Raw genomic sequence first — 288,358 nt, 5'->3', positions numbered from 1 at the left:
AATGTTGAGCAGAAAATAATATTTAATTTGTATGATGAGGAAAAAATGACTTCTTTGTAATGTGGTCAAAACAATTGTATTTGGAACTTTTTCTAAAACTGAGAAATAGCATTGATATGGGAAAAATATGGGAGCTTTGCTGGTATTTTCCTCGAGTGAGCTTAATGAACTCATGCCAATATTACACTGTATGCCACTAGATACATAACGGAGCGGTTTATCTAGACAGACAAACCATAACAGTAGCTGATATCCAAGGCTAGTGCTTTATGCCCTCTCTGGATAGGAAAGGGCTGTGGAAGCTGACCTGTCTTAAGGACCTGTGCTCTGCTGCCGTGTGGAAGGTCACAGTGCGGAGAGCAAAATGCACACAAATGGGCCCATTGTCAGGATGTCCTAGAGGTGTCCCCGTGGAAATGGGTGAGCGATGGCTTTAGGCCGGCTTCCCCTTCACTTTGTTCTCTTGGACAGTACTTATTATTCCTTTCGCCTGGAAAGATTATTTATTATTATTATGATTATTTTTATTAATCTTCCTTTGTGATTCCAGATATGACTTGAGAAGGTCTGGTGTTTAAGATTTACAGTGTCGTCTTTTCTGCTGAGGCGCTTTTAGGCTGAAATCTGCAGATTGTTGAGTCATTCTGTTTTTGTAGGCCAAGTTTTGTAAGCAAAGGTTTCTGGGGAGAAGAATCAGCTATTGCCTCAGACATTCAAAGGAGCTGTAGCCTAAATGATAGTTAGCAAAACCATCACGCCAAATTCTAGTTTTCCTTCAAAATCTGGCAGTGCCGGTTACTGCAGATTATAAAGCACTCCCCTACTGAACAGTGAAATGTTCTAGAATGTCATCAAATGAAAGATAGAGGGTAGGCCTTCTGCTGTGGGGCTGGGCACTGTTTGGACCAGCTCCCTCCCCCTCGTGAGTCTTGTTCTCCAGACTGTAGACATCCTGAATGCACTGCGGATTATCTTCCCCGTTTCTGTTCTCAGTTTTACCTTCCTTTAGTACTCCTTGTCTGGAGAAAAGAGGACAGTTCACCCATGGTGTAGTTTCACTATATTGAGCAACTAATGACCCCCAACCCACTGTTACAACTACTACATTAACTGAAAGATGTAAATAGTTTTCATGTGCCAGGAACCATCCTGGGAGCAAGAGTACAGGTTCCGGTCCTGGGAGCTTAGCTGCAGAGATGCGCAAGAACTCCTGACGTGTAACACACACATGACAGAGGCATGCGATCATGCAGATACTCCATTTACTCTATCCTCTCAACTTTCCCTGCCTACTGTCCTTAGGATTTGAGGAACTCTCTTAGCCCTGTTACTCAGTACGGACAGCTCCTTGTCTTCCTCCCTCTCTCCCTTCCTCTCTCCCTTTCTCTCTTCCTTCTTTCCCTCCTTCCGTCCCTCCATCCGTCCCTCCCTCCCTTCCTCCCCCTCCTTCCTTTTCTCCCTTTCTCCCATTTTTCCTCCCCCTTTCTCCCTCTCACCCTTCTTCCCTCTTTTCCTTTCTCTCTTCCTTCTTTCCCTCCCTCTTTTTCTCCCTCCCTCCCTCCCTACTGGTGCTGAGGATTGAACCCAGGGCCTCACTCACACTAAATGAGTACCATACCACTGTATAGTACTCACCCTCAAGCCCTTCCTGGTCTCAGTTAATTACCTCTGTCTTGCATTTCTTCTACAGCTGTTGTTTGAAGACTGTAATGCTGCTTTTAGGGCTGATGTCCTGAATTAGTCATTTCTGTAGGTAAATCACAATAACTGTGTTTATAACATAATAGGTCTTGAAGGAAAACAAGGCACTTTCCTCATGTGGTGCCCAAGTGTCAGGCCTGAGGATGCATTTTTATTGGGTTGGTGACAGGGCCCCTGGTGGGGGAAATGCACGAGAAACATTTTTGAAATATCACTGAAAACCCTGAGAATATATAAATCTGCCTTACGTCTACTATGGATTTGGCCCAATAGCTTTGGTAAGGGGAAACCCAAACAGGGCTAGTGTTAATTTTTATTTCTTTTTAAAGTACTTTTATTGTCTGTTAGAGACTTTTTCTGAGTAATTTTTCTATCTATCTATCTATCTATCTATCTATCTATCTATCTATCTATCATTCTTTCATGTATTACATCCCAATCAAAGTTTCCCCTTCCTTCTCTCCCCTAGTCTCTCTCCCCATCTCTCCCTCCCCAAGACCCACATCCCCTCTATATCTCCTCAGAAAAGAGCATGCTTCCCAGGGACATCAACCAAACATGGCATAATATGCTACAATAAGCCCAGGTACATACCATCATATCAAGGCTGGACAAGGCCACCCAGTAGGAAGAAAAGGGTTCATAAGTAGGTGAAAAAAGTCAGTAATCATTCCCGTCCTAGGTCAGAACCTAGATCTGACCTAGATCAGAAGCTAGATCAGGTTCCCTGACCTCTGTGAGCCCTGTGAGTCTTGATCAATTGATTCTGTGGGTGGTTAACTTTTGTAATTAAGATATTGTAATATTTCAATATTTAAAAATTCTTGCTAAGATTTATTAGACCCTAAAAGTTAAATAGCAATCACATGGTGTTACATAAAAGAGCATTTCAGTACATTACAATTCTAATTGTAGCAAACATAAAAAGTTTTGCTAAGTGTGGTGGCTCACACCTCTAATTTCAATACTCTGGAGACCGAGACAAGAGTTCAAGTCCAGCCTTGGCAACTCAGTGTGTGCAAAGTCAGCCTGAGCCATGTGAGATCCTATGTCAAAATCAAAAGCAAAAGTTTTCTTGTAAGTAATCCTAAACCAATCTGAAAATCTAGTAAACAAGTCTCACCCATGGCAACATTCCAAGCAATGTACAGGAATAAGTACAAGGAACACACAGGGATTATATAAAGAATATTTTAGAGACTATTTGGAAGAGAAAAAATACATCTTATAGATTTTAAATAGCTACAGTGAGGAACAATGAAAATGCAGTTAGTTATTGGTATGCATTTAAAGTCCACACTTGTTAAGTTTGGAATGTGTGCACTCCCATGATGCTGTTACCGTAGCAAGATGCTCCACACAGCCCGGATGCTTCCAAGTGCTTCTTGCTGTCCTTCATCTTACTCCCAGCTTTCATCACCAAACAGCCAGAGATCTGCTCTTCCTGTAGGTGAGCCTGTGATTTCTACAGTTTTGTATGAATGGAATCACATGACGTGGTCTGGATGATTTGTGATTTACACGTGGAGTTGTTGGTACCAGTGATTCAGTCCTTTCTTGCTACTGGTTAGTGTTTCATCGGGCTGATAAAGAAGTTAGCTATCTGCTCCTCTGTTGCTGGGAATTTGGGTTGATTTTAGTTTTCTGTTACTACTAATAATCATATGTATAATATAGAATAGACAGTGAGGTAAAATCTTTGAATATCAGTTTTCTTTTCTCTAGGGTAAGTATTTGGAGTGAAGAAGCTGATCAGACAATAGTGTATACCTCAGTTTTTAAGAAGCAGTTTTCTGAGCTAGTTATACCACTTCCCATTTCTGCCATCAGCATACATAAGCTCCAGTTTTCTTCAACCTTTACCAACACTTAATATGATTCGGTGATTCAATTTTACTCATTCTAGCCATTCAAATAGATGTTCAGTCCTGTCTTATTTTGAGTTATAGTTATATATACTTATGGGGTATAAAGGGATGGTAGGATTTATGAATACAAAGAATCATAATTATATAAAGCCAATGACAAGCACTTTACAATAAATGTCTAACTTTCATTGTGAGAACATTTGTAAGTTACTCCCTTTGTATCTTTGAAATGTGCATTACATTGTGGTCTAGTTTGTGAAGTATACTAAATTCCAAAGAAAAACTTTCATCCCTTCTTTTAATTAAGACTTTATATTCTTTGATGTTCATCTCTTCTTGACTACTCTTCTGCTAGTTTGTTCAAATTTGACATGAGTGATACAAAGGCTGGATTTCTTCTTTTTAAAAGCTGGATTGAGTATCTGTCTATGTACCCATTCATCTATTCTCTCTCTCTCTCTCTCTCTCTCTCTCTCTCTCTCTCTCTCTCTCTCTCTCCTGTCTATTTGTCTGTCTGTCCACCCATCCATCTATTATCTGTCTGTCTGTCTGTCTGTCTCTCTATCTGTCTATCTGTCTGTCTTTAGCCTTTCCTTTATCCACCCATCAGTTGATGGAGACTGAGGTTTAATACCAATCTTACTATTGTGAACATTGTTACACTAAACCTGGGTGTAATCTCTCTGGTCACTGGAGTCTAGGGTATCAGTTTTATGTCCTTCGGGTAAGTACCCAGTGAGGTGTCTTGACCACATGGTAATTCTATCTTTAATTTCTGAGAAACGTCACAAATTTTACATAACGATGTTAAAAATTTAACCAAAAAATATTAACCAATTCCACCAATCATGATTTGTAAAAAATGATTTCTGTTATCTTTGAGATTATAATTATATAATTTCCCCCTTCCCTTTCCTCTTTTCATGTACCACTCTTTGCTCTCTTTCACATTTATGGCTTCTTTTATAATTAATTGTTGCTATATGCACATGTTACTTTTATTTATGTTTCCAGAGCTGACCATTTGGATTAGTCAACCAGTTGGTGTGCTCTTGCTGGGGGAAGAGCATTTTCCCCACTCTCAACATGCCTTATTTGCCTGTAGTTCTTTGTGTAGGGTGGAGGCCTTATGGGCTTTTACCCATCCACTTTGGCATGTCGATTGGTGTGATCCTGGTTCAGCTCATACTTATGCAGCCATGTTGGTGAGACTTCATGGGGGTAGCTTCTCACATTACAAGGAGACACAGTATCACAGCAGACTTCCTGATCCTGGCTCTTACAGGCTTCCTGATCCATCTTGCGTACTGCTTCTTGAGCCTTAAGTATGGGAGTTGTTTTATAGACTTACGTGTTGGGGCTGGACTCCATTACTTTGCATTTTGACGAATCATGATTTAATGTGTATTTCCCTAGTGACTAAGGATACTGTATATCTTCTCATGTGCTTATATGTTGTGTGTATATTAGCTCTGGGAAGGTATCTGCTCAAATATTTTACCATTAAAAGAACATTTTCTTTGCCCACATGACAGGGCCTTGTTGTACAGGCCCAGGATCCTCCTGCTTCAGTATTTTAATTTATGGGATTACAAGTATGCATCATAATGCCCTGGCCTTGATTTTCTTTTCTTTTCTTCTTTTCTCTTTTTAAAGTTTTGTTGAATTATATAGTCTGTTAAAAGTCCCTTATCAGTTCCTGACTTAATTAGGGTTTTTATTGTTGTGAAGATACACCATGACCATGGAAACGCTTATAAAGAAAAACCATTTAATTGGTGTGGCTTATATTTTCAGAGGTTTAGATCATTATCATCATGGTGTGACTGCAGAAAGACACAGTGTTCTAGAAGTAGCCAAGTGCCCTACATTTTGACTCGCAGGGAACAGGATGTGATCTGAAACACTGGGTGTGGCTTGAGCCTCAAAGCCCATCTTCCACAGTGACACACTTCCTCCAACAAGATCACACCTACTCCAACAAGACCACACCTCCAAATAGTGCCACTCCCTTTGTGGGTCATTTTCTTTCACACCACCACAGTTTCATTCTTAAAAATGTATGTATGTATGTATGTATGTATGTATGTATGTATATGGGTGTCTTGTATGCATGTATGTTTGTGTACCATATGCTTTACCTGGCGTCCACAGAGGCCAGAAAGGGTGTGGGATCCTCTGGCACTGGAACAAGAGATGTCCGTGAGCCACCCTGTGGATGCAGGAATCAAACTTGGGTCCTCTGGAAGAGTAGAAAGTGCTCTTAGTTACTGAGCCATCTGTATCAGCCATAGTCTTTACAAAAACAGCCTCACAGTCTAGGCTAGTTTTCCATTTTCTTAAAAAGTATTTATAAAACCAAAAGTCTTAATATTTAAAAGGTATGATTTATCATTTTTTAAAGTAAAAAATTAAACGTTATTATAGAAAATTTACAAATGGAAATATCATAAACCAAAGTTAACTTAACCCAAAGATTATACAACTCAATGAACTCCAATTCACATTGAAATTTGTACTTTCACTATCAAATATACTTATATACTTATCCATAATCAAAAAATGAAAACTCTATGACAAAAATTAGATAATATATCCCCTCTGTTTTCTTCTAGAAGTATTAATATTTCAGGTAATAAATTAAAGTGTTGTTATATTTTGAAATTTTTTTTTGTACAAGGTGGAAGATGTGTCTACCTTATTTTTTCTGCAGTAACAATCCCTGGAGGAGTGCTGGAGAGACAGATGAGTGTGCTGTGTCTGACTGTGAATGGGTTCTAGAGATCAAAACTCAGGTCCGTATGCTTTTATGGCAACCAGTTTTGCTGGACTCACTTATTAGTTTTCCTGCATTTCTTGTCATATTTTCTATTTGATGCTGTGCTATTTATGAAGACAACTGCGTTTCTTTTTTCACTTGTCTAGATGCTTTTCAAACTTTTTCTTTTTTTCTTTAATTTTTTTTTCATTTTATATACTAAGCCCAGTTTCCCCTTCCTCTGCTTTTCTCACTCCTTCACCTCCTTCCATCCCATCCCCCATGCACTCCTCAGAGGAGGCAAGGCCTTCTTTGGGGAGTCAACAAAGCCTGGCAGATCAAATTGAGGCAAAACCAAGCCCCTTCGCCCTGCATTAAGGCTGAGCATGGCATCCCACCGTAAGGAATGAGTTCCCAAAAGTCAGTTCATGCCCCCAGGATAGTTCCTGGTACCACTGCCAGGAGCTGCCCCCAAACAGATCAAGCCACATAACTGTAACCCACATTCAGAGGACCTAGTTCAGTCCCATGCAGGTTGCCCAGATGATCGTCCAGAGTCTGTGAACTCCTATTAGCTTGATCAGCTGTCTGTGTGGTTTCCCCCATCACAATCTTGATCTCCCTTTTGCATAAGATCTCTCCTCCCTCTCTTCAACTGAAGTCCATGAGCTCAGCTCAGTGTTTGACTGTGAATTACTATATTTGCATTCATCAGTTACTGGATGTAGGTAGGGTCTATGATAACAATTAGGGTAGTCACTAATCTGATTATAGGGGAAGACCAGGCATCTTCTCCACTATTGCTAGGAGTCTTAGCCGAATCCCTGTAGATTCCTAGGAATTTCCCCAGCACCAGGTTTCTCCCTAACCCTATAATGGCTTCCTCTATCCAAGATATCTCTTTCATTACTCTACCTCTCCATTCTTTACACCACTTGGCCATCTCAATCCCTCATGTTCCCATTCTCCATTCCCTCCCTTCTACCTCCTTCCAAGTTCATCCAGGAGATCTTAACTATTTCTTCTTCTTGGGGGCCTCCGTTTGTGTCCCTCTTAGGGTACTCCTTGTTACCTAGCTTCTCTGAGATTGTGGACTGTAGGCTGGTTTTCCTTTGCTTTATGTCCGATATCCACTTGTGAGTGAGTACATACCATTTTTGTCTTTTTGGGTCTAGGTTACTTCGCTCAGGTTGATTTTTTTCTAGTTCCATCTATTTGCCTTCAAATTTCAAGATGTCATTGTTTTTTACAGCTGAGTAATACTCCATTGTGTAATGTACCACATTTTCTTTATCCATTCTTTGGTTGAGGGGCATCTAGACTGTTTCCAGGTTCTACTTATTATGAATAATGCTGCTATGAACACAGTTAAGCAAAGAACCTTGTGGTATGATTGAGCATCCTTTGGGTAGTTTGAATCCCAATTTTCTGAGAAACCATCACAGTTTTCCAAAGTGGCTGTACAATTTTATACTCTCACCAACAGTGGAGGAGTGTTCCCCTTACTCCACATCTTCTCCAAAATAAGCTGTCATCAACTTTTTTTTTTTAATCTTAGCCATTCTGACAGGCATAAGATCTCAGTATCGGTTTGATTTGCATTTCCCTGATGGCTAAGGATGTTGATTAATTCCCTAAATGTCTTTTGGCCATTTGAGATTCTTCTGTTGAGAATTCTGTTTAGGTCTGTACCCATTTTTAGTTGGATTATTTGGTATTTTAATATCTAGTTTCTTGAGTTTTTTTTTTAATATATTTTGGAGATCAGTCATCTGATGTGGGGTTGGTGAAGACCTTTTCCATTTCTATAGACAGTCGTTTTGTCCTATTGACTGTATCCTTTGCCTTACAGAAGCGTCTCACTTTCAGGAGGTCCCATTTATTGATTGTTGCTCTTAGTGTCTGTGCTGCTGGGGTTATATTTAAAAAGTGGTTTCCTGTGCCAATACATAGAACTTTTTCTTATCTGATTATATTGGTTAGAATTTCAGATATGCTGAAATGAAGTAATGAAAAACAGTTAAATGTTTTGTTTATCATTATAGGGGTAAAATAGTCAGATTTTTATAATGTTGGGTGTAGGTTTTAATTTTTAATATTATTTATAAAAGAATAAAGATATTTTCTAATAACCCCAGTTTGCTGAGATGGATATAAGAATTGGATGTTGAATTTTGCAAGACAAAATTTTTGGTACCTTTGTGACAAAATGTTACTTCTATTTTTATTATCTCATAAATAGCCTTAATTGATTTTGAGATGTTAAGGAAGTCTTGCATATTTGAAATAAACTTCACTTGCTTATGACACCTTTAATAGGCTACTAGATTCAATTTGCTAAAATTTGTTTTGAACGTTTGCATCTAAATCTATAAGGTATGTTGATTGTCTGGAGTTTTACTTTTTAAATAAAATGTCTTTTTATAAATATACTGTTAAATTAACACATAAAGAGTTTTATGGAGTTTGTGTTGTGCTTCCTTAACTTTTTTGGATAGAGTTCACTGATGAGGTGATTTCTCCAGCTGATGTCCGTCCTCTGGTACCCCCTTCTGCCCAATAAGTTTCTAGCTATAGTTTCCATACCTGTTAAGCATGCACAACGTCTTTAGGTCATCTGTTCTTCTTGAGAGATCTTCATTATTTGGGTCTCTCAAGAAATTCTCAAACATCATGCAAAGTCTGAGTTATTTGCTGATCTGTAATTCCGACTACTTTCTCTTTCCCTGTGTTGGCAGTCTGTGTCTTGCATTATTTTTTCTTTTCTGCTTGGCTGGAGAAGTAGCAATTTCATTGCTCTCAAAAGACCAGGTTTTTGTTTCAGTGCTTTCCACAATTGTTTTCCTGTTTAAAAACTTGTTATTTTCTTTTTTAGCCCTTTCTACCTGCTTTATGTTTATGTGGGTTTATCTATGTCTCCTTACTGTTACATTGGGTTTTGATTCATGTACTTTGAAATGCTGTTAATAGGCATATATGCGTTTAAGACTGCAGTATCTTCTTGATGAATAATGAAATAACACTTTAATTCTGATGGTACAGAATTTTATCCTCTGAAATGTACTTTCCAATGTTATACAGCATAGTTTCCACATTCCTTTATTTATTATTTTTGCTTTTTTTCTGTTTATTATTTTCTTTATTCTTTCCTGGGTGCTTAGTATAATTAGTATGTTCAGACCATTTCTACCCAATGCAATTATTGGTAAGGTTAGAAAAAGGTCTTTAAGGTTCTCAGTCATTTTCTGCCTATTTCTTTGAGGTAGGGTCTTTTCCTGAACAGGAGATTCATACTTTTTTGGTTAGACTGAAAGCCAGCAAGCCCCACTGATCCTTCTAGATCTGCTATCCTTGAAGCTGGGTTTATAGCATGCCCAGCATGTCTGGCTTGTTATCTAGGTGCTGAACTCAAATTCTGGTTCTCACAACTATAGCATGTACTCAGCTGCTGAGCCCTCTGCCTGTCCCCCAGATTTTTGTTTGTAATGGGCGGGCAAACGTTAGCACAATTGATACCATGTTACAGATATCATTCTGACCTTAAAACCAAGCAGATAGGCCCCAACCCCTGTCAAAATGGGTAAAAGGACCCAATCTATTAAAGAACTATGGACCAAAGCTGGGCCATGGTGGTGCACACCTTTGATCCTAGTACTTAGGAGGCAGAGGGAAGTGGATCTTTGAGTTTGAGGCCAGCCTGTTCTACAGACTAAATTCCAGGATAGCCAAGGCAACACAGAGAAACCCTGTCTCTAAAAATAAAAACAAAACAAACAAAAAACTCCCCCGCCCCAAATGAAAGCCAGACCAAACAAACCAACCAACCAAATAAACAAACAAAAAACTATTGACTAGGAAAGTTTTGACTTCTGTAGCTCCCGCTTCTTTACTAATTGTTCTTGTTCTTCTAACTGAAGTGTATCAAGAAGAATGGGATTATTTTCGCATGAAAGACAAAGAACTGTGAGGCTCAGGGCTGCATGATTTAGGTGAGCTACCCTTGCAGCTGCTGGCCAGCAACAAGTGCCCATGTGTGTTCTCTGGTGAATTTGGTCACACCAATTGCATGAATAACTCCATGATGTATTTTCAAAATACTTTGTGGAAATAATTTGAGGCCTAATATTCAAAGAAATTACTGTCCCCCTTCAAGGCCCCTTTACCAAATGATGCTTTGACCTGTTTTGATTTAATTGGAGGCATGAAGATGGCTTAGCTTAAGCTCCTTTGGCCCCGGTGGACCTCCTTGCTTGCACTGACTCTAGAGCTTGACCCACTGAAGGCAAGCACTTGCATGGCGGGTGCAGGAAGGTCACTAGAGCCGACCTACATCTAAGACCCAGTACTCCTTTAAAATGGCTGCCCAACTCTTCAGCTTTGCAGCCCCCTCTCTGCCGGTCCTTCTCTCACTGGTAACTTTCTCTGGGGCAGAAATTTCCCAGTATAGGACCCTCCAAACTTTCTTGGAAGTTCTTTAGAATATCAGCACTGTTTCAACTTCAGTAGTCTCCTACTTGGCTGATCTGTGATTAGTAAACTGGTCACTCTATGTACTCCTTTTCCAAACTGATGACCTCATTTATTTAAGGAGTGAGGACTACAGATTTCTTATGTCTTGGGAAAAGAATATCAATGTCTGCAAAAGTAGAGAGGCAAAGTTGGGAGAAAACGGAAAGGTCTGTGGTTGCCCGGAGCACAGCAGCCCTGCTTCTTTATCAGAAAGGGATTCCAATCCCACCTTTTCCTGGTTAGCTGTAACCACACCTCTGGTTTCTCAGGCTCATATTCTCTTGGTTGTCGATATTTTTCAATAGCTTGTATGATTATTACGAAAATTACTATGAAAAAAGTATCTGAAAGTTACTGCCTGCCAAATATGATTGATTGGCAATGAATAAACCTTGTAGAAAATCTATGGTATAGACTCATTGATTCAATAGTTTATATTCCTGATTCCAAATCCTCAATGTAATAGCCAGCAGTTTTTCACCATGCCAAAATACGTGAGATAAATCAACTCAAGAGGAGGAAAATGATATTTTTGTAAGATTAAGAAGTTTCAACTCACAGTTGCTTTGTTTTCTTGTTTAGGGCGGGTGGCAAAGCAGATGATTATCATGGGGGAGAGTTTTTGTTGGGGTAAAGGAGCTCACCTTATGGATACCAGGGAGTAAATGAGAGAGAAGGATCCAGGCACACCCCTAGTGACTTAGGTTCCTCCCTCAAGACTCACATCTGCAAGGTTCCAACATCTTCTGAGAGCTCCATGGGTTAAGGAACAAATCTATTACACACGGACCATCGGGAGGCACTTATGATCTCAACTGTAGACTCAATTTGCAATGCAGCCGTGTTGTCTCGTTTCAGAGCTCCATCTGAGGAGTGGTGGATGGGTAGGAGATGAACGCATATGGCAGGAGATCATTGCTTTTTGTTCCTATCCTATGTCTTGTGTTTCTGGGTACCAGGAATTACCACAGGAGTCAAGGTCTGCGGGGATCCACAGAGCTCTGCCTAAAAAGTCATCAGGACCAGAAGGGGTAAAGCACGTAATCTTATTTTAAAACAAAGGATTATGAGACTTGATTGTTTCCAGACTTGGCTGCTTAAGTACCCAGGCTTGCACGTGACTATAACTTAGCAGTAGAGTGTGTGTTTAGGAAGCTCAGTTAGATCCCTGGCACTATCCTAACCAGAAAAAGAAAAAGCAACAACAAAACTCAAAACACTAACAGACCCAACGTTAATGGAAATCATCCTGCTATTTTGAGCTCAAATCTTTAGCTATTGAATGAAACCAGGAGTGTATGTGTTTACATTGCTGGTACGAAACATCTATCAATTGTCAATTTTCACACTTTCGGGGCTTGATTGAACCCAATGATGTTCTGTTCTTGATCTCTCATGCGCAGCGGGAGAAAGTAGCGAGGTTGGAGTCGTTCCCAAGGCTCCTTCTGAAGAATACCTGAGCTCTTGGTCAGAACACCTACACGTGGTCTTTCCAGACGACTGGGAAGGACTCCCCTTTTCTTGAGAACCCAGAATGGTCGATTCTTAGACAGGCATTGACCTAGCTACGTTTTAGAGACTTCTAGACAATCTAAATTGTTAAGTCCTTTAAAGTCATAAAATCCAAGAATACAAGCCTTGGCTTGTCTGAAAATAGCTTCTAAGTTAGGAAAATATAGGTGTTTCTCCAAGCAGAATGTTATGGCAAGACAAACTTTCCAAATAAAGATATTATCAGAAATTTTGGTAACAGAACCCTGGCCCATACAATTCTGTTTATTGGATGACTGTGCCTTGAGTGAGTCATCACCTCATACATACGTGCTGTTCTAGGAGAGCACTGGCATTGTTCTCCCAGCCAACGAGGTTAAACATTACCCTCTGCAGTCATGCAGTTAAGCTGGACCTACATGTTTTTTTTCTTTTCTTGAGATGTACACTCCCAATGCTTTTGGTAGGCACTGTGTCTCCAGGGAAGAGATGAAGTAAGACCCCTATAGAGAGCAAAACTTCCTGTTGGACTACATGTGGCATTTTGCCTGTAGACAGCCTTGTCCACTGGATCAGGTTTGTGGCAGGCTCACGTGGCCCAGGGACCCTTTGTCTCTCAACAGGGCAACATCAGGTGCATGTGGTTGTAATGCTGACTATTTGGTGCTCACCACCAGATAGGCCTGTGTCCTACACTGGACCACAAGGATTTCGGTCCATTTGCAGGCAACAGCGTTTAGGCACTTGCACCCTTTTCAAAGACATTTTTAATTCATCTTTAATTAATATATTCTTAGACAAAAATGCGGTTCTGCGTATGTCTTCTTTTTAATTTTTTTGGTTTGTTTTATTTTCCAAGAATCATAATACAATTACTTAAAGGAGTATAGTGGCTAATTGCTTCTCATCTCCCGGGAGCCTGCAGTGCACACTGGCGTCAGATGCTGCAGCCCCCTTCTTGTTCTTGTTATTCTTCTTGTTCTTCTTGCTCCTCCTCTTCTTGTTGTTTGTTGTTTTTTTTTTTAACGGAACAGATCCCAAACTATTTCTTACTAGACAAAAACTTATTTTTTGAAGAAAATATTTATTTGTTTTTGTTTTCTGTGTTTGAGAGTTTGTCTGGGCGTGTATCTGCAATGAGCAGCCAGAAGAGAATGCAGTAGATTCTGTGGGGCTGGAGTTACAGGTGGTTGTGAGATACCATGTAGGTACTGGGAACTGAACCTGGGTCCTCTGAAAAGCAGCCAGTCTTTCAAATGCTGGGACATCTTTCCAGTCCCTGAACAAAAAACAAAAACAGAAACAAAAACAAAAAATCAGAAGCTCCTAACAGTAAATGGAAAATGGCTGACTGGACTTTAGGCTACGTCCTAAACAACAAAAAATACTGTGGCATTTCATGTAAACACGGTATTCTGTCATCCACGGCTTCTTATTTCCTAATTTAGAATTGGAACCATATCCAGGAATTCTCCTTCTCTTGTGTAGGATCAGAGCTTTATGGTTTCTCATGAAGCAGCTTAAAGCTAGAGGAAATACGTTTCCGACATTTTCCTTGAGCTTTCTCCTCTGCCCAGGAAGCGGCTGCTGTCAGCTCAGAAGGTGGAGGACACACCTGACGACTTGACAAATGGCCTACCTCCCCTGCTCGCTGTGTTTTCCTCCCTGGATTTTTAACTTAGAAACAAAACTAAAGTTCAGCAATAGTTAGGTAGTAGAGTTATAAAGATAGATAGTTAGGGGAAACACAGTCAAAATCCAGCAGATCCAGCAGTGATCGAGCTGTGGGTAGAGCCGCCCCAAACCCACCTCTCTGCCCTGGCGCTTTGGCCTGCCTTCCTCTGAGACAGTCCCTGTATGGGAGCCGAGGTTCAGTGACAGCCCAACTCTACAGCTGGTTCACTTGGTGCCTTTAGGTACGCCTCTCCTCACTTTCTCCATCTTTTTAATGGAGGTAATAACATGGAACACTCTGAAACTCTTAAATATTGCAATTGATTAGATAGTCTTCTGATATTCTCAAAAGACATCGTCCAAATTTATGACAGTAGTACTAAGGTAATCCTAGAGGGGAAAAAAGTTCTATTTTATTTGGAAGGGTTGCTAATATTGGCAAGTATTTCCACCCAAATCCTGACAAGCAAAGCAAATATAGTAATCATGGAAGCCAGTTGAGTGTTATATTTCTTTGCATTGCTAATGCTTTTCCTATTTCTTCTTTGAAGAAAAAAAGAGTTATTGCTTTTGATTATGTGCATCTGCTTGCCTATGTTGGGATATGAACACATGATGGTAGCCAGAAGAGGGCCCTGGGTCTCCTGGAGCTGGAGTTCCAGGCAGGTGTGAGCCACTTCACACGGTTTCCGGGAACCAAAGTGGGTTTTCGGGAAGAGCAGCGCCTGCGCGCCATCTCTCTAGTACTTACACGTTTCTTTTCAGTTGTTAAAACCACGCCCCATTAAATAGACACTGGTACATACCGTGCAGGAGCACTGTGTAGTTCTATGAGGGAACATAAAAATGATGAAATATTACACACTCCTCTCAGAATCCATACCCTCCACAGTATCCTGGAAACAGACGCATTGGTATCATGGACAGACTGTGGGGTTTAAAAGGTGCGCTTCCTGAGCTGTTCCCTGGGCGAGAAGACTACCCTGAGTGCTTGAGGCTAAAGTCTGCGGCCTGGAGCTTTATCAGATAACAGAACGCGTTTCTTAGACCGGAAGCTCAGAAGGACCAATTCTGTCAGATTGCCGACCTTGACCTCCTGCAGCCCCCAATCCCGCTTCCCCGTGTTTTTAAAGGAAACGCGTTTGAGAAAAGCTCCTGATTCCAGATTCAGTGGCTTTCCTTAAAGTTTGTTTGGAGAGACAACAATGGAATTCTGGGAGAGATCTGACATAAGTTGGTTCATCTGATGGATCTCAGGAGAGAGAAGTGTTTGTTTACCCGGAGCAGCGCTCTATATTTCTGTGTAGGTGCTATTATTAGACGCTTTTGAAGTGGGAGAGTCATAGGTCAGACCTTGGTGTGCCTCAGCTTTTAAAGTTGTTTTTCTGTCATGCACACAGAGCAAACGGAGAAGGAGAAACACCTGTTTGCTGGAAGTGACTTCTGAGGGTTCCCGAGCGGCTTGCAGATTTCGGCTCTCTATGATGTCTGCGTATGTCCTAGGCTACCCACCAAGGAGCTCAGACGTGGCTGTCAAAGCAGAACATGGTTAGACTTGGAACTGTGGAAACTTGTAGAAAAGCGGATCTTATCCTCAAAATTAATCTGGAAGAAAGCCTGGATGGAGCACAAATATTGTGGCTGTCAAACGCAGCGGGCTGGATGAAACAGCCTTCGGTCGGTAGCTCCAGAAATCAGTTGTAATTCCTCTGGTGCTGGTCTTGAAACGTAAAACTTAAGGGCAAATCTGGGTGTGGTGTGTACACTTGTGATCCCAGCCCTCAGAAGATAGAGGACAATGGAGTTCAAGGTCTTAGCTGTGAGGTGAGTTCAAGGCCACTCTGTGCTATGTGAGACCCTATCTTAGAAAACAAACCAATCAATCAAACATTTAAAAGAAAACATTTTAAAAATTAAATGCAATGCATTGCTTCTATTCCTCTGCAATATTATAGACTCTTTTGAAACATATACATTTCTTTCATTTTTAGTAGACTAAAGCAATCCCCTCTGTATTAGTAAAACTTGGACATCGATTATACTAAAATAATTTTCTGTTTGAGTATTAAAAATCCATACTGATAATTTTGTAAGAAATTTTATATATTTTAAAATGGCGATATATACCTTACTGAAATTAAGACACATAAAAAGGGAGCTACGAAAGATAATCTGAGGACTGGATCAGTGGCTCGGCGAGCATGAGGACCAGAGTTTGGATGCCAGCACACGCGTAGAAAGAGTTGAGCGTGGCTACCAAAACCTATAACATATGTACTCTGTGTGTGTGGTGGGGGTGGGGCTGGAGACAGGAGGGTCTGTGAGACTTGCTCGCCAGCAGCCTGTCAGGTGCAGTGAGAGACCCAGAAAGAATGATGTAGAGAATGAGAGGGCAGCACAGTGGATACCCTCCCTGTCCTGCAAGACTGTGCAGTGTGCGCCCACATCCTCTTCACCAAGGTAAAACACTGTTGAAAATGTAGATTAGCGTGGTTTATGCATTTCGAGAATAGGTTGTAAAGGTGAAACATATTTGGAAATTATAAAGGACAATCCTTTTCAATTTTTGTTTCCAGAAAGATGAGGTAGACATAGGTTTTCAATTCTTGCTAATTATAACCAAAATCTCTGAACATTTTATAAGAGCAAATATTAGGAGAAATAACTCACTAGGGACCTTGGGACCCAAGTAGTGTTTATGTCATCTGTGTACCTTAGATGTATTTAGAGAAAATATTATATGAATATCTTCTCTCTCTGATCAAAGGGCTGAATAATACCCAGAAGAAAAACCTTTTAGGAAGTTTGTTTGTGCTAGTCCAATACTGCAAAAACAAATAGCAACAAAACCATAATTGGCCCTTTCTTCCTTGGGTCTCTCTGATGGCAAAGGCCATTCGGTATCAGGTGCTGAGTTCCACTGGTGTGCTTTCACTGAGGACTGAGTGGGAAGCTGAGACATCATCCTGACTGCAAGGTCAGCATCACCACTTGGAGTGACCACTGGGATGGAGTCAGAAAAAAGAGGAGGATGTGGGCTACTTCAATGGATCAGGGAAACTTAACTATGAGGAAACAAGGATGGAGCTTTCCTTCCTTCCTTCTCCAAGGCTGTACCAGAGGACAAAACCCAAACACAAGATTTAACAAGTATACAGACTCACATCACCTAATATACCACAGTGTATAAGTGTCACTCACTGTAGCAAGAACCTGGAAGGTCTCAACTGTGATGGAATAAGGAATTCAGACCTCTCAGATATTAGAATTATTCCATATTTTAAAGCTATCACTACAGATGACTTTTGATCATTAGTTGCCAGCATAAATAGAAACAGGCGCAACAACTAGACAGTCACAACAAAGAAATAAAATAACTCTGACTAGAAACTTATAATATAAGGAAGACCCAGACTGAGTGTGCTTTAGAACACCTGTAATCCATCACTTTAGAGGCTGAGGCAGGAGAATTGTAAGTTACTACACAATCCCCCTTCCGGTCCCGCCCTTCCCCATACCCCACTTCACTCCCCATCCACTTCTCAGAAAGGGTAAGGTTTTCCATGGGGGAGTTAACAAAGTCTGACACTTCACTTCAAGGCAAGACCAAGGCCGTCCTCCCGATATCTAGGCTGAGCAAGGTACCCTCCAAAGAGAATGTGCCCCAAGACACCAGTTCAAGACACCAGTTCAAGTCTGTGTGTATGCCTGCAGGCCAGAAGAGGGCACCAGACCTCATTACAGATGGTTGTGAGCCACTATGTGGTTGCCCGGTATTGAACTCAGGACCTTTGGAAGAGCAGGCAATGCTCTTAACCACTGAGCCATCTCTCCAGCCCCTGCCAGATAGTTTTAATTGAAGTTACAACACAGAGGAATGCTGCCCCTCCTGGAAGCCACAGGTAAGTAATCAACAACAAGAGAAGCCCAGACACAGGTTATCTCATGCCAAGTTGTTGGTCTGGCTTTTGATCACCAGCTAGAATGAAGGACCTTATAGCAAAAGTCAAAATGAACCTAGATTGCAGGACACAGAGAAATTCATCTGCTGATGACTTGGAAGCTTCCTCCCTGTTGGCTATCTTTCACAGTGCTGCAAAACACTTTTCCTGCTGCTGGGGGAGAAACTATCAAGAGTCTTACTCAGCTGGAACCCTGTGAGATACAATAACGACTGTCCTGGGAATACAATAGTGGCATGGGTGTTATGGGGGCAACCGACAGATTTCTAATTAGACCTAAAGCTACAGGAGGGAACTTATCCTTGGTACTGTAAACCTGGGGGGGCCAAGAACCATTTGTTTAAGAGGTTCTTAAGTTCTATTACTATTTAGGTGAAGGGTCATAGCATCAAACCAGTTTCTAAATATCTCTCCTTATACAAATAGATGAGTGCAGCTCTGATCCCTCATCAGAAAAGCTTCTTCATGCCAAGGTTGTTGATTAATAAGGCGCCGCAAAACTGACACAAGTGCCCAGGATAAGGGGCTGTGGAGTGCCAGCCCTAACTGGGACATCTATATTGTATCTTTCCCCTCGTAGGGCTCAGGGCGATGGAGAGATTGTAAAAGTTAGAGGTTGGGAGGATTGTTGGGAAACAGGGTCTTCTGGATATGATGAAACCATTTCATCTCGGAACTCACAGCAACGGCTGCGCTCTTCAGCCCAAGAGCTGCACATGACCAAGCTAAGCAATGCTTCAGTGTGGAGAGGGAATCATGAGGTCCCGCCCCTAGCTAGGAACTATTGGCAGTGGAAAGCTCCTCCTCCTCCTTCTCCTCCTCCTCCATCTCCTCCTCCTCTTCTTCCTCCTCCTTCTTCTTCTTCACAGGTTTCTCTGTGTACTTGTGGCTGCTCTGTACATCAGGCTGGCATTGAACTCACAGAGATCTGCCTGCTTCTGCCTCCCAAGAGCTGGGATTAAAGCCATGTGCCAACAGTGCCTGATAAGCCTTTCTTTTTTTTTTTTAGTTGTATAGCTCATGGTAGCTTGTTCATGCTCCAGTGAATAGTGCCTTAAACCCATGCATATATGGTGGCCCAAATTAAATTCAGTGGATTGAACAAGAAAAGAGAACACAAAAAGGGAGAACACAAAGTTGGGAGGAATCAGGAGGCCCAGGAGGAGTTAACAGGGGAGTGGATGGTGGATGGGATCTAAAAAGCTTGTATTCAGGTGTGAGATTAACAAAGAATACATAAAACCTAAAATTTCATTTCTCCTAATAATTCTCTCATAAAAAGCTCTGATGGTGAAAAAGAAAGGAGGTAAAGGAATGAGAGTCATGAGGTCACATGGATGGTGCAAAGGATTTGGCAAGCTTGGCCGTCCATCATGATAAACCTGAGAAGTAGGAATAGATGGGACCTCCTGTGCTTGGTAGAACCATATTGAGTGGTATTTTAATAGCAATAGGTTGATTGGTTTCCCCTAACATAGGGAAGACTTAGAACTAGTTCAGATTTCCAGAAAACCTCTCCTGACCATTCGGAGTTTGTAGACCATTCTCTTTTCTCCATATCTCAAGAGGTGCCTCTTCCTATCTAGGCTGGGGTAATAACCACCACCCCAGAACTGTACATCAAAGCAGAGCTTCCTTATACTGCTCTGTTTTAGATGTATTTGTTCCACCATCTAACTCCTGCCAACAGTTAGACTGTTTCCCATTTCTCTTGTTTTGTCCCATTAATAATGGTATTGCTGTAGTTCAGATCTGGAGCGCCTCCCACAGGACCGCGTGTTAAGTGCAGAGTTAATACCAAGGTAGACATTTGTAGGAGATAGTAGAAATCTTAAGATAATGGGGTTTGGAAGGAGTTTTCAAGGCACTGGGGCATACCCTTCATGGAAACCATAAATACTGGTGGTCTCTTCCCCTTTCTTTTATTAATGTGGAACCCCAAAGCTAGCATCTCCTGTCCTGTGTATTCTGTTGTGATGTGCTACCTCATCACAAGTCTGAAAGCCATGGGGTCAACTATGATCTGGAACCTCAGAAACCATGAGCCAAAATAAGCCTTTTCTCTTTGTAAGTTGATGATCTCCTATATTTGGGTATGGTGGCTAACACAGGCTTATACATACAATCAAACAGTATGCCATCTGTAGGGACTAGCTTTATCCACTCAGTTCCCATGGTTATAATGAAATCCACTGAAGCTGGCCCATGCCACAGTTTATTTCCCTTCATTCTTATATTAGACTTCCTATGCGTTTCAAAGTTGAATAGTGTTCTACTTTCTGTATACATAATTGTGTTGTAGAATATTAGTTTAAGATGTGTTACATGTGCTTATGCTGTGGAATATTTCTTTGATGATGTAAAGATGGGTTCCATTCCTTTATGTTCCATTTGTTTAACTCTGTGAAGCTGTGTTACTTTGTTTAAAACACCTGACTGATCTACTAAAGAGCTGAATGGCCAATAGCTAGGCAGGAGGGAGAAATAAGTAGAGCTGCCAGGCAGAGAAAATAAACTAGGGGAAAAAGAGAGAACCAAAGAGTGAGAAAAGAAGGAGAGGGGGACATCAGCGACTAGTCACCCAGCTACACAGCAAGTCACAAAGTAAGACGTAAAGAAAGGCATACAGAACAAAGAAAAATAAAGGTCCAGAGGCAAAAGGTAAATGGGATAATTCAGTTAAGAAAAGTTGACCAGAGATAAATCAAGCTAAGGCCAAGCATTCATAAGAAAGAATAAGTCTCCATGTGTGATTTTTCGGGAGCTGGGTGGCAGACCCCCAAAGGAGTAAAGAGTAAAACAACAACAACAACAACAACAACAACATTAGCATCAGCAACACAGTTGTCTACTGGCAGATGCAAGCAATTGGTTCTTGGCTTTTCAAATGTCAAAATCCATAGATGCTCAAGACCATTGTACAAAGTGGTCCACTATTTTCCTTTATACTTTATACAATACCCAACGTATTGTCCTTTATACTTTCAATAGTTTCTAGACTTCTCTATACCTAATATACTATAAACGGCATCCTAATAGTGTTAGAGTAGCCATGCCCTTCGTGACCTAAGCAGTCTGAGAAAGCAAGTCCAGGTCCTCGCTGCTTGGAATCAGAAGCAGCTTAAATCAGAGTTTTATGCCTAAAGCCTTCCTGACTTCTGACATATAGCCCAGGTCATGTGTCGAACACATGTATGTATCATGCTTTGTAATACAGGTCATACACTAACCTAGAGTCCTTCCCCCTTAGAAACATACAAGAGAAAAGAATTGCTTTGTTATGCGGGCCATTGAAATTTCTACCTCAGACTTCCAGTGTGTGGCCAGAAGTTTTAAAAAGATCATTATTTGAAATCATTGCAACACATATTTTTCAAACATTGGAAATCTTTCTCTAATTTCCTCTAGCAAATAGTTGTTATACCCTATTTTATAATTTTTAAACTTGTAATTGTCAATCCATAGTTGGTTAAATATGTGGCTGTGGTCTAAAGATCCAGTCAATGGCATAGTGTTTTGTTTATTAATTCATCTGCCAGTATACACTTGACTATTTCTACTTATTTATTTATCTTTATTTATTCATACATTCATTTATTTATTTTTACTAATATCTCACAACACAATTCATGCTGTATTCCCTCTGATTGAGTCCTTTTTGGGGTAACCTGTCCAGATTGCTAGGGGAAGAGGTATCTCTTTAATCCTGAAAAGTCCAAGAAGGACCCTGTTTTGAACACAGGCAATGTGGGGCTGTCTGAAGAGAAGAGAGCTTTCTAAAAGGGACACATGGCTGCTCAACTTTGTTTATAGCAGCATTATTCATAATAACCAGAACCTGGAAAAAAACCTAGATGCTTCTCAACTGAAAATGGATATAGAAAATGTGGTATATTTATACAATGGAGTACTATTTAGTGCTAAAAAATAATGACACCTTGAAATTTGCAGGCAAATAAATGGATCTAGAAAAAAACCACATTGAGTGAGGTAACCCAGATCCAGAAAGATAAATATAATATGTCCTCATTCATAAGTGGCTTTTAGACATAAAGCAAAGAAAAACCAGCTTACAATCCACAATCCAGAGAACCTAGATAACAAATAGGACCCTGAGAGACAGGGTAGAAGGGGCGAGGGAAGGAAGGGAGGGGAGCAGAGAAAATTGTATAGTGTAGTAAAAACAATAAAACAAAAGAAATAAAGGAAAAGAAACAGGGTCTTGAAAAGTCAAAAAAAAAAAAAAAGGAGTTCTGCTCAAAGTTTGCGTCTTAGGGTTTCCATTGCTGTAACGAAACACCAGCAAGTTGGGAAGGAAAGTGTTTATTTGGGTTACACTTCCACCTTGTTGTTCATCACTGAAGGAAGTCAGGACAGGAACTCAAACAAGGTAGGGCAGGAGCTGATGCAGATGTCATGGAGTGGTGCTTCTTATTGGCTTGCTCAGCCCGCTTTCTTCTAGAACCCAGGACCAGCTCAGGGGTGGTACCACACACCAGAGGCTGGGCCCTCCCCCATTTCAATCACTAATTGAGAACATGCCTTACTGCTGGATCTCATGGTGGCATTTCCTCAACTGAGGTCCTTCCTCTTTGAGGACTCTAGCTTGTGTCAAGTCGACACACAAAACCAGCCAGGACAGTTTGCAAACTGGTAACCAATGTTAAAATTGTTGCTAAAAATGGTAATTTAGTTTTTCAAAGCATAAAATAGGGGCTGGAGAAATGGCTCAGTGATTATGAATGATATTATGCCATTGTAGGGACTCAAAATCTCAACATTCACATAAATGATCCCACGCATTCCTGTCAGACCTCTGAGGGGGTTGGAGACAGGCTCAGGAGATCCTGCCTCAGAGCAGGAGTGTGCATACTTCTTCATACAGTCTCTCACTATATGCACACAGAAAATATGTAAGTGTTGAAAAAGATTAAAGCTTTCAAAGTTAAAAAGCATGAGGCAGATTGAGAGGAAGTATTGCCCCATCAAAAAAAAAAGACAAAAGTTACCTTCAGAATTTTCATAAAGAAAAAATGGCATACCAATAAAGTAAAAAGGCTAAATTAATTCTTCAAATAGTGTAGACAGACGTATAACCTGCTTAGAAGAAAATACACCATAGCATTGCACTATTAATATTAATGTTATACAGAGTTTTCTTTTTAAAAATTATCATTTTTATTTTATGTGTCCGTGTGCACATACATGCGTACCGGGGTTCAAATCTTGGCCTTATGTGGCTCTAAAAGCATTCTATTCTTTTTAGAAGTGCTGGGGTTTCACCCCATGCTCATACCTGTGAAGTAAGCACTGCAATATATTCCCAGTGTGTAATTTTTTTCTGGGAGTCCTACTATTTATGTGGTGGCGACATATCGCACCATGATTAAAGGGAAGCAAGGGAAGCTGTCTACTGGTTGAAGAGGCATCCCTGAAACACGAGTGGAAATTAAGAAATGCAGATCATCACAGACGATTCACTTCTGTGGAAATTTATGTGGCAGGCAGAAAATATAATGCGACCAAGACAAAATTTGACAAAATTGTGAAAGATACAGACAGAACAGGATTTTTATCTCTGAAAAACAGAGTAGAAGGAGATATTCACTTTATATTTCATATACTTTTCAAAGTGATGCATTTTAATATTTTCTTTGTTTTAAAATAAAATATCCTTAATTTTCATTCATTTTTCCACTCATCTATCCCTCATTATTTCATCCACTTGCTCCGTCTTCCTTCTCTTTTTTGGCTCTACCGTTCTATTCACGGTCCGCTAAACATTTACTTTAGCTCAGCTTGGAATAGGGATGCCCGTATGTTTTTTTTTTTCCCTCCCCATAGCCCATAATCTTAAAAACAACCAACAAAACATAAAGTGTCTGGTGGGATCGTCTCCTGCACACCATCTGGCATGGCTTCCCTGCCTCTGGCCTTTGTCTGCCCTGTAAATGACAGATTAGTGGGGACATCCTTTATAAGCGGAAATGGAGGTCAATAAAATGTGCACCAGTCTTTCCAGTTTCGCATCATCCCAGTCAGGACATCCAAAAATAAAATCGTTTCAAAAATAGAACCAGGGGAAGAAAAAAAAAAAAAGCCGGTATTGAAAACAAACAATTAATCTTCTTCTGTCATTGATTCTATGAGAAAACTTATTTAAAAGGAAAAAGAAAAGAAGGAAAGAAAGCAGTTTCTCATTCAGGTGCAAGGATTTTGCTGGTAAGAAAAAGCAGAACATAAATAGTGCGGCCAAGAGTCCGGCATGTTAAAGGACACCACAGAGCAAAACAGGAAGCTGTTTAATGGAAAGGAATAGTTGACCTGGGAGTCAGAGAGAGACAGGGCATCCTTGGATGCGAAGGTTTGCATCGCCGAGCTGTTGCTTTCCTGGCCAGATTCGAATTGCATACCCTGGGTTCTTCTGTGTCAGTCTATCAGCTTATCACCCCAGGAAGAGAAAGAGCACCGCAAATGCTGAATGACTAAACGTTTGGAAGGGCATTATACAAGGATAAATATATTAGTCTAACTTCTAATACATGCACTTCTGTATATCAGTATTTGTGTGTATACTTTCACGCATGCATATACATGTGTATGCAATTTTGTATTTTAATTGCTTTCAGCTGATTTTGTGTGCAACTGGGCAGATACCCAAATCAAAAGTATTTATTTGTTCCCCAATCTGAAAAACAAATGCCATACCTTCATCATATATATATATATGTATATATATAATATACACATATATTTGCATATGTATACACACACGCACAAATACTTGCAAACATACATACATATACACACGCATCAAACCCTTGAAGGGATGTGTAGCTACGAGTCCTGTAGACTGAAAGGAAAAATTATGTCTTTAATATTCCACGCAATTGGTTTTTCGTTTCTCGTCAGAACCCGGGAACAACAAACTAGAGCAGTTTTTTTCCCCCAGAGAATTGCGTCACATTATAAAATGGTGCGTGTGAAAGCTATTCTTCATTTAGCAGAGTGAATTCAAGGCATTGAGTTCTTATCTTGGTAATTTAAGCAAAACTTCTTAAATGGAGTGAAGAGAAACTGCTGCTAGGCAGGCTTTATTGGTGCCTCCACGGACCCCGCACAGGGGCGGATACTAATGCTGTGGGGACTTGTTCAAGACAGGGCCAGTCTTTATTGTTTTACCGCAGCGCTGGGGACCGGAGTCCTGAGCCACACCTGCAACAGATGATTGATGTGAACCTTGAAGGAGTCCTGCCACCCTGCCAACACTGCAGAAGCGCTTCCTTTCTGTGAGGCCTAGAGATGTGTTTCTGGTATCTCTGGGACCATTCCGAGGGACAGTGACAGGCTGGGGCAGCTGGACCGCAGGACATCCAGGGGTTTTGGGAATGAAGGGGGTTGTTTTGTTTCCTTCACCGCTGGTGTTTTCCCAGACTGTGGACTGCTTCCTCTAAGTTGGTCCCCAGAAGGATTTGCCTCCACCCTATTCGGAGGTGGGGGCTGAGAATGAGATTGTCGACCCAGCTTCTGTCCCTGAGGAAAGGAAGGGGGCACTTTGTGGAGCCCCCGATTTAAGGAGGGAAAGCAGGACAGGAGGTAGCTGACACGTAGAGGTCCCTGCAGGCTTCCTGAACTGTGATCCAGGTTCCCTGTCTTGCCAAGGCTCTGGGGAGGAGCTGACCATTTGGCCTACAGCCAGAAGGCTTATAGCCAAAGGGCACTAAATCAAAGTGAAAAGAGGTGGCATTTTAAAAGCAAAAGACATTTCTTGTTTGTTTGTTTTAGAGGGCAAAAAGAGTCACTGTAATGGAAAAAGTGTAGAAGATGTGAGAAAACCCTCCCCAAAAGGGCTATTTGTTAGTAAGAGCCATTCTCAGTAAACAATGTCCCCAGTGTTTCTCTGGTTGAAGATGATGAGGGGTGTACACCTTGGGTTTTAGTGAGGATTGGTGACCCAGTTCATTCATAATCTCCACCAGGAGGCTCAAAGTTTTGTTTTTGTTTTGTTTTGTTTTCTCATTAGTCCTAATCCAATATCAGATTTCTCTTTCCTGGTAAATTTTACTAGTTAGACATTCTTGCATGGACAAGTGTTTCTGAAGTCTCCCCTCTTTCAGCCAACCCAGAACAGTTTGCCACTCATTTTTAGGGGAAGGCACTCGGGGGAAGCTGGGCCTGGGCATCAGGAGCAGTGGTTTTGGAACACAAATCTTGGGGTACATTTCCACAGAAGGGAAGAAACATCAAGACATTTGCTTGACATTGTGCTTATAGTTTCAACCTTTTAGTAACTACAGTGTGTTTTAGGAACATGAAAATATACTTGATGAAGATTTCTATTTACGCACTTCTATTTACAAGGGAAAAATACCAAGCAACCAAAGCATAAATTGGAAAGCAATGTGACTGAGCGAAAAGAATGCTGGTCTATTGTTTCTTTAAATTTATTAGCAATCTCTAATGAACTTTTGTTTGTGCCAGGCACTGAGGTTGCAAAGATGAAAGATAGCCTCTCTGATCCATTGAGGCTTGTGATACACACATATATACATGTGTGTACACACACACATAGCCCATGACACACTCAAGGAAGGGCTTTGGCAGAAGGAAACTTTATGAACACTACGGTTTTCAAGAAATGTTTAAAGAAAATTAAACAAAAGTTACATGCTGTATTTTTCTTTATAACTGCATAAGGGGTTAAAAGAATCTGAGGGGGCTGGAGAGATGGCTCAGTGGTTAAGAGCATTGCCTGCTCTTCCAAAGGTCCTGAGTTCAATTCCCAGCAACCACGCGGTGGCTCACAATCATCTGTAGTGAGGTCTGGCCTTCAGGCATACATATAGACAGAATATTGTATACATAATAAATAAATATTTAAAAAAAAAGAATCTGAGGGACTGAACTGACCATCAGGGAGCCTACAGGGTCTGAGCAGGGTCCTCTGCATATATATTATGGTTGTGCAACTTGGTGTTCTAATGAACTCCTAACGGTGGGGGCGGGGTTGTCTCTGACTCCTCTGTTTGTCTTTGAGATCCATTTCTCCCGACATCTAGCCCTAATATGGACGGATGTGTCTAGACTGCTGCAACCTGATCGCCACATCTGGTTGTTTTCCCTGGAGGCCTGCTCCTTTCTGAAGGGAAATGGAGTACGGAGCAGGAGTGGATCTGGGGAAGAGGAGAAGTTGTGGAAGGAACTGGGAGGAGGGGAAGGAGGGGAAATTGTGGTTGTGATGTAATATATGAGAGAAGACTGAAAAAGAGGAGTATGAGGCGGGGATGGAGATGAATGCTCAGTAAAGTTTTCAGAGGTGGGCATATTGAGCTCGGAAAGGTAGAACAGGGTGGGACCAGACCAGGCAGGGGAGGGAAGAATTGGGTAGGAGACAGAAAAATCAAAATCTGGTGTGGCGGAGTCCAAGCATACATGCCACTGCTGTGTACTTGGTGGACTGGAGCGGGTGGTGCTAGCCCAGGAACAGGCAGCAAAGGGCCTTGGAGTGTCTGGATACCCACATATGAGCTATACTGGGAACCCTATCCCTAACCCCCAATTTAACCCTAACCACAACTCTAATGCTAGCTCTAACCTCAACCCAACCCCATCCCCAAACTTAACTCTAACCTTAAACCAACACAAATCCCAACCATTTCCACAGTCATAACCCCAATACCAACCACACCCTAACACTAACCCTACACTCAACTCCAATCCTAACCCTATGCCAACCATAACTCCAACCCTAAGTCAAAACCTAATTCAAACACCAAAACTAATTTCAACCCTAACCCTAATCCGAACCCAAGTCTAACTCTAAGCCCAAACTCAAACCCAAACCTAACTGTAACAACAAACTCAACCCCAATCCTAACCCTAACCCCAACAACAAACCTAGCCCAATTCCCAAAACAACCCTAACCTCAACCCAAATTTCAACCCCAACCTGAACACAACGTTAACCCCAACTTCAACTGTTACACCAACACGAACCTCAACCCTAACCTCAACCCCAATCTCAACCCCAACCTCAAACTCAACCCTAGCCCTAATTCCAAATCTAACCTCAACCTTGACCCTAATACCACCTTAACTCTAACTTCAACCCCAGCTGTAAACACAACCCTAACTGAGTACCAGTACTCTTCAGGAAGACTAAGGTGGCAGTTCTAGCCTAGAAGGGTCTGGAGAGTCCCTGAGGGCTCGCCCAACTCCTTGGGACTGCATGCAATGTGATCAAAGCAGGTGCATGGTATGTGTGTGTTCCTCTGGCAAAGGTGTGCTCAATGCTTTTCTTTTCTCCCTTCTTAGAGTTTTTAATGACTTTTTAAGCAGCTTACCAGAACTAAAGAGAGGTCAGCTGAGAAGGCAATTGCTAGCTGAGACACAAAATTGCAAAGTCCTGATTGGAGAAAGTTGCAGTAGAGATGGAAGGTCAGGCCGATTTCCAGGTGGGCTGTCAGAATAGGATTTGAGGATTTGTTACCTGATTGGGTGGCATCTGGGTTGGGAGGGTGACTCTCAAACTCTGATGTGTATGTATCACAGGGGCTCCCTTTCAAAGTTAAATTACAGCTAATTTTGGAAGTTGGGGTCCTCCACTGGGGCATCCCAACTCCAGTAATGGTGTTCTGCAGGACTGAATCTTGTGGCTGAAAATAACATATTCTAGGTCCAGGGTTCTCAGCCTTGGCTGCAGATAATCTGTCTTGATAATTCTTTGTTATTAGTGTGTGTGGTAGTGGGGCTGCATAAGGCTAATATTTAGCAGCAGCATCCCTGGTTTCAGCCTTAGGGCTATTAGCAGAGGTACAAACAAAGGGATTTTAGGTCATCAGCAATGTCTGAGGCATACAGGGAGATACTGAGCTAATGTGCACAGCTCTGGCTGCAGATGAAGTTTAGCCAGCGCAATAGCAACTGCCCAGTACTACAGGTAGGCTGATAATAATACTCCCATCTCTGCTTGGGGGAGGAAACTGTGACGTGCAGCCAGCTGTGGGTTGGAAAAGGCTGCCTCAGGAGCCAAAACTGGACCGGAAGGCAAGGAGAGGAGCAGCAAGGCCAGAGTTGAAGTGAGGGGAAAAGATAAGACTCACATGGAAATGTTGATGAACCTGATATGCCCGGAAACATTTAAAAAGGAAGGTTCACTTTGATATTCTTGGCCCCAGGCAGAATGCATGACCTTGGGCCCATCAGATTTGTTTTAGAGCTTGTCTTTCCTTACTCTATCAGTTCTGATAATTGCTGGTCTATCTTAGGGTTGAGGAAAGGGAAGATAAAGGAGTAAGTGTAGAGGGAAGTTGTAGCCACCTAACACTACAACACCCCTTCACCCACCCCCCCCCTCCCTGGGGGATTTAAGAAAAATTGAACCAGCATAGTTTTACAGCACAATTGTAAAAAAAAAAAAAAAATAAAACAGGACAGAATTTTGTAACACCATGGCAAAGAGTGGTTTTCAAAAAGAAAGAACAAAAAAGCATAGATCATAGTGAATGCTATTCTGGTTATTAAAAGGTTATAATCTCAGGGCTGGGGATGGAGCTCAGTGGTAGAAGAACTTCATTGAAATAAAAACAAAATCAAGCAAGTAAACAAAACCCACCAAAAGTGTAAAGTCTAAGCTATCAAAGGCAGCATCTACAAAGTTTGGGAGATTGAAAAGAACTTTGTGTAGCATTTAATCGACACACTTGTCGCTTACAGACTACATAGCCAACTAGAAATCATTTAGCCATCCCCACCCCCCCAAACGGACAAAGGCTATAAAACAGGCAAACTATAACCGATGAAGCTGGAGTGGCCATAAATATAAGAGCAGCTGCCTCCCACTACATTTATCAGGCAAATGCACAACGGAGCTGTAATTTCTACCTAGTTCTGGATGGGCAGAAACTGCAAGGCTGAGCCAAATACACAAAGCTCCTCAGGTTTCAAGGACAAAGAGTCCTACTGCTGGTGGGATAGAGGTTAGTGATACTACTTGATGAGCCATTTTGTGATGCTAGTTAAGTTGAGAATGCCTCACAACCCCTGATAGGGTCATTGTACTCGCAGACAAGGTATCTGAAATGAGTGATAGAGGCTGTGAGTGGAATTCGAAGGGGAGTGACTGGGAGAACAGGGCTTCTGTGGATGGGAAGGGAACAAGGGGTTGGTGTAGAACTGGAGCCCCCAGTTGGCTCTAGGGTAGAAAAGATGAAGGGTGCCCTATGTGATGGTTCCTGCTTTTTCGGGGAGGCAGTGTTAACATTCAATGGATTGGGGTGTCTGGATTTATGTGAAAGGATTAGGCCAAGGGGAATAAACAAAAAGGAAACCCCAAACTCTCCTCTCCCCTATTTCTTTCTGTTCAATGAGCTACTGATGTCCATAAAATGTTAGTTGATCTGTCTCTTAAGCACAAAAATATTAGCCTTTTTTCAGACCTCACAATCTTTCCTTATAATTTCAGTAGGTTTTGAATTTTGTCACAAAAGCTATATAGGGGCCCGTGAGATTGATCCGTAGATTGAGATACTTGCTACCAAGCTTGACAATGTGAGTTCAGTTCACAGAACCCACGCTGTCTAGAGAAGAGATTTCTGCAGGATGTCCTGGTATCTTCACCTGTATGTAAGCATGTACGTAGATGAACATGCATATGTACAAATAAATAAATGTAAAAAAAAGTGAAAAATGTAAACGTATTTACAGAGAACTATGTGATAGTTCTATCTTTTCCTCAAACATGTAATTGCCTTCTGAACCCTGATGTTAAAATATAGTAAGCAGCTACGGTGTAGAAGTGCAGTACTTGCCATCCTGTAGAATTACCAACTAGAATTCTAGTCCTTTCTCATCTCCAGGAAGGGGAGACTGCTGTCCTGGGTTTGAGGAGGAGTTTTGCCACCAGAACCAGTGTGGTGCACGTACTTCTTTAGGACTGGGGTAAAACCATACTCATGGGCATGAGGACCCCAAACATCATCTTTGCTCAAGTTTCCAGTGCACAGCGTTGGATGACTAGCACCAAGTCAGCAAAATATGCCAAGAGCCATCCATATGTTCTGATGTGAGAGTTTCCTTCCCGAGGGATTTAAGACGTAAATCTTGTTGCTTGTGATAGACAATGAAAAAGTCACAGCTAAAAAATATGCACGAGTAACAGATCTATCTTTTGGACATGGTATGTACTCACTCATAAGTGGATATTAGACATCAAACAAAGGATGACCTGCCGATAGTCCATGACCCCAGAGAAGCTAGGTAACAAGGAGAACCCTAAGAGATACATACATGGATCTCCCTGGAAATGGAAAATAGACAAGATCTCCTGAGAAAATTGGTAGCGTGGTGGTGGTGGGGAGAGTGGAAGCGGAGGGAGAAAAGACAAGAAGGCAGGGAAAGAGAACATGAGGGAACAGAATGGCCAAGATGAGGGTAAGGACAGAGAGAGTTCAAGGAAAGAGATATCTTGTTTGAGGGAGCCATGATGGAGCTAGCAAGAAATCTGATACTAGGAAATTTCCCAGAAATCCACAAGGATGACCCTAGTTGAGACCCTAAGCAATAGTGGAGAAGGCACCTGAACTGACTTTCTACTATAACCAGATTGATGGCTACCTTAACTGTCATCACAGAACCTTCATTCAGCAACTGATAGAGGCAGATCCACAGCTATGCACTGGGCCAAACTCCCGGAGTCTAGTCAAAGAGAAGGAGGAGCGATCATATGAGCAAAGGGATCAAGGTCATGATGGGGACACCCACAGAAACAGCTGACCTGAGCTAGTGGGAGCTCACTGACTCTGGACTGAAGTGGAGAAGCTGCATAGAACCAAACTAGGCCCTCTGAATGTGGGGGACAGTTGTGTGGGTAACAGCTGGGACAGTCTGTGGGGCCACTGGTGGTAGGTCCAGAACGTATCCTTCGCACTTGAACTGGCTTTTGGAAGATCATTCTCTTTGGAGAGATACCTTGCTCAGCTTACATATAGTGGGGAGGCCCGTGGTCCTGCTTCAAAGTGATCTGTCAGATTTTGTTGACTCCCGATGGGAGGCCTTACCCTGTCTGAACAGTGGATAGGGGATGGCGTGGGGGAGAGGAAAGTAGGGAGAGTGGGATGAGGCGAGGAGGGAGTGGGAACTGAGATTGGTATGTAAAATGAGAAAAGATTGTTTTAAAATAAAATGCAAAGAAAGAGCTGTCCAAAGGACTGGCCTTCCTGCTACCTGTCTACTACGACAGGACTTTCTGCACTGTGCCACCCCCCGCTCCCTGTCATTGTGGATCCTCTTGCCCCTGAACCACAAGCCAAACTCACCTTACCTCCCCCTCAACCACTGTGGTAAGACCTGTCACAGCAAGGAGGAAGTTGAGAGTCATCTCTCCTTGGTCACGTCTTTGCTTGTTTTGTATGGGTCCTGACTTTTCTCCCACCTCCTCTACTAAAGCATTAATGAGATGAAAATGAGGGTTTTGTGCTGTACTCCCAATGCTTAGAATACGGAGGGCATGCGAGAAACAATTCCTTGGCAGCTTTTGAAATCCTGTGCTGCTGCATTGCATTTGGCTCCAGTGTTGTTCCTTAGCATGTCTGTCAGCCCGACCACCACAGATCTGCTCACCACAGAGACCTGCCAGCACATTTCAGGCTGTAACTCTTCGGATGATCCATTTGCCTCCAAAATGTCTGTGGTGGTTTGAAAGAAAATGGCCCCCAAAGGGAATGACATGATTAGGAGGTGTGGCCTTGTTGGAGGAAGTATGTCATTGTAGGGGCGGGCTCTGAGGTCTCTTTCTCAAGCTTTCCATAGGATGACAGTCAGTCGACTTCCTGTCGCCTCCGAGTCAAGATGTAAGGACTGTCAGCTCCAGTACCATGTCTTCCTGCATTCTTGGCCATGATGATAATGGATGGAACCATTGAAACTGTACAGGAGCCACCCCAATTAAAGGTTTCCTTTAGAAGAGTTACCATGGTCATAGTGTCTCCTCACAGAAATAAAAACCTAACTAAGACAGAATGCTATGATAACCCTAAGGGTGCAGCATTGGCACTAATACCTTGGTGGTAACCAAAAGCTCTCTAATTAGACCTAGACCTACTCAGCAAGAGAGAGCCCACGCCTGGTACTGGAAACTTAGCTAATTACTCAGTGATAGTAGAGTAGAATTCAAGGAGAATCTATAACCACTAATTAACTAAACCAGCAGAATCATTAACAACAATCTATAAACATTTATAGGTAAGTATAGTCTTTATTCCTAATCAAGGAAACTTCTCTTTGCAACAGACAGGGACCCCTACAGAAAACCACAACCAATCAAAACTTGGAGGTGTGGGAACTCAGTCCCAAAGGATACATCTCTATGCCCACCCCCACCTAAGGCTCAGGGAACATTGTGGAATATTGTAAGATCCAGAGGATCAGGGAGTTTGCTGTGAGTCTGTGTCTCCTATTATAGAAGCTACACTCATAGCCTCATCAACATAACTGCCCAAGCATGAGATGACAGCAGTGGACATGCCAACGTGGATAGGGAGAAGCCCATGAGGCCTCAAGTCTACACAAAGAACTGAGGAAAGCTGGGAGCAGGAGAGGTAGTCTTCCTAAGAGAAGACAATGCCAATTGGTTATCCAATACCAAATAGTCAGCACTGAAACATACAAATAATGAAATATCAACTGAGAAGATTATATTTTAGAATACACACACACACACACACACAAATGTATGCAATCGAGCAGGGAGGGCTATATGGGAGGATTTGGAGAGAGAACATGGAAGGGTAAAATGTAATCATAGTGTATCTAAGAAAATCAATGTCCTAAGTAGTTCTTACAGCTGATGGGATGAGACCTAGAGCCATCCTCTTGGGTGCTGTGTAAACTCATGAGGATGCAATTTGGACTGCAGCGTGCTATGGACAGCAGTTATCAAGAACAACCATTTTGAAATTTATTTTAACACTAGTCCTTTCTGGAATGCATAGCAATGACTGAATTTTCTCAGAGGGTTGAGGTGCAACTAATCCATTACTATAGCAGGGTTCGCAGACTTCTGTGGCACCGAGACAGCATTTCTAAAAGGCTAAGGTAGCTCCACCTCATTTATTTTTTCAAAGAAAAAAAACCTCTCCAGTCTGTTCCAATGTCATCCCTTTATCCTCCATTGTGTTGATTTCTGCTGCGATCGTTAACACTTCTTCTTTTCTAGTTCCTTTGGGTGGGGCTTGCTCTTGTTTCTGCAGGCCCTTCAGGTCCATTGTTAGGTTGTTTATTTGAGATTTTTCTGAACTTTTAATTTAAGCATCCATAGCTATACACTTTTATAGTTGTACTGTCCTGTGATCTGATAAGATATCAGAAATTAATTTGCACTTTTGTGTTTGGTAAGATTTGTTCTCTAACCTGGCATGTGATGTGATCTGTTTTAGAGAAGGTTCCATGGGCTGATGAGAATGCAATGTGTTCTCTATCTGTCAGGTGAAATATTTTGTGCATGTCTGTTCAGTGTACTCAACTTGTGGTTCGGCTTGACTCTGAGGCTTTTTTCAGTTTGGATGACCTATTTAAAGTTGAAAGTACAGTTTAAATGTCGCCTGTTATTGTTGTATCAGATCCCACCTGCCCCTTTGGGTCCTATAGTGTCTGTTTTAGGAAGTTTGAAGTTCTAATATTGATGCACATATATTATCAATTAGAAATTACTCCCTTCTTTATCTCTTCTAATTTTGGATCGAAGTTGATTCTATCAGGCAGCAGAAAGGCTCTGCCAGGTTATATTTAGCATTCATTAGCTTATCAGATCATTTTCCTTCCAGAGACTTTCGATGTATGATTGTCTTTACCAAGTGAGGTGTTATTTTTTGGTGTTGTTGTTGCTATTTTCTGCTTGTTCATTCTTTTTTTTAAAAAAAATAATTGCTAAATTAAGGCTTTTAATCTACTCAGCTTATAATTTTTTTCTTTGTTGGTGAGCTGAAGTTATATAAAGTTAGTGCTGAGAAGTGCTTACTAATACTTTTACCTCTTGTTCATTCTGGTTGGGTGAGTTATTGTCTCTTCTTTACTTTCTCCTCTAGCTATGCTAGAATTGTTTCTGTTTGTTGTGTTGGACACAATGAATTCTTTCCTGGCTCTTCCTCTCAGGAGCTTTATTCTTTTTCCTGTGGTTCCGTGCTTGAAGCATTTTCTTCTTCCTCTGTGGAAGGTAGCCAGGTGTCTCCTCTATGGAGGGCGACCAGATGTTTTGCTTGTGTTGCAATGCCCTTGTTTTTCATGTCACTTTAGGGAGACATCTTTGCTGGATGGAGCAGCCTTGATTAGCAGCAGTTAAGTTGTAGAACATGTGAAATATGAATACCTTTCTATGATTTCCTGTCTTTCTGCATTATTGGAAAAAAAACTCTGATGTTATTTTCATACTTCTGCCTTTTTGAGTTGTTTATCATGACAGTTTTTAGTATCATTTGTTTCTTTGCATTTTTGGCATCTTGACTATAACGTCATAGAGGAAGTCTTCTTTGGTAATGTCCGTCTTGTGTTCTAAATTGCTCTCATGTTTGAATGTCTTTTTCCTTGTCTAGATTTATAAATTCTGCTACAATTTCATTCAGTAGATTATTTATGTTTTAGTGTTTATCCCATTTCTTTCTGTCCTGTAGATTTTTAGGTTGGTCTCTTGGACCACAGCTCAGAATTCTTTGAATTGTGTTGCTAGCTTTTTTTTTTCCTTATTGATGTTTGAATGGTATTTTCTTAATATTGTCCCTCATCCCGGATATGTTTTCTCCTATTTGGCCAGTCTGAAGACATTGAAGGTTTCCTTATCAGCATTTCTTCTTCTTTTCCTCCTCCTTCTCCTCCTCCTCCTCCTCCTCCTCCTCCTCCTCCTTCTCCTCCTCCTCCTCCTTTTCCTTCTTACTCTGAATCTCAATTTCCTTCTTACTCTGTCTTCCATGTTCCTGGGTTTCTTATCCATTCTGTGTCCTTTCTCCTTGTGTTGTTGTTTTCCTTCCACAGCCTGGATTAAATTCGCCTGCTTGTTTATATCCTCTTTCAAGCCACTGGTCATTTTTACCAGAGGACTTTGACATATTCATCTGGCATCTTACCTATTTCATGACCTTGAATTTAGTATTTGAGGAGTTGTGGGCTTCTGGGGCAGTTGTGTTGCCTGGCTTTGTTGTGGTTTTTGAGGTTTTTTTTTTTTGGTGATGTGCACATATTGGTTTGAATATCTCTTGTGGTATTTGTGTGGGGTGAACTTATTAAGTAACCTGCTCTTGGAGGCTCAGTTCCAGTACCACTCAGCAAAGAGGAAAACAAACCAAAACCAAATGAGCAGTTAGCTCGCTTTGGTGACATCCACTTCTTTCCTTTGGTTCAGGAACTGTGGAGCTGAAATGCGCCCAGTTCCTCTACTATAGCCTCTTTTCTGGAATCCTCTGCCCTTGGTGGTTTTCTGAAGATCTGTTCCCATTCTTCCTTCATAATACATTTGTTGGGATGGCTGCATAAGCTCCTTCAGCACAGTGAAGCTACAACAAATCACACAGTCCTAAAAAAAAAAAAAAAGAAATTTCTCTTTAAGGTACTCTTAGTTTATAGCTCTAAATTTTCTTATAATCTGTACTTTGTTGTTAAATAATGTTTATTGTCATTAAAAGATAAAAGAATGAGAGCAGGAGAGATGGCTTGGTGGGTAATGTGCTTGCTGGTGGCAGGCATGGGGCTTGAACTTTGACTATATACCCATATAAAGACTGGGCAGGGATGGAGGCACAGCTTTGCAGCCCCCAGGAAGTGGAGGCAGGGGATTTCTAGAGCAGCTGATGAGCCAGGGTTCAGGGGAGAAAGGCAGAGGACAGCTGAGGGAGACCCCTGATCTCAAGCCGTGGCCTCCATATGTACACGTACCCGTGTGCTTGTGCGCTCTCACACACACATGACCCCATACATCTGTGAGTGTCCATACACATCTGGACACCCACTACATACACATGCAAAAGGAAAAAAAAGAAAAAAAGCCTGTGAACGTAACCTTTTCTTAAAAGAAAGAGGTGACTAATTTTGAGACTGTCTGGGGAGCTTGTGTGAGAAGATCCATGGGAGAGATAGAATGCATGGCTGAGGAGAACGTTCCAAGTGATCGAGCTAATGATGGTGCAGGGTTAGGTGGAGGCAGAGGAGGAGCTTTAAAAACCCGAAGCTGAAAGTCATGTAGGAAGCATTCCTGATAGTCAAAGCCAGCTGTGGTGGAGCTGCAGCAGCAGAAGCGAAGCCCAGAGGAAATCACTGGGATTTCAATCTGAGCAGCGTTAGGTAATGGAATCTTGTTAGTGATTCCGTTACTGTGGTAAATGCCTGAGAAAAATAACCTGAGGGAAGGAAGGATTCATTTGGCTCCTGATTCTACCTGACCCAACCGGCCGTGGTTAGGAAAGCCCGGTGAAGCGAAGCGGCTCACGTGAAAGCAGGAAGTGGGCAAAATCTACTCACTGGCTTCATCCTTCCCCGCCATAATCCATCCGAGCTACCCAGCCGAAGTGATGCTGCAGCTGCCTATATTTGGAGCATGACCCTTTCCCCCGTTTATTCCTTTATTTTTGCCAGGAAAGCTATTCCCGGAAGTGTGCTTTTTACAAGTCTCCCAACTCCTCCTCTCTCCTTGTGATAGGCATTCTTGTCTTTGGTACCCAGCCGTATGTCATTTAACTCACAGCACTCCATCCTGCCTCCCCCCAAAGGCCCACGTTTATCTCAAATAATGCACAATGCATTCTGTCCATCTCCAAGTGTCCCCAGGCTCTCAACAGTTCTGTATTGCTCAATAGTTTAATACAGACTGTTCTTGAGATTCAAGGCAAATTTTTTTAGCAATGAATCCCTATAAAATAAAAAAGCAAGTTCTATGCTGCCAATATAGAGTCGCACAGAACAAACATTTTCATTTTACAAGGGAGGTATGGGGGCATAGAAAGGAAGAGTAGGTCCAAAGAAAGACTAAACGCTAACAAGGAAGCATTAAATCTATGGTTCTACTCTAGAAACCACGTATGCTTGGTGTGATGTAAACTCCAAAGGCGTTGTGAAGCCCCGCCCCCATGAGGCTAGCTGCAGATTCATGGCTTTGTCTGAGGCTTGCTCCAGTCGCTGCCTGTGGTTTTCCTGGCAGACATTCCACATTCCCTGAGGTCTCCAAGGCCCATTTGTCTTCGGCTTCACTGCTCCGTGCATCATCCACTTAAGAGCTGCTCATGGGATCCTGAGCCGGTCGTAGGTTGCTTGACCTGCCAGGCTTTCCTTCAAAATGTTTACGGAAGCCACTGCGACAGTATGATGCTTGCATTTTGCATTTCTGCACCATCAGCTTAATAGACAACGCCAAGGTTTCTAGGTGAACCATGACTGAGCAATTATCGTATCACAGCTGCAGCTGGCTCTGACTCAATGAGAGGACTGACCGCAGAGAAACTCTTTTTCCTAGGTGAGTCCATACAAACACATTCCAGAGCTAGCTTATCAAAGCAAAGTCAAAACTTCATAGTCCTGAGCATGCAGATAGGTGGGAATCATATAGTCCTTGAAATGCCCTTGAAGCATTTCTTCTGTCACATTGATGAAACATACTTGTTTTCTTTCTAATGTGAATGTCTTTAGCAGCCAGATTTTTATTGGGCCCTAACTTTGCGAGTACTTCTGTTTTGGGCAAAAATAAGCCTTTCTGCTGCTTCTTCTTCTTCTTCTTCTTCTTCTTCTTCTTCTTCTTCTTCTTCTTCTTCTTCTTTCTTTCTTTCTTTCTTTCTTAACACAACAACTTTTTTCTGCATTTTGTTATAATACTTATTATAAATCTAGCCAAAAGCAGCTAGCAAAAACCATGCCATAACTTGAATGATGAACTAAATGAAACTTTATCTACCACATTAGCCATTCAGTTTCATACAAAATCTCAGGACTTGGACAAAGGGCAGATCAGGTCTTTCCCAGAATGTGACATGCACGGTGTTTAGTTTAGGTCCCTATAGAGTCACCACTCCTTTCTATAACCATATGAGAGGAGTCTTCACTGGGCACCTGTCAACCTATGACATCCTAAGCGCCACCCAATTCACCCATTCTACTCCGGGAAAAAGCATCCTAAGGCCTTTCTTGCCAGTATTTCCAAACTTTTGAAAACCCCCCTCCAATAAAAACAGCTCCAAAATCTTCTGAACCTCCTAATGTGGGAAAAAGCAGTCATGGCCCCCACTTTTGAGAGAAATATTCTGGATTAGTCACTTATTCCCTTACTGTATCAAACATCCGTCCCCAAAGTCCAAATTTGGCCTAGTCTTCTTCTGGGTCCTTGTTCCCTGGACCAGGGTGTTCCTTTGCCCAGGAGAACATCTATATCATTGCTTTTACAGTAGGGCTTGCTCAGGTCTTTTGTCCAGGCCTCTGTCTCCCATAGTTATTAATGGGGTTACCCTAGTCTTTGGAGAGTGTGGTGTCCAACTACTCGTCCTGTGTTCATCCTGTGTTGTCCACAGCATGAGGGCATGCTCCCTCTGTTGGCTGGCTGCTGCAAGGAAGCAGGTGCTTCACTCTCACGGGGAACAGTGTAGTAGAAATTGCACTTTACCACAGACTGTGAGCAACGTCCTCCTTTAGCGTCCCTGGAGGTGGGCATAGTTGCCAGAGCAGCCGATGTCGTCTCTCCAGCTGGAGCACCACTGCCCCGGGTTGTTTTCTCTCCCTCGTAGGCTGTTGCATTTGCAGCTGCCGAGGGCCCAGCAGGTTTGAATTCTGATCCTGCCTTGCCATCGCCACAACCTGCAAGGTTTCCTGTCCGAATGCTGTCTTGTGGGAGTTGCTGTTGGGAGTAGAGTCTTCAAGTGGTTAAAGCCTCTGGTGGCTCCACCACTTAATGGCAGATGGTCTCTTAAAGCTAGGTTTCAGCGTGGGGAGCGTTTCTGAGATTTGCTCATGGTGGCATGTGTGCTTCTGGATTGCTGGTTTTTCCTTGATAGATAACGTGGAATTTCCTTACTCATAGACGTAATAGTGCAAATTCAGTAACTTGCTTTTTCCACTCCCTGGTACTTATCTGTATATCTCACTGGGCTCTATAAGGCGGTGCTTGGAAGTGGATTTGCTTAATTATATGACCTGTAACAGAAGTTTAACTGTAATAGGAATGCATTGTCAACAAAATGAACAGTGATAATTCCAACAGCAGTGCAATTAGGAGCATTCTGTTTTCTCTGTCTCAACAATGTAGAACTGTGCGCTTGATACTTTGTGGATACAAAAGGATACTATGGCCTTTGTATTTTCTCAATGGCTGCAAGAACTGAGTTCTTAGGGTTGGATTAGTATTCCTCACAGTTCCATGTGTGAAGGTCCTCAGACTTTGATGTCATTTGAAGATGGTAAAAGCTTTAGGAGGTGGCGATAAGTCGGAGGTCTTCCTTGGGAAGGGATATTGGGATCTCAGCCTCCATCTCTCTCCCTGTCTTGGAGAGCTCCTTGACTTGCTGTGAACTTTTTGCCACTATGTTCTGCCTTCCTGTTGGCTCTGAAGGAATAGATGCAACTCCTTTCAGGTTGATTGTCTGATATTTTGTTACAATGTCAGAGAGCTAAGAGCTGGGTGAATAGAATGAAACAATATGAGGGCTTTTGAGCTTGACTTCTGGTCAGTAAAAAGCATTTCCAATCTATCCCTCTTGTTGAAGAGATCAGTATTTTACTCCCCTTCCCTTATTGTTGGCAAGTATATAATTTTGTGGATACCTCAGGCTGCTTTGTCGATAAACTGTTGAAGTGTGCTGCTGTCAGTTTGGGAGAATGGTGTTAGTTCGTGCACAGAGAGGTTTTAGGAGAATGTATGTCTTCCCTCCACTTTAGTAAATACTTAGACTTGGGGTTTTCGGGTCAAATGCAATCGTTTACTTTACTCTACAGAAACATCTGTATTCATGCCCACAGTGTAGGAGTCTTCTGCTGCACTACCCTCCAGTGCGAACACCAGCTTTTATATTCAGCTGTGTGGACGTGGTGTTACCAGGTATAATTATGTTTCCCAATGACTACTGGCATCGGGCATCTTTTCAAATACTTTGCTTATGTCTTCAAAGGTTTTGATTCTGGTGGTTGAGCTTTAACTGATCTTTCTATATTTGTCTCTCTTTATATGTATCAGAAATCACAGAGTGTTGTCCGCCCTTTTAAAGTATTAGAATGAGGCAGGTTAAAGGTTATCTTGGTAGATGAGCGGGCATTAACCAGTGTGTGTGTGTGGAGGGGGGGAACAGAGGCCAGATCCTCCCATGTTTAATTGGTGGGGGAAAATTCTTTCCAACTTGGTGAAAGAATTTCTTTCTTTTGGGGGAGAAGAGGGTCTAGGTTTTTATATCAATACCTCTGGACATCAACCTCTATGCAATCAGGCGTGTTCCTCAGGAGACCTAGAGACAGAATGGAAGGTCTTCTCCCTGCAGTGTTTTGTCTAGCACCCCTTCTGCTGGTACCCATGTCTGTCGTGGACAGACAAACGTATCTCTGGGTTTTATGTGGCTCCAATAGGAGACTTGCTCTCAAGGGACTTCTTCTAGCCCTCCATCAGCCAGATCAAGCCAAATGGGCTTGGATGGCACCTGATAGCAAATAAACTTAGTGAGCCTATTAAAGGCCCACAGTTCAAAAACCATCAATAATAAAAATCCTAAAAGGGATCCCCAAAGGAAAGGTAAGAGGGTGGTGACCCAGGGGAAACCATCCCTTCTCTTGCCCTCTCTGCTTTTTTTTTTTAATGCTCTAATCCTTTCCTGATGACTATCCCAGTGCCATCAGTATAGAAACAACATTGTTCTTTTAGGGCAGCATAAAGGGATCAAAATCTAAAATTTTTAAACATATGCATTAAGCCCAAACATTTTACAGGGTGTGTCAAACTTCTCACAACATCTATAAGCAGTTACAAATATCATTAGGTCAATTTCAGTAACAGTACAATGACAGACACTGTTATCAAACACCAGTTCCAGGCTCTGAGTAACAGTCAAACCCCCAGTCTGCCCCTTTCCTAAGTGAAAAGGGGTTAGTATTTTAATCAAAATGAGTTCTGTGTCCCAAAGATTAAAACAGTCAGATGTTTAGTTAGTCTGCATCTCAGCTCAGAAGCAAACAGGATTCAAATTGCAGAAAATTTATAGTCCCCATGGTCAGGTCATCTCAGCAGGGCATCTGGGTCTGCCTCCCAGGTCTGGAAGCAGCTCAGCATTTGTGCTTCAGGGCAGGTGGGATTCCTGGGTGAGGTGAGCTGGATTCTGCTACCTGAAGCACATCTTGGCAATTAGCTCAGTGGGGTCTCTTTGTGCGGACTCTCTGGTGGCAGAATGACACCCTGCAGTGTAGAGTGGTTTAGCAGGTCCTGCTATCAGGCATTCCTCTCTGTCTATCTATCTATTAGATCAGAATATCTAATTAAAAGTTTATAAGCTATCCTTCTCTTAAGTTGTAAGTCTGCCTAACTGATAGGAGGATGGAAAAGGGAAGCATTTTAACAAATGATGCTGGCCTCATTAGACATCAACATGTAGAAGAGTCAAGATAGACTCACATCCATCTCCATGTACAAAACTCAAGTTTAAATGAATCAAAGGCCTCAACATAAAAAATTACACTGAACCTCACAGAGAAAAATTAGAAGTACACTTCGGCACATCTCAAACACAGCCTCAGTGGCACAAACATTGGGAGAAACTATTAATAAATGAGAACTCCTGAACTGAGAAGCTTCTGTGTAACAAGACATAATATGAGCCTATAGAATGGGAAAAGATCTTTATTTATCATAAACCCACTCCAAAAACATATGAAGAACTCAGGAAATTAGTCATCAAATATTAATCCAATAAAAATATTTGTTATAGACCTAAACTGAAAACTCTGAACAGATGAACTTAAAATGACTGAAAGACACTTAAAAATACTCAAACATAACATCCTTTAGCCATTAGAGAAATGCAAATTAAAACTCTGAGATTTCATCTTATCCCTGTAAAAATGACCAAGATTAAAAATTACTGCTAACAACTCTTATGCTTAAGAGAATGTGGGTGAAGAGAAAACTTCACTGTTGGAAGTGGGAACTGGCACAGACAGACGCTTCTGGATCATACATAGTATGGCTGTTTCTCAAAATTAGGCAGATATCTAGGCCGATAAGTAAATACTGAGGGTCTGTGATTGTTGACTAACAAAGGAAAATGCTAATGTTTTCTAAAAGCCTGGTGCCTGCAGGTCTCAGTAGGCTAGAAGCAGAAATTGGGGCTCTATATGGCATCAAACCAGTGACACACCACTTGGATAGGGTCTTGGGCCCAACCTCGCTCTGCCAGTGTTCTTTTGTCCAATGTGCAGGTGCACCAATGCATGCTTGCCAGAAGGTGGCGCTTCTAAAACAGTTTAATTTCTGATGTTTGGACTTACGTGAAGCTCTGGAATTGGGAAGGAAAGGCAGACCCTAGGAGGAAGAACAAAGACCTCAGGGTGTTTTCAGTATTGAGTAAGTTGGAGTCATAACATAAGCAGAGCTGCCCTTGGCCCTCTCTCGATTACCATTGCTGTCAGACTCAGCAGTTGTATAGTTGATACAAAGTCACTAAAAGTAATTGTTGCAATTGGAGTTTCTGTAAAAAGTCTAGGGATGGGCTGATGAAAGTGAACAGGAGCAAAGGCACAGGTTTGTCTTTGCTGGAGAGGTACATGAAGCATTGAATGGTGGAACAGGACTGGTATGTATCCCAGACAGGGCAACAAAAACATGATGGTGATGTTTTTCCGTGTCCTCTCACAGAGCATGACCAAGAGTGTATCTGCAGAATGCCAACTGACAAGCTGTGGTTGCTAGCCACCGTGAGGTGCTCCGGGCAGTTGCTATCAACGTTGTCACCAAGCACACTGTTTATATAGTTACTGTGGTTTTGCTTTCTATGTTTTCAGGTACCTGTGGTCAATGGCAGTCCAAAAATATTAAACAGAAGATTATAGGAAGGAACACCTCAGAAGTTTTAAGTTGCATCCAACTCTGAATTGCAAATTTAAATCCAGCTTTTCTGCATTCTGTCCCCTGCCCCAGGAACATCAACCGTTCCTATGCACGACTGTGCATTCAGCCCTTAGGTAGTCTCTCAGTTAGCAGACCATCTCAGAATCATGGTACCTGAGTGCAAGTAACTTTCATTTCTTAACAATGTTTCAAAATGCAAGAAGGGTGATGATGAGGGCAGTTTTATTATCAAATATTGTAACTGTGCCATTTTAATGTTATTTTTAAATCTCTTATTGTACCTAACTAGTAACTTAAATTTCATCAATGAATAAGAAAAATACAATAATAATAAGAATAAAAATAATGAATAAGAAACAACATGGTGAGTGTGAATTTGGAACTATTCACTGTCTCAGGTGTTGCTGGTCTTGGCATGCATCTCCTCTAGTAAGGGGAAACTGTTTGGAAATTGATCAAGGCGAACTTTTTTGATGAAGGAAACAGGGATTCAACCTACAATCTGTCATGAACTTCACATTCCAGGGCTAGGTCTTAGGTTTGTGCTAAGATTTTCGTGTTGAATATTTAGGCTGAAACAACACATTGGTGTCACTGCGTACGTAGAGCTATTGTTATTGAATGGGCTAAGGACATCCTTCTGGGCCAGACTAACCCAGCTTCCTCTTGTGCTGATGGATAACAACACCAAGGTTTGTCTTGGTGGATTTCAGACTGAAGCCATACTGTGTGTTCATGATTGTGGCACATGAAGCCCCGCTGATAGAAGTTTCTGTCCCGCCTGGTCCTGCAGCCATTCCGTCCCAAAGAAACACACAGAGGCCTATATTAATTATAAACTGTTTGGCCCACTATCTCAGGCTTATTATTAACTAGCTCTTACAACTTAAATTAAGCTATAATTCTTGTAGCCATGTGGCTTGGTACTTGTTCTCAGTGAAGCATTCTTATCTTGCTTTCTCTGTCTTGCTTGTGATTGTGTCTCTACCTTTCCTCTTCCCAGAATTCTCCTAGACTGGTTACCCCACCTATGCTTCCTGCCTGGCTACTGGTCAATCAGTGTGTTATTAAGCCAATATGAGTGACAAATCTTTACAGTGTACAAGAGCGTTCTGCCACAGCAAAGCCCATATAGGAACAAGTACCAGTTTATTTCTAATCGTCACTCAGGAAGTACAATGCCATCCCATTTTATAATTGACAAGCAGAGTGAAATAACTTCCTAGGGCCACTCAGTTCCCCAGTTTCCTGCCTGAGAACCACAGATTTTCTGACTCTAAATTTCAAACAAATGCTTATCTGTTACAGCAAACTGCTATTTCAGGTAGTACTAGACAGGTGACTTAAACTTTCCTCCTAAAGCTTAATTAAGATTGGAATACATGCACACACAGTTGTGTGCATACACATGTGTATATATCTGCAAAAAAAAACTTTGCTGAAATCTTGCTTGTACCCACCTGCAGCATGCTACAGAACTTTTATTTATTTTTTATTTGTTTGGTTTTGGTATTTGAGACAGGGTCTCACTATGTAGCCCAGGCTGTCCTGGAGCTCATGGTGTAGACCAGGTTGGCCTTGAACTCAACAGAGATCCACTTGCCTGTGCCTCCCAAGTATTGGGATTAAAGGTGTGCACCACCACCACCCAGCAGCTACAATACTGTTAAATTTTCTTTTCTTCTTTTCAGAAAGGGTTGATTGTGGCTGTGGGTTGAGTCCAGCTAGTCTAACAGAAAAGCACTGGGAGGCTTACATAGCAAATATTTCCAAAGTCCTACACCATGTAGCTAGACTTAGGTGTCTGGTAAGGACTCACTTTTTGACCTGTCTCTCAGTGTGTCCTCACGTTGCAAAGAGTAAGAGAAATTTCTGGGGTCTTTTTTACAAAACACTGATCCTTCAAACCTATGACTGAATCAACTCCCCAATGCCCCATGTCTTAGCATTTTCACACTGAGGACTCGAATATGTGAATTCTCTTCCCATAACAATGGCTTGCTGACTTGGTGAAATGGCTCACAGTGGGTTATGGTAAACAACTTGAAAAGGGGTATGTGGGGGGGGGGAAATCCTTTATCCAAAATGGTTTGGACCAGAAGTAGTGTTCAATGCTTCTGTGTTGTCTTCTTCTTCTTCTTCTTCTTCTTCTTCTTCTTCTTCTTCTTCTTCTTCTTCTTCTTCTTCTTCTTCTTCTTCTTCCTTTTCTTCTTTTTTCTTAATGTACACACACACACACACACTGAAAAGGGTTTTGGACCCAAATATAATGTGGAATTAGTTTGTTTCATATGTACCTTATATCCATAACCTGAGATAATTTTATAAAATAGATTTAAGTACAGTTGTGCTCGAACTATGAACCATCCCTTGAGGATAGACTGAGGTCAGGTATGTCATTTTCTACCTGTGCCATTATTTGTGCCCCTAGGAAACTTTAGATTTGGGGGCAATTTGGATTTCAGCGTCTGGATTAAGGATACTCAACCTATGCTGGCAATTTCCTTGGATTCTTCAGTTCTAATGTTCTCTGAGTCTCTAAAAATAAATACAAACACCAACAAAAGCCTCCCAGCCCAATCCCTTTAGTCTGGACCAGAAGACGGGGAGGCAGCTCAGAGGATAAAGAAGTCAGCTCTTACCTAGGTCACTGTGTGAAAGCTGAGAAAGGGACTAGGAAATGCCTTCAGGCTCCGCCAGGAATCTTGCAACTCCTTTCAAGGCCATGCTTCACAGAGAGTAAAGGATGGAACCTATACAGAGAAGTCAAAGGGGTAAAGGCCAGCAATTCAGAATGTTTAATTACATTTGAAAAAAAGGTCTATATGCAAATATATGTAAATAAGTAAACCATGGCAGTAAGTTGCTAAGTTAGTGGAATTACTTCAGGACCAAACGGATCTTGGTCTGTTTGATAGAAGGCTCACTTTACTAGAGTTCTTATTTTTTGGTGTTTAGAGTAAAATCTTTCAAAGTTACTGAGCCTGCCATTCCCTCTCATGAGAGGCTGCAAAACGCAGGCAGGAAACAGCCCCTCCCAGGGCAAGCAGAGGAGCTCTCAAGCTTGGCGCTTGTTGGCAGGCCTTTTGCCCAGCTTCAAAGGGGTTGGAAGGGTGGTGACAGGCTCCAGCCTTGGAATGCAGACACTTCGCAGTGGAGGGCCAGGCTCAGCCCTGTGGGAAAGCCCCTGGTTCCTGCCCCTCTGAACTGATAGGAAACACTGGCCTGGTGCTTCCCCTCCCTTCCTGGCCCTGGTGAGATGTGAGTCAGGGAAGGAGGCAGTGAAAGATCAGAGCAGGCCTTCCTAGGGGCCCTCCAGATCCAGGAGCAGCATGAGCATTCCCTGGGAAAGGTGGCATCTGATGGGGACAGTTGCAGCAGGGATGTGGAGGAAGGAAAATGGGGAGAGGAGTCCAGCACCATCCAAAAGTTCAGTTGGGAGACTGGGAGTAAAAAAAGGTAGCCATAACCAAGTGGGAAGAGTGAAATTATACCCAGTGGGGAGAAAGGATGGGTATTTCTGATGGATATTTTGTGCCTCACAGTTGGGGCTTGAAGGAGTTGGAATGGTAAAAGTAGAATCGTAATTTCCACCACCTGTTACCTGATGCTGGCTCTAGAACTTGGATATTTGGTCACGGCAAAGAGCGGAAATGGTTCTTGTGGGTATTGGAAGGGCTGTTGTGGTCCTGGACGCAGGGCATATTCATTCATTATCTCTGACTTCGTTTGACTTACAGACTGTAGTTGAGAGATGTGCTTTGAATGGTTCCTTCAGTAAACACAAACGTATTAATGAAGTCCGTCTTCTCGTTCTGCCCATTTCCACATAGCAGGTGTGCAATGATAATATTACTCTTTCTCACACGTGTGCTTGAACCTAAGGCTTTACACACATGGCAAGTACTCTTCTGCTGGTCTACACCCCAACCTCTGCAATAACATTATCGAGTAATAATTATTACTTACTCAATAATAATATTATTTAATAATAATTATTGAGTATTGAGTAATAGCTCCTCTGATCCAGTTCTTCTTCACTTTGCAGAGGGTTAGCCTGAGCTCAGCAGGAGCAGGAGAAATTCTAGAAGAAGCATGGCAGCCCCAGGCTGGCCAGCCAGGCCTTCCCTCCTGTACCATCCCGCCTGCTTCTGCTTAACTGGTCACGAAATGGTGCTTCAAATGCAAAGGTTCTTCCAGGTACAATCGTGCTCCATAACTACATTCCATGATAATGTTTGAAGGGACTTAGCCTCTTATATGTTCTGTTTTACCAAAAGATATTCCTGAATTGAAAATAAAACCAAACAGAATGCAACATTGTCCTAAGTACTAAAATGAACAGGAGACCACAAAATAATAGCAACCCCCCCCACCAAACTGGGTGAAAATAGGCAAAGGACTTGAACAGACTTTTTCTTCAAATGATTGGCACCATTGATCATTAAAAAAAAATGCTAACAATGAGCCGTCCCCTCACACACAGGATGACTGTCATTAAAAGCTGCCACACATTTGTAATGATGCGAGGAAATCTTTGTATTCTACTGGAGGAGGGAGTGTGAAATGGCGCAATAGTTACAGAAAATACTGTGGAGATTCCTCAGAAATTGTGAATAGAGATACCATACGCTAGCAACCTCACATCTGGGTTTAGCTAAGAGTTGAAGTTTAGGATATGATCATGTCTACATGCTATGCTGTCATCACAGTCAAGAAGCAAAAACAATGATGTGCCTATTGATAGCCAAATGGATGAGAACCCCCCATATATAATATTATACATGTATACATATAGATGCATGAATTTATATGTGCACTTTTTTGCCTGCATTCATGACAGTGCTGGGGTATCAGATCCCCCAGAACTGGAGTTTCAGACTGTAGTGAGTCAGTATGTGGGTGCTAAGAATTGAGCTCAGGTTCCTCTTACCTGCTGAGCCATCTCTCCAGCCCCATGCACGTATTTATAACCCTTCTCTCTATAGAGTAGAAAATTCTTCAGTCATTAGAAAGGAAACTTTACCTCTTGGAACAGCATCAGTGTACCCAGAGCATACGATAAGGGTGGTAAGCCAGGCAGTAAAGGTCAGGTAACCACACAATCCATTTAGGCACAGGACCTGAAGCAGTCAAGATCAAAGGTGTAGACAGCAGAATGCAGGATGCTGGGGATAGACTGGAGGATGGAGAAATAATGTTTAAAGGGTATACTGTTTCATTTTTGTTGGGTGAATAATTTCTGGCTATTTGCTGTATAAACATAGTGTCTATAATCACTAACCGTGTGATTAAAACTTTGCTTAAGGAGCCTGGGATGTGGTGCATGCCTGTAATACTAGTACTTGGGAGATAAAGAGAGGAGTATCAGGAGTTAAGGTTAGCTGTGGCTATATAAAAGTTCAAGTCTAGCCTAGGATACATGAGATCCTGTCTCAAAAAAAGTTAAGAGATTATATATATATATGTATATATATATAGGGCACATATATATGCTCTCTCTCTCTCTATATATATATGTATATATGCTATTCTCACAATGATTCTCCCAATTAAATATAAAGATACAAAGAGGGGGTTGTTGGACATATTTATTACCTTAAGTTCAATAATGGCTTCATAGGTATAAGTATATCTTGAAATTTATCAAATTATATATATTAAATATTTGAAAATCCTTGTGTATCAGTTATAACTTAGTAAAGCCCTTGAAATAAATAAGAACAAACATCCTGAGACTTCGCTTCAGGGGTCCAGATGACCACAATCGGTATACTAGATACAATTGGTATAGCTCCCTTTGAGAGAAGGGAGATATATATATCTGGCTCAGAGGTTTGTTCCCACCACCTGGGCTATCTGCCCTGCAGGATGTCTGTGTCTGCTTTGTGTCGCTCAAATCTCTGCTTCTATAGTGTGGGAAGCATAGCTGGGAGGTGAGAGAGCATGTGTATTGACCGTTGTCTCCCTACAGATATCTGACCTGTTAATTCTTAGAAGAGAGAAGAGGTTGTCTTTCCCCAGAAAGAAAGCAGAACAGTTGAACCAGTTTGCTTTGTTATGGGCTCATGACCCCATTTCATGGTGTCCAACGAAATTACAACACAGCTCCCCAGTATTGAAATTATCAGCTTCAAAATGAAGCCAAATGGTTTTCTGATTCCGTGCCGTACTGTATGACGTACCACAAGGATGGGTTGATTAGAAAAAGGGCAAAGTGGGCTGTTTCGCCTGCGATCTAACGTGTCTGCTGCAGTTTGAGTATTTCTTACTAGACAGAGAGGGTTGTGTTCACTGCCTCCTGACAACAGTCGTGTACCCTGGCCAGCATCATTCTGGCTAGGGTGTTGTGTGAGGTGTTTGCTGTCGCTGTAGGCAACACTGTTGACAATGCAAACGCCACCACGGTCTCTGATCTTCACAGGCAGGACAGGCTCAGGACCAGCTCAGTCTTTGGCTCAGATTCTTCTCTTGATGCAACAGAGGGATTTCTGCATATGCTTGAGAAATTACAGGTAAAATGTGCTTTATTTCTCCTTGCCCTTTTAATTTTGAAAAGGAATGGGAGCTAAGCAGTTACACTTTATGAGTAGGCTCTAGAATGGGAGGCTACCTGTAAATTCACTTCAATGAACAAGTCTGCTGAAGGATGTAACTGGTGTGCCGAAGGTCACAGAAGCGGCGAAGGCTAAGCTGCCGAGTGCTGGTCTCGTTGATGACGGGAAACGGTAGTACTTATTTCTCCTGTGAGGTATTTTTTTCTTTTCTACAGACGAGTTAGAAAAAGATACCCTTATGTGGAAAAGCATGGGGTTTATGAATGGGATTTGGGACATCCTTAGGACCACGCGACACTACTGGAGAGGGACAAACAGATGTGCTCAGCTTTAGGTTGTCAGTGACTGTTGGCATTTAGAAATCACAGAGATAAATGTCACAGCGGCCCATGGCGGGGTGGACAGGAAGGACGTGTGGAGACAATATAAAATGGGATGAGTTTCTAAGGCTTCAGAGGAGCCAGAACCAAGGTGTGAAATGAATCCAGAGGGAAAGAAAGCTGGAATGAATTTAAGAACTCTGCTCCTGGCTTACAGAGAAAGTTTTATAGGGCTCTGTGGTTTATAAAATTTCTCACATTGGCACCACAATTTTCTTTTCTCTTTTTATTTAAGTAACATTTTTAAAAAATTTATTTTACATACCCACCAGTTTCCCTCCCTCCTCTCCCCTCACCTCTCCCCTCACCCCCCCCCCCCCCCCCACCCAGCCCCAGCCACTCCTCCATTTTCATTCATAAAGGGACAGGCCTTGCATAAAGCATGGCATCTTAAATTTGGGCAGGACCTAGCTCCTCTCCTTAGTCGAGGTGGGGCTAGGTAATCCAGCATAGGGAACAGGTTTCCGAAAGCCAGCTAAACACCAGGCAGCGGGCCTGCTCTCACTGTTAGAAGCCTTCCTAAGAGATCAAGCTGCAATGCTGTCACATACATGCAGAGGGCCTAGGTTAGTCCTGTGCAGGCTCCCTGACTGTCGGTCTGGCGTCCATAAACTCCCATGAGCTCAGGTCAGCTGTCTCTGTTGGTTCCCCTGTCATGACCCCTCTGGTTGGTACAATCCCTCCTCTCTTTCTTCCGTAAGGCTCGGAGCTCAGCGCAGGTGCGACAATTTTCATGTCTAATTAATAATAATTAAGCCACCAAAGTATTTCCGTCTGCAGCAGTGTATAGATAAAGAAGGGATGAGGGTATCGCCGCTGGGTGTAGATGTGTACCCAGAGGGCTGTGTAGGCTGGCTTGTCCCTCTGTGTAACACATGTCCTGCTGAGGTAGGGTGCGTGCCTGCACTCTCTCGGAACAGTGGAGTCAGATGAGATGATCTGAGTGAAAACTTTAGATTCTTATAAGGTCAAGAGGGGGCTATTTTCAGTCAAGGTCTTGGTTACTCTGACTACAGTGCCAACTGTTACACATGCCTCCAGAAGATTGGGGATGGAAGCGGTGTTGGAAATCTACCGAGTCTGCCCTTCCTTCCTGCTGTGGAGCTCAGCTCAGAGGCTTTGAGTAGGCACTCAAATGACTCAGGCTGGAACCCTTCTGGTACCTGGCTCAGGGATGTGTTTGCTGTTCATCACCTGTCTCAACATGAGAAGACTATCCCTGGTGCCCATGACTTCTCAATAGGAGGCAGAATTTCTCACTTGTTCAGAAAACCTTTAGGCCATTTCCCATATATAGCTTTCGCAAAAGTTGGCACAGGGACAATTTATCAAGACCTAATTGACATTTTTGTTTGCTAACTATCCACAAGGTTCTGCAAATTGAGAATGCTAACTGCGTGGCCATATGAAGTCACATTTAACTCTGAGTACGCTGTGAGCACTCAGCATACAAACCTACAGATCCTATTTGCTTAATTGACGTGGTCAGGTTGTCCAAGCAGGGAGACCCACATGGCTTGTGTCATTGCTGTGGATGACATTCAGTGACCTCAGGTGGCCTGGAACTGGCCTCCATATGCGGACTGTAGAAAACTGGCTTGCTCTACCTCCTCTAGTTTTTGGAGACAGGAGCCACTTTGCAGGAACACAACCTCTGGATGCTTACGGAGACTGCTGCCGCAGGAGGCAGGCGCTCAGCAAAAGTGCGTGGGGGTGGGCTGTGTCCTTGACTAGAGGACCCCACGGACAGGGCGCCACACAGGAACCGTCTGTCACTAGAGCCCCAGCCTGAAAACCAACAAAATAAAAAGCTCCTATAAATTGAACTTCTTAACAAACCCTAAATTCCTTACTTTATTTGGTAAGTTTTCAGTTAGTGGCTCAACACTGTGACAAAAATATCGCATTCCCTACTCTCCCCTGTTCAGTGAAACAGAAATTGACTCACAGTATCACACTGTCAACTCAGACAATAAAATAATTATTTAAGTTACTTGCTGGGGGCACCATAGCAATCAGTGTTTGGTTTCTGTTTATTTAGTAGCTTAGGTTCATGTGACAGCAACATAACATGAAAGCAAAGTGACACCCAGAGAGACTGGGCACTTGTATTGTTGGCAATTCCTTCAGTGTGATACGGGGCCATCCTGGGGCACTCATCAGGCAGTGGTAGTGATTCCTTCAGTGTGATACAGGACCACGCTGGGACATTCAGCAGGCAGTGGTAACAATTCCTTCAGTGTGATACAGGACCATGCTGGGGCATTCAGCAGGCAGTGGTAACTGGCCAAGCTCACAAGGACATTGCAGATGATCAACAGATGAAACTGTCAGTTGTGGCTTGTCAGGTGCTAAGTCAGGGGGTGCCAGCTTTCACATCGGTTCCATTTATCTTGAGTTTGTTCACTCAAACAATTCTTTTAACTGCTAATCTTTTCCCTTTAGTTAGAACATTTCTTACAAGCATATATTATATACTGAACATATTCCTCTGCACTGATAGTCAAATAATTTTGCATATATTTTAAGTAAATAAAACCCCAAATTACATATTAAACCGAAAAATCACTAACACATATTATTAGAACAATCCATAAGATAATGCTTGATGGATGAACCTAAATTTCAGTTAGTTATAGACCCTAAAAATATGCAAATACCATGCCATTACATATGGAATTCCTGTACTCAGTAAGAATACTATGAAATAGTAACAAAAATAACTATAGCTGGGGAGCATGGTTTCAAGTTACCCCAAATACCAACTTCCAATATGACTACAGTTCTATGAATTTTTAATTTTACAGGACAAAAGAAAGTCATAAATCAAAGCACATTTTAAATATATTGGTGGAAACACCAGGTAGGTGGGCTACAGCAAATTGGGAAATCTCTGTTGTAGGCTACAGGTGCTGACTGCCTGATGATGTTCTTGGCCTCTGGGTTGGTGGAAACCAGTTACTGAGTTCTGAAAGGTTTACCTAATGGTCTACAGGGTGTGAGGCCAGACACAGAGATAGGCAATGACTAGCTAGCTACAAAGAGTGTCACAGACAACTCAAGATAATCTAGCTCTTGACTGACACATGCCAGTTCTCCACAATCATGTTCAATCAGTCTTGCAGAAACTTTAGCATAGATGTGATTTGTCTTTTCCTAGCATTTTTAGTTCACAATCCTTACAGTCAGTATGAAGGAGTTCATTCCATAACAGATTCAGGAGAGTTCATATGACTCAAGTGATTTTAACTCATTTTTCTTAAATACAGGGTTTTAATAAACAGCCTAGGTTCACCTCCAATTCATAATCCTTTTAAGTGCTGGGATTATAGGTGTTTGCCACAATTCGTGGCTTAAATTCTTTTCTTATAGTTGTATTCATTTGCAAAAGAGATGAAGGTAGGGTAATATTTTTCACCAGAAGGCACTTGATGTTCTCTGGAAGATCAGAAGACACAGCCTTGGAGATGTGATAACACTTCCTTAGGACAGAGAAAGTGGTCTCTGGGAAAAATATGAAAAGACAAATTTCAGTCACACAGCCTTACTCTGGCAGGCTATAGAGGGTAACCCCTACCAAGGCGCCAGCTCTGTCTGGAGTGTTTATAAGTGTTGTAGAACTTGAGTCCGCAAGGATGAGGTGGACTTGGCAAGAAGTAGGAATGCAATATTGCTGAGTGTGCTTACACTCCTCTGCGGGAGTGCAAGGCTGTGAGGGTGCGAGGGAGGCCACCTTATTAGAAAAGATGCACAGATGTAGCAAGGGCCAGGACTCAGAGGTGGCACAGAATTTCGGTGGGCTTTGTTTGTACTCAAACCTATGTCTTTAGAAAGGTGCTTACTGTAATCCAGGCCTTGGAGGTCAAGAAAGTCTGAGGCACATGAAGGAGTGGGCCCATGCACAGTTGAAACTTTGGTTAGTCTGATGCCTCAGTAATCAGTTAGCCTATAGTTTCTGGCCCTATCGGGATTGCCATGTTCTTCCTCACAGAGGTACTAACTTTTCTACTGCTGTGATAAAACACCACAACCAAGGCAGGAAGAGTTCATGATTTCAGAGGGTGAGAATCCATGATGGCAGAGCAGGGAGATGGGGCAGCAGGAGCAGGACCGAGTTGCAGTGGTTGTGTGGGCATGGGGAGACGGGTCAGAGAGAAGGTGACGGGGGTGGGGTAGGGTCATGGGGACTCAAATCTTGAATCACAGACAAGAAGCAGAGAGTGAACTTGGAATGAAGGGAGGCTCTGAAACCTTAAAGCCATCTCCTAATGCCATACTTCCTTCATCAAGGCCATAGCTCCTAGACCTCTCCAAATAGCTCCAACAATAGGGAAACAAGTGTTTAAGTGCAGGCCTATCAGGAACATTCTCACTACATATTTCACTACAGGTACCATGAGGTACCTGATAACACCCATCAACAGTGCGTGTTCCATGTTCCCAGTTATTTTTCAGTTGGTGTTAAGATCTGTGAAATGCTGGAGCAGGTGAAGGAGCTGGTTCTATAGATCCAAATCTGTGGGATCTTCATAACACAGAGCAATAGCAGTGTAAGAAAGGGTAGGCCCAGGGAGGGCACAGCATTGATAATATAACAGGAACCATTTATTTCCCACCCCTGTATATCCACCCTCTGCCCTTGAAGCCCCCGCTACACCAAATAAAATTTAAGAGAAAAAAGGAAAAGGGGGGGTCTCATCATGGAAGCTGTAGTGGGTCATGTAGTAAACCCTTTTGTTCATATATCTTCACTTTAAAGGGTTCATTGCAGTGAGCCATTGGTCTGGGTCGAGGCCTCTGGTTTCTGCTTCACTATCTCCAGTTACTGGGAGGTGGGTCTGAGCCCAGGAGAAACTTGGTTCCTGCCTCAGTTTAGTTTTGATTTTTTTGATAGTGTCTCATTATGTAGCCCAGGGCGGGCTTGAACTCCTGGTCCCCAGTCCTGTGGTCCTGCAAACCGGGTCACCAGTGTGCACCATCACATTTACATCTCTGTATACTTTTGTGTACTCATTATCTACCACTTGCAAGAGATGGACCAACACACAAGGAGCCCACTTCTATCAATAGGGAATAGTCATGGACCAGGAGGTCATGCCCAGTGGGATGGCAGTGTTTACAATGTGTGTTACTTCAATATGCCATTTCACCTTCTGAATTAAATTTATCTAATTTAAAAGAGTAGTGTGTGTGTGTGTGTGTGTGTGTGTGTGTGTGTGTGTACTGTGACCTGTGTGTGCAGATGAAAGGACAGCTTGTAGGACCTGATTCTTGCCTTGCACCCAGGTACCAAGCTCATCAGGTGTGGTGGCAGATGGCTTTACCAACTGAGTCATCTCTCTGGCCCAGGAGCTCATTTTTGTGAAGAATTGCTTTTTTTTCTGGCAGCCTTACTGATGGAAAGCTGGACTTGGACACACTAGGCAAACATTCTACCTCTGTCTTGTACACCCAGCCCTGGAAAGTTGTCTCTGTTCCTGATACCACGTTGAAGAATCAAAAAAAGGATTACTCATTTGTTTCTTGGACAATGGAGACTTCTAGGTGTAATACTAACTTTGTAATCTTGGCATTAGAACCCTACTAATAATAGAATCTTATTCTAAATAGAGACTTTTGGACATGTTCGCCCTCTACTGTATTGCTTGGTTACAATGCTCATTGTATCGTGATGCTGTTTTTTTTTTTTTTAATTTTTTTGGTCATAAAACTGTTGCCCTTGATTAGGAGACTGGCATGAAGTGGACCAGATGTCTTGACTTCATTTAGTTCAATCAGTCGTCACCTTCTTTTTGTCTAAGAAGAATGAGGCAGAGACGCTCCAGGGAGACCTGGACTTCACTTTCCATTTGGTCTTTCCAAAGCAAACAGAGCTGAGATATCCCTGACTACTGACTGCACTGGATCTGCTGTGTGGATTTAACCTTTAAGGAGGTGGGCATCATTGCTGTGAAGAGGAAGGGAAGCAAAATGATTGGCGTTCTGTTTTGAATTTTGAAGCAATGCCCCCAGACCCTAACCAAACAATCACCATCCCCCCAGCCTTGAAAGAAAGAGGTCTACAAAGTAACTCATCTCTGGGATGACTTTTGAGAAGCAGCCTCGCCTTCGTTCAAAGTTGTATAATGAAGGTTTTCAAACTTTTGTTTTTGAAAAAAAAAACACATCACACTTCATAAGGTCTATAAGACAAAAAGTAGATTTTCAGTAATGTAAAATAGTCAGACATCACAATAGGTAACAAATGTGCAGAGCAGACGCACACAGTCTTTGTGGTGATACTTACCGCGTCTAGGCAGGACTAAGGCTGCTGGGGCTAGTGGAGACTTTTGATCTAAGCCCCACAGGGTGTGCACTGACGAGGGAAACAGCACCTTGGACCATTTTCAGTCCTTTCAGTTTATGTCAATATTTTAGCTATCTGCTGTTTCAGAAGAAGCCACACCAGAGGTAAAGTCAAAGTTAACTATCTTAAAACCGAAGCTTGCTATTTCTGCCTAGTTGTACAGTCTGGGCTGACTCAGCTCGGAATGAAAAAAAAATGCGTTCTATCATCCGGTCTGCTGTTGGGGCCCCAGTGCAGCTATCTCACTCCCAAGTTTCCCCATCCAGGGCTCTCTTGGAGGAGGCTTCCACCAATCACAGTGTAATTTCTGCTGAAGTCAAATATGGAACTTGTGTGAAGCCAGTGTCTGAGGGCTTTATTGCTGTGAAGAGACACCGTGACCATGGCTACTCTTATAAAGGAAAACATTTGATTGGGGCTGGTTTACAGTTTCTGAGGCTTATTTCATTATTGTCATGGTGAGAAGCACAGCAACGTGAAGGCCAAGATGGTGCTGAGGAGGTATCTAAGAGTTCTACATATTGATTAGATGAGTCTCAGAGGAGACTTTGGACTTTGAAAAAAGTGTAAAATTTGATAGGCTATGGGAACTTTTAAAGTTGGACTAATGGACTAAATTAAAAGCTTGTGGGGGCCACGGAGTGGAATGTGGCAGATTGACTAGGAATGGTCCTCATAGACTCATGTGTTTGAGTGCTTGGGCCATAGGGAGTGCTACTATTAGGAGGTGTGGCCTTGTTGGATGAAGGGTTTCACTATGGAGGCAGGCTTTAAGGTCTTAGATGCTCAAACTAGGTCTAGTGTCACAGCCTCCTGCTGCCTTCACACTTCTCTTCCCTGGTTACACTCCCTGTTATCAGTTTTCCTCGGCAGGTACCCCATGTCCTAGCATCTCTAACATCTTGTGGTCTCCAAGGAAATCCTGGCTTTACCTTCACAGCTTCACACAACGGCATCTCTAGGCCTCCATGCAGGGACTACCCTGACACTTGCCTGGTCTCGGCAGCTTTCCTTAGTCTTTGAGGGAGATTCCACAACCCCTTTCTTGTATCCTTGACTCTAAAGGCAGAACCACGTGACCCCAACTACCAAGTTCAGCTGCTTACTGGGGTTGGAACATGGCCTCCTTGTTCAATTACATTTTCTCTAGCTTTCTGTTTTCAGTGGTTTCCTTCACCACTTAAGATTGGCTGTTCTGGAACTTGATCTGTAGACCATATTAGCTTTGAACTCAGAGATTCATTTGCCTCTGCCTCCTGAGTACTGGGATTAAAGGCATGTACCACCATGCCTAGACCTAAATTGTTCTTTAATTCCTTTTCACAAGTTGGAAGATTAACCAGGTAGGGTCTTGCCCTGAAGTCACCATTCCCTTTTATTCCATCTAATGTCAGGCTTTGCATTACTATGTTTATCTCTTTATCTCCTTAAATACAGGATTTAGCTCCATTCCACATCCTGGGGATCCTTTTCTCCTCAAACTGTACAATTTATATTTTTCATTGCTCAGCTTGTTCTTCTTTATTATCGATCTTCATAGGAGTCCCACTAATAACCACATAACGGTGCCAATAGTAGACTGCTTTTAGATTTCTTCTGCCAACGGGATTAATCCAAAATTTGTCAGTTTATTTTCAGGCAGAGTTTTTTATTTATTTATTTATACATACATTTATTTATTTATTTATTTATTTATTTATTTATTTATTATGTATACAATATTCTGTCTGTGTGTATGTCTGCAGGCCAGAAGAGGACACCAGACCCCATTACAGATGGTTGTGAGCCACCATGTGGTTGCTGGGAATTGAACTCAGGACCTTTGGAAGAGCAGGCAGTGCTCTTAACCTCTGAGCCATCTCTCCAGCCCCAAGGCAGAGTTTTTGGACAGGAGCAAAAAGCAGCCACATTCTTTACCAAACTATCACAAGAACAGTCTCTAGGCAGCATAGAAATATTCTTCTTCTCTGAAACCTCCTGTGCCAGCCCCTGTAGTTCAAATCACCTTTAGTTCCACTGTCTTCCATGTTCTTGCTGGTATGGCCCATTAAGCCCACTTAAATCATTCAATTGCTTGTCTAATCTAAAGTCCCAGAGTTCACATTTCTCCCAACAAAAGCATTGTCAGGTCTATCACAACAAGAGCACAGTCCCTGGGACCAATTTCTGTCGTAGGGTTTTTATTGCTGTGAAGAGACAACATGGACGCGGCATCTCTTAGAAAGGAAAGCATTTAACAGCAGCTGGCTTACACTGTCAGAGGTTTAGTCCATTGTCACCATGGCGAGAAACCTGGCAGCTTGCAGACCAACATGGTGCCGGGGATGGAGCTAAGAGGTCTACGTCTTGATCCACAGGCAGCGGGAGACTGGGACACTAGGTCTAGCTTGAGCAGAGAAGATCTCAAAGCCTGTCGCCATAGCGAAACACTTCCTCCAACAAGGTCATCACGACTTCAGTAAGGTCACACCTCCAAATAGTGCCACTCCCTATGGGTCAAGCATTCAAACTTGTGCTTGTCTCTGGGGGGAAATTTCCATTCAAACCATGACAACCAGACATCTCAAAAGCCAGTTTTATTCATCACCAGTAATAACTTTCTTGTAGATGCAACTATTCCATCATGAATGTGGTTCTAGGCTAATGAATCCTCTACCACCGGATGAATTAGACATAGAGAATTGCCAAATCCTTAAACTACTTGTTTACCAGAACCTTGTCTGTGGGTTACAATGAAATGAAGAAAGGACAGGCGCCCATATAGAAAAGCTAGGATTGGTTTGTCTGGGCTCTCTGATGGAGGAGATGTAGCAACCCAGAAAGAAGCTCAATATGTTTCCTATATACAGTTGAATAGAGAAGTGATGTTATTGCATAGAACTGAACAAAGAGTCACATATTATTACAGATAAACAAGGAAGTATGGGTTTTATATAGAGCTGAACAAGGAGGCAGCCTTGGCAAATCTCGGTAGAAGCAGTCTCTGTGGGGGACCGTAATTTATTTGAGAGGAGACAGCTGTGGTGGACATTTTCTGCACACACTGTCAGCCTTTGCACTGAGACCCGAGGAAGGCTTTTCCACACTTCTGAGTCTAGTCTGGAGAAGGCTTTGCTACTTGCATAGGGATGAGACATTGGGATCCTTGACATGCCCCTTGCCCATGTCAACAATACACATTCACTCAGGACTTCACATATTCCTTACAGAGGATGCATAATTGTGACTCAGAAATAAAATTAGAAAAACAAATCCTGCCCTCTAAGATTTTATTGCACAGAAGGATGACTTACGGTTTCTATTCCTATGATGAAACACACTATGAGCAAAGAACAAGTTGGAAGGGAAAGGATTGATTTGGCTTACGCTTGCACAATTGTATTCCATCACTGAAGTAAACCAGGACAGGAAAAGAACAGGGCAGGAACCTGGAGACAGGAGCTGATGCAGAGGCTGTGGAGGGGTGCTACTTACTGGCTTGCTCCCCATGGCTTTCTCAACCTGCTTTCTTATTGAACCCCGAGCCACCAAGGCCAGGGTTGGTACCATCAACAATGGGTGGGCCCTCTCCCATCAGTCACTAATTAAGAAAATGCTCTACAGGTTTACCAGCAACCCGATCCAATGGAGACATTTTCTCAGTTGGGGTTCCCTCCTCTGTGATGATTTTAGCTTGTGTCAAGTTGACGTGAAACTATCCAGAACAGAGGACATTATTGTGATGCTTGAATGCAAAGCGTCCTGATTTCCTTGTTCCCTAATGCAACTATGCTGTCGTGATTGAGATCAGTGAGGTTTTGGAAAATTCAATGACTTAAAGGAAGCCTGGAAGATGTTCAATTCCAAAGAGAGAGAGAGAGAGAGAGAGAGAGAGAGAGAGAGAGAGAGAGAGAGAGAGAGAGAGAGAGAGAGAGAGAGTTCTTTCCTACTAAAGAGTGCCAGCAGACAGAGCAATGTGCCGCTTTCTCAGCATATTTTGGTTGCTGTGTTGGAATGTTCTTAGCCCGCTTATGTGCTATCGCCATATCTCAGGGAGAAAGAGAAAGAATGACTATGTCAAACACATACTGATTCATGCTCGTAAGCAGTCCAGCAGGAGCTGCTGACCTAAGCAGCATTGACAGGAGCCACAGAATCTCACATTTTCACTTCTTTTGCCTTAGTGGAAACATGATTTACATGGGGCCTTTCTCATGCTTTAAAGACATTCATCAAAGATGTACTAGTTACCAGAAAAATCACTGCCAGACGTGTTAAAAAAAAATGCTGACGTATGCACCATAGTGAAGAAACCGAAACTATTGTTTCCCCTTTTAATTTGCAATCTCAGTGTAGCCCAAGTGACAAAGTAACGTTAGTCGTCTGGAAAGGAAACTTTCAAAACCAACTTTTATTAGGACAAGAGCTGAATTCTTTCTACTGTATGGAGCTTCATGGGTTCTTTGTTCTAGATAAGACGGTGCACAGCACTAGTGGGTTCGGATGTGGTGGGGAGGGAATTCTCAGTGTCGGTGGTGCCGTCCGTATTCCACAGTTAAATGGACAGACAATTCTGAAGACCCTGTTTGGTTAAGTTGGTTGATGAGAATCTATTCTTGTTCCTTTGTAGTTGCCGCCTGCTGTAGGTGCCACGGAGAATGCTGTCACCAGCACACCTGCAGAGTGTAGGAAGTAGCGTTTAAAAGCGCGTGGCTGAATCACAGCGTTTTCGTTATATGTCCATGGTGTGATGTGGTGTTTACCTTATACAGAGGTGCTCTATCAGCAGCAAGTGGCTGGAGAAGATCTCCTGCTGGAACCGGATGAGACTCTGCTACCTGTTTGAAGAACGTACTCTTAGGTTAGCTTGTAGGTTTTTATACACGGCTATGCTGCAGTTTGCTATGCGCTAAGGTAGTTTGCGTTGAATCTCATCACCTATGGATGGAATAGATGAGGCAAAACTTAGCCAGGCAGCAAGGCACAGACCAGGTAGGCCCATGTTCGGGACTCGCTTGTGATATATTTTTATAGTTTGTGTTGCTAACCGTAGGTGGGTAAATCCTACTGGCAGAAAGCTTAGGGGACATTTTCAGAAAGGAAGAAATGGAAGTGTGGCAATTAGTTTCTGATTAAAGAACGAAAAATGGTGTGGAAGGAGTCAGAGGAATCAACTATTATTTAAATAATATCAGTTGACAAAAAGTAGTAGAAATTTTTAAAAAGCAGATTTATATTTTACGTTTCTCTTTTCCTTTTTTTTTTGCCACTGGTACTCTGAAGGGAATTTTAAAATTTCTCATCATACGGTCCTTGTATTTGTTTCATTTTGTCACTATGCTTTAATACCCTGACAAAATTTCAGGGCTAAAGGGCTTGTTTGGCTCATAGTTTCAGGCTATAGTTACACATTCTAGGGAAGTCAAGACAGGAAGCTTGAGGCGGCCTCTCACAGTGCGTCCATCATCCAGAACTTCTTTTCTTTTTTAAATTTATTTATTCATTTATTAAAAATTTCCAACTCCTCCCCACCTCCCTTTTCCCTCCCCCTCCCCACCTCTCCCTCCCTCTCTAGTCCTAAGAGCAGTCAGGTTTCCCTGACCCGTGGGAAGTCCAAGGTCTTCTCCCCTCCATCCAGGTCTATAAAGGTAAGCATCTAAACAAACCAGGTTCCCACAAAGTCAGTCCATGCAGTAGAATTGAAACCCAGTGCCATTGTCCTTGGCTTCTCAGTCAGCCTTCACTGTCAGCCACAGTCAGAGTGTCCAGTTTGATCACATGCTCCATCACTTCCAGTCCAGCTGGCCTAGGTGAGCTCCCATTAGATCTGTCCCAGTGTCTCAGTGGGTGGACACACCCCTCGTGGTCCTGACTTCCTTGCTCATGTTTTCCCTCCTTCTGCTCCTCATTTGGACCTTGGGAGCTCAGTCCAGTGCTCCAATGTGGGTCTCTGTCTCTATCTCCATCCATCACCAGATGAAGATTCTATGGTGATATGCAAGATATTCATCAGTGTAGGTATGGGACAAGGCCAGTTCAGGCACCCTCTCCTCTGCTGCCCAAGGAACAATCTGGGGACCTCTCCTTGGACCTGGGAACCCCTCTAGAGTCAAGTCTCTTGCAAACCCTAAAAAGGCTCCCTTAATTAAGATATTTACTTCCCTGCTCTCGTATCCACCCTTCCTCCATTCCACCCATCTCATCCCCCCAAGTTTTCCCCAGTCCTCCCCATCTTCACTCTCTCTACCCATCTCCCCTTACACCCGTCCCCCCTCCCTGTGCACCCAAGTTTTGCCTGGAAATCTTGTCTACTTCCAATATCCAGGAGGATAACTATATGATTTTCTTTAGGTTCACCTTCTTATTTAGCTTCTCTAGGATCACGAATTATAGGCTTGAAGTCCTTTAATTATGGCTAGGAACCACTTATGAGTGAGTACATACCATATTCCTCTTTTTGGGTCTGGGTTACCTCACTCAGTAAAGCATTTTCTATTTCCATCCATTTGCATGCAAAATTCAAGATGTCATTGTTTTTTACCGCTGAGTAAAACTCCAATGTGTACCTGTTCCACACCTTCTTTAACCATTCTTCTATTGAGGGGCACCTAGGTTGCTTCCAGGTTCTGGCTATTACAAATAGTGCTGCTATGAACATAGTTGAACAAATGCTTTTGTAGCATCCAGAACTGAGAGCAATGAATTAATGGTCACACGCTAGTGCTTTGCTCCCACCTTACACAATTCGGAATTCCCTACCTAAGGGATGGCACCAACCACAGTGGGTGGGTCTTCCCTCCTGAATTAATTCAGTCAGGACAGCCCTTCATAGGCATAGCTGTAGGTCACTCTCAGTTAGAGAATTCCTCATTGAGACTCCATTCCCAGGTGCTTTGATTACTGTTAGTTGCTGTGAAGAGACACCATGTCCAAGGCAACTCTTTCAAAACAGTGCACTTAATTGGGGGCTTGTTCAAAGTTATAGAGGGATGGTTCATGATCACCATACTGGGAAGCAGACAGTCCTGGTGATGGAGCAATAGCTGAGAGCTTTATATTCTGATCTGTAGGCAGAGAGATAGATAAAGAGAGAGATGGAGAGACAGAGAGATGGAGAGATAGAGACCGGGCCTAGTGGGGGCTTTTGAAATCTCAAAGTCCACCTCCATTGGCACATCTTGTCTTTGGGTTCCTATTGCTGTGAAGAGACAACATAACCACTGAGACTCTTATAAGGGAAACATTTAATTGAGGTGGCTTACTCACAGTTTCAGAGGTTTAATCCATCACCATCATGGCAGGGAGCATGACTGCACGCAGGTAGAAATGGTGCTGGAGAAATAACTAAGAGTCCTACATTGATTGAGACACTGGGCAGTATCCTGAGCATAGGAAACCTCAAAGGCTGCCCCTACAGTGACACACTTCCTCCAACAAGGACATATCTACTCCAACAAAGCTACACCTCATAAGAGTGCCACTCCCTATGAGATTATGGGGCCAGTTACATTCAAACTACCACACACCTCCTCCAACAAGGTCATACCTCCTGATTCTTCCCAAATGGTCCCCATTTGGGGACCAAGCATTTAAATATGTGAGTCTATGGAGGCCATTCTCATTCAAACCACCACATTTGTTGAGTATGGATTGTGTTAAATTTATAACTAGAACTGTCATAACCCTTGTCAACTTGACACATAAACATTTCATTTTTAATACATAGCTATGTTCTTGTTTCCAAAGCTGCATATTTATCTAACAATGTACAATACAGTTCATCATTAAAAGTTCCCATAGTCTTTAAATATTCTGATACTTAGAAAATCTAAAGCCTCTTAATTGTCAGCCCCTATAAACTAAGAATCAAACTGTATATTTTGAACGTATAGCAGTCATTCCTATTTCAAAAGTGAAGAATCAGAACATAGAAGGTATAAATAAACTAGAAGACAAAACCCCAAACTCAGAAGAGAAAACATTTTATCTGGTAGATCCATGACTGGCATATGGGGGCTTGAAAAGTCATCAACCGGATTTCACAAGGCTTGGGTAGCCCCACTCCTCTAGCCAGGTTTCTTGCCACACACAACTTCTTTCTTAGGCTGATGTGCTAGCTAATTTTATGTTGTCTTGAAAAAATGTACAGTTATCTGAGAAGAGGGATCCTCAGTTGAGAAAATGCCTTCATAAGATTGGGCTGTAGGCAAGTAAGTCTACAGGGCATTTTCTTAATTAGTGATTGATGTGGGAGGACCCAACCCATTGTGGCAGGTGCCATCCCTGGGCTGTTGGTCCTGGATTCCATAAGAAAGAATGCTGAGCAAGCCATGAAGAGCAAGCCAGTAATCAGCACCCTCCAGGCCCTCTGCATCCACCCCTGCCTCCAAGTTCCTACTCTGCCTGAGTTGCTGCCCTCACTAATTTTGATGATGAACTGTTTTATGAAACTGTGAATGAAATAAGCCCTTTCCTCCCTGAATTGCTTCTAGTTATGGTATTTCATCATAGCAATAGTAACCCTAAGATAACTGGCTTCCTCCCTCCCTAAATCCCTCCTCAGTGGATGTCCATGATCCTGCTACGCCTCGAATTCTAGGGTCTCCAGTACAACGTAGACTTTACCTTCACAAATTCACAGAATGGCTTCACAGGAACCTTGTGAAAGAATCCCAACCTGTCACATCATACCTGGCCTTCGTACTATCCACCAATCCCCTCAGTCTTATGTTATTCATGCCTTCCAAACCAGATGGGTGATTTTGCCAGATTCTTTTGCCATCATGAGATGTGGTCCAGTCCCTTGGACCACAGCTAAGCATTAGCTTTTGTGTGCTTCCCCCAAGGGAACAGTTCCTTATTGTGCCAGCACAGAGTAGGAGGTTTCTCTTTAATGATACTGATGTCTTTAACAAGCACAGTTACTTTCTTATTACCATTCTGAATGATCTTCTGTCCTGAAACTTCTTCTGCCAAAGAAACTAGTCCATCCATTTAAAGTTTAGCTTCATTCAGTTTCTTAAGACATGGGGAGAATAATGTCAAAATCGCTCATGAATGGACACTTTATCACTTACTGATAGAGCCTTTTTTTTTCACCTTCTGATATATCATGAGCTAGGTCTCTATTATCTGAATTTCTGCCTCTGAGCTTCAACTGGAATAGTCCATTAAACTCCCTGCTTCCTACACTCAATGGCTGTTTTAGATCAAAGTTCCAAACTCTTCCATCCCTCCTACAAAACAGCTACAAAGGCTTAAAAGACACATGGCCCAGTTTATTACAGGAACAAACCCTCTCCTGGTCCCAGTTTCTGCCTTAGTTCACTTGCTGGGATAAAACACTGTAAGAAGAAACTCAAGAGGTAGGGTTTGACTTACAACTAACTCAAGCCTATATAGCCCATCATTGTAGATCATTCAAGAGGGGAAGAACTTAAGCAGGCAACCACATTATAGCCATAGTCAAGAGCAGAACACAGTTGATTAATTCATAAATGTATCCATAAATACAATGAGAGCTAGAAATTAGCGCCGCTCTTTTACTGAGTTGAGTAAATGATCTCCAGGGTGTTAAATACCTTAAATGAAAGCATAGTATTTTAAGCCACACGATCTCTGTCTTTCCCCTTCTTCAATATAGACTTATGGTGCACTGAGAAGTAAATAAAGTCAACTATTTACCCCAGTAGGTAGATTCTTATAGGTATTTTTCCATTTTTCTTTGTTTCAGTATTTTGTTGGTAAGACAGGGTTAGGTACAGTCAAATCCAGTTTTAATTCCAAATCTGCTGTAAAAAGTTGTGCCCAATTCATCTTCCAAGGCAACAATTACCCTGATACACAAACCACATAAAGACCCAACAAAGAAAGAGATTTTCAGACCATTTGTTTTTATGTTCATATATGTAAAAATTCTCAATAAAAACTTGCAAACTGAACCTAAGAACACATGAAAAAGATCACTCACCATGACTAAGTAGGCTTCATCTCAAAGATCCAGGGATGGTTCAACATATGTAAATCAATAAATATAACCTACCATATAACAAACAGAAAGACAAAAAAAAAATCACATGAGCATCTCATTAACTTCAGAAAAGGCCTTTGACAAAATTCAACTCTCGTTTGTGCCAGAAGTATTGGAGAAGAATACAAGAGACATACATAAACATAATAAAGACAGTTTACAGCCAACATAAACTTAAATGGAGAGAAACTCAGACTTTCTACTAACATCAAGAATAAATGAGGCCACCCACTCCCTCCATATCTATTAAATATAGTACTTGAAGTCTTAGCTAGAGCAACAAGACAACGGAAGGAGATGAGCAGGATACAAATTGGAAAGGAAAAAGTCAAAGTATCATTATTTGCAGATGATATGATAGAATATGTAAGCAACCCTATAAGTTCTACCAGGGAACTCCCACAGTTGATGATAAACACTTTTAGCAAAGTAGCTAGATACAAAATTAACTCACAAAACCAGTAACCTTTCTATATATAAGTGACAAACAAACTGAGAAAGAAATCAAGGAAGTGAGACCCTTCATAATAGCCTCAAATAATACAAAATATCTTGGGATGACTCTTACCACACATGTGAAAGACCTGTATAACAGGAACTTCAAGTCCTTGAAGAAAGAAATTGAAGAAGATATCAGAAGATCGAAAGAGCTCCCATGCTCATGGGTTGAGCCTATCAAAACAAACCCACAGATTATATGCAATCCCCATGAAAAATCCAATACAGTTTTACACAGATCTTAAAAGGACAATTTTTAGGCTTTTGATGGAAACTCAAAAGACCCAGGATATTTATAATAGTCATGACTAATAAAAGAACCAGGAGGTATCACCACCCCCCATTTCAAGTTATACTACAGAACAATCATAATAAAATTAGCATTGTATCGGCACTAAACAAACACAGTGATAAGTGTAATTGAACTCAAGCCCCCCACACCCACAGATACCTGATTTTTGATAAAGAAGTCAAACATACACACTGGACAAAAGACAGCCTCTTCAATACAGCATGCTGGACAAACTGATTGACTATGTAGAAGAATCCAAAGAGATACAAACTAATCACCCTGCATAAAAATCAACTCCAAATGACCTAAACATAAAGCCAGGTACACTGAACGTGACAGAAGAGAAAGTGGGGAATAGTCTGCATGCATTGGCACAGGAGACAACTTTCTGAACAGAGCTCCATTAGTACAGACACTAACATCAATAATTAATAAATAGGACCTCAGGAAACAGAGAAGCTTCTGCATGGCAAAGGACACCATAATATGGACAAAGTGGCAATCTACAGAATGGCATTTTTTTTTTTACCAACTACACATCCAATAAATGACTAATAGCCAAAGCACATAAAGAACCTAAGTGTTCCAAGATCACACATGCCCTGAGTAATGCATGGCTCTGGGTCTCTGTGCTTGTTCCCATTTGCTGCAGGAGGAAGATGATGGATGAGCAAGGTGCTGAGCTATGAGTATATCAGAATGTCACAAGGAACCATTTCATTACTACTGTTTTCTTTTTTAAAAAAAGAACAGTAGTGTTTGGTTTTACCCTAGGTTCCTGGGCTGTTGGGTCTCAGGTTCTTAGTCACCAAAGCAGTATCCAGTATGGGTTCTTTCTCGTGAAGTAGACCTTAGGTAAAATCAGATATTGGTTGGCTATTCCCCCAATCTTTGTGCCACCATGGCCTTGTCTATCTTTCAGGCAGGGCACTATTGTTAAAGGGTTTGTGGTGGGGTTGGCGTTTACATTTCTCTTTCAGTAGCGGAAAAAGTATCTTCCTGTACCAACGATGCTACAATATAGGGATGCAGGCTCTATGTAGGCATCATTTGACTCTCCACATTCAACAAGTTGTGTAGGTATTGTCTTTGACCTCAAATAGTGTTTGTTGGTATACCGATCCTTAATCCTTTATTAATCTCTGGAGAGTCTTCAAAAAAAGAAATGTATCTTGTCTCTTGTGATCATTCGAGAACGGATGCTTTATTCCAGGCCACAGCAAATTATTAAAGGCTCATTTTCTCGCTCTGTCTCCCAGTTTATTCCAATCTTTTCTGCTGCTGGTTTGTGGTCCTGTATTCCATTTTCCTCTTCTCCTTTCCTATGACCCAGCTCTCTATAGCAGTACATCGGTCTGTCATCTGGCCTCCTGCTCCTTGTATTAACTGGCTTGATGCCTCCCCCACACCAGCGATGTAACTGATAATCACTCCCAAGCCCAGCTAATCTCAGTGCCATCTGCTCTGTGCTGCTGTGCACTCTGTATGTAGAGAAACAAGCTCCCAGGGACAGGAGTGGTGAGACGCACTGTGAAGGGAATAGAGGAGCCCAGGCTAGGGAGACCTTCAGCATAGAAGGCAAGAGGAGGCGCCGTTCCCGTGAAAAGATAGTGCAGTCACGACTCAACATGAACCTGTGTGGGCAGCTCCAAGTAGAAATGGCCATATGTCACTGACAAGCACCAGCTCTCATATTGACTAGTCCACAGGCCTGAAGGTACAGGCAAAGCCGAGGGCCCCCCTGCCCCGGGATCCCCATTATGGCTGGTAGTCTTAGCTCTCTGTCTGTGGCTGGGAGACAGAATCCTCACTCTGTAGGAGTTCAGGCAGGGACTGGTGTGTCTTACCATCCTCGATTTTCCTACCCATATAAGTATCCCGCTTTCTGTTATATGTATCGCTAGGTACAATGCCACATTTTTGAAAAGTTATAGGATTAATTATGACCATTATTTAACAAAAATTACTTTAAATCATTTTGTGTAATGAGCCAGTACAAGCATAGATAAAATTGCCGTGGTGTGTTAAAGGAAAGATTAAGAATTAAAATTCTAGCGTTGATTAAACTTCAGTGAATAATTATATTATTTCCTTCTTTCATTGGGAGTCTTAGATGGAAAGTCTTGAGAAAAAGGAGTCTAAGGAATCAAAAGGCCACCAGAGGGCACTGCACCTGTAGAAGTTGCTCATTGGAGATAAACAAGTGAAGGAGAACCCTGGAATATAGGATTCAAACCAGAATTCAGACATTTCCATTTAAAAACAAGATTAAAAGATCTTTGATCCAGGGGTGATGGTGTGTGCCCGTGATTCCATACTTAGGAAGCTCAGGCAGGAGGATCCCGTTTGGAGTCCCAGCTGAGTTGCATAGTGAATCCCCTGCCACACTAGCATTTAGGTCCCATCTCATAAAAACCAAAACAATCAAATAAAAGAACATATTTGATATTTAAAAAAGCATTCTTGGCTGATTCTGGAGTTTGACGGTAGAGCGCTTGCCTCGCTTGAGTGTGGATCTGGACTGGGTCCCCAGCTTTGCAAACAGCTTCAGCCACACCTTCCAGAATCAAAACAAGTTGGTTAGTTATGACCGGAAACACCGTCGGCTTCACAGATCTGAAATCCAGCTGTTTATTTTTATTTTGAATTTTATTTTAAACTATGTGCTTCTGTATTTGTTTGGGTATGTACACAGGAGTGTGGGTGCCCAAGGGGGCTAGAAGAGGATGTTGGGTCCCCTGGAGCTCCATCTAGAGTAATCCCAGTTACAGGAGGCTGTGAGCTGCCAGACATGTGTTGGGAATTGGATCCTGGTCCTCTGCAGGAGTGGCAAGCAGGCTTACCTGCCAAGCCATCTCTCAGATGTTTATCATTGAAGTTAAATTTAAGTAACCTAGAATTATAAACTTATAAAGCTGAAATGCGAAAAGAAAAAAAAATCCCATAACAGGAAGGGGAGCTGTCCTGACAGCAGCCAGCAACAGTGAGGCTTGCTGTAGAAAGAAGAACTGAACATCACTTAAAGGTAGCAACGTAAAAGCGGCTTCACTTGCCCTAGGCCAATAGACTGAGAAGTGTTTCTGCTGAAACAATTTCAAGATGTTTCCCCAGCTTTCACAAAGAACCTTACAAGAATCCTTTTCCTGCACACGTTTTATATTTCAGGATCACCTTCCCTCCAAGCAGAAGGATTCTCTAACTGCCTTCATCTAGAAACTTCTTTGTCTGGGTAGAGTGAAACTTTTTGTAGTGTTTCTTCCAAGGAAATCAGAACCTTCTAGCAACTTAGTTTTCCCCTGTGGCAGCGTGCAAGAGACAACTAGGCATGACTTATCTTTTTATGGATGCTTCCAAAAATTTATGTGAAGTCTCAAGGATTATTTCTTATTTCCAGAGGTGTGTAAGTCTAGCCTCTCCTGACCTGGATCCTTTGGGCCACAGCACTGCTATCCTGATTTGAGGAGTTAGCCAGGAGCTGCTCTGCAGTCTAGCATGTCTTAGTTTAGTTATGTGCATTGAAGATAGCTGCATATTCTTTCTTGCCCAGGGAAATATGAAATAGACTCTTCTAGTGTTCTATATACTCTGAAAGACACTCTAGGCAAGGCAGGGAAACACTTTAGAGAAAGCCATTATTCTCACATTCTCTTTCTTTCTTTTACTAAATACTTATTGGATTCTGATCAACTGGCAATAGCTTAGTAATTTGGCTTAAATTAAAAATAAATATCCGTCAAGCAACAAAAACTTACGTTTTACTTTTGTGTTTTCAAGAAATTCTTAGAATGTATAAAGCACTCCAGGCACTGGCTGCACACTGGTAGCCGTGTGTGGACGTGATGGAGATCCAGGGTCACACTAGTCAGTGTGGTCACAACTCTATTAGTTTGTGTAGACACACTCTGTGACATTACATAATGGGGGACTGCCTGATGTCACCAATGAGAATGTATCTCACTGCTATTCAATGCATGGCTGTATACTGTTCATTTTTTTTTATAGACATCAAACCGTGTTTCATTCCTGTCTATTGTATATTATTAGAACCATCATTATTTTTTCCTTTTTATGATGCAGCGTCTTTCTATGCAGTCTACGCTGGCTTTGAACATTTTAATCGTCCTGCCTCAGGCTCTCAACTACTGGAGTTCAACTTTAATTTTAACTTACAGTAGAATTTAGATCGGCATCTTTTGCTCAACCATTTATGAAAATGGGAAATTCTAGTGCGGTTTTGGCCTCTATTTGTTATTTCCGTTTAACTCAATCTTTTCCAGGTTGGTCCCTACCCATTGCATGTGGAAAGCTACATTGCAGTTATTTTGTTGCATGAGTGATAATTCCTATTTCCAATAACTACTTCCTAACAGTCCCAGGACAGACATTATGTTCCGAATGCCACCCAGTGTTTACTTTTCCTTCTCTCCAAATCTCCAGTACCATGTAATAATAACTTCATTTTGGCAAACCAGTACCTGGATGTTTTTCTGAGATTTTAAACTATGTTTAAATGGAGTGGATTGTGCCAGGTTCTGATTTACTGTTTCCTTCCTTTTATATTGTTTATTGAACCACAGTTTTGCCAGGCTTGTACAGTCTGAGTTACTCATTTTAAAAAGGACATGGCGAGCATTCAGTAAGAGCCCTGTCATCGTCTGTTCATGCAAATATTGCTGGCTATGCCTGGGTTGCATTCTTTGCTTATACTGTCTTATACTACTTCATAATATACACCATAGCATACAGCATCATACTGTATTATTCATTTAAAAGATTCAACAAATCCCCTATTATTCTTTATAACAGATCCATCATTATGTGATTTTGGATCTACTCCTGAACAATTTGGGGGTATATTTTTCTTCTTATTTTCATTGCTCTTCTGTCAAGCGCTTGTGAACTCTTAATGATTTTTGGAGCCATCTCACTGGTTTCTGTCACCATAGTTCCCTCCCTCCTCCAGATTATTTGACATAAAGATGGATTGTCCCTGCTCAAAAACCTTCAGAGTGTTTTATGTCCCATAAAGCACAATAGACCTTTTCTGCCTGTGGCTTTCTACATTCCACAGAATGGTTTCAACACACACACACACACACACACACACACACACACACACACACACACTTCAGTGTTAGTCAGAAAGCATTGCTGTCACACATTAAGAGGACTCACTTTTTTCTCTCCTCTCTTTTCTGCCTGTGGCTTTCTACATTCCACAGAATGGTTTCAACACACACACACACACACACACACACACACACACACACACCAGTGTTAGTCACAAAGCATTGCTGCCACACATTAAGAGGACTCACTTTTTTCTCTCCTCTCTCTCTCTCTCTCTCTCTCTCTCTTTCTCTCCCCCTTCCTTTTATTTTTAAGTTTTCTGACCTGAGAGACACAGGTAATAATAGTTTGTATTTCACACAGTTGTAAGCATTGAATGCAACTTTTCATTTAAAGCATTAAAACTCGTGCCTGCAAAGTCGTTCCTGTAGTTCCTCCTCTTCCTCTTTATTGCTATATTGTGGTTGCTATTACTGTCGTAGCACTGCCGGAGAAGTCAACAAGTCAGTTTTGTTTGTCATTGGTTTAGTTGTGCTCTCTGTAGACCTGGAATCTTGAAAATCCTATGGAACTGAGAACTTGGGCCTGCTGGCTATTCAGTCACCCACGACCTCCCAATATACAGTCTATGCATGGAAGGCTAGTGCCCCCTCCCTTCTCTTCATTTTCCCCCTCTTCTTCCTCTTCTTCTGTTTGGTTAAGACAGAATCTTACCCTGAATTCTAGACTGAATTCAAAGAGGCATGTGCCACCACAGCTAACACCCCACCTGTTTCTACTCAGTTATCCTATGTGTGTGGGTATTTTACCTATATGTACATCTGCACACTATGTGCTGGTCTATTGCTCATGGAGGCCAAAAGTGGTGTCAGATCCCCTGAAAGTTGAATTATTGACAGTTGTGGGCCACCATGTGGGTATTGGAAACTGAACCCAGGTCCTCTGGAAGAGTTATCAGTCCTCTTAACCACGGGACAATCTCATCTCTCAAGCCCCCACCCCTGTATTCCTTATTAGCAATTACTTCTAGAGAAGGATCTGTGGTTGTTGTAGTTTATGGGAATGCATTGAAAATAGTTAGGTCTTTTTGCCTCACAAAATTATTGATAAATACTAAATCCCACAAATAAAGGGCGGTATATCATTGTATCAGAACACCATTAAACTGGAACAATGCAGTAACCTATGTTGAAATAATGTTCTTAGTATATAAAAGATTCAGTTTTGTGTGATACCATTTAAATAAAATGTCCAGATTAGGCAACTCAGGGCAGAATAGATTTATGATTGTTTTGGGGCTATGAGTGGAAATGAGAAATAACTACATGGGGGGCTTGAAAGAGAATGGCCCCCAAGTGGAGTGGCACTACTAAGAGTCTGGCCCTGTTGGAATGGGTGTGGCCTTGCTGGGATGGGTGTGGCCTTGTTGGGATGGGTGTGGCCTTGTTGGAATGGGTGTGGCCTTGTTGGGATGGGTGTGGCCTTGTTGGAGGAGGTGTGTCAATGGGGAGGTGGAATTTGAGGTCTCATCTTTGCTCAAGTCACGCTTAGCCTCTCAGTTTCCTTCCTGTTGCCTTTAGATCAGGATGTAGAATTCTCCAGCACCATGGCTGCATGTGTGCCACCACGCTCCCCTCCATGATAACAATAGACTAAACATGTGAAACGGAAAGCCACACCCTCAGTTAAATGGTTTTCCTTATAGGAATTGCTGTGGTCATGGTGACCCCTTACAGCAATAGAAACCCTAACTAAGACAGGCGTTGGTACCAGAGACGGGGCATTGCTGTGATGGCTCTGACCATGATTTTCTTGGAGGAATTTCGACTTTGGGATTTCGAGTTAGGAAAGCGGTGTAATGCTTCAACCACTGCTTAATGGGCCATCCTTGTAGGAGCGTGGACAATGGTCAAGCTTAGAAAGATTGGAACTGTGTGGGGTTGGCTCAAGAGGTTTCAGGAAAGCGTTTTAGTATGTTGCATAAAAATCATTCTTGTCCTATTTTGCTGAAAAAAGTGGCTTCTTTTTGCCCTTGTCTGAAGAGTCTGCCTTCGGCTAAAGTAAACAGTTTTGGATCAATTCCTTTGCAGAGGAAATCTCAAAAGAGCCAAGTACTAGTTGTGTGGTTTCTAGTGTTCATGCTTACCAAGATTTATAGTGAAAAAAGATAATCTAGGGAGAAAAGGAGCACCAGAAAGCATAATGAATCTAAGTTTTGTGTTCAAGTCGATAAACAAATTAAGAAATTGAATAAAGGAATTTGGTGGCCTCAGGGCAAGATCGCACTAAGCTAAATTTCCAATTTGTGAAAAGGAATTAAAGAAAAATTTAGAGCAGATGTGGTAGTGCATGCCTTTAATCCCAGCCCTGGGAAGGCAAAAGCTAGTGGGTCTCTGAGTTTGAGGCTAGCCTGTTCTACAGAGGAAATTCCAGAACATCCAAGCTCAGTCAGTGAAGGAAATCATCTAAAATGGAAAGCTGGTGAAGACTTAATTGAAAGATCTCTGAGTTCAAGGCCAGCCTCGTCTATAGAGCAAGTTTCAGGATAGCTAAGCTTATACAGTGAAAGGAACAAGGCTGGTGAAGCTGTAATTGAATGAGGGGGCCATGTTCCTGTTCACAAAGCAGGGTAGAACACAGATATGATGGACCCTTCCTTCACAATTAAGGAAAGTTGCTGAGGTCAGGCCCATGCCGGGGGTGTACCCTGTACGGAGGCCTAGGGAGGGCATTGTGTGAAGCTGTGGAGTTGAAGCCTAGATTGTCTTGAAGACCCCAAGATGTTGGAGATGGATGCTGGAGCTTCGGGAGGCCTGCCGAGGAGAGCTGCTAACAGGGAGCGGAACCAGCACAAGAGAGAAGTGTGTTACTGCAGTCAACAAGGCTGAATGGGGTTGGAAGTCTGAAAAGTGTTTTGACAGCAAACATGGAGATGCAGAGTTTGGAGTTTGCCCAGCTGGGTTCAGTCTTGCTTTGGGGTCAGTATTTCTTTACTATGCTCCCTTCCCTCTGGTTTGGAAAGGTAATTTATATTCTGTGTCATTAAATGTTAGAACCATGTGATCTGTTTTTTTATTGTTGTTGTTTTGATTTTTATTGGGAATTACAGTTAAGAGATTGCATGAATCTCAGAAGAAACTTTGAACTTTGGGCTTTTAAACATTGTTGAGACTGATAGACTATGGGGACTTTTGAGGTGAACTGAATACATTTTTGCATTATGATATGGCTACAAGTCTTTGGGGTTCAGGGAATAAAATGTGATAGTTTGAAGGAAGCCCTGTGGGAAATCCGATTATGTGAGACTTCTTAGTCACATTAGTCTTTAGAAGGGCTTGGTTGTACCATATGGGTCTTCATGTGAGACCATGTTCAAATTCCACGTAGCAGTGGAAGATTGCAGAAACAGTGATTTTGCTATGGGCTGCCTTGAAGTGTGGCAACATTGTTTACACTTGCAGCCATGTATGTTATAATCCTATCTGCTTTGGCCATAAGCGGGAATAACTAAGTCAAAAGAAAAAATGTCTGCCTTTTTCTTTTCACTTTTGATGTGAGATTCCCTTCTGTATGCTGTGAATATCATTGGTTAATAAAGGAACTGCTTTGAGCCTATAGCAGAGCTATAGGGGAGCAGAGCTAGGTGGGGAAAAATAAGTGGAATGTTGGGAGAAAGGAGACAGAGTCAGAGAGAAGCCATGTAGCCCTGCCTGAGGAAACTTTAGCCAGTAAACCACAGCCTTGTGGCAATACACAGATTAATAGAAATGGGTTAGATTAATATGTAGGAGTTAGCCAATAAGAAGCTAGAGCTAATATGCCAAACAGTGAATTAATTAATACAGTTTCTGTGTGATTCTTTCGGTTCTGGGTGGCCAGGACGAACAAGCAGCCTCCTCCAACCCACTTTTTTGAGAAAATGTCCTCACAGAATTATTAAAAAATAATTCGTCAGTTGGGACTGAACTGGGCTCCACAACTCAGCATTTGGACTGGTTGTAATTTTCTGTAATGGTCTCCCTTTGATGGAAAATTTTTTTGACTAGGGGTGAGAACTACAATTATCTGTGTATACAGGGATAAATATCTAGACTATAGTTAGGCATTATGTTGTCTTAGTAGAGTGGTGATTTTATGTTCTTCTACAAGATATATGATTTCACTGATTCTGGAGAGTTGGCTAAGTTTCCAGTACTAAGCATAATTTCCTTCTTATTAATTGGGTTTTTAAGTCCAATTAGAGAGCTTTAACATCAAGGGAAATGTGTTTGTTGTGAGGTTGTGTCTCCTAGAAATGTCAGAGAAGCAATACTCATGATGTCTCACAGACATGGCTGCCTAAACATGAAATGAACAAGGACAACACCAACAGACATGCTAACCCAGAAGGGGGAGAGCTCACGAGGCCTCATCCATACACAAAAACTACAACTAAGCAACGCTGAAAGCCAGAGAAACAGTTTTCCTCAGGGAATAACACACTAACAGGCTATACAATACCAGATGATCTTCCCTGAAAACATGGTTACAGGTGACATTATACAGCTTGAGCAGGTTGTATTTATATATTAGGAATACACACGTGCATGTGTGCACACACAGACACACAGACACACAGACACACACACACACACACACACACACACACACACACACGTGTGCACCACGTATGTAACAAAGAAAAAGAGGATATGAACTTGAAAGAGACCAAAAAGGGGAACATGGGAGGGTTTGGAGGGAAGAGAGGGAAGGACAAAATGGTGTAATTATAACAACAAAATTAAAAAGTTAAAAGAGCTAAACAAACAGAACAAACTCCCACCCAAAAGAATGATTCAATGTCAGACCATGTTGTGTCCGTACATTTTCTACATAGCAAATGAGGTAGTTAGAATAACTTAATGCAAAACATGACGCCTGTAGGAGAGACAGTCTAAGGAGGACGCTTATCAGTTCGAGAGACTTCAGACGCTCAGAGTGCTGGGAGCCGCTTTGTTTCCCGGCTGTGCATCCTTGAGGTGAACTCCTTCAGGTGAGCAACATCACCGTGGATTAAGTTAATTGGCTGTCCCTAATCCCTGGGTGGACATGCTAATTCCAAATCCAAAGACATTTACATGAGACGAGCAGGTTGCGTATGTATCCAGAGATGTTTAATGTGAACCACTCAAACTACTTCCTCTTTTCTTCATAAGGACGCGTGCAGGTTCTGGTAAGTACAAGACTGCTTAAAATATCTCAACAAAAATTATGCTCTACTCATTTTATTCTGCTTTTCCCTTTCATATCTAAGATTATAAACCTCTGTTTTATCTCTAACCATTAGAATAATAAGTGTTAGTAATAATAAATGTTACTCAGGTCTGACCTCAGTCTTTGTAGTATGCTGGGTATTGAAGGAGAAGAGAGCTTTAGCACCAGGAAATTGTGTTTCCAGTTTGGTGAAATATGAGGAAAGTTTATTTATTTGTGCTTATAATAGCATTATGCATTTATTATAGAAAACTTTCCAATGCATTAAAGAAAAGAACCTGTTGATAATCCAAGTGTTAATGGCTGCCATAGTGAATAACTACTATATATTTCCTTCGGGTCTCTTTTCCCTCCTGCCCAACAGGGCTGTGGTAATTAGCGATTAGCGATTAGTTTCCCTACAATGTCACCTGTGAATTGTCCTGAGAATAAACGTTCTGATTTGTCCAGTTTTCTACATCATCCTTCCCCAACTGCCCGAATTCCTCCTGTGTGGGAGAAAATTAAATAGAGAATATAATGAGTGGAATGGTGCATGCATCTTTTATTTTGTCCGATGGTTGGGGGACCAGATGCATCGTGTGGGTAGAGGTAACTGTTCAGGCCCGAGTTGCTGGAACCTAGTTAACCTAACCGGGTTAACCACAGAGTTAAATGTATTGTTAACTGAGACCCATCAGAAGGCAGACAAGCATAACCACAGCTAAGCCTGGTGAACCAAAGGGTGTTCTATGTTCATCCTGGAGCTGACAAAGTATTCATAACCGCTCCCTTGCCTAAGTTCCGGCAATGAGAAAGTTCTGAATAGAGAATGGACGATACTGGCAGCAAGCTATCACATTAGCAGCAGCCAGTGTTAGGGTAAATTGGGCTGGAGGCAAATACATTTTGTTAGTCAGCTCCCTTGCCGTCTCCAGAGAGTCAGGGGAGCAGAGAAGAAGTTCTCAAGATTCCAGTTTCCTTATTACCTCTGCCCCACTGGTTTTCAGTGCAAACGGAGCGAATTAAACATGTTAGGCTACTTGGCTTGTTTCTTCAGGTGACTCCAAAGTTTGTTATCCCAATCTCAGAGGGCATGTGTTTGAAAGTGCTTAGAAGAAAACTTTACTATCCAAACTTTGGTTAGTTTTACAAATGAAGAAAGAACTCAATAATCAAAGGGCACATCTGGCCACCGAGACTTAGCGCTGACATCACTGGTCTTGCGTGTGTGAGGTGGCCACATGCGTGCCGCGCTGGTTTCCCTGGTCTTGCACGTGTGAGGTGGCCACATGCGTGCCACACTGGTTTCTCCCTCCTCCTCTACTCTGCAGCTGTCATCTAAGCTTTTCATGGATTTCCTCTGGAAAGTGTTACCTTCTGTTTCCTGCCTTCAGTCTGGCTAGACATCCCTTCTTGAGGATTCGCTTGGCCCTCCGACTCATCATCAACTCACTTCCTGATTTACACCATTAATGTTCACGGATTCTTGGGAGTGCGATTACAATAGGGCCCAGTCTGACCCACTTCCTTGGAAAGGATTTGGTGGGTAACTCCTTCCCCAGTGATTGCTTTACGCACCAAACACAGACAGACCTTTCATTTAATGCAAGTGCTGAATCTCCATTATGGTGTGTGTGCTGTACTCACAGAGTCTACATCACCACGGGCTCTTAAGCCTCACTTCCATGAGCACAAAATCACACAGCTCCCTAAAACTTCCCCTAGTGACTTCTTCCACTGCTGCATGCTGGCAACCTTCAGCTTGCCTTTTATGGATTAGGCTCAAAACAGGGCTTGCTGTAAGGAAGTAAGGAAAAGGCTGGGGGAGCCTGCTAGTTCTTTCTCCTGTGGGGTTTGTCGTACATCTTCTTCCCTTTGGTCCCAGTACTAATTTTCTGTATGGTATATTAGCCCAAATCAAATAAATATAGAACCGTTCACAACATACAAATTCCCAAATGTCCACCAGGTTAACAGCATTTCCTACAGTGAGATGCAGACTAGTAACATTAAAACCTTCACAATGCTCCTATGATTGAAGCGTTTCATTTTTCTAGAAGGAGGTAAAAATAGATCTCAAATACCTATTTATGAGTTTTCAAATAAACATGTAAATGAACCAACCTAAAAATACATGGAGGTAAAGAGCTCTGAAGTCCTTTATTGAAATAGTGAAGGAAGTTTAAAAATATATTAATTGTACCTATTTATGGAGTACAGTGCGGCCTCTCAACCCAATACAATATGTGATAATCAGACCCAGGTGAATGGTGTAACTAGCTCCTCAGACACATTTGCCATTTGTTCTTGTTGGGAAGACCTAACATCTGCTTTCTGTCTTGAAGGACTCGGTTACCTGTCAGCCTAGTGACTAGAACAACAGGAGCCGTTCTTCCTGTCCACTTGTAGTCACACATTGGTGAGCCAGCCTCTTTCTTTCCTAGAGCTGGTAAGGGAAGAGAGATTAAGGAGGCTTCTCAAGGTCAGGTCAGTGATTAGAAGAGGATGAGACTCGACTTCAGTTTTGCTGACTATTAAAAAGCTGGATTCCCCAGCTCCTGATGCGCATGCCCGCTCTAGCTACCTTTATTAGCTTCAAGACTATAATCACTTTAAATCTCCAGGGACATGAGATGGGGAGACAGTTCATATCTAGGTTGATCACAGAATGATTTTTTTTCTCCTAAATGGCACATAAAGATTTGAAAATCACTTGGGATATGTAAGAAGAGTCTGAGATAATTGCTTGTAAATATTTATGCAGGTGATTTGGGCCAGATTTACAGTGCAATATTCCTTTTGGTGTCTCCACACTACCATTCAAATCTATTTCATTCAATTTGTCTTCAAGATCTGAGGGCTTTCTTTTGCTTTCAAAGGCACTAATAGTTAAAGGGAATTAAAACGACAGAAAGAGTCATGATATACCATGATAAAGAAGACCCAGAGAGGCAAAGCCTTTCTAAAGTTGTTAATTTTGTCAGTCAGATTCTGATTTCAAGGAACCCCTCTGCGGTTTTCTAAAAGGGACTGTTCTTCCATTCCCCAGTGTTTTGTTTTAGAACTCGTAGTTCACACATTGATGGCACCATTTTCATCAGTTCGTAGTAATTTGATTATTTATTTAGTGAGTAGTGCTCAATGTAAGCTTCACTGATGATTTATTGTATTTCCTAAATTTCAGAGGGAACATCTGATTCTATTTTAAATTCTATTTATTCTATTTTAACATATCCATTGTAGATCACCATGATACATTCTTTACTTAAGGATACATATTCCTCTAAATACTCGCATTTCCTTCCACCCAAAAGTCATCTGAATTTAAACCTTTCCTTGTCCCCTCTCCAATCCTATTTAAGCCACGAAGGATTAAATTGATGAATTGCCAAACTCTTATTTTTCTCGTTGGTGGGGCTCTGATTGGTGTCTCTTTTGTGATTTTTTTTGAAATCCTACAATATTTTTTACTCTTAAACATTTACGTAGTTTAGTAGCACTTAAAAAACCAGGCTGAGGATGTTGCTCAGCTGTTCAAAATACAAGTGGCCCTGGCTTAGATTCCTAGTCCTGAAAATCAAAACCAGAAATTAAGCAATTCCACAAATGTTACCAATACGTGTACCATCCTGAGATGATTTTGAGTTCATCAGTTTCAGGTCAATCTCTGTTGGCTCTCATAGTCCATTCCTGGCTTGGACCCACAGTAACCTTGGTGTGGGTGTGGTGTATCCATGGCTCCATAACTGCAATTTTAAGCAATTTTCTGTGGAGTGCCAGCCAGATCTTTCAAGCATTGCTGGAGATGGGTGTGTGTCCAGACACTTGGAGGTCCCCTGAGTCATCTGCAAACAGTGGAGGTGGGTAGTCAAACAGGAGCTCAAAAGGAGATCATTCACAGTGTGGGTAATCAACCAAAATAGAGCAAGTAGCAGAATTTCTTGCCAAGGAGGTCTGTTTTTTGGCAATGTTTGGCCAGTGACATTTAGAAGTTTTATTCATTTTGTCAACTCGGCCTGAAGATTGAGGGTGGTGTCATTTGTAAAAGCTCCATTTTAATCCTCTGTCCAGGTAGAAAGAGCTTCTACTCAGCCTGAAATATGCTTTTCCTTTGGAGACCAGTGCCACATTGGTATCCCATCGAGGTTTCAGATGCAAACTCCTGCCAGGTGATCCAGTCTGCCTGGCTACTCTGCCTAACTCCCTGGGGGTCCTTACTCCTGCCTAACTCTTTGCGGGTCCTTTGCTGGTCTAAACATCCAGCCTAGTCTCATCCTCATAGACTCAAAGAGACTTGACTGATTCTGGGTCTCACATTTTCCTTGGCCGCTGCAAGAGGACTCTAGAACCTTGCCTAGAGTTCGCGCTTCCCAGTTCCAGAGACTTCAGCGTGCGGAGAGGCCCCAGGGCAGCATTCTCTCTGAACCAACAACGGGGGCTGGGGGTGTTGTTGGAATCTTTCTGGAATAAGCACTCTGATACAAACAAGAATGGAAGAGGGGAGATGTCCTTGCTGGGACCAAAGCCAGGACAGCTCCTGAAAGGCTCTGATCTCCAGACCAGTTTGCATAATTTATCTATCATCTATCTATCTATCTATCTATCTATCTATCTATCTATCTATCTATCTATCTATCTATCTATCGTGCATTAGTGTTTTTCCTGAATGTATCTCTGTGTTAGAGTGTCAGATGTTGAAGTTATAGACAGTTGTGAGCTGCCATGTGGGTGCTGGGAATTGAACCTGGGTCTTTTGGAAGAGCAGTCAGAGCTCTTAACCACCGAGCTATCTCTCCAGTGCCCAATTTGTACTCTTTTATATTCTAAAATCACAAGGTGGAGCGGGCAAACAAGCAAGCATTAGCATTATCATACAGTCTCAGTGGCACAATCCAGACTATTGTGAAAATAAGCTATTTTCCCTCCCTCTTGAGGTCTCAGCCAAAATGAGTGAGACACCATCTACTAGTGTCTCCGTGATTCCTCTGACTTCTTCTGAAGGTCAAGTTCCTATCCCTCGCCATTCAAACGTCACTCACCCTGTGGTGGCTAAACGCATCAGCTTCTACAAGAGCGGAGACCCCCAGTTTGGTGGTGTGAAGGTGGTGGTCAGTCCTCGCTCCTTTAAGACCTTCGACGCTCTCCTGGACAACTTATCCAGGAAGGTGCCCCTGCCCTTTGGGGTGAGGAACATCAGCACACCCCGTGGAAGGCACAGCATCACCAGGCTAGAGGAGCTGGAGGACGGCGGGTCCTACCTGTGCTCCCACAATAGGAAGGTGCTGCCCGTTGACCTGGACAAGGCTCGCCGGCGCCCTCGGCCCTGGCTCAGCAGCCGCTCTATAAGCACACATGTGCACCTCGGCTCTGCTACTGCCCTGGTGCCCACCACTGCGCCCGGCGTGCTCCGTGCTCCGAGGAGGCTTGTGGTCTTCCGGAATGGCGACCCAAAGACCAAGCGTGTGATCCTTCTCAGCCGGAGGATTACGCAGAGCTTCGAGGCCTTTCTGCAGTACCTGACGCAGGTCATGCAGTGTCCAGTGGCCAAACTGTATGCCACGGACGGAAGAAAAGTGAGTGTTTTTGCTGATTCCCAAGTCATCTCCCCTGTGTATGTGCGTACGCGCGTGTGAGTGTATACATGGGCATGTATGTGCATAGTAGTCTTTGTCTTCTTGTCAGAACCTGATGGGTTATTGGGTCGGAAGGCGTCTGCTTCCCCCCCCCCATTCGTTGTCCGTGAACATGTTTTGTTCATGTTTTGTTTGTTAAGTTCAAAACTTACAGTTTTGTTAAAGAATACCATTTTCATAGTATTCCTTAGAAACAAGTGGCCAAGAGTAGTGTTTTCCCATCAAGAAAAAGCTTCTTGCTAGTATCCCCGTGGCAGGTCTGCAGGGTCTGCGGGGTATGCGGGGTCTGCGGGGTCTGCGGGATCTGCGGCTAACGGTACGAACTCAAGACATCAGCTTTCAACCTTGCTGTTGCTCATGTCCTTGCTCAGTTGGCTCTGGATTGGCGGGCACTTGGCTGCTGTAACTGCAGACTTCGGTGGGGAATACGACATTGCTTTTAAAGATATTTAGTTATTCCAGAAAACAAGCCTCTCACTTTTTAGCTAGTATGCAGGCTCAATAGGATCTATGGATCTGTTTACACCCATCCCCCATCGTGCCTAGATTAATTTTGTGTACGTGATTGGTATCTAAGAAAATGTCAAAGTGAGCCATTCAAAGTTATAAATATACCTCATGGAAATATCAGTACTTGCTCATGTGTGGACAGTGACTCTGCTTTCTTTTAGGTTCCTAGTCTCCAAGCAGTGCTACTGAGCTCGGGAGCTGTGGTGGCCGCTGGAAGGGAGCCATTTAAGCCAGGAAACTACAACATCCAAAAGTCCTTGCTTCCTGCTAAGTTACCAGGGGTCTCTCATCGCGTGCACCGGAAGGGTAAACCCACGTTAGAGAAAAGAAAGAGTAAGTCTCTCATAGATAGTCACTTATTAGCTCTGAAACTTTCTTTTGCTTTACCAGGAAAAATTATATTTAAAGGACCAGATTCATTTATCACAAAAGACAAACTATGAGAGGATTAAAAGTATTCGAAAATGAGATTTGTAGCATAGGTTCCAATAGGTCTTAATAATAAAAGTCCAGAGTCAGGTATTGGGGAAAATGCTGAGAGATCAGAGAGACGAAGGAGCAAAACCACGGACATCTTAGCTCTCAACTCTCTAGCTAAAAAGAGACTGAGCTTCTGTCTCCTTCCTCCTTATCACTTCCTGTCTCCCCCCAGCCATATCACTTCCTGCCTGTCTGTACAGACCTCCAGATCTCTATGGCTAGCTAGTGGCTAGCTCTGCCCTCTGATCTTCAGACCAGCTTGAATGATCACCAGAGAAATTCGCTAGTGTATAGTAGAAAATAGTCTCAGATATCTGGTGAGTTTTCAAAAGACTTCCAAATAATCAATGATACACATTTTTACGTGGATGAAATATACTTTTTTTGGTTGTTTTTTGAGACCGGGTCTCTCTGTAGTTTTGGAGCCTGTTCTGGAACTTGCTCTATTGACCAAGTTGGCCTTGAATTTACAGAGATCGGCCTCTCTCTACCTCTGAGTACTGGGATTATAAGTGTAAAAGCATGCACCATCACTGCCTGGCTATTTTTTTTTAAACAAAATGTCAGAATTTTTTGCTTTGGAAAGAGTTTTATAGAACTGTATAAGTGACTTCTCTGGTAGTTGTAGACTTTTGTCTGAAGGAGCATTCATAGCTGAGTTCAGTAAATCCGTGGTCTATATAAATTAAAAAAAAACTAACTATATACTCTACCTTCTGAAGCTGTTCCTGTAAAATTATCTATGCCTAGAAACATTTTTGATCAAAATAAAGTATTTCGTTCAGCCAGTTCACATTAGTAACAATAATCTAAATTTTGAAAATTTTAGGATTTGATTAGCAGTGTGGCACTGTCACTGGGATGGGGAGAAAGAGGGCATCTGGAGGCCCAAGAGTGTGAGAGAGTTATTCAGTTCCCCGCTGTGCTCACTGTCTCCAAGGGAATAGAAACTCTATGCCGACTGTCATGTACACATGAATTCGAATTTTCATTCTTTTTAGACTTGGAATAATCTTCATTTTAAGAAGTGGTAATCCCTGTTCTTATTGCTAGTATGCTGAAATAATTTATTGCCTCTATCTGATTATTTCAGGAGTACATTCATATTTGTTAATGCACCTATTTTTAGGTATTAGTTGCCAAGCATATATGATGCATATAGTTGTACTGTTTTACCTTGATCAATTTTCTGAAGTGAACTTGCTCTTTTTGTGTCTCTTATCAGCTCTTTATTATTTTTGATAGACTCTGGGGCTGTGAGAGCTTTGTTAAGTTTTACTTCCTCAAGTGAAGAATGAGAAATTTTTATTTACCAAAAACTATAAAAGTATTTTTAGGGTTAGCTCTGAAAACTTCAAAGACAATTACTGTAGGGGACATGTGTAAATCTACAAGGACTTCTAGGAAGAAATCTCTCACGTTAAAAAGCACAACTGCTTAAAGTTAATGACAGACTTCATATTAAAAGCCACACTTGGACTGTGTCAAATGCTGATGTTTTTGTGTCTATGTAAATAAATTAACTGCACGGACGACACAAATAAAATTTAAATACTATTTGACTGATCAAGTATAAAGATGGTCAGCTTCCATAAGGCTGCTGAGTGTCTTTTGCACGTGCTTAAATGGAACCCCACCACACACTGCTGTTTGCCATTGTCTCTTACTGGGATCTACAGACCTTTGTCAGATTCCAGTTTCAGTACTGGTAAGCAAATAAACCACACAGAAAACATTTTTACCCAATATAATCACTAGTAAGTTGTACTTTATATTCTTCTTATTGACATTCCTTTAGAAATTAAAATTCTAAATATGTTTCCTTTAAAGAATGATTAGTTTACATTTAATAGTGGTTTGAAAAAAAACCCAGAAACTGTAGTAAGATTTCTCAAATAACCATTGAGTATATAGAATTTAGAAATGCATCTGTAACGTTTTATTGCAAAATACAGAAAAAATGATATTTTGTACTAATTTTTCCTTTTCTTTTCTCTTTGCTGCGTCTTCCTTGGGATATTTACAACTTCCCCTTTCTATGCTGGTTTTTAACATGGCATCTTTTACTCTTAAAATCTTGAAAGTGAGTGCACGTATGCCTTCAGTCCTAAGTTCCCAGATTGAGTCCCTGGCGTCTGAGAAAACAGGTGACTGCTCTTCAGACTGTTCTGTAGTCCCTGAAAACAGCTTGACCTGGGAGAAGCGTGATTCTCAGGATCTGCCAGCGTTTCCTTCCGAAGACGGTGTTGAGAAGTCCGTTGTTTTTAATCAGGATGGCACTATGACCGTGGTGATGAAAGTTCGATTCAAGATCAAAGAAGAGACCATAAAGTGGACAGCCACTGTCGATAGAGCCGGGCTTCCAATTAACGACGGGAAGAGCGAGCAAAGCAGTTATCTGGGAAGAACGGATAATCGACCATCCAGCCTAACGCATGCAGCACGCTCATTGTCTGAAGACGTCACAGATACCACTCAGCAGGGCAGTCTGACAGAGGAAGAAAACTCTCAGAAGACAGAGCAGCAGGCTGAATCATGCAGCTCTGCTGGCTGGGAGAATGTTTCTGTGGACACAGATGTTATTCAGGGAGTCCAGAAGCAAGTGAAACGTTTTTATAGGCCCCCAACCCCTGGGCCAAGGAGAAGGAGACAGAAGAAGTCTGTGATAGGTACTGTCACTCTAGTATCTGAAACCGAGGTTCAGGAGAAGCAGTTTTCCTATAGTGAAGAAAGAGAGGGTGGGGAAAAGTCCGAGTATCACGTGTTTGCACATTCTTGCAGTAAGATGTCGTCAGTATCTAATAAACTTGTTCATATCCAGAGCAATGATGAGTCGACACTAGAAAGAACGAAGGAAAGTGGACTGCTCACGTCAAATGCCGTAAATGCTGGCGCTATAGAAATTACAAGTCAGAAGGTCTTCAAGATGTGCCATAACAATGGCTTACCACCAACTGTGTCGGAGAATTCAGTGGTGGAGGAAGGCATAGTTGATAGGGTAGTGTCAGACAAAACTGGTATTAAGCACTTCAGAACTTATGGTGAGACCCATGACAGGTGCCGTTCGATTGCAGCAGATAGAACTCTTTCCTCGGGTAACAACTCTGAAACCGACAAAAGTATTTCTGAGTTTCCTTCTGTAGGGTCTTCAGCTGTCACCACAAGAGTAGACACGCTAGTTAAGGAATTTGCTCACTGTGGCTTGACAGAACTTCAAGAAAATAGAAAGCAGGTTTTATCCTCTTTTCCCAGTAAAAAGAAGAAATCTCAGCCACATATGATAAATCCCAGGTATAAGAAAAAAGTGATTGAAACCAAAGGAACCTCTAAAAAAAGTGGGAAGATAAACAAAGAAGGAGCAATTGCCCAGGAAATACTACTGAGAGATTCAGACGGTCCTCTTAAAGGAGGGAGATTTAGTAAGGAAGCCCTCGATACAAGTGATTTGATAGCTGAATCAAATCATTTCTGCCCCCAAAGTAATAATATCAGTACCAAGATTTCCAAGAATTTCCATAAAAATAAGTTAAATTGCTTTCAAAATCCTAAGACTCAAAGGCTTTTAGTCAAAAGAAAACCCAGACCACTAAAGATGATAAGTTTAGGAGGGCTCAGAAAACAAGAAATTGGTCAAGGAGATAAAGTATTTCTCCACAGTGAATCTAACCTTCATAAAAGTAATTTGGAGAATCAAAGTTTACTTCATGTCTTTAATATCCTTGAGGAACACCAGAAACCTTTCCATAGTCCACAGTCACAAGTGGAGATAGTAACAGGGAATTTAAGAGGCGTGACAAACAAGAGTTTAGTCCCTAAAGTTAATGATTTATACGTAACTTTAAAAAGCCAGAGAAAACAAAAGGTAGATAAATTGAAGTCAGGTGCTATAGTAAGTGAGCAGCATGTTACGAGTAGGGCAGGTCCATTAGCTTCCTTCAAAAAACCTGATTTTCTTGAGAGTATTCCCCATCATTCAGTTAAGAACTATGTACAGCGATGGTTGCAGAACATAAATACATATCAAGATTTTGAGCCCAGAAATTCAGCTCCACTATGCAAAAATGGAAGTAGTGTGGTAAATTATAACAGTAACGGTTCTCCAGGAAATAATCTCCACACAGCTTCTTCAAAAAGAAATAGTTTTGTTTTGGAAAGTAATAAACACCAAACTAAAAATGACAACTGGACAGGCAATAAGAATCAAGAGGCTGGTGAATCTCTTGGTGTTAAAGATCATGGCAAGGAGCTAAATAAACGTGCCTGTGAGAGTCAAGATGTTTCTCTGCAAGACCGTGGCTCTTTGTCACTAGCCACTGTTAACCATCATAGTACTGAAAGTCATTCATCTACTGAGAAGTCCGGACCAGAAGTGAATCTTATTTACCAAGAAATGAACCTACCTACAAAAGGGCAAAGTATTGAGGCTGCCACTCAGGTAGACACCATGGGAGAGAATGTTCTGAAGAACTACTTACCAGCCCTGTTGCTTCAACATCTGGAAGCTTTTATTGGTAGCAACAAAAAAAATCAGAATGGTATTGCTCAGATTCCGGGTTCATTGGCAGATGTTGCATTTTCTTCTGCGATATATAATTCATCCACTAACCTCCTTCTTGCTTGGCTTTTGGTGCTAAACCTAAAGGGAAGTATGAATAGCTTCCATCAGAATGATACTCATAAGATCACCAGCAGATCTGCAGAAACAGTTGCATTGTTGGAAATCCTGAAGCACATTGCCATCACCGAGGAAGCTGACGACTTGAAGGCTGCTGTTGCCAACTTAGTGGAATCAACCAGAAATTATAGTGAACCCAATGAGAGAGAACAAGTTCTGGTACCAGCAAATTGTACTGCAGCCAGCATTCAGAGTGTTGTCAAGGGTAATGAAAATGAGAGAACACAGAAGAGGCTCTTGGATGAGGGTTACTCTGCCAGGGAGGACTGTGACCCTGAGTTCCGTGTTTCAGAAATGATTGATAAGGAACATACCTCTCAACGTGAGGTGTGTACTGTGAATATGGCTTATCCTTCAAAAGAGACAGGTAACCCTAACGATGCCTTTTTCACTAGTAATAGTTATACTATGAGTCAGCTCTCCCCAAATGATGCTTTGTCCCTAGGAGCGGGCTGTTTACTTACCGGTGGTGTGTGTTCCCATAAGGTTTGTGCTCAGACAGAGAGCATCTCTGAGGCAGCTTGCCTGAGTGCTGAGACTTACGTTCCTATCGGAGCCTGCAATAAGGTTGACTTTGTGAATTCAGAAGAAGACAAATGTGGTGATAATTTAGAATTAATTGAAGAACTCCAGACAGTTGATGAAGTTCCGAAAGATTTAAATATTTTGGTAGGCTCTGTGCATAAAAACGACTCTAATGTATTAACATCACATCAAAATGTCAGTGACTTAAGCTCCTGTGGTCTTTTCCCAGGGAAAACTGATTCCGAAATTGATAAGGATTATAGCTCTCTAGAAGAGCTAAAAAATTGCTCACTGAAGAAAATTGTGAATAAAAAGAAATGTCTATCTTTTGATAACGAAGAATCAAGAACTTCTGAAGATCCAGGCTCCACAACCAATACCATGACATCAAACGAAAGAAACAGCGTTTCAGAATTAGAATCTTTTGAAGAATTAGAAAGCCAAGCTGCAGATATTTCTAATATAAAAGTAAGTGCTGAAGAACAAGCTACTGAGGAGTCTGTGAAAAAAGAGTTAGAGGCCAGGATGAGTTTGAAGTCGATGCACATATCAGGTAGGAATACTATCAAAGACGAAAGAAATACTGTGATTTTGGAGAAAATTGGTAGGGAGCAGGTGACATCACCATCTTTAGGTTTTTTCCATGATTCTAATAAAAATATGGAAAAGGAGATCAGTGTAGGAGAAAATAAGATGAGAGTTAAAATGATGGTAGAAAATATTGAAAATGTAAATTATACAGAGTCCTCACTTAATGGTAAAACCCATCTCAGAAGTCCTGTGACTTCAGACTGGTCAGACTGTAGACCAGACAGTGAGAGGGGACATCCTCATAAAACATCCAGTGACGGTCAGAGTGACAATGATGACGCTGCCCAAGATAAAGAGCACAATAGAGGAATTGTTAAAAGGGCAATCGAAAAGCTTTATGGCAAAGCAGAGATTATCAAACCACAATTTTTTCACGGGTCTATACACAGATCTCAAGTTTGTCCTTATAATCCCGTGGAAGTTCGGTGTGCTAAGAAAACAAATTTTGATGCTTCTGAGTGCCAGTCATTAATCTCTTCTGAACAGGAATCTAGAAGTTCACTCCTGTTTCAGGAATTCCAGGAGGAAAGACAAGGTGAAGGTGACATCAACGGCATGAGAGAAGGTTTTGGGGGTAACACCCTAGAACATGTTACAAAACCAGCCGAGCATGACAAGGTCCTTAGAAACAGAGAGAAAGGAGAGCTGATTGACAACGGCAAATGGTTCCTGCAGGAAAATCATTTGTGGAGAGTGTCACTTGACAACACTGGCATGTATGGCAATGCAGACACCACATCAGTGGATACTCTCGTTGATAAGAACAGCTTGGAGGTGCCATATTCACATTTTGGAGACTTGGCTCCTGGACCAGCAGTGGCTGAATTGTCCTCTTCAGAACTGGAGGAAATGACTCAATCCGTTGAAGTGAAATGTAACTATTTTAACTTACCTCATGGTAGTGACTCTGAGCCCTTTTGCGAAGATTTTCTAGATGCGCAGAATAAAACCCATCCCAAAGAGAGAATGCCAAATCATCACAAGGAGGAGAGGGCTAATTATCCATCTGAAAGAGTGTGTACATCTGTTACACAAACCTTTGCTCCTGCTGGTAATAAAGTCCACCCTGTCTGCAATGATGCTATTAAAACTCAGCCATTACCTGGGAGTAAAATCACTTCTGGTGCACTTCAGGAAGGTGACTCTTTGGATAAACTCTATGCTCTTTGTGGTCAACATTGTCCAATACTAACAGTTACCTTTCAACATGTAAATGAGGGAGACCGAGGCTTTGCTTACCGCAAAGATTCTGATATAGAAAATTCTTTGGGTTACCACTTATGGATGAAAATATACCCGTTTCTGCTGCAGTCAAACAAAAACAAACTCAGCAGCGAGAGACATAATGCAAGTGTGAGCAAAACACTTATTGATAATGCCATTGGTGGACCACTTGATCAGTTTTATTACAAAAACATGGTTGACTTGATGGATAGAAGAATGAAACACACACATATTAACTCTTTGAGCTTAGAGGAAAAAATGGATTTGAAGAAATTCCAATTATATTTAAAGAAAAGGTTTTCAGATCTCATGCATGCATCATTGCTAGTTGTAGAGGATATAAATTCCATTACACTAAGCCCTAGAAATCGGACAAATAACTTCAAAAATGTTGATGAGAATAGCAGCTTAATTAACAGACCCCAGAACTCAAGAACAAATCCTAACCAATCAGCAACAGAAAATCCCTTCGAACTGTTTGTTCTGGCTTACGTGTTAGCTATTTGCCAAGTTGAGAAATCCATAAATATCAGAAATGGAAATATCTTGGAAATATATTATATTTTAGAAGGTGAAATTTTTTTAATCTGGGAAGAGGAAAACCAATTAAATGTAATAGATATTGAAAGCAATAATAAGCAGGATGGTTTATAGCTACAGTATGAACCCAATCATTAGCTGGGTTTTCCATTTTTTTCCATAAAAAGGTGCAATGTATGGGATGGAATTTAGGCTAGATCCTCTCTAAGAATTTCTTACTTTCAAATATCTGGAAAACATACTCTTGGATAAAACGATTTGGCTTTCTTCATTGCCTTGTTCTTTGTTTCTTAGTAATTATGGTTTTATGTGGTTTCATTTTAAACTTACAAGATTTTCTGTACCTATGACATTTTTGACCAGAATATCAGAAATACAGCCAAGATAAGAAATATGTCTTTAAAAGTATTAACTATGTATGTAGCATATTGGATAATTAGTGAATAAATGTAACTTTAAAGTACTTAATTTATTACTTTAAGTGCCGATTAAATAAAAGTGTGATTGCAAGCTATCACAATCTGCAAATTCCATGTTACAGAGAGTCTCGTCTCGTCCCCACAGATATCCACTGAGGCTACTAAGTGTTCCATAGGACAGTTGTCCCCTTTGTCCCTCCAGTATGTTTTCTACAAATTATAGACAGGGTTTCTCTGTCGCTTTGGAGCTTGTCCTGGAACTAGCTCTTGTAGATCAGGCTGGTCTCAGACTCACAGAGGTCCAACTGCCTCTGCCTCCCCAGTGCTGTCAAATTTTAATCTTTAAATTAAATTTTTAAAATTTATGTTAACAAAGTTTTATATATTGTAGTTAAGATAGAATTACATGACTTCTCCCTCTCCTTTCCTCACACAATACCTCCCATGCACCCTCCATCCAGCTCCTCTAATGTCTCTACTCCAACTCGCAAATTGATAGCCTCTTTGATTATTATTGTTTCATGTATATGAACAAATGTGTAAGTACAGCCTGCTGATTATATTTTTGTTGCTTGTGTGTATTTGCTTTCAGGGCTGGCTACTTTGTATTGGATAACCAATTAGGAGACTTGTCACTGGGTGAGGCTAGTTTTTTCCTCTCTCAGCACTCATTTGCCTATCGTTTTTTACGTAGGCGTCAGACCCCATGAGGTTTCACTTTTCTGTGTTACCATTGTCCCTTGGTATTATCATTGTTAGGTTTTGGTTTTGCAGCTATTTTTAAGAGAGGCAGTCTCACAGAGGACTTCCTAGTATTCTGGCTCTTACAAGCTGCCATTTATCTACCTACCCATCCTTCTGTCTATCAATCGTCTCTATCTGGAGCTAGGAAATGTACATTGAGAGAACATGTGACATTTGTCTTTACAGATCTTGGATACATTGCTCAAAATAATCTTTTCTAGGTCTATCCATTTACCTGAAAATTTCATGACTGAATTTTTCTTTACAGTTATAATCCAATATATATGTATACACACACACACATTTAACTTCCTGTAAATGTAGAATGATTCTCGAAGTTTATCAAATAACCTTGGTGCTATTTGCTTCTCCTCCTTTTATACTGACCTCCGTCCCATCCCCAGTCTTCTTGTTTTTCCGTTTCTTCATAAATATCACTTATATTCTGCTATTCCCTCTCAAGCCTCTCCCCGTGCCTGTGATCCCTTTATATTTTCCTGGGTTGTATGATTACTCCGTGTTGTATAGTCACATCTGAAGATCTGAAGTTAAAAACTGCATACGAGAGAACATGTGGTGTTTGTCTGAGTCTGGTATAACTCGCTCAATACCCTGCAGATGACTAGGTACTACTGATGGCCGCTTATCTGAGGCCAGGGACTATTGTCTTAAAATGGAGTGGTAGATTTATGCATTTGCCCACCAGGTGGCAGTTGTGCAATGCCTTATCAGAAGCTGCAGCACTTTGAAGTATTTCTTGTGGAGAATACCTGACTGCCAGGAACAGCCTGGGCTGTCTGCTTCTGCTTGGAAGAAGTGGGGAGGGGTGGGTCTAACCATGTAGATATTTCCCCAGGTCTTCAATGTAGAGGGCACAGCACTTTTCAGAACGAAAGGAAATGCGCTATTAGTAAGTCGAGTTGCAGTTCCAGTGTAGAGGATTATACAGTGAAACACCACTGTCATTTGTCAGTAGGACCCCAGGGAAAGCCAATGAAGGGCAAGGCACTGAAGTTTCAGCAGAAGCTGAAGAAAATCTCATGAGCTGTTGTCTCAATAGGTGGGGGTGAGCTTTACAGGAAACACTCAGATTGTTCCCTTTAGCTGTTTAATCCAATCACCTATTTTCAAGATTCACACTTAATTCTTGGGTCTACATTTTTTATTTCTGGCAATTGTTGATGAACTAGACCAATACAGTGAAGTCTTCTGAGGAGCTGTCCTGTAAATTCATAAGGAGTTCACCAGACTTATAAAACTTTAGACGTTTTAGAACTAGGAATCATGTCTGACAGTATGGTCCTGACAGTATGGGCCTCAGATGCTAAAAGTATCTTCAATGCGGCTGGACAGAGACTAACACAGAGGGAGACCAGGTGGAAACACTTTCATGTGACTTCATCTGTGTGTTCAGTGCTTATGAATCATACCTAGTTCTGGAGTGTGAGCTCTCATTTTTTTTTTTTTTTTTTTTTTTTTACTTTTGGTTGCATTGATTTCATGCTGAATTTCTTTCTTTTTTAAAATTTATTTATTTATTTATTTGTTTATAAAAATTTGCACTTGCTCCCCTCCTCCCCATACCCTCCCATTCCCCGCACTCCCCAACTCCCTCTCCTCCTCCCTCTCCAGTCCAAAGAGCAGTCAGGGTTTCCTGCCCTGTGGCAAGTTCAAGTTCCTCCCCCCTCCCTCCAGGTCTAGGAGGGTGAACATCCAAACAGACTAGGATCCCAAACAGCCAGTACATGCAAACGAAACAAGAGCCAGTGCCATTGTAAATGGCTTCTCAGTCAGCCCCCATGTTAGCCACATTCAGAGAATCCGGTTTGATCACATGTTCGTTCATTCCCAGTCCAGCTGGCCTTGGTGAGCTCTCATTCGATCAGACCCCTTGTATCAGTGGGTGAACGCACCCCTCGCGGTCCTGATTTCCTTTTTCATGTTCTCCCTCCTTCTGCTCCTCATTTGGACCTTGGGAGGCTCAGTCCAGTGCTCCAACTTGGGTCTCCGTCTCTATCGCCATCCATCGTCGGATGAAGGTTCTCTCTGGTTTTGCCTTCTTTGCTCACGTTCTCTTTCCTTCTGCTTCTCGTTTGGACCTAGGGAGTTAAGTCCAGTGTTCCGATGTGGGTCTCTGTCTCAATCTCCATCCATCGCCAGAGGAAGGGTCTATGGTGATATGCAAAATATTCATCAGTATGGTTATGGGCCAAGGCCGGTTCAGGCACCCTCTCCTCTGTCCAGAGAACAATCTGGGGATCTCTCCTTGGACCTGGGATCCCTTTTATAATCAAGTCTCTTGTAAACCCTAAAATGACTCCCTTAGTTGAGATATATACTTCCCTGATCACATATTCGTCCTTCCTCCCTCCCCCCCATCGCAATCCCCCGAGCTTTCCCCATTCCTCCCCTAATCCCTTCTCTCTAACCCTCTCCCTTTCCAACAACCACCCCCCACCCCCGCCCCATGCACCCAAGGTTGCCTGGCACTCTTGTCTACTTTCAATCTCCAGGAGGATAACTACATGATTTTCTTCAGGTTCACCTTCTTATTTAGCTTCTCTAGGATCATGAATTATAGGCTCAAAGACCTTTAACTATTGCTAGAATCCACTTATGAGTGAGTACATACCATATTCCTCTTTTTGGATCTGGGTTACCTCACTCAGTAAAGCGTTTTCTATTTCCATCCATTTGCATGCAAAATTCAAGATGTCATTGTTTTTTACCGCTGAGTAAAACTCTAATGTGTATATGTTCCACACCTCTTTTTAACCATTCTTCTATTGAGAGGCACCTAGGTTGTTTCCATGTTCTGGCTATTACAAATAGCACAGCTATGAACATAGTTGAACAAATGCTTTTGTAGTATGATAGGGCATCTCTTGGGTATATTCCCAAGAGTGGAATTGCTGGGTCTTGAGGGAGGTTGACTCCCAGTTTCCTGAGAAGCCGCCACACTGATTTCCACAGTGGCTGCACAAGTTTGCATTCCCACCAACAATGGATGAGTGTTCCCCTCACTCCACATCCTCTCCAGCATAGGCTATCATTGGTGTTTTTAAGTTCAGCTATTCTGACAGGTGTAAGATGGTATCTCAGAGTTGTTTTGATTTGCATTTCCTTGATCGCTAAGGAGGTTGAGCATGACCTTAAGTGTCTTTTGGCCATTCGAAGTTCATCTGTTGTGAATTCTCTGTTCAGTTCAGTACCCCATTTTTTAATTGGGTTAATTAGAGTTTTAGTATCTAGTTTCTTGAGTTCTTTGTATATTTTGGAGATCAGACCTTTGTCTGTTGAGGGGTTGGTGAAGATCTTCTCCCAGTCAGAAGGTAGTCTTTTTGTCCTACTGACAGTGTCCTTTGCTTTACAGAAGCTTCTCAGTTTCAGGAGGTCCCATTTATTCATTGATTCTCTTATTGTCTGTGCTACTGGGGTTCTACTTAGGAAGAGGCCTCCTGTGCCTATATCTTGTAGACTACTTCCCACTTTCTCTTCTATCAGGTTCAAAGTGGTCAGATTAATGTTGATGTCTTTAATCCATTTGGACCTGAGTTTTGTGCATGGTGATAGACATGGATCTACTTTCATTCTTCTACAGGTTGATATCCAGTTATGCCAGCACCATTTGTTAAAGATGCTTTCCTTCTTCCATTGTATACCTTTAGCTCCCTTGTCAAAAATCAGGTGTTCATAGGTTTGTGGGTTAATATCCGGTCTTCTATTTGATTCCATAGGTCGACTTCTCTGTTCTTATGCCAGTACCAAGCTGTTTTCAATACTGTCGCTCTGTAATAGAGTTTGAAGTCAGGGATGGTAATGCTTCCAGAAGTTCTTTTATTGTATAAGATTGTTTTGGCTATCCTGGGTTTTTTGTTTAGTCATATAAACTTGATTATTGTTCTCTCAAGGTCTGTGAAGAAGTTTGATGGGATTTTGATGGGGATTGCATTGAATCTATAGATTGCTTTTGGTAGAATTGCCATTTTTACTATGTTGATTCTCCCAATCCAAGAGCAGGGGAGGTCTTTCTATTTTCTGGTGTCCTCCTCAATTTCTTTCTTCAAAGACTTAAAGTACTTGTTAAATAGGTCTTTCACTTCCTTGGTTAGAGTTACCCCAAGATATTTTACGCTATTTGTGGCTATCATGAAAGGTGATGTTTCTCTGATTTCCCTCTCTGATTCTTTATCCTTTGTGTGTCTGAATTTATTTCAACACCACAAATTTTTGCTTCTTTTTTCTTCCAGACTTTGGAACAATCTTTTCCTTTTCAGGGAGGGTCATCTCAACGCGGCAGGGGAGCTAATGTGCAGGCTTACATTAACATGTGCTCTCTAACTTCTGGATCACATCTTCAGCGCCATGTTCATCTGCATATATTGATGACTAGAGAATCTTCATCTAAACCCTTAACTTCAGCATTACTCTCCGTATTTTTAAACATGTGCAGCAAAAATTCAGCACCCTTTTTAGTCCACCAACTCTGTGTCCAGCCCTACTGTTCGACTTGGGCCCATCCATACATTTTTCTTCTTTAAAGAGGCCTCCTTCAAGAACTTGGTGGCTTTGTGGATACGCTACTACTGGTGGTCTGGACAGTTTATTAATGGGTGTTATGAAAGAGAACACAAATATTTGAACTTCTTGATTTGCATGATTTTGTGGGATTTCTGAGTCAAGAGAGGAGCAAACTATTTTTACAAGTCATCTCGGGCCACTTACAGGAAGATTGTAGCTACTTTTTATAACCTGTTTGTTGAAGTTGAGAGATACAGTGTGAATACATATACAAGTGCCAGCACTTACCTACCTAGCTAAAGTTACCTGATAGGGCTGATGAGAGAGAATCTTAGCCAGGCCGGGTTGGAGGGGTCAGAGCAAGAGTGGGACTGTGACAAGTTTATTGAAAGCAATCAGACTTTTTATCCCCTTATTAGAAACAGAATATAATGGTGGCTTCCAGGATCAATACAATAGTAACTGCCAGGGTACAATGACATTTATAGGCTATGTAGGGTGTGCACAGGATTAGTGTCTAAGACCAATTGTCCTTTCAAGCTTCTATATGCTTCATTGACTTCCAAGGGACACAGACTGGACACTTCACTGCTTGAGGGAGTGCTTTAGTTTCATAGGAACTGAAAGACACACAGTGCCCCAGGAACCATGGTTTCTAACTTGGAAAACCTATGATATATTCTCCCAAGGCAGCTATACCAGGTCAACTCCATAATTCTCCACAGACAGATGCCAACAATTTAACTTACCAATGAATTAAGTAAGCCATATTGCAATGGGCTCAAAAGAGAGTTCAAAGTACCACCAAAAGTTGACTGATAAGGGATGAATAAGGGCCTACCTAGAATAATAATTAACTGCTTTTCACTATATATACTAAATTATATTCCTATATTACTTCAACAACTTTTAATAATCTACATATTTAGGAAGTAACTTAAAGCTAAATGAAAATCTGAATCAACTACTAAGAATATGCTTATAATAGCATATAAATTTAGGTCCATTTTTAGGTATTTTATAATTTTTCCCTGTAAAGGATTTTAGTCTTTCAATTTCTTCTTTTTTGAGAAATTTTCTCCTTCCGTAGCCCATTAGCAATTTTAAAATTTATTTTATTTTATGTTTATGAGTGTTTTCTTGTGTATGTAGGTATGTGTACTACCTGCATACCAGGTTCCCAGGGAGGTCAGAAAACAGGTATCCTGACATGGGAGTTATGGATGGTTGTGAATTACCATGTGGATGGTGGGAACTAAAACTGGGTTCTCTGTAAGAGCAACAAGTGCTCACACCTGCTAGCCCATCCTTCCTGCCCTCTTCATAGCACATTTTAATTGGCCTGTTTATTTTCTTAATGTTTAATTTTGAAATTCTTTACGTATTCTAGACACTAATCTACTGGATAAAGAGCTGGCAGTGATGGTGTCTTGTTTTGAGGACTGGCTCTTCACTTGTTGGACAGTTTTCTTTGCTGTCTAGAAGTGTTTTAGTCATGAGAGGCTTTGTCAGTTGTTGCTGCATTCATGTACTATAGGAGTCCTATTCGGAAAGTCCTTCCCTGTGCCAATGAACTCAAGCACATTTCCTACTTTCTTTCCTATTAAACAAATTCAAGGTATATATACATTTTACATCCAGGTCCTTGATCCATTTGGAGTTGAGTTTTATGTAAAGTGAGAGAGAATGATTTAATTTTATTTTTCTTTATGTTGAAATCCAACTTTCCCATTACCATTGGGTAAAGAAGATATCCTTTTTCCAGTGTATGTTTTTGACATCCTAAAAAAATTCTGTAACTGTATTTGTGTGGACTTATATATTGGTTCTCAATTCCATTCCATTGATCTATGTGTCTGTTTTTTTGCCAATATCAAGTATTTTTATTACTATGGTTCTGTAGTAAAATTGAAATCAGATGATGCTTCTGATAGTATTCTTTTGGTTCAGGATTGCTTTAGTTATACTTGCTTTTTTATGCCTCCACAGAAAGTTTTGAACACTTTTTTATGGTTCTGTAAGGAATAGTGTTGAAATTTGATTAACATTGCACTAAATCTGTAGATAAAACTTTCAATATGATGGCCATTTTTCATAGTATTTTCCAATCCACAAGGCTAATATGTTTGTTCATCTTCTAGTGTCTCCCTCAGTCTTTCTTCAGTATCTTAGAATTTGAGATCTTTTTTTCCTAGGTTAGGCTTATCCTAGGAATACTCCCATAGTTGAAAGTCCCACAGAACTACCAAGCTAAGAGTCACAACACATACATAGAGAACCTGGTGCTGACCCCTGCAGGCCCTGTGCTTTCTGCTCATTCTCTGTGAGTCCGTGTGAACCTGATGTGGGATGTCCTTCTATATATGTGTTGCTTTTATTGGTTGATGAAAAAGATTCTTTGGCCTATGGTAGGGCAGAATAGAACCAGACAGGAAATCCAAACAGAGATATAGCGAAAGAATAGGTAGAGTCAAAGAACACCATATAGCTGCTGAAGGAGAAAGATACCAGAACCTAATGGTAAGCCACAGCCTTGTGGCAATGCACAGATGAATATAAATGGGTTAATTTAAGATACAAGAACTAGCAAGAAATATGCCTGAGTCATTGGCCAAGCATTATAGTAGTTAATATAGTTCCTGTGTGATTATACAGGTCTGGGAAGCCAGGAAACAAATAAGCAATCTCTGTTTACAAAATGGCACCCACCTTATGGGGCATGGATCCACACAAGACCTAAAAAACTTAAGAAAAAAAAGAGGGCTTTTAGACTAACAAATATGGGAATCAAATGTAGCTTCTTGGTAGCCACATTTTTTTTTAAGGTAGGTTCTGTTTGCTGGCAGTGAACACAGGTGTGGCTCTTTTAAGAGAAGGTTTCCAGACTCAGCAATAGCAACAAAAACTGCATGACTTCTTTAAGAGATGGCTTCCTGGTTTGTGCTGGCAGCACAACATCTGGCTCTTTCGGGAGGTCCTGCACTTAAATGGGGTTTGTGAGCAGTGCGCTACTAGTTGCTTAATGGCGACAAAGACCCTCTGTGTCCCTGGAGCTGGGACAGTGAGCATGGCTTGCAGAGGCAGCGAACATGCCTTTGTCATGTTGGTCTGAGCAGAGCAAATGGGAAGGGCCACAGAGTTGGTTCTAGCCATGCCTGCTTAGCATTTTAAAAAGGTGCTCTTGGTCAGAAAATAATTACAGATACCCAATAAAGACAGATTCAGACAAAAATAAACCTCTAAATGGGTCAAAGTATGTTTTAAAAACATATGAAGGCTTGGAAGAGAGAGGAAAAAGAGTATAGACAAGAGTACAGGTAGTCATAGATTAAAGGAGTAAAGATAATTAAATATTAAAAAGTAAGAGTGTAAAAAATAAACCACATAAAGATGGAATATACATAGAGAGTCTGGATTATGTATATTATTGTGTTTTCTTTGAATATTTTGACTGTTAATGAGATAAGTACAGAGAGACATTTCATTGTATGGGCTGCTAAGTTAAAGCAACATATGTGTTTTAAAGGTATCTTGACTTCAAAATTTGAAACTGAGGATATGTTACTTTGGAAAAGAGGTTCTGCTTTTGTTTCCACACAAGATGAGAACCTGTGGACTTCTTCCAGGATAATGTGGTTTGATGGAACAAGAACCCCTGAAAGGTCTCTGTGAAGCCTAAAAATACTTCACCCAATAAACAACAGGAAGCAGTTTGGATAAAACTATTCCCCAGTTCCCAAAACGATTGCTTATAAATGTTTTTTTTTCATTTAAAGGGGGTTTATTATAAGTGATGAATGGTCAATTTCTAAAAGCAAACGAAAAACACGATATGATATAAAAATGAATATTTTACATTACTATGGAATTTGGTTTATTGATACAAATTTAAGGTCAATTTTATTATATGTATTTCTGCTCTTGTTTAAGGCATTTCATTTATAAAGTTCATTTAAAATGCAATATATAATTAAAAATTACAGATTAATAGATAGTCATTTATAATAGTCAAACTTGTAGTCATGTTAATTAGGTTTCTAGATATGTAGAGATGTACTTCAGTTAGATAGATCATTTTAAAGACCTAAAGAATATGGCATTTAAAATGTTTTAAGACCTTAGATTTTTCTCAGTGATGAGACATGTTTGCTTCTTGTCATACTAGTTACATCAGAGAGGTTGATGGGCACTGAAGAAACGAGTTATGGAATTTGCCTTCAATGTGACAAGGCTAGTCATTCAGGCGAGAAACTGCCCTTTCCTGAATTTCTTTATGGTATGTTGTATGAGCAGGACACAGAAAAGTGACTGCTAAACTTTCCAAAAGATGGAAATGGTCCATCAGGAATTCTGCTTCACAGAAGAAACTGCCGGACATTTTGCAGGACACAGAAGAAGGCAACTGATGAACTTTGTCATTACAAGGCAGAACAGATCTTCAATATTCCTTCTTCATGAAAAAGTCTACTAGATACTAAGGGCCTGTAGGCTAAAGATTGATGCTCCAATGTTACAGAAGTCACTTTGAGTGACTGTCCAGGTGGTGAGATGTCTCTGTCAATTTTAGAACTTTGGAAATTTCTTATAATGCATTTACTGTTTACTTAGGTAATATTATATCCTTCTCAGGTCTTTGAAGAGTTTAATACAGATAGGTATAATTTTCTTTAGTCATGATAAAAGATAAAGTAGATGCAAAACTTTAGACTCATAAAGATAGGATAGATGAAAGAATATTTTCCTTAATTTCCAAATGTAAATGGACTAAATATTGTAACCATAATTCTTACTTGATAATTGTTTTGAATATACAATTTTACTATGTTAAAGATAAAACCTTCCTTTTTATTTAGACAGAAAATGGGAGATCACGTGGGATATTCCTCTGTATTTGTGTTGCTTCTTTTGGTTGATGAACAAAGCTGATTTGGCTTATGATAGGGAAGAATAAAGTCAGATGGGAAATCCAAACAGAAACATAGAAAAGGAGTAGATGGAGCCAAGGAACACCATGTAGCTGCCAAAGGAGAAAGACACCAGAACCTCATGGTAAGCCACAGCCCTGTGGCAATGCACAGATGAATAGAAATGGGTTAATTTGAATATAAGAGTTAGCTATAAATATGCCTGAGTCATTGGCCAAGCAGTGTTGTATTTAATATAGTTTCTGTGTGATTATTTGGGTCTGTGCTGTTAGGAAATAAATGAGCAGTATTTGTTTACAGAACCATGCTTAGTTGATTCAGGACCATGTTCTCCTTGTATCCTCCATCCCCACTGACTCCTACAATCTTTTTGTCTCCTCTTCCATGTGATTTCCTGAGCTCCAAGGGAAAGACTTGATGGAGACCTTTAATTTAGACTTTCTCTCTGTGTAATGTCTGGCTGTGGGTCTCTACATCTGCCCTCATCATCTGCTAGAGGAAGCCTCTCTAATGATCACTACACTAGGCACTAATCTCTGAGTATAGCATAGCAGAACATCAATAGGAATAATTTCTTCTTCTTTTTTTTTTTAAAGACCAGTTTAGTTTGTTTTTACTCTAAGTCTCTGGACTTTTTTTTAATCTATCTATCTGAACTGCTTCCTGGCCATCCAGGCAATGTTTGGCATGGGCTCCCTCACTTAGAATGGGTTTCATGTTAAATCAGTGTACTCTTGCAAGTTTTGTTCCCCTATTACCCTAGCATAGTTTGAATGGAAGACAAATTGTAGATCAAAGGTTTTGTGACTGGTTTGGTGTCTAAGTTTCTCTTTTGGTAGTCTGTCAAGTACCTTCGTGCACCAATGATACTAGAACATAGGCATGAAGGTTCCAAGTCAACCTGAGTTTGATCTCTACATTCAATGAACTGCATGGATATTTTCCTCCACAATGGGCACATGCTGTCCATATGGAGAGAGCAACCCTCTGTCCTTGCATCTGCCTGGGTTGTTTGGGGATCTCCAATGAACCCTCTTTGTCAGAAATTTAACTGAAAGCATCTTAGTCCCACCACTGGGAGCCTTGTTTGACTACAAAAGATGGCCAGTTCAGATTCTATATCCTGCATAGAGTTCTACTCTTTACCTCACCTCTCCTAGTCTGTAGATTGGTTGTCATTTGCTTAATGGCTAATATCCACTTGTAAGGGAATACATACCATATTTGTCTGTCTAGACCTAGGTTATCTCACTCAGAATGATTTTTTTTAAGTTCTATCCATTTGCCTACAAATTTCATTGCATTTTTATTTTTTTAAACAACTGAGTAATACTTCATTGTGTAAATATACTACATTTTCTTTATTAATTCTTCTGTAGAGGAACATTTAAGCTGATTTCAGTTTCTGGCTATTATGAATAAAGTCACAATGAACATAATTGAGCAAGTGCCCTTGTGTTCAATGGTGTGTTCTTTGGGTATATCCCCAAGAGTAATATAGCTGGGTTTTAAGGTAGATTCATTCCCAATTTCATGAGCAAGCATCTGGGGAGTAAAGAACACACAGAGACATGGGTCACTCTTGAAGCAAAAATGCCAATTTTTACTATGTTTCAAGGTAGCTTATATAGTGCTTTCCTTAACTGGTGGTCATGCCATAGCTCTTGGGATTTTTTCACTGCGAGCTCACCAGAAACCACTTTCTTGTTACCAGGAACTCATGAGTGTCCTGTGCTCAGAGCAGCTACAAGCATAGAAAAACAAGTTGTTTACCTCCAGCAGGCAAAGGTTCAGAGTCTGAGGGTCTGCAGCTTCCACCACATACTGATTTCCGTAGTGGTTGCGCAAGTTTGCCATTTTGAAAGAACTAAAATTAATAACTTAATGATTCACATGAAGGTTTTAGAAAAGCAAAAACAAATAGCCTCTCCCCTCCAATGGAGATAGGCAGAGATAATCAGAATCACGGATTAAACTAATGAAATAGAAATGAAAGACAAGACAAAAGAAAGCAAAAAATGAAATAAAGAGTTGGTTCTTTGAAAATACTAATAAATTTTGCAAACCTTTGGCAAAATTGATTAAAAGATAGAGTACCCAAATTAATAAAGTTACAGATGAAAAGGAGACATCACAATAGACACTGAGAAAACTGAAAGATTTATAAGGCATAGTTAAGAAATCTACGTCCCACCAAACTTGAAAAATCTAAGTAAACAGATAAATTTCTATATACATACAATTAACCATTTGCAATGACTCTTGATGTGGGATTCCCCTCTGTATGGTGTGAATATGTTTTATTACCATTGGTTAATAAAGAAGCTACTTTGGCCTATGGCAGGGCAGAATATAGCAAGGTGGCAAATCCAAGCAGAGATAGAGGAGGAAAGAAGCAAGTTGTAAGGTAACAAACATCTTGCCCCAGAAGCAAGATGTGACTGGCCAAACAGTGTTGTAATTAATATAGCTTCTGTGTGATTATTTGGGTCTAGGCAGCCCGGAAACATAAGCACAGTCTCTATTTACATAATGACTCCCAAACATTTGGGGCTAATCCACGTGGCCGGCTACTCACTTCAGTTTGGGCGCTTGTATGACTACTTGGGGTTAGGAAGAAAGTAGCTGAGAGAGGACCAGAGGTTCAGCACTTTCTGCCTGGGCAACGGCCGAATCAAGTCTGCTAGGCATGCACAGGCAGGCGAGCGTGGCAGACTCCCACCGCCATACACAGAGACATTCCAGGCCACACAGTGCTGCATGACAGATTTAGCTTTTCCTCAGACTAAAAGGGTTTAGTCTTCCAAAGAGTTGAAGTGGTGAGTGCGGTTCTCATCCAGTGGTTCCAGAGTGAATATACCTCTGTCATATTAAAAGATTGAGAGAGTTGGAGCCAGTATCCAGGGCACCTTGACCAAACTGCTTGCCATTTTAAAGGCGCTCCTCGTAAGCAAAAAATTTCAGATACGTAATAAAACAGATTCAGACATAAAAGACCTGAATGAGTCACAGTGTATATGATACACCATTACAGACTCTGTTTCCAAATGAGGTCATCTTTACACGTAACAGGGATTAGGAACTATACATGGATTTTATTGCTGTTGTTTTTTGTTTTGTTTTGTTTTTCTGAAGGTATATTTGCTATTTAGCATCTGTTGATAAGATTCATTCATTTGGGCTTTGTGAATAAATCCACTGAGAAAATTTATGGAAAAGTACCTTTCATTATTTTGGGCAAGTCACTAGACTAGAATTGCTTATATGTATTTTAAATTTGTTACACTTTGTAAGAAACTGTTTCCTGTTAGGTTGTGTTGACAGATCCCGTTGCTCCCTTCCTTACTAGGCTTCTTTCCTTCTTTAGTAATTTGTGCTGGTATCAGCACTGCGCCTCTCTTTTGCTTTAATTTGAATGTCCCAAATGAGTAATGATGCAGGGTAAAAGTTTATGGACTCCTTTATTCTGTTCATGTGATGAATTGCATCAATGAATTTCAGAATACAAAAATTTTGTATTCCTGACATAAACTTGGAGGTTAAGATGACTTCATGATGTTCCTCTACAGTTTTCTGTTTTTTTGTTTAGTTAGCACAACCTTCATGATTGTAAGTAATCAACTTTATTATAGTATTTTTCACATATTTTGCTATATTTTGATTTTCTAATCATCTCTCTTCAATTTTAGTGTTAGAGTAGTGTGCTTATATAATGATCTTGGAACTATTCTGAAGGGTTTGCAAAGAACTGATATTGTTTTTTAATTAATGGAAGGAAATTCTCAGTGAAACCATTAGGTCTTAATTTCTTTTTATAAAGAGTTTATACTATAGACACATATTTTTAAAAAGGAAAATAAAGTACCACTTAGGTTTTTATTAATTTGGTACATGGAGTGATTCTTTCAGGCTTTCACTGTGATATTTACCCAACACCTGCATTCTGCTTTATTCCAATCTACTTACTCACCCTTTAACACATTAACTTCTCTCTGTGGCCCTGATGGAGAATATGAGTATTAGGGACATATTTATAATTTTTTACTTTCTTTTTTCCTACTTATGAGAAAGGTAGGTTAGATACCTTATAAACTTCAAGCCTTCTCTGAGTATATAGTTTATAAATATTATGAGTAGCTTTTGTACTTTTTAAAACTTTTACTAATGTGGGCTGCATGTCCCTTTTGGCTTCTTTGCTGTTCTGGTTTGTTTACTTGTTTGGTTTAGTTTACTTGTCTGTGAGCTGGACTTACCTTGCCAAAATCTCACAATAAAAACATTTTGTGTTATTTTTTCTGCAAATTAAGAAGAGAAACATTTTTCTATATCCTAACTCCTCCTAGACACTGGATTTCTAGCAATAACTCCATGGTCTATTGCCTTCTTATTGAATAAATTTATATTTTAAGCTCAAGTAGGAATCTTGGTTCATAGCCTTTAGGTTTGACTACACCTTTTATAGTTTTCTATTGCAAGGATAAGGTTTTCATGATTTACAGAGGTACAGCTACCGTTAGTATGGAGGCCTCCATGTTTCATTACTTTTTAAATTTCCATCTTATGCCTTTTATCCTTTTGCACCTTACTTTTTGGAAATGTAATTTCTTTCTCTATCGATTTGGCTCTTACACATTTAGCAGTCAATTGTCTTTGAGGTTTTTGTTACACTCTGAAGTAGTAGAGGCTGCAAAGCCTAGGGACATTTTACCCCACCAAGCACTAACATCGTTGGTATCTACCAGCACAGCTAGACTCACCCAACTTTAACTATTTCTGCTGTTGTTAAAATAGGTTGGTATATCCCTGATTTTATGGTCTACTACAGAGCTATGGTAACAAAAGCTGCATGATACTGAGATAACAAGAGACGTGTGGATAAATGGAATCAAATCGAAGACCTAGATGTAAAACCACACACCTATAAACACCTGATTTTTGACAAAGAAGTCAAGATTACACAATGGAAAAAAAGAAAATATCTTCAACAAACAATGTTGGTCTAACTGGATGTCAGCATGTAGAAGAATGCAAATTGATCTGTATTTTTCACCCTGCACAAAACTCAAGACCAAGTAGACCAAAGACCTCAACATAAATCCAATTACATTGAATCTGATAGAAAACAAAGTGAGAAATTAATCTCAAACTCATTAGCACAGGAGATAACTTCCTGAACAGAACACCAGCAGCAAAACAATTGATATATAAATAAATTTGGCATCATGAAACTGAAATGTTTCTGTAAGGCAAAAGGCACCACCAGTAGGACAAAATGACAGCCTGTAAAATGGGAAAATGTCTTCATCAACCCAACCTCCAACAGACGGCTGATTTCCAGAATACATAAAGAACTCAAGAAACTAGATATCAACAAACCAAATAATCCAATTAAATAATGGGGAGCAGATCTAAACAGAGAATTCTCAACAAAGGAATCTCAAATGGCTGAGAAACACTTAAGGAAATGTTCAACAGCCTTAGCCACGAGGGAAATGCAAATTAAAATTACTCTTAGATTCCATCTTACACTTTTCAGAATGGCTAAGATCAACAACCCATGTGATGCTGGAAATGATGCTAAGCAGGGGAATCCGTCCATTGCTGGCTCATAGGTGCTCACAGAGACTGAACTGACAACCAGGGAGCCTGCATGAGACTGACCTAGGTCCTCTGTAGATATATGTTACAGTTGTGTAGCTTGGTCCTCTTATGGGACTCCTAACAATGAGAACAGGGTCTATCTCTGACTCTTTTACTGGCTTTTGGGACTCTACTTCTCATTCTGGGTCGTTTTGCCCAACTTTAACATAGAGGGAAGTGCTCAGTCTTACTGCAACTTGATTTGCCATGTTTTTTTTTTATTAATAACCATAAGAGACCTCTCCTTTTCTGGATGGAGACTAAAAAGGAGATTGGGAGGTGGAAGGTGGGGTAGGGGAGAGGAACTGGGATAAGAGAATGAGGGGGAGGCTGCATCTGGAAAGTAAAATAAATAGGTGAATAAAAAAGTAAAACTACAACAATAAAATGGGTTGGTGTTATTTTTACTTACAAACTGAACATCTACCAAGATGATACTGGTATGGTATTTTATTATATGTTTGATGAGTAAAATAAAATTTTGAGGTTTAAAGTAGACTTTCACAAGTACTTCATTTATATATCAAAATTTTGTGGTATAAATAAAATTTAAATCTAGAATTTGATGATTTATATCATGATCAAATATAAAATACACTTTGCTTCAAATTTAGAACAAAAATTACAGTCTAATGAACAGACTGTCATCTGAGTTTCTAAATTTGTTGTTTACTTTTGTAGAATTGAGGATGCTCTCTAATTCCTCACTAATTCACATGTAGGTTGCACTTTGGATGTTTACCCCCACAAAACACCTGCCACATTCAAATGAAACTAGCAACAAAATACAGTGCGCTTTATTATATTCACAATGAGTCATGTATTGCAGAGCATCACTTTGTATTGCTGGTGACACACAGTTTTTCTCATCGTTGTCAACCTCAGTATTATCTGTTTATCTAGGACAATTAAAATAACGAATGTAAGATGTTTCAAATTCTTTCTGACTATTTTAGAAAGTACACATATATAAACAAACATTTAAAATGACTATTTCTGTTCATACATATTACATGTTAGACATAAGAATATTATAGATATTTAATCAAAATACTGGGAGTTTTCTGGAAGTTCTAGTGTGACTCTCAGAGATGAAGCATGACCAACTACAATAGGCCAATTGTCTCTGCCCTTGTTTTTAAATTTATTTTGGGGAATATTTTCCAGCACGATGTAGGTTTGGCAATTATATCAAGACTTTATAAAACCAAATTTAAAACCCAATGCTATGATACTTTTGCAGGTGAGTTGGAAAGGGGAGCTTTCTGTCATGAACCCTGTCTTTATAAGGGCCTGCCATGACACTGTATGTTATCTGTGCTTCTGTAGGTGGAAACTGGAAGGTTTCAGTCATGACGAGTGACTCTCCTGATGCAGGGACCAGCTCGCAGGTTTACATTGTATTGTATGGAGAATGCAGAAGCTCAGTGCCTATATATCTTTATGGAAGAGATGGGACTCGGTTCCAGGCTGGACACAAAGACATCTTTACTGTAAGTCATAAAATGGAGCAAAAACTATTAATGAAGTGATGCAAGTGTGGGAACTTTGGAGCGAGTTAATAGGCCCTTCTTATTAAACATCATATGTCTTGTAGATGGTCAGCTAAAAGAAAATCATGGCTATCTTTGTTCTTGCAGGTTTGCCACAAATAAGTCCACTTCATGGGAAGAAATATAAGCTAGCAAGAAATACTTTGTCCTTAATAGTCATTGTTTTTATGTGGTCTTGGCCAAACCAGGCAGATTTTCACTCTCCTTCCTGTTTTCCATTAAAGTCTCTCCAGTCTCATCTGGGTCCTGAAGCAGACTTCTTTCTGGACCCTATTCTCCCATCCTACCTCCATTCCCTGTGGACTCCATCAAACTTCAGAATGGACTCAGATTTCCCTCCTTCTTATGAACCCTTTCAGTGCCTCTTTCTAGTAATCTCTGTTCCTTTGTGTCAGTCCCAGCTACCCAGAAACACTTTTTACCTGGGCCCTTCATTGACCATACTTGGAAGGGACTCAGGTGGCTGATTCACATTCTGCTTATTATCGTTATAGGGACTCATCTTCTTCTTAGAGACTTCAGAGATTACTGAATTACTGATAGGAAAATTTGGTGTTCACTGTGGAAAAATTAAACATTATTCATATCAAAATGGGAAGTTTGAATTTCAATAGACATGTATTCAAAGAAAGGTACCATAGAGACAAAGACAGGTATGGCAAGAAGCAAAATTAATGAAAGCACAGTTTTGATAACCTTAGTCCCTAGACTTTTATCTTCCTTCTGTCTCACACCAGGTGGCTCTCCTGATGTGAGACAGAATGTCTGAATTTTTCTTCTAACAACAGGTTTGGATCTAGAGAAGAAGAACCAAAGTCCAACTCTGAAGCCAGCTAACATTATATTGAGATGTAAGGAGACGTGTATGTTAGGTGGTGAGATTTTTCCCTGCAGAGGATATTGTTATCATAAATAAGTCAGATTTTTTTGTTTCGTAATTATCTCTGAATAGATATCTTTTCTTCTTTAGGTGTCTAGATGTTCAAAGTCCCTTGACATCTCAAAGATGGGTATTTTCTAGTTTCCTGCAAAGACCAGAACAGAACCCTCCCCCAACCCTTGTGAAATTTTCTTACAATTTACAGGACTGTGACCTCTGTAGATGAGCGATCATTTTTCTTTATCAAGAGGCTTTTCCTTTTCAATCCTTATCTTGTTAAATTTTGATGGTATCCATAGCTTTTCATCTCCTGTGGAAACAAGAACTAAACCCCTTCCCCAATGTAGCACATCTTCTGTTTGCCATTCTGAAGTCAACACATCCTTGAAGTACACTAGCTGATTTAATGCAGAAGCTTTTTTTCCTATTGTCCATTGTCTCTCTGCAGCTGCTGTTCCTTTCTTATTAGTACTTAGAAAATTCAAGGTTATTAAAGCATTATGCAATTATTTCTGGGGGTATTTATCATCACTTTCTGTTTATTTAACATATAATTTAGAGTTAAATTTGATATTTCTATTATTGCCTGGCCTGTAAGATTGTGTGGTATACCTGTAATAAGCTTTGTATCATAATAAGAAAAACTGTTTCATTTTCTTAGAAACATATGGTGGAGCACTGTCTGTTTTTATTTGTACAGTTACACCCATGATGGTCATAACTTCTAGTAAACGTGTGATTACTGAATCAGTTTTTCCAAACTCAAAGCAGTTGCCCACTGAAGACCTGAAGATGGATCAAGGGGGTGATGTACATGTAGTAATTTTCCAAATTCTACAAAATGGAGCACATCCATCTGCCAGATTTTATTCTTTGAGTACCCTTTGGATTACTTCTTGCATGTATTGATGTTTGGCTGTATAAAGAACAAATGGGACATTTCCCTACAATTTCTTTGATTTATTGCCACGTGTTGAAAAAGTCTTTTTTTAAACATTTGCTATTGACCCAATGTTTTTTTTATGAAATTCTAAGGCTTTTATCACATTTCCAATCAATAATTGATTAGTTTCTGCATTACCTTGTGCTAGTGAACCTGGCAGACCTGTATAGGACTGGATGTGTGTTATGTGTATGGAATGATGTTTATTCCTGATTGTATCTTATATCTGAATAGATAATGAAGTCAATTCTGTATTATCTGGTATAAATTCACTGGTTTCAATATGTAAAACAACTCTTTCTGCATATTGAGAATTGGTAACAATGTTGAGAGGTTCTTTTTTTTTAAACTTTTTTTAAGATTTATTTATTTATTATGTACACAACATTCCTTCCATGTATGCTTGCATGCCAGAAGAGGGCGCCAGATCTCATTCCAGATGGTTGTGAGCCACCATGTGGTTGCTGGGAATTGAACTCAGGACCTCTGGAAGAGCAGTCAGTGCTCTTAACCTCTGAGCCATCTCTCCAGCCCCTGAGAAGTTCTTTAAAATTCCTTAGTACCATGAGCATAGCATCTAATTCTAATATTTGGACAGAATTATAAAGACTTTATTCTACATTATTTAAACTTTCTGATTTGTAACCTGCCTTTCCTTATTTATTTGCATTAATATAGAATGTAGGTATTGCAGCTATTGGTGTGTCCCGTACAATGTGAGGAAAGATTCAATTACTTTTCTTTATAAGTCTAATTCTCTTGCTTCTGTGGTAGTTGTTGTTAATCTCTCCCCACAAAATTACTACAAGCTCTTTGTCAGGGTTCACTTTCTTCCCCTAATTTGTCAATTTCATCATCATTAAAATCTCTGCTGGGTCTATACCTGCTAACTGACAAAGTCTCAATTTTCCTTTTATAATTAACTTACAGACCTTTGCCACATAAGTTTTCAATTTTTTATTAATTAATTTATTTGTTTATAAAAATTTCCACTTCCTACCCTCCTCCCCATACCCTCCCATTCTCCCCACTCCCTCTCCTCCCCCCCACTCCCTCCCCTCCTTCCTCTGGAGCCCTAAGAGCAGTCAGGGTTTCCTGCCCTGTGGGAAGTTCAAGTTCCTCCCTTCTCCCTCCAGGTCTAGGAAGGTGAGCATCCAAACAGACTAGGATCCCAGAAAGCTAGTACATGCAGACAAAACAAGACCCAGTGCCATTGACAATGGCTTCTCAGTCAGCCCCCATGTCAGTCACATTTAGAGACTCCGGTTTGATCACATACTCGTTCAGTCCCAGTCCAGCTGGCCTTGGTGAGCTCTCATTCGATCAGTCCCCTTGTATCCGAGGGTGAACGCATCCCACATGGTTCTGATTTCCTTTTTCATGATCTCTCTCCTTCTGCTCCTCATTTGGACCTTGGGAGGCTCAGTCCAGTGCTCCAATGTGGGTCTCTGTCTCTATCTCCATCTATCGTCAGATGAAGGTTCCCTCTAGTCCTGTCTTTCTTGCTCACGTTATCCCTCCTTCTGCTTCTCATTTTAACTTGTTTTTTTTGTGGTAAAAAGATTCATTCTAAGATAATATGTTCCCTCTGCATTAATATTTCTGAAGGGGAATGTTCAGAGGGTGATATGGTCAGAATACAGTTAAGATTTGTGTCCAAAAGATCCACTGTGCCTTCTGTACTTTCTCTTCAAAGTCAGTTCTCTCTCAGCTTCAGTTGATAATTCCATGGGACTATTTAAGTCCTTGTCACCATCTAAGGTTTTGTTTAAAAATAATCAAGTCATGAGGACCTATTCCAATAGTGGGCTGTAGCTGACAAATGCCTCCTAGAAATCTTTGGAAGTCATTAAGAGTCTGTAATTGATCTCTTTTAATTTGTACCATTTGTGGTCTAGTTTTCCATATGTCTATTTTCAAACCTAAATAATTAAGAGGATCTTTTCTTAGTATTTTTTTAGGAGCAATTTGTAACCCCCAACAAGGCAAAGTTTTATTTACTTCTTGAAGCATTCTTTTTAAAGCATCTACATTTGAATCAGATAGCAAAATGTCATCCATGCAATTGTAAACTATAGATTCAGAAAATTGCTTACATATAATTTCTAATTCTGACTTACAAAATATTGGCACGTGGTGGGGCTATTTAACATTCCCTGTGGGAGAATTGTCCATTGATATTTTTTAATAGACTGAGAATTATTATAAGTAGGCACTGTGAAGGCAAATTTTTCTGTCTTTTTCTTGTAAAGGTATAGTGAAGAAACAGTCTTTTAAGTTAATAACTATAAGAGGCCTGCTTTTAGGCAATAGAGAAGGCAAAGGAATGCGAGATTGTAGAGAGTCCATTGGCTTAACCACCTTATTATCAGCTCTTAGATCTGTTACCATTCACAGGCTATGACCCTTAATCTAGAAGCTATCTTCAATTGATAACTACTTGTAAGTGAAAAATTAGTTTTCTCCAAGGAAGTCTCATTAGGGAAACTAACTACTCTTAAGAGTAGCCCTTGTGCCCATCAGCAGATGGCCACAATCAAGCAAACTTAATGGTACCTTTGGATGTTCTTTGTCTTAAGGCAATTTAAAAAACTTTATGGGTCATTATATATATATAATATGGCTTCTAGTTTTGTGTGTTGTATGATTTATAAGTGTGTGCACCTGTTTCTCCTTGACTGTATGTGTGTCTCCTGATATTTGGGCTCTTTTCATTCTCTTTTTTGGTTGAGCCCTATTCTCATTTGTTTGTATTTGTTTATTTTATTTCATAGATTTAAGGGTGAAATAACACCAGTTTTCTCTCAAACTCCAAACTCTTCCAAACCCCATAACAGATGAGATAGCTGCTAATGTTTCTCACAAGGTCAGAATCACATTGGTGTCGAGCCCAGAGGGAACCTGACCAAGGAAGAAAGCTGCAGACTGGCGCATCAACAAGCACAGGCACAAAAGTCTGCAATGCTGGGAAGCTGAATCCAGACGCACACTGAAAAGTAGTCTATATTGTAATAAACTGGGATTCATCCAAATAAATAGGCATTGATTAAACATAGAAATAACATAACAAATATTAAAAATAGGATAAAAAAGAGAAATTTATATTCAAGACATTGCTAAAAATTTGATAAAAGCCAACATTTTTTTTCAGGATAAACTGTGAGTTTTTTGTTTAAAAAAACTTGAATGAAAAAAAGAACTCTGTCTTAGTTTGGGTTTTATTACTGCAAAGAGACACCATGACCATGGCAACACTTATAAAGAAAAACATTCAACTGTGGCTGGGTTACAGTTCAGAGGTTCAATTCATTATTGTCGTGGTGGGGAGCATGTAGCAGGCAGGCAGGCAGGCAGGCAGGCAGGCAGGCAGGCAGGCAGGCAGGCAGGCAGGCAGGCAAGCAGGCAGAAAAGTTTCTGGAGAGATAGCTGAGAGTTCTACAACTGAATTCGTAGGCAGCAGAAAGTGACTGAGCTACTAGCCTGACTTGAGCTTTTGAGACCCCACAGCCAGCCCCCGTGACCCACTTTCTCCAAGAATGCTACACCTCGTCCAGCAATGCCACATCTCCTAACAGTGTCATTCCCCATGAGCCAAATGTCCATTTTCATTCACACTACATAAACTCCCTAACAATGATATAAGGATATTTATGTAAAACCCAAAGGTAACATCCTTAACGATCAAAGATTGGCAGATTTCTCCCAATCAGAATAAGACAATGACTCCAGATATATTTTTTAATCATACTACTTTTTTTGTTGATTTTTATTGAGCTCTACATTTTTCTCTTCTCCCCTTCCTGTCTCACCCCTCCCCTTCAACCGCCTCCCAAGGTCCTCATGCTCCCAGTTTACTCAGGAGATCTGAGTACCTACATAGTACATACATAGATCTACTACCCACGTAGATTAGATCTATGTATGTCTCTCTTAGAGTCCTCATTGCTTTTGCCATTTATACTCAGCAGTACCCTGAAAATTTTAAGTAGAGGAATTTATCAAGAAAAAAATTAAAAGCATTCAAATTAGAGAGAGAGAAAGAGAAAGCATATTAGAGATAGTTGTCAAGAGTTGGGGGAAAGAGAAAAGGGAATGACTAAAATGTTCTGCAAGGAAAGAGTTGAAAATAATGCTGTGACCCACAACCCACTATATAGCATAAACAACATAAAAATAAAATACTCATTTAAAAAAGGTAAATATATAAAAATAAAGCTTTGCAGAGGAACATATGTAAGAGAAAAATTCATGAGAAGAAGTAAAACTATGATCAGAACTGGAATGTAATTGCTGAATTTAAGGAAGTCAACACCTCTATTAACAAGGGGTAAAGCAATAGGGACAAGACAATAAGAGAAGGAAGGCAAAAGCAGAAAGCAGGGACCAATGAGATGGGTCAGCACATTAAGGCACTTGCCATGATGCCTGGTGATTTGAGTTCCATTTCCATATGGAGAGTGAAGAGAACCAACCCTGGGGGGTGTTCTTTGACTAGTAGACATGCGCTAAGATGCATGCATCTATACAGAAGCACACACTCGTACACACACATACACAAAAAACACACACAAGCACACAAACACTCACACAATAGATAAAATGAAATGCAAAACCAATTTTACAAAAGAAAACAACAGAAGTAACAGACTATCACAATGAGTGAAGGAAATGAGAAAGAGAAATTGAGGAGTTCCCTTCATATTATAAATTGTCTGAATTTATCACCTGATTAAAAAGTAAACATGAGACAAAACAGTAGAAAAAGAATATCAGAATTCTTACATTCTTTTCACCATAAATTCTAAAATATTTTTCACAGGAAAAATAATGAAAAACTTCACTTTTATTTTTTATTAAAAGTAATTTTTTCCATATGATATATGCTGATTATGTTGTCCTTTCTCACATCTTTCTTAATATTATACACAATATTTCATTGACTGTATGCTGGACTTTTATAGCCCTTTATATTTTTGTGAAGTTTTTGCATAACATCTTAAATCAAATTTCTAGTTTTACCACTTTAAATCTTTTTCTTTTCTTAATAGAGTAGTTAAAGAACTGTAAGTTCTGTTAATTTTTCTGAAAAACTGCCTTTGTTTGATGAATTATTTAATTTTTCTAATATGTATTTATCAGTTTAATTTTTATCATTTCGTTCACTCAGCCAGTTTAGGGTTTCATTTACTCTGAACTTTCTTTTAATGTGGAAAGAAGGACTATGCATTTATGGTGTTTCTTCCTTTTTTATATATGTGATTACAGTTACAAATATCATTCATAGCTTACTTATAAAACTTTCTATATGCTGTGCTTTGGTTTAGTTTAACTTCATGTATTTTATAATTACTATAGAATTTCTTATTTGACAAATTTACTGAGAATATGCTGTTTGATTTACATATAACTTTCCTAGTTTTCCTTCTAATATTTATCTCTAGTTTTATTTCACTGTATTTAGATATTATATATTATACATTATATATATCATGCATATATATATATATATATTTGTTTGTTTTTTGTCATTGTATTACTCCACTTTTTTGTCATTGTATTACTATATAATATGGATTTTCGATTTACTTCATAAGACCAGGCTGACCTCAAACTTGCAATCATTTCCTTTCTGAGTGCTGGAGTTAAAGGTGTGTACCAGCATACCCAATCACAATCTTTGTTAAAATTTCAAACACTAGTATTTTTTTTAACACATCATTTATACTAAGAAATTTTCTGTGCATACTTGAGGAGATTATTTATTTGTTGTTGAATGAAAGTTGAATAGATATTAGGTCAAGTTGGTGAGCTCTTCTTTCTTCTGATTCTGTTTATTTTTTTCTGTTATTTAAGCCATGTTTTTGCAGTTTATTATAGTGGACCATGTGTTTCACTACACAATCTTTTTAAGGTTTTCTTCCTTGGGATGGGTGTACAGCTTAGCGAAGCAGCAATGCTTTCAGCATGTGTGGGGTCCTGGGTTCAGGCTATAGCATCACATTTTTGGCTTTGTATGTTTCGGTGTTCTGAGGATAGTATACATATTCTGATGTATGTCATTCTGATGTCTTTATGAATTGATCTCTTTATCAGTATACAATGTTCTTGTCTGAGTTGTATTAAGAAGTATAACTGAAACATGTTTTCTTGACTCTTTTGTAGATCACAATTGGGGATATAGGAAAACCATTTAAGATTCGTATTGGCCATACTAATTCTGGATGCTCCCCATCCTGGCACTGTAAGGGGGTAAGGATATCGTTTGAATCCCATTTTACACAAACTTTTCTACAAATTTTCTTCCGGAATCATGTTTCAGGGAGACATTTTGTAAGTGCCATGGGAATTGATGGGATCACTGATGTCAGCCTCATAGCTTTGATGGAAAGGTAACCTGGCAGCTAGGAGCCAAAGGAGTACCATAAAGTCACACAGCACAACAAGAAATTTATTGGGAGGAGAGTGGCTGTCTCTGCTCAGTAGAGAAAGAGCAAAACCTGAGAAGGATACAGGGCTTACATACAATTTCTTGGGAAGGGGGTGGAACTTTTCAGGGTGGAGTTTTTCAGGGTGGAGAGTGGTAGGGCTTCCTTTCCAGAGATGGGCTTCTTATTCTGTAGGATGGGGGCAGGACCCACCAGTTAGGGCAGTTAGAGTATTCTGTGGGTGGAAACTGGCCATTAGAGGTCCTTGGGAGAGGGATCTCGCTACTCATGTGGCTTGAGTGGTTTACATTTTGTCTTTTTTGTTTATTATTTATAGACAATCAGGTCATTGGAAATGGGGTGATGCTATCATTAAACTTCTTTCTGTTGAATCAGAGTGTCGATCTTTGCAGTCAGGATATAATCAGGAGTCACTGGCCTCTGGCTCTGTAAATAGGGACTGGTAATCCTGTAACAACAACTGTTTAAAAGTCTGGTTAGAGATCTTTTGAATCTGTTGTTGGAAAAAAATCTAGATAAGAAGTTTATAAGGCAGGGTGCAACCAGTAGGATTAATAAAAGCAGGAGAAGAGGATGAAGAAGGGTAGCATCTAATTCCACACGGGATTGTAAGTGAGCATCTAGCCAAAGAAATTGGACTATTTCTTACATTTTGGGAGATCCATCTGGAGATGTCAGATCTTGTCTTTTACTGTACCTAACCAGTTGACATAGAAGCAACATTTCTCCCTGAGGAAGAGAAATAAAACCATCGCTATTACTTGTTAGTGAATCTAATCCTTGCTGCTTTTGGAGTACTTATGACGTCCCAGTGAGTCTATTTGGCTCTTGAGGGTAAGGGTGGTCTGAGCCACCTTTTAGAGATCCCGAATGAACTAAGAGGTAAAACCGATGGTAAATAGCGAAAGAAGTAGTGAGTCCTGAGTTTTGGCACCAAAAGGTAAGTGTTACAGATCTGGAGGGAACGGTATCTTGGCAGTCAGAAGCCAGGCTATACTTCCAGCTCTGAAGGGAAAGGTATCCTGGCTGTTAGAAGCTAGGTTGTAACTACAGATCAGAAGGGAAAGGTGTCCTGGCTGTTGGAAGCTAGGCTGCAACTACAGATCAGAAGGGAAAAGTATCCAAGCTGTCCAAAGCCAGGCTATACCTGTAGTTGTGAAGGGAAAGATATCCTGGCCCACCTATGTGACTTTTGTAATAAAAGTAAACAAAGCTGGGAGCCCCATGGTGATACTTACCCAGTAGAAGGGGAGAGGCAAGTTAGAGCAAGTAGAAGAGAAAACAGCTGGAGAAGTACAAGTGTCCTAGTAAGTAGAATTGCACATGTGACGGGCCTTGAAGGCTGTTGTGGGGAATATGCCCAAGTGATGGGACAGACCAAAGGGTGCAGAAGATTCTCTCTGAAAAGATTACAGTCCTCTGAGACTATGGAGAGAGAAAGTGGGTATTGAGCCTGGGAGATATATTTGGTGGGGTTTGATGAGGCTGGTAAAGGTGTAACCCTACCATGACAATAGGGGAACAAGAAAATGTGGGTCTTTAGTATTCCATCAGGATTAAATAGGTGGCCCCAATGTCCAGAAGGAAGGAGTTAGGTCATCCTGATATGATTATGTCTGCCTAAGGCTCCCAGTGAGAGATGGTCATGGTCAGGCCAAGGGAGCTCAGGCCCCTCAGTAGTCCATGACTAGATACAGGAGGTCAGCTGAAGGGCTGTCCGGGCTTGATGTCCCCATGCCACAAGAAACATAGGTATAGTCAACACCCAATGCTCTACTTGATTGCACCTTGGCAACAGTCTGTGTGATTTATGAGGGATCAGACAGGCCCAGGGGTCCAGTGAACCTACTTCCTGCATTTGAAACAGGGATCAAGGGGGTTCTCAGGCATTGGGTGGTCAGGAAGCCCGGGAAGTTGCTATGGCCAGTTGAAAGGCCTTCATGAGCCTCAGGTATTTATGTTTTTCATCTCTTTCATGGTACACCTTAAAGGCTTGGTTAAGACTTCTGCCTGTGCAGTCAGGCATCCTTTCTCTAGATGTTTAAGTTTGGCTCTTTTACCAGGAAACTCTGGGAGAAGAAGTAGGACATAAGGACTTATTTTCCGTTTGGACTTTCAGGATCCAGATTTTTATATTGTAAGAGGGCCTTTGTGAGGTTGGCTAGGAACTGAGAAGGGTTATCCATGTTTTCTTTCCTTAGACAGCAGTAATGTTTGCCCTTATTAGTTAATTAATCCCAACTGACTGAGGAAAAAAGCTTCAACTAAGTAATATTTTTTCTTTTTATAAAGAGAATACTTGGGCTACTGAGAAATTCAGGGTCCTGTATGTACTTAATTACTGTTAAAGATCATAGTTAAAAGATGATGTTAAACATTAAAAGATTACTGTATAGTATCCTTTTCAAAGAAGATGTGAAGATGCATCTTTAGTGGTGTAGTAATCTTTTAGACTTGTTTGTGAGTTCTGGAATTTAGGGAACACTTGTTAATCAGGATAAAGTTCTTTTTTAAAAAAAACCTCTTAATTTTTCTATACTGCTTAAAATGAAAAATTCTGCTTATTTTCATTATTTGCAATATATGTGATCTTATGACCAGAACTCTTATTTGTCCTTTTCCCAAGACTTTGCCAAAGGCTAAGTTGAAAAGCAGTGAACTATTGTCGATGGTGAAAAAGAATTTAAGACAACCTAATACTGACTCTGTTGCATGGTTACTAGTAATCAGTGATAGACAGATACAATGAAAAAGCAGGAAGGGCAAAAAAAATTAAAACGGTACAGTTAGAAGAGTAAAGAAATACCAGGAGATTTATTGTTAGAGCCAAGGTTTATGTCAAAAGGGATAAAGAGGTTAAGCAGAGCCCAATCTGATGAAATAAAGGGAGAGATTCACTCAGGGCAAGATGCCACCCAGCTAAACTTCAAACCTGTGAAAGGAAAAAGCCTATAAAATTTTCTGCTCCTAAAAAGTAGAACATATGAAAGCTGCTATAAATGTATTTAAAGAAAACCAGGCTCCATTGCAAGGAGGCTACCAAATCTGGTTCTAGATTTTGAGTCATTAAAGATATATGAGCTAAAGGTTTGTGGAATCTTCCTCTGCAGTTAAGGAGAGCTGCTGAGGCCAGGAAGTGTGGGGCAGACTAGTCTGCACGAAGGCCCTAAAAGGGCAAGAAGCCCTGAAGGGCTATTGTACGAAACTACTGAAGTGAAGTTTAGATTGCACCAGAGAACCCAAAATATTAGAGATACCAGAGTCATAATATATTTGCCAAATAAAGCTGCATATAAAGCAAGGAACCAGCCTAAGAGAACAGAGTGCATTATGATCAGGAACACTTATGGAAGAGCAATCTAAGCCCTTTAACATTGGAAATGTAGGTACAAAATTTGTTGTTTGAGTTCGGCCCTGATGAGGTTCAGGTCCCAAAGAGGAGATATGGACTCAGCGAGGGAAAGGAGGAGACTGACATGATCTGACGGTGAATCAGGGTGGCTGTCACTATTTTTGAAAAAAAAAATGTTGCACCGTTATATTATATAATTGCACAAATGATTAAATAGAAGCAGTAATTAAAAGTCTCTCAACCAAGAAAAAAGCCAAGCAAGCAAGCAAGTAAGCAAGAAAACCCAGGGCCAGATGGATTCAGACTTCCAACAGATCACCACAAATACTCTTTATATTCTGCAAAGTTGAAACTGAAGGAGCATTTTCTGATTCTTTTTATGAGATTCAAATTTACATCAGTTTATAATCCAAAAAGAAAGGAAATTACAGACTAATTCACTTTATGAGGAAACTGCAAAAGTTCTCAACAAAATACATGCAAATTGAATTCAAGAACACATCAAAAAGATCATTCACTTTAATCAAGTTGATTTTATTTCAGAGATTCATAGATGATTCAATATATGAAAATCCATAAGTGTAATACACTACATAAACCAAATGAAAGACAAAATCCACATGATAATCTCGTTAGATATCAAAAAGGCTGTTAAAAACCAATGCTGTTTTTTTTTTAACAACTTGATGAAAGTCCTAGAAAGACTAGAGATACAAGGGACATACCTCAACATAATAATGGTAATATACAGCGACCCACAGCCAACAGCTAATAGAGAGAAACTCAGGAACAAGAGGAGGGTGTCCATTGTTTTCATACCCATTCAATGTAGTCTTTGAAATCTTAATAGAGCCGTAAGACAACTGAAGGACACCAAGAGATACAAACAGGAAAGGATGTAGTCAAAGTGTCTTAAGTTTTAGATGACAGTGTTTATATATAAAAGACCCTGGAGACTCTACCAGGGAACTTCTACAGATCATAAAGACTTTCAGTACAGTAACAGGATACTACATTAACACACAAATCTAATAAAGTTCCTGTGTATAAATGATTAAACAAACCTTGAAGACAATCAAGGAAGCAGTACCTTTCACAATAACCTCAAAAAAAGCTCAGAACATCTCTAACCAAGCAAATTAATGACTTGTGTAATAAAAATTTAAGATATTGAAGAAGAAATAGGAGATACCAGATGATATAAAAATTCCCTTACTTATGGATCAGTGGAATTAATATAGAGAAAATGACCATTCTACAAAAACAAATTCAATGCAATCCCCATCAAAATTCCCACACATTTTTTTTCACAGAAATCAAATGGACATTTTTTTTATCCTTTTGGATGGATATGGAAACACAAAATCCAAAATAACTAAAACAATCCTGAATAATAAAACCACTTCTGAAAGTATCACCTATGCTGATGTCAAGTTGTATTACAGAGATATAGTAATAAACCCAGAATGGTATTGTCATAAAGATAGACATGTTGATTAATGAAATGAAATTGAAGATGCGGATATAAATCTATACACCTATGGACAGCTTTTTTTTGGCGGTGTGGGGGGGGGAGCGCAAAGAAACCAAAAATACAAACTAGAAAATAGCTTCTTCCACAAATGCTATGTATAACCTATACCCAAATAACTCTACATTGTATTACAGAGACACTTGTTCATCATGTTCATTGCTGTTCTATTAGTATTAGTTAGAAATTGGAAACGGCCTAGATGTCCATCAGCTGGTATATTTACACATGAAAAGGTGGTCCATTTACACAAGGGAAGATTATTCAGCAGTTTAAAAAATAAGAAATTCAGAGATTTATTGTTGGGGATAGGAAAAAAAATCATCCTGAGTGAGTTGACCTGGATCCAAAAGGGCAAATATTATGTTTTCTCTTCTGTGTGGGTGTTAGTTTTTAAATCTTCAATATGTGTACTACAATCTGAATAACTGCAGAATTTAGGTATAGAATAAGATATTGAGGGAAAAAATGATCTCCCAAGAAAGAAGAAAGAGAATATAAAGTTTTGGAAAGGTTAGAACTGGAAGACTGAATCAGGGAGGGGAATGGAAAAGAGGAGTAGGGGAGGGAGTATGAGGAAAGATAACTAACATTAAGGACCGTTTGAGTGTCGTGTGGCAACGTACCGATGTAGAATCCTCCTAAACCATATACAAAATTAAAGCAATCTAAATGGAGTTACCAAATAGTGGGGAGATAAAGCCTCAGCTAATTTTTGCCATCATTAACTAGGCATAGCATACATCTACTTGAATCACGGGACAAAGGGGCTCCATGGCCATCCCCTAACATCCTAGGCTGTTGCCAAGGGTATTGGTTTCTCTTCACAAAGTGATAAGGCCCTATTGCTTAAGATAACACTTACATATCTCACTTAACTTGATGAAGTCAAGGTGTTCATAATGAGAGCTTTCATCCCTACTTACTAGTGTTCATGCTACTGAAGGTACTATGCAAGATACAAGAGGAAAAAGGTAGCCATCAACCAGTTTACAAATCCTTGCATCTATGACCTGCCTGAATGGTATGTTGGTTCAATAGTGGCACAGATTTTGCCCAAGTAGTCTTCTGATTGGATTCAAGTCCTGCTCCGCAAGCTGGAATGCAAGTCTGACACTGCTTAGGTAGCCTAGAACTTGAAACTGGATATTCCATAGTCTTAGGGAAAGGCAAATACTGTGTTTCTGCTTAAGGACTCCTATTGACATTCTGCTTTACCTATAGATCATATATCTTCTTTTAGTAGACGGGAACTGACAGAGACTCACACTGGGCAACATACAGAGAATGAGAGATTTTAGAATAGTTTGTTTTGTAGGGGATGTCTTCATCAAACTTCTCCCTTTAGGGCTCAGGAACTGTGCAGCAGAAGAGGAGAAAACATTATAAGAGGCAGAGGGGATGGAAGACTCCAATGAAACAGTGTCTTCCAGGTACATATGAATTCATATAGACTGTGGCAGCGTGCAGAGACCTCACGGGTTCAAGTCAGACAGAGTTCCAATGCTGACAGGGTGAAGTAGACACGATCTCCCATTCCTAATCCCAAAGCTGTCTGCTATTGACACTTGCAAAAAATTAGTTTCCTCTAATGGAGTATCACTGAATACATTTACCATACTTAAGGGTAGGTTCTATGTCCAACAGTAGACAGCCAACATAAAATAAACTCAATATGTATGTTTTTAAAACTTTTATAGACTTATTTTATGTTGTTTTGTTTTGGCATTTTTGCCTTATAGTTCTTCTGGTTTCCAATATTGCGAGTTTGTGGGTTTTTTTTTTGGGGGGGGGTATTGGTTTGTGTTTCTTTCTTTCTTTTATTTATTTAGAGTTTAATTTTTTTTTGCCTGTTTGCTTTTTTACAGAGAGGGAGAAAAAGAAAGACTGTAGATGTAGGGACTTAGTGATATAGTGAGGACCTGGGAGAAGTCAGGGGAGAAGGAAGTATGATCAGAATATATTATGCAAAAATTATCAGTAAAAGGGGAGGATAAACACAGTTGGAACTATTGGGACATAGGCAGGAAGAAACCAGCTGGAGGAATGTGGAGGGGTAATGCTGCAGTCAGTGGGACAAAGGGAATAAACGAGAACAAGGTGCAATGATACACATTATGAAGAACTCTGATGAAACCTATTTAAAATTACAGACATAATTCTATTTGAAATGAACGTCTTATAGACAAAATACAATTGGAACAAATTTTCATTTAACAATATCGACAAAACATTTATTTTGTTTACAAAGGGATATGCCTCACGCATGAAATAATGTTCTGAAAGGTGGTTTATAAGTCCAGTTTATACAGAATTTCAACAAAGAGAGTTAAATTGCTTGGAAACATGTCAAAACAATGGAAAAGGATTTTGAATGCTAAAGTTGGTGAACTGTGTGCTAGCAGCTAGGAGTGAAACAATGAGAGACAAGGCTAGAGTTTATCCTTAATAAAGCTGTTAGTGTCTGCTGCAGCTGCCTTTAAGTCTTTGGTGATTGTCTTAATTAGGGTTTCTATTGCTGTGATGAAACGCCATGACCAAAAGGCAGGTTGGGGAGGAAAAGGTTTATTAGGCTTAGAGTTTAGCACAACTGTGTATCACTGAAAGAAGCCAGGATAGCAGCTCAAACACGGCACAATCCTGGAGGCAGGAGCTGAGGCAGAGTCCAGGAGGAGTGCTGCTTGCTGACTTGCTTCTCCTGTCTTGTTCAGCCTGCCTTCTTATAGAACCTAGGACCATCATCACCCCTGGGATGGCACTACCCACCACGGCTGGGACCTCCCGCACTGATCACTAATTGAGAAAATGCCTCCCAAGTGGATCTCATGGAGGCATTTTCTCAACGGAGGCTCCTTTCTCCCTGCTGACTCTAGCTTGTGTCAAGTTGACCCACAAAACACCAGCCAGGACAATGACTAATCAAGTATTAGAAAATGTTTGTAATTAGTCTATTTTACTTGAATTGATGTATGTATTTATTTATACATGAATAACTTAAATAATTTTGTAGAAAAAGGCTATGAAAGACCATAGAGATGTTTGAAGTTGAACTGAATACGTTTTGCCGTATGATATACCCAGGAGCCTCTGCATGCCAGATAGTGGTATGTGGTGGTTCGCACAGAGATAGTCCTCATAGATTCCTGTGTTTGAATAGGATTCTCAATGTGGTGAAACTGTTGATAAGGATGGGGAGTTCTGGCCTTGTTAGAAGAGGTGTGTCACTGGGCATATGCTTTGAGGTTTCCAAATAATGCTGCCATTTCCCAGCATACCCATCTCTGGTTCCTGCTTCTGGCTCAAGATATCGGCTCCCAGCTGTTCCTTCCACCATTCCTTTGCTCTGCCATCATGGTCTCTTACCCTCTAAAACCATAAGCCAATTAAATACTTTCTCTTTTAGGCGATCTTGGTCATGGTGTTTTAGCACAGCAATAGAAAAGTACCTGATACACTTGGTAAATTTTTTTCTTGCAGTTTTATAATATGAGAGAATATATTGAAAAATTCATGGAAGGTGAATAATTACCTAAAGCAATTTTTACTGTGTTATTAGGGATGAGTAATTGTTAGTAATGCCATAACCTTTACCTTAAAGTCATAAAGATTCTGGAAGCAGGATGGAAAATTAAGTTTGCTTTGTGAAAAGTAGTGGCCAGTTCAAAATGACTCCCTGACTTTTGTATAAGATAATGTTCTTGTTTTTGCCTTTTAGACCTTTCAAAGAAGGAGATAAAGTTGACACTTGGTTACGTAACATTTTTATTTTGTTGAATAAGTTTATAAAAGTTTATCATAAATCCATTTCCATCTAATTTAGTTACCACCTAATAGCTAATATTATATTAATTATGAAGTTAGTGTGCTGTGACACTTGTTAAATGATTTGAAAAGGTTATGTAATATTGTAATGGAAAAATACAGCAATCAGAGTGAAATATTCTTTCATTTCTCTAACACAAAAACATTCTCACTGAAAGAGCTCTCCTGCCTGACAGCCCCTGGAGAAAGGAAACTTCTCTGTTGCAGGAGGGGAGATGATGGGATTGAACTAGGACTTTGTGCCTGGTAAACTTATATCCACCTCTGAGTTGCTCCACTTCCCAAGACACAACTGCTCCAAGATACATTCTTTATTCAGAAACTTATTCGAAGTATATATATATATATATATATATATATATATATATATATATATATGTATATATACCTTGCATGGTTTGCTGTTTTGGTTAAATAAGATTCCAGATGGTGGGCTATTACCATTTTATTCAAAACTCTGTAGTTTGTAAGTTTGAACTATGACCTAAGTATTAGGCTTGGACAAAATCCACCTTATTATTTGATACTTTTTTTTCTGCTATTACAGATTGAATTGCAAAATATAAATTCTGGAGAAAAGTTTTATATTCCTGTTCAACGATGGCTGGCACAAGAGCGGGAGGATGGAGAAATCTGCCGAGAATTCCCGATTTTAAGTAAAGGACAACCTGTCCTTCCGGGTAAGGAGGAGTGAAGTTCAGGTTCTGCAGATCAAAGCAACTTTCTCAATAAATTCATGTTGATAAGTGATTGAATGAGTGATTAATATGGTTAATGTTTAAATCAATTATTGTTGCTCTATGAAAAATGCATGCAAATGTTTTAAAATTGTTTTTTACACCAGTGTTCAGTAATATGTTCTTATTGTAGTTAGTCCTATTGGAAGGTCGACTGAAATGCCACTTAATGAAAATAAGATTAATTAATAGACGATAATAGTCAACATCTTCTAGAGCAGTGGTTCTCAGCTTTCTCAGTATTGTGACCCTTTAATACAGTTTCTCATATCATGGTGACCTCTGACTATAAAATTATTTTGTTACTACTTCATAACTGTAATTTTGCTACTGTTATGAATTGTAATGTAAATATTTTTGGAGATGGAAGCTTTTTATGGGGGTTGTGACTCACAGGTTAAGAACTGCAGCTCTACAGGAGTAGAACTAAGTGAATAGAAGAGTGGGTTTGTCCTCCTGTCTCACACAGCCTATACACAGTAATATACCTAGTATAGTCTTGATGTTCAGTAGTGGCTGCCTTCACACTGGAAAGACCAGGAACAGGTAACCCTCTCAATCTACCAGGTTGGATGCTTCAGCTGTCTCTACCTGGCACTGTAGGCCTGAGGATTTCTAACCAGCCACTGGTGTTCAGTCTATGTTGGAGGCCCGCAGAAACTATATTCTATCATTAATGAAACAGTGTAGCAGCAGAGGCAGCAGTAAGAGTATAGCATAGTTGAACTCATCAACAGGGTAGTTGAACTTGCCAGGGAAGTGCTAAGGCAAACAGGAGAACAAAGTTTTCCTGCAGATCTCCTTTATGAGGCTCTTCCCATTTTAAGTAACATTGATTAAGAAAATCCATTAATCTATAAAGCAAAAGAAATTATAAGCTGAGTAAAAATGGAGCCTACAAAATAATAAAGAATCATTTCCAGCCATACATTTGAGAGAGAATTAATATTCAGACTATACAAAGAAAACTTAAGAATCAAGGAAACAAGCAACCTAAGAAAAAAGTTATGAATCTGAATAAAGAGTATTCATAAGAACAAATAAAAATGGCTAACAAACATCTTTAATGTGCTTAATGTCTTTAGTAAACAAGGACATATATACTCTGTAATCTTACCACAGTCAGAATTGCTAAAACCCATAAAACAACGGACAACAAGGGCTTATGAGGATACAATGTAGGCAGAGGTTGCTTGCTTGTTTCCCAGCTGCCCAGACCCCAAATAATCACACAGTATAGCAACCGGGCTACTACGTTTTCTACGGTACTTATGTCTGTAGTGCAGTGTCTGCACTACGAGATGTTTTGAGTTTGCGAGTCGGGCAAGGGCCTGGAGATTTAAACACATAAAGACACACAGAGACACGGGGCAACCTTGAAACAAGAATGCCCACTTTATTGTGCTCAAGAGCAGCTTATATAGTGTTTTGGTCACGCCACAGCACTCAGGATCTTTCTGCTGCAAGCCACCAGAAACCACTCCCCTGCCATCAGGGTCTCCTTGCTCCTGGCAGCTGCAGGCTGTTCAGAGCAGAGGAAAACAAGTTGTTTACAGGAAATTCAGGGTCTGGAGGCCTGCAGTCCCCAACAACACAGAAACTATATTAATTACAATACTGTTTGGCTAATGACTCTAACATATTCCTAACTAGCTCTTACACCTTGAATTAATCCATTTTTATTATTTTTTATTTTACCATGAGGCTCGTGGTTTACTGGTAAGTTTCCCAGGCATCTACTTCCTTTGGAGGCTACATGGCATCTCCTTGACTCCGCCCTCTTTTCTCCTCTGTCTCTGCTTGGAATTCCCACCTTGCTCTATTCTGCCCTGCCAGAGACCCAAAGAAACTTCTTTATTAACTAATGGTAACAAAGCACATTCACAACATACAGAGAGAAATCCCTCATCGATACAGGGAAAGGATTATTGTATCTTAGTATAGCTGCTAGGGGAATACATATAGTGAAAACTCAAAAGCTAAAAAAGGCCTACCATCCGACCCAGAAATAATGCTCCTTCACATTTATTCAACAGGCTCAATATCCTACTACAGAACTCTTAGACATTTTCTTTGCAGTTCTATTCACAACAGTCAGGAAAGGGACACAGCCTAGACATCCTTTAACTGAAGAATGGATAATAAGAATATTATCCATTTATATTTAATTATATTATCCATATTTAGCTGTATAGAAAAATTAAGTCACAAAATTTGCAGGTATATGGATTGAATTAGAAAAAAAATTATGCTGAGTGAGGCAATTGAGACTCAGAGAGACAAAAGCTTCATGTATCATTTGTGGATCCTAATTATGGATATTTAGATTGAGCGTGTAATCTGAAGTGAATACAGAAGCCAGATTGTAGAAGGGACTTATGAGAAAGGGATGCAGGACATTTGGTGAGGGGCTTAGTATGGGTGCTATAGAGGGAAAGGGGGGGAAACAGGAGGAGGAACCCTAAATGGAGAAGAGTTGGAACACAATATAGAGCAAAAAGGAGGATGGAGAGATAAATAACTTTAAAGGTATTTATAAAAACTATAGGGGAACATTATTTTATAAACGTAAAATAATATTACCTCACAAGAGTCATAGACTATCTAACTAAAACTCTGGTGCCCGATCTGGAGACATTCTTTTGAATCCTTAGCCAAGAGGGGCCAAGAAAACCCCAAACAGTACAAGCTGGCATTGTTGCCACAATTATTAGAACTTCAAGGTAAGACCCTGTTGCTGTGTCTTACTACATACTTCAGACATAGGACATGAATCTGAACTCAAGCCAACTGGTGCCTACATATTAACATATTTTTATCTGTAGTCTCATCTAGTAGTTTCAAAGTTTACAGTTTTACCTTAATTAATTTGGAATAGATAGATGAGGATCTAGTTTAACCTTTCTGCATATGTATATATAGTCTTCTCAGCAGCAGCTGATGGCTGTAGCCCCATGAATTTATTCTTTGTTTCCACTCTTCTGTTCTGTTCTGTTCTATTGGTCTAAACACTGATTTTGTGCCAGTTCCATGCTGCTTTGTTATTCTGATTTTGGAGTGTGAGTTTTTTGAGACAGAGCAACAAAATTCTTAATCAGTTACTATAATATATTCAACCTCTCTCTTTTTGTGGTTATTCTGATTATTTGAGGCCTTTTGTATTTATTTGTGTTTATCTGCCTTCCTTCCTCCTTCTCCCACTCTCTCTCTCTCTCTCTCTCTGTGTGTGTGTGTGTGTGTGTGTGTGTGTGTGTGTCTGTCTGTCTCCCTCTCTCTTTCTTTTATTTTGGTTTTTTGATGTGGGATGTCCTTAAGTATATGTGTTCCTTTTTCTTGGTTGATGAGTAAAGCTGTTTCAGTCAATGGCTTAGCAGAGTGAAGCCAGGTGGGAAATCCAAACAGACACAGATAGATAGATAGATAGATAGATAGATAGATAGATAGATAGATAGATAGATAGAAAAGGTAGAGTAGAGGAGTTGCCATGTAGCCATCAAAGGAGAAACATGACAGAACATTACCAGTAAACCACAGTCTCATGGTGATACATAGATTAATAAAAATGGGTTAATTTAAGATGTAAAAGCTAACTAGGAATATGCCTGAGCCATTAGCTAAGAGTGTTGTAATCAATATAGTTTCTGTATGATTATTCAGCTCCCTAGCTTTCTGAGAGTCTAACTTCATGTAGGATGTACTGGTGGCAGACATGGTTTTTTTTTTTGCCACAACTCTGTGAAGTTTCAATGTCCCTGACACTGCCCAGAGGCATGGCATGGTGCCAGATGCTCAGAAACACTATGTTTGGTGGCAGGGCCTCTTAAAAGAACTTCAAGGTTCTTGCAGCTAAGGTTGAGTCAGAAAGCTTCTCTTAAAGGAGATGCATCTTTGATCTATTAGTGCAGGCTTATTATTAACTTTCTCTTGCAACTTAAATTAACCGATAATTCTTGTCTGTGTTTAGCCCTGAGGCTGGGTACCTTTTCTCAGTGAGAATTCATCTTGCTTCTTCTCCATGTGGTTGCTGACTGTGTCTATGTCTTACTTCTTCCCAGAATACTTAGTCTGGTGCTCCTGCCTATAATTCCTTCCTGGCTACTGACCAATCAGCATTTTATTAAATCGGTACGAGTGACAAATCTTTACAGTTGTACAAAAGCATTATCCCATAGCAGGCTAATTTAAAGAATTTTGAATCAATGGTATTGGCAGAAAAGATCTCAAAACAGCCTTGTACTGTGTCACATGATTATTAGTGACCAGTCTTATGCAGATCTATAATGAAAAGAAGCAAGCTAAGCAAGGAAAAAATGCAGTTAAAGAAGAAAACAGGTATATTCCCAAGAGTGGAATTGCTGGATCCTGAGGTAGGTTGACTCCCAGTTTCCTGAGAAACCACCACACTGATTTCCAAAGTGGTTGCACAAGTTTGCATTCCCATCAACAATGGATGAGTGTTCTCCTTACTCCACAACCTCTCCAGCATAGGCTATCATTGGTGTTTTTGATTTTAGCCATTCTGACAGATGTAAGATGGTATCTCAAAGTTGTTTTGATTTGCATTTCCCTGATCGCTAAGGAGGCTGAACATGACCTTAAGTGTCTTTTGGCCATTTGAACTTCTTCTGTTGAGAATCCTCTGTTCCGTTCAGTACCCCATTTTTTAATTGGGTTAATTAGAGTTTTAATGTCTAGTTTCTTGAGTTCTTTATATATTTTGGAGATCAGACCTTTGTCTGATGCGAGGTTGGTAAAGATCTTCTCCCATTCAGTAGGCTGCCTTTTTGTCTTAATGACAGTATCCTTTGCATTACAGAAGCTTCTCAGTATCAGGAGGTCCCATTTATTCATTATTGCTCCTATTGACTGTGCTACTGGGGTTATACGAAGTAATTGGTCTCCTGTGCCCATGTGTTGCAGACTACTTCCCACTTTTTCTTCTATCAGGTTCAGTGTGTTCAGATTGATATTGAGGTCTTTAATCCATTTGGACTTGAGTTTTGTGCATGGTGATAGATATGGATCTATTTTCATTCTTCTACATGTTGAAATCTAGTTATGCCAGCACCATTTGTTAAAATGCTTTCTTTCTTCCATTGTATAATTTTAGCTCCTTTGTCGAAAATCAAATGTTCATAGGTTTGTGGGTAAAAGCATTTGTACAACTATGTTCATAGAAGCACTATTTGTAATAGCCAGAACCTGGAAACAACCTAGGGGCCCCTCAATAGAAGAATGGATAAAGAAGGTGTGGCACATATATACTTTAGAGTTCTACTCAGCAGTAAAAAGCAATGATATCTTGAACTTTGCATGCCAATGGATGGAAATAGAAAACACTTTACTGAGTGAGATAACCCAGACCAAAAGGAGGAATATGGTATGTACTCACTCATAAGTGGATTCTAGCCATAAATAAAGGACATTGAGTCTATAATTCATGATCCTAGAGAAGCTAAATAAGAAGGTAAACCCAAAGAAAAACATATATTTTTCCTCCGGGATATTGGAAGTTGACAAAATTGTCGGGCAAAAGTTGAGAGCAGGGAGTGGGGATGAATTGGGGGAAGGGGAGATGGGGAGAGAGAGGGGAGGAGGATTGGGGAGGGCTTGGGGGAATGGAATAATTGAGATGGAGGAAGGGTGGATATGGGAGCAGGGAAGAAGTTATCCTAACCAAGGGAGACATTTTAAGGGCTGACTAGAGTCTTGGCTCTAGAGAGGTTCCTAGGTGTCCAAGGGGATTTCCCCAACTAGTTCCATGGGCAGCAGAGGAGAGAGCGCCTGAACTGGCCTTGTCCTATAGCCACACTGATGAATATCTTGCATATCACCATAGAACCTTCATCCGGTGATGGATGGAGATAGAGACAGAGACCCACATTGGAGCACTGGACTGAGCTCCCAAGGTCCAAATGAGGAGCAGAAGGAGGGAGAACATGAGCAAGGAAGACAGAACCGTGATGGTTGCATCTGCCCACTGAGTCAAAGGGACTGATCTAATGGGAGCTCACCAAGGTCAGCTGGACTGGGAGTGATGGAGCAGATGATCAAACTGGACTCTCTGAATGTGGCTGACAGTGAGGGCTGACTGAGAAGCCAAGGACAATGGCATTGGGTTTTGATTGTACTGCATGGACTGGTCTTGTGGGAGCCTAGCCTCTTTGGATGTCACCTTCCTAGACCTGGAGGCATGGGGAGGACCTTGAACTTACCACAGGGCAGGAAACCCTGACTGCTCTTAGGACTGGAGAGGGAGGGGGAGAGGGAGTGGAGGGAGTGGGAGGGTATTGGAAGAAGGGGAGGTGGTGGAAATTTTTAATAAATAAAAAATATTCTAAATAAGAGAAGAAAATGGAATATTTAAAAGGCTAAAGTCCAAAATCTCTTTGGAGACTCCTAGCAATCTCTTAATGGCAATCCCCTATAAAATCAAAATGAAAAGTAGGATCACATACTTCCAACATACAAAGGTAGAGGTCCTGAATTCCAAAGGAGAGGAAAGGGGGCATGGTGAAGAAATACTGAACCAAAGTAAGGTCTAAAACCAGCATGGCTAATTCCACACTCTGAGAACTCTCACTGGTCTAGCTTTCCCTGCCTACCTAAGTTCTGCCTTGCTATAGGTCCAAAAGCAGTTTCTTTATTCATTAATGGTAATTACAGCACACAGGGGAATCCCACATCACCCACTTTTCTTCCTTCCTTCCTCCCTTCTTTCCTCCCTCCCTTCCTTCCTTCTTTCTTCCCTTCTTCTTTTATTTTTTGAGACAGGATTTCTCTATATAACAGCCTAGGGTGTATTGGCACTCACTTTGTAGACCAGGCTGGCTTTGAACTCACAGAGATCCACCTATTTCTGCTTCCTGAGTGCCAGGATTAAAGATGCTTACCAGCATGCCCAGCAGGATTATTTCTTTTAATGTATGGGGAACATAACAATATTCATAAAATAAGATAGTATTATCATAAGACCATGTAGTCCTACAAGGAATACAAAACAAAATTTTAAAAGGAGAAATTTAAATCTGAGCAAACCATTTCATTGCTAGTTTATGGACAATACACTCAAAAAAAATCAATGTCCACTGTCAGAAAAATAGAATTTTGGTATATAACAAAAATAAAGTCGTCTGAAATAAAAAAGAAGTCAACCCTGCTATATTTGATGAACACCTGTAGTCTTTCTGTGACTGCAGGATTATGTGGGAATATTATTTAATCTTTTGGAGAAGCCTTATAGTGTTTACACGGTAATTCCAGAATGTTTTAACAACAGTACACAGGTGTTGAAACTATTGTTTGTTTTTAGTTTTCTTCCCTCATTTTTTGTAGCACTTGTTTCTGTTATGTTCACATTGGCTATCTGAATGGGTGAGTAGTGTTTTATACTGTGTCATTTCTTTGAATTGGTTCTATATTTATGCTGAGTTTTCACATGCTTCAAGATCATTTAGTTATTTTATGTGGAGAATTATCTCTTATTTTCTCAAACTATGAATTTTTTGTCTTTCGTTATTTTTGTTGAATTTCACAGTTCCTTCTGTTTTCTGTATATGATACCCATAATAAATATACAATTTGTAATTATTTCTCACAATTTTATGGCTTACTTATTCATGCTCTTGATTTTTTTCTTTCACAGTGTGGAATATTTTTAGTTTAATATTATATGCATATCTCTGCTTTTGCCTTTCTTGCCTATTATTTTGCTCTCTTGCCTGAAAAATCAATGTGAAATTTGTTCTACCATTCCTTTCTCTGTATTTTTTTTGCAGGTTTTTTTTTTTAATCTTGGATCTTGTGTGTAGGTCCTCAGTGCATTTTGAGTTATTTTCTGAGTACAACATAAGGGACTAGCTCATTATTTCTCTTGTAGATAGCTAGCTTGCCAGCACCTTTCACTAAAGAAGTTGCCGTCCCCTCTTGTGTAGTTTTCTCATCCTTGTTGACTGGATGTTGAATTTCAGTGCTGCTGCTGTGCTCTCTATCATTCATTTCCATCATTTTGTAGAATGCTGTGCTACCTTTTCCTCTGTAGCATGTTTTCAAATCAAGATAATGGAAGTAGTGAGAACATTTTGCTCTTCAGGGCAAAATTAATTAGAGATAATTAAATCTAGATAATGCTGTATTTTATTATGCTTTTTATTTCAATAAGTTTTACACTGAATTTTTATATTGATTACACTATATTTTTAGATTTCTCTAGATCATATAGATATTTAAATAATATTAATTCCTTCATTTATAAGCATGGACTATCTTTCTGTTTGCTCTTTCATTGCTGAATTTATTTCAGAAATATTTCATAGTTTCCAGTGACAAGTGCTTTGTTGTCTTGGGTCAACTGAGTTTTAAGTATTTCATTCTCTTTGAGACTTATTATAAATGTAGTGATTTCAGCTTTGAATCTTTAAATTCATGTGTACATAAATTGGAGGATCTCGTTAAGTCAGGAAACTAGGAAGGGACCATGGGGTGTGAGATTTCAAGGAAAAGGGATAGAAGGCAAGAGGGACTAAGGAAAGAAGGAACAATGAAACAAAGAAAGCAGATTGGAGGAAAGGAAGTATGAGGAAGGGTGACTAATACTAAAGATCTTTGACTGTGCCCTATGAAAATCTATATAAGTATCCTAAAGTATACACACACACACACACACACACACACACACACACACACACACACACACAAAATGCCTCCCCCGGATACCATTGTTAGTTAAATAAAATCCCAGTGCCAGGTATATGTTATTTCTTTTTGAGTTGTTGGTCATTAAGATCTCATAAACCTCTCCAGATATTCCAGGCTATTGCCGTTGCTCTTGGTTACCTTAAGGAATTTGATGATCAAACTCTGTTGCTGAAGACTCCAAATACCTGAATCATAGGCTACACAGAAGTCAAGTTGTAAACTTCATTCCTATTGGATAGCTTTCATAGTGCTGCAATTCTATGCATACTACTAGGGAAGAAATGTCATAATCTGTCTGTGAACTGTATAATATAATAATATATAATACAGATATATAATAACTACTGATCTAAAAATACATAAATGCAGGGGCAACAGTGTCAAGGAAGTTATGGAAATAACCAAGTACTTTCTGATTGCATTTGAAGTTGGCTTTGTAAAATGGAATGCATACTACTGTTAACTGGGCCAAAACCCATGGCTGGTTAGGTTACAGGCCTTATGGGAATTCCTAGAACCTTGCAGTGTTATTCTCCTAAATGAGCATAGCAATAAACTTGCCCTAAGTTCTTATAAATATATATGTAAAGTAGAGCATTTCTCAACCCTTAGCTGTGAGATTCTTTTTCAGTAGATGATGTTAATACAGTGAATAATGGTTAACATGGAGAGAATTAAAGACTGTGAAATGCTCATCTCTAAATGGGACATCTGGGTCATACCCTGTTACACCCAAGGCTCGGAGATTACTGTGGAAGAAGATATGGGAAGTTTGTAAAAGCTAGAGGGAGTGAATGCCCGTTATAAAAAAAAGAGCATTTGCTGGATGTAAAAGCCCAATTGCGTAGGTGAACTCACAGTGGCTATTACTGTATGCACAAGAACAGCGTAAGATCAAGGCAGCCAGAGTTCGTAGGTGAATGGGGAAGAGACTCATGAAATCCCACCCCTATTTTGAGGACTGTTAGCAACTAATAACTGCTGGATGGAAAGTCAATTATTTTGAGGTGCGCAGGCCTCTGGCTTCTGTTACACTATCAATACTGGGCCCACACTGGACTCTTCTTGAGTATCCTGTTGTTGCCTTGTGTTCTGGAGATTCTATGGTTTTGGATCTGCATGTCAGGCCCTCTTACTTGCTCCAGCTGTTCATAGGATAGCTGTTCATAGTTCTGGTTCCAGGCCTGTGTGGTAGCTGGGTTGGTCAGCCTGCCAGCTCTCCATTCTCATGCCCCTGAGGTTGTCTTTCCTTCATGCCTGTGAGGTTGTCTTTCCTACCTGTTGTAGGTAGCAAGGGGTGGGGAGATGTGCAAAGGTCATATTTCTCTTATCCTAGCCATCCAGTGGTTTACCAGGGAGGAAACAGGGGCAGCTCTCTGGCTCTCACGCCTACAGGCCCAGCTCACCTCTGCCCCACCAACAAGGTCAGCTCTAGTGTGCTGCCCAGACAGGAGGCTGTGCTTGCTCTCCCGTGCGCTGAAGCTGATGAGGGGCAGGGACAGTTCTCCCATTCTCAGGGCTCTCTCACCTGCTGCAGGCAATTTATTCCTCACCAATGCCACCACATGCAGGTGCTCAGTACTCCTGCTCTTGTGTCTCCTGACACTCATCTGTGACTGTTCCAACAGCATCTGTTCTATTATGCTGCCTGGGCTGGATGCAGGGCCTGCTTTCTTGAGTGCTGCAACTGGAGAGAGGTGGGATCAGTTCTCTGGCTCTCTTGATTCTGAATCCAGGCTTTCTAGCCTGCTCTCCCGAGTGGTACAGTTAGGGATGGGCAGCGCCAATACTGTGCAACTGTATCCTTACTGCTTTTGGTGGCAACAGGAGCCACAGACGTAAGACCGGTGCTGCAGCAAGGCCGTGGAGCCAGACATGGCCCTGGCTGTAGGTTAAGCCCATAGGATGCTCTGGCAATGGGTGGCAGAGCATGTTACTCAGGTGTGCATGGGCCTGGCAGCAGCACAGCCCAAGAAGGCTATAGGGGGAGGCCCAGATTCTGGGAAATGGCGAGGCCTTTGGTGACAACACGGGCCGCAGACATCAGTACCTTGCAATAGGATCACAAATTCAGACATGATCTTTTTTTTTCGATGAGAAAGTAATTTTATTAAATTATAAAAGTTTCCATTTCCGCCCCTCCTCCCAACACCCTCCCACTCCCCCCACTCCCTCTCCTCCTCCCTCTCCATCCCTAAGAGCAGTCAGGGTTTCCTGCCCTGTGGGAAGTTCAAGTTCCTCCCCCACTCCCTCCAGGTCCAGGAAGGTGAGTATCAAAACAGACTGGATCCCCAAAATCCAGTATATGCAGAGGAAACAAGTCCCAGTGTCATTGTCAATGGCTTTTCAGAAAGATTCCGGCCAGCCACATTCAGAGAATCCGGCCACATTCAGAGAATCTGGTTAGATCACGTGCTCGTTCAGTCCCAGTCCAACTGGCCTTGGTGAACTCTCATTAGATCAGTCCCCTTGTATCAGTGGGTGATCGCACCCCTCACAGTCCTTATTTCCTTTTTCATTTTCTCCCTCCTTCTGTTCCTCATTTAGACCTTGGGGGCTCAGTCCAGTGCTCCAATGTGGGTCTCTGTCTCAATCTCCATCCATCAACGGGTGAAGGTTCCCTCTGGTCTTGCCTTCTTTGCTCACGTTCTCTTTCCTTCTGCTTCTCGTTTGGACCTAGGGAGTTAACTCCAGTGTTCCAATGTGTGTCTCTGTCTCTATCTCCATCCATCGCCAGAAGAAGGTTCTATGGTGATAAGCAAAATATTCATCAGTATGGTTATGGGCCAAGGCCAGTTCAGGCACCCTCTTCTCTGTCCAGAGAACAATCTGGGGAATCTCTCCTTGGGCCTGAAATCCCTTTTATAGTCAAGTCTCTTGTAAACCCTAAAATGACTCCCTTAGTTGAAATATATTCTTCCCTGATCCCATATCCATCCTTCCTCCCTCCCCCCCATCCCAGTCCACCAAGCTTTCCCCATTCCTCCCGTACTCCCTTCTCTCTAACCCTCTCCCCTTCCAACAACCCTCCCCCCCCCATGCACCCGAGGTTACCTGGGACTCTTGTCTATTTCCAATCTCCAGGAGGATAACTACATGATTTTCATCAGGTTCACCTTCTTATTTAGCTTCTTTAGGATCACGAATAATAGGCTCAAAGACCTTTAATTAAGGTTAGAATCCACTTATGAGTGAATACATACCATATTCCTCTTTTTGGGTCTGGCTTAACTCACTCAGTAAAGCGTTTTCTATTTCCATCCATTTGCATGCAAAATTCAAGATGTCATTGTTTTTTATCGCTGAGTAAAACTCTAATGTGTATATGTTCCACACATTTTTTAACCATTCTTCTATTGAAGGGTACCTAGGTTGTTTCCAGGTTCTGGCTATTACAAATAGTGCTGCTATGAACATAGTAGAACAAATGCTTTTGTAGTATGATAGGGCATCTCTTGGGTATATTCCCAAGAGTGGAATTGCTGGGTCCTGAGGGAGGTTGACTCCCAGTTTCCTGAGAAACCGCCACACTGATTTCCACAGTGGCTGCACAAGTTTACATTCCCACCAACAATGGATGAGAGTTCCCCTCTCTCCACATCCTCTCCAGCATAGGCTATCATTGGTGTTTTTGAGTTTGGCTATTCTGACAGGTGTAAGATGATATCTCAAAGTTGTTTTGATTTGCATTTCCCTGATCGCTAAGGAGGTTGAGCATGACCTTAAGTGTCTTTTGGCCATTCGAAGTTCATCTGTTGTGAATTCTCTGTTCAGTTCAGTACCCCATTTTTTAATTGGGTTAATTAGAATTTTAGTGTCTAGTTTCTTGAGTTCTTTGTATATTTTGGAGATCAGACCTTTGCCTGATGAGGGGTTTGTGAAGATCTTCTCCCAGTCCGAAGGTAGCCTTTTTGTCTTACTGACAGTGTCCTTTGCTTTACAGAAGCTTCTCAGTTTCAGTAGGTTCCATTTATTCATTGATTCTCTTATTGTCTGCACTCCTGGGGTTCTGCTTAGGAAGTGGTCTCCTGTGCCTATATCTTGTAGACTATTTCCCACTTTCTCTTCAATCTTGTTCAAAGTGGTCGGATTAATGTTGATGTCTTTAATCCATTTGGACCTGAGTTTTGTGCATGGTGATAGATATGGATCTATTTTCATTCTTCTACAGGTTGACATCCAGTTATGCCAGCACCATTTGTTAAAGATGCTATCCTTCTTCCATTGTATACCTTTAGCTCCCTTGTCGAAAATCAGGTGTTCATAAGTTTGTGGGTTAATACCTGGGTCTTCTATTCAATTCCATAGGTCGACTTCTCTGTTGTTATGCCAATACCAAGCTGTTTTCAATACTGTTGCTCTGTAATAGAGTTTGAAGTCAGGGATGGTAATGCCTCCAGAAGTTCCTTTATTGTATAAGATTGTTTTGGCTATCCTGGGTTTTTTTGTTTTGCCATATAAACTTGATTATTGTTCTCTCAAGGCCTGTGAAGAAGTTTGATGGGATTTTGATGGGAATTGCATTGAATCTATAGATTGCTTTTGGTAGAATTGCCATTTTTCCTATGTTGATTCTCCCAATCCAAGAGCAGGGGAGGTCTTTCTATTTTCTGGTATCCTCCTCAATTTCTTTCTTCAAAGACTTAAAGTTCTTGTCAAATAGGTCTTTCACTTCCTTGGTTAGAGTTACCCCAAGATATTTTATGCTATTTGTGGCTATCATGAAAGGTGACATTTCTCTAATTTCCCTCTCTGCTTCATTATCCTTTGTGTATAGGAGGGCAACCGATTTTTTGGAGTTGATCTTGTATCCTGCCACATTACTAAAGGTGTTTATCAACTGTAGGAGTTCTTTGGTAGAGTTTTGGGGGTCGCTTATGTACACTATCATATCGTCTGCAAAATAACGAAAGTTTAACTTCATCCTTTCCAATTCGAATCCCCTTGATCCCCTTATGTTGTCTTATTGCTATTGCTAGAACTTCAAGCACTATATTGAAGAGGTATGGAGAGAGTGGACAGCCTTGTCGTGTTCCTGATTTTAGTGGAATGGCTTTGAGTTTCTCTCCATTCAATTTGATGTTAGCTGTCGGCTTGCTATATATTGTTTTCATTATATTTAGGTATGATCCTCGTATACCCAATCTCTCCAACACCATTATCATAAAGGGGTGTTGAATTTTGTCAAATGCTTTTTCAGCATCCAATGAAATGATCATATGGTTTTTTTTCTTTCAGTTTATTTATATGATGGATTTCATTGATAGATTTGCGTATGTTGAACCAGCCCTGCATCTCTGGGATGAAGCCCACTTGATCATAATGGATAATTTTTCTAATGTATTCTTGGATTCGGTTTGCCAGTATTTTATTGAGTATTTTTGCGTCAATGTTCATGAGTGAGATTGGTCTGTAATTCTCTTTCTTGGTCGTGTCTTTGTGTGGTTTTGGTATCAGGGTAACTGTAGCCTCATAAAAAGAGTTTGGCAATGATTCTTCTGTTTCTATATTGTGAAATATATTAAGGAGTATAGGTATTAGCTCTTCCTGGAAGTTCTGGTAGAATTCTGCATTGAAACCATCTGGCCCTGGGCTTTTTTTGGTAGGGAGATTTTTGATAACAGCTTCTAATTCTTCACGGCTGACAGGTCCATTTAGATTGTTCACCTGTTCTTGGTTCAACTTTGGTATATGGTACTTATCTAAATAAATGTCCATTTCTTTAACATTTTCCAACTTTGTGGCATATAAACTTTCCTAGTAAGATCTAATGATTCTCTGAATTTCCTCTGTGTCTGTGGTTATGTCCCCCTTTTCATTTCTGATCTTATTAATTTGCATGTTCTCTGCCGTTTGATTAATTTGGATAGGGGTTTGTCAATCTTGTTGATTTTCTCCAAGAACCAGCTTTTTGATTCATTGATTCTTTGGATTGTTTTCTGTGTTTCTATTTTGTTGATTTCAGCCCTCAGTTTGATTATTTCCAGTCTTCTACTCCTCCTGGGTGAATCAGCTTCTTTTTTTTTTCTAGAGCCTTCAAGTGTGCTGTTAAGTCTCCAATGTGTGCTTTCTCTGTTTTCTTTAATTGAGCACTTAGTGTTATGAACTTTCCTCTTAGCACTGCTTTCATAGTGTCCCATAGGTTTGAGTATGTTGTGTCTTTGTTTTCATTAAATTCAAGAAAGACTTTAATTTCTTTCTTTATTTCTTCCTTGACCCAGGGGTGATTCAGTAGTTGACTGTTCAACTTCCATGAGTTTGTTGGCTTCCTGGGGGTAGCACTGTTGTTGAATTCTAACTTTAATCCATGGTGGTCTGACAAGACACCGGTGGTTACTAATATTTTTTTGTATCTGTGGAAGTTTGCTTTGTTACCCAGTATGTGGTCAATTTTCGAGAAGGTTCCATGAGCTGCAGAGAAGAAGGTATATTCTTTCCTATTTGGGTGGAATGTTCTATAGATATCTGTTAAGTCCATTTGATTCAATACCTCCAATAATTCTCTTATTTCTCTGTTAGGTTTCTGTCTGATTGACCTGTCCATTGGTGAGAGAGGAGTGTTGAAGTCTCCTACTATTAGTGTGTGTGGTTTGATGACTGCCTTGACTTCTAGAAGTGTTTCTTTTACATAAGTAGGAGGCTTTATATTAGGAGCATAGATATTCAGGATTGAGACTTCCTCCTGATGAATTATTCCTGTTATGAGTATAAAATGTCCGTCTCCAACTTTTCTGATTGGTTTTAGTTTGAAGTCAATTTTGTTGGAAATTAGAATGGCCACACCTGCTTGTTTCTTAGGTCCGTTTGCTTGAAAAATCTTTTTCAAACCCTTTACTCTGAGTAGATGTCTGTCTTTGTGGTTGAGGTGTGTTTCTTGTAAACAGCAGAATGTTGGATCCTGTTTTCGTATCCAATCTCTTAGTCTGTGCCTTTTTATAGGTGAATTGAGTCCATTAATATTAAGTGATATTAATGACCAGTGGTTGTTGACCCCGGTTATTATTATTTTTGTTTGTTTGTTAAATAGAGTTTGTATGTGTCCCTTCTTTGAGTTAAGCTTGTGAAGGGTCGCTAGATGTCTGAGTCATTGTAGGCAGTGCTGGCAATGTTGGATTCCTTGGGTTGCGATTTTCCTTCTATTACTTTCTGTAAGACTGGGTTTGTGACTACGAATTGTTTAAATTTGTTCTTATCCTGGAATATTTTGTTTTCTCCATTGATAGTGAATGATAGCTTGGCTGGGTATAGTAGTCTGGGTTTGCATCCATGGTCTCTTAGTTTTTGCAGTACTTCTATCCAGGACCTTCTGGCTTTCATGGTTTCCATAGAGAAGTCCGGTGTAAGTCTGATAGGTTTACCTTTATAAGTTACTTGCCCTTTTTCCTTTGCAGCTCTTAATATTCTTTCTTTAATCTGTATGTTTTGTGTTTTTATTATTATATGGCAAGGGGATGTTTTTTTTTTTTGATCAAGTCTATTCGGTGTTCTGTATGCTTCTTGAACTTTCATAGGAATATCATTCTTTAGGTTGGGAAAGTTTTCTTCTATAATTTTGTTGAATATATTTTCTGGGCCTTTGATCTGCAATTCTTCTCCTTCTTCAATCCCTATTATTCTTAGATTTGGTTTTTTTATTGTGTCCCAGATTTCTTGAATGTTTTGTGATGAGAATTTGTTGGCTTTGCTGTTTTCTTTGATCAGAGCATTTATTTTCTCTATGGTATCTTCAGACTCTGAGATTCGTTCTTCCATCTCTTGTATCCTATTGGTTATGCTTGATTCTGTAGTCTCTGTTCGCTTACCTAGATTTTCCATATCCAGCCGGCCCTCGTTTTGTGTTTTCTTCATTGCCTCCATTTCAGTTTTCAATTCTTGAACTGTTTCCATTACCTGTTTGATTGTTTTTTCTTGGTTTCCCAGTGTATCATTCACGGATTTACTCATTTCTTCGAACTTTTTGTTGTACTTCTCATCCATTTCTTTACTCATTTCTTCAATCTTTTTGTTGTACTTCTCATCCAGTTCTTTAAGGGAGTTATTCATATCCTGTTTAAAGGACTCTATTGCTTTCATAATGGCACTTTTTTCCACTTCTTCTGAATTAAGAGGTTCAAGTCCTTCTATTGTAGGGTCGTTGGGATCTGGTGTTTTCATGTTGTTTTTCAGATTGTTGGATGAGGTCTTGCCTTGGCGTCTGCCCATCTCTTCCTTCAAATGCTCTCTATTGGATCTTCTGGTACCGGGTCAGGTTCCCTTGTTGGGCAGGGACTCCACTTACAGAAGGCTTACCTTTCCTCAGGCAGTCTATTGAAAGACAGGCACTCCCTCCTGCCAGGTTGCACTCATAGCCCAGGCCCAGCGCACAAGGGAGCTACTCTAGGGAGATCTTGTGGCCCCAGGGGGAATGGGGGAAGAGAAGAAGGTGTACCTGGATGAAGGCTGGGATGGGATTCGGGAGAGCTCCGCAGGGTGGAGCCACCACTACAGGGTGACCAGGAAGTCGAGGGGGCTGGGGAAAGTCTGAATTCCTCCTAGCCGAAGCCCTCGGGCCAGGAGCAAACTCACCCCTCCTCCAATGGATGTCTGCTAGAAGTTCACTGCCTCTTGCTGGCCTGAATGTGGCTGAGCTGACACAGGGCCCGCCTGTCCTCAGGCAGGCTATCAAAGCACAGGAACTGCCCCTGCCGGGCTGCGCCCACAGGCCTGGCCCTGCGTGCAAGGGAGCTGCTCTGGGGAGATCTTGTGGCCCCAGGGGGAAGGGGGGAGGAGAGGAAGTTGTACCTGGATGAAGGCTGGGATGGGATTCGGGAGAGCGCTGCAGGGTGGAGCCACCACTGCAGGGTGACCAGGAAGTCCTCAGTCATGATCTTAGGCACAGCCAGAGCCTGTATGTCATCGTGGACCTAGCTGACACTGAAGATCACCCGTAGGTCATAATTGCTTAAGTGGCAGCACGGCCCCCAAATGGCAACAAGTCACCAGGTAGCAGCCCAGACCTCGGGTATCCATTCAGCTTTTGATGGTAGCAGAAGTCACAGACATCAACACAGACCCCTAGCAGTAGGGTCACAGACCCAGACATGGCCTACTCCCACAGTTTGGATGAAGGGTTTTCTTATGTGGGAAAATTTTTTTTTTCTTAAGCAAAAAAGATATTTAAAACAAACATTTCCTACATTAATGGGATAATTATGTGATGCTTGTCGTTAATTATGCTAATATGTTTCATTGTGTTGATGTTGAATAATAATGCTTGCATACCCAGGAGTACACCTAACTTAGTCACAGTAAATGTGGTAGGCTAGGAGAGGAGCTCAGTCACGGAAAAGTGCCACACATTCCCACCAGCTTCAGTGAGTGTCCTCTGGTGTTAGAACTGAGCTGAATGCAGGAGAATCTGCTTTGTTTCTGTGGTTGTCATAAAGCTGGCTGGCCTCTCCAGGAGAATGCAGATCTAGGCTTGCTTTTGAGCTCTCTCTGATGACCTACGGACATTTGAAAAATGAACCAACTATTTTGTGTTTTTGTTTCTAAATTTGACTCCTAAGTGAATAATCTGTCAGTTGGTAAGAAAATCTCTAGTTCACTTTTATATTTGTTCTCTCCATTCTTGTGTGCAAAACAAACACTCTTTATTAGAAGGTGGCAGACCACCATTATTCTGACCTCCCTTTTCTATCTTCTTCCCTAGGGGTTAGCAATACAAGTTACTTTGTTGTCTTTTATTATCTTAAGGATATTTGAAGCATAGAATGCAGGCATGTCTTATTTTCCTGATGTGTTGTTTTTTGTTTTAATTGAAGGTTTTGACAACCCTGTTGCACCTGTCTTATAGTTGCCCTGTTTCCAATGCTGTGTTCATTTGGTGTGTTTCCCTATCGTATTTTGATTGGTAGTTTTCATGATATTCCAAATGTTTTCATGTTTGTTCATTATGATCTGCAATCAGTGATCTTTGATGTTATTATTATAATTGTTTTAAGGCACCACAGACTATGTTCGTAATCAACAAACTTAATGGGCCAATGTGTGTGTGTGTGTGTGTGTGTGTGTGTGTGTGTGCACTGATCAGCTCACAGATCATCTTCCTAACTATCTCCCTCTCTTCGGCTTCTCTATTGCCTGAGATATAACATTATTGGAGTTGGGTCAATTAATAATGCTAGAGTGGCCTCTAAGTGTTTTAATCTAAGGCTAAGTGCATGCCTAATTTTAAATAATAAAGTTAGAAGTGATCAAGTATAGTGACGGAGGAAGGCCAAGAGTCCAGAAAACTTGCAACCAGTTATTCAAACAGCCAGTTAGTCAAATAATGAAAAGCTCTTGAAAGAAATTAAACCTGTTGCTACAATGAACACACAAATGATGTGACCAAACTACCACTGATGCTGTTATAAGGTTTAGTGGTCCCCACACAGAATCAAATCACCCACAATGTTTTCTTAAGTTATAGCTTAGCCATGACAAAGAGCTTAACTATCTTGAATTCTGTAAATGCTGAAGGAAGAGCGAAGACTTCTGAAGAAAAGTTGGAAGCTCTAGAGGTTGTTTTGTTAGGTTTAATAAAAGAAAGTATCTCCCTGTCATGAAGATACAGTGAAGCAGTTGGCAGTGATGCCTTTGCTAGTTCTCTGGAAGGACCAGCTAAAAGTGAAGACTGCCCGTTAGACTGTAATGAAGCTTTTCTGGAAGGTGTGAGATGCAGACAAATCACTTGGTGATGAAAGAAAATGCAGTCAAGGTCTTCCTTACCTAGAGAAAAGTTATTATTTGTCCTCAAAACTTGAAAAAACAGACTAATTCTCTTGTTAGGGGATGTAGTTGGCCTACATTGGCCATTTTACTTTGAAGTCAATGGTCATTTACTGTTCTGGAAATCCCAGAACTACTGTGGGTGGTACTCAGTCTACTGTACCTGTCTGTATTCTACACCAGGGTGGCAAAGCCTAGATGACAGGATATCTGTTTACAATAGGAATTATTGAATACTTTAAGTCTGCTGTTTAAGCACATTGCTTAGAAGAAAATCCTTTCAGAATATTACTGCTCATGACAATGCTATTGGTCAGCCAATAGCTCTGATGGAGATATGCACTAAGACAATGCTATTGGTCAGCCAATAGCTCTGATGGAGATGTGCACTAAGACTAATGTTTCCATGCCATTAACACAACATACTGTCTGTAGCCCAAAGAATTATTTCTACTTTAAGTCATAATGTTTAGCTTCATGTGGTTGCCGTAGATATTGATTTTTCTGGCAGATCTCAGCTCAAATTTCTATAAAGGAGTTACCACTAAAAATGCCATTATGAATATTCACTATTGATAGGAAGAGATTAAAATTCAATGTTAACAGTAGTTTGGAGAAGTTGATTGCAACACTGAAGGATGACTTTCAGAAGTTGGAGACTTCAAAGAAGTCATGGTAGGATTAGCTACACAATTCAAAGTAGATGTGCTGGGTGGTTTTATGCCAAGTTGACACAAGCTAGAGTTATCTGAAAGAAGGGAACTTTAAGTGAGAAAATGCTTCCTATAGATCTGGTTGTAGGGGATTTTCTTAATTAGCGATTGATGGGGGAAGGCCCCACCCATTGTGGGTGGTGTCACCCCTGAACTGATGGTCCTGGATTCTACAAGAAAGCAGGCTGAGCAAGTCATGGAGGAAAAACCAGTAAGCAGCTCCCCTCCATGGCCTCTGTATCAGCTGCTGTCTCAGGTTCCTGCCCTGTTTGAGTTCCTGTCCTGACTCCCTTTGATAATGAACAGTACTGTGGAAGTGTAATCCAAATAGACCATTTACTCTCCAACTTGCCGTTTGGTCATGGTGTTTCATCACAGCAATAGAAACCCTACTAAGACATTAGATGTGATTGAATTTCTTGATGAAATCTTAGGACAAAACCTTAAAGAATGAACAATTACCTTTTATGTATAAAAATGGTTTAGTAAGAGGAAGTATTCTTAGTGAAGAATTTAGGAACAATAGATTTACAATACTACATTTAATATATTTGATATAGCAACAGCATTATTTGAGAAGACTGACTCTAATTTTGAAAGAAAGTTCAGTGTGGGAAAATTCTGTCAGATAGTATTGTGTGTTACAAAGTCTTTGCAGAAGGTGAATCATTCAGTGTGATTATTTTGTTTTAAGACATGGCCACCTTTACCCTGCCATGACCAGATGGCCACCATTAACATAAAGCAAGACCCTCCACTGGCAAAAAATAGAATGATTGAGAGATGGATGGTTCTGATGATTTTTATTTTTCCCAATGATGTTTTTTAAAAATTAATACACATACATTTTTAGACTAAATTCCATTAAATTCTACATATATTTTTAGACTAAATTCCATTAAATTCTATTAAACAGAACACATTTTAGTATGAAGATAGCATTTAAAAATGGAATTTACTCTAAAAAGTATTATTACGTTGCCCAGATTGGCCTTGAGTATCAGGGTTCAGCTGATTTCCTGCCCCAGTATCCTGACTATCTGGGACTACAGGGTTGTGACACTGCTCCTGATCATTAGTGAATGTAACCTTTATATCTACCAGGGAAACAAAGAACTGTGTGGCTTTAATGCAGCGATCTAGGACTAGACTGCTCATATCTGTGAGGTATAACTTTAACGAGAAGCCTTATTAGTCGACAGAGGATGATTGCAAAAGTAGCTGTACTCCTAAATAAACATAGCTCTTAGCGGTTTCCCCTTCCAAATCCCACCTTTGTATGATTGGCACCTGTGAACAGGTTACTGATGCTCAAGTACCAAGGATGGAAGTCAGGTGGGAAGATGGAGGGGAAGTACACTTGGGACTCTGACGTCAGTCCTCCTTGCCTCTGGATCACCACACGAGAACATTAGCTCCTTTCCTCTCCCTCAGATTCAGGGACCTCTGGTCACTTTTCAACGCATTTCTCATTGATGTCCTTCTTTTCTGGTCTGCTTATGAGACTGATCAGTGAATTCAAAATTTCACTTTGGAGGGTTTTGACAGTTCTGAAACTTTTATTTGACTCTTCTTTAAATTTTCTATTCCTCTGCTGCTGAGAGTTCTTGTTTGTTCATTTTGTCTTAAGAGCCCTCATAATTATTGGTGAGGGTGTTTGTATGATAGATATTCTCAAGTCCTTGCTATATAATAATACCAGTGTCATCTGGAAGCCGTCAGCTGTGAGCCAATGGTGCTGCTACCTCACTGGTCATGTCTCTTTAGCCTCTCTACACATGACAGCTGCGAGTTTTATGATTGCTCATTATCTTAAACACTGCAGTTACGAGTTTCTGCTCAGTAAAATTTATAAAGAATGTTAATAGTTTTGCTTTAGAGTGCAGTTGGCTACACTGGTTAGTTCCAGGTCACAAATTCCAATCTGTCTTTTGTGAACTGTGGTTCAAATATCTATTCAGTTTTTAAAGCCTTTCTAGTTCCCAGATCTTTCTATTCCTGTGGCTGAAAAGCTTGGGTTTAATTGTATTGTCCCATGTACTTCCAGTCTCCCTGTGTCTAGAGAAGAAAAAGTAAAATGGGCTTTGGGGGTTGATGACTCAATCTATTGCCATATAGCTCCACTAAACAGAAGGGAAATTTCCTCTCTTTCAAAATGTAGGCTCTTGGCTTCTAGGCAGAGGCACTGGGATTCCAGAGGCTGGACAATGGGGAGAAGGGTAGAACGTCTTTCCTTTGTCTTTATATTAGTAGCTCTAGCTCTTGCTTGTGGAACCAAAACCAGAGACTTCTGAGTAATTTGAGTCTAAGCTCTCATGCCTCTCGCCAAGTTTCTTCTGCATGGTGTCCAGGCTGGGGAACTGTGAAGAAAGAACAATGCCAACCTGTTGCATGGTGCTACTTAAACATCTGGTCTTCTTCCTACGTGCCTCTTCAGCAGGTCACATCCGAATGCTCTATGGTTCTGTTGAGCATCCTTGGCTGCATGGCCTGGTGGTACCTAGGTGCCATATTCTGTTACATCTTACCTAAAGTTTCGGTTCTGGATCATATTTATAACCTTGATTTTCAATTATGTCAGTAACTCGTGGCACTTAAAACTTAAATTTATTTTCTTTTATTGTCAGTGACCAAATATGAGGTGTATATTACAACAGGCGAGCTCTGGAATGCTGGGACAGTGGCCAATGTCTACCTTTCTATCTATGGGGAGAAAGGAGACACAGGATCTAGGAAACTCTCTAGATCAAAGAGTGCTGTAAAGTTTTTAAGAGGACAAGTAAGTAAACAAAGATCACTTTGTATGGTTTTAAAAGTATGATTGTGGTAAAAGCATGTGGAATTTAATCGCAGCAGCCAGTCTGTACATTTCAAACACATAATTCACTTGTGGTATGTTGGTTACTTTTGCCAAGATGAGACAAGCTAAAGATGCCCTGCAAGAGGGAACACTAATTAAAGAACTGCCCCTAACAGATTGGACTGTGTGCACATCTGTGGAACATTTTCTTGGTTAATGATTGGTGTGAGGGTGGTAACCCACCATGGGTGGTGCAGTCTCTGGGCAGGTGGTGCTGGGTTGGACACAAAAAGAGCAAGGCAGTGAGCAGCTTGCCTCCATGATTGAAGCCTCTGCTCCTGCATGAGGTCCTGCCTGGATCACCCTCTACCTCCCTCAATGGTAGAGGGTGATCGCGATGTAGAAGACAAGCAAATCCTTTTTTTCGCACGCTGATTTTGGTCTGAGTGTTCTGTTCTTGTAATGGAAGGAAGTCTAAACATGTAGATGATATGCCTCTTAGGTGGCTTTATTAAAAATTTCAAAAAAGACAAAAAAGTGGAGGTGAGCGTCACATGCACTGAGTAGAGTCCAGCCTTAAAATTTTCACTTTTGTTCACTTTTTCTTTGCTTTTGTAACCTAGAGGTATACAGTGGGACACTTAAGCAAAGCTGAGGGAGAGCCATGAACCACAAGACCTACCCAACCACATATCTGTGGGAACAACAGATAAGGATTTTCAATATACATATTACTGATCTCTGAAGTTACATAGATTAGGAGTATTAAATGCATTTTTAACTTACAATGGAATTTTTGGACTATGACCCCATCATAAACCAAGAAGCACCTGTAGTCACATGTACATGTTTTCTAGAAAGTTTTCATTTTCTAAAGCTATTAATCTACAATTATTTAGTAAAAAACCCTCAATTTACTCTTCCTGTTCTTCTGTTTATGTGAATTTAGTACTTTAAATGCCTCATTTAAATTCAATTACAGTAGCTTTTATGATTAGCTTTTTTCTCACTTAGCACAGTATCTTTAAATTGCACCTATAAAGTCAGATGTGATAGGATTTTATTCTTTCAAACACTGATTAATATTAAATTGCTTGTGTACATCACAACACTATATACATTCACTCATGGATAGATGGATGGGTTGCTTCGACTTCTTAAATATTATAAATAATACATGAAATTACAAATATTGTTGAGATAATTTCTTCGGTTACTTTGAATAGGGAACTGGGTTATATGGTAGTTTACTTTTTACCTTGGGAAACTGCCATATTGTTTCCACTAGTAGTTATAATATTTTGCACTTTTAGCAATGATGGACAATTCCAGAGGCTCCTGGTTATTTTTCTTATTAAGAAACATTCATTTTTGTGAGCATGGGTTATAGAGTATTTTAGTTTTCATTTACATTTCTTTAATAATCAGTGATACTGAACAATTCCCACATGCTTGTTGTCTATTTGCAAAGAAAGAATTGTTAATAGTTTTGAGGGGCGTTAATTTTGTTTTTTATTTCTGAATAGAAAGTTATTTCTGAATAGAAACTTCTATAACAAATAGAAGTTATTTGTACGTAAGGCTCGGGGAACTTTGGGGAAGAAGAGGCAGAAAGGTTGCAAGAGCCAGTGAACCAAGGAGTTTGCTGTTAGATCGTGTCTCCTCGCAACTGCAGAAGCTACACTTTTAATGGCTTACTGACATGACCACCATGGATGAGCTGAATCAGGATGAAACCAATAAGTGCACAGGGGAAAGCCCACAATGCTTGAACCCCACACAAAAAGCTATAGGCAATCAGGGTTAACTAGAAATGGGAGAGGTCGTCTTCCTCAGAGAAGAGCATAGTCCAAATGGTCGTCCCTGAAAATATCCATACCAGGAACATTATGTGGACTCAACAGGTTATATTTAAGATTGTATATTACATTTGCATATACATATTCATATATGCATACAATGATAATTATGAATGAAAGAGACTGAGAATTTGAAGGAGATCAGGGAGGAGTATTTAAGAGGGTTTGGAAGGAAGAAAGAGAAGGAAGACATGCAATTGTAATATAATCTCAAAAAGAAAAACACAAAAACTGAACAATGACCAAAAAAGGAAGTGATTTGTGCCTATGAACCTGAACCTTTCTTTGTACTTCCTCATTACTGAACTTCTTACATTGTTTACTTAAGGCTCCTCTTGGCCCAAAATCTTTATGACGTTTATTTTAATTCTCTCTTGACTAACTTACTTATCTCCATTCCAGTAAATTTATTATTTACTTTGCCATTTTGGAGGAACACATCACCTTGCTTCTGTATGTCTCTGGGTTTTATGTATTGGTTCAAGCCCTAGATAATAGCTGCCTGGCTTCATACAGGAAATAAACTTGCCAGCCCCAGACTTCGTGCTGTCTAAACTTGTTTATTTATTGTTACTTAATGTTTATATTAAAATTCAACTAAATAAATTCAATTAAATTTAATGCATGTTGAATCTGTGACTTTGTGCCTGAGAGACAAGTGCTGGATCTTTAGATAAAATGTCTATCCTCTTTTAGTTAAATTTTTTTTTTCAGACCGGGTCTCACTTTGTTTGTTTAGGATATAGGTAAGGAGGCTGGCCTTGAACTTGAAATCTTCTGGCCTTAATTTCTCTGTTAGGCAATTATGAGTCTGTATCACCAGGGAGAGTTTAAAAATGTTGTTTATATCTAACTGTTGTCTGTGTTTTTTCCCTAGAACAGTAAGTTATTACTAAGTGTGTCAATGCCCGAACAGGCACAATGGAGACCAGTTGTTGAGAGGCAGCTGGAGTGATACAAACAATCTAGTTCCCTTTCTCCTCAGAGAAGCTGGGAGTCATAGGTTCTCTCTTCCTGTCTTTATAAAGCCCAGGAGAGAGTCTATGACAAATGCTTGTATTCCTGTTCAGAATGCACACTCCAACTCCTTTGTGATGTTTCTTTTTGCACTTCAGATCCCATCAACTCTAAAGACAGACAGTTATCTGGGGGCTGATTTCAACGTGGACCACATCACAGGGGAGAGCTGTATGAAGTGGCCACATGTTAGCCCCTATTGCTCGGCTGTTAGTTCTTAAATGGAGGTTAAAATGCTTCATCTGTGGACAGTGACTGGAATCTGGGGCATTAAGTGCATAGTCAAATCCTGTTTCAGGGATGTGATTGTTAATCTTAATTGTCAACTCATCTGTATTTAGAATTACAGTCAGATAAACCGAATCAACCCTGATTGTCAATAAGGTGATCAATGTCACCGCTAGGTTATACTAGCTAGTTTGTCTTTCTTTCTTTCTTTTTCTTTTTTTAAATTGTAGATAGACTTGGATCTTTTCTTAATGAACCTACTTTTTACAATTGATTTTTTTGCCACATATGAATTTATTTGTGGTGAGAAACAAAATTATAATCTACATCTAATCAGAGTTTTTCTCTTACTGATTGCAGATTGATACCTTCTTCCTAGAAGCTGTAAATCTTGGAAATTTATGCAAGATTGTGATAGGCCATGACGGACTTGGCCCAGGTGAGGCTCATTCACAGAGCTCTTGTGGATGTCTCCTTCAAGTCTATCTATATGAAACTCTGCATCCATCTAGTAAACAGAACATCTTACAGAAAAATAATTTTTAGAGAAGGAAGGGTCTAAGGAAAGGAAAGAAAGGAAGATTCTATTACATATTATCGGAATAAAAATATTTCCCCCAGATCTCCTATTAAATTGATGTATTTCTCTTCAAAATGGTATAAACTAATTTAGTGAATGCCATATGATAGGCCCGGGATTCCAGAATCTTTTAGAAAGAGGTAATTTGTGAGTGTTGTGGAGCATGCTCATCATGGAGGCCACCATGGTGTCTCCTGGCAATGATATTTCTTGAAAGGTTTCTCGTTGTTCAACAGAGGTGGGTTGAGACACCTGGTCTTTACCGCAAGGACTTGGCTGTGCTTGCTGCTTTCTTGATTTTAATCCTAGCACTTAGAGAGGCAGAGGCAGGTGGATCTCTGTGAGTTTGTGGCCTGCCTAGTGTACAGAGTGAGTTCCAGGACAGCTATAGATATACAGAGAAACCCTGTCTTGAAAAGCAAAAACAAAAAAGCAAAAACAAAAGAAAGAAAGAGAGGAAGGAAGGAAGGAAGGAAGGAGGATAGGAAGGAAGGAAGGAAGGAAGGAAGGAAGGAAGGAAGAAAGAAAGAAAGAAAATGAATGAAATTTATGCCCTGGCAATGCTGAAGCATGCATGGGCAGCCTGTATATGGTGGTTCTTTTGAATTTATCCATATTGGGTTTCATGGTCAAGTTGATGAGGATGACCAGGCCTCTTCCTCAAGAGGGCACCAGATCTCATTACAGATAGTTGTGAGCCACCATGTGGTTACTTGAAATTGAACTCAGGGCCTTTGGAAGAGCAGGCAATGCTCTTAACTGCTGAGCTATCTCTCCAGCTCATTCAATATATGTACTCACTCATAAGTGCCTTTTAGCCATAAAGCAAAGAATAATACCCTACAGTCCACAACTCCAGAGAACCTAGACAACAAAGAGGACCCTAAGAGAGACATACATGGATCTGCCTAGGAAGGAGAAAAAGAGAAGATCTCCTGAGTATATTGGGAGCACGGGGGACTGGAGGAGGTGGAAAGGAGGAGGGTAGGAAGGCAGGGGAGTGGGGAAAATGTATAGCTCTATTAAAAGCAATAAAGTATAAAAATATTAAAAATGACAGATCCAATTATGATCCAATTATGATTCATATCACATCCAGAGTATGATGTGATATGAATATGTAAATAAAATTAGAGTTTATTCATAATCTTATACAGTAGAGTAAAATTCAAGGTGACAATCATTAAAAGGTATAGGAAAGAAATTTTCTTTAGAAATTCCTGTTAACATGAGTGATTCTCAATGAGGCATTGATACTAGTGAGACTTTATCAAACAAATGGCATTCAAGCAAATATATGAAGAATCAAAAAGAAACAAAAAAAATCCCACACAGTAGAACTTTATCATATTTGAAGGTTTGGAAGGTTAGTCAGGCACTTAGTTCTCTCATCAAGTGTGAGCTGTGCAGACAGAGTGGCACCTTCACTGGAAACTCCATGAACCGTTTCGTAGTTTATCTGACCCCAGATGAAATCTCTGTGGTTGTATGAGAGTTGGACCTTTCTGTTGAATTTTTTTCTTTTTTAAAATTTTATTTTAAAAACTAACTTTTTTTCATCTTACATGCCAAATCCAGTTCCCACTCCCTCCCCTCCTCCTGCTCCGTCTGCTTCCCCCATCCCACCCTCATCCACGTCTCAGACAATGAGGAGTCAATAAAGTTTAGTACATTGCTTTGATGCAGGATCAAGGCCTTGCCCATGATATCTAGGCTGACCAAGGTATCCCTTCAAAGAGAATGGATTGCAAAAAGCCAAAACAAGCAATAGGGGTAAATCCCGGTCTCAGGACCAGTGGCCCCACAGTCTGCCCCAGCCATACAACGGTCACTAACATTCAGAGGGCCTCGTTTGGTCCTATGCAGGTTCTCTCACCGTTAGCCGGAGTTGGTGAGTTCCCATTAGCTCAAGTAAGCGGATTCACTGGGTGTACCCATCATGCATGGTCTTGACCTTTTTGCTCATATTTCTACTTCTCCCACTCTTCGACTGGACTTTGGGAGCTCAGTTCAGTGCTCTGCTGTGGATCTCTGCATCTCCTTCTATCAGTTGTTTAATGTGGGTTCTATGGTGACATTTGAGATAGTCATCAATCTGACTACAGGGCAAGGCCAGTTACGGCATCTTCTCCATTATTGCTTAGGGTCTTATCTGGGGTCATCTTTGTGGATTCCTGGGAATTTATCTAGTGCCAGGTTTCTTGCTAGCCCCATAATGACTTCCTCACTCAGGGTATCATCTCTTTCTTTGTTCTCCATCTCTGTTCTCCCTGCATGTCGACTATCCCTTTCCCTTGAGTTTTCAAAACTTTGAGCCTAATAACCTTATTTTCTTTGTAAAATTAAAAGAAAATGCTTTAGTAAAATTCCCTCAAAGGCCATATTTTCTAATTACAATATAACAAAATCTGAAATTTAATGAAAATATAAAAGTTTTTAAATTTCAGTTGCTTGTGTACTTTGTTTTTTCTACAATTTTGAAGCAAAATGCAAATCCTTACTACAATTGTCATCTAATACAGTGTTACAGTGGCATCTTTATTGTCTGATTTCCTGCATGCTCAAAATAGTAGGTATCGGGTTCTCAATATCTCTGCTACCATATGTTTCAAAACAGCCTAGACTTGGTAACTTATAAAGGTCACAAATAATTTACTTCTTATTGTTGTAGTAATTGGGAAGTCCAACTTCAAAAGACAGAGTGCTTCTAGTACATGGAGAACCCAAGGTCCAACCCCTAGCAATGAATAAACACACACACACACACACACACGCACGCGCACACACACACACACACACACACACACACACACACACACACACACCACACACCCCACAGCTTTGTTTCTGGTTAAAGTCTCTATTAGTCTTCCCATGATGGAAGGACAAAAAAAGCCAATGTGTCCTATTGAACCCTTTTATAAGATAGTTACCACAGGTCTTGAAGGCAGTGTCTTTAGGATGTAGCCATGTCCTAAAAGTTCCAATTCTTACTATCATTAATCTTTCTAGTTCTAAATGTAGCCCTAGGTTTTCTCAAAAATTAGAAGAAAAGAGAATACATTTTTATGTGGATAGCTTTGTGCTATCTTTTTTTTTTTTGCAATACTGTTTAGTCAATAGTTTAAGCATACTTCTGGCTAACTCATATCTTAAATTAACCCATCTCCATTAATCTGTGTGTCGCCACGAGGCTGTGGTTTAGCGGATAAAGTTCCTGTGTCTATTCCTGGCAGGACTACATGGCTTCTCCTGACTCTGCCCTCTTTCTCCCAGCATTCACTTTAGTTTTCCCTGCCTAGTTCTGTTCTTTCCTGTCTCATATAGGCTCAAAGCAGTTTCTTTTTTAGCCAATGGTATTCACAACATACAGAGGGAATCCCACACCATACTTCCCCTTTTTTGTCTAAATAAAAAGGAAGGTTTTAACTGTAACATAGTAAAATTACATATAAAAATCAAGTATCAAGCAAGAATTACAGTATTCATATCTACTTTATCTTTTATTATAACTAAGGAAAATTGTAACTATAACTATCTATTATTCAACTCCATGAACGACCACAGAAGGGCATAATATTGCATAAGTTAACAGGACGTACATTGTAAGCAACTTCCAAAACTCTAGAATTGACAGAGACATCTCACTGCCTGGACAGTCACCCAAAGTTCTTCTGTACCTTTGGGGCATCCATCTTCAGCCTACAGGCCCGTAGTATCTAGCAGATTTTTTTTTTCTGTGTCCTGCAGAATGTCTAGTAGACCCTTTCATGAAGCAGGAACCCAGCTTTGTGCTATCTTGTTAACTTGCAAAGTTGGTATTGCCCGATCAATTCCTCATTCCCTTTAAGGCATCTTTCAGACTTCATCAGAGAATTTTCTTTCAGTAAATTGGATTTAAAACAGAGACCAATAGACAATGTCCAGAGAGTGAGAGACTTTAGAGAACTTAGTCCTAACTGGGATGTCGTCATCAAATCCTTTCTCTCTAGGACAGGTGTCTGTGTGAAAGAAGAGGCAGAGGAGCTAGAGGTGAGGTATCACTCCAAGGGCACTTTGTCTTCCAGACACAACACTACTGATGCATAGATGAACTCACAGAGAACAGGACAGTAAGCTCAAGACCTGTACAGGTTCAAATCAGGCAAAAATCCCAGCACTGAAAGGGGGAAGTAGAGACAAAGTCCCACCCCTAATAAAAAGCTATTTGCAATTGATGTCTTCTTGGAAATGAAAATGAGTTTTTTCCAGTGGGCTGTCACTAGGTGTCAACCACACTCCAGGGCAGGCCCATGCCTAGAAATAGTTGGCCAATGTAAAATGAACTCCATCTTATCTTGTGGATTTTTTTGTTTTGACATTTTTTTGTCTTACTGTTTTTTGGTTTGTTTATTTTTTGTTTCTGTTTTTCAGAGAGATAAAGAACATTTAAGTTGGGTAGGATGGATCTAGAGGAGTTGGGGAAAAGAAAACATGATCAAAATATGCTGTATGAAAAATATTTAGTAAAATAATTTTAAAATAACTTAAAAACACAAAACTTAAAGTTTTTCTTTAAAACGCTGCTACTTAGGCTCCTCTGTTCCTTCTTAAACCTGCTTTAGAATTCTAGTAACCTTCTAGTTTTCTTTAAAAAAAAACAAGTATTTTTTTTGTTGCACTTCAGAGTAAAATTAAAATAACATTGTTGGGGGGGGTGACAGTTAGGAATAGCCTGTGGATTATAAAACATATCTTGTGACTAATTTTTGAAGTCGTCTGGGAACTTGCTGGAACCTAATTTGCTTGGATTTGTTATGATTTTAGTACAGGAAATATCATGCCCTGGAAGCCTTCTCCTTCTTGCACAGACTGGGACATTTGGTCATGGTGGGCTGTGTCTTCCCTACCCTCTTGACCCAGCAACTGAGAATGGGCCAGCAATGCCCATTATCATGATTGGCCACAGTGACTCAAATGCTCACTGGAACTTGAGAACCAGTGGTCCAGCGAACTGTGGGGAGCGAGTCACTGCCTGGCATTAGAAGGCTTGGAGCAGGGCAGAGACTAGACCAGGATGGCCACACTGCCTTTATTAAGTTTTGCTCTGAAGCTGCTCAGCCTTAGTGCATCAGCTTGAGTTTTAATTCTGAAAGGGGCTACTTTGGGATGTATCTTTGTGCAGACAAAACTACTATTAGTAGTTAAAATACTTCATCATTTCCAATAAATAAAATTGTGTTTTATCCAACCTTAGTTTGCAAGTTAATAAGAATTTAAACATTTAAAAAGAGATGATAGTCTTTATATATACCAACCTTTACTTGTCTGAGTCCTTAGATACATTATGAGTAGCTTTATTTTTAGTTTATCTAAAATGTATATTTTGTTTATATAGATTTTTATAATATTTGGGAAATCTTGGTAATTTTATGGAAAAATAAAAATTACTAATTCATGAAATATGTATTGTTGAAATTGTTTGGTTTAGCATCATGAATGTAATTTCTGAAATCAAGGATATAATTATACTTTATTTATTTGGAAAGTCATATTGAAATATATGTCACAAAAATTTCTTAAAACAATGTTGTACTTCTGTTGAACCATGTTAAATATTTGTCATTGTCCTTCTGCTACATATAGTCTTTTGGAAGTAGTAGAGATTTATGCTTCACAGAATTTATTTAGAATTGAGACCTATTACCCAAAGCCTGCCATAACCCATATACTCTACATATTCATTAATACATTTTATCGTCTCAAATCTGCTCCTAGGAAATGGCTGGTTTCTTGAGGATGCTGTGGTCAGGGATCCCACCACCAACCAGGAGTATGCCTTCTTCTGTCACAGGTGTGTTTCCATTGGCATGTCAGTTCATATCAGATAGTTCTAAGTTCATGTATTGGTGAGAACTAGGTAGCTTACTGATTATTCCTGGGTTTTGAGGTTTTGTATATAAAATTTATGAAAACTAATCTTTTTATTAATTTGTTCTTTGATAGTTCCATGTCCTAATCATCTCCCTATCTTTTTATAATTTTTCTGGCACCCCACCAGCCTCCACCACTCTCCTCCTATGAGCTGCCATTCCATTTTCACTTTATTTTGTTAGTTTTTTTTGTTTGTTTAGTTCCCACTAGATTTAACCAGGCACATGTGCATGAGTGAGTGTGTGATGAGTGTGTGGAGCTATAGACAATGGTTATCTCCCGGCAGACATCAATTGCCATTACCTACCCTGTGCATGGCTGCATGCTTCCCAGTTATAACTGCGTGCTTACAGACTTGGTCTTGTATAGGCGCCTGCAGCTGCTGTGAGTTCCCGAGTGTCACAGCCGTGCCCTATCTATCAAAGGTACTTCATAGCCCTTCCTGCCATCCAGCTCATACCTTCTTTCTAGCCACTCTTCCGTGATGCCTCTTTGGGCCTCAGAAGAGGTAATATGGTTGTTCTGTTTACGGAGGACCACTCAGAAGTCACCTGGCTCTCAGTACTTAGACCAACTACAAGTCTCCATTAACTACCATTCAGTGTAAAGCAAACTTCCTTCGAGCAAGTCTGAGGACTTTAATCTTTGGCGCCACTTCTTCTATGGAAAAATATTATCAGTTTTATGTACAATCATTCCTTATGACTGAAACTGAATACGTTGGAAAAGTTTGATAGAACTTAAAGCATGATTTTCCTTTATATATTGGAAGAAAAGTAAGAACTGACGTGAAAATGTGGTCTCTGATGAGACTTATCTTAAAAAGTAATCAATTTGTACAATAAATATTAGCAGTAACCTTGATGAAATCCCTGGCCCATTCCTAATGGGCCTTGGCTGCTGACTCATTTCTCTATCAGCAGAGACAGATTTACTGATTTTTTTCTGAACTCTACTTCCTCCTTCCCTATGGAACCAATAGTCGTCATTGTCTGAATAACTGAACTGTAGTTGGTAGCCAGAGAACAGGATCAAGTTATTAGCTCAACAGATAGAAAATCTATGCATTGACAGTAGCAGCAGAACGGACTGACTCACCTGTGGATTGAAGGAGATATTTGCTCCTCAGTGGATGGGTGATTCTTCCTCCTCCCTCACACCCTTCCTGTCTTTTAAGGATTTCCCTCCCCATCTGCACTACTCTGCCTTCATTGTGTCAGTACCCTGCATTAACTCAGGGCCCATGTATTTTTCTGCCAATGGGCAAACCAAAAGCTTGCAAACAGCTGACACGTACTTCTTCCCACAGATGGCTGGACGAAGGAGAAGACGACGGCAGAATTGTCAGAGAAATGTATGCTAGGGATAACACTGTCTTCTCTGTGAGTGAGTGTCATGAATACACATAAACACATACAGAAAGTCAGGTTTATGATGCTAAGCAAAGCACAATACTGTTCAAATTAAACACCTTCTTTTTGTTTACAGGGAAGAAGCTAGAAGTTAAGAAAAAAGAAACAGTAAGGTTTTATTTCAAATGGTTTAGTACAAATAATTTCAAATAGCCGTTTGACGTATTTAAACAAAAAGAGTACGGCATCTTTCTTAAGGACTACTGATTAGTAGTTTCTTCTCTTCCTGTCTTCTCAGATAATCTTTGCTTTGTTTATATTTAGTGGGCTGCTGAGAGCTGGAAGTTCACGAAAGGAAATACTCTTCAGTTCTACAACAAACTTACTGGAGGGTTTGTCCGTCTGCATCCAGACGGCACCGTTGATGCTATGGGAGAGCAGACAGACAGATATGGTAACGTGGTTCTCTCGTACGAAAAGTGAGCTTGTTGGGTGTTCAAAACTGCAACTGCAGCGAAGTTATGTGAAGCAACATGGGTGGGCACTGCCAGAAACACTTCTGATTCATTATACATTTGATTTTTGTACCCAGAAATCTTTTACTGTTGCCAAATTTTTGAGACTGTACCATGACAGGATTTTGGTTTTAGATGAGTAAGTTTTTTAAACACATAGCAAATAAAAGTAGAAGAACAAACAGGGACTGACGGAATAGACAGAAAACAATCACAGAACCGAGCACTTACAGCATCTAGTTGAATGACTGGAATAGCCTAACCAGGAAAGCAAGGAGAAGACAAACAGCAAGCAGCAGATGGATGAATATCAAGTTAGGTCCGCACCACATGCAGCAAAAATGGCAGGAGAAGTCCTTTTGGAGTTTTCCAATGAAGAGTTCTGAGTGGAACAGTGTTTTCCTCTCAGGTTTCCAGTAAGAGAAAAAGGTGAAGACAGATAGGAAAGCATCATTAAATCAACTTAAAATATCCAGCAGAAATGGCTGGGGTAGCCCTGAGGCAGGCATACCTGAAATGCCTGTCTGGCGGAGCATGCTCTTCTCAGATGAGATCCTGATGTCTTATTCCCATTGCAGGCACCTTTTACCGCAGGGTGAAAGGTAGTGACCCTGTTGTGTTTTTCTTCCAGCTGTCCTGCAGGGCACGATGTTTTTAATCCCCTTCTGCTCTCTCTGCTGTACTCAGGCTTCTGTAGGACACAGAGTCTTAGTAGACACGAGATAAATATGCTTGGACCCGACATGAAGTGCCCTGCTGTGGTCTCAGAGTCCACTTTCAACAGGCACAAATGAACCTCGCAGTTTATGAATAAAATTTATGTTATATACCCACATTCAGTGATGGACTCAATCATACCCCTGACTGGTGTATATGCTATCTATACCTGTATAAATATACAGTCTCTGTACAATGATGGCATCACATAATGGCACATTAGCAGATTGCCTTCTTCATTAAGTGAGACATGATTGTATAGTTTTACATCAGGAGATACAGATATATAAAGCAGAGAGTTCTGAAGAAGAAGGTGTTTGTAATGCGTCACTGATACAACACAGTCTCTAGGGTTATCTGTAATTATTCACCAGTATGATTTAATTTCATAAATGTGCTCAATTATTAACCATTATGATGCACTTTATTGGGAAGACAAAATATCAGTTACAAGTTAAATTAAGCAAATTTCTATTTTGAATGATCTGCTGAACATTTCACTTAAAACTAAGACTTTAAATATATTTAAATTGTAAATACATAAGAATTTTTAGCAGTCTGTAGTTATTTTCTTTATCAGTCCTGGCTGTTAGTGAAAACTACTTACAATGTACTTAATTACAATAAAAATATAAATATTTAGTATATAAATTGCATTGCTCAATGCTATGTGAATCTGAACATGTAAGTTGAATAGTTTCTTGTTAAAAATTGGGTGTTTAGGAACTTACACCACTGCATAGCTATGATAGTCCTCCATTATTTGATATGCTGTGACAATCTTCAACGGTTTAATTAATACAAAATGGGCTATGTCAGTCGGATAGATAGGAAAAACAGGTTCTACTTAAAAAATCAAATTTTGTTACAATGAAATAATCCTTCAAACATCATGTTATGTCTTAATCTATATACTTTATATTACCTATGTGTGTTCCTATATGAGGTACAACACACACACACATACACACACACACACAGAAAAATACATTTTGCACATTAATTAGGAAATGAAATGAATCATGGGTCAAGAAACCATTTATTTTAGAATTTATTTCATTCAAATATATTATACCCCAGAAAACCAAAATTTATACTATATCTTAGGCATTTTCATATATATAGTGGGGAATATTTTCCCTTTTTACTAGTTACAAACATTTAATCGTACCATTGTACGATTTCAGTGTATAATGGAAGGGAAAGAAGCTTTTAAAGAATGTACTATTTGTTAAATAATTAAGCATATTTTCTAGGTCTCTTCGATGTGATTTTCAACAAAGGGAATATATGCATTTTCCAAAGCCGTGAGATGAGGCATCTCTCCCTTGCCCTTGACAATGGAGTTGCTACTGGAATGGTGAGTAGCAGTTACTCTTTGAGATACAGAGCACACTTAGGTAACCCAGACCCTTACCCTGCTCTCCTGAATGTGGGATTTACAGGTGTGCTTCATCATGGCAGTCGGCAGTACATTTTCTCTTTATTATGCATTGTGCATGACTTATCTTATGTAGGTTAACTTTATAAAATTATTAAATCACCCCTTTTCTCTGCCTTGTTACTTTTTAGCTTCTATATTGGGTTCAAGAAACTTAAATTACTATTTTGTTTCACAAAGATTTGAAAATTTGAGGTGTAAATGGCACTTGAAATGGGCAGATAACATTCAAGTTTTCAGTGCTCTTTTGGGAGCTTTCCTGAGTTTTGTTTGTTTGTTTTTTAATGATTTAAGAATCATACTGTTAGGAAGAAACAAAATAAACAATTTTGCCCAGTTCTGTTTTGTGCTGTTTAGTCTAGGTTTGAAAAGTGTCTTTCAATATATGTACTACCTTTAAGGGCAAGCACAGCATTCCTTTTAAAATGCCACCACATAGGATGGTTGGTAAGCAGTGTGTTGAATCCTAATGTGCATAATGATGCTTAATTTGTTATTCTACCTGATGAGGGAATTAATGTTATGCTGTTTAACAGATGCAGACATGAGATATAGGACTGAGGTTCCCAGGGTTGCAATGCAGTGCATAGAAACAGGCAATCAGACTCATTTTACATCTTCTGCACCTGTTACATAGTGACTCAAACCCACATTTAATGGAAGGAAACTTCTAATGTCATGTGTAGGCCTACAATTTAGGCTAAGTGATTGACCAATCTATTGTTCTCTATGAAATCATTTTCTCTTTCTTTCTTTCTTTCTTTCTTTCTTTCTTTCTTTCTTTCTTTCTTTCTTTCTTTCTTTCTTTTTGGCTTTGGATTTAGAAAGACACCCTGCCCTATATGCTTCAGAGTACATGAAAAAGTCCTTAGTGAGTCCTTAGTGAGTGCTACTGTCAAATTTTATCTGTTTCACATATGGTCTCACTGGCATGGAGCCTCTGACTTTATGGTTTGATCCACTCTGCTCACTGTGCTGTTCTTAGGTAACCTTGAATGGTTTCTCAAAGGCCAACAATCCTGTGGGAACCTACCACCCTTGGTTAGTTGAACTTTCTCAAGGTTGGTAGACCCAGAGTCTTGGGCACAACATTCAGGAGTTACCAGAGAGCCCTGCTTCCTCCCTTGAGCACAGAGTGGGCATGAACGTCCTCGAACATGTCAGGGAACAGGAATGTCTTCTGCTAGTGTTGTTATGTAGTTAAAAGCAAAATATAGAAATGAGACAAATGGTTAATTTCACTTTTCAGTCCCAAGCAGTCTTATGTTACAAGGACTCAAATAACTAAATGAAGACTGAGTGAGGATCAAATGCTCATTACGTCTCAAGAATTTGTCCTGACACCAGGCTGATTTGTGTGCAATAGTCTTTCATGGGTTCTTGCTTCCATGAATGTCCTTGGAACAAGTCACTGCCCATAAGGCTGGGTAAGTGGGAGTGACAAAGGCCTGATTGGATGCCTCGTTCAGGGGCTATATAGTATATACACTGATATCAAGAGATTTGAAACTCCACCATTTCCTTCAGGGTTGGTTTCCCTCATTCTCTTTCAGGCCAGTGGAGGAGCCCTCACCGAGCTGCGGGTGCTTTATCAGCCCAACCGCTGTGCACTTCTTGAGTCTGCCCTGTGTCCTGGTCACACCCTGTTTGTTGATCGTCACGGCAAAATAGCTGACGAGTCGTCTTCAGGCTATGCAGAGCTGTCAAAAGAATTCATGGTTTTTGTTAAGGTAAACTCGATGAAAATCATCAGGGCTTATAGGTCCAGCTCCGGCTTTCTTCTGCCTTATTGAAAGGTGTGGAGCCGTCATGTACTGCAGTGATCGGATCCCTTTTCACAAGGGAGGCACTGAGGACATTGCCATTCTGCTTACTGACTTTGGGTGCAGTACTGGGGCTCCATTTTCAGCAGCAGTGAAACTGTGGTGGGAGTAACATCCTGTACCTAAGGGGGCCTTGCAGCTTAAATTGCAGATGTGAATTCCAAATGGAACCTTAGCAATTCTTGTAGTGAACTTTCCCAACCCTTAGAATCTGTACTCCTTGATTGTTAGATAGACGTGATTCTGACCTAATCCTTATGTCTTTTTCTTTACAGCATCTATATATGAATATCTATCTATATATGTGTGTGTGTGTGTGTGTGTGTGTGTGTGTAAAAGCTATATATATAAAAGCTATTCTAATATAATACAATATCATTATAATATAGTAAGTGTAATTTATAGGATTGCTTATTTGTGTTCCTTTGCAGAAAGCTTTACCATATACAAAACTAATTTTAATAAAATCATCAATATTTTAAGAGTAAAGGCAAAGACTTTCAGGGATATTGTGATTCTTGGCAAATATAGCATAATTAGTAAAAGATGGATAATAATTCTAAACCAAGCTTGCCATTAATCTATTTTATCATTATTCTATATAAATACTTTCTCACATTATTTTACTCAACAGAAAGTAATTTTTAACTCATTCTAAGTTCAATAGCATTGAAACAAGCTTTTTTTTTTACTTACTGTGTATATAAGGGTTTTACAGCAGTAAACATGCGATCTTTTTCTATTTAACTCCTTGGGCATATGATAACATACGATATAATTTGACAATACCTTCCCTGAATCTTTTCTCATTTTACTAGCTTTGAAAACTAGAAACTGAGTTTAAGAATTAAGATACAAAATTTTAAGGCTGAAGGAAAATATTCATCAACATTTTTCTTCTGGAAATGTATCCGTTTTTGCTTCTGTAGAAGCCAAGCCAGGTGTGCTGTTAGAGGGAGCGGTGTACACCACCTGTTCACATCTGTCCCCGCTGCAGCGCGGGTCCCTGGGCTCACTCTCCGGGCTTGGTAATTCACTGGAAGGACTCCAGGAGCCACGGAAGCTAGCTATCATGCTCAGAGTGTCAGCTTATCACGGACAAAGGATACAGATCACATCTGCACGATGGGAGACATGCGGAGCAGAGCCTCTGAAAAGCTGCAAGCATAGAGTTGCCCTTGTCCTTTCGCTATGGAGTCAGGCAGGGGTGGTTTCTCAGTGCTGGCTTGCAGTGGTGCTTCAGGAACTTTCCTGACCAGGAACCTTCACCTGAGCAGTGGCGTCCACATTCCACAGCCGAAGGAGTCCATGTGGCTGGGCTTAGTCGCCATGTTCTCAGTAGGTTAACTGGCAAGGTATGCCACACAATTCCCACCCCAGTTCACACTGCCACTTTCTGGCTGGCACACAGCTTCCATACACAGTCAGGCACTTCTCTCAGACCCGATACTCCAAGGCTTAGAGATTGCAGGCTAGAAATTGAGGTCTGTGCTAAGCTGCTTTGGGTAATGTTAATGTCTTTACTACCTTGCTCCCTTCAGCATTAATTTCAGCTGTGTGTCTGTCTCTGAAATAATATTTCCCTGACAGTTTTCTAGAGGAATAAACATACATTTTTTCCCAATTACTAGTGTGGACTACTTTTGCTTGTCTTGTTCCCCATATTCATATCCTGTAATTTTGAGATCCCACACTTTATAGAATCCGTGTGGCTGATCCTTAGCCAATTCTTTGTGGCGTGAGTGTATTTCTGATTAAATTTCAAGAGCTTTCGTACATTTTTCTTAAGCTAGGGCTACAAAGGATTATTCCAGTATACTTCAGTTGTAGCTGCTCTTTTTTCACTCTTTCCTGCATCCGTCCATTTAACTCCTATGCGGGCAGTGCGTTCTGTAATTCAGGTACCCAGCACGACTTTTTTATTTTGCTTTGTATGAATATCAAAATTAGTTACTAATAGTGATTAAAGAAGTTTCATCAGAGAAGGCTTGGTGTTTTTTATCTTACTTTTCAAAGTATCTATAGCATCAGAATCCTACCCTCTCCATAGATATACATATACATATAGTCATAGGTAGAAATCCACCTGCAGGTTCTGATTTGCTACTAGTGCAGCCATTTGTTTGTTCATTTTCTTATGCTAGCTGCTGCTAAAATCCTGGTCGCCGCACCCTCTCTATAACCTTCTCCTCCTAGCATAATGAGAAACTTACACTCACCAGTTTTCTGTTTGTTTCTCGAAAGGGCGTCTTCCTCAACAGCGCTGTGGTTATACTGGCTACAAACTTGTGTCAGGCCCTGTGTCTACAGCCCAGTGGGACCTGCACTGGAGCAGGGGACCAGTCAGAACAATCCTACTGGAGAGTGCACAGAGTCAGTTCTGGGATTTGCATGTTTGAAAGTGTGAAAAATGCCCGGATGTATCTGAGGATTAAGGATGGACACTGTAACGGAACAGTAAGCCTCTCTCCTATTTCTCCCAACAATGTTTAGGATGCTTTGTGTAATAGCCATAAAGACAGCACTTTCTGAGGGCACTGATTTTATGCTTTATCCATAAATACAGTGGGAATTGGATATTATATGTGACATGTTGTCTTTGTCTGGGGTTTCAACGAGAGGGGAGGGTAATTATGGGCCTGGTGTACTCGACAAAGACTGAATCCACAGTGATTTTGAAATATTGTGCACATACAGAACCCTAGGGATCGTGTTTGTGTTCAAAGTAGATCGTGATACCAAAGACTCTGGTTAGAAGATGAGGTCTCCAGCTCTTCCCACCTTACCCTACACCTCTCCTCCCCTTTCCTTACCCTTCCTATTCAGGCTAGCCTTGAACTCATGAGCCTGTCCTCTTGCTTCAGCCTCCTGAGTTCCAGGCTTCCAGACCCGTGCAGTCACCACATTTCTAATAAGGTCTCTGACCATGCCACTGTCTCTGGTCTGCAAGCCTGCTCTACAAAGTCAATCTCTAAAAAGTCCCAGCTTACTGTCTCCTTTCTCTTCTTAGTGCCTGGATCCCCACCCCTGGGAACCCTGTACATTTTGAGCAAATAATTTTAAATTCTAAGGGCAAGTTAGACATTAGCAATCTTGAGCCTTAGGAAGGCAACTGAAAGGACTAAAAACGAAGGATTTTGCTTGGGTGAGGGGTATATATGATTTTCTTAAAATTTGAGATAGAGCCTCATTATGTAGCCCTGGTTAGGCTACTATATACACTGGGATGACTTCAAACAAGGAAATCTGCAGGTCTCTGCCTCTTGAGTGCTGGTGTCACAGGCATATACCACCACTCCCATTAAATGGAAATTAAATTTCTTATCTTTATTCTCATTTGAAATGGTTTAGTTTAAATGAGTAATAGAACTTATAGAAAGAATCTCTCTGTGTGTATATATATACATAGAGATTATATATATATATATATATATATATATATATATATATATATATATGGGGATATATGGGGTGTTTAGTACAATGGCTTATGGACTGTGGTCCAGCTAATCCTCTAACAACGATTGGTTATGAATGGGAAGTCCAAGAATCCACTAGTTCTTGAGACTGGATGTCACATCTGGTCTTCAGTGCACAGTACACGCTGGAATCCTGAAGAAGCAGACTGCTGCCAGCGATGGAATGCACTTGTTAGCAAGGTGAGAGCAAGAGGCAAAGAATAAAACTTCATTCTTCGATATCCTTATATAGGGTTCTAGCAGAAGGCATGGCCACTATTAGAGGTGGGCTTTTTCAGGTCAAAAGATCAGGATTAAAGACATGTCTTCCTATCTCAAAGATCTAGATTACAAGTAGACCTTTCAACTTCAAATTAAGCAAAAGTCCCTCATTGTGTGCCTTCTATTTTGGGTTTTTAGTTTATTAAAGATGTAGTCAAGTTGACGAACAGAAATAGCCATCAACTGAGAAATTCTTCTTCCTTTTCCCAGCCTGACACTTCACTAAACAGTGACCATGTATGAACTCACAGGAATCGTGAGAGGGAAGGCTCAAAACATCCTCAGTCCTCCAGGTTCCTGTCTGTGCTGCAGACTGGGATTTGTATATGTCCTACTAGAAATACAAAAGTTTGTGTACACATTCACTCTTAATTGACAGTCATGATCAGCTTACAAATGCAAAATGAAATTACAGTGAATTCACAGAAAATGCTGAGTTAAAGAGATGAAGTTGTCTTGCTCATGATCTTTAAACAGATACCAGGGTAATTGGGATAAAAATAGGTAACATTCCAATGAAAGCTTGGAGTAGTTAAGTATGATGTCATCAAATGCTCAGCCATTCTATAAGAAGAGTATCAGGGAGTTTGTTTCTCTTCATACTGTTAACATGCACAAGGTGTGCAAACCGTGAAGTAACATGTACTGTGGTGTGCACACTGAAAATCACCAGGCAGAGTGTCTGGGGCACAAACAAATAGGTTCGACTCCAATGTAGGGATTGGTTCACATTGGCAATCTGTATCTACTCTGGAGGGCAATCATAGGGCCATGGACATCTCAGTGATAATAAACTGGAAAGTATACCATGTTTAGCCAGTGGTGCATTCCCTTTTATTGACACCAGATCAGAGAGAAAAGCAAAGGGAGGACCACAGAGTTCCAGTGTCTACCACCTGGTCAGGACATGGTGGGCTCCCTTATCTGCAGAGGTAGCCATTGCCCCACATCCCAGAGCAAGCTACCCACCAAGTAGTCATTGCCACCATTGTCATGATCATTGTTAGCAACAGTGAAGCGATTACCAACCTGATTGGCACTCCAAACTAACGTGTGTAAATGATCTTCATTTTTTTATGCAGTTGTAATAATTGCCACAAAGAAATTTCCATCATAAGTTTAATGATTTTAGTTATTAATATCTTTTCTTATCTGTTGAAATGCCATAGCTTATATCTTCAGGAAAAGGTAGATTAATAAATGAAAATCATACAGGTTTACTTTATGTGGCAGAGGAGCAAATAGAAGTGCCTAGCATTCCATACAGATGAAGACCAAAGACCTGGGAAGTCTGGGAGAGGTATGCAGAGGTATAAGCAAAGAGTAAAGGGGTGTGATGTAGTCATGGGTAGTAGAGACATAGTAAAGCTGTTCATTGTACCCTTGTTCATTGGGAAAACTGGTAAGTGGTGGGGTCTTGGTAAGGACAATTGTACAGTGGTAAAGACACCAGTGGCCATGTCAGAGGAGCAGCAGGTGACACTTGCTTTGGGAGATCATCCCACCAGGAAGCAAAGCTCTGATGGGTGAGTCTCAGACTGGCAAGGGCTTTGACTCCAGAATGTCACTTGCTACTGCTGTGCCTTTGTAAGTTTGCCACTGCTGTTTTTTGCTGGTATCTGGCACGATGTGAATGGGTGTGGGGGATCCCCACTGCCTTCAATACAGTCTGCTTATCTCATGGAAATATTCCATTCTACGGGGCATTTTTACCTGTGGATTACCATGAAGACGATTTTCTCCTAAGTTGTACAGTTTAACTGAAGTAATAATTTTATATAACAATAGTGTTAGTTTCAACAAAATCTTGATGGCTCAGGGTTTTTAATAAAGATAGTAAGGGCTTATGATAGAGGTTAGTTTAGTGGAAAAATTAATATAGGAAAAGGTTGTCCCTGCCCCTGATAAAGCAGGGGCTGTGGAGGATAGAAAATAAGAACAAGGAAATGGCACACAGCTAGGGTTTATGAATTTCTCTGGAGGAGCTGTATAGACTGTGGGTTAGGTTAATGATTAAGAAAATCAATTGTGTCCCAGAAGCTAGGTTAGCTCAAGTTCTATTAATCTTAATGTTGGGAGATGTACCCATGGATTTCCATGTACATCATAGCTAAAACAAAGTTTTAAATAATGACTTAAGTCCAGGTTAAGATGTTTTTGTTAGTCATTTTAAGGAAGAAAATCTTGGGGAACAATTTAAAATTTAGAAAGGCATGCATGTAGTTGAGTGAGGGCCTTGAGGTTAAAAAAAAATCCTAGAACAAAGACGGTTCGATTATTATTGTCTGATGTGCCTTTCATGGTAGGATGGGTTGGTGATAAGGTGATGATTAATTTCTTGTACTCATTTCTGTCCCCAACTTCCTGATTTAAAAAAACTGCTCATGAGTGGATATGCATGCTGAGGTTTTAAAGTAGAGCCGACTGATGGTTTTTCATATATAAAAGTTTAGATTTGTGATTATTTTAAGATTTTTTATGATTCCTTTTTAAGATATAATAAAGTGAGTGATCCTTTCTTATTAACTAGAAAATGCAGCCTGCCAGAACTGGCTAAGAAAAATACCTTGCTTGCTTATGCAGTTAATCTATGATAAGTTGCTTGGACATGAATGTGTGTGGGTTCTTGGACATAATTTGTTTTTCTCCTGTAATATGTAAAGATTTAATCATGCAAGTAAGGGATGTGGAAAACATGATGTTTTCTACTTGTAATCATTGTAGTCATTCACTTAAAAATTAAAATGTAACCACATTGTAATTTTAAACTGCTTGAAAGATTTTGCTTGGGTATATAAGCTGTGAGTGAGAAACTAAGACAACTCTGAAGGGGTACACAGGAATAGAGGTAAGAAAAAAATAAAGTGGAGATGGGAGAGGGAGGATTGAAAGACCCTAAAGGTTTATGAGTGTGTCTTCTACTGTTTTGTTGACCCTAGAGAGTTAAGTTTTGTCCCACTCTCTGGCCCCAGAGAATTAAGTTTTACTCCCTCAGATAGAACAGTCAAATTGAGTGATTGAGTGATTAGTTCCCTGACTCCATGGCTCCCCCTCAATTCCTGAGCTGCTAAAGGTGGGTCCTTACAGCGGTAGTGAAACTGGTGAGTGTGGGGACCTGGTAAGGACAGTTATTTAAATTCTTCTTGGAGTCCACGTGGAACGTTTCTTCATTCTGATTATATGAAAGCTTATCTGTCACTGAAGATCTTCAGAAGAACAGGGGAAATTTCAGAGTGGCTTTTCTAGGTTTTAATCCTTAGTTAAGGTTTGTATCAGGATGGTAGGCAGTTCCTCCTTATGTCTTGATGATTTGTTTGTTTAGACAGACTAGGAGAATTTTAATCATGACAACACTGTGAAGAAAAGATAAGAGATTCATTGACACCCCCTCCCCCCGCCAAGTCTATCTTCAGGACACTAATATGAACGTTAAGTTTGGAGGAGAAGGCTAGAGCTATGCATAATTACGCAGTGTTGGTCAGAGTATGATCTGGTTGACCATTGTCTCAGTTCTGGTGCGCAAAGGTTCTGTCACTGCTAGGGGGGCCAGTCTGGCTGGTATGAGATGATTATTCTAACCATCCTCCAGGGTACAGCCTCAGTTGCCCTCATTTGAGAACTGGTTTGATTTTGAGGCTCACCATGGCCATAATTGTCCTTAACTCATTCTTAGCAGCATGGGTCATTTTAGTAAGTGTCTCTCAAAAAGATGCTTATTGATCAGCCCTCTAATTCCTGGAACAGAAATAGCTGGCGGGTTGGGACAATGACGAGAATCCCTTAGAGAGCTTTCTGGGATCTGAACCAGGACGCTATCACAGTTGACAGTAAGATGTCCCATTAGTCTTACAACTGTACGTTCAGCCTTGAAAGGGGATGAGAGAAGTTAGGTAGCACCAGGGTTTTGGCAGACATCCTGAGCAAATAAAATGCTCATGTGTAGAATGAAGTCGATGGAAGGGCCCAAAGTAAAAGAAACAGATACAAAATGAAGATAAAATAGTTTCTCAGTGTTAGTTACAGTGACATGTTTTCTCAGCTCATACAATTGGGCATGATCCAGATCAGTTTTAGCCTAGCTTTTCACGGGGTTTGGACCCTTGGCTATGACTTCACACGAGCTGTCACAGAACACTGGGGCTGATGAGGATTCTCTCGGCCTACACATAGAAAGCCATTCTGAGCCTAGAAGGCCTGAGTCACTGACATGGATCCCTGTAGGCTATCCTCTGATAGTAATGCCACTAAACACATACTCTAGCATTGACTGTTGTAGCCTCTCCTTCTGCATTTTCTTTGCTAACATACAAAGAGAGGCTTATTGTTTTATTGTAACATACCCACAAATTGTTATATTTTCATAGTCTCCTCTGTCCCCCTCTGTTCTTCTCTTGTTGGACCCTCTATCCCTGCAGAGTTCTCATCTTCTACTTTCAAAACACATAAGTTCTAGTCCCATTTTTTAATCCACCTTTATTACTTTTGTTTACCTCTCTTAGTCCCCTTTCTATTTTCTTATCACACACACACACATGCATGCACATGTACATTTAAATCTACATTCCAAATGTGAGGGAAAACACGCATCCTTTTCTGACTCTGGTTCATTTTGTTTGTCCTAATCATATCTACTTCCATTCCTTTCCATGTGAATGTCACTATTTCATTTTTCTTTATGGCCAAATAAAATTTCATATTTGTCTGTATCTGTGCTATGTCTCTCCGCCTGTGGTAGACATTTACGCTGGTTCCATGATCTTGTGACTAGTGTAAAAAATAAATGAGATGTGTGAGTATCTCTGTGGTGTGCTTAGAATTACTTTGGTGATTTTACAGAGAAGGGTCCCTCTGGAAAGTCATCGCGTTTTAAAGCAGAATTTAATAGTTTTTCTCATCATGAAACGGTAACAATTTAATTTGATTCTTAAATTTAATTGAAATTTAATTACACCACTTTCCTCTCCCTTCAGGTCCTGTCATACCTCCCTCTTCCTCTCAAATCCATGGCCCCTTTGTCTTTAATCATTATTATATATAAATTTAAATTATATTACATATATAAATTTAAATTAAATTTGAAATGCAAGCTGCTGAGTCATTTTATTTATTTATTTCTTTATTTATAGAAATTTCCACTTCCTCCCCTCCTCCCAATACCCTCCCACTCCCCCCACTCCCTCTCCTCCTCCCTCTCCAGTCCTAAGAGCAGTCAGGTTTTCCTGTCCTGTGGGAAGTTGAAATTCCTCCCTTCTCCCTCCAGGTCTAGGAAGGTGAGCATCCAAACAGACTAGGATCCCAAAAAGCCAGTACATGCTGACAAAACAAGTCCCAGTGCCATTATCAATGGCTTCTCAGTCAGCCCCCGTGTCAGCCACATTCAGAGAATCCGGTTTGATCACATGCTCGTTCAGTCCCAGTCCAGCTGGCCTTGGTGAGCTCTCATTTGATCAGTCCCCTTGTATTAGTGGGTGAACGCACCCCTCGCTGTCCTGACTTTCTTGTTCATGTTCTCCCTCCTTCTGCTCCTCATTTGGACCTTGGGGGCTCAGTCCAGTGCTCCCATGTGAGTCTCTGTCTCTATCTCCATCCATCGTCGGATGAAGGTTCCCTCTGATCCTGACTTCCTTGGTCATGTTCTCCCTCCTTCTGCTTCTCATTTGGACCTAGGGAGTTAAGTCCAGTGTTCCAGTGTGGGCCTCTGTCTCTATCTCCAGCATTTGTTCAACTATGTTCATAGCAGCACTATTTGTAATAGCCAGAAACTGGAAACAACCTAGGTGCCCCTCAATAGAAGAATGGTTAAAGAAGGTGTGGAACATATACACATTAGAGTTTTACTCAGCGGTAAAATACAAAGACATCTTGAATTTTGCATGCAAATGGATGGAAATAGAAAACGCTTTACTGAGTGAGGTAACCCAGACCCAACAAGAGGAATATGGTATGTACTCACTCATAAGTGGATTCTAGCCATAATTAAAGGTCTTTGAGCCTATAATTCGTGATCCTAGAGAAGCTAAATAAGAAGGTAAACCTGAAGAAAGTCATATAGTTATCCTCCTGGATATTGGAAGTAGACAAGATTGCCAGGCAAATTTTGGGTGCATGGGGGGCGGGGGATGGAAGTAAGGGGAGATGGCTAGAGAGAAGGGAGAAGGGGGGTATTGGGGATAGCTTGGTGGAATGGGATGGGGGAGAGGAAGGATGGATATGGGAGCAGGAAAGTATATATCTCAACTAAGGGAGCCATTTTAGGGTTTGCAAGAGACTTGATTCCAGAGGGGTTCCCAGGTCCAAGGAGAGGTCCCCAGATTGTTCCCTGGGCAGCAGAGGAGAGGGTGCTTGAACTGGCCTTGGTCCAAAACCATACTGATGAATATTTTGCATATCACCATAGAACCTTCATCTGGCGATGGATGGAGATAGAGACAGAGACACACACTGGAACACTGCTGAGTCATTTTAATGCTGCTCGAATGTGTCTGGTTTGAGGCCTCGCCACTTGTCATTGGATAGCCAGTCAAGAGACTCGTCCCTGGAGAAGGCTAATTCTCCTGCTGTCAGCAGTCCTTCATTGTCTGTAGCTCTTCATCTAGGGGTGAGAGTTTGCGAGAGTTCCCACATCCTCATCAACTAGTGTAATCATTGTTTAGGTCTTGTTCAAGCAACAGTGTTGTTGAGATTTCCTGAGTGAAACCTCTCTCTCATCTCTGGAAGACACAGCCTTTCAGGAGCCCTCATGAATCCTTCTGCCCCTCTTCAGTGAGCTTTAGGTGTAGTTGTATACATATCGATTGGGCCTGGGCACATCATAGACAATTTTTTTCTTTTTCTGCATTTTGATCAGTATGATCAGTAGTGGCTTTCTGTAATGGTCTCTGTCCATGCAAAAAAAGAATAGAGTGCAGTTTGGAACTGTATATTTTTTTAGAAGTTTTAGTGGCTTGTTCCCTAAGATTCATGACCCCATTAGCCACATTGCTGTGGTTCAGAGGAGTCACGGCTGGATGGGACTATTGACTGCTTTCTTTTCTTGGCAGCTTACTTACTCCAGCACTTTTTATTTTTTGTTTTCAAAACAGATTTTTTTTTTGTAGCTTTGGATCCTTTCTTGGAACTAGGTCCTGTATACCAGGCTGGCCTCGAACTCACAAAGATCTGCCTGCCTCTGCCTCCCGAGTGCTGAGTTTAAAGGCGTGTGCCACCAGCACCCGGCTCTAGCACTTTTTCACATCCTCAGAGAGGATGCTTTTTTTGGTCAGATTCAGTTCAAACCGTTCGAATTCTATGTCCAAAATACTTGGTGCCTTGAGCAATCAAGCTGTACCTTCAACTTCTGGGGAGCAACCACATGCAACAGCACCAGCTTATTTTGTTTCTAGAGTTAAAAAGTATCTGACTACTTCCCTTGAGCATTTTCTGCATGTTATAATATATTTAATAACTGGGCTTGGTTATGTGACTTGACGTTCTTCATGGAATGTTTTGTCAGTGGGTTTCTGTAGCTAAGATGCCGTGTTCCTTTCCCCCTGGGATGTTTAATGTGTAACAGTGAAGAGCATCATTTCTCTCCTTGTATCTGACAGGCATCATTAGACTTTTTCTGGAATGGCACAGCATTTGAAAACAATGAGAACATTGCCATAATTACTGTAGTTTGTGTATATTTAGAGATGGAGGTAAAGTATGTTTACTGTCTCCAAGGGGCAATAAATGTGCTTTGAGGTAAATAGTAATGCATGCTCATATCACTACGCCTTAAAAGCCCAAGAGTGCCTGGTGCTGACTGTTGATTCACAAATTGCTTACTGTAATAAATTGAATTGAACCAAAGCACGCCTGGCTCCAACGTTCTTGCCAGCCATACATCTGAGAACATTTCTTATAGGTAAACATATCTTTAAACCAAATGATGTTGATTCTGTTACAAATGTTCCTATTTCTGTCACCAGAAAATGTTTATTCTGTAGGAGTAAATCACTTTAATAGGTTTTGATGTAGTAGAGATTAGATTCATAGCAAACAACACGCAGTTCACTGGGGACAGTTTAAGAAGAAACAGCCTCAGAACAGCATGGGTTGAGCTCACTGTCTCACTAGGAATGAATGCAAATAAAAAGAGCTGTCGGAGTAGAACGCAAACAAGATTAGGGTTCCAATGTGCTAAGTTGGTACAGGCAATATCTTGCACTGTCAGGATGCTGGTGAAGATAACAGTTCAGTTTGAAGAAACTAAAACTATTCTATCATTGATGATTTATCTATTTTTTTTCTCTTCAGTCAAAAGATACTTGAAATAATAAAAACTTAAGGGTAACTCATGTCTATAAGAAGTTGAAATCGTATGCATGCACACTTGAGTGTGCGCACACACACATACTTTGTCTAAGTGAGTTATGATTAAGTTAGACCAGTGGAGTACAAAGTATAAAACCTAATCAGAGTTTTACTTGGTTTTAGGAAAGTACTTACGATAATATTTTACCTAGTCAAACATTTTAAAAGAAATCCATTTAATAAAGTCATATTTGTATATAGCCATATGCAACATAAAATACGTCAGTTAACTTTTGTATCAAGTGTCTTCACATTTAATGCTACTATAGACCACAGGCTACATACTAGTTTTTCAATATAAGCAGAGGACCTTGAAGACAGCAACAATGATTTTATTATCAGGATCACACAGATTTGCTGAAGGAATATCACATCAAGCGATTCATATTGGAAGAGAAGGCTGATTGGAACATTAGTGATATTGAATGTACAGAATCTACATTAATAGAATGAAAAAGACATAGTAGCTTTATTTATTAAAATACCCCAAATTCAGAAGCCCTGACACTGGTAGGTGCTCAACAAATACTGAATGAAAGGGAAGTTAAAAATGTCACTTTGGATGAAGTCACTAGGACTTTTTCTTTACTAAATAACCCTAAGAACATAGTCATAGATGCATGGCAAAATCAGTGGCTTCATGTAGTCTGTATTGTTATCATTAGGAGGTTACACAACAACCTTTTGTAGATAGAATGAACATACTTCCTGTTATTTACATCTGAATTCTTTAATCAGTTAATATTGGGTTAGAGGTAAAGCAGAGTTGTTTGTTTTTAAGGAAAAGGGACTGAAGGAAACTATGATGTTTTAAAATTTAGTGATATTAAATTTAATTCCAAGATTTTCATGTGAAGGATAGAAATTGCATTCCTTGAGGTGCTGCTAAAAAATACGTATGCAACCATAATCTAGAGAAAATAGAAAACCCGAAATCCCATTATTATTCAACTGTTTATTTAAAGGCTTGAAGAGAGGATTGATTTGGACAGTAGTTAGGAGAAGTTTCCTGGATGGTGAATTTTAGAGAGAATAATCCCACTTTTCATTATCACAGGGGAGAGAAAAAGGCCTTACTCAAACCAATTACACTGCTACAACAGAGATTCTTAACAGTGCGAACAAACAGCCGAGCCTTGTGGGGAGGAAGAGGTAGCCTGTTTGCAGAGCTGGTATATGAAGTGAGGCACGCCTTTCCCTTGTTGAATTAGGCTAATTGATAACAGGCAGTTAGGCTCCGGTGTGAAAAGGGCAACACTACAAGGTGGTGCACGTGTTGATGCTGGCGGGGAAGAGACGTCTCTGGTAAAGGTTCTTTAAATTGTGCGAGTCAAGGGCAACTTTCCGAGCCCTTCAGTACAATGTGACATCAATATTCAGCAGGAAAGCTGTGCTGTGTTTGAGAGCAAAATAAAGCCTATAAATTTAGTATTTATGCAGAGATTGGGTTTATTTACAGAAGGCCTAAGGTTTAGAAGAATGATGAGGTAATAAAAACAAACATAGCTTGACTGAAATCTACATTGTATGTAAGTACACGAATAGTCTGAGGACATGTTTGCTGTTTAGTTGAGCTGTTTAATTTTTTTCCCTCTAAAATAGTATATTTTGTAAAATAGTATCTTGGTTCCTCTTCCCAGTTCAACGATTAATCTCTTATAGGTCAGTAATAAAGTGACGCTTACCCACATGTTTATTTACCTTATTAGTTTGTCTGATTGGAAATTTCACTTCTTCCTTTGTTATCTAGATGCAAAACTTGAAAAAAGTTTATAAAGTCAAAGACTGCTATCACAGGATTCTGTTTTGCAGATCAATGCTAGTTTCCGGTATTAATGATTTGGTTTGCCTCTACACAGACCAGTGGTATATACTTGAATAAGTTTCTCATTACCGTAATTAAATACAGGAAGAAAATGGCTTTATAAATGGTTTCTTAGCACGTAGCATTGGAGGAGACATAGGCCTCTTGCCACTGCAAGACTCTATTGTAAATATTGAGAGCACATATTAAGTGGAAATGACATCCTGAAACAGGAGCTCAGAGGTATTCAGGGGTTAGGCTCATTCATTAAAATGCTCAGTGGTTTTAAAATCCTTTCAGATGGAAGACTAACCTGATAATTTCACACGAGTCTCTCTCTGTTAAGGGTTTACGATCTTGTAGATTTTGTGCTGAAGTACAAGTTCTCAGCACACAAACCTTTGAGGACACACACAACTCACATGAAAACACAGTGTTTAACTTCAGAGTGTAATATACATGTCTAAACAATCACAACTAGCATGCACAAATAAAAGAAATGTGATATTTTATATTTTTTGGGTCTGGGTTATATTTTTAAGGATGATTGTTTCCAGCTTCATCTGTTCACCAGCAAATTTTATAATTTTATTTTTACCAGCTGAGCAATACTTTGTTGTATAAATGTACATTTTCATTATCCATTCATCAGTTAGTGAGCATCTGGGTTGTTTCCACTTCCTGCTTTTGTGCCTAGAGTAGAGAAGAGCACGGATGACTAAGTATCTCTAGGGTAGGATGTAGAGTCCCTTGTATACACACACACACACACACACACACACACACACACATATATGACGATCATGTGGCAGATCTATTTTAAGGCTTTTGAGGAACTGCCATGTCTTGTTTCTCAGTGGCTGCAAAAGTTTTCACTCCTACCAGCAAGGGATGAATGTTCCTCTTCTGCATCTTCACCAGCATCTGCTGCCATTGGTTTTATTGATCTTGGCTTTTCTAAGTAGGGTAGGTTGAAAATTCAAAGTAATGTATATTTCCCTGGTAGCTAAGCATGTTGAACATTTGAAAAAGTGTTTCTCAGCTATGTGTATTTTACCCCTTGAGAACTTTGTATTTAGTTCTACATCCCATTTTATTTTTTCTGTTCAGTTTTTTGGAGTTCTTTATATATCGTAAATACTAGCCCTCTGTCAGCTATATAATTGGTAAATATTTTTCCCATTCTATAGGCTGCCTCTTTGCTTTGTTAGTATACTTTGCTCTGCAGAAGTTTTTACTAGCTTCATGAGGTCTCATTTATTAATTATTGGTCTTAAGGCCGTTACTTAAGCATCAGGTAGGTGTGTTTTATTTAGATATTCACAGAGGCTAGGTAAGCTAGTAAGCAACTGGAGGAAGATGAGATCTATCAAGGAAGGGGGAATAAAATAAACAGTTTTAATGGGATAGAGGAGAAATTAGAAAAGGGAGAGTAGATGGGGTGGAAGATGTGAGGTTAGCACCGGAGAGGGGATAGAAAGAGGAAAACTAACAATGCAGGCCTTTTGAAAAACCACATAAAACCTACTATTGTAGAAGCTTCCTCACACACACACACACACACACACACACACACACACACGAAAGGAGTTTAAATTGATTTACCATATAATGGGAGAGACATTATATAATGTTCGGAGATTCCAAACAGATACCGTATAAACTGATTTCTAGGTTTTTGCAGAACCTAGTAATTTTGTTCCAGTTTGTAACCCTAGCACTGGGAGTACGTTTTCCTTGCTCCTTCATTAGTATCTTCTATTATTTCTTATTAATAGTTGTCAGAATTGTGGGGCAAGTTCTAGTTGGGGCAAGATGAAATACCAAATAAAATTCTGAGTATCAAAGATGGGTTACATCTTTCAAGATGTTGGACAATGGGTCTTATAGCCCACCCAAACATTCCAGGCTATTTTCAGTGCTATTGGCTACCCTCTACAAATTTGAGGTAAGATCCTATTGTTGAAGACGATACATACTTATGTCATCAAAGATAGAGAAATTGACTTGGTACTCAACTAGAAGCTTCATCTTCACTGGACTAGTGTTCGTGGTGATGGAAGGTACATTACACATTATTAGATGAGAAAGGCAGTTATCAGTCTTACCAACTATAAAACCTGTGAGTTACAGTAGTGGTATGCCTATAACATACAACCACTAGTACAATAATGACACCTATGTTATGAGAGTAATCAACCACACTTTGCTTGTTGTTTTAAATTGTATTTATGGGCTGATCTATAAGATAAAATCCATTTCTGACACTGTTATTGATATTAAAAACCTGAGAGTAAATAGGTCAAGAGCCTTTGGGGGAAACATTATTATTCTTATGAATGAACACAGCAATAAAATGATTCCTAAAGATAAACTGCTATACCCATAGATCAGTGCATCTCTTAACTCTCATAAGAGAAGCTTTTTCTTGGAGTAGATGACAATGAACACAGAGACCCACAGTGAAAAAAGTTCAGTGAATGAGAGACTTTGGAGCACTCAGTACAAAATGGGGTGTTGTTATCAAATACCTCCCATAAAGGATAGAGGATCCATATGAAAGATGAGGTGGAGAGATTTTAAGAGCCAGAGGTGGTGGATCAGAAAACAGCATTTCACAAACACAGTATGGCTGATGCACATAATAAAGTCACAGAGACTGTGATAGCATGAACAAGGTCTGCACTATTCCAAGCCAGAAAATGTCCCAACATAGAGAAGGAGAGGTTGGCACAAAGGCCCATCCTTAACCAAGAAGTTGTTTGAGAATGCTAGCTTCTGAGAGAGGGAAGAAAATAATTTTCACTAATAGAGTGCAATAGGTATATCAATCACACCCTAGGGAATACTCCATGCTCAGGAAGAGTTTGCCAACACAAACTATTCCATACTTTGTTTTTTTTTAAGACAGAGAAATAATATGAATTAAGGTGGCAAAGGAGGATGGGGAGAATCTGAGAGGAGGTAGTGAAGGGGAAACGAATATGATCAAAATTTATAGTATGAAATTCTCAAACACAAAAACATAAGAAACAGAACAAACCCAGTACTTACTGGTGGAGAAATATCAGAGGTATATAGAAACTAATTGGAAAAGCCCACAATGGCCAAATGTGAAACAATTCATGTAGCAAATAATAATAATACAAGTGATTATAACCCTAAATCTGAAAGAAATTTTCATGAGTAAATGGGTGTCAAAACTTTTGTGTAGAAGAATTCTGAGTAAATTGTGTAAGCCATTGCATGCTCTGAATATGAAGTGTTTCCCACGAGCTCACGTATTTGAATTTGCTACCCAGATGCCAGTGCAGTTTGGGAAAGTTATGGAATCTTTAGAAGATGGTGCCTTGCTGAAGAAAATATGTCACTGGGGGTGGCTTTGAGATTTTACAATCTGGCCCCTTTTCCTGTCCTCCTTCTCCTGAGTGTAGATTCAGTGAGAGCAATCATCTCCCTGTTCCTGCTACCATGCCCTTGTTGCCTGTGTCCATGTCTTCACCAAAGCCACAATAAACCCATTCTCCTTTAGTTTTTCTTAGGTTGGAACATTTTACTGTAGCAAGATAGAAGAAACTTGCATAGGTGGTCTGGCTCCAAGGAGATGCAGCAAAATCCCCTACATCTCATTCCCAGACTTAGCATAACAATTTTCTTCTTTTGTGAACAGTATGCAAATTTGACAGTGGAAAACCCTTATGGTGGAGAAGTTGGTTAGATGCCTCCTCTGTAGTCTTCCTATATTCTGTATGTCCTATAATCATGAGAAAAACAGATACATTTTAAAAGTGAGCATCCCACCAAAACATTGACCAGTATTTCTGAAAATTCCAAGGTTGTCAGAAACAAGGGAAGTCTGATAAACTTACTGCCAAATGGAACCCATGGAGACATGAAGGCTGATGGGGTATACAGGATGGTATTTTGTAGTAGGAATGGGCACTGGGCTGACATAAAAGAATTACCTCTATAGTATCAGTTAATAATGCTTCAATGATGACTCATTCATTGTAATAAGCATAAATAAGATGGTGACGGCTGCAGAAAGGTGGGATTGATGTACCATCTTTCTGAGTTTTTTGAAAATTTAAGGTTCTTTAAAAAAGTCAAGTACATTAAAAAGAAATATTAAATAAAAGAGTAGCCTAAGGCTCCATACTGGAGAAAAAGAGAAGGAATGAGGTTCTTTAGACCGTTATTTAAAAACTACAAAATAATGCATAACTGGGTAAATGCTAAAACTTCTTTTGGAGACGTAAAAGAAATGTGTTAAAGAGCTAGCTCTAAAGACCTTTGCAACATATTCATAAACCTTCTGTGACTTCCATGGTGTAATGTAAGAAAGAGGAAGGCCACTTCTTTGTCCTAGCTACCTGGCTAGCTTAGCCCTGAAATAACCACACAGAAGTTGTACTAATGAAACCACTACATGGCCCCTTAGCTCTAACTTCTCATTGGCTAACTCTTACATATTAATTTAACCCATTTTTATTAATCTGTGTAGCCCCATGAGGTCGTGGCCTACCAGCAAAGTCTCAGCATGTCTATCTCCAGTGGCAGGTCTATGCCATCTTCTTCTGACTCTGCTCTCTTCCTCCCAGCATTCCATTTAATTTTCCCCACCTACCTAAGTTCTGCCTTATCAAGGGCCCAAAGCAGTTTCTTTATTAACCAATGAAAGCAACACAAAGATAGAAGGACCTCCTACACCAGTGTAAGATAAGGCCTGAACTCCAGTGTGGTGTATAAGCTGAGTTGACTTCTACAATTCCATTGCCCCTTGCCATGTACTCATAACAAAAGCTTGTTCAGTGACATTTGCCAAAACTTTCCTAAACCCACACTCAGCCCACCCTCCCCAATTCATTTAGTCTTAGTTAACACTACTTCTCCTGGATGACTTATTTCATTCCAAATTCAGTGTCATTCTTTTGCATTTTTCAAGTCCCAGGAACTTGTTTCTACTCCATTACATTTCACGCTATTCTTATCTTTCTTTGTGGTGGTTTTTGGTGCTTGACCATGGACAAGCCAAGCAAAACCAGAAGAAAGTAGACATTTATTAATTTATATTTGTAAGACATAGACAGATACTTGTTTCTTACTGACAGCAACCTAACATTTGAACTAAGATGAGTTTAGAATCTTCTATTATAAATAAAATAATTGCTAAAAGAAAGTAATTAAATCTCACAAAACTCATTTTCTAGAACTCTTAAATCTTACAACATATTTTTCAAAGCTCCAAATAGTGAAATGTTTTCTAATATTATGAATACCTTAAAAGGCAGAGACAATATTAGTTGTTACTAGTAGGCTTCTAATCTTGACTCTTTTTTTTTGTTTTGAGACAGTGTTTCTCTCTGTAGATTTGCCTGTCCTGGAATTCACTATGTAGACCAGGCTGCCCTCAAACTCACAGAGGTCCACCTGTCTCTGCCTTCCAATTCTGGGATTAAAGGTGTACACTATCAGAGCCTGACTTGAATGTTTTACTGACATTCTTTAAATACTTTGTGCCTACTTAAAAATTCAACCTTGAAATTGTAGTCACCTGTGAAATTAGCACATGGTTTCCACTGTGAATGACCATGTGATCAAAGTAGCCCCTTTTCTGTTCTTTAGAGCACTGTCACATCACATATTTGGTAACTTTTGGTGACAGTACCATAAGATAGTAATGGAGCTATCACATGCCTCTTACCTAGTGATATATTTATAATGTCATAATGTGACATTATTTGTGTCTGTGGTGATAGTAGTCTAAACAAGACTGTGCTGCCAGTTGCATAAAAGTATATTCAATAATAATGGTACACAGAACTTGGTAATGATGATAAACTATTGTGATGGTGTGTGTTTACTTACCATGTACAACTACATTAGAGTGTATTTCTTCTTACATCTGAAAGTTTGCTATAAAAACAGTATGATATGTCTTAAAGTAAAATATAACAGCCTCATACATGCTTCCCCCATCTCCATTACTCCCTGAATTGTCTCTTAGTGATACAAGTTATTGCAGTATTTCCTCTCACGCCTTGTTGGATCTCATTGATAACCATGGCCATAGAAGCAATAGGCTGTACAATATACATATCACACACACACACATTTGTATAAAAGAATTCTGGGACATTCTAACAATGATTAATGAACTACAGATGCGTTTATTAGAATGTATCCTTGCCATGAAGCAATGTATGACTTTATTTTTAAAGGATTAAATAGATATTGTAACATTCTGTGTTCATTTTTTTTGTCAATCAGAAACCCTGAAACGAATACTATGCAGTAACCTCTCTTTAGGCAGAGTTCCTCAGTAATTGGAGTCCTTTGTTCCTAACCCTGTACGTTTTCTTTGGCCATTGTATGGTCTCTGTTTCTAGAACCTTTGAAAAAAGTTTTAAAAGGCTCTAGATTTAAGTAGATGGCTTGAAAAGGAAGGAAAGTATTCTTGAGAATGAGGAGTTTCCAGTTCTGTCCAGTGTTTATTCACATTTGTGAAATAATGTCATATTGACTGCAGGGCACTGGAGATACGGATTGTCATTTTAAAATCAAGAGGAACCTTGAAAACGCATCTGTAAGTCTGGAATCCCTGAAGAATCCAGGACTGTTTGTTGGACTTCAACCAGATGGACAGGCCAAACCAGTCATTTACACTAAAGATGAGAATGTTTGCTTCTACCCACGTGTCATCCAGTGTATGTTCACTTCAAGTTGTTTGACTTTATGATGGTCTGTATAGAATGGCTGAAATTTTCTTTGCAGTTTTAATAAGAAAATACCCATCCTTAGATTGCTTATTTATAAAAATGCTAAAAGTGGTGTGAGAAAGACAACGAAGACTGTTCCCCTCAAGTGTTCAAGTAATTAGTATAAAGTACAGAGTTTTGGCTGTCTTGAGGCCCTTCATAAACATAAATTGTGTGTGCACATAGTTGTAGCTATGTCAAGCTGACACAGAACCAGCCAGCGCAATTAATTCTGTGTCAACTTGATAGTCAAGCATATTGCTCTTAAGCTATAACCTCTCCCTTCTTGTTCATTCCCAAGATCACACATTACTATCAATATCATAGTATAAAATGCCCCAACTTTTAAAAGGCCCACAGTCTTTAAAAATTAAAACATCTCAAAGTTCAAAGTCTCTTTAAAATATCCAAAGTCTCTTTCAAAATTCGGTTTCTGTTAAAACTTGAAAATCTATTCAAAAGTTCAACATCTCTCAACTGTGGAAGAATCCTACAAAGAAAAAGGTTAAATATTCTCTAATTCTGAGAGGGAAGCACCAGGACACATTCACAATCATATCAAAGAAAAACCAAACTTCCAACAGTGTAAATAACTCATTGTTCAATACCTGGGTTTCACTCTAGATTTCCTGGGCTCCTCCAAAGGATCTGGGTCGCTTCTTGGTTTCGACTATTTGCAGCACACACACTTTAACTTCTAGGCTTAGGCTGTGTCCACTCCATAGTTTCTGCTGTTCTTGGCAGTTCCATGGTGGTGACATATTCAAAAAGCTGGCATCTCTACTACAGTTGGGCTTCACTTTCACTAATGGCCTTCAACCCTGCCACACAGTTCCAAGTCTCAGCTGCTCTCCATGACCCTCTTGAGCCATAAAAGTCAGCACCACTTGTGTGACTCTTAGACCACTAATGTCTGCTGCTAGCATGAAGTACAACATTGGCTGACTCTGGGACACAGCCTCAGTGTGTTCACTCTGAGAAAACATGTTCCAGAAGCTTTCACCTCAATGATGTTAGTTTCCTCCTCTTCCTCCTTCTCCTCCTTCTTCTTCTGATTTTACTATTATGTATATAACATTCTGTTTCCATATATGCCTGAATACCAGAAGAGGGTACCAGAATTGAACTCAGGACCTCTGGAAGACCAGCCAGTGGCTCTTAACCTTTGAGCTATTTCTCCAGTCCCTGCTGGTCTCGTCTTAATTGCTGTTCATTTCTTAGCTCCAGCAAACCAGCATCAATTGTCCCAGCACAAACAAGGTATTACTGTAGTGGTTCTGATATTTTGTTAATTACAGCCCATTTTTCAAGCCCAAATGACTAGATTCTTAATTCAAGGTATGCAATAGCTCCAATAGAGTCTTCAAGAAACCCTCCCGCTTCCCTCAGAACTTCACAAACCAGGTGTCTACCATCTGCATTCCCTTCAGTATTCTTATCTTTCAGCCTCCCACAGAACAGTACAGCAAACTTTAAACACCCTGTGGCTTTTTTCTGCATTTTGAAAATTCATTTTAAATTCATTTTACATTCCTACCATAGTTCTCCCTCCCACCTCTCCTCCCATCCTCCTCCTCACATTTTCCCCCAGCCCACCCCCAACCACTCCTCCCAAAGGGTAAGGCCTCCCCTGGAGAGTCAACAAAGCCTGGGAGCTCAAGACTGGTGCTTGGCTACGGATCTCTACATCTGGTTCCATCGGTTACTGCATGAAGGCTCTGTGATGACAGTTGGGGTAGTCACCAATCTGATTACAGGGGAAGGTCAGTTCAGGTGCCTTCTCCACTATTGCTAGGATTCTTAGCTGGGGTTATTCTTGAGGATTCCTGGAAATTTCCCTAGCACCAGCTTTCTTCCTAACCCCATAATGGCTCCCTCTATCACGCTATCTCTTTCACTTCTCCCTCACTCCATCTGTCTCTCAACATCACCATTCCATTCTTTCCTATTCTTGCTCCCCATCTCCCCTCTATCACCCCCATCCCTCCCAGTTTACTCAGGAGATCTCATCTAATCCCCCCCCAGGGCAATCCATGCATCCCTCTCAGGGTCCCCCTTGCTACCTAGCTTCTCTAGAGCTGTGGACCGCCCTTTGCTTTATGTCTAGTATCTACTTAGGAGTGAGTACACGCCAGCAGGGCTCATGAAAGTTACAGCAGGTGATAACTAGGGTTCAGCTATCAACAATCAATAAATGTCACCTCCTTTCAGTTTCAGGAGGTGACATTTATTGATTGTTGTCCTCAGTGTCCATGGTGTCATATTATATTTAGGAAGTAGTTTCCTGTGTCCATATGTTCAAGGCTACTTCCCACTTTCTCTTCTGTCAGTGTACCTGGATATATGTTGAGGTCTTTGATCCACTTGGGCTTTAGTTTTGTGCCTAAGGATAGATATGGTTCTATATTCAATCTTCTACATGTTATATGAGCACCATTTGTTGAAGATGCTTTCTTTTTTCAGTTGTATATTTTTAATTTATTTGTCAAAAATAAGATGTTCGTTGCTGTGGATTAATGTCAGGGCTTCAGTTAAATTCCATTGACCTATACATCTGTTTTTATGCTAATACCAATAGCATAATTGGTATTATGCTAATACCAATAGGAATTTAATTCCTATAATTCTATAATAGAGTTTGAAGTCAGGGATGTTATGACTCTAGAAATTCCTTTATTGTACAGAGTTATTTTTAGCTATTCTGGTTTTTGTTATTGTTGTTGCTTTTCCATATGAAGTTGAATATTGTTCTTTAAAGGTCTGTGAAGACTTGTGTTGCTATTTTGATGGGAATTGCATTGAATCTGAAGATTGCTTTTGGTAAGATTGTCATTTTTATGTAGTTGATTCTACCTAACCAAGAACATGGGAGATCTTTCTATTTACTGATACCTTCTCCGGTTTCTTTCTTCAAAGACTTAAAATTCCTGTCAAACAGGTCTTTCACTTATTTGGTTAGAGTTACCCCAAGATGTCTTGTATTTGTGGCTATTTTAAAGGGTGTTTTTTCTCTGATTTCTTTCTTGACCAGTTTATCATTTGTATATAGGAGGATTATTGATTTTGTTAGGTTAATCTTGTACTCTGCCATATTACTAAAGGTATTTATCAGTTGTAAGAGTTCTCTAGTAGAATTTTTGTGGTCACTTATATGTGCACTATCATACCATCTGCAAATAGCAGAAGTTTGCCTCTTCTTTTCCAATTTGTATCCCTTTAATCTCCTTTTGTTTTCTTATCACTCTAGTTGGAACTTATGTTACTACATTGAACAGATAGGGAGAGAGTGGACAGCCTTGTCTTGTTCCTGATTTTAGTGGAATCATTTGGAGTTTCTCTTCATTTAATTTGATGTTGGCTGTCAGCTTGCTATAAATTGCCTTTATTATGTTTATGAATGTTTCTTGTATCCCTGATCTCTCCAAAATCTTTATCACAAAAGGATGGTTAATTTTGTCAAAGATTTTTTTTCAGCATTTAATGAGATGGTCAGGTTTTTTTTCTTTCTGTTTATTCATATGGTAGATAGCAGTGATAGATTTTTGTATGTTGAACATTCCCTGCATCCCTGAAATGAAGCCTACTTGATCATGGTGGATTTTTTTTGAAATGTCTTTTTAATTTCTGTTTGCCTGTATTTTATTAAGTAATTTTGCATCAAAGTTCATGAGTGAGATTGATCTGTATTTCTCTTTTTTGATGCATCTTTGTGTGTTCTGAATAATGGTAGCCCCATAAAAGGAGTTTGGCAATATTCCTTCTGTTTCTATTGTGCGTAGCAATTTGAGGAGTATTGGTATCAGCTCTTTTTTGAAATTTTGATAGAATTTTGTACTGAAGCCATCTGGTCCCAAGCTTGTTTTTGGTTAGGAGACGTTTAATGAACTGTTTTTCTTCCCTTAGAGGTTATAGGTCTATTTAAATTGTTCACTCAATTTTGTTTTAATTTTGTTATGTGGTACCTATCAAGAAAGATGTCCTTTCTTTTAAATTTTATAGTTGTGCATTATGCAAGTTTTTGAAGTAATGATTGTAATGATTTTCTAAATTTCCTCAGGGTCTGTTGTTATGTCCCCCATTCATTTCTATTTTTGTTAATTTGAATAGTCTCTCTCTCTCTCTCTCTCTCTCTCTCTCTCTCTCTCTCTCTCTCTCTCTGCCTTTTGATTAGTTTGGATGAATGTTTGTCTATCTTGTTGATTTTCTTGAAGAACCAACTCTTTGGTTCATTGATTCTTTGCATTGCTCCTTTTGTTTCTATTTTATTGATTTCAGCCCTCAATTTGATTATTTCCTGGCATTTATTCCTCCTAGGTGAGTTTCTTTCTTTATGTTCTAATTGCTTTCAGGTGTGCTGTTAAATCAGTAGTGTGACATTTCCCTGACTTCTTTATGTAGGCATTTAATGCTATGAACGTTCCTCTTACTACCACTTTCTTAGTACCCCACAAGTTTGGTATGTTTTCCATTCATCCAATCATTTCCATTGAATTTTAGGAAGTCTTTAAGTTCTCTGTTTATTTTTTCTTGACCCAATGGCGATTAAGTGGAATATTATTCAGGTTCCATGAGTTTGCAGTCTTTCCATAATTTTTGTTGTTGAATTCTAACTTTAAGCTATGGCGATTCAATAAGATACAGGGGTTTTGGTATCTATTGAGATTTACTTCGTAACTGAGTATGTGGTCAGTTTTAGAGAAGGTTCCATGAGCTGCTGAGAAGAAGGTATTTTTTACATCCTTGGGTGGGATGTTCTATAGATGTCTATTAAGTCCATTTAAGTCAAAACATCTGTTAGTTCTCCCATTTCTCTGTTAATTTTCTCTCTGATAGAGTAATGGGGTGTTGAAGTATTCCACTATTTATGTTTGGGACTTGATGTGTGATTTAAGCTTTAGTAATGTGTCTTTTACATATGTGGGTGCTCTCTTATTTGGGACATAAATGTATAGAATTGAGGCTTCATCTTGATGGATTTTTCCTGTGATGAGTATGAAGTGTCCTTCTCCATCTCTTTTTACTGACTTCATTTTGAAGTCTATTTTTTAGATATTAGGATAGATATACCAGCTTTCTTTGTAAGTCCATTTTATGGGAAAGTCTTCTGTCAACCCTTTACTCTGAGGTAATGTCTGTCTTTGAAATTGTATGCAGCAGAAGGATGGGTCCTGTTGTCATAACAATTCTGTCAGTCTGTGTTGTTTTATGGGTGAATTGAGTCCATTGATATTAAGGGATGTTAATGACCAGTAACTGTTAATTCCTGTTATTTGTGTGCATTTCTCTTCTTTGGAATTTTTATTGTGGGTTGATCTCTTTCCTGTGTTGGAGTTTTCTTGGGTTGGAGTTTTCCTACTAGTGCTTTTTGTAGGGCTAGATTTCTGGGTAGGTATTGTTTAAATCTAGCATTGTTGTGGAATGTCTTGTTTTCTCCATCTATGATAACTGAAAATTTTGATGGGCATAGTAGCCTGGGCTGATATCTGTGATCTCCTAGTGTTTGTAGAATGTCTATTCCAGATGTTCTGACTTTCAGAGTTTCCATTGAGCAGCTGAATATTATTTTGATGGGTCTGCCTTTATGTTAGTTGTCATTTTTCCTGAATAGCTCATAATATTCTTTCTTTATTCTGTATATTTTGTGTTTTGATTAGTATGTGGTGAGGGGACTTTTTTGGACTCCAGTCTATTTGGTGGCCTGTAAGCTTCTTGTGTTTTCATAGGCATTTCCTTCTTTAGGTTGGAAAATTTTTTCTCCATGATTTTGTTGAATATATTTCTGTACCTTTGAGCTGGTATTCTTCTCCACCTTCTATTCCTATTATTCTTAGGTTTGGTTTTTACAATGGTGTCCCAGATTTCCTGAATGTTTTGTGTTATGACTTTGTTGACATCAATATTTTCTTTGACTATGAAATCTGTTTCCTCTATCGTATCTTCAATGCTTGAAATTCTTTCTTCTACTCTTACAATTTGTTATTTATACTTACATCTGTAGTTCTTGTTTATTTATTCAGATTTTACATTTCCAAGATTCTCTCAGTTTGTGTTTTCTTTGTTGCCTCTACTTCAATTTTCAAGTGTTGAATCGTTTCCTTCGCCTGTTTCACTGAGTTTTTTTTCTTGATTTTCTTAAGAGATTTATTGATTTCTTCTATTTTTTTTGGTTTGTCCTATTTTTGATTTTCTCTTTTATTGATTTCCTCTTTACAGGTCTCTTCTATTATCTTCATAAAATTATTTTTAAGCTTGTCCTTTTTTTTTTTTTGCTTCTTCTCCAGTGGGATGTTCAGGTCTTGCTGTTGTGGAACCACTAAGTTCTAGTGGTGCCATACTGCTCTTTAGAATGTTGAATATATTCTTGCACTGGCATCTACCTTTTCCTCCAATCAGTGCAGGCAGTGCCTCTGCCTATGGTGGGGAGGGAGCTACTGATGCTCTGGATCTGATTGGTGCAAGTGGTGTCTGTAGCTCAGGGAGCCTCTGAGGTCACAGAGGATGGGTGGATTTGGAAGGGTTCAGTGGGACTTGTAGATTACGGCGGCGTCTGAGAAGGGGATGGTGATGGAGCATCCTGTCCATAGGAGCTTTGCCTGTTGACTGGCTAGTGAGGCTGAGATGGGTGGTGGGAAGGAGAAGGGGTTTGCCCAGGGGCCTAGGACCTAGAGCCTAGGCTGTCCAGGTAGGAGGTCAGTCACTCACCTCATGGTCCAATTGGTGCAGGTAGTGTCTGTTCCCAGTGGCTATTCTAGCCCAACATTTCAAAGTTCTTCCACAATTGACCTCAAACCATGTGATCAGTTCTATTACAGCAATACACAGTGATTCTGCTACCAATTTCTGTCTTAATTAGAGTTACTCCTGCTGTAATGTAACACCATGACCAAAAGCATCTTGGGGAGAAAAGGGTTTATTTCACTCACGATCCATATGATCTCTCTCTCTCTCTCTCTCTCTCTCTCTCTCTCTCTCTCATCAGTTTATCCTCAAAAACTGAGCAGGAGCTGGTAGAGCAGGAATGTGGAGGTGGAAGTTTATACAGAGGCCATGGAGGAGTGCTGCTTCCTAGTTTGCTCAGCCTGCTTTCTTATAGAACTCAGTACCCCCACCCGAACCCACTTACAGATTGACTCCACCTTCCACATCAATCACTAATTAAGAAAATACTCTACAGACTTGCCGTCATATAGCCAGATCTTCTAGAGCCATTTTCTCAACTGATGTTCCCTCCTCTTAGCGGGCTCTGCCTTGTATCAAGTTGACATAAAACTAGGCAGCATGGTGCATATGGAATATTTTGCTTTAAAGATTATTTCTCTGTAATCTAAGAGAGGCTAAAGTTCTTGGAATGCTTAGCTTATAGCTAGTAATTTTTAAATTTTCCATTTTTAAAGAAACAGTGCAGGATACAGATTATTAAGGTAAAGATAAATGGGATTTGGTTTTAAAATAAAATGCAGGAGAAAGGAGTTTGAGAATAAGAAATAAGTGGAGATATTCTTGAAGAGTTTCTCATGCATCTGAGTTCAGGTTTTTTACAAATTAAGGATTTGAGAACTTTGTTTAAATAATTTAAGTTTGATGCATACTGACTTGAGCAAAGAGACCCATGCAGTAGCAATACTGCATTTTAAGATTGTCTCAAAGGTGTTATCTGCTTCTTTCTAAATCTTGCCTAGTGTTGTTTCATGATTTTTGATTCAACCAAATTCTAGCTCTTTTAAGTCAATATGAATTTTATATGAATTTTAATTCTATTTCTTTTTAGAGTGTACTTATTTTTCTCTTAAACGTTTGTGTGTTTCAGGGTGCATGTATGTGAGTGTGTGTGTGTTTATGTGTGTGTTTGTGTGCCTGTGTGTGTTCATGTATGCATAATATCTTACAGAAGGTGGTTTAGAGCAAGAATATAGCTTGATTTCATGTCAGTATATCAGTATATCCACGGCCATTTATCTGACCTATATTTATCTGCATCGACTCCATTTAAACTTTTAGTTTCTGTTTTTAAGATCTTATAAATTGTTAGAGTAGTAAAACGACGAGTGGCTCCACCCTGTGTTTCACATAGGCTGTTACCGAGTGACCCCCCCACTCAGCCAAATGGGTTTGCAATCTGCCTCTGGAGCTCTGCAGGGCGGCAAACGACTGGAGAACACACAGAAGCTGGCAGGGTGGAGTGGAACAGTGAGGAAGAGCTAGCAGGAGCCAGCAAGCTTCTGGACAAAAGGGCATGAAAGGGCAGATAAGGAAGAAACAGAGAAGAAAAGATGAGAAAGAACAGATAAAGATAACCTCAAAAAATAAAAAATAATTATAAAAATAAATAGGAGAGGAAAAGAAGGCTGACTTGCCGAGAAATGAGAGATCTAAGAGATCACACTTATAGACAAAAAATAAAAACACTGTACAAACTCTCTAATGTGTTCTGTTATAGACCATGGGCATTTTGCGTTTCCTTCCCTGTTTATAGGGGCAACTTTTTATTTTATTAAGGGCAAAATCCAGAGACACTGCCTCAAAGATCTTTTCATAGCACCTTAAATAATGAGCATCCTGAGGTGCACGGAAGCATTGGTGTTTCCTCACATGCAGTTCCTGGTACTGCTTTCTGGGGCTTCTGAGAGGGAAATTCCAGTGACAGGGAAGTGCATGTTTGCGTTTAGCATGAACACCTCTTGGCTCCTCTAGCCAATGTGTGGGACTCCTATCTGGGAAAACAAAGAATGAGACTGAATAACGAGCAACTGTGACTGCTCTCAGAGACTCGTTTTTGAATCTTAACAGACACAGACCATTCCAGAGAAAGAAAACACAAAGCTTGGTTCATGTGTGCAGGGTGCTCTTTGCCAAGCGGGAGCCACCATGAGAGTCCTATGCGATGAGAAATTTATCCGTAGCCCACTAGTTTTCTAGGAATTGCTGAGTTACATGTCAGACCAGGAAAACAAAGGAGTGGGCACTCCTCTGAAACTTACCACGCCACTCCTTTTATCTCCTGCTCTGGCATTAGCTGGCTTCTTTAGATACTGATTATTTACAGCCAGCACTTGGCCCTGTCCCATGGCATCTGCAGATGCAGCATAGTGCTTGGTTCAAAGTAGGTAAATTGGGTGTCTGTGTTGAATCAGAAAATGTTGTAACATTCACCCAGTGGCATATCATTCCCGAGTTTTATTTTTATGTGGTAGCATATGCGCCAAGTTAAACATCTCAGATTCTGCTGTGTCATATGTACATTAAGAATAGTAACATTATACTGTGGTAAGATTTTTTTTTGCTTGAATCTGTGAACATTTGAAATTGCAAGTGTGCATATTTTGAGTAAATAGATCCTATGAAAGTACGTGTGGATGTATATTTGAGATGAAAGACACTGGTGGTCTTCCATAGGTCTTACAAAAGGACTCTTCAAAACTGATGCAGAAAGTTACTAAAAAGCTCACCTAGGTTGTAGAGGGAGATAGCTCCCTGGCATAGGGATCCTTTAATGTGCAAAGCCTTTATTCCCAAGTACCACAAATACAGTTTCTCTCCCAGAAAGCTCTTGTAAAGTTGTATGGATGTGGTAGAATATTTATTAGAACTTTTTCAGTAATTACCCCAGTAATTTTTATAATTTTAGAATAATATAAATCTTACAGAATCTGTACTATGTAAATACGGTTGATAGATTAAATCTTCTCCAGGAAGAAGCAAAGAGTACAACCAAAACTTTGAAACTGCTTGTCTTTAATTATTCGTATTTCAACACAGCCCAAATCAAGAACTTATTTTTGCAGCACAAGCTTTGTCTCACCACTTTCTGAAATTCAGAGTAGAATGTGCACAATAAGGGAGCTTGGGTGGGAGGCGAGCATGACAGGACGGGAACAGGGAGGTTGAATACTCCTGTAGGCCAAGGGTATTCAAATGGATGGTCTGCCTTTCAATCAGCAAAAGGCTTGGTAACTGGGTGAGCAGGGAGGTGATGTGGTAGCATGTGGGCTGGAAGGGCAAGGTTGTCAATATTCAGACCCCAGTTGGCCTCTTGGAAGCGTCTATAAAGTAAAGACAAGAATGACTTAACTCGGCACTGATCTGAGAACCACGTGAGCTAACATCTAAGGGTGTCCGGCTCTCAGTGCCGTACAAGGATTTACTCTCGCAGGCATTGAAGAAAGCATTTTCTAGTGTGTCTTTTACAGTTTAAACAGTTGATAGATGTCCGGAAAACAAGAAATCATATTTCATCATCTCCTCTGATCAGTTTGAGCAAATCACATTACTTCTCTGTAACTTGATTTCTTCATGTGTAATTTGCTTAGGATTTGGTTTAATTATTGAAAATAGAGAATTTATGATACAACAATTTCCCCAGTATCATTTAGCTGTGGCAGACAGCTTGTATAGCAAAACTTCTTCATTTTCTTTCATGAAGTTTTACTCAGATCACATGAACCTCATATATAAAAGAAACTGAAAGCATTTGAATCGAAATGAGCATTTACTATGTATGATGTTCTCCATGTATAATCCTTATACATGAGCATGCATGAGTTATTTTGGAGTTTCGTTTATTCCTATCACTCCAGGTAATACCAACACTTACAAATCCAAATAATGGAACCTTCCTCTGTGTGGCGTTGTAAGAACCTTAGATTAGTTGGAACTTGAACCTTTCATCAACTTTAGTGTCCTACTCATGTAGAGCACTGAACCCAGAGTGAACCCATTCAAAGATTTAGGGCATAGGCTTGATTCATGCAGAAAACTTGGCCTTTCCTTATTCTATGTCTGGCCAGGTAGTATGGTGTGAGCTACACTATTTATAAAAAACATCAATGAACACTAGCTCAATAACCTGAAAAGACATAGAACTAAAGATATGGGATAGAGACTATATTTTTGCGACAGTAAGAATTTCTTGGGTTCATCAAGATCACTCAGTGTTAGGTAAAGATGGTTTCTGTACAAGTTTGATGGATTGAGTTCAATTCCTGGAGCCCATGTGAAGGTGGGAGGAAAGAAAAAAAAATGTTGTGGACTATTATTTTAAGATGTTTTCCATTTGTTCATGTCGTGAGACATTTGTTTAATGATGCACAAAATGTGTTGCATTTTTTTATGCTGCATTTGTTTAACTGTGAAGCTGTGTTACTGTGCCTGCATAAACCACCTGATCTGTCTAATAAAGAGCTGAACAGCCACTAGCCGGCCTCACAGGAGAAAGGATAGGCAGGGTTGGCAGGCAGACAGAATAAATAGGAGAAGAAATCTGGGAGGAGAAGATCAAGGAACAAGAAAACAAAGGACCCATCACACAGACATGCAGCCAGACACGGAACAGAAAGAAAAGACGTAGAGAAACAGAGAAAGGTAAAAGCCCAGAGGCAAAAGGTAGATGGGATAATTTAAGAAAGTATGACAAGAAATAAGCCAAACTCAGGTCGGTCATTCTTAAGTAAGAATAAGCCTCCGTGTTATCAATTGGGAGCTGGATGGTGGGTCCCCCAAGGAATAAAGAGTAAGAACAACCAACTACAAAACAATGCAGAAAACTCTCCTTTCACTCCATGATATTTGTGGCATGACATGTGTGTGCCCACATGCATCCACATACACTAATAATTCATAATCATAACAATAAAAGTTTCAGAAAAAGGATTTCAGGTTTAAGTCTTTGAGGGACTCTGTGGCCTTCATAGTAGCAAAGCCGTGAGCTGCGAGAAGCAAGAAGGCAGGCTGCTCAGCTGCACATGACCCCATAGCTGATGTTAGCGCAAACCTGCGAGTCTGAGCTCAAGTGGTAGATTGAAGCACCGTCCAAATTGGTGAAAACCTTTTGGTGGTAATTTCTTAAGTCCTGCGTGTGCAACAAGACATGCATGAATCTCTTCAGTGAGAAAGTAAGAGAAAAGGAGGTCATATGTGACGGTATCAGAGCTCTTTGTAAAGTCCAAAAGATAGGTTCTCTCGTTGGACTGAGAAGAAGGATTTTAGTAGTCTGGGAAGGATTCTGTACCCGAAAAATTCCAGCCACACAGATAGCAAAAGGTCACTAGGTTAGAAAGCTTGGCTGCTCCATCCTTTTGGGGAGGAGAGCAGGTTCATCAGATACAATAATAATCTCCCTTATAAAATTCAACAATTATCTTACCTATAAAATGTGACAGAAATTCATCATTGTAGTTGTTTATGTATTTTTTTATTTTTTAAACGTAAATCACAATTTTTTTCTAATTGACTTTGTAGAGTCTGGTTGAGTCATGATGGAACTGACCTTGTGATACCATCAGCTGTGAATAATTAATTTTCTGGATGGAAAATTACAGTTGTTTTGCCTTCACTACCATTGTCATTGTGCATTGCTGCTAACAAATTTTCACATTCAACTTTTGATTTTTTTTAAATTTTAGTTTTTATATTTAAATTTTAATTAACTTTTTTGAGATGGTGTCTGATGTAGCCAGGCTGTTCTCAAACTCACTACGTACCCAAATAACCAAGGATGGCCTTTGAACTACTGGTCTTCCTGTCTCCTCTTCCCAAGTGCTAGGATTAGAGACATGTACCACCATGCTGAATTTTAAGGAGTACTAAAGGTCAAACCATGAGCTCTGTATATGCTAGGAAAGCACTCTGCCACTTGGGCTATACCCACAGCCCTCAATTCTCTGACAATTGTGAAATTAGACAAGAGAGGATACTGGTAGTGTAGGCTCCAGTCCAGAGAGTCATCAGAGTGTACCTTGGTCCTTGGAGTGTGAACAAGCTTCTGTGAGTCACCTGCTCCCTCTACATAGAGATGAGACTGGCGTTCCCATGCTCTCACATTCACAGAATATTATTTTTTTTTATAGAAATATATGTCATCAATTTTTGGGAGAGTCCCAGATGCAACCTTGAGAATTTAGTATAAGGAAGGTAGAGAGACTGGAGACGTTATTTTATTATTTCATAGTCATGTCTTTGCTGATCCTATGTGCAGCCCCTTCTGTGCTTGTTTCCAGTCTCCAGACTGGGATATTATGTCTTCATTATACTTCCTGGATACCTTTTGCATAGGTCTTGCAAAGCACTCTCCATGTGTATGAGAGTGTGTCCCTCTCTGGGCTGTAACTCTGTAAACACCTAAAACAATGTCTCATGCACTTCCTTTTTTTTTTTTTGCAAGGTTATGACAGTTACTAGAAGATTGGGTCATATTCCCTCACAGTTCTAAACATTTATTATGTGCATAGACAAATGGATTGACCCTAAATTACATTTAGCAACCATTTCCCTTTAAGTTCTTATTTCATCCCAGTGAACACGTAGAAGTCTAGTCAACTTTTCTTCTTGTTTTGAATTCCTTTATTGCCGTCCATCTCCAATGCCTAAACATTATGCTATAAATAAACATAATGAGAAAACAAGTGCTTCATAGGACTTGGTATTGAAAAGCTCATTATTTTGAAACTATACCTTATAACTCCTGCAGGACACGGATAAGGCACAATGTCTCAGGAAGTTCTTCAGACACCAGGATACTGCTGTCTGTGCATCACTCATGTCACTAAGTGTCCCTCACTCCCACCTAGGTTTGCATGCTGTCCACGTTTATGAATCATCTGGGGTTTTGGGTGAAGCTGTAGTGCTGCTGTTTATAGTCAGGGTTCTATAGAAACATTGCGATGCGTTCTCTAAAACCTGACAATCGTAGTCTAAACGACTGTCATCTAGAGTCATCGCCCATCCTGTGCTTGATCCTCAATGAACTTAACTTTGAAATTCTAATTAAAAGTAGCACGTTCAATAGACAGCTTAAATAGACATTGTTCAACGAAGCTGGAGATACCACTTTTGAACCAGTCTCTCAAACTGCTTGCTTTTTGTAGATGAAAGGAAAGCAGCTAGTGGTTTCCTTCATTTATAGATATGCATGTATTTCTTTGGTTAGACGTTCTAGTAAGATTGCACGAAGTTCCGTTTGAAGAATGATTTAGTCAGTCTTTGCTTTTGAGGAAGGCAAACCAGCAGACTACCCAAGTAGCTCCCATTTAGAATCTGTAAGGAAAATATCTTGAACAAGTCATTTGATTCATATTGTGATGTTAAGTTGTTGCTTGGACTACCGAGCAGAGAACAGGCTTTATGGGAAAGCTATTTATGCACAGCCCGCTGGTAAGAATGAAAGGTTGTTTTCTGGGAACTGTGTAACAAGAGTGAAATGATCTGAGCAGGCAAATGCAAACCATGGAAAACCTTGGACTTGATGCTGAGCACGTGGTGAACATTCTGAGGAGAAGCAGGAATCTTGAAATGATAGCGTCTTTCATTTTTTTAAAAAAAGAAATTTTAATTTCAGTTGGCAGAGAAAACCCAATGGGAATGTCTGCAACACCCAACCAAGGGGAAGAAAAGATCCATGGGCCAAGATACCAGGAAGAAATGCCCCCAAAGTCCACAGCCAGACGCCCCTCACCATTGGCATCAGAAAGTAAGCAGCAGTGTTTCCCTCTTCGTTTGGTTTGTCTGTTTAATTTGCTTCATCCTTGTAGTTGCTTTACAAAGAATATTATATTATTTAACACAATCAAAATAATTTCAATTTCCATGATTGTGAAGGTTCGTGGACTGTGAACAAAGTACTCCACATCCCAAAGGCTTGGATTTCTAGTTTCTATATTTGTTTAATCATTGTCTTTTTCTCAAATATACTTTTACTCAAAGCTATAATGTACAACATCCGTAAAGTTCTGTGCTCTGTGGTGTTCCTGTTGCTAGATATAAAGAAATGGTGCAGTACTCTTGCAGTCTTGGCCAGGATTTGTGATCCTCAGTCAGCAGACTGGAAGTAAAGTCATGCACCACCACACCATCATTTGAGTAATTTTCTTCAATAAGCTCATTTTAATAAGAGAACTAGGATGTTACCTTGAATAAAATGGGGTTTAAAAATTAATTATTGGCTATACTCTTATTTCTTTCAAATAGCAATTGGTAAAAATGACCTGCTTGGCAAGATATGCCTACTGGTGCAAGGCACTATGGGGGCAGTCAAATCATTTTCGTGGGTTTGATGTCCATTCTACAAGAGAAAACTGATGCCTTGTACTGTAAATCTGCCCAGGAGCCGGTAGCTAGAGAGGTCATAGTCCCCAAGAGATACTCACTGCTGCTGTTTTGCTAAATGGACATGTTGTCAAATTGGTGTCTCTCAGACTTCATCAGAGAAACTTATTTCTCTGGGTCAGTAAATTCAGAGATCATGGCTAGTCGAACAGTGGAGAAGAAAAGACTGTAGGTTGCTCTGCTTTAAGCAGGTCATGTATATCACCCCTATCAAGGTTCAGGGAATTTTGTGAGTATGGGATAGAAAAAAATAAGAGGTAAAGTTTGGTGAAGAGTGCTACAAAAATGTTTTCTGGGCATGACCTGCTCATTACATCTGTGAACCCACTGAAGCTGTGGTTACCCATGTAAGATCTACAGAAAATCAGGTTTCTTACTATTTTCTAATGCATGAAGGAGGGACTTTTAAGGAACCCATTCACTATGGAACTATGAGCAGGTAGTGGGTTCTGAGGGAATAATTTTCTTCAGTGGTGTAGTCACTGAGAAGTTGCCCATATTCCAGTAAGTAACCACCACCCAACCCCACATTCAATATGCTCATGTGGGGAACTTCAAGTAAACTCGATGAGTAAGAAAACAAGGGAGGGAGGGAGGAAGAGAGGGAGGGAGGGAGGGAGAGAGAGAGAGGAAGAGAGAGAGAGATCAAAGGAGGACAGAAGGAAAAAGTCAAAAAAAAAAGAAAAGAAGGAAGGAGGGAAGGAAGGACAGATACACATATCAAGTAGCAGGAGGTTTGTTGGAAAGAAGGTTTTCAGAGGAATAGGGGTTAAGAGAATGTAATGAGAATTAAATGCCTCAAACCCAACAGATACAGGTTTGAAATTGTCAAAGAATAAATAAAGTCTTGCTGATAGGCCTACAATATTAAGACACTAGCCATAGGTAAGTCTTTTGTACTTTTGGGGATAGTGGGCTAGGCCTGGACTGTGCTTCCACACAGCACAGATTCATGGAGCAATGAGAAGGATTACTGCCATGAGAAATACGTGCTCAGTTAAAAGTTCTCATAGAAGAATTCAACTTGTGTCAGGAAGTAAAGACTTTTAAATTAGAGTGGGCTACCTCAAGCAAAATTTGACTTGGTTGAAAATAGTAAGGTAGCTGAAATTCAGAGAGAGACCTTTTTATCAGAGAAGAAAAAGCTTAGAGAAAACTTAAATATTTTCTATAAAATTGCTCTTGTAAAACATTTTTAAAGGTTCTCCATTGTTAAAATTTTGAGCGGTAGACAATATAGAACTTTTAAATGAATAAAATGAAATGTATTAGTTATCTTTTCATTAGTGTGACTAAGTACCACAGACAATTGTCTCCTGAAGAGGAAAGTTTATTTAGCTCTAAGATTTGAAGCTCCAGAGTCCATAGAGTAGTAGACAACAGGAAAGTCCTTTGATGGTGTCATCTTATAGGTCAAAGGTGACAATGAAATTTGGAGCAAGCAAGGGAGTATATTAAAAATTGAAATAGAGATTAGAGAGAAAGGGAGAGAGGGGGATTGGAATAAAGAAGAGGGAGAGAGAGGAGAGCAAGATGGAGATGGAGAGGAGGTTTCAGAATCTCATTTAACGGTATGTCTTATAAGATATAAGAATTTCCCATAGGACACACCCCGAAAGTCCATCATCTAGCGTCACATCACCCTGGTGACCAAGGTCAGTCAGTGGACCCTAAGCAGACACCCATCTTCCTTCCAACATAACACTATATAACTTGTGCAAGATGAAATAACTAGTCTTTACAATAAACACGGATGTTTGACACTATTCTTTTGTTTAGCCACACACACACACACACACACATACACACACACACATACACACACACATACACACACACACATACACACACACACACATACACATACACACACACACACACACACACACACACACACACACACTGTGCCTAACTGATTGGCAGTGTACGGTGTCTTACGGTTACTACTGCTGTGATGACACATCATGGCCAAATCAACTTGGGGAGGAAAGGATTTATTTCACTCACAGCTCAATATAACTATTCATCATTAAAGCAGTGAGGGCAGGACCTCAAGCAGGACAGGAACCCGGAAGCTGGAACTGAAGCAGAGGCTGTGGAGGAATGCTGCTTACTGGCTTGATCTCCATAGTTTTCTCACCCTTCTTTCCTATAGAACCCAGCCTAGGGCTGGGACTACCTACATAGGACTGGACCCTCCCTTATCGACCCCTAATTAAGAAAATACCCTCCATGGTTGCTTACAGCCTTATCTTATGGAGGCATTTTTTTTCTATTGAGGACTCCTGTTTTTTTTATGATGACTCCTGTTTGTGTCATGTTGGAATTAAAAGTAGCCAGTGCATAGGGGGATACAGTGAGGAGGAAAGCAAACTTGGCCCCAGTGGTCTTGAAATTTATCAAGTGGGTTGGATTAAACATTAAACTACACACAAATGAAAGCTACAGACGGAAAGGGTGTATCCTTGGTACAAATAAACACTGAGTGCTGAATTTAGTGTGAAGTCTTATAAATTTCGTCATCAATTAATAACAATGTGGGAGTTGAGGGTAGAGACAAAAGGGGGGAGTCTGAGCTGAAATTATTTACAGGCTGCTGAAATGCAGACACACAGACAGCAGTCACAGAAGCACCTCCTGAGACACGCTGCAAGGCATGTATGCACGTTGTCTGGAGACTGTTCATCTGATATTTTGGCAAAGAATGTGGTTGCATTTTGCCCTCATCCAAAAAGTCTGTCTGAGGCTAAAGTGAAGAGATTTATGTAATTCTGTTGGCAGAGGAAATCTAAAGACCCTAGTACTGACTCTGTTATGTGATTATTAGTGGTCACTCATATACAGATCAATAATAAAAAAAGAGCAAGCTGAACAAGGAAAAATACAAAATAAACAATTTGAAGAGAAAAGGAACACCAGCAAGTGTTATAAAACTAAGTCTTGTATTCAAGGCGATAGATTAAGAAATGGAAAAAGGGAGTGGTAACCTCAGGGCAGGAGCCCCCCCAGGTGAACTTGTGAAATGAAATTAAGGAACATCTTAGATCCAGGCATGGTGGCTCAGGTCTTTAAAACCAGTATTCAGAAGATAGAGTTTGGCACTTCTCTGAGTTTGAGGCTAGCCTGGCCTAGATATCAAACTTCAGGAAAGCCTCGCTTTGGCAGTGAAGGAAACCATGGAAAACAAAAAGCCGGTAAAGATGTAGTTAAACAAAGGAACCATGTTCCAGGTCCAGTGAGCAGCAGAACTTGGTAGATTCTCCCACATGGTTCTGGTTTTAGAGTCAAAGATAGAAGCAAGGGGTTATGAAATCTTCCTTGGCAACCAAGGAAAGCTGCGATGGCAGGTCCGTGACAGGGGTGTCCCTGCAAGGAGGCTCAGAGAGGCCATTGTCTGGAGTTGCAAAGGTGAAGCCTGAATTGCTTTGGAGACCCCAAGTTGTTGGAGATGCCAGAGCCATGGATACTTGCAGAGGAATGCTGCTAACAAGGCATGGAACCAGTTCAAGAGAAAGAAGTGTGTTGCAGTCATCAAAGCTGAATGGAGTTTGGAGACCTGAAGAGTGCTCTGACATCAGACATGGGGATGGAGAGTTTGCAGCTTCCTTGGCTTGATTTTAACTTGCTTTGTTCCAGTATTTTCTTACTATCTTCTTTCTCCTCCATTTTGAAATGATAATGTATATTCTGTGCTTTTATATGTTGGAAAGCATATGACCTGATCTTTCATTTTTTTATTTTATAGGGGATTGCAGTTAAGATTGGGCTTTTTTTTTTTTCGGTTTTTAAAGGTTTCTTTACTTTTTATTAAAACATTTTTTTTAATTTTATATACCAATCCCAGTTCCTTCTCTCTTCCCACCTCCCACTCCCTGTATCTAGGCTCAGCAAGGATCTCCATAGGGAATGGGATCTACAAAGTCAGTACATACACGGCAGCCAGTGGCCCCATAAACTGCCCAAGGCACATAACTGCTACCCACATTCAGAGGGCCTAGTTCAGACCTATACAGGTTCCCCAGCTGTCAGTCCAGAGTCAGTGAGCTCCCTGTAGCTCAAGTCAGCTGTCTCTGTGGGTTTCCCCATAATGGTCTAGGCCCCTTTGCTCATATTATCGCTCCTTCCTCTCTATGACTGGACTCAAGGAGGTTGGCCCAGTGGCTCTCTGCATCTGCTTCCATCAGTTACTGGATGAAGGTTCTATGATGACAATTACGGTAGTCATCAATATGCTTACTCAAAATTTAATGTCAATTTAGTACATTTTATTTTCATTTTAAGGTATTTGGAGAGCCCATTATATTTTTCGGATAGTGATGCTCTTGTTGAAGTGAGGATTAAAATGGAACCGTTTTGTGATGGTGCTATCTATCAAATGACAAAGGCCATTTGTTTTAATAATGGCTTTACATTTTATAATAAAACACTTTACTCAAACACTATCTTTAAATCTTAAGTTTGAAAAAGGTTTGCACCCCCCCTCTCTGTTGCCAGGTTCTATTGGCAACATGCCTCCAGCTGCCTTTTTATTCATCTGCCTGTGAACTGTTAAAACCAGCGTTTTTGTGATCAGTATCAATGTCATCAGCTGGTTTTGTTTCCTGACTCACAGGAGAGGAGCAGCACCAAAGAGGCCATGAGCTTTTTATATTTTGTTTTGTTTAAGTCAAACAAAACTAATATTTTTTATATTTTGTTTACACCTGGTTGCAGTGTAATCAAAGTTCTCGGTAGTGCTTAGAAAGGTTGAATCATGCAATTTCTTTTTTACATTTTATTTGGGAAGATCCTCCTGATGATACATTCTTAATCTAGAATCATTGTCTTCGAATATTCTCCCATCTCTTGGCATTTTGAAACCTTTAGTCAAGAAAGCAAAGCTTTTTATGGTTCTCAGGTGGAGAAATTTATAGTCTGAGACTAATGGACTTTGGTTCATTTCCAAAAGATCATGGCATTAGATAGCGTCCATATTTAATTGCTGACAGTACAGACTGTACTACATCATCTGTGTTACAGATTAAACTATCGATTGTTTGAGTAAACCCTCAATCTGTGTTGTGTTTGTGCAAATAATGAAAGAATATATTAGTGTAAAAGACTTCTTAGCAGCCATCAACTTCTTCGCAGATTATATCAAACAACTAAGCTACACACACAAACCCACTCACACGCACACACACGCACACACACACACACACACACACACACACGGAAACCCCAGTTTACTTTGTGTAAGAACACCACTGAACTTTAAAACTACTCCCTGTTATTTGCCCAAGCATTCTCAACTTCTTTCCTCCTTGCTCTTGCTTTTAATGACCTCACATTCTCTTTGCTCCTCCTCACTTACAGCATCTTATTTCCTTTTTAGCCATACATTGTACTTAGACAGTTTTTCCATGGGCATGCTGGCTGGAATGTTTTCATCTCTGTCTAGAGTGTCCTTTCTTTTGGAAAATCCAGATTCTTTTTTCTATATCTACCATTTCTTCTATATCTTCCTCTTTCCTATATCTGGCAGTGGCATTGCCTATGAAGCCCTGCTAATTCCTTTCTCTATCACTCCCTGGTCTGTGTTACATCTGGATTTTACAATACTTTACTTCTTCTATTTTCTATGAGTATATTTTCATGCTTTAGATAAAATATTAGTTTGTCTGTCTCCTCCACTAGACAGCACATAGCTCTAGGGCAAGATGCTCTTTAGTTATTTTCTGACTTTCTCTCTCTCTCTCTCTCTCTCTCTCTCTCTCTCTCTCTCTCTCACACACACACACACACACACACAGACACACACACGACACCATTGTTAAAAGAGCATTTTTTTAGTAAATAATATGAATTAAATTTTTCTTAACTAAAAGCAATTCTTTCAAATGACTAATACTCTGTGAAAATAGATTATCAGTATCCTAAGGAACAACTGCTGATCCAGGATCTCTAAGTTTTCTCCTGATGTGTGATGTACCCGTAGAACTTGTAGATACTTGGTTACTGCGCAGGACATTCTCTGTGTTCATGAGAAGCAACGGTGAGAAGATGAGTTTGTAGATACTATTTGAGCTTTGAAGTTTAGATTGTGTCGTAAGGTTTTATTGGACCAATTTATGAAATATTTCTATGCCAGCTACCTTTGGCATATTATGGCCAAATGTCCCAAGATCATACTTCTTCTACCTGGGCTGAAGCCCAGCACATGTGACTATGGCAAATGGTTAACTTGTAAGGCCTAGTTTTCCAGCCTGCTTCATGGGGGAGGCATCTTACAGGGCTAATGCCACGACTGAATGAGAGTGATGTTATTATGAGTATTTTACATAGCACTTAGCACAAAACAACATTTAAATGATAGCAATGTCTTGACTGCTACAACCTGGTAAGCTGTGCTTGTGGAGTACAGCACCCACTCAAGTTGTTCGAGTTCAGAGTGTGTGGAGTTAAGCACTAGTGGTTTATGTACCCAACTCACATATGATTTACCTCTCTGCCTCTTTTCTACATTTTAAAACAGACCTTACTATGTGACTCACCTTGAACTTTATAAGTGATAATTAAATGAAAATTATGTGTGGCACACTTAACACAGAGCTCAGAACTGGTAGAGTCTTGACAAGTGGTCATTATTGCACCCAGGAGATGGCTTCATAAATAAAGAAACTGTCATGTAAATTTGAGGAAACTGATACCATGTAAACTGATATGGAGATCGGGTCATGGTGCCTAGAGTCTCAGTTTTGGGAGTATCAAAGACAGGTGGCTCTTAGAAGTTCATTGAGTAGCTAGCTTAGCCAAATCAATGAATTTTAAGTACATTGAGACACTATGTCTCAAAAAATAAAGGTGGATACTCAATGTCAACCTTCTGTCTAAATGCTTACACCACACACACGTATACACACACTCTCTCTCACACACACAATGTACACACACAGGCGCGTGCACACACACACACATACAGAAAGAGTTTCAGTGCAGAGGGAAATATTATCGCATGGATAGAGATAATCTAGGCCAAGAAAAAATAACTTTCAGAAAGTATACATTATTTTTTCATAGATTTTCTCCATTTTTAATTTCATACATAGTCTTTTAAAATTAGTTCACTGTAACTATTTATGTATGTGAAAAGACCCATTTTAATTCCAAATCTTTTTATCGTATTCTCTAGTGTAGTATTTTTTAAGAAATAATTCAGAAAAAATTCTCTATCTTTGACATATTTTTCATATGTTATTTGAAAGTTTTAAATTCATTTTGTTACTTTCTATTGGTATTTATTGGTTATGTATAAAGCCCACAAAGCTAATAAGCAACTTCATGAAAAATCTGTGTGCTCACAACTGTGTGCTCTCACATGCCCTCCAGTGCTGGAGCATTGAGTACAAGTACAGGATCCCTGGGCATGGCAGATGATTATTGTTTGTATGTGGTTGTTTTCAGTAGTGGAGTCTCAGTTGCCCAGAACCTTGTTGGGATGAGATCAGCACAGATCCACTCCCTGGAGTCCCCACCCTTCAGTGCCCCCTCACCCCACATCACCCATGCTCCTTTTGATTCTTGGACGCCAGTGTGGCAAAGGATTCTGCTAGCCTAGTGTACCTAATCTGCTCTCTATGTCCTTCTCACACTCGATACAGAAGAAAGCGGGCTTTCCCCCAGTCCTGAGACCCTTCTGGGAGAAGACAGATGGAAGGTACTAGTGCTGACCGGAGATACAGGGACTCAGGCCAATGTCACACTCTGGGTGTATGGAGATGAAGGAGCCACTGGACCAATCAGTCTGACTAAGGACAGCCCAGAGCAGCTCTTCCTTCCAGGACAGAAGGATGAGTTTCAGGTAATCAAAATCAGAGTCATTTCATGGTTTGAACATTACAAAGGCATGTGATATAGGACACACATATACACAGAGAGACTGTATAAAATAAGAAGTCTGTTAAGAACACCATTAGTTAATTAATTTATTTCCTACTGTAATAATCAAAACAAACATATTTGCTCATGTCTCTTATGCAAGGAAGTAAGAAAGGTTACAGAAGAAAATTTCTTTTTCATTTAAAGCCATTGTCCTAAAAATCATCAAATCTAGTTCAAGTTGTACCTGGATTAAAAGATTTGGGAGACTCTTGGGTGTTGTGTCCCTAGAGGACAGGCCTTCGCACCTCCACTTGATCTGTTTTGCACTATTGCACTTGGTTGAAGACAGGAACAAAACCAGAAACAGTCTGCTGTTTTCAGCAATATTTCTAAGGATGTTTACCCCTAAGCCATTGAGTTACAGTGATGAGCTTCCTGCTTTTGCTGTCTTGGCCTCCCGTGTTGAGGGCTATATATACTGTGTGAGAAAGTGGAATAAATGCTTGTCTGCAGAACCTGAAGTTGTGTTGCGTGTTAATCCCGATGTCCCTCGCTCAGAAGAAAGACAGTTGCTGTGCTGGCACGGCACTTGGGGTAGTGGAAGCTCCTCTTTCTACACTTGGTGTACTTTCAGACATTGCTCAGTGGGACTGCCTGTGAATGAAATCATTTCTGAGGCATTTTCACAGACCACATTCTGAGGCTCTGCCCATGCCCATTTTCATCTCTCTCACACATTCCTTGCTGAGGGAGTTCTGAGCTGCTGTGATTTGAATATGGCTGACTGCTTGTCTCGTTGGTAGGAGCACTGACCAAATTTCAATTAGGATAGTTACGTTGCACGTTACTAATTCCCAACCCTGCAAGTTGGTAGCTGTATGATTTCTCACTGCATCAGTTCAACAACAGTGGCTCATCCTTGAGCGTGTCCCCATGCACACCAGGGAATAGAGACTTATGGAGGCTAACCTGAGTCACCAGGCTGCCAAGGCTGTTTGGAGGACCAGCACCTGGCCTCACTAATGCTCATTTTTTTTTTTTTGCATTTTCAGCTGTGAGCTTGCAGCTCTACACTTAACTCTCATTATTGGAGTTTAGTGATGGAGCGTGTTTGTCTATAGTGACGGGAGATGCTTTGATGCAGCCCATGGTGATCACTTCCTATATACATGTGTTTTGAATGGTTTTCTGAAGATGATAGTTCATAATTCAGAATACATTTTAGGATTAGAATCCCAAATCACCAACAGAAGCATGGCATTCCTGATAATATACCATATGCCATATCTATTGATGTGCTGTTAAATTCTGTCCCTGTTTCTGGAAAGTTTTCACCAGGGTAGAATCTTAGCGGCTCATGATTGCACATGAGAACACCTAGAGAGCTGTAAAGACTGAGGACGACTGATCACTGCCGGACAACCCGATTCATTTCATGTGGGTGCAGCCTGGATGCCGATGTTGTGGGAAGCTCCCTAAGTCCTTCTAAAGTGCAGTCACTGTTACTTGTCCTGGTTCCAACACCAGACTGTTAGCCACGTGAGCTGGATTGGTGCTGACTTCCTGTGAGACAACTGTGTGATCTTCAATATGTCATTTGATTTCTCCAAACCTGTATTCTCTTTGTGTGTAGAATGGAGGCGATGATTTCCACCCTGTGTAAATCCTGGGGAGATGTGTGACATAAAGAACATGGATAAACTATAAGCAAGAATCCTATTTAATATATAATAAATGTATTAGGTCGGTGAAAAAGTACTTGTGTCAGTTTTTACAGTGTTGAAATTTGCAGTGTTGAAAATTGGAATACCTTCTTCAATAAACATAGTCAAGTCATACGTCATTTTAATGTGTGTTTCTCTCACTTTATGGTTTTGGCTAATGAGTTGTTTGTTTTATATTTATCTTATACTATAGAAATTATATTAGATAAAAAGCAAATTCAAGATATAATCTAAGTTCTAAATGGATCATAAGGCAGCAGAGGAACTTGCAACATCAAAACACATTTGATTCAGAAACAATGGCGGTGGGGTGAATCAAGAAGTTTTGCAGAGTGAGTGAGAACTTTTATCATCAGGACCAGTGTCCCAACATTGTACATTCACAGTGACCAAGTGAGATCAACTGTCAAGTCTGATCCTTTTACAACTATCAGAGAAGTTGCCAAAGAACTCAGAGGTGTCCTGAAGCAAACTGAAAAGGTCAAAAGAGTCAACGAGTGGGTGCTCATGAACGGGCTCGAAAAAAATGTCATTTTTGAACTGTCATTCTCTTTAATTCTATTCACTAAGGAATGCTGTCTTGATGAGATTGTGGTGTGTGACACAAAACAGACTGTGCACAACAAGAAGCTCTAAATCCTTTCCCAGTGTCAAACTTGCACAAACATAGTCGTGGTCACAATTGGGTCATCTGCTGCAGAACCTTGCTTTCTGGATCCCAGAGATACCACATCTGAGAACTGTGCTCAGACATTTGATGATACACAACCATAACTGCAACAGTGGTGGTAGTGGTGGTCAAGGAATGGGCTCCTTTCTTCTCCAGGATGTCCCACAATCCTAACTCTATATGGCGCAATTGCTGCTCCAGAGGATGAAATTTTTGGGCTAGAAAGTTCTGTTTCATCCACTCGATTCCGCTGACGTCTGCCAACAAGTTACAGCCTCTTCAAGCAATATCCATCACTGTTTTCAGGGAAAACCTTCCACAAAGCACAAATTTTATGTTACTGGAATAAACAAGCTTATTTATTATCAACAAAAATGTATAATGGTTCCTAGTTTGATTGATTAAGGTATATTGGGGTGTAGGTATAATAATCAAAAGTTCACAGTCTTCAAGCATAATTCCAACCTAGTTATAAATTGTAAAGAACAGAGGCCCTGGTGTTGGGAATAAGAAATTATGATAAAATGAGCCTATCACTTGTTCCTTTATATGTATTGCTTATCCATTCTCCAGTGATGGAGGTTGGGTCTAGCAAGCCTCTCAGCTTCTGTAGATGTGGTACTCCAAGACAGTAACATAGGTAGCACCAGAAGCCAATGGAGCCTACAGAATATCAGGATACTTTCCACACCTACTGGATCAGAATTTAAGTTTTACTAAGGTTCACAGGTAATGTTGTATGTCTACTAAAGTTTAAGAAGGCCTGGACTGGGGATCATGAGGCATTGGGACCAGTGTCTGTTGGTAACTGGATAATCCTAAATTAGGATTATCTCACCCACACTCTTTAACCTGTGATACTGTTTCCTGTATTCTTCTGCATTGCGTAATTTGCTGCTTCTGAATTTGTCTTTAAGTTTTCCTTTCAGTCTTCAAGTATTCATACAAAGTGTCTTTGAAAACAGTGCAGCAAATCTGATCAAATAGACTTGAGTTCACATCTTATTCTCTTAGAGGGTAATGTGTATACAATGTGTATGAGTTCACATGTTATACCTGGAGAGCCTGATGTGGATACAATGGGTATGCTTAAAGAAATGGCAACTTCTTTGGGCGTCTCCATGCTACAAAGTAGACTTCTTGAAGAGCATTCCTTTTCAGAGATCTGCTGGGCCACTAAAGAAACCATGAATGTTGGGGAGCTGAGGAAACTCTATGCCAAGTCCTTGGTGGGTGGGTGTTACTGATAACTAGGTCAAAGACCAAAGCTGCAGACCCCTGGAAGTTGGCCAAGCCTTTCTTCTGGGTGAGGTTCAGAGGGATGACATAACATTTCTCAGGTTTACACACAGATGGGAAAAGTGTGCGCAGAAAATGTCTGCCATAGATTTCTCCTCGGATATTTACATCTTGAAGATTGTTTTCTTCTATAGACAGCACCTAGAGAGATTAGCCATACCTGCCTCATTGATTCAGTTGTAGACTATAAACCCTACCTCCATGTTCAGCTGCATATGGTAAACATGCTGATTTTTCTGCATGCTGTGGGTTCTCCATCAGACAGTCAATCCCACCTGCTCCCAACCATTCTATTTGTCTTTGTTTTTGTGTTTTCTTTATTCCCTGGCCACTCTAGTGAGGTCAGTCCCTGGAGCCAAGCTGTGCCGAACAGCAATGCATGCCAAGCCCTTGCACCTGGCTACTGTGGAGTTGACTCCTGTTCTGAGTAGCTCCTATTTCCTGAGGCAACCTGTACAGGCATGAAATCACATGTTTCAAGTGACGGGACTGCTCAGACATGCCTTTAGTGTTCTTACTTAGAATGGGAACAAAAGGTAATTTTACACTCAAGGTACAAATTGATTTTAAGGACAACAAAAGTATAATTAAAGTTTGATTTATCTTTTGGAGACAAAATGGGCCCCAATGATGAAACAACTTCCTACTTCCTCTCATGGAAAGAGCTAATCTACAAGCTCTGCCAATGGGAACAATTCTGGAAATAAGGAAATTGGACTCTACTTTCAGTTTTCCCAGCCAGCACTGGCACTATCCATATTACCTGGTGCTGCTTCAGGCCCCCGGGATGTGCTAACTCCTGGCCTATAGAGAAAAACAGTGGTGGGCATGTGAAAAATAAAAATCAAAATCTCCAAAGCCTTAAATATGGAAGTGAAAGAGTTTTAATGACTTTGGAGTCACCTTTGTGGGTCACAGATAGGCAATTACAGAAGTTCACCATAACCTCCCCCTCATATCTGCCTACAGTAGCCTGCAGCAGGATATTTTAATGAAGTTCTACCAGTGGTCTATAGCAGTAGAGGGATACCTATCATAACAATTAATTAAGTAGCTCTGCATTAATCAATTGATCAGGTGCTATAGTTCATTTTCTAAATCTTTACTGTTCCACATCTGGGCCTATTTCATTATACTATAAATGTTTGCCTTAAATTGATTTTCTATGTTATACATATTTCTAAGATGAAGACTGCACCATTGTTTTTACTTTTCATATCCGTGATCTTGTGCAAGGACTAGATTTTCATTTTAAATGTCCATTCAATACATAAAGAAAACATGGGGCAGAGGTGTATACCATAGTTTTTTTCCAGCTTAAAATCACAAGAATTTCCATTGGGTTCACAGAAATTTCAATGCCAGTTCTCCAAAATAAAATCTAATTGAGTGCATGTATTTGTGGATGGGACTATTTCTCTTCCTTGAGCTATGACATCTACATCGTCATGGAGGAGTCAAAGAGGATTTTAAAAGTAGATGGAAGTTCTGGACTCACAGGTGCTTCCTATAAACTTGTAAAACTTCTATACATTTAACTTTTATTGGTGAAAATTCTTATTTTTCATCTTAAAATTCAATGCTGTCCTTCTGCCATTGGCAAGCAAAAATGTTGGTCTACTGAGAAATGTTTGGAAATCAGAGAAAAATGGCATGCTCTTTGTCCCATTCTTTCTTTCATCTCCTTTCTTTTTGCATATTTTAGTCAAGTTATAGGATAATTTTTTTTTCTCATTCTGCACCTGTGAATTCCATAGACAGGCTTCTGGAGAGGCCTTGTAAGAGTCGCTCAGCCATCAGTATCAATTGCAAAGTGCATTCATTCTGAAAAGAATCAAGAATATTGGGGTATGATTAATTGAGAACATATTAGTAACTTTCTCCCCTTTGCATTCCATCCAGGTTGTTCTCAGAAGCGTTGGAGAGATATACAAGATCCGGATAGGACATGACGGAACGAGTGGGAAACCGGAGTGGAGCTTACAGACGGTACTGACTTCCCTTTCTGCTTTGTACTTCATGCTGATGGAAAGGGCAAGAAGGTCACGCTGAGTGGGAAATAGGAAGTGTTTTAAAAATGATCCTAAGTAATGTAAACAAGCATTGTGGGCAATATTCTGAAGTGCTTCACTATGATGAAATATATTTTTAACAATATCAGTTTTGTGTGTTTGTAAAGGGAACAAAGAAATTAATGGGTAAAAAACTGAAGAATATAGCAAAGTGTAAGACTCAAAGGGCATTTTTATTCTGTGATCTTTATGACCATCTAAGTAGTTCGTGGTCTTTAAATGATGTTTTTCTGTCATTGGCATGCAAAACGATTGGTTTTTTTCCCCTGTGAATCTCTTCCATGTGTACTTGGATCTTTACTCTATAAATATATAATCCACTTGTATATAAAATATGAATATAGGCCAAAGAGAAATGTGCTTTTTAGTATAAATATATTCATATTTAAATGGGCATCTTTGATCTGTTTAATGAAATTAAATCATCACCATATGTGTATTTGGATATCTTAGTTATTTATGTTTGTAATTGTTCTTGTCAATAATGTCTGCTGAATGCTTGTCAGATGCCAGTTGCCTTACCAATGCTATTGTATGTTTATTTAACAGTGACTCTTTGAATTGGCTACCATTGATGTCCCTACTTTATAGATGAGAAAACTGGGGCTCAATGAAGTCAAATAAGTTTACTACAGTCACTTAGTAAATGGCTATCTTCTCATTGGTCTCTAGAGAACCTTAAGCATTGTCATTCAGCTATTGTTTTTAAAAATAGTAATAAGCCCTTAGTGGTTCTTAAATTTCTAAATGGAAACAGTAAGTTATACTTAAGAAAAATGATAAAGTTGAATTAGGGAATGTCTCTACTTTAGCATCGACATCTGTCACTGATTTCTTTACAGTGTGTGATATGTTATTTAACATATTTGAGGCTTAAAATTCAGATACCGCTGGTAAAATCTGACAAAATGTTTTTCCATTCTAAGTATTTCTTAATCTTATCTGTGATCTTTCTTCTTGTATCTTTGGTTTTATAATGAAGGTAAATGAAAAAATGTTAAATTTGCTGAAATATTTGATGAATCGATTTCTGTCCTGCTCTGAGAATTTTGAGTAGAAAAGTTTGGTGACTGAGGTGTTATGACCTAGGTGTTCAGTTCTGCCGGTAACACAGTCAGTGGAAATGCTGCCATGATGCTCAAATATATTTTAGGAAATTTATTTGTCTCTTGGATGTAGTTTCCTTTTAATGAGAACTCAAAAATTTATTTATAGAAAATAGTATGAAATGGATAAAGTAAGAAAGAGGAATAAATATAGCAAATTACATATCTAATAAAGAGAACATGCATTACAAGGTAAATGCTTAATTTATGAAACAAAGCAATAAGAAAATTTATATTACTTAAAGCTCATCAATGTAATAATGGATGGTGCTCTCTCACCTCCATGCTTCAAGCAGCAATGAGAGAAAAATTGAAAATAAATGACTTTTCTAGAACCATCAGAGCACTGGATTCACATCAAGGACCACTACACTTAGAGCTGGTGAATCAGAGAACCAGAGCTGAGGGCTGCTCTTTAACATGAGTCTGCAGGGAGCAAAGCAAGGGCACCAGTTGGAATTAGTAGATGACGCGCTCACCGTAGCTGAGAGCGATAAGATTCTGGGACCACAGTTATATCAGGAACTCCTAGCTACAGGTTTTCTTTTTCTCTTAGCATTCTGTTTTTCTCTCAGCACCTAGGGTACTTTTTAATTCTTTTTATTGAGCTATATATTTTCTCCACTCCTCTCCTTCCCTCCCCCTTTCATTCTGCCCTCTCCCATGATCCCCATGCTCCCAATTTACTCAGCAGATCTTGCCTTTTTCTTTTTCCCATGTAGATTAGTTCCATGTATGTCTCTCTTAGGGTTCTCTTTGCTGTCTAGGTTCTCTGGTACTATGAATTGTAGGCTGGTTTTTCTTTGCTTTATGTCTAAAAGCCACTTATGAGTGATTACATATATTTGTCTTTCAGGATCTGGGTTAATTCAGTCAATATGATGTTTTCTAGATCCATTTGCCCACAAATTTCAAGATGTCATTAGTTTTTTCTGCTGTGTAGTGCTCCATTGTGTAAATGTATCACATCTTCTTTATCCATTTGACAGTTGAGGGGCATTTAGGTTGTTTCCAGGTTCTGGCTATGATAAATAATGCTGCTATGGACATAGTTGAGCACATGTCCTTGTGATACGATTGAACATCCTTTGGGTATATACCTAAAAGTGGAGTTGCTGGGTCTTGAGGTAGGTTGTTTACTAATTTTCTGAGAAATCATTATACTGATTTCCAAAGCAGCTGTACCAGTTTGCACTCCCACCAGCAATGCAGGAGTGTTCCCTTTACCCCACATCCTCTCCAGCATAGCTGAAGTCAGTGTTGTTGATCTTGACCATTCTTCTTAAAGCAATCCAGAAATTTAAAGTTTCTAAGAAACAAAGTGATTTTTGCATGGCAGTGTTGTCTTGTGAAACCCTTCGCCTTTGAGGCTATGATTCATCAGGGCAAACTCTGCGATGGAGCTTCAGTCCCTGCTGAGGGCATTCCTAGACCTTTCTGCTCATTTAGGAAACTGAAGCAATTGCTGGGTATTTTGTTGTAAAGACGTTGCTTATTTTCTGCATCGTTGTTTTAAGAGGAAAGTGAATATCTCATGCTACAGTGAGAAACTATTCTAGAAGTTCACCCCTTTCTTTTCCCTCATTTTACACTGAAGCTGGCGTCAGCTCGTATTTCCTCAGTCCTGCAGTTTTGTTCACACTCAGAGGCTCTCTAGCAGAGCTACAACAAAAGTCAAAGTGTTAGATCTTTTAATAGAGGTAGAATAATGAGATCATGATTCTCATGAAAGTCAGGAGAAAATACTATTTATAAATTAAAAGAGAAGTTTTGCTTCCATAATGATCCATGACAGCCTCTAATGGACTAAGGAAATATGAACATCTGCCATCATTAACCATGTCCCATGGGGTCCCTTCCTCAGCTGTTACCGATGCACTCCTTACAGCCAATAGCATCTTGTGATCAGCAATGAATTCACTTAGAACACGTTACAATTTGGGGCAAGTCAGTAAGTCTAGCAAGTGTTTGCTAAATGTCTCCAAGTTTCAAGTTAAAAATCAGTAAAACATTAAAATTAAATTTGAAGGAACAGCTACCTATTCGGACACCTGAGGGCCATCAGTGTACTAGGGTCATCATGGTATGAGGGGTTCTATGGTATAGGGTCATCGGTGTACTATGTCATGGGGCCATCAGTGCACTAGGAGGTCTATGTCATAGGTCCATTAGTGTTCTAGGGGGTCTGTATCACGGGGCCATCATTTTACTAGAAAGTCTACATCATAGAGTAATCAGTGCACTAGGAGGTCTATGTCATGGGGCCATTAGTATATTAGAAGGTCTGGGTCATAGCGCCATTTGTGTCATAGGAGCATTGGTGTACCGGGGGTCTGTGTCATAAGGCCATTAGTGTACTGGGAGAATCTGTGACATAGAGTTGTCAGTGCACTAGAGCATCTGTGTCATAGAACTCTCCAGGGGATCTGTGACATAGAGCTATCAGAATACTGGGTAGTCTATGGCATCACACGCTGTTACTCTTTGACAACAGATATTAAAGGTATTTTTGGAGGTCTGACTTCCTTTTGCACATTGACAAGCTGTGCCAGTCAGTGCCCATGCAGTTATAATTGAGCAGTAATCTAGGTGACTGAATTGATTCTAATTTAACTTTTGAGTAACTTGAACTCAAAAGAAGGTGCCTATAACTGAGCATAGTCAGGTAGAAATTAACTCTGACTGTTGACGAAGAAAGACTGGAATGCATTTTAATATGTATTATCAAATAAAATTAATGCTTACTTTTTAATCTTTGATTATATTTTTTTCCTCTTGAATTCACTTTCTTTCAGATCAAGTTATAAACTTCAGAGTTGAAGTTAAAGGCATAAAAGATGTTTAATTTCTCACAATTTGTCACTTTCTGAGGCTTCTCTACATTTAAGTAGGGCACAGTTTACTTGAGTCCTAACCCACAAGTTCTACACACCACGGGAAAGGATTAAGTAAAACTCTATCAGAACTCTTCATCGCAGACCACAGCCTGCTTCCTTCCCCCAGGCTTACTAGTGTGAGCGGATGGTGTTGCCACCCACCTACCTTCCAAGTCAGAACCCTACCCATTCTCTGAGCTAGTTCCTTCTCATGATCTCCAAATCCCATGAATCTCAGTGAACTCACTGTCCTACTGTATCCCTAATTTATATATGTTTTTCATTGTATTATCACCATTTTAGTTCAGGTTCCAATTTTTAAAATTTTCTGCCAGCTGAAAGTCTCCTATAGTATCTCTTTAGTTTCTTTTCCCAAACATTAGCCAGCAAGCTTCAGAGAGCAGGCATGATCTTAAAAAAGAAGAAGAAGAAGAAGAAGAAGAAGAAGAAGAAGGAGGAGGAGGAGGAGGAGGAGGAGGAGGAGGAGGAGGAGGAGGAGGAGGAGGAGGAGGAGGAGGAGGAAGAGGAAGAGGAGGAGGAAGAAGAAGAAGAAGAAGAAGAAGAAGAAGAAGAAGAAGAAGAGAGAGAGAGAGAGAGAGAGAGAGAGAGAGAGAGAGAAAGAGAAAGAGAGAGAAGAAAAGATGAAAAGATCACATCATCTCCATCCCCAGGTGGCCGTGCTACTCTTGTGACATCTCTGCCCAAGCTCACTGGTCTGGTGTCACGAACTTCCCTTTGCCTCACAAGCAAGAGTGAGCAGCCAGGGGCTTTCCTTTCTATCAGCACTTTTTCCTTTCTATGTAACACAGTTCTTATCTAATATCTTTGTATTTGTTTACCGTATGACCACCATTGGAAAGTGAGTAACAGACTAGTAACTCTGCCAGAGATCTCAAACCTAGAATAATGTTTATCAGATGTTGGGTAGATGTTTGTGAAAATTAATAAAACATGACAAAATGTATATTGTCTACTTAGGAAATATTTATAAAACACGTGAAATACTTTGTGAGTTCATGTTAATCAAAGGGAAGTCATAGAGTATTGCTTGGAATTTCATGGCTGAGCCATGGCCATATACGGTCAACAGGTAAAGGAACATTCTGGAATGCGCAGCTCACTCATAGCTCAAGAGTCCAGATTGGTCCAGAGCCCCTTCCCCCACTTGCTGACTGCCTCTGCTCCGCAGTGCGTGCATAAAGGGACTTGAATAGGATGAAATCCCTGGAACCCTTTCAATACTCTCGAGCCTCGGAGACTTTTGTGTCGTATGTTTGGTGTATCCGTTAACACTTATACTACATGAAATGATAGCGTCATTGATAAGAATCTTGGGAAATCTTTAGATTTAATTGAGTTATTTCATAAGTATTTCCATTTCCTCTCATTTTTGGTGACTTCCAAACCTCAGAGTTTTAGAAAGAACCACTGGAAGGGAAGATCAGGTACTGAACTACAAGAGAAAATAGCTTTTGGCTCAGGGAGCAGCAGGAAATCCAGCTTCTTTTCTGAAAATCTTTAGTTCAGTGGTTAATCTCAGAAGATGCCAACAATTTATAGACACACTCACAAGGATGTGCTAGCTTATTTAAAGCAAAGATAAATTTGTGCATCTGAGAGAGCTGCCCTCCATCTCTGATCCCTTGCTCAGTGCTTGTTACTAATGTGAGTAGCAGGAGGCGCAGGAGGAAATGTAAAGGCTGACATTGCATCTGATTTGCAAGGACACTTAAGAGTTTTCCTCAAGAGCGGTTAAAGGCTGTGACCTTTTCACTTTCTGACACCAGAAAGAAAATGTTAATTCCTGACTTTGGCCCTGCTCTCCCTGCCCAGAATTAGATCTTGTAGCGAATCTTCCATACTTCAAATGTTCATCAGATGTATTTGTGTGCAGTTGATTTTATATTTAAGTTAGTTCTGCACAGAACTTAGATAATATTAGAAAGGATCCCCAAACATCCCAAACCATAAAAATTCAGATCTCATTTTGCATTTTAAGAGAGACTTTTGATTTTTTCAGTGAAACACAATTTTTAAATTTTATTTATTTACTCCTGATGTTTTTTCATTTACTGAAAATAGATTCTTTTACCATACAATATATCTTGATCACAGTTTCTCCTTCCTCTACTCCTGCCTTTTCCTTCCCACCTCCACTCTTTGTAGGATCCCCCCTCCTTTCTGCCTCTCATTAGAAAAGAGCAGACTTCTAGAAGATAACAGCCAAATATAACAACATAAAATATAATAAGATGAGGCAGAAACCCTCACATTGAGGCTGGGCAAGGCAACCCAACAGAAGGAAGATAGCCCAGGAGTAGGCCCCAAAATCAGAAACCCACTTGTTCACACACTCAGAAGTCCCATAAAAATAGGAAGCCGAAAGCTGTAATATATACACAGAGGACCTGGTGCAGACCCGTGTAGGCTCTGTGCTTGCGGCTTCAGTCTCTGTGAGTTCATATGAGCCTTGCTTAGTTGATTCTGAAGGCCTTGTTTCCTGGTATCCTCCAACCCCCACACTCTGCCTCCTCTTCTGTAGTATTTCCTAAGCTCTAAAGGGAGGAATTTGATGGAGATATCCCATTTAGAGCTGTGTGTTCCAAGGTCTCTCTTTCTCTGAGTAATGCCTAAATGTGGGTTTATGTATTTGCTCTCATCCAGCACAGGAGGAAGCCTCTCTGATGATGGCTGAGCAAGACACCAATCTTAGTATAGCAGAATATCATTAGAAGTCATTTTACTGTTAGTTTTTTTTTTAAGACTAGTGGTATTTAGTTTTACCCTAGGTCTCTTGGCTATTTTTTCTCTCTCTGATTATTGGTCACCAAAACAGTGTCGGTATGGGTTCTAGCTAATGGAATGGATTTTAAGTCAAATAAGATATTGGCTGGCTAGTCCTATAAGTTCTGTGCTAGTTGGCTATTCCTATAAGTTCTGTCCACTTTTGCCCTAGCATAGTCTGCAGGGAGGACACACTGTAGGTCAACGGTTTTGTCATTGGTATTTATTTCTCCCTTGGTAATCCAAAGAATCTAGAAAAAACCCACCCTGAGTGAGGTGACCCAGATTCAGAAAGATAAATATGGTACGTATTGACTTATATGTGGATATTAACTATTAATGAAATGATAGCCAACCTACAATCTATAGGTTAGGTGTAGAGGAACTGAGTAGGAGCTTACATGGTGCTGCGGGAGTATCTTCCGCTGCTTCAGCCAATAGTCGCTGAAGCACGAGCCCACAGTGTTGTGGGAGTGCCTTCCGCTCCATCAGCCAATAGCTGATGAAATACCAGCCCACTGGGGCGTGGTATATTTCTCTTTAAAAGAAGAGTGGCAAGCTCGGCTCAGCCTCTTGGTTCCCTTGGTTCCAGCACTTGGTTCTGGCTCCTGCTCCTGGCTCCTGCTCCAGCGACTAGGCTCCCTTCCTGATGGTTTATGGTGTATGTAAGTTTTACCCCCCAAAATAAGTATCCCCTTAAAACATAATTGGTGTGGGATTGATTCGCCATTATTTGGCGCCCAGACGTGGGCCCTTTTTCCCACCTCATGGCGCAGGCCTAGCAGCCTGAGCACACACAGCACCTTGGCGACCCCACGGCCTTTACAGTAAAGCCTGCACTGGATCCCAGCTCTGTTCAATAGAATCGGGCCAGGGACTTTCCGGCTTCTGCAAACACCGCAGAACTCGGGCAAGTGGCAACTCTATCCCCACTCAGGCAGTGTATTCCCTGCAGCCCCGGCTGAGTTTGGTTTGTGCTACTAGCCTGAAAGTAACCTCTGGATTTGAGTATATATATATTTCAGAATCCTTCTGGGTTGGCGCCATTGCCATGTGGATTCAGGTGCGCCCCCGCCACTTACTGGCAGACAAGGGTCATTACAGGTAAGATTTTTCTTTTCCGTTAAAAACAAATAAATAAATACAATTTCTTTTGATTGAACATGTCAGAAAATATTACTATCCAAAAATTCAATGGCCTTTTTAATTGCACCATGGAGGATATCCTCCATGAGGTTTCTGATATTCCTCTTACTTGGTTATTTCTGGGACTTGTCGCTTTTCTGGTGTTTGGATATTTTATAAGGATGATGCAGTCCTTCAAGATTGAATCAGCAATGCTGAGGGCAGAGATTAAAACCTTAAGGACAATTCAGACTGACACCAACCTCCTCAAAAAAGAGTTTGGAGTTTTCAAGGAGGAGACTAGATCAGAGTTTGGAGTTTTCAAGCAGGAGACTAGATCAGAGTTTGAAGTTCTCAAGGAGGAGACTAGATCTTTGTCTGATATGACTCGGTCGACTGACCAAAATATCAAGAAGGTACAGTCTGATATTGCTTCTTAAGAAGGGAGCTTCACTGCTCTGGAGGAGGGGACAACCAAAATGACTCTTAACCTCCAGTCCATGACTGTAAGTGCTGAAACATTAGCTGAGAGGATTATAACCATTGAATGTGAAAATCGGACTTTATCAAAAGGGTATGATAGATTAATTGACAGGATTTCCATACAAGAAGGCACAGTACATGCCATCAGGATTATGTCCAAGGAGGATATCGTATCTCTAACGGACAAGCTCCACGCCTTAGAATTATCAATGAAGGCGATTGTGTCCAAGAAGGAAATAGTGTCTCTGACGGACAAGCTCCATGCCTTAGAATCGTTAATGAAGGCTTTGGAGCATAATACTGGACAGGAGATTCAGGACTTACAGAAGGCAATGGTGAGCAGATTTAATAAGATTGAGGAAATCATAGACTCTGATGAACAGGAGCAAAAGGTAAAAAGGCAACCTTCACCTCAAAAACCTCTCAGTCTACATAGAGTTATACCTGCCTTTCCAGTAATAACATCAGAAGAGATAACTGGCTCCCAAAACCCTAAGGTCATTAAAGAACATACATGGGAGCCTATACATATGAATGATCTGAAAGAATTTAAACAAGCAATTGTGAATTATGGACTACATTCATCCTTTGTTAGGGAGATGTTAAAATCCTGGGCTCTGAGCAGCAGGGCCGCCCCTCAAGATTGGAACCAGCTCACGTCAGCTGTCCTCAAGAACGGACCTTTATGGCATTTCAAATGCCTATTCAAACAAGAGGCCAGACTTTTACAACAACAAGAATCAGTGAAAGGAATTGAGGTTTCACTAGATCAAATTCTAGGGGAAGGACTTTACTCTGATCCTCAGGAACAAGCTCTTTATGATGAAAACATTTTATCCATATGTGCTACAGCAGCTCTAAGGGCCTGGGACAGGGTTCAAGACTCAGGTCAGAGAGAAGAACCGTATATCAGGGTCAAACAGGGTCAGAGAGAAACCTTTAGTGACTTTTTACAAAGACTAACTAAGGCTCTACAAATAGGGATACCTGATCTAGAAGCAAGAAATATAGTAATTGAGTCTTTGTCTTATGAGAATGCCAATGTAGAATGCACAAGGATCCTGGGGCCTTTAAAGATCAGATTAGCACCTTTGGATGAATGGGTTTTACATACAATGAATGTTGATACATTTGATTATGGCAATGAAACATGGGTGCAAGAAGCAATTTCCAAAGGTAAAAGGAGACATCAGATTATAAAATGCTTTCATTGTGGCAAAATGGGACACATGAAAAGGGACTGTAGACAATGGAATTCCAGGAATAATGCCTCTTCTAAGAATAACAGGAATAGGAGGACTCAGCCTTCAGGTTTATGTAGGAGATGTGGAAAGGGCAGGCATTGGACGAATGAGTGTAGGTCAACAAGATATAAACAGGGCAACCCGTTGCAATCGGGAAACTCATTAGGGGGCCTCTTGAAGGCTCCCATGGCAAATATGGTCCAGTCATTTCTGATCACTGCAGAGAACATGCCTCTTCAGGGAAATTAGAATGCCCCATGCCTGCTGTTAAAAGCAATAATGGCCTGAAGGATGAGTTAAATGTGGTGAATGAATCAAGAAATCTAAGAGGACAAAGTAAACACATATTCTGACAGACTTCTATAAATGAACAAAGACCACAGCTAAGAGTGTGTGTAAATGGCAAATTTATTACTGGCTTACTGGATAGAGGTGCGGATGTAAGTATCATTACTCCAGAATCTTGGCATCCGCATTGGCCTCCTCAGGAGGTAGATATTCAGTTCTTAGGAATTGGAACCCTATCTTGAGTAAGACAAAGCACAAAATGCGTCAATTGTATAGGTTCAGATGGACAAATAGGAAAACTAAGGCCATATGTAGCAAATACTGCAGTGAATTTATGGGGCCGTGACCTATTGCAGCAATGGAATATCCAAATTAACATTCCTGCTGCTTCCAGAGCCTATATTTCTGAGGACAATATTACAAGATAGTACAGATGGCAGAAACCAGCCATTAGAGCTATAAAAGAACACAACACAATTGATGGCCCTTCAGAGGTACCAACAGCCATGCCTCTACAATGGTTGATTGAGAAACCAATATGGACTAAACAGTGGCCTTTAGCTGAGGAAAAGTTACAGGCTTTAGAACAGCTGGTACAAGAGCAATTAGATGCTGGACATATAGAAGAATCTACCAGCCCTTGGAACTCTCCTGTATTTGTTGTTAAGAAAAAATCTGGTAAATGGAGAATGGTGACAGATCTTAGAGCTATCAACAAGGTTATTCAACCTATGGGCCCTCTGCAATCTGGAATTCCTCTGTCCTCCCTGTTACCAAAGGGATGGCCTCTTATAGTTATTGATCTGAAAGATTGTTTCTTCACTATACCATTACAAGAAAAAGATAGAGAAATGTTTGCTTTCACAGTGCCTACTTATAATAACTCTCAGCCTGCAAGGAGGTACCAGTGGACCGTCCTCCCACAGAGAATGTTAAACCCTCCCACCCTGTGCCAATATTTTGTAATCCAACCATTGAAAATTATATGCAAACAATTTCCTAAGTCCATAATATACCACTATATGGATAATATCCTGATATCTGATCAAAACAAAGACACCTTAGAAAGGCTGTTTGAAGAAGTAAAAATAGTATTACCTAAATGGAAATTGCAAATTGCTCCTGAAAAAATTCAGCGAGGAGATTCTGTTAACTATTTAGGTTATAAAATAGGTTTACAAAGAATTAAGACTCAAAAGGCACAAATCAGGAGAGACCGGTTACGAACTCTTAATGACTTTCAAAGATTATTAGGAGACATCTCCAGCCTACGACTGGCTGTTGGGATAACACCTGATCTAATAATTCATTTAAACAAAACCTTAGATGGTGACAAAGATTTGAATAGTCCCAGAGAGTTAACAGCTGAAGCAGAAAAGGAACTGACGATGGTTGAGGAAAAATTACAGGAGGCACATGTAGATAGGGTGGATCCAAATCTTAGTTGCATTCTAGTCATATTGCCTTCCAGAATTTCTCCTACGGGAATTTTAATGCAGAGGGAAGATACTATTTTAGAATGGATCTTTTTACCACACAAACCAAGTAAAAAATTGAAAACATATGTAGAAAAGGTCTCTGAATTAATTATAAAAGGTAAACTGAGACTTCGTCAACTAGCAGATATAGACTCAGGAGAAATTATAGTGCCTTTCACTACTGAGGAAATAAAATAGTTATGGGAAGACAATGAACCATGGCAAAGAGCTTGTGCTAATTTTTTTGGGAGAAATCAATAACAATTACCCAAAAAGCAAGAGACTTAACTTTATAAAGAGAACTTCTTGGATCCTTCCTCGAATTGTCTGTGATGCTCCAATAACCGGAGCCCATACATTTTATACTGATGCTAATAAATCAGGGAAAGCAGGTTACAAATCAGAAGAATTGAGTAAAGTGGAACAAAGTCCTTATGATTCTGTCCAGAAGGCAGAATTATATGCCATCCTTATGGTGCTTAGGGATTTTAAAGAACCTCTTAATATAATTACTGACACACAATATGCAGAAAGAGTTACTTTGCATATTGAAACTGCTGAATTTATACCTGATGATACAGAACTGACTTCATTGTTTATCCAGGTACAAGACATGATCAGGAACAGGCTCTGCCCTATGTATATAACGCATATCCGATCCCATACGGGTCTGCCAAGTCCTCTAGCACAAAGTAATGCAGATATTGATCAATTATTGATTGGTAGTGTGCTGCAGGCATCTGAATTTCATAAAAAACATCATGTCAATAGCAAAAGCTTGAAAAAAGAGTTTTCTATTACATGGCAACAAGATAAGGAGATTGTAAAGAAATGCCCTACTTGCTCTTTTTATAACCAAACACCATTGCCTGCAGGGACTAATCCAAAGGGTATTAAAAGGAATGAAATTTGTCAGATGGATGTGTTTCACTTTCCAGAATTTGGCAAATTAAAATATGTACATCACACCATTGACACGTACTCAGGTTTCCAATGGGCAACTGCTTTAAGCTCAGAAAAAGCTGATTCAGTAATCACTCATTTATTAGAAGTTATGGCCATCATGGGTATACCTACACAGATAAAGACGGATAATGGTCCAGCTTATGTTTCTAGGAAAATGACATGATTTTTTTTTGCTTATTATAATATTAAGCATGTTACAGGTATACCATACAATCCTACAGGTCAAGCAGTTATAGAAAGATCAAATCGAACTATAAAAGATATGTTGAACAAACAGAAAGGGGTGGAAAATACCCCCAGGAATAGGTTACATAATGCTTTATTAACCTTGAATTTTGTCAGTGCTAATGAGAAGGGGACAACGGCTGCAGAAAGACATTGAATATTGGAAAAGTCTGCTGAATTAAATCAACCAATTTATTTCAAGGATGTGCTGACCTCACAGTGGAAGCCAGGAGATGTGCTGCGTTGGGGAAGGGGCTTTGCTCTTGTTTCCACAGGAGAAGGAAAATTGTGGATACCATCAAAATTAATAAAGGTTAGATCTGAAGAGAAGAAACCTCTTGGAAAGGAGAAATGACAGCATCTACAATGATGATGACCATACAGGTGGTAAGAAAAACATAAAATGGGGGCAGGGTTCTGTTCTTGTCTCTACAGGAAAACACTCATCTTTGAAAAATTCAAAGGACCCTGGATGTTTGAATACTGACAGATGGAAAAATAACTACCCAATATGGATTATCAAGAAAACTGAATAGGTTCTGTGAGTATGAAGCTCTGGAATATACTAAATCATATTTCTGAATTTATAGAGCTGGTTTTGGAGTTGGACTCTTGGCTTGGTCCCTCTCTAATTCCAAGCCTGTTGTTAGGAGAAAAACCCAGAGTTTCTGGAGTTTCTGTCTTATGTCAAGAGCCATGATATGAGACAGAAAGAAATATGAGTTTAAAAAAACTTTGCTTTTCTTCATATCTATCATACTTTTCATTGAATATGTCTATCATACCTTTCATTGAATATATGTTTGTATATGTCTATATAATTAATGTTTAAGTTTTCCACAATGAACAATGAGTTCTTTCTGCATTGACATTTGAAGTTTCCAGGAAGAAGATGGGACCCCCATAACAACAATTCCACTCGGTTGATATGACGTCATGATACTGATAGTGCTACTACAAGTCCTGTTTCGGGTATCAGCTGCACAGATGATTCCAACTTGGTTAGCTGAAATGGTGCACATCTTGTACAACATTCTGGCCAGACCTCCACCAAATACTCAGAGATTGTTTGCAATTTTAAAAGACATTGACCTTGAAATTTAACCATCATTTTACTTTCACAGGATTCTCCAGAAAGAACCATACCCCCATGACAGCTGGAAGTAATTCTAGAGGACGATATCCCCTCTCTCAGCAAAGTTTGTCCTCAGGTTTAGGAACAATATTTAGGGATTGATTATAATTAGTATATGGTTGAGAGTTGGGAAAGGAATTTTATAAGCTCAGGGATCTTTTTGAAAAAAAAAACGGGGGGGATAATAGGATAGATAATTAATGGTATCTGTGAGTTATTGTTTATAAATAATTACATCGGCATATATTGAATATTGTATGTATGCATGCTTCTACCTGTTTAAAACATTTTTTATGTATTGATATATGTATACCATATTGCAGTGTACATTTCTACCTCTGATTAAGATACTCATATATTGTTTATGTATTGATATTTATTGTTTACATTCGGAGGTCATTGTCCTCATTTATTGCACAGTTGTTTATTCTCTTAGTCTTTAAGTTAGATACATGTTAAGAATTGTAGATCAATAGTCATCTTTGTCTGTCATATTTATGGTTAGACTAATCAGGTTCTTTAGATACATAGAGATTATATATAGTCTTCAACCTCTTCGAAGAGCTGTAAAAAATGGCATTTAATTTAATCTTAGAGTTCTGTGTAGTGAGACACAATCACTCCTGGCAACACCGACCTATTCCCGAGAGATTGTTGAGCACCAAAGACACTCCACTTGGAGTTTGTCTTCTTGACAAAACTGGCCTCTGGACAAGGAACTGCCCATACCTCAATTACTGACAAATACATGGTATCCGGAAATGGATAAACAGAACTGTCAAATCTTGCCAAGACAGGGTAATATGGTTTTGAAAAATCTCTTGCCTGTTAAAATCTGGAAATGGATAAAATCCAGAAATGGATAAACAGAATTGTTAAATCTTGCCAAGACAGGGTAAGATGGTTTTGAAAAATCTCTTGCCTGTTAAAAATAATCTGTCAGTTATTCTAGGCTTTAGTCAAAGTTGGTTGCTTCAACGCTGCAAACAGGTCTTTGGTGATTGCCCAGGTAGCCAGTTGTCTCTGTGATTTGTTGCATGTTTTGGAAGTTCTTTGATTGCACTTCCTAATTACTCAGGTAACATTATTTCTCTTCTCGGATCTTCTATGGGGTTGAAGACTAGATAAATGTAGCTACTTTCCTCTCATGACTTGGCCAAGTTATTTATTATGCAAGACTTTAGCTAGTTGGAATAGCATATTTGTACTTATTGTATATAATTGTGTAGGTTTGTACTTACTGTATATAATTTCGTAGTAGGCTTAGAACTCTCTTACTTAAACAAAAGGGGGAGGTGCTGCGGGAGTACCTTCTGCTGCTTCAGTCAATAGTTGCTGAAGCACGAGCCCACAGTGTTGCAGGAGTGCCTTCCACTCTGTCAGCCAATAGCCACTGAAATACCAGTCCACTGGGGCGTGGTATATTTCTCTTTAAAAGAAGAGTGGCAAGCTTGGCTTGGCCTCTTGGTTCTGGCGCTTCGTTCTGGCTCCTGCTCCTGGCTCCTGCTCCAGCGACTAGGCTCCCTTCCTGATGGTTTATGGTGTATGTAAGTTTTACCCCCCAAAATAAATACTCCCTTAAACATAATTGGTGTGGGATTGATTCACCATTAACATGGGTATCCCTGGAAGGGAGAAATAGAATGGATTTTATAGATGGACTATGCATGGGGTGAGATGTGAACTGGAGGACCATATTGGGAAGGAGAAGGGAGAAAGAGTTGAAAAAGAAAATATAGGGAGAGACAGCTAGAACTGAGGGGCATTTGAGGGATGGTAAGGAAACCTAGTGCTATGGGACATCCTAAAATATATAAAGGTGACTGTAATGAGGTCTCTTAATAATGGGAGTGACAGAGACTCAAATAGCCATCTCTTGTCATCAAATGAGTCTTCTAGTGCCAGGACTGGATGGTCAAGGGGATCTCATGGAAATCACCAAGCAAATCAGTATGTTGTGAAGACAATGGATTGCAGGCCTGTAACATGAGGGCTGGCTTGTTGGGGTTTCTATCCCACCCGGTACCCCACAGCCAACAAGTTCCAAAGAAAATCAATCACACAGAGATCTCTATAAGTTATAAAGCTGATTGGCCCATTAGGTCAGGCTACTTATTAGTTCTTATGACTTATCTTAACCCATTATTCTGATCTATGTTAGCCATATGGCTTGGTACCTTTTTCAGCTGTCAGCTTACATGTTCCCTCTTCAGTGGTCTGCGCAGGAATGGCAGAGGAACCTCCCTGCTTCTCAGAATTCTCCTGTTCTCATTGCATCACCTCTACTTCCTGTCTGGTTTTCCCGCCTATACTGCCTGCCTGGCCAATCAGCGTTTTATTAAAATATGATTGACAGAATACAGACAATTCTCCCGTATCACAGGCCCCACTGCTAAGAAGAACACCCACATAACTCATAGGCATCTTATCCCTTGTGTGGTGGAAAGAATTTTTCTTTGTGAAGCTCTTTTTGTCTTTGCCTTTGTGAAGACTTGTGCTGATTACTGGGATATGAAGACAATGGTGTGGTGAAATAGCCCAAAGATGCAAGGCTTCTGATAATCTTCTGTCACTGGGTAGGCAAAGGATCTAAAGACATGCTAGGATGAACAGGCAGTTTGGGGTCTTCACTACAAGCCTGCATGTGCTCAAGTGCCCTTGCAGGACATGAGAAACTTTAAAGCATTCTGTTGTGTGCCTTGCTTTCATGATTAACATGAAAATAGCCTCTCCCTTTGAGTTTCTCCAGTAATTTACTTTTTTGGTCACTGCCACAGGCAGAATTGAAATCCTTCAATTGTACAGAGTTCAGTTCAAATGTCCAAGTTTCTGTTTTCTTGGGGATAAAATTGTCAGAAATTTACCAACCTATTTAGTGAGGGTTAAAAGATTTTTTTGATGGTGAAAATAAGTCACTTAGCAAAATATTTGTCAAATAAAGATCTGATCAATGCTCCTCGAAAACCACCGCTATCAACCATTCCACTACCACCACAGTGACCGCTTTGAACAACCCCTCTGTTGTGTTTTGTATGTAGTGACTGAGGAAAAATTATAAATCACTCCATTTGACCATTGTTTCTTTTAACCCAGGTGACATTGGAACATATGAAAAGCAAGAAGACCCTAAATTTTGTCGCAAATGTGTGGCTCTCTCGGAATCAGACAGATGGGGACATTGTCTGTGAGCTTCCTGTAATGAAAGAAGGAGAACCTGTTTTTCCAGGTGTGTTATTAATATTTGGTAGCCTATGTTGCATGTGTCGACTGTATTATAGGTGCTTGAATTTATTTCTGCACTATGAATTTGGAGAATATTTTCTCTGCACTTTACATTCCTATTGGAGAAGGGCCACTTGTTGGTTCTCGGTCACCCAGCTAGCTTAGACCTGAAATAATTACACTAAAACATTATTAATTAAATCACTGCTTGGCCCATTAGCTCTAGTTTCTTAATGGCTAACTCTTATATATTAATTTAACTCATCTGCATTAATGTATGTATCGCCATGTGGGCAGTGGCTTACCGGCAAAGTTTAGGGATGTTTGTCTCTCATGGCGGCTTCTTGGCTTCTCCCTAACTCTGCCCTTCTGTCTCCCAGCATTCAGCCTAGCTTTCCCTGCCTACCTAAGTTCTGCCTTGCTATAGGTCCGAAGCAGTTTCTTTATTCATTAATGGTAATCACAGCATGCAGAGGGGACTCCCACATCAGATTCTAGTTTCTCATTAAGAAGCAGCTCCTCAGTCACTGGTGGAAAAAGGATTAAATAGCTCTCAAATGGTTCTTATGGTCCAACAATAGTCAGAAAAGCTAAGACTGTGAAGATAAGGAACTCCATGCTTGTGCCTTGTCTGGTTTTCCCAGAACCAGCTGACCTCTCACCCATCACGACAATCTTGGTCTATTTCCTCACAACAGTCTGACATTATTTCAACATTAGGCATCATTTATGAAAGCAGGTCCTAATCACTGCTAATGATAAAATGCCTTCCTGTACCATTTGTATACCAGCCTTTTAAGGAATTTTTTGTTTCTCCATTTGAAAAAAATGTATATTTAGAATGAAAATTAAAATCCAAGGGTCAAAGGTTTTTCAATAGGAAGAAAATATAGACAGCAGGATTTGTCATGTAAGTTTTTCTAGTTACTGCCTGAGAACATGTAGATTTAGGTGCTGTTTGCTTGAATTCTGAGGTAATATATTCTGAATTTCCCTCCCCCATTGCTTTGGCAGTGGTGAGATACCACGTTGATGTGTACACTGGGCAGGCGAAACAAGAGGCAACAGAGTCTGAAGTCTCCCTCTGTCTCTACGGGGAAAGGGGAGACTCGGGCCTTCGACTACTCCACAGATCCAACATGCCGGTGCACTTTCAGAGAGGACAGGTGAGTTCATGCCAACCTCTCTCTGCTGTGGCCCTGTGAACGTTAGAAAGTAAAGGGTGCTTGGCGGTCTTCAGCCGAGCTTTACAGCAGCTTTAATTCAAGTGTCCCCCTTGACTTGACTTCCTTTAAGGGTCTTGTTTTTGTTCATCTTCAAAGCTTTTTTTGAGGTTGTTCATAAAAGACAGATGGGATGTGCTAAATGTGTAGTGAACAATAGAAGAAAGAAAATACAGTGAATTAGTAGTGTAAGAAAAAGAACCAACTGAGTTGAAAAGATTTGAAGGAGAATATGCATGGACATCTTCTTAATGGACTCACAGCATTGTTCCTGGTCGGGCCACAGGGCTTGTAACTCATTTCATACACTGCCACAAGGGCCTCCCTTTAAGATAACGGGAATGAAATCAAGCCCCATGTTCGACCCTTTTGTCTTATACAAAACTGTATAATTGAGTATTGAGAGTTCTCTATGGACGTCTGTGAACCTCTCAATTTCTGATACTTTTTGGGTGTATTTGGGAAGAAAGCATTACTTGGAAGTGTAAGATTAAGGTGGGGAGTTACCCAAAGATGTATTCCTAAGAAAAGGGCACCTTGAACTGTTTGATAGTGCTGTTCTCAGACTCGTGTGTTTGACTTGTGAATTCTTAAACATCAGAGAAAATAAAACTCACCTGAGCCTTTTACTCATGAATGTTATAGAAGAGTGTCCATTGTGATGAGCAGGAAGGAGAGTTCTGATTGGATGAGACCACAAATGCCATGCCCAGTGTTTGCTTTCACGTGTGAACTAATTCACAGCAGAAAAGGAGGCTTAAATATTACGCTATTAATCTTACTCGAAGTGCTCAGTGACATTTTCCCCTGAATTCGTTGGCTGGCTCTGTGTAAGGTCCGGATTCTGCCGTCCTCTCATTTTCTGACTGATGGCGAGGGCAGCGTCATACCCAGCTCACTTGCCGACAACATCAAGAGATCTAGTGAAGATGCCGTGCTAAGAAGTTACTAGCATCTTTCTGGCTGCTCTTTGGCTCACTGTCATGGACGGCCTTTCCTACAGAGTGGGGCCAGTGCACTGTGGACTGAAACTGAACCAGAAGAGGAGGTACAGTTGCAGGCCAAATAAAAAGGATCATAGGATAGGTTAAAGGCATCATTAAAAGTCTGGAATCAGAGACAAATAGTTCATTGTAGAGTGTATCCATTAAAATTTGTTTTCTTTAATTCATGGTATATCACAGCCTTGCCAAAAGGATTAAGAAGCCAGGGGGCTCTGCTGTCATATGTGACACTTTTTAACTGAATATCTCATTGAAAGGTGTCCTGGACAAAGCAAGAGGTTTACTATAGCACACACAGGAGGATTCATATCTACTGACCTAGCTGCAGTGTTAGACTGAACCAAGAGAAGGTTTCTACCAGGACCAGCCAACAACTCAGACTTGAGAGTGTCTTTGCAGTGACTAAGTTGAACCTTAACTTAGTGACGCTGTGGGCCACAGCTAAGTCAGCCTCGCCCTGGAAGGCAACAGAGGCAATTCTGAATTCACATTGTTTTCTATAAACCAGGAAGTAGAGTAACAGTAGCTAACAGACAACTGTCTTTTCTGAACACTTGTCAAATTTAATTAAATTCATGACCCTTTTCTCAGATAAACCAGCAGCCCGTAACAATGACCTTTGGGGGGGAATCTTTTTTTGTTCTAACCAGCAGGGCTTTCATTCAGGTCCTGCATCGCAAAATAAATAAATAAATAAATAAATAAATAAATAAATTTTAAAAAATTTTAAAAATGAAAAAAAAAAACCCAATCAGTGCATTCTGGATGTGATACATTGATTGTATTTAGGAATTAAGGTTCCTGGGCACACTGTCAGAAGGTACCCCAGGATGCATTCAATTTCCATTTACTGAGAAGGTGCCTGAGAGGTATTGCTGAGGATAGGGGGAAAGGAAAGTGAGAACAGCAAATTGTCCTCCACGCCTTTGCAGATGTCAACATTTAACATGCTGCCAGCTGCTTCCTGAGCAACCACCTCTCAGGGTGGGCAGCTACAGGCCCTTTTGTTGTGTTTTCTTTCAAATCTGAAAGTCCAAGGCAGAAAATAAAGTGGAAAAGAGAAAACCGCCAGAAATATATTTAGTTCTTAGCGATTTGCTTATGTTTCCTTTCTTTAGTGCCCATTTTCTTGTTAACTGCAGTAACATTTTGTCTCTTCAAGCGTTGGGCCACGGCTGACAGCCTCGGGCCACTCGCATTGCCAGCGTCTATCATTTGCTCGACTCTAGTTATTTCCCTGGGGTTTTTCTCCACCAGATCGAGGCTTTTCAAATAGAAGCAGTGTCTCTTGGAAACCTGCAGAGGGTGCTGTTGCGCTGCGAGGCCAGCGACACATCCCAGGGCTTGTACTGTGAGAAGATCGTCGTCAAAGAGGCAGGCACAGCCTCGGAATCCGTCTTTACCTGTGAAAGGTAATCTTGTCTTAATGTTCTGCAGGAGGAAACTGCTGAGACCGAGCCTGTGTGTGTCTTCAGATGTTTGCCTAGACTTTCCGCCTCAGAACTCCCAGATTTAAAGATGACATGAAATTAATTATTGTTCAGCTTTTCAACCATAGGCAAAAGCCCAATATCGAAGGGAATTGAGCTTCTATATTGATCCTCTAAGTATTAAAGTACTGTAGACACAGTATGGGAAACTTGTGGATCAGATTTGACATTTTTTTTTTTTTAATGTGGTGCTGGAGATTGGATTTAGCGTTGCTTGTGCTGAAACAAGTCCTTTATTCCTGGCTGTATTCATAGCCACATCTAAGAATTCTGAATATATCCTGAGCTTCTCTAATAGATAATCAGCAGAAATGCAACTAAGACAGGTGAAATGAAGCTATTGGGAAACCCAAAGGCATGCATCTGGAGATGCTAATTTCAACTTTGAAGCAAAAAGCAAAAAGCAGAAGCCAACATGATCAGGTGATGCAGCTAACCAGAAAACCTGTGAAAATCCGAGGGTGGCAGAGCAGGGAAGAGCAGCAGGCGAGGATCTGTGGCAGGGAGCACAGCAGGCCTCTCCTTCGCCTGCCTCTGGCTCACTAAGGTCAGCCATTCCTTCTCCAGGGATTTGCTGACTTCCTCCTCCTTTACAATAACTACCTCTGCCCTGATCAATGGTCTTGTTTTATATTAGACCATTGTGATCATCATCATCATCATCATCATCATCACCATCATCATCACCATCATCATCACCACCACCACCACCATCATCATCAACAACTCCTTAGCTTTCTTTCCTTCTTCCTGACCCTTCCCACCACTTTCAAAGAACTTACCCCACTGAGCTGGTTAGTCTTCATCAACTTGGAAAATCACGTGGGAGAAGGAATTCAGTGGAGGAATTACCTTCATTAGATTGGCCACCAAGCACACCTGTGGGGGCACCTTTCTTTAAAGATTGACAAGGGAGTGCCGAATCCACTGTGGCCAGGGTCACCTCTGCACAGGTGGTCCTGGCTTGTATAAGAAAGCAGACTGAGTAAGCCATGGGGAGCAAGCCAATAAGCAGCATTCTTCCATGGCCTCTGCTTCAGTTCCTGCCTCCAGATTCCTACCTTGACTTAATTCCATAATGGTCTTCAAACTGTAAGCCAAATAAACTCTTCATACCCAAGTTGCTTTCAGTCAACCTTGTATCACAGCAACAAAAACTATCCTACATCAGCCACCAAAGTTATCGGCATCACTCTGACTTCATCTGAATGTTTCTCATTGATCTTTGTTGTAATTTGGATTTTTACCTTTAATATCTTATCGGTTTGTTTTTTTCTCTTAAACTTTTGAATTAAAAAGAGGGCAAATGTTCTAAAAGCTGCATTGTAGTCACATCTCTCTACATTTATAAATTTTCAGCAATTTTAATTGCCTGATAAAAAACAAAGCTAGGAAAAACAAACAAACATAAAAAAAACCAAAAAACCCATGTTGTTCTGTCTGTTAGAGGCTATACCCTCAAATTCCACCTCACAAACCTTTAATTTGCTCATATAGCTGTCCTCTTTTACTATTTTGAGAAATAGGAGCATCTTTTATCACCTGAAAAGGTTCTGTTTTACACTCCTTCTGCCTTGTGGAGTGTGCCATGCTTTACTCAGGAATGCCCTTTCTTGTAAGAGGCTGCTTGTTTGTTCCCGGCTACTCTGGAAATGGAGCAAAGCCCAGTAGAAAAAGGTCATTCATAACTGACCAACCATGGCCTCTGAGTAGTGTCAGTTTGGACAGATGGGGTCTGGAAGGTCGCATTTGGGGTGAGAGGAGTCAACAGCTGCACAAGACCTGTATAAGGTCCTTATTTTTTCAGAGGTAGAAGCTGTTTTGGGTGTGAGTTGAGTCTTTTTTTTTTTTTTGGTTGTGGGGCCAGTAATGTTCAGGTAGACACAGCACAAATGGTAAAAGCAAGATCATCTCAGCCAGGCCGCTTGGAACAGTCTCAGAACAAGCGTTGGCATTTGCATTTGGGGCAGGTCTGCCAGCTGCTGGTGCCTTCTGAGAGCCAAACAGAAATACTTAGGAAAAACACAAAGCAGAGCTCATAGTGGCTTTGTATCATAGATGCTTCCTTCAAGTTTCTTGTCACTCTTATTTCCCCTCAACACCAATATACATATGGTTTTACTTTATTTCAATGCCTAAAGATACTGTTTTCTGTCCTTTGTATGTGTAATGTAGGTAAAAATACATGTTACAGAATTTCTGATAAGTAGGCAGGTTTGGCCATTTAAGGTTTGGAACAACAACAAAAATATCCTATTTGAATAAGGAAAGCGTTTGCTTGACTTTTTAAATTTCTTCTTTACTACTTGCATTAACTGCCTGTGTCTGATGTAACAAATGGCCCCAAACCTGGTACTTTAAATAACAGGAATTTAGGCATTCCAGAGTTAGCTGAGCCATACTGCCCCTGAACCCTGTGGGATGTGAACCCTGCTTGCCTGTCCTGGCTGCTGGTGGTTGCTATGGTCCTTGATGTTCCAAGAATCTCAGCAGCATTACTTGGAAACCTGATGCCATGGTCATGTGACTTTTGCCACTTAGGGCATTTTTGTCTTTTTGATGACACACTAGACATTGGACTAAGGCCATCGAACACCAGTAAAAACTTAATGATTATATCTGCAAGAGCCAGCTTTAAGTAGTGGGAGGGTCTAGGTGCAAGCACCTTTTAGAAGGAGTCCAATTCAGGATACTTCTGGAGTGAATCTTGCAACATATTGTGCACTGAAAGTCGCAAAATTTTTGAACTACTGAATCTCATGCAGTGTTTTGAGTGTTTGCTCCTGTTTGTAATGGTGAAATCCTTAAAAATGTGTTAGTATCGCTGGGCGGTGGTGGCACACTCTTTTAATACCAGCACTTGGGAGGCAGAGGCAGGTGGATCTCTATGAGTTCGAGGCCAGCCTGGTCTACAGAGCAAGTTCCAGGACAGGCTCCGAAGCTACAAAGAAACCCTGTTTTGAAAGGAAAAAAAGACTTAGTATCTGTATTTAATAGAAACATTTTGATTCATGATAGGTTTGTGGTAATCTAGTAGGGTTAAAGGCCAGCATTTCCAAGACTTCTCAGAGTCACCATCTGGTGTTCCTTATCTACTTCTAAAGTGGTTTGACAGACACTTGAACAAAATGTTGTTTGAAATGAAAGGCTTCCCTGTGGGAACAAGACATGGGAAGTTAAATGCAAATAACTGATATTTATTTTAAAAAGCTAGATTGACTTTTCAAGGCAGAGCATAGTACCAGCCTTGTGTCCTCCAAATGACACCGTGAACAGAGAGGCAGAGTGGCACTTGGGCACACTGATCGAAGAAACAGGTGCTCTTTAGAATGAACAGCTCAGCTAGACCTTAAATGTTCTCACCTCGGGGTTCAGCCCCTCCTTCCCTTCTTCCTCCTTCCTTCTTCATCCATCACTTTCTCTTCCTACTTTGTCTTTTCCTTCTTCTTCTCTTTGAGAAAGGTTAAAAGCACACACTTTGGGTAAAAGTGAAAGAAAAAAGAAAGGTATGAAGAGGTGTCTAGCATGGATCAGACTAACCATCCACAAGTCCCAAATCCTGGAGTATAGTGTGGGTTGTCTGCTTTGGTCCTGATCCATCTATTTTTCCACAGTCCTTGATGCTTTTTCTCTTTTTATTTACTTCTATTTTTTGTTTTAATTTTCAAATAGCATTATTATAAATTTGGAACTACAAAGTACCACACTTTAATAAAACCCAAAGTCTGTACATCTCCATGAACTCTTTGGTGCCTCCCTGCAGACAAATGGGGCCAGTCTTGGGACAGGAAGACTTTTGACTGATGTTTCTGTCCTGCCAGGTCACACAGCCATCTAATCCCAAATAAACACAGAGGTCTATATTAATCACAAACTGGTTGGCCTAGTAGCTCAGGCTCCTTATTAATTAATTCTTACATCTTACATTAATCCATTATTCTTGTCTGTGTTAGCCACGTGGCTTGGTATCTTTTTCGGCAAGGCAGTTATATCTTGCTTCCTCTGTGTCTGGATGATGTCTCCAGACTGAGCCTTTCCTCTTCCTAGAATTCTTCTGTTATCATCACCCCACCCCTACTTCCTGCCTGTCTACTGGCCAATCAGCGATTTGTTAAAGATGATACCGTGACAGGATGAAAGGCCACTGTCCCACAGCACTCATGGAGCCTTCCTTGCTTCCCCTGGGAGCCCCTGAAGCTGAAGCTGCCCCACCACACAGCAGGACCAGACTAGCACCTGAAGACAGCGCTCTCTGCTCCTCCTGGCCTCCAGTTTTCCCAGTTGGTGCTGCCTCCCTGTATTTGCCTAACTCTTGGCATCCGTGCCTGAAGTCCACTTGGCATTTATCACCGCATTCACCGGTGAACTGACAGAAGCTATGTAGCCTCTTCCAAGAGTGTTTGCTGAAGCTTGTGTGGCCTCCATCATCCCCTTTCGCAGGACACAGGCTGATAACCCAGCGCCGAATGTGTCTAACCAGATATGCGTACTCATCTGCCCACCACATTTCACCTCACGTTAGACTTATAGACGTCCTCAAGATGTCTCTCATTTTTACTTTCAATATGCACTGTGTTTTCTGGAATATAGCGGGGTGCTCAAAACACCATGATCTTTAAGGAACATTATGGTGACTATTGGGATTTAGAATATGAAATTTAATTTAAATTGAAATTTCTTTAATCTTACTATGACTCATAAACATAATGATTACTTAATTCTCTTTATCAAGTGTTAATAACATTGTCCATGTGTAATTCTTAGAATTAACACAGGAATGAAGAAAGAAAGAAAGAAAGAAAGAAAGAAAGAAAGAAAGAAAGAAAGAGGAAGACCCTCCGAGAGGAGGTCTGTTGGGAAGCCCGCAGACTTAATAAACCAGTCGGTCAGATGCAACAAGCAAGAGGTTTATTTCTCGATCGCACACCGGGTGACTCAATCTCAAGAGACTGAGCACACCGAACAGCATTGTAGGCAAGCTTTTATAGGCAAAACCTAAGGCATACAGGTACATGGATGACTGGTCCTTCTTTCTCAGACCAGGGTTACAGAAAGAACATATTTGCTCATCCCAACCCCTTCCCAGAAATACCGCAAATGTTTTGACATCAACAGCATGTTTCTAGCTGTGACCTATGGTTATCTGATTTTGACAATTGCTGGTTTCCGTGTGGGTGGTGTAAGGGGAACGAACTAGAGTTCAATCTAACGGTCAAACTTTTTGTTACATTCTGTATTTTTCCATCTAGGTGACCTGAACTTTAGATCTTTCAGGAGGAAGGAAGGAAGAAAGGAGGGAAGGAAGGAAGGAACAACTTACTCATGTAGATTTCTAATCAAAGCCCAATGTTTGCTTCAGGATAATTTAGTCTTGAAAACTGGAAATTATCAGTTGACCAATAGCGGGAGACATTCCCCTCCCCCATGACCATTTCTCTACTACTACACTATGCTTGCCAGGCCCCTGAGTGCAGGTGGGCTACATCTTACAGAAAGACACTATTGAACCTCTACAAGCCTGCTTATCGCCACCTCCCCCCCCATATCCCCCACTGTTGTGATTTACTAAATATTTTCCTTACTTATTGGCTTTGCAACTTCTGGAGGTCCTTCCAAGAAAACAACAGGAAATGCCTGTGCTCTCAGGAAATTATAATCAAAGTCTTGTTCATAGGACAAACAAAACATCATGGGTGCTCAGAAAGTATTTTCTAAATTAGTGAACTTACAAATAAGCCATAGACTCAGTCCTGTGGTATACAGTACAAGAAATGACCCTGGAGCAGCCCCGGTGACACTGTACCCTTCTTTTGGCAGAAGTCCATTTGCTAACAAGGCCTTTCTTCCAGACTCCTCTTGTTTATAGGAATTGTAGTAACGAGTTTCAGATGAACCAAACATCCGTGGCCACTGGCTTCCTAGTTTTAAAATTCTTATCAGTAACGTGCCGTTTGCACCCTTCCTGCAGCGTTCTCCAGGTCACTGCTCCTTTCTCAAGACTTCATGTGCTGTAGCTTATTTTATTCCCTCCTATTGGTTGAAATCTTCATCCTCCCATGTGCAAGACAAGCAGCTGTCCATCTTATGAAACTTTCCCTGGTTTCTCACCGGGAGTGAACTCACATTTACTCTCTTTAAAATCCTCAAGTGCGTCCCTTTGCACTCCGTTCAGTGTGTATACACAACATCACTATCATGGTGAAAGAGTTTTTCTTGGGTATCAGATGACTAGCTTCTTAAGAACAGAGCCTCATTCTTAATAAAATTAAACTGGAAATTAATTAAATTAATTAATTTTATTAATTATTATTTAATTTTAATTTCCAACTTGGTTTCTTTTATGAAGTGGGGATTTAGTCAATATTTCTGAAAAATATCTAAATAAGAGGCTGAAACAGAGGAGAGTGAACACTATGGAATACTAAGTTGGGAACCCTTAGAGGTCACACAAGATTTATGTGAGTTCTCTATCTCGGGAACAACTTCAGGTGTCTCATTAAAAGTTTTTCTTTTATGAATCTGCTTATTTTCAAAATAATTAACCTATGGACAAATCATTTCCTTTCTTCTTTCTGGAAACAGTGGGGGAGTGATGAACAACATAGATTAAAAAAAGATGTAGACATTTTGATAAAGTACAGAAATGTAAACCACTCTTTTTCTAGAAGAAAAGAATAATAAAAATTATCAGGAGATAGTGAGCAATCATTTGACTTCCTTGACTTTTCTCTGGAAGAGGCCAGTATTAATCGTGCCTTGCTATTCTGTGCATGCACTTGGCTGCCACACGTTTCCATGCTCTTCTTTGTCATTTCGAGGCATTCCTTGGTGAGACAGTGGCAAGAGGTGATGGTGGGGAAATGACAGAATGAGGCACAGGGATGAGTCTTGCTCAGTTTTTGGGTGGGGGTGGAGGCATAGACTCAAGCATTTCTTCCATTGTTTTCAATGCCAGTAATCAGTTCCCTATCAAAAGCATATTGAATGAAAGAATACAAGAAAAGGAGAGGACATGACTTAATTATTAAGAAGATTTTTATTGTAAATATAAGAGAAAAAGCAGGTGGAGAGAAAAGCCTGGGCTGAATTGGGCCAGCAGACAAAACTGGACCATGAGACAAGACAGGGGAAGACAGAACAAGAGAAGGGTCAGAAACCAAGAGAGGTGGTCTGGGCTAAGAGACCAAGAGATCTGTGTAGCCAAAATAGTTGGGTTATATAGGAATCAAGCTGAAAAAAGGGAAGTGGAGGCCCCTGTGAGGGAGACGTTTAGGGTAGGGGTTGGGGTGAGAAGTCCTTGAAAGGGCTCACAGGTACGGAGATTTGTCCTGGGTCTGAGACCTGATATTCCAGCTTTTTGTAGGTGATAAAGGAGTGGGGTAATCTCCTCTATAGCTACTTTCAGCTGAAACCAGGGCGTCATTGTCTTGTGGGGGGCATCAGGAAGGTTTGGGATGAAGGTCAAAGGGCAGGCTGTGGGACTTCTGATTCACTGTCTTCCCAGGTTATGTGGACTCACCTGGGACTAGGTGAGGCAGACCGCCTTGGAACCATCTGGGATATATGTTCCAAGGAACACGTGGGACTAGCTCATTGCAGGCGTTTCTAATCTTCAGTTGATTAGAAATTTGTTGGGGGCAGATATAGGCTAGAGAGAGAAGGGAAAGTTAAGGAGAATAAGGGAAACTCTTTTATCTTGGGTGTATACTTCAAAATTCCAAGCTCATGGTTCTGGCAGTTGAGAGAGGGGAGTCCGAAGACCAGAGAGAGATAGTGTGTGTGAGAGAGGATCCTACCTTCAGGAATAGGCAGTGGGTGAGGAAACCAAGGATGTTGGTTGACAGGCATACTCATCTGGAGTCCTTTTGACCTGTGAGAGAGAGGGGTGGATTCATGTGTCCCTGAAGCTTATATGATTTTTTTTAAGTTTACAAAAAGAAATAAATGTTTTAGATATGTTAGCATTACCACGGTTTGTAATTTGTCCTAAAACTCACATGGTAGAAAGAGCAGTAGTCTCATGCCTTTGAGTCATGACAATAGCTTGGGAATCCAAAAATAAAATGATTTTGGGTCAAAAACATCTTGGAATTTATCCCTTTCAGAATCTGGTAGCAAGGAAAACTGTCTTCCTCAGCTGGAGACCTAGGAAAATGAGGCCCGAGGCCTGCCTGATTGTTAAGTAATAAGAGACAGCAGATCTCGCTTTGGGGGAGGAGCTTAGTATGCTTGCTGTTGTTAAGGTGCAGAGCTACAGCTATCAACACCTAGTTGTCAACATATCAGAGATCGGGAAAGGATAAATTAAAGCAGGAAGTGTAATCCATATGGTTTATATAGCAATTAAAATGCTAGAGACTTACCAATACCTGGTGATTACCCTAGGCTCCCGTGGTCTTCATGGCTTAGTTGGGGGCAAAGGTCACAGGTCTTCAGCTGTCACATAGGAGAGCATTTAATCATCAGCTGCCACACAGAGCAACACTGCCCAGAAGGTCTCAAAGATTTTCCTGTAGAGAACAGACTTTGGGAACTGACCTACGTTGGCCAGGTGGAGTACGGCAACCACTGGGCAGGACCCTGGCAGCGGGAGAGACATGGGCAGTTCTTTTCCCAGTGGTTAGTGTACCACAGTCCAGGTGTTGTCTGTGCCCCACTGGCTTCTTTGGAGACCGTAGGGTCATATCTAGGAGCTGGCGTTTGTGTATATCATGGGAAGCTTTTCATAAACCTTGTACATGCCATATTCAGCAAATTGATGAAGACTCTAAGGACTATTATCTATTAAGCGTTCCTGATTTTAAACAAACTTTACTTTCTCCAGTTATTTGATTTAGGCTTTATCTTGAAAATACATATAGAAGGCTAAATCTTGTCATTAACTGAATTACATTTGTACTTAGCAAGGCTATGAGCATAGTTCTGAGGATATTAAAAATTCACTATAAGGTGGCTAAACATTAAATTGCATGTCTTAAATATCTTTAATAGTTTAGAAGATAGTAGATTTTGTAAGATTAAAATTTTACAGCTTCCTGCCTGTAGTAAGAGGCTGTTTGTTTGTTCCCGGCTGCTCAGCCCCGAAATTATAAAACAAAACTTATATTATTTGCAATACTGTTTGGCCAATAGTTTAATTGTATTTCTGCTTAATTCAAATCTTAAATTAACTCATCTCTATTAATCTGTGTATCGCCATGAGGCTGTGGTTTACCAGGTAAAGTTCCAGCGTCTCTCTATGTTTAGGGGACATTGTTTACCACAATTGAATCACTTGACAGTTTAATTTTTCTTCAGACCTTTGGAAATTGCCTCTCCTATCCAAGCATCATCATGGTCACGAGATTCAATATTGATTGTACCTGATATCCATTCATCCAAGGGTGATGATCTTGCCTTTAAAGGCCTAATTATCCTTTTTCATTGAGAATTAGCATTTTCAAAAGCCAGAAATTCAATTATTATTTGTCTAGCTTCTGAATATTCCATCGTTATATTTACTGCTGAAGTCAATCTTTGTAAGAAATCCATGGGTCCTAAATTTGGACCCTACTTGACTTTAGTAAATGACTCAATTTTCTTTTTTATTTCTTCAGTTTTGACCCAAACTTTCAAAGCTGCTGCAGGACATAAATCTAGGGTGTGGTCATCATATAGATATTGCCTTTGTACATTAGCATAATCTTACTCTACCAGAAATTTGTCTCATGAGCTTTCCCCACCTCTAGCCCTACTTAATTGTCCAGTGGTCTTAGCCTCATCTTTCCACCAGGTACTTTACCGTAAATGAGGACCAGGCTCCAAGACCGCTGTAACCAAATCTCTCCAGTCCTTATGGGTAATTCTATTACAAGTTGACCACAAGTTTAACATCTGCTTCATAATAAGTGAATTCATGTCATATGAGACTATCACTTCCTTGAATCTCTTTAAATCTAATATTCCCACAGGATTCCAGTGAGTTCTTCACCAGCCTTTGGGATATCTGTCACTTTGCAGATCCTGTAAGGTGACTGCATATAATAAACTTGGTTGTTTGAAGACCTTAGGCTGCTCCTCTTTGACCTTATAATGCAATGCTAAAATTAGGTTTCCTTTAAATTCCTCTGTTTGGATGTAAATATCTTTATGATCTGTTTTAATGAGTTTTTCTAAGGTCTGTGTCTTGGCACTCTTATCAAACAACATTTTAAGAGCTAATCCAAGAATTATCAAACCGACAATAATGATTATCAGTATGGTAGTTAATATGTCAATCCTGGCTAAACTGATTATCCCTTCCTTTCATTTTTTAATTTTAAACCATTAACCATGTAATCATACAGAGACCTAACTCTCTCCATAGGAATTGTGTTTCCAGTTTTTAACATGGGAAAAAACTCTTTGAACTAACTCCTCCCTTTAAGAATTCCCTAGTGTCTCACCAATCTGTTGATGATGGCGATTAAGATGTGAGGCTGACTACTATTGCATAGAACAGTAGAAGCCTGAGAGGGTTGCAAGGCAGCTAGGTAGTTTGGCAGCAGCCTGAGAAGGGAGTCCAATGAAAGCCCACAACCCACCTGGAGAGAAAAAGCCAAAGATCCAGCCAATTGCACGGGGAAACTTGCGAAAGCGGCAAACTCCTGTGACATTTGGAGCCCCAATGCCTGTGGAGCTTGCTGCAGAGAGATTGTAACAGAAAAATTCAGATCAATTTAGAGGGCTTGTGGAAAATAGGAAAGGGAAATCTAGCTGGTGGGGTCCAGACGCTGGCCATCGGGCCATGAAGTTCCAGACTGTGCCAGTGGCTGCAACACCACGGGCAAGTGGTTTTTTCATTAATTTGTGCCCTAAAGGTGAACACCAGATGTATTGCAATTTCTGATTGGTTATAATAATAAAAACCCAGAATTGGATTTTAGGGCGTGAAAACTGAAAGATCTGAGAAGCAGAACATCCAGCCTCTAGTTCTTACCTCTGTGAAATCCTCAGACCGAATGGGGTATCCTGTGTCTACAAGTCCTCAGACTCAGTGCTGTCTCCACCAACCCCTAGATTGAATCCTGAGCTCCTGTCTCCTCCTGTCTTATATTCATCTCTCCACCCAGCCATATCCCTTCCCATCTCCACCTCCCTACTACTAAGACTAAAGTTTTGAGCCGGTACTGCTTGACTCTGTTTCTTTTTCAGACTGATTGAATCTCATGTAGTGGCAGGTGAGGGGTGGTGACGGGCATGAACTCACAGAGATCTGTCTGCCTCTGTCTTCCAAATGCTAAGATTAAAGATGTGTACCACCACTGCCTGGCCTCTATGATTAATTACTGTGACTAGCTGACTAGCTCTGCACTCTGATCTTCAGGTGAGCTTTATTTGTTAAAGCACAAACAAAGTAACACCATTGCGGTGTTCATTCATGACAATAGAGAAAAAAAACTAAAATACTTTTTATTTTTTCTTTTATTTAAAAGTTACTCTTTTTCATATTGTGCTCTTCAGCCTCAGTTGAGTGCTGTCTCTTTGTTGAAATATTTTTTCTCTTTTTTGTGTCCTTTTATCCACGCCATTCATAGTTGGTTATTTTCTTTACTGAGAGGAGAAAAGGAGTCTAGATGTTTCTGTTGTATTTTCTAAAACATTTAACCTATTTTGTCATGCACATTATTTTTATATTTCTCTGATACCGGGAGATCCAGGTCAGAATCCATATTTTTGCTGCTTCTATGGCCCCAGCATTTATCAAATTGTCTGGCATGAAGATGAGACCTTCTTGAGGCCTTGATTGAGCAGACATTTGGGTAGGAAGTATGGATGAACATTCGAAAACAGTAGCAGTACTATTTTGGGGGGGATAGAATAATGAAATTTCTGTACCACAGTGGCACATAAAGTCCTTCTGATGGCATCTTCATTTCAGCTTGACAACAGTTCTATGAATGGGGCAGAAAATTTAGTGGGCAAAACTAAGCTCTAATAGGGGACAAATAGTAAAGTCGATTTTCTGAGCCTAGTGTTGGGATATAGGCTGATCTAAGACTTTTCTGAGGCCCTGGTTTTGGGGAAATTTAGTTTCTTGTCTAAAATCATGAGTATGTTTGCCTGAGCCAGTAATGGTCTGTGGCTAGGATCTTGGGGTAGCTGCAGCTTTGAATCCTGAGAAACCAATTCTTTCCCCCTATAAGATTAAGATGATCAGTGCCCGGCCTGTGACACATGTGATGCCCTGTATTCTCTGTGTGCAACATTGTTTGATTGGCTTCAAGCTTATTTTGTCTCGTTGTATGATAGTTTTCTGTTGGGTTTGTTCCATTTCTCGCCTGAAAACTATACAAGATGCTGTGATTCTTAATAAGCTTGCTTGGCATAAGATAGAGCTTGTGAAAAACCTGAGACCACCTTCTCTTTCCTCTTTATTTCTGATACCCTGATACTTTGCCTTAGGATCCTGCCACTTAAAAATGACCTGCCTCTCCAGGTCAGTCCAGGTTTGATGTTCTCCCAACAGGAAGCTTGTAACACAGAACTTTGGTTGATTTGGGGGAACTGCTAGCACGCACTATTACCTAATGCATACTCTCCAAAAGTAGTTCTATTTTTAATGTGTTTTAAGGTAATATAATTCAGACATCAAGGAAAAGATTTTACATCAAAGTGTGTGATAGCAAGACAGATTGCTACAGAGGAGAGATTTCAGTGGTGAAGTTTAATTTTTCTGTGAAAAGTTCCCCTCGGGCAGTGAGTGGGTCACATTTCTCAGGGTTCCAGTTTGGCTTGGTGCAGCTTGATGAAGGTCCTGTGTCTACCACTGGAAGATGGTGATTGAGTCTGATAAGCCCAGCTCAGGGACACTTTATTCTACAAGGTGTAGCTACAATATAACCTCAACTATGAGTGAGCAAAACAGAAAAATAAGGAAGGACACGATTGCTGCTAGAGATGGCGAAGGAGAAGGTTTATTATCGATAAAAGGGAGAGCATAGTCAGAGGCAGAGACATCTGGGAGCGTCCAGGGTGAACATGTCTCTGAGCTGGGTCATATGAGGTGTCGGGGTGGCAGAGAGGAGAAAGGAGCTGCCAACTAAGAGGTATGGTCTGGGCCAAGAGACTGGCATATCCAAAATGATTGAGTTATATAAGGGCCAGAGAAGCTGGGGATAGGCAAGTCCAGCCCAATACCCAGGCTGGAGAATTCAGAGTATAGGGGACAAAGTATGCCAGCCAGGAGGGCCCTGTAATAGATAGAAACCTAGGGATGGTGGAAGAACAAGGTGATCAGAGACTGTTTTGATATGTTAATGGGCACCACAGCTAGCCATTTATCCTGGGTTAGAGACCTAACATCCCACCTTTTATAATAATACATAAATAATGAAGGGTGATGTAGTCTTTTCTAAGACTAATTTCTACTGACATTGTTATTGGCGACACACAAAAGTTGGAATGCTGGACAATGCCAGGGAGAGCAGGGTGTTTCACTAGCTGTGGGCTCTGTGGGACCATCTGGGGCTAAGGAAATGCGGGGCACTTTGGAGTATTTTGTGAGACTTGACCACCAGGAGTAGTAGTCTGGAATAATCTAGGATGGAGTCTCTACTCAGGCTGGTTGGAAGCACCTGAGGCTGGCTAATTTAGAGCAATTTTCAGTCGTTAATTGATTGGAAATCTGCTGGAACAGATATATATTAGAGAATGTAAAATTGAGGAGTTTAGGGGAAATTTTTCATCTAAGGTATATGAAATGTTTCTGCACCACAATAAACCTCTCTGCCGGTGCAATAATCCACATCAGACCAATAAAAAAAAAATTAGAAAAGGCCAAAATTTAATGGATACTATGCTCCCAGATGATTTTCCAGTACCCCAGAGAGGAGGCAGAAAAGTAAGACCAGAAAACCCCATGTCTGTTTTCTGGGGGAGGGAGGCAGTTTAAATACCCCGTGGGAGTGGTCTTAACATCTCTGGAGTAGGGCTCATCATTTGGTAGGCTTTCTGAGATGCAGCAGGGTTTGGAGAGACATGGGGGAGAGAGCTTGTGATGAAACTTCTACCCAAACATTGCAGACTCTTTGGTTAGATGGGTGCCAGGGGCTGGAGTGAAGCTTCCAGAATAACATCCCATACTCTTTGGGTGAATGGACATTTGTTCATTTCTGACTATTTCCTGAGGGTATGGGGCAACATGGGGGAGGAGGGAGTTGGAAGTTGGTGGGCTTGTGCACAGCAGGAAGTGTGGGTGCAGAGGCATCCAGTTAACTGCCATCCTGGAGAACTCAGGCATCTGGTCCTTGAGAGAGCTGAGAAGGCAGGTTGCTAGGAGAAAAATAGAATTTTAACACCTGTCTTAGTTGTAGTGACAAAGATGAATGTGCCAGGAAGAAGAGAAAATAGGCCCTTCATGGCAACATCTTGGAAAAACAGAGGGTGGAGGGTCCCCACTACTGAACAGATCAAGTCTCCTGAATAGGTGTCCGCTTGAGTTTAGAGATGTGCCATCGATGGTGAAGTCCCAGGAGCTGGTGTAGGTGCTGGTGTTATCTGGAGAACCCACCGCAGGTTGGCCTTGGCACGAGAGTCTGGCAGTAGGGGTGAACCTGTGCAGGAACCTCCAGGTGTCTGCAAAACAACTGGAATAGATTTATATGTTGATATCATAGCAAAAGCTTATGTTTTTAGGTTCAAAAGCATGAACAGTTTAGAAGACAATAATAGGAAACTTTAAAATTTTGAGCCTCTGAAGTTAAGTCTGAAACCTGTTAATTCTCGACTACGAAGCCTGTGAAAGAGGCACACTTGTCTGTACTTTTAGCAGGAAACTTAACTAATAAACAATCACCATCAGATAGATCTGAGAGGGATAAGTAAATAAGCAGAAGTGAGACACTTTTCCCAGCTACCCCGGCAATCTCAAGTTTCTCCATGGTCTTCGACGACCACAAGTCTCAAAAGCAGTACTTGCTTTTAGCTGCTAAGTCCAGGAGACTTTACAGATTTTCCTGCTGGGGGAGGGATCTATCTGCGTGTCTTGGCATGATGGCAATTTGATTCCCCCAGTGCCCTGTCGTCCAGTCCAAGCAGGGTCCAGACAGTTGACAAAGTGAAAGGCATTTTTTTGCTGTGTGGCTGAGTGCCACATTAAAGAAAGCCTCCAGGCAGAAGTTCTTCTGCGGGCAATCCATCTTCTTAGAGGAGCCACAGGATACTGAAGGAGCTGGCATGTCTCTCTATCATAAGCTTTATTGTTAAATGCCATACTCTCAGATCTGTAAAGGTGCTTGAGGACCAGGATATCATTACCTGTCAGGTATATTTAAATTAAACAGGTAAGTTAAATTTGGACATAGCGTTTACCCAATCAGTTACAGGTTACCTTTGTTAGTAAAGGTAAGAAGATTAGAGGAAGTATTGCAGTCTCTAGTGTTTAGCTGTGGTCCTGAGACCTAGAGTATAATCCTAATCTGTAGAAGGCAGAACCAAGTTCTAACATTGTAAACAATTTAGAGTTTTAAATCAATAATAGTAAGGGGTTTACTCTTAGGTTACAAAATCTGGCTGCCAGCAAGATTCGTCTCTGTACATGAATGTAGAGGCACAGCAGTAGTATCTCTGTAAGCTAGCATTGTTTTAAACCTTATCCTTTATAAACCTTGTTTTTAGGAAAGGGCAGGAATTATATGGCCTCTGTCTCTGACCTTAGCGAAGGGGTGCTTGATCATGTGTTCTAAGGTATTTGCAGATTCCGTGATGATTTCCAGAGAATTTTAATTACAAGTTTCACAAATTTTATAACAAACACACACACACACAAACCCAGGCCTAAACAAGGACACGGTGGCCACATTATTCCTGTATATATTTTAACAGACAGAAGAGCAAAGCTCTTCCCAGGAAACCATGTCAGTTGACCAACTTAAAAATCCTGTAGTAGGCTGCAGGAGCCAGGGGAGCACACGGGTGTCCTATTGAGGGTCAAGTCAGCAGAAGCTGTAAAGGAAAATAGAAACACAAGGAAAGAACACCTATGCAGCTCAGCGTGGGAGGGCAGGGAACGAATCCATTGCAGGAAGAATCCCAGTGTGACCAGATCACATGCCAGGACTGAGAGAGACAGGAAGGCAGAGATGCCAACAAATGGCCAACAGGGAGAGAAGGGAGAGGGAGGACAGCAGTGCCAAGCGTAGACAGTGACCAGGAGGTGGGTTGTAGCACAGAAGGGTAGGGAAGGATGGGAGAAAGGAGATGAATGGTGGGTGGGTAAGGAACAGGAAGTTGGCCCTCGGCCTTTGACCTTTGTCTTTGTCATTGGGGGGTGGATAATGGAAGAAATGAGAGGAATGTTGACCACTGAATGGAACCTGTGGCATCGCGGAAGGGGGTTGGGTAGGCGGAGTTCCGGGGTCATTGGGGGAGGAGCCAGTGACTCTGGCAGCATGATCAGGGCAGGATTTTTAGGGTCCTAATTTCCAGATAGACGGGAGTCTAGAGGTGTCATTACCCTCGCCAGCAAGATCAGTGCTCTGAGATGCTGACTAATGATGGAAGGGTGAGAGAGCCCAGTACCCAGAAACCATGGGCGTCTGGGAGTCCTGCCCACTTGCCCACAGGCCGGCAAAGTTGTTTAGGCATTTAGAACACATAGTATCAGCCGCAATTTAAAAAAATTTTGTAAAAGGTAGCCCGAGGGTGCTTGGGGATGTGGCTTCTAATTGCAGGTGTCCATTTCACAAGTCTATGCTGCGATCTGAAGCCTAGCACAATGTGTCCACTGTGGTAGGCTTTGGGTTAAAAAACAAGGGATATGGGATAGTGCTTTGAACCAAACGTCTTCTGAAAAAGGGGTTACCAAGGGACAAGGCAGGTCCTTGTCCCAGTAACAGGTCAGAGGCCTGGAACAGTCATGTCTTTGGCAGGATACCCCCAAAATCACAGGAGACCTTGGGCCTCTAAGGCAATGACTTGGAAAAGAAAACTTAACCGGTTGAAAGCTGATCTTAGTCTGACAGAAAGCAGGTGGAGGGGAGAAGGGTATTTTCCCACGACATGACCCTGGACCTGTGGGAGGAAGTCAGCCCCTCAGTGGGACCTCCAGATGAGAAGTTTCTATATCCTACCAAACCTCTTTGCCAATGTGATAATCCAAATCAGACCAATCAAAATGAGTTAGAAAAGGCCCAGATTTAAGGGGTAAAAATGCTCCTGGATGATTTTCAACTCCCCAGAGAGGAGACAGAAAAGGAGGACTGGAAATCCACATGTCTTTTTTTCCTGGGAACAGTTTAAATAACCTGTGGGAGTAGTCTTGAGTACTTATGGGGGAGGGATCATCATTTGGTGGGTTTTCTGAGATGCAGCAGGGTTTGGAGAGAGATAGGAGAGGGGTCTTTGGATGGAGCTTCCCCCCCAAACAGTATATATTCGAAACTTCCAGGCCCACAGTCCTGGTAGTTGGGGGAGGTGAGTGTCAAGACTGGGGAGCCACCCTTAGAAATAGACAGGTAGAGAAACTTCTAAATAATTGTCTGGAGCCAATTTGACATGTAGGAAGTAGATTCCAGTCGATTTGCTGAGGCTTAGGAGAATTTTTTGAGTTTATTAACAGAGATAAAAGTTTTGGATATGTTAGTATTCTCACTGTTTGTAATCTATACTAGAATCCCACATTGCAGAAAAGGCAGTAGATTTATGCCTTTGAGAGATGCTTGGGAACAGAAAGATGATTTGGGTTAAAGCATCTGTGAATTTACCACTTTTCAGGGTCTGGTACCAAGGCAACCTGACTTTCTCAGCTGGGGACCTCGTAGCTTTAGGAATGTGAGGCCTGAGACCTGATTTTTACAGAGGAAGAAAAGGTACCTGGAGCCATGGGGGAGAAGCTGGTATATTTTCTGTTACTAAATTGACACAAGTACAGTCAGCCTTGTCACCAATACCATCAGAAATCTGAGAAGGATAGTTTATAGCTGGAAATATAATGCAAGTGCCCTATGTATTCATAAAATTGACAGAGACTTACTCCTTAGATGGTTGCCCTAGGTTTCTATGGTCTTTATAGCTTCACTGGGGGCAGTGGTGGGTATCCAGTTATCATAGAGGATGACATAAAATCATCAACTGTCACAAAGAGTACCATGGCCTTTGGCTGCCAGCTCCAGGTCTCTGTGGAGAAGAAACTTGAGAAAACTGACTGTGCATTGACAAGGCAAAGTACAGCAGTCAACCCAAAAGCATCCACAGTTTGTGTAGGGCCCTGGAAACTGGTGAGGTAAAGGGAAGTTCTTGCCTAGTGGTTAGCGTTACCACAATTCAGGAGTAGCTGGTGCCCCATCTGCCTATTTTGGAGACATTGTGATTCCTGCTAGGAGGGGGCAGTTCTGTCTATTATAGAAAACTTTTTTATTAAACATTTTAAATGTCATGTTCAGCATATTTCTAAGGGTTCTGAGAATCATCTATTAAGTGTATTTTCACTAATTACTTGCTTTTGGCTTAACCTTGAAAACACAGAGAGTAGGCTAAATAAAACTTACTACTTAATGAATTGTATAATACTTTACAAGTTAGTAACTTTTATATGATTAATATTTTATAGCTTTTTCCTTGTTAACTTTGAGCCTTCAATGTTTGAGCTTAAGATTTAATTTAAGATTATTTAGCAACAAAATAAATCTTAAAATCATTAGCACAGTCTAACTTTACTGATCATTTTATAATGTAGTTCTAGAATATTATAGTTCCACGTATGACTCAGTTTATCTGATAGCTAAAGGTTAATAAAGTTAGCAAAGACAAAGAGTCAAATATCTTTAAGTCAGTTATTGGTAAATTGAGTATACTTTGGGAATTTATAAATCCTATTTTTTAAGCATACCTATCTTGTTCCTTATTTAAAAATTTTTAGAAGCTTGGTGTTGAGCACAGGTGGCAAAGATATAACAAGCTACACATACATCTTAAGTCAGCTTTTGTTTATTTACGTAGATCTTTATAACTTTGGGAATTTATAGACTTTTATTATATTTAATAATAAAAATCTATCCTAATACAAGCTATTTTGGAGATGTGTTATTGTCTCCTTAATCTAAAAAGGAGATGTAATGATAAAAAGAATGCTCATTAGGGTGAAGTTTACAAATGCTGCTTTATGCTTATTGTGTGTGGTTATTTAAAGATGGTGAAGTCACGGACATATACTCTTTAACTTCAGTAAAGATGGCTGCCAGTTTTGTAAGGAGACTGTTTGGTCATTCTTGACGCTTAGCCCCAAAATAATCACACAGAAATTGTACTAATTAAACCACTGATTGGCCCATTATCTCTAGCTTCTTAATTGCTATCTCTTATATCTTAATTTAACCCATCTCCATTAATCTGTGTATCACCATGAGGCTTTGACTTACTAGGTAAAGTTGCGGCATCTGTCTCCAGTGGGGCTACATGGCTTCTCTCTGACCCTGCCTCCTTTCTCCCAGCATTCAGTTTAGTTTTCCCTGCCTACCTCTGTTCTACCCTATCAGGCCAAGTCAGTTTTCTTTGTTTATTAATTGTATCCTTTTTATTTAATCAGGAAAGGGGAACTGATATGGAATTTCCCTTTGTATGCTGTGAATACCATTGGTTAATGAAGCTGTCTTGGGCCTGTGCAGAGAATAGAGGTAGGCAGGGAAAACTAAACCGAATGCTGGAAGAAAGGAGGTGGAAGGAGAGAGAAGACATGGAGCCGCTATCAAAGACAGATGTGCTGAAACTTTGCTGATAGGTCATGACCTCATGTTGATGTACTGATTATTGGAGATGAGTTAAACTAAGATGTAAGAGTTAGCAAATAAGAAGTTAGAGCAGATGGGCTAAGCAGTGATCTAATTAATACAATTTCTATGTGATTATTTTGGGGCTAAGTAGCCAGGAACTATCAAGCAGCTTATTACTATAGCCAGTCATGTGGCTATTATTTAAAATACAGTATATTCTATAAATTTGAGTTGAATTAAATATATAGTAAATTGTAGCAAATTAAGATTGCCTATGTATAGACTTATAAATTATAAACCTTTAGTTAGAAGTTGAAGAGCCTGAGTTTGCTACAGATTCTATAAACTTTTTAAAACCATACCAAATGAACTTATAAATCCTAAGACAGAGTTTGTAGTATAGTCTTAAAAGATTTTTTAAAAAGCAGTGTGTAGAAAAATTATAGGGAAAAGGGATTCTTAAGAATAGGAAATAGAGGAAGTGAAGAGCAGAGCAATTTTAGATAGAAGAGATTTTGGGATCATTATTTTTCGGTGACAGAAGTTCTTACAATCTGCAAGAATTTGGAACTCAAGTATGCCATCTTTGGCCATTGATCTGTACTGAAACCAAGCTGTTTGCAGTAAGATTTTATTAAATCTGAATCTAAGGAAGGAATTAAGTCCAAGAAGAAGAGGAGGAAAGTTTATGAAATGAACTTCACCATATGGAATGTTCCAATATCATAGAGGCCATGAACACATAGAGAAGCTGCAAGATTTCCAGGGAGGAGTTGAAGGAGAGGAGGGGCAAGGTCTTAGAATTCCAGAGGTCTCAAGTAAGCAGAGGGACTTAGCAGGCAACTTGCAGAGGTAAGAAAACATGCAATGCACATTCTCAGGAGGGCATAAGCAGAGGTAGAGAAGGTAGCTTGAGGGAGGAGAGAAAATTTTAGGAGGCAGCTGCAGGCAAGACCCAAGAGACTGCTTAGTGTGACTGCAGACATGACAGCAGTCCCTAAGGAAAGGTGAGAGAAAGCTGAATAGGGGAAAAGGGAGACCCTAAGTTGTTGTGAGGAGGCTGCTTGTTTGTTTCCTGGCCACCCAGACTCCTGAAATAATCACACAGAAATTTGTATTAATTGCACTACTGTTGGGACAATAGCTTAAACATATTTCTGGCTAACTCTAATATCATAAACTAACCCATTTCTGTTAATATGTGTATCGCCACATGGTTGTGGCTTACTAGCAAGGTTTCATCCAGCCAGTGTCCCCCCAGTGGGGCTACATGGCTCCTCACTGACTCCATCTACTTTCTCCCAGCATTTAGTTTAGTTTTCCTGCCTAGTTCTACTCTTCCTGGTCACAAGCCAAATAATCTTCTTTATTTGTTAGCCAAATAAAGTAACACATATACAGAAAAACTTCCCTCACCACTAAGTGTCCTTAGTAGAAATACCTTGATGGTTATAGTAGACCAGAGGCAGAGATCAAAGACTAGGAATCAGAGAACTACTCATGGCATAGACAAGGAGAGAGATGGTTAGAGTATGCATAAAGAAAAAGTAGCTGAGTAGACAGACTCTAGAATTTAGGGTCAAATTTGATGAATGGCAACAGACAGCCAAAACAAATGACCCTTACATACTTGGTTCCATGGGAGGGAACACATTTATGCTACTCCTGGGGTTTCAGCACTAGGTGAGTGAACATAAAAATTAAAACATTAATACTCCTTAGAATGGTAGAACAGAAGGTTTATTGTAGGTAAAAGAAAGAGCATAGCCACAGACAGAAACATGTGTTGATATACAAAAGGTCTCCAAAATAGCCTGGAATGGAGTATAAGAAAGGTCTATTTACCTGGAAGTAAACTCACAGAAAGAGTACCAATCTGCAATCCTCTGTGTGTACTGGAAACTGGAACCAAATCCAACAGCCAAGAAGCCTGGACATGCTTTTCATCTGCATTTATAATACATGAGACCATGCCCAAAGTGGGCCAGTATCTTAATTAGCTAATGATAAGCCTGAGCTAATAAACCAAGCGGTGTAGTAATTAATATAGTTTCTATGTGATTATTTGGGTCTAGGCAGCCAGGAAAGGAATGTGCAGTCTTCTTTTACAAAATAGTGTGCCAATATTGGACAACTACATCCACATAAAACCTGAGAGAGTTTAGGAAGGAATTCTAGACACAAAAGACCAGAGTTAAGCATGGATTCTTATTAGCAGCATTTTCTAGGGTGGGTTCTCCTTGCTGGTGGTGAGCAGAGGCATGGCTCCATTCAAAGAAGGCTTTCTGGTTGGTGCTACTTGCATGAACAATTCTGGCTCTTTCGGTAGGTTCTGCACTTAAATGGGTTCTGTGAGCAGCATGTTGCAAGTTGCTTAATAGTGACATAGACCCGCTGTGTCCCTGGAGCTGGGGCAGTGTGCGTGATTTGTAGAGGTGGTGGACATGCCACCGCCATATTGGACTGGGTGGAACAAGCAGGCAGGGCCATGGAGTTGGTCCTAGTCACTCTGACTTAGTATTTAAAAAAAATGTGCTCCTGGTCAGAAAATGATTAAAGATACACAATAAATATAGATGTAGGTGAAAAAAGGACTTTGTCACAGTGTTCGATAAATGTACATAGTCCTGAGAAAGAGAAGAAAAAGAATATAAACATTTAGGCTTAAAAAGAGACAGTAGGAGTAATGCAAAAGACAGACATAGATTAAAGGAGTAAAGAAAGTAAAAAAGATGGAATATATAAGGGAATCTAGATTATATATCTTAGTGTGTTTTCTTTGAAATTTTTGACCGCAGAGAGAGATTTGATTCTGGGGTTGCTAAGTTAAAGCAACATAAAGGTATCTTGACTTCAGCATTTGAGTCTAAGGGTATGTTACTTTGAAAAAGACATTCTGCTTTTTTTCCACAGAAAATGAGAACCTGTGAATTCCCTCTAGGCTAATATGGTTTGATGGAACAAGAGCCCCTGAAAGTTCTCCATGAACCCTAAAAATACCCAAGAAAAAGCAGGAAACAATTTGGAGAAAACTACATCCATATTCTGAAAATGTTGTTTATAAATATTTCTTTTTATTTAAAAGGGATTGTTAATGGTCACCGTCAATCTCTTTTTTAAAATAATAAGGGAGATATGGCATAGAGATGAATATTTTTCATTGGTATGAATCTTGTTCTTTTGATGCAAATTTAATGTCAGTTTTGTTATATGTATTTCTATTCTTGTTTAAGGTATTATGCTTAAACAGCTTACTTAAAAATGTAATGTATAATTTAAAATTACAGATTAATAGATAGTCATTTATAATAGTCAAACTTGTAGTCATGTTAGTTAGGTTTTCTAGATATACAGGGATATATTCAGTTGGATAATCTTCAAACCTTTCAAAGACCTACCTTAAAACATTTAAAGTGTTTTAAGAACTTAGAATTTTCCCAACAATAAGACATGTTTGCCACTGGCAGCACCAATTACTTCAGAGAGTTTGATGGGCATTGAAGAAAATTGTTATGGAATTCGCCTTCAATCGACAAGGCTAGGCTTTTGGGCAAGAAACTGCTTTTGCCTAGACTGCTTGATAGTATGCTGCATGAACTGGACATGCAGGATCCACAAAAAAGTGACGGCTGAACTTGTCAAACAACATAATGGTCCGTCCTTCCATGTTCCTGCTTTACAGAAGAAACTGCCAGACATTATGCAGGATACAGAAAGTGACTGACAATCTGTCAAGATCGGTAAAAAAGCATTTCAAATTTCCTGCTTCATAGAAAAGTCTGCCAGATACAATGGACCTGTAGGCTAAAGATGAATGTGGCAACATTACAGAAGAAATTTGGGTGACTGTCCAGGCAGCAAAATGTCTCTGTCAATTCTAAGGTTTTGGAAGTTGCCTACAAAGAATTTCCTGTTTACTTAGGTAATATATCCTTCTGGGGTCTTTGGTGGAGTTGAAGACAGATAGTTATAGTTTTCCTTAGTTATAGTAAAGGATAAATTAGATATAAAACTTTAGACTTAAAGATAGGATAGATGATAGAGTATTTTCCTCATTTTGCCAAAGGTAAATAGACTAAATATTGTAACTATAATATTGCTTGAACCTATTTTGTTGTACATAATTTTACTATGTTAAACTTAAAACCTTCCTTTTTATTTAGACAGAAAAGGGGTGATGATGTAGGAGTCCCTCTGTATGCTATGAATATGTTTTATTACCATTGGTTAATAAAGAACCTGCTTTGGACTATAGCAGGGCAGAATATAGTCAGTCTGGAAGAGATAGATAGATAGATAGATAGAGAGAGAGAGAGAGAGAGAGAGAGAGAGAGAGAGAGAAAGAGAGAGAGAGAGAAGGCAGAGTCAGAGTAACACTATGTTGCTGCCAAAGGAGAGAGATGCGGGACACTTACCAGTAAGCCATATCCTTGTCATGATACACAGATTCGTAGAAATGCATTAATTGAAGATATATGAGCTAATTAATAAGAAGCCTGAGCTAAGGGCCAAGCAGTGTTGTAATTAATATAGTTTCTGTGTGATTATTCAAGTCTGGGAAAGGAACAGTCTCTGTTTATACATCTGGGAGAGTATTGGTGAGCATGACCCTGAACTGGGTCATATGAAAAGAGGGAAAAAAGGAAAGGTGCCACCAACTAAGATGGGTGACTGGACCAAGAGGCTGGCATAGCCAAAATGGCTGAGCATATAGCAATCAGAGGATTGGAGGGAGGGAAGCCTAGCCCAATACCTAGACTGAAGATTTCAGGGTAGGGGACAGGGTATGCCAACCAAGAGGGCCCTGTAACAGAATAGAAACTTGACTAATTTTTAAAAAATCAATTTTTTTCACATTTTTTCCTTATTTATTTATTTAAAGAATTTCCTCTTCCTCCCCTCCTCCCAATACCCTCCCGCTCCCCCCACTCCCTCTCCTCCTCCCTCACCATTCCCAAGAGCAGTCAGGGTTTCCTGTCCTGTGGGGAATCCAAGTTCCTCCCCACTCCCTCCAGGTCCAGGAAGGTGAGCATCCAAACAGATCAGGATCCCAAAAAGCCAGTACATGCAGACGAAACTAGACCCAGTGCCATTGTCAATGGCTTCTCAGTCAGCCCCCATGTCAGCCACATTCAGAGAATCCGGTTTGATCACATGCTCATTCAGTCCCAGTCCAGCTGGTCTTGGTGAGCTCTCTTTCGATCAGTCCCCTTGTATCAGTGGGTGAACGCACCCTTTGCGGTACTGATTTCCTTTTTCATGTTCTCCTTCCTTCTGCTCTTCATTTGGACCTTGGGGACTCAGTCCAGTGCTCCAATGTGGGTCTCCGTCTCTATCTCCATCCATCAGTCGGATGAAGGCTCCCTCTGGTTCTGCTTTCTTTGCTCACGATCTCCCTCCCTCTGCTTCTCATTTGGACCTAGGGAGTTAAGTCCAGTGTTCCAATATGTGTCTCTGTCTCTATCTCCATCCATCGCCAGATGAAGGTTCTGTGGTGACTTGCAAAATATTCATCAGTATGGTTATGGTCCAAGGCCAGTTCAGGCACCCTCTCCTCTGCTGCCCAGGAAACAATCTGGGGACCTCTCCTTGGGCCTGGGAACCCCTCCAGAATCAAGTCTCTTGCAAACCCTAAAATGGCTCCCTTAGGGTTTTTAAGGGATATAAACTTCCCTGCTCCCATAACCATCCTTCCTCCCTCCCCCCTCCCATTCTCCCAAGTCATCCCCAATCCTCCCCCTCTCCCCTCTCCCTAACCATCTCCCCTTACTTCCACCCCCCACCCCCCGTGCACCCAAGTTTGCCTGGCAATCTTGAAATCAATTTTTGAATGGACAGAAATGAAGCAAATTTATCTCATTATAAAAACCAAGGAAATAATTTTCATTTTTCTTCTTCTGTTTTTTTTTTCTTTTCTTCAGATGGATTCCCTTTATGTCCCAAGGATTAAGACATTCAGAAATTGAACTTTATTGTCAAGGTGAGGATTAAGGCAGCTGGCAGTAGAAGAAGTTCAAGATGCTTTTGTTACAACTGGACATCATGGAAGATGACCTCCCAATTATCTCAGAATGTCCCTGTTGCTAATACTATATGGATAGCTACTCCTTGAAGAGAAAATACAAATTCATGGAAGCATGTCTTAGTGATGTTTTATGTACCCCATACAAAAGAATCTATCACTATTAAAGACTTTGAACTCACACTCCTTTTGTTGTTGTTGCTGTTGTTGTTACTCTTACTTATAATGTAATCAAACAGATTTAATATTAACTTTACTTCACTTTTACCTTTGCAGCAATGCACATAAATCATCCAACTAAAATACAAGGGGAAGCAGTTGGTAAATGTTGGTGCACTTCTTATCTTCTAACCATCTAGCATATTCTCTTGATAGTTCCTGCCTTGACCATTTCTATAGTATATTACTATTAAGTTTAAACAATTGATTAAAAATATTTTTAGTGAGTTCAAGGAAAAACCCATAAACTTTGATATATTTTATAAAGCTGACATGTACAACTTCAGTCCCTTGTATAATTAACAAATACACAGGAGAAAAAAAAACACTTCCAAATGGCCTTTTATACTTTCTCTTTTCTATCTAAAATACTAAAATACTATTAGGATGTATTATTTATAAAAATAATTGATTATTTTTATCCCTTACATTCTTTTGTCTCTAGTTCCTTCTAGCTTACCTTACCCCAAGTGACCTTCTTCTATATTCTTTTCACCCCCCACTCCTTTCTTCTTTTTTTAAATGTAGATTCTATATATGAGAAACCAAGCAGAATTTGTCTTTCTGAAGCAGGCTCTTTCACTTAATATGATGTCTTCTCATTCCATCCATTTTCTTGTAAATTACATTATTTCATTCTTCCTTCCAAGTTAATAAAATTTCATTGTGTGTAAATACATTTCTTTTATCCTAGGTGAATTTCATAACTATGAATGCAATAGGGCGTTGAAGTATTTCAGTTTTGTGCAATGTTTTATCTGGATGTATACTTCAGAGCAAAATTTTATGCTGCTTCTATTTTTAGTTTTTGAGAACTCTCTATAAGCAATTAGCTAATTCATACTTACACTGCAAATAAGCAGGGTTCCTTTTGCACACATTCACGGCAAGTTGGTTGTGTGTGTGTGTGTGCGTGTGTGTGTGGTTGACAGTCATTCTGATTGGAGTGAAACAGGAGGATAGTACAGTCCGATTTGCCTTTACTTCATGGTCAAGTATGTTGGACCTTTTCTCATGTACTAATTAGTCACATGTACTCCATAATTTGAAAACTTCCTGCTGATTTCATGATGGAGGAGGGTTATCTGTCTATTGTGCTATTTTCATTGGTCAATAAAGAGACTGCCTTGGCCCCTTGATAGGACAGAAAATTAGGTAGGCGGAGTAAACAGAACAGAATGCTGGGAAGAGGGCTATGAGGCAGAAGCCTTGGAGCCAGCCACCAGGTCAGACGTGCTGAATCTTTTCCGGTAAGCCACCACCTCGTGGTGCTACACAGATTATTAGAAATGGGTTAATATCAAGATATGAGAGTTAGTCAGTAACTAACTCTCTAGAGATAATGGGCCAGGCAGTGCTTAAATGAATACAATTTGTGTGTTGTTATTTCTGGGACTAAGCTATCCGTGCAAGAGCTGGGTGAGGCGAAAAGCAGGCCTGCCCACAGCCCCTCACTACATATGGTGCCCAACGTGGATAACTGAATCCACAGAAAGCTTGAGAAAGCTTGGGAAAGAATAGAGTAAAGCATGTTTTGTTGGTAGCAGCAATTTCTCGGGTCTGCTCTGCTTGCTAGAGGCAAGCAAGCACTCTCATCTAAGGGAGGCTTCCTGACTCAGCTTCAGCTGCAAAACCTTGCAGCTCTTTTAAAAGGTCCTGTTACAAAACACTTAAATGGTGTTGACGAAAAGCTGAACGCATGCTTTTCGGTTTTCAGCTGTAGCAGTAAAAAAGCTGTGCCGTTTTAAAATGCTGGCTTTCTGGGCTGTCCTGCCAGGGCAAACTCTGCCTCTTTCAGGCAGGCAGTCCGACTGAGTGTGGTCTGTGAGCAGAATGCTGCAGCTTGCTTGCTAGCAGGGACCTTGAAACACTGTAGAGTTGTGACAATAAAAATGGCTCTGGTGGTACCTCTGCCATGAGGCTGGAAAGCTAAGGAATGCGCTAATTCTAGCCGTAAAAGCCACAGTTTTAGTCCTCTCCTTAAAGACTCGTGTGGTCAGAAAAAGAGAGATATACAATAAAGAGAGACTCAAAGATGAAGAAAACCTCTAAATGGTTTACAGTGTGTTAAAAATATTAGGTTAAAGTTATTATAAATAAAGAAGAAAGAAAGAGAGATGTAGGGTGTGGTGGTACACACCTTTAATCCCAATGCCTGGGAGGCAGAGACAAACAGATCTCTGTGAGTTCAAGGTGTGGTAACAAACACCTTTGAGCCCAGTACTGGGGAGGCAGAGGCAGAAGGATCTCTGTGAGTTCAAGGACAGCCTGGTCGACAGTGTTATTCCAGGACAAAGATATACAGAGAACCAGTCTCTAAAAGTAAAAGTAAAATTAAAAGAAATAGAGGTTAAAATAAAGCTGCATAAAGATGGAAAATACACAGAGAATCTTGATACTGTATGCTATTATGCTCTCTTTAAGTTGTTTAAATGCTGAGGAAGAAGCAACAGCTGCTAAAAGATATTTGTTTATAAATGCTGCAAAATTAATCCAAGATAGATATTTTAAAAATACCTTGACTTCAGAATTTTGGTCTAAGAATATGATGCTTTGGAAAGGAGGTCCTTCTTTTGTTTTCACAGAGGATGAGACCCTGTGGATTGCTTCTATCCCAATATGATATGATAGACCACGTCCCCCTGAAAGGTTGCTATGAACACCCTCAAGAAATTACTTCACTCAACTGCCAACTGAGGTGAACCTGGCAGACAGGTTTTACCATGAAAGACCTGATTAACAGCACCCCTATTCAGCAGGAAGAAGTTTGGAGAGAAATAACTACGTCCATATTCCCAGATATTGTTTATAAATGTTCTTTTACATTTAAAGGGGGATATGGTATAGATATGAATAATTTGCTTTGTTATGGATTCTAAGGTCAATTTTGTTATATGTGTATATATTTCTGATTTTGATTGTGTAGTTCATATAAAAATGCAATGTATAATTAAAAATATAGGTTGTTAATGGATAACCATCGATAATAGTCAAGCTTATAGTAATGTTAGTCTGATTTTCTAGAAGTGCATAGATATATTTCAGATAGATATTCATATCTTTCAAAGACTACAGAACATGGCATTTAATGTTTTAATAACTTAGGACTTTTCATGACAATGAGACACGTCTGCTCCTGGCAGCACCAATCTACTTCAAGAGGAAGATGGGCATCGAAGAGGCTCCTTCTGGAGTTTGATAGCCATTTTGGGCAAGAAACTGCTCCTGCCTGGACTGTTGTATAAACTGGACACAGAGAACCCACAGAGAGAGGACTGCTGAACTTGCCTAAAGGTGAGATGATCTTTCGGGGTTCCTGATTCATGAAGGAGTCTGTGAGACATTCTGCAGGACACAGCAGATAGTGACTGAACTGTCTTTAAAAGTTCCTGCTTCATGGAAATGTCTGCTGGATATTATGGGCCTGAAGGCCGAAAATGGATGCCCCAACGATATAGAGGAACTTTGGGTCACTGTCCAGGCAGCGAGATGTCTCTGTCATTTCTAGAATTTTGGAAGTTGCTTACTTCTTGTTTACTTAGGTAATATTATATCCTTCTGGAGTCTTTGATGGAGTAGAAGAATGGATAGTCATAGTTATAGTTTTCCATTATTATGATAAAGATATAGTTATAAATATTGTGACTGTAATTCTTGCTTGATAACTGTTTTGTTATATGTAATTTTACTATGTTAAAATGAAATCCTTTCTTTTTGTTTAAACAGAAAAAGGAGAAATGATGGAGGAGGGTTATCTGTCTATTGTGCTATTTTCATTGGTCAATAAAGAGACTGCCTTGGCCCCTTGATAGGACAGAAAATTAGGTAGGCGGAGTAAACAGAACAGAATGCTGGGAAGAGGGCTATGAGGCAGAAGCCATGGAGCCAGTCACCAGGTCAGACATGCTGAATCTTTTCCGGTAAGCCACCACCTCGTGGTGCTACACAGATTATTAGAAATGGGTTAATATCAAGATATGAGAGTTAGTCAGTAACTAACTCTCTAGAGATAATGGGCCAGGCAGTGCTTAAATGAATACAATTTGTGTGTTGTTATTTCTGGGACTAAGCTATCCGTGCGGGAGCTGGGTGAGGCGAAAAGCAGGCCTGCCCGCAGCCCCTCACTACAATTTCATTTGCTTAGTTACTGAAGGAACTAAATGTTCTTTTAACACTTAGATTTTCAAGTTCCATATAGACCCTAGACCTTAATGCCCTGCATCATGAGTTCTACAGTGATTTTATCACACTAGGTAGATTTCAAGTTGCTAATTCTTCCTTAGCTGTAGAGAAGCTTTTTAATTATATGCAATCTCATTTGTCAATTCTTGATATTATTTTCTAGGATTTGGAGTTGTGATTTTCAGACAGTCTTTTCTTAGGCCTGTATCTTAAAGGGTTCCCTATCTAGTAGCTTTAAACTTTTAGGTCTTGCATTGATGACTTTGATCCATTTTGAACTGATTTTTACAGAGTGAGGGAAAGCTACGTAAGTTCATTATTCTAAATGTGGATATCAGTTTACCCACTACCTTTTATTAACAAGACTATCTTTTTGTTTTAATTCTCTTTGAGGTCAAGGATGATTTTTACACTAGAAATTTTACTTTATTTTCTGACATTTCAGCCATTTCATTGTCACTGGATTTGGTTACTGACGAACTGTGCATTTTTGCAGAGTCCCATTGCCTTGTTTGTTCATATCTCTTGTTCATCATTTTAACATGCAGTCTGTGCATCTGTTAGAATAGGAATCTCTTTTGGCTTTATTGAACATCTTTCTTTTCAACTTTTTCTTGTGTTCTCAATTCTTTGTATCCATTCCAGTATCAATATCAAGTATAAACTAATTCATAGAACATCAGCACAAAACAAACTTCATATATATATATATATATATATATATATATATATATATATATATATATATATATATATATAAGCTGGTGGCTGACTAGCTCACAGGTTAGATGTCAGCTTTTGACTTTTCTTTTCTGGACACTGAGAAGTTACTGACGGTGGGATCAGGGGTGTCTGTAACCATGTAACCGTGAAGAGACGGAACTTACTACTTACAACAGAACATGAAGCCACCAAAGATCACCTCCCTTACTGAACTTGCTACTTAGAGGAGAGAATAAAGCCACAAATGACCATGTCCCTTACAGATGTTATTACTTACAGCAGAGAATATATCCACCAGTTGCCACATCCCTTACTGGAGCTCATTAACCCTGAAAACTACTCTGAATGTCTACTCTATCTCCATGGCTACTTCTGTCAGCCCTTTTCCACATAGGCATTGTGACAAGGTGTCCCATGACTTGCAATTATTCCTTGTTCTCAGATCTCCAAAATAAATCAATCTCAAGCAATAGCACCTCTCTAAGGATAGTACTTGGATATAGAACTCTAGTGTATCAGTAGTGACATAGTCAACTTAAAATCATGACCTGCCATGCGGGGAAAGTAACTGTCAGACCAAATTTTCCTACTAGATAGGGTTGTAAAAGTTGTGTGCTACTTGTGGGATTACCTTGTTGTTAGTAGTGCCAGGCCGATGTTAGGGATGCTGGCTTGCCTATTCTCCTAAACTGCCATGAGGAGTTTAAGCTGGACCTGGGAACTATTTTCTACTTCTTTACATTTACTTTCTATTTCTTTGTACCAGCTAACTATTTAATGTTTTCCTATGCTTCACCACCTTTTGTTTATTTGAAAATATCTGCCTTTCTTTACCTGAACTGTTCTAATTTACAGACCATGCTTGGGAAGATGCTAATCTGTCATCTTACCTACTTCGTGGAGTAATAAATTTTTATTAACTGTGATTTTATAATGCCATAAAATTTTTATGTGCAAGTCCTTTTTGATTAGCTTTTTCTATCAGGTCCTCTTCAGATCAACACGAAATCATGTTAATAATATGGTTATGTTTTAAAGTGAATCTTGATAAGTGTAGGGTAAAAGGGTCAGTGAAAGAACACATTCTGACTCTGAAACCAGAGCCAAAGAAACACACTTTGGCCCTGAAACCAGAGCCAGTGAAAGAAATATGCCCTGGCCCTGAAAATAAAGTCAAAATACTAAAAAATAGCCAGTGATAAAAAAAAAAAAAAAAACATAGCTTGGTCCTGAAACCAGAGCCGACTCTGCTCCTGACCAACTAAACCAGCTAGTCGCTGAGCAGAAAAGCTAGCCAACCCCTGGCAGAAAATCTTCTCCCTGGGGACACTCTGCCCCTAAGACGTCCTATATAAGCCCCTCTGCCTGTTCAGCTGTAGGCTGTCTAATCCCACCCTGGCAGAGGCAGCCAATCTCCTGGACTCCTCATTCCCAAATAAATCTCTTTCTTAAAAGAGTTTTGGGTGAACATCTTTTCTCACTGGTACAGAACAGAACCTTTGCTGAGATATTTTTTTTAATAGGATGGAGAAATAACAAAACAAACAAACAAAACAGAAGAAAGAGTTACATCTGCTGGGAAATTCCCTTGGAACTGGAGCAGAAAAGACAACTTTTCACTGAAGTCAGCAGAGATTGCTACATTTCTGCAGGGCTCTGCCTTTTAGTAAAGAAGTAGTAACATCTTGGGCCAGATTTGAGCAGAGCAGAAGAAATGGATAACTCTGCTAGGACCTTCACTTAGGGGAACAGAGCAGAGCCAGCTGTACCGGCTCTCTCTTGCGGAGAGGAGGAGAAGCATTGCTACATCCTGTAGGGAGACCATCCCCCACTGCACCCCAGCATTAGGTATCACCTGACTTCCTGACAGATCAAGATACTCTATCCTCCAGAAATGTTCCTTCCCAGCTCCAGAGGGGTCCCTCCATAGCTTCAAGCATCGCCTGACTTCTGATGAGTCAGGATATCTTTCCTTCCAGAGCTGTAACACTTGCAATAAGATGGATAAATTACAATTATTAGTATGCTTAATAGGTTAATACATCTCTGTATCTTAAAGAATATGTGTGTGTTCTTAAATAATTTGGAACTAAGTAAGGTTCATGCTGACATTATGACATTTCTTAAGATTATATTCATCAGGTTTTCTACTGAAAGACGAAGATTTCATTAAGAGTGAAATTTGAATTTACTTATATAAGAAAGTGTAGCTCAGGTTGTATTTTATTTTTTTATGGCTTTATAAGAAAAATATTTTACATGCATATACTGTAGGCCAAATTTCACCAATTATCTGGGAACTTTTAGTAATCTTAGGGGGACTTAAAACATTTAAGACAAATTACAAATATTTAAATAATAAAGCTTAAAATGCCATTCTAAATAGAAAGTATGTGCATTACTTCTGAAAATTAGAGAGCATATATGAATAATGAAGAGCAGTAATTTTAAACAGAAGACTATAATTATGGCTGAAATGTTGAAAGCATTTTGTCAATGATTATTTATGGTTTAAATGTTAAATGTCTCCCATAGGTTTATTTGTTTGAAGACTTTGACCCTAGGTTGCTGTTTTGGAAGTTGTGGAACCTCTGGGTGATATGGTCCCAGGTGAAGGAAGTGACTCCCTGGCAGGCAGGCTCTGAGTGTTAAAGATCAAGCCCATTTCTGGCCATGCTCATTGCTTCCTGATCCACGGATTTAAAAGGAATCTTGACTATATTCTCCTGCTACCGTGAACTCTCCTCTACCTGTCTTGGGTTATTTTATCAGATTATTTTGCTATAGAGACAGAAAACAATTGTCATAATCAGCTTCAGTTTGTGAAATTGACACAAATGGAAAGTCATCTGCAAAGGGGGAAACTCAGTTCAAGAACTATCTCTATCAGATTGGCCTATAGACATGTGTTGGGGGGCAATTTCTTCAGTAGTAGTTGATGTAGAAGGGCCCAGCCCACTGTGGTAAAGCCCTAGCAGAGTGAATCTGGGCTATATAAGAAAGGTAGATGAACCGGAGTCTAATAGTAAATCAACAAGCAATGCTCTACCTTGGTGTCTGCTCCAAGTTCCCACCCTGAGTTCCTGCCTCACTTCCCTGAACGATGTATTATGACCCATAAATTGTAATCTGAAACAAACCCTTTCCTCCTCGAGTTGCATTTGGCCAAGGTGCTTCTCACAGAAACAGTAAAGCAAAGTAGGACAGAAGGTGATATAGAAAAGTATCAAGGAGTAGGGTCATTGGGTGATAAACCTGACCATTTGTTCATCAGTCTTCAAAACTGGTGTGAGGAAGTAATATAGAAAATGTTTTAACTGTGGAGTATAATGTGTAATCAGAGCTTAATACGGCATTCTGGTGACAGTGCAAAAGGCCAGGATGGAAGCATGGACAGACAAGGTCAACCTCATGAAGTTTCAAGTAGGGAGCAATGATTCTCTTGGAAGGTAGACTAGACACTATTCATAGTGCATCATGATAGAGCATCTGGCAACACTGTGTTCCTGTCCTAAACATCTGAACTCAGATGAAGCTGTGGACTAATTTGTTTTGTTGAGTATATGTTGTGGAATATTATTTTGACTCTGTGAAGCTGTGCTATGCTTGTTTATGCTGCATTTGTTTAATGATGTAAGGATGGTTACATTTGTTTGGGCTGAATCTGTTTAACTACATAGAGATGTGGTGCATTTGTTTCCCCTTGCTTGCCTAAGGCACCTGATTGATCTAATAATGAGCTGACTGGCCAACAGCTAGGCAGAGGAGGATAGGCAGGGCTGCCTGCTAGGCAGAGAGAATAAATAGGAGGAGAAATCGAGGCCAGAGAAGAAAAATGATAGGAGAGAAAGAGGGGAACACATGTGGGATAAGAAGCTAGGCAGCCCCCGCCAGTCAGCAGACATGAGAAACACTGAATGTAAGATATACAGAAGGAAAGAAAAGTAACAAGCCCCGAGGCAAGAGGTAGATAAGTAGAAACTGGTTAATCTAAGTTAAAAGAGCTAGCCAGAAATGTGTCTAAGTTAGTCTGAGCATTCAAAATGAATAGTAAGTCTTCATGTCATAATTTGGGTGCTGCTGGGCTGGACCATGCTTCCTTATCTCAAAGATATCATCTTATTGACCCCTCATCCATTGCCTACAATGCCAGGTGGATGCTTTACTGAAGTTCAATTGTGGGTTGGAGTTAGAATCCCCAGTCCATTCTTGGCTACACTCTGCTCACCCTGGCACAGAGTAGACACTTCGCCGGAGTGTTGATGCAGGACAGAATTCTTAATTCTTAAGTATCATACAAAACTGCTCTATGACTCAGCTTCTTACATACTCTCAAAGATTTTGATTTAAGGAAATTCTCAGAACAATTACCTGTTTATTAATAGGAGCTATAAATATTAGTATTTTGTAGTATAAATATTAATGTTTTGTGGATTATCTGTAATAACTATTAGAGTATTATTTTTGTCCTCTTAATTCTATTTGTCCATCTAGGCTTGGTTAGCCTTGGTACCCAATTGTTGTCTACTTGAGGAAAGAAAGATAAATGTAATAATTAGTTTTAGTCAAACATAACTGATATATAAACTATCCTTACTACACATTCTGATGGCTTTCCATTATTCCTTGCAATTTTTGTTTGTAATGATGTGTATAATAGCGAAGTGGTATACAGTTTCCTTGGGTTGAAGAGTTCTGCCTACTAGATCATTCTTGTTTCCTGCCTAGGAGACACTTAGTGGCTACTTGAGAGGTTTGTGTCTTAGATAAGTGTTAAATGTTAACAAATGAAGAAGACCGAAGAGCCATGTTCAGGATTGTCTCAGTAGTTCCAACAAAAGTATGAAACTACATTAACAAATTCCAGTGTAGCTAAATGGGAAAAAGTAGTCAATGTCTGAACTCATTTGGAATCAAACCAGGAGAAGATAAACCTCAATAGAGTCTCCATTGCAGACACCAAGACAGACATAAGAAAAAGTTACGATGAACATTATTACTTACAAATATATACACGTACCATCATGGAGTAGCAAATAGGAAAGTTTCACTTACGATGTGGGATTCCCCTCTGTATGTTATGCAAATGTTTTATTACCATTGGTTAATAAAGAAGCTACTTCGACCTATAGCAGGGCAGAATATTGCCAGTCTTAAAGATACATATAGCGAGTAGGTGGAGTCAGAGAGATGTCACGTAGTCATTGCAGGAGACAGATGCCCCAGAACCTTACTGGTAGGCCACAGCCACGTGGTGATACACAGATTAATAGAAATGGGCTAATTTAAGATGTAAGAGTTAGTCAGTAAGAAGCCCGAGCTAATAGACCAAATAGTGTTGTAATTAGTATAGTTTCTGTGTGATTATTTGGATCTGAGTGGCTGGGAAATGAACAAGCAGTTTCCGTTTACACATTTATTCTGACCTTTCTTATGGATCAATGTGAGTATGGAAACTCACTACATCATGTGGAAGACCCATAGAGAGCTTCTGTACGGGTGAATCCGTTTTACACCAGGACTTTCTTCCCAAGCTATAATTTTCCATCTTCCTCTACTACAATACTCACCCTCTCCAACAACCAAGCCCAAAGAAGCAATCCCTGCACAAAGATAGGGGTGTTCTTGGCCTGTCTCAGTCTAGCCCAGCCACACTAAGGGGTCACCAGAGGCCTGCTGGGTTTCCTTACATCCTTTGCACATTGGGCCCACAGCCATGATGGTTGCCTGTTCCACAGCTGGATCAAAGCAGACCATCTTGGAGATTCTTCTATGTGCTGTGGATACTTAAGTAGGCTGGGAGCGTTTTTTTCCCTTGGTGAAACTAACAATTATGTATGGTAAGAGCTTAATTTCCACACATCCTTTCTGCACATCTTTGAGTATTCAGTAGGAAGTTGCCAAGTAAGTGAAAATGTGTCTAGACTCAGATGTTTCTATATTCAACAATGAGCTTGATTTTCTGAGCTGCAAAGTCAAATGCATGGAACCTCAGTGGCAGCAGGCACAGACTACGGAGAAGACAACTAAGAATATCCCAGGAAGGTCTATGGAACTTCACTGGCTGTGGAGACGTGGTGCACCAACATGACACCATACTGGGAATGAACTTCTAGTCAAAAAGAACACTATGAAGGAAAAGGCTAGCAGCAGGCCTGTAATTTCTTTTTCCTTTATTTGGGATTCCTTTAACTTAACTTTAGTTAAATTATTTTACATCTATGCTCATAAGAAGACCTTAGTATTTATAATCAGAAAGATAACGGAAACCAGGAAGGTGGCACAGTTTGTCATTTGAGACCCTCAGTTATTGAAGAAAGAGGACCATAAGTTACAGACCTGCCTAGACTACACAGTGGTTGCATGCTCAGGCTGTGTGACTCATGAGATTCTGTCTCAAAATACTCAATTGCAAAAAGGACTGGGTGTAGAAATAAACAGGCAGTGGAGAGGGCTTACTGGGGAAAATGATTTTACAAGTTGTTCCAGTCATCTATGGGGAGTCACCCCAACATCTTTGTCACCCTTACACTCTTTGTCATAATGTAGAAGGATGGCATAACTCAGCTGGGCCGATCTTGTTGGAGCCCTTTAGCGCTTTCTGTTTGCTAGCGCATGGCTACAGACAGCAGCTGTTATGCCAGGCTTTCAGAAGCCCTGCACACGGTGCCGGTTTATGAGGCTGAACCTCCACAGAGGCTGTGAATGCAGGGGCCTGTTCTCCTGTTCAGTTTTCGTGGCGTAGCTGTTGGGTTCTCACAGAGAAGACCAGAGAAAAGACTTCTCACAGTGCCAGCGGACCTTAACCTCCAAGCCTCTCAGTTCTGCAGCATTTTCCTGGCCAAAGGGCCCTCACTCACAGAACCGGAAATATCTCACATCTTCACACACCAAGTTTAAATGACCATCTTGCAAAACAGTAAGTGATATCAGTGAGGACAATTATGAAGAGTGTAAAATGCCACTCCAGAATGTCCTACTGAGGTTACCTATTATAAAAAACCTGATGCTTAGATGGGGGTGGTGACTTAAGATTGTTAGGGAGCGTGGTAATGTTAGTAGTATCAAAATCAAAATACTTCTACATCCATTGCTGAATCCTGAATATTTAATATTAATAAGTACATGTCCTAACACAGCCCAAAGAGAGTGTTTTGATGTACAGTGCTATTCAGACAAGGAACCAGCAAACATTTAAAAAATGAATTACATTTATTTATGTATGTATGTCTCTGTATGTGTGCAGAGTATATATATATATGTATGTATATATATATATATATATATATACTTTGCACAATCCTTGTGAGTATATATGAATATATTTGTACATTTTCAAGCTTGTATATATACAGATGCCAGTAAAGGGTGCCAGATTCCCCAGAGCTGGAGTTGAAGCTGGAGTTGAATCTGAGTAGGACACGCAGCTTGTTACTTGAGTACTAGGACTCCAATTCTGATCCTCAAGGATTATGCAGTAAGCATTATTAACCACTAGGCAATCTCTATAGCCTCCAGATAACCTTAATGATAAATGACCAGATGTATTCACCTTAGCTATATGGTGTTTGCTATAATTCTGCTGTTCAAGTGTGGGAAGACCCATCGACAACACAGGACCCAGTAAAAGGATCTCAGATCACAAAACAGGTGGCAAGACGTATTTGACCCAAAGGTTATTATTTGCTTACCTGCTCCCTGCTCCCAATGAAGAAATATGGTGTCTTTCTATTGAACCTCTGATAAGGGTGGTTATGACATTATGACATAAGGCCTATAAATTGTGTCAGTTCTGATTTGATCATGTGACACACATGGTCACTTAAATCTCTTCATTATTTAACATGAAATAATGAAGGTGCACAAATACTGAATTCCACTTGTCATCAAAGTAGTATGGTGTAGAGTTTAGTTTGGGGTTGTGCAGCTGAGGTTGTGCAGAGCAGGCACACCTGTTCTGGCTGTATGGAGCAGAGACAGCAGAATTCCCACTCATTATTAGGCAAGTGTAGGATCCTGGTAAACCACTGGTCCTTGAGAAGGAATTCAAAGCGAAACAGTAGCGTTCACCCTTTCTTATGAAAGTGTAGGTTCTGGTAAACCTTATAAGTTCCCTATTAAGAAGGAATCCAGTTTTATTATGGAATATTTGGAGGTTATAGAGTTTAATCTAGATAACCTCTAAAGTCTTTTTTAAGACAAAGTAAATTAAGTTTCCTAGATGGGATGTCCAAAAAAAAATCCCCTTTTCTAAAGCAGTATTTCTTTAAATAGAAGTCACTGACTGCTATGGTGTGAGGTGAAGTCAACGGCAGAGAACTGACATTTAAGAAAGCTGGTGAGCAGTCATAATTCCTTGCTTCGCAACAAGCTTTAGAAACTTGTCAGAACACATGTAAATGTAAGGTAAATATTTAAACTTCAATCACAAAGCATTTTCTTTCTTTCCTTCCTTCTTTCTTTTTTTAAAATCTTTTTAAAAATTTTTTCAAATGATTTTCAGAAACATTAATAGAGGACAGTATTACCACGAGACATAAGAGTTAAGTAGATAGAAGCTGTGTGGAAATCAAAAGAATGAGAAACTTGAACACACACATACACACGCACACACATAAAACAAATCAACAAACAACAATAAAATCCACCCCCCCCCCAAAAAAAAAGCAAAACAAAGCAACCAAACAAAAACAACTTGTGGAAATTTGTCTTTTTGGTGGAAATTTAACATTAGAAAATCATTTTTTAAAAACTACTTGAAATTTTTGACACATCAATTAGCAACTCAGAGACTGTAAAGATATTTTTAGCACTGTTATGAATAAACTAATTTACAGGACAGTTGAACTTAGATATTGACTCAGTGTTTTGCTGTGTCCTTTTCTACAAATGCTCCTTTGATGTGTGTGACAAGGCACCGTGTAGTCTAGGCTGACTGTGACCTTGGGATCCTTTGTGTCACCCCCCAGAGGAGTTGGGCTTTAGATGTGCACCATCACGCCCAGCTACACACCGCTTTTTATTGTTTTATATTTGGGGAATTGAGGTATCCTTGAAAAGATGGAGTGATCAGATTTTAAAAGTGCACTATAGAAATTATGAAAAAACACTTTCTACTCTGAGAAAAGAAAACTAGGCTTAGGAAAAGTTTAGAAACAGCAGAAGTAACTGAGGAAAATGCTTGCCTAGTATTTCTTCATTAAGACTTATTCCATGGTTGTATGGATTCCGAAAGGGGAGGACACAGTTTTATATAAATCAGTAGTCATCTCTATTTTAACGAACAAAAACCCAAACACACACACACACACACACACACACACACACACACACACATATAAACTCATGTGTGACCCTCTTCCCAGGCCAGTGTGAGATGAACATCTCAGGGCTGTTGCAGATGGGAAAGGAGATAAGGGTGCAGGAGGAAAGTAGACCTGGAAACAGGATGCTTTTTACCTCCTTGGAGTATGCGCCAAAACACAGGTGTGAGGCTTTCTGTAAAGAGTATTATAACCACAGGCTTCTCAGTGTCATTGCATCTTGAAAATCGTATGGTTCACTTTCTCACACAAGTCCAAGTTCCTCAAAGCCGATAGGCTACAGGGTAGACACCCCCTAGTTCATCCTGTGGTTTCTGCTAAACTTTTGGAACTTGGAATTGAGGCTTAACTTCCATCTTTATTATTGAATGTAGCACTGCAAGATGTCCTTGATATGAGTTTTACTATAATGGCTAGAGGCTTTTAATTGGTGTTTGTGGTGACATGGTTGGAGAAATGGTCAGATGCAAACATTACAAAGAAAGATGACCTCTTAGTGGGAGAAATACCGCGAACTCCGATGTCCAAAATGGTGGTGGGTCCCGATGTCTGTGGTCACAGCGGTAGTGGGTCTCAGTACATCTTAGAATTGCCAAAATTATACATAAGACTGCATGTTTATGGAACACCTGAGAATGACAATAAAAATGTCTTCAAGTTGCCCTTACCCCAGGGGGTGCATTGGTGATAAGCAGCGATGTATGTGTTACAAAACATAGGCAGGCCACACCGTCTCCTTGTAGTGCTGCTGTGCATGGTGTGGACCCAGTGCCTGCTGTGAGGTCGGGGCAGCTTTCAGCTGTGGGTTTGATGGTGCAGTTTCCCAAAGAAGCAATATGCTACAATGAATACTATCTAAATTTTTCTCCTCAACCAAACCAATCATCGAACAATGCACAAGTCTTTTGAGAAGATGTTGCTGTTTGTCTCAATCGTTCTGTGCTGCAGCCCTCGCCCCAGCAGGAGATCAATGATCTGTTCTGCTCACAGGATGCATTGTCTTTCTCTGTTTTCAATCTGTGTTTGCTTCATGTATCCTCCCCCAGTCCAGCTCCTTCTGCTAGGAAGGTTCTATTTATCTAGAACGACCTTTGCCTGTTCTGGCCGTTTTGTTTCAACTCAAAGGGGACTTCAGCATCTATTCATGGAAACATGAATCTTGGCTTGTCTTTGTTTCACTTTAAGCCTTCTCTGCCTTTAAGGTTCCCCTGGTGTGCCCACCATGTCATTAACCCCAACTTTACGGGATGTCCCCTGGGACAGATAATGCCTTCATGTCTGACATCCACCTCTAGTCAAAGATTTGGCGGGACACTGAAACCCACCTCTGTACCCTTCACACATGTGGTGCTTATTCCTGAGAGGAGCATCTATTCTTCTCAAGAGACCACTGCAGTTTGTTCGGTAATTAAAATGCTGTACCATTTTCAAAAAGTGTTTCATATGCTAGCCTCGAAAAAGGAGGTCTGCAGTAAGCAGTTATTTTGCTACATCTAGTTCACAAACTTCATTCCCTGACTAAGCCAATTAAGCAAAAATCCCTGTCTTCTTAATATTAGTGGGGATTTCCCCCATCATTTTTATTTTTCTCTGGAGATGGGAACTGAAAGCTGACAGCTGTCACTGGAAATCTTGAAAATGCTGACATGCTGTGAGACAATGGTCTTGTAGCCTGTAGAGGTTTGTCAGTTGTACTGGTTTAATAAAATGCTGATTGGCCAGTAGCCAGGCAGGAATTATAGGTAGGTGACCAAGCAGGAAGTATAGGCAGGGTGACCAGAACAGGAGGATTCTGGGAAGAGGAAAGGTGCAGTCTGCAGTTGTCACCCAGATGCAGAGGAAGAAGATGAGAATGCCTCGCTGACCAAGGTACCAAGTCACATGGCTAACACGGGCAAGAATTATGGGTTAATGTAAGATGTAAGAATTAGTTAATAAGAAAGCCTGAGCTAATAGGCCATCTAGTTTATAATTAATGTAGATCTCTGTGTGTTTCTTTGGGACTGACCTGCTGTGGGGCCAGTGGGGCCAGGCAGGACAGAAACCTCGACCAACACTGGCACCATAGCATCTTTGGGTCTGTGGAGAAGCATGCTGTTCTAATAATAAGGAACTAACTTATCATTTTGAGGTCTGGAAAGCACCACCTGTTTAACCCCAAGAGTGTAGATATACTCAAGGTAAAATCCACTTGCCAATGACTTGTTCACTGAGATATAATGTGGTATACCATGGTGGTTTGAATGTAATTGTCCCCCATAATCTCATAGGGAATGACATTATTGGTAGGTGAGGCTTTGTTGGAGTGGGTATAGCCTTGGAAGAAGTGTGCCACTGTGGGGGTGGGATTTGAGGTTCGCTATGCTAAGGATACTGCCCAGTGTCTCAGGTGACTGCAAGATGTAGCCCTTTCAGGTCCAGCACCACATCTGTCTTCATGCCACCATGCTCCTCCTCAGATGATAGTGGACTGAACCTCTGAATCTGTAAGGGTGCCTCCCCAATTAAATGTTTTCTTTATAGGAGTTGCTGTGGTCATGGTGTCTCTTCACAGCAATAAGAACCGTAACTAAGATACATAACTTCCCCCAAATGGACTTAAGAATGACATTTTGTTGTTTTGCTGATGTGTTTGCACCACATTTTCTTTAAATGCAAGAAACCCTCATGGTAAGGCAGTTTGGAAATGTCAAAGGTGATAGGTATATAAGACATTTTGCTTGTTCCTCATTTTTCATTTGTATAAATAAAGGGACAAACACACGAATGCAGAAATCTTTAAAGCAGAGCAGGACATTTGGCTACTAATGCTCCAGTGATCTGAACGCTTTGCTTCTGAAAAGCTGTTACTCACTTGCTGAAGCCCATGTCTGCTCTACGGCAGCACCTGCCGTAAGTCACGGAGTTGCTTTGACAGAAAAGGGCATAGAGCAAGTGATCTAAGCAGGCAAGTTATCAGGACTTGAAGGCCGCCTTTGACACTTACACATGTGGGGGCCTATACACAGTACTTCACATGCTTTGGTTTCTCCACAAACTCTCCCTTAACTTGACTTCAAAAGGATACAAGGAAATCATCCTTATTATACTGGCCAGACTGTTCAAATATTTATGACTAAGACAATAATTCACCGGTAAGTTTGTAGTAACTTTTTATACCTATTTTATAATTTATGCGAGGAGTGACATAGTTTTTTTAATATAGCCTTCATTGGTTATGAGGATTATGCCACAGATGAATGAAAGACCTCGGTATTGTTGAACGCTTAGATGGCTTCTAGGTTTTTACTAATATGAATAATGATGCAATAAGTATGTCATTGACCTTAACTTTCTCCCTTCTTTAGCTAAAGTTAGTTTATATTTTATTACAAATTCTGAGAAATAATAATTTTTTAAATCAATTTTTTAACATTTTCATTTTTAAAACATCTGCTTTACATAGCACAGTACCTGGCAGAACATAGCAAGCCAATGATGAACTCTCCTTGTTATCAGTTGCTGCTGCATACGCTGCACTCTATTCCTGCCATGTGCACCATGCAATACCTTCCTATTTCAATTCTGGCTTCCTTTTCCAGCCGCAGACTGTGGCACCAGGAAACTTAGTGCTTATCTTTTTGTTTAAAGACCTTTGTGGAAATGCAGTTTGTGCATTATAACGTTCACACATTTACACTCTAGTTCACGGTGTTTAATATATTTGTAGATCAGTACATTAATCAACACACTCTATTTTTAGACTGTTTTCACCCTAAAAGAAAAGCTATAATCAAGAGCAGTTTCTCTTCCAACCTCTATCTCTCAGTCTTAGGAAACCATTACCGTTATTCTGCTTCCTGTCTCCTTAAAACTCGCTTGCTCTGGGCGCTTCACAAATGTAGAATGACTGAGTGATAGAACACAAAACCTTTGAGTCTGAGGTCTTTTATTTTCAATAACATCTTCAAAGTGAACCTGTGTTGAAGCATGCATCAGTGCTTCATTCTCTTGCGGCTAAATTATATTTCACTCCATCAATGTACTGAGCTTCATCCATCCATGGACTGATAGACATTTGTGTTATTTCCACGATCGACTACTGTGGACATCGCTGTACAAGTTTCTGTTGCTGTTGCTGGCATGTTATAACTTTGCTAGGATTATAATTATTGGATCACATGGCAACATCATACCTAAAATTTTGGGAAACTGCTGACTGTCCTCAAAAATGGCTGCATTATTTGTTACATTCCCGCCAAGACTGTGCAGATTTCTTCTTTACCTAGATTCTCCCCCAAATGCTTTATTGTCTGTCCTTTGTTTCAGAGACATCCTATTGGGTATAAAGTTCTATCTCAGTGTGTTTCTGATGCATTTCCTGATTAATTAATGGTGTTCACTATCTTTTCTTGTGTTTGTTAATAATTTGTGTATATTTAAGAAATATCTATTATTGTCCTTTGTTCATTTGTAACTGTTTTTTTTCAAATTAATGAGTAATCATATAGTATGAATACAAATATCTAATGTTTTATTTTGTTCACAAATATATCCCTACTTTATCTTTCCATTGTCTTGGCACACACTCTCATTGCCCCCAGTACCCTTTCAAGTCACCCTGACACTTCCTGCTAGTCTACCTGGTAGGACTATCTGCTGGTGAGTTCCAGGTTTACTTGATTTCAAAATGTCTCAGTTATTAACATAAGGTCTCTGCTAGTATTTTTCTCCCATCATTTTGAGGCACTTACTATCTGTGGAACTCATGGCTCATTACAGGAAGTCATTCATGATCCCACCAAGAATCTCATATATGTGATAAGCTTGTTTCTCTGTGCTACTTACAAGTTTGTTTTTCTCTGTGTCTTTCAGTGGTGTGATGATGTTACATCAAGACGTGACTCTTCTCACTGTTGGTTTCCACAGCTTCTGAGCTTACAGAACCATTGCTTTTCAATGATACTGCACAGCTGAGGACAAGGGGAGAGTCAATCAATTTACAATACGCAGGCTCTGGTTCGTACAAGCTATATTTTTCATTGAACAACTGCTTTTCAAATGGCCTTTAATAAATTTCCATAGTTCTTAAAAACTTTTGTTATTCATTTGTGGAAGAGTGGATTTATGGAATTGACTCAATTAGCCATTTCAGAAGTCATGAAAAATAGCTACAATGATCCCTTCCATTATTATAGTACAGACTGAAAGAGTTAATATTAAAACACTTTACATGAAGTATAAAACATTATTACTCTGTTGAGACTGACTCTTTTAATCCCACCTACAAATTGGGAGAGGATGCTGCTGGAGTGGGTTTTTAGACAGTTTTTTTCGATGAATGAAGGCAGGAACGCAGCTTTGGCAGATGGTTAGTAGGTGGCTATTGCTGGCATGGGGGTCTGTGTAGAAGAGTCTGGAGGCTGGAGTAGGAGGAAGAAATAGAGGGAGCCAAGAGCAGGTTGGCTAACCTACATCAAGTCATTGAGTGCCCAAGTAATAGCAGGAACATTTGTTCTGGGCCTTTCCAGTGTTTAAAAGTTAGATGTTCATGTGCACCCACGTTGTTGTCCATTAGCTAAATTGTTGTGGAATATTTAACTACATAAAGATGTATTACATTCGTTTATGCTGTGAAATGTTTCTTTAACTATGTAAAGGTTGTTATATTTGTTTATGCTGCTTTTGTTTAATGATGTAAGGATGTGTGTTTAATTATGTAAAGATGTGCTACATTTGTCTATGTTGCAGAATATTACTTCAACTGTGTAAATGATGTATCTTACATTTGTTTATGCTGCATTTGTTCAATTATGTAAAGATGTATTGCATTTGTTTGACCTTGCCTACCTAAGGCACCTGCTTGGTCTAATAAATAGCTGAAGGGCCAATAGATAAGCAGAGGAAGGATAGGCAGGGATGGCAGGCAGAGAGAATAAAGAGAAGGAGAAATCTAGACTTGGGAGAGAAGAAGGAGGAGAGAATGAGAGAGAAAGAGAGGGAGATGCCTGGGGCTAGCCAGGCAGTCACCAGCCAGCAAAGAGTAGTACATATGGAAAGAAAGGTTAAAAAGTACTGAGGCAAAAGATAGAAAGGCACAGATTAATTTAAGTTCAAGGAGCTTAAACTACAGGCCTAAACTAGACCGATTATTCAAAACTAGTAAGTCTCTATGTCATGATTTGGAAGCTGGTTGGTGGCCTAAAAGAAAGAGAAAACCTGCTACACTAGATGGATGTCAGCATGTCATCTTGATGTTGGCAGTGTTGTGACTGTCTTCTTTATATGCCTTTCTTGTCTTCCCTTAACCCCTTATCTTTTAAGTTCGTTTCCCCACTCTGGTGACATTGAAGCTTGGGACTTCATAACACACAACAGTAACTGCTGGATGGAGTTTACTAAGGGACAGTTTACCTTAAACTTTCCCCTCACTCTCAAAGGCTAAAACGATTTAAAATGACATCTAAATTTGAATCTCCAAATTGTCACTTGTGAGTTTTTATCAGTATAGTCAATGGCGATCTCTACTTCTAATATAGAATGAATTTCAAAGTAAATACTCTCTTAGTTTCTTACCTGTTTCTGTACTAGAATGCCCTGTCGAAATGATTTTATAGAGAATGGGCTTATTTTGGCTCACAGTACCAGGTTATTGTCAATCCTTGTAGAGAAGCCAAGGAAATAGGAAAGCGAAGCAGCTGCATCCATACTCAAGAACAGAGAACAAGCAGCTAATTACTGTGGGTCCTTTGCTTTCTCCATCCTTATATAGTTCAGGATTGCCTGCTTAGGGGAATGCTACCACTCACAGTACTTGGGTCTTCTCACCTCAATTTATATAACCATAATGCTACAGGCCAATCCAATCCAGACAATCTCTCATTAGGACCTTCTTCTAAGGTGATTCTAAATTTTCCCAAGTTAATGAAACTAACATTTCATTTCTTTCTGGTAACTAACAGATACCAACACAAGTGACCCCAGAAAGATGGAAGATTAGGTGGTCTGGTCCACATCCTTAGTATTTTTACTGAAAGTCCAGTTCCTGTCTATCAACTGATTAAAATACCTTTGTAAAGGTTCCAGAACCTGAGAGTGAAGTTAAAACACTCATTGATACAAAAGCCCCAGAAGAACAGCAATAGAAAAGTCAGGGCAATTTTGCCTATATCAGCGCAGGACTAGATCACCTTCAGCCAGCCACGAACACAGAATTGTTCTAGAACTCAGGTTCTAAGTAACAAGTGCCCCGATGATAGAAGCATTGTATCCCTGATGACGTGATTGTCCCCCAACTAGAGAGTTCAGATAGTGGTACTGGTTCATGAAGCTGAACTTACTGGCCATACACAGTTTACTTTCTTGGGGGCTTAGTAGTAGCGGGTACAGACTGGTCACAGAACTAAATTTATGGCTCTCCATGAATATGCAACCAAGTCCATTGATTCCACTTGTTCCCCACAAAAAAACCAAATTTGCCCAACTCTGGGGTCCCTAACTAAAGGAGAGGCAATACTGCTTGACTGTGGTGCTCAACTCACGCCATGCCTGATTATATCGTATAGTTCACAGCCCCAGCAGGCCACAGTCCAGTCAATAGCAAACCACAGCCTTGCAGCCCTGTCTAACTGCAGAATTCAAACTGCAGATATTTTCAGTCTAGAAGCCTAAAATTAATTCTTACTGGTTGCGGAGTACAGACAGAAATTCAGCACAGGCAGAGAGCCTAGTCAGTGGCTCTTACTATGAAACGTGATCTACAGATGCTCCATGCAATCGGGGAAATCAATCTGTAGCTTGCAGAACCCTGCTGCTGTTCCACCTGCATGTGGATTTTGGCCAATAGCACAGCCTTATCAGGGAGCAGAAGCGAAGTCCCACTCATTAAAGGACAGTTATCCAGAATTATCTGAATCCCTACCCAATAATTAATCCAAGCAGTTACAGTGTTTGACCGGAAAACATAGCCTATGTGCTTGTTAGTTTTCAATTTAATTTAATTTTAATTTTAATTTTTTGCCAATGGATGACAAGATAGTCAGTTAGAAAGACAGAATCCCAATGGAGAAAATGCATCTATCAGATTGGCTTTCAGGCAAGTCTGAGGAGGTATGTTCTCGATTAATGATGGATGTGGGGAAGGGACAGATCATTGTTGGTGGTGCCACCCTTGGGCAGGTAGGTCTGGTTTGTATAAAACAGCAAGCTGAGTAAGTGGCATTCCTTCATGACTTCTTCTTCAGTTCCTGTCTCCATGTTCCTAGGCTGAGTTCCTGCCTTGACTTCTCTTGATAATAGATTGTAGTCTATAAGTTTAATAAACCTTTTCCTCCCAATTTTCTTTTGGCCGTGGCATTTATCACAGCAACAGTGACCCTTCTTAGACAGAGGCAAGTCAGAGGCCCAGTCTGTGGTCCTGTCTTACTGAGGAGCCCAACTGGTGGCCTTTTCTGTCTAGGCAGCCTGTGCAGCAATCACGCTGACCATAGAGTCCAACCATTTCACCTGCCGATTGCAAAGCCAGGGTAGCAGTGCCACAGAAGCTCTCAGGGCAAGGAAGGCTGCTGACGGAGAGATGCTGAGAGCAAGCCCTGTGTACCTGAAGATAATACTAGCAGCTCCATCTGTCAGTGGGGTCAAGACTGAGAGTTGAAGAGTTTCCCCTGCTTTAAAAGTCTAGAAAAAAATAGATGATTGCTCACATGCAAAGACACTAATGTAATTGTACAAAGATCACAAATGGTCAGGAAACTCAGGGGAGTCGGCAATGTGGAAAGAAGAAAAGGTTGAAGCTCCAAACAGCTGCCCCAAATGGAGATCTCTGGGGTAAAGGACTATAAAGTTCAGAATAAAAGTCCTAAAACATTCAGCAAAGACTTGGAAAACAGATAACTAAAAGAGTCTAGGAAGACAGATGCAAGGAAATACTATAAACCTTTTAAGAAGAAGAACAAAGTCCTAGAAGTGAGGGACACAGTGACAGATTAAATAAAACTTCATAAGGAATTCAGCAGCACACTCAAAAAGAAGACAGAACCAGTGGACTGATGAGCAGGCCACTTGATAGTATCCAGTCACTAGTGCAAGACATGTAAAAGATTGAAATAGTGATGGCAGCCTGTGGGACTTACGGGGCACCAATGAGTGAAATAATATATAGAATCTTAGAACTTCAGGAGAAGATAAAAATCAGACATAATAGGTTTCAAGAAATAACGATTGAGAATGTCTCAAAATTGGGTAGAGAAATGGATAGGCAGATATGGTGTGGCACAAAAGTAACCCAAAGGATGAATTGATGAGATGTACAGTAGTTAAATTCTCAAACTTCAAAGACAAGGGGAAATTTAGAATTATATAAGGAAAATGATTTGTTACAACCATGTAACCCCAAAACAACAACCAGCAAATTTCTAGACAGAAAAACTTGTAAGCCGAGAAATCACAGAATGATATGTGTGAAATATTAGTAGAGGGTCAGTGGGAAGGAGCAGGAGTTGGAGGCGGTTATAGCTAAAAGTCTACGTCAGCTCCACCCCGGGAATCACATGACTCTCACAAGGTGTCCTCTGATCTTTGGACAGCCTACAGTACATGCCCAACCTATGTCCAAAATCAATGTAACAACGCTTTTTAATTGAAAGAAAAAAAATCCCCTTTGCAATGTTATACCCAGGAGACCTGTTCTTCCTTCCTCAACAGACAAAAATTGGCATTCTGCATAGCAAGATGTGCCTTATAAGGAATGCTAAGAGGAATCCTCATGTGATCCTAAAGTCAATCAATGCTACTTCTCACTACATAAACACATGCATGAATAAAAGTATATGTGCTTTCTAAACATGTATGTTTAAAGTCAGAATTCTCTAGGGTCATAATGATGCTGCATAAATCAGGTTCAAATAGACTGTGCAAGATACACATATCAAAAGGACTGTGATTTCTTTTGCACATAAAACATGTAAGAAATGGAAGCTGCATATCAGCAATCTAAAGAATTGAAAGAGGCAGAGGTATATAGCTGTACATGTGCTTGAAGTTAAGATGTTACTATAAAGCAGAAAGGGAAAATTATAAGATTTTTATGTCAGCCGTATGGTAATTGTCAGAAAAAGGAGAAGACAAAGATGAGTTAGTTCAGGGAAGGAACGGATACACAGTCTTGGAAAGTCAACAACCACCTGCATTCCAGGTGGACTGGTGCCCACTCCTCCAGCCCTCCCTTAAGTAACTCAGGGCCAGCAGCCATGACACCACCAGTCATCAAATGTGACACATTCCCACTGTCACCAGGAGTTGTAAGTTTATAAATATGGGTCTAACTTCACTCTTTCAATGTGGACACCAAATTTTATCAGAACCAGAGCTGATGAAGATGCTCTTTCCTCTGGTGTGTGTCTTTGGCATCTTTGACAAATGCCTTATTTGTGTAGTTATATGTACTCTTATGTTTGTGCCTTCTATAATGTTTCATTTCTACATGTCTGGTTTTGTGCCAGTACCATATTGTTTTGGTTACTATAGCTCTGTAATATATTTTAGAATATGGACTGGTAATCCCTCCAGCATCCTCCGTTTTGCTCAGATTTGCTTTTCTATTTCTGTGAAAAAGGCGGTGAACATTCTGATTGGGACTGCATTGAGTCTGTGAATTGCTTGGTCTGTTAGCATTTTGTTCAGGGCAACCTGCCCCTCAGAACCTGAAGAGCAGGAGCTATTGATTAAGCCCCTCAGTTGGTGGAGCTTTGTTAGCAAAGCACCAGGAGATCATCAAGGTGATCTCGCCAACCCTAACAAAGATGAAAATGACAAATGGAGAGGAGGTGAATTTGCAACATGCCTTGTGGTGGGTGAGTATGAGGAATGGGGTGTCAGAGCCTTCGGAGTCACACTGCTGATCTTGCTGAGTCCCTGCATGATGCATGCATTATTTCATGTCTGCCCTGGCATGCAGAGAAATGACAGCAATAGATGCTAGTCACTGGCACTTCACATTTACTACAAGAACAGGCGACTACAGAGAAGGCTTGGCAAGGACTGTCTCTGCCCAAGACCGTGAAACCAACAAACAACGCACCCATTTTGAATGGACAGCCAGACTGGCAGGTGGGAGACATTTTTCTGTGGGAGACTGTCAGATCTGGGATTTAAACGACTATCAAGGATGTAGTCGGAAGAATTACTTTTACCAAGATGTCACTCCTTAGTTTTGAGGCAGGAAATTGGGATATGAAATAGAAGTGATAACAGATGTGAAGAGACAAAGCACATTCAGTTTGGCTGAAATACTAGTTTTGAAAATGCGAGTTTGTTCCAACAGGACTGATACATTAAAGTACAATTTGAGCATAAACTAGAACTTCCTAATTATATATGCACATCTTACCCATGGGAAATGCTAGAAGAATGCCCAGGCTACTGAAGTGGTTCATGTAGGGCTGTAGAAACCACAGACATGTGCTTGTGCAGGAGCATGCATGCATGTACACACAAGGACACGCATGCACACACACATCTGAGTGAAAGCACATGAGTGTACATGCACACTCGTGTATGTATGCGCGCACACACACACACATCTGAGTGAGAGTGCACAAGCATGCATGCATGTACACACACAGGGACACACATGCACATACATCTGAGTGAGAGTACATGAGTGTGCAT

General features: G+C 40.2%; 1 protein-coding gene across 1 annotated transcript; it reads left to right on the top strand.

Moving 5' to 3' along the window:
- The first annotated feature begins 50,417 nt into the window (after nucleotides 1–50,417).
- Rp1 (RP1 axonemal microtubule associated) lies at nucleotides 50,418–262,448 on the top strand. The gene is made up of 23 exons (XM_085677053.2): nucleotides 50,418–50,537; nucleotides 83,344–83,982; nucleotides 84,714–84,885; nucleotides 110,166–110,329; nucleotides 118,375–118,461; nucleotides 127,911–128,043; nucleotides 150,890–151,041; nucleotides 154,527–154,605; nucleotides 160,504–160,579; nucleotides 161,969–162,045; nucleotides 162,148–162,179; nucleotides 162,336–162,465; nucleotides 164,500–164,603; nucleotides 166,238–166,414; nucleotides 168,752–168,964; nucleotides 186,918–187,095; nucleotides 201,476–201,607; nucleotides 209,883–210,082; nucleotides 215,698–215,784; nucleotides 232,671–232,803; nucleotides 233,814–233,965; nucleotides 236,284–236,438; nucleotides 262,165–262,448. Exons 1-23 carry the CDS (start codon nucleotides 50,520–50,522, stop codon nucleotides 262,232–262,234), a joined length of 3,360 nt encoding a protein of 1,119 aa, XP_085533179.2. The 5' UTR covers nucleotides 50,418–50,519; the 3' UTR covers nucleotides 262,235–262,448.
- The last annotated feature ends 25,910 nt before the right edge of the window (nucleotides 262,449–288,358 follow it).

Source organism: Myodes glareolus, chromosome 16 (assembly GCF_982192425.1).
Source record: "Myodes glareolus chromosome 16, mMyoGla1.1, whole genome shotgun sequence".
In the NCBI taxonomy this organism is placed as follows: domain Eukaryota; kingdom Metazoa; phylum Chordata; class Mammalia; order Rodentia; family Cricetidae; genus Myodes; species Myodes glareolus.
The sequence above is the reverse complement of the archived record's forward strand: the minus strand, read 5'-3'. Positions and strand labels throughout refer to the sequence as shown.

Excerpts from the sequence above, each read along its gene's own strand:
- Rp1 (XM_085677053.2), top strand. Across the intron at positions 110,330-118,374 it reads GACACAAAGACATCTTTACT|ATCACAATTGGGGATATAGG; the intron begins GTAAGTCATAAA and ends ACTCTTTTGTAG. Across the intron at positions 154,606-160,503 it reads CCATGACGGACTTGGCCCAG|GAAATGGCTGGTTTCTTGAG; the intron begins GTGAGGCTCATT and ends ATCTGCTCCTAG.